This window comes from Phyllobates terribilis, unplaced genomic scaffold (genome assembly GCF_046119375.1).
Source record: "Phyllobates terribilis strain yellow unplaced genomic scaffold, ASM4611937v1 Scaffold_1__5_contigs__length_1240528914, whole genome shotgun sequence".
Taxonomy (NCBI): Eukaryota; Metazoa; Chordata; class Amphibia; order Anura; family Dendrobatidae; genus Phyllobates; species Phyllobates terribilis.
Genome location: NW_027362761.1, coordinates 674,367,223 through 674,655,580, shown reverse-complemented (window position 1 = coordinate 674,655,580; position 288,358 = coordinate 674,367,223).

The following is a 288,358-nucleotide window of genomic DNA, read 5'->3' as shown; positions in this document are numbered from 1 at the left end:
AGCAGAGTCCTTAAATAATGCAACAAAGTCCTTAAATAATGCAGCAGAGTCCTTAAATAACGCAACAAAGTCCTTAAATAATGCAGCAGAGTCCTTAAATAATGAAGCAAATTCCTTAAATAATGCAGCAGAGTCCTTAAATAATCCAGCCAAGTCTTTAAATAATGCAGCAGAGTCCTTAAATAATGCAGAAAGTCCTTAAATAATGCAGCAAAGTCCTTAAATAATGCAACAAGGTCCTTAAATAATGCAGAAGAGTCCTTAAATAATGCAACAAAGTCCTTAAATAATGCAGCAGAGTCCTTAAATAATGCAACAAAGTACTTAAATAATGCAGCAGAGTTCTTAAGTACCGTATCAGAGTCCTTAAATAATGCAGCAAAGTCCTTAAATAATGCAGCAAAGTCATTAAATAATGCTGCAGAGTCATTAAATACCGCAGCAAAGTCCTTAAATAATGCAGCAGAGTCCTTAAATAATGCAGCAAAGTCATTAAATAATGCAGCAGAGTCCTTAAATAATGCAGCAAATTCCTTAAATAATGCAGCAGAGTCCTTAAATAATGCAGCAAAGTCCTTAAATAATGCAGCAGAGTCCTTAAATAATGCAGCAAAGTCATTAAATAATGCAGCAGAGTCCTTAAATAATGCAGCAAATTCCTTAAATAATGCAGCAGAGTCCTTAAATAATGCAGCAAAGTCCTTAAATAATGCAGCAAAGTCCTTAAATAATGCAGAAGAGTCCTTAAATAATGCAACAAAGTCCTTAAATAATGCAGCAGAGTCCTTAAATAATGCAACAAAGTACTTAAATAATGCAGCAGAGTTCTTAAGTACCATATCAGAGTCCTTAAATAATGCAGCAAAGTCCTTAAATAATGCAGCAGAGTCCTTAAATAATGTAGCAAAGTCCTTAAAAAATGCAGCAGAGTCCTTAAATAATGCAGCAAAGTCCTTAAATAATGCAGCAGAGTCCTTAAATAATGCAACAAAGTCCTTAAATAATGCAGAACAGTCCTTAAATAATGCAATAAAGTCCTTAAATACCGCAGCAAAGTCCTTAAATAATGCAGCAAAGTCATTAAATAATGCTGCAGAGTCCTTAAATAATGCAACAAAGTCCTTAAATAATGCAGCAGAGTCCTTAAATAATGCAATAAAGTCCTTAAATAATGCAGCAAAGTCCTTAAATAATCCAGCAAAGTCCTTAAATAATGCAGCAAATTCCTTAAATAATGCAGCAAAGTCTTTAAATAATGCAATAAAGTCCATAAATAATGCAGCAAAGTCCTTAAATAATGCAGCAGAGTACTGAAATACCACAGCAGGGTCCTTAAATAATGCAGCAGAGTCCTTAAATAATGCAACAAAGTCCTTAAATAATGCAGCAGAGTCCTTAAATAATGCAGCAAAGTCCTTAAATAATGCAGCAGAGTCCTTAAATAATGCAGCAAAGTCCTTAAAAACTGCAGCAGAGTCATTAAATAATGCAGCAAAGTCCTTAAATAATGCAGCAGAGTGCTTAAATAATGCAACAAAGTACTTAAATAATGCAGCAGAGTCCTTAAGTACTGTAGCAGAGTCCTTAAATAATGCAACAAAGTCCTTAAATAATGCAGAACAGTCCTTAAATAATGCAATAAAGTCCTTAAATACCGCAGCAAAGTCCTTAAATAATGCAGCAAAGTCATTAAATAATGCTGCAGAGTCCTTAAATAATGCAACAAAGTCCTTAAATAATGCAGCAGAGTCCTTAAATAATGCAATAAAGTCCTTAAATAATGCAGCAAAGTCCTTAAATAATCCAGCCAAGTCCTTAAATAATGCAGCAGAGTCCTTAAATAATGCAGCAAAGTCCTTAAATAATGCAGCAGAGTCCTTAAATAATGCAGCAAAGTCCTTAAATAATGCAGAAGTGTCCTTAAATAATGCAACAAAGTCCTTAAATAATGCAGCAGAGTCCTTAAATAATGCAACAAAGTACTTAAATAATGCAGCAGAGTCCTTAAGTACCGTATCAGAGTCCTTAAATAATGCAGCAAAGTCATTAAATAATGCTGCAGAGTCATTAAATACCGCAGCAAAGTCCTTAAATAATGCAGCAGAGTCCTTAAATAATGCAGCAAAGTCATTAAATAATGCAGCAGAGTCCTTAAATAATGCAGCAAATTCCTTAAATAATGCAGCAGAGTCCTTAAATAATGCAGCAAAGTCCTTAAATAATGCAGCAGAGTCCTTAAATAATGCAGCAAAGTCATTAAATAATGCAGCAGAGTCCTTAAATAATGCAGCAAATTCCTTAAATAATGCAGCAGAGTCCTTAAATAATGCAGCAAAGTCCTTAAATAATGCAGCAAAGTCCTTAAATAATGCAGAAGAGTCCTTAAATAATGCAACAAAGTCCTTAAATAATGCAGCAGAGTCCTTAAATAATGCAACAAAGTACTTAAATAATGCAGCAGAGTTCTTAAGTACCATATCAGAGTCCTTAAATAATGCAGCAAAGTCCTTAAATAATGCAGCAGAGTCCTTAAATAATGTAGCAAAGTCCTTAAATAATGCAGCAGAGTCCTTAAATAATGCAGCAAAGTCCTTAAATAATGCAGCAGAGTCCTTAAATAATGCAACAAAGTCCTTAAATAATGCAGAACAGTCCTTAAATAATGCAATAAAGTCCTTAAATACCGCAGCAAAGTCCTTAAATAATGCAGCAAAGTCATTAAATAATGCTGCAGAGTCCTTAAATAATGCAACAAAGTCCTTAAATAATGCAGCAGAGTCCTTAAATAATGCAATAAAGTCCTTAAATAATGCAGCAAAGTCCTTAAATAATCCAGCAAAGTCCTTAAATAATGCAGCAAATTCCTTAAATAATGCAGCAAAGTCTTTAAATAATGCAATAAAGTCCATAAATAATGCAGCAAAGTCCTTAAATAATGCAGCAGAGTACTGAAATACCACAGCAGGGTCCTTAAATAATGCAGCAGAGTCCTTAAATAATGCAACAAAGTCCTTAAATAATGCAGCAGAGTCCTTAAATAATGCAGCAAAGTCCTTAAATAATGCAGCAGAGTCCTTAAATAATGCAGCAAAGTCCTTAAAAACTGCAGCAGAGTCCTTAAATAATGCAGCAAAGTCCTTAAATAATGCAGCAGAGTCCTTAAATAATGCAACAAAGTACTTAAATAATGCAGCAGAGTCCTTAAGTACTGTAGCAGAGTCCTTAAATAATGCAACAAAGTCCTTAAATAATGCAGAACAGTCCTTAAATAATGCAATAAAGTCCTTAAATACCGCAGCAAAGTCCTTAAATAATGCAGCAAAGTCATTAAATAATGCTGCAGAGTCCTTAAATAATGCAACAAAGTCCTTAAATAATGCAGCAGAGTCCTTAAATAATGCAATAAAGTCCTTAAATAATGCAGCAAAGTCCTTAAATAATCCAGCCAAGTCCTTAAATAATGCAGCAGAGTCCTTAAATAATGCAGCAAAGTCCTTAAATAATGCAGCAGAGTCCTTAAATAATGCAGCAAAGTCCTTAAATAATGCAGAAGTGTCCTTAAATAATGCAACAAAGTCCTTAAATAATGCAGCAGAGTCCTTAAATAATGCAACAAAGTACTTAAATAATGCAGCAGAGTCCTTAAGTACCGTATCAGAGTCCTTAAATAATGCAGCAAAGTCCTTAAATAATGCAGCAGAGTCCTTAAATAAAGCAGCAAAGTCATTAAATAATGCTGCAGAGTCCTTAAATACCGCAGCAAAGTCCTTAATTAATGCAGCAGAGTCCTTAAATAATGCAGCAAAGTCATTAAATAATGCAGCAGAGTCCTTAAATAATGCAGCAAATTCCTTAACTAATGCAGCAGAGTCCTTAAATAATGCAATAAAGTCCATAAATAATGCAGCAAAGTCCTTAAATAATTCAGCAGAGTACTGAAATACCGCAGCAGGGTCCTTAAATAATGCAGCAGAGTCCTTAAATAATGCAACAAAGTCCTTAAATAATGCAGCAGAGTCCTTAAATAATGCAACAAAGTCCTTAAATAATGCAGCAGAGTCCTTAAATAATGCAGCAAAGTCCTTAAATAATGCAGCACAGTCCTTAAATAATCCAGCCAAGTCCTTAAATAATGCAGCAAATTCCTTAAATAATGCAGCAAAGTCTTTAAATAATGCAATAAAGTCCAAAAATAATGCAGCAAAGTCCTTAAATAATGCAGCAGAGTACTGAAATACGGCAGAAGGGTCCTTAAATAATGCAGCAGAGTCCTTAAATAATGCAACAAAGTCCTTAAATAATGCAGCAGAGTCCTTAAATAATGCAGCAAAGTCCTTAAATAATGCAGCAGAGTCCTTAAATAATGCAGCAAAGTCCTTAAATAATGCAGCAGAGTCCTTAAATAATGCAACAAAGTACTTAAATAATGCAGAACAGTCCTTAAATAATGCAATAAAGTCCTTAAATACCGCAGCAAAGTCCTTAAATAATGCAGCAGAGTACCTAAATAATGCAGCAAATTCCTTAAATAATGCAGCAGAGTCCTTAAATAATGCAATAAAGTCCATAAATAATGCAGCAAAGTCCTTAAATAATTCAGCAGAGTATACTGAAATACCGCAGCAGGGTCCTTAAATAATGCAGCAGAGTCCTTAAATAATGCAACAAAGTAATTAAATAATGCAGCAGAGTCCTTAAATAATGCAACAAAGTCCTTAAATAATGCAGCAGAGTCCTTAAATAATGCAGCAAAGTCCTTAAATAATGCAGCAGAGTCCTTAAATAATCCAGCCAAGTCCTTAAATAATGCAGCAAATTCCTTAAATAATTCAGCAAAGTCTTTAAATAATACAATAAAGTCCATAAATAATGCAGCAGAGTCCTTAAATAATGCAGCAGAGTACTGAAATACCGCAGCAGGGTCCTTAAATAATGCAGCAGAGTCCTTAAATAATGCAACAAAGTCCTTAAATAATGCAGTAGATTACTGAAATAGCGTAGCAGGGTCCTTAAATAATGCAGCAGAGTCCTTAAATAATGCAACAAAGTCCTTAAATAATGCAGCAGAGTCCTTAAATAATGCAACAAAGTCCTAAAATAATGCAGCAGAGTCCTTAAATAATGCAGCAAATTCCTTAAATAATGCAGCAGAGTCCTTAAATAATGCAAGAAAGTGCTTAAATAATGCAGCAAAGTCCTTAAATAATGCAGCAGAGTCCTTAAATAATGCAGCAAAGTCCTTAAATAATGCAGCAGAGTCCTTAAATAATGCAGCAAAGTCCTTAAATAATGCAGCAGAGTCCTTAAATAATGCAACAAAGTACTTAAATAATGCAGCAGAGTCCTTAAGTACAGTAGCAGAGTCCTTAAATAATGCAGCAAGTCATTAAATAATGCAGCAGAGTCCTTAAATAATGCAGCAAATTCCTTAAATAATGCAGCAGAGTCCTTAAATAATGCAACAAAGTCCTTAAATAATGCAGAACAGTCCTTAAATAATGCAATAAAGTCCTTAAATAATGCAGCAAAGTCCTTATATAATGCAGCAGAGTCCTTAAATAATGCAACAAAGTCCTTAAATAATGCAGCAGAGTCCTTAAATAACGCAACAAAGTCCTTAAATAATGCAGCAGAGTCCTTAAATAATGAAGCAAATTCCTTAAATAATGCAGCAGAGTCCTTAAATAATCCAGCCAAGTCTTTAAATAATGCAGCAGAGTCCTTAAATAATGCAGAAAGTCCTTAAATAATGCAGCAAAGTCCTTAAATAATGCAACAAGGTCCTTAAATAATGCAGAAGAGTCCTTAAATAATGCAACAAAGTCCTTAAATAATGCAGCAGAGTCCTTAAATAATGCAACAAAGTACTTAAATAATGCAGCAGAGTTCTTAAGTACCGTATCAGAGTCCTTAAATAATGCAGCAAAGTCCTTAAATAATGCAGCAGAGTCCTTAAATAATGCAGCAAAGTCATTAAATAATGCTGCAGAGTCATTAAATACCGCAGCAAAGTCCTTAAATAATGCAGCAGAGTCCTTAAATAATGCAGCAAAGTCATTAAATAATGCAGCAGAGTCCTTAAATAATGCAGCAAATTCCTTAAATAATGCAGCAGAGTCCTTAAATAATGCAGCAAAGTCCTTAAATAATGCAGCAGAGTCCTTAAATAATGCAGCAAAGTCATTAAATAATGCAGCAGAGTCCTTAAATAATGCAGCAAATTCCTTAAATAATGCAGCAGAGTCCTTAAATAATGCAGCAAAGTCCTTAAATAATGCAGCAAAGTCCTTAAATAATGCAGAAGAGTCCTTAAATAATGCAACAAAGTCCTTAAATAATGCAGCAGAGTCCTTAAATAATGCAACAAAGTACTTAAATAATGCAGCAGAGTTCTTAAGTACCATATCAGAGTCCTTAAATAATGCAGCAAAGTCCTTAAATAATGCAGCAGAGTCCTTAAATAATGTAGCAAAGTCCTTAAATAATGCAGCAGAGTCCTTAAATAATGCAGCAAAGTCCTTAAATAATGCAGCAGAGTCCTTAAATAATGCAACAAAGTCCTTAAATAATGCAGAACAGTCCTTAAATAATGCAATAAAGTCCTTAAATACCGCAGCAAAGTCCTTAAATAATGCAGCAAAGTCATTAAATAATGCTGCAGAGTCCTTAAATAATGCAACAAAGTCCTTAAATAATGCAGCAGAGTCCTTAAATAATGCAATAAAGTCCTTAAATAATGCAGCAAAGTCCTTAAATAATCCAGCAAAGTCCTTAAATAATGCAGCAAATTCCTTAAATAATGCAGCAAAGTCTTTAAATAATGCAATAAAGTCCATAAATAATGCAGCAGAGTACTGAAATACCACAGCAGGGTCCTTAAATAATGCAGCAGAGTCCTTAAATAATGCAACAAAGTCCTTAAATAATGCAGCAGAGTCCTTAAATAATGCAGCAAAGTCCTTAAATAATGCAGCAGAGTCCTTAAATAATGCAGCAAAGTCCTTAAAAACTGCAGCAGAGTCATTAAATAATGCAGCAAAGTCCTTAAATAATGCAGCAGAGTGCTTAAATAATGCAACAAAGTACTTAAATAATGCAGCAGAGTCCTTAAGTACTGTAGCAGAGTCCTTAAATAATGCAACAAAGTCCTTAAATAATGCAGAACAGTCCTTAAATAATGCAATAAAGTCCTTAAATACCGCAGCAAAGTCCTTAAATAATGCAGCAAAGTCATTAAATAATGCTGCAGAGTCCTTAAATAATGCAACAAAGTCCTTAAATAATGCAGCAGAGTCCTTAAATAATGCAATAAAGTCCTTAAATAATGCAGCAAAGTCCTTAAATAATCCAGCCAAGTCCTTAAATAATGCAGCAGAGTCCTTAAATAATGCAGCAAAGTCCTTAAATAATGCAGCAGAGTCCTTAAATAATGCAGCAAAGTCCTTAAATAATGCAGAAGTGTCCTTAAATAATGCAACAAAGTCCTTAAATAATGCAGCAGAGTCCTTAAATAATGCAACAAAGTACTTAAATAATGCAGCAGAGTCCTTAAGTACCGTATCAGAGTCCTTAAATAATGCAGCAAAGTCCTTAAATAATGCAGCAGAGTCCTTAAATAAAGCAGCAAAGTCATTAAATAATGCTGCAGAGTCCTTAAATACTGCAGCAAAGTCCTTAAATAATGCAGCAGAGTCCTTAAATAAGGCAGCAAAGTCATTAAATAATGCAGCAGAGTCCTTAAATAATGCAGCAAATTCCTTAACTAATGCAGCAGAGTCCTTAAATAATGCAATAAAGTCCACAAATAATGCAGCAAAGTCCTTAAATAATTCAGCAGAGTACTGAAATACCGCAGCAGGGTCCTTAAATAATGCAGCAGAGTCCTTAAATAATGCAACAAAGTCCTTAAATAATGCAGCAGAGTCCTTAAATAATGCAACAAAGTCCTTAAATAATGCAGCAGAGTCCTTAAATAATGCAGCAAAGTCCTTAAATAATGCAGCACAGTCCTTAAATAATCCAGCCAAGTCCTTAAATAATGCAGCAAATTCCTTAAATAATGCAGCAAAGTCTTTAAATAATGCAATAAAGTCCATAAATAATGCAGCAAAGTCCTTAAATAATGCAGCAGAGTACTGAAATACCGCAGCAGGGTCCTTAAATAATGCAGCAGAGTCCTTAAATAATGCAACAAAGTCCTTAAATAATGCAGCAGAGTCCTTAAATAATGCAGCAAAGTCCTTAAATAATGCAGCAGAGTCCTTAAATAATGCAGCAAAGTCCTTAAATAATGCAGCAGAGTCCTTAAATAATGCAGCAAAGTCCTTAAATAATGCAGCAGAGTCCTTAAATAATGCAACAAAGTCCTTAAGTAACGTAGCAGAGTCCTTAAATAATGCAACAAAGTCCTTAAAAAATGCAGAACAGTCCTTAAATAATGCAATAAAGTCCTTAAATACCGCAGCAAAGTCCTTAAATAATGCAGCAAAGTCATTAAATAATGCTGCAGAGTCCTTAAATACCGCAGCAAAGTCCTTAAATAATGCAGCAGAGTCCTTAAATAATGCAGCAAAGTCATTAAATAATGCAGCAGAGTCCTTAAATAATGCAGCAAATTCCTTAAATAATGCAGCAGAGTCCTTAAATAATGCAATAAAGTCCATAAATAATGCAGAAAAGTCCTTAAATAATTCAGCAGAGTTCTGAAATACCGCAGCAGGGTCCTTAAATAATGCAGCAGAGTCCTTAAATAATGCAACAAAGTCCTTAAATAATGCAGGAGAGTCCTTAAATAATGCAACGAAGTCCTTAAATAATGCAGCAGAGTCCTTAAATAATGCAGCAAAGTCATTAAATAATGCAGCACAGTCCTTAAATAATCCAGCCAAGTCCTTAAATAATGCAGCAAATTCCTTAAATAATGCAGCAAAGTCCTTAAATAATGCAGCAGAATCCTTAAATAATGCAACAAAGTCCTTAAATAATGCAGCAGAGTCCATAAATAATGCAACAAAGTCCTTAAATAATGCAAAAGAGTCCTTAAATAAAGCAGCAAAGCCCTTACATAATGCAGCAGAGTCCTTAAATAATGCATCTGAGTGCCCAAATGCTTCAGCAAAGTCATTAAATACTGCAGCCGAGACCTTAAATAATGCAACAAAGTCCTTAAATAATGCAGCAGAGTCCTTAAATACCGCAGCAGAGTCCTTAAATAATGCAGCAAACTCCTTAAATAATGCAGCAGAGTCCTTAAATAATGCAGCTGAGTCCTCAAATGCTTCAGCAGAGTCGTTAAATAATGCAGCAAAGTCCTTAAATAATGCAGCAGACTCCTTACATAATGCAACAAAGTCCTTAAATAATGCAGCAGAGTACTTATATAATGCAACAAAGTTATTAAATAATGCAGCAAAGTCCTTAAATAATGCAGCAGAGTCCTTAAATAATGCAACAAATTCCTTAAATAATGCAGCAGAGTCCTTAAATAATGCAGCAAAGTCCTTAAATCATGCAGCTGAGTCCTCAAATGCTTCAGCAGAGTCCTTAAATAATGCAGCAGAGACCTTAAATAATACAGTTGAGTCCTCAAATGCTTCAGCAGATTCATTAAATAATGCAGCAAAGTCCTTAAATAATGCAGCAGACTCCTTACATAATGCAACAAAGTCCTTAAATAATGCAGCAGAGTCCTTAAATACCACAGCAGAGTCCTTAAATAATGCAGCAAATTCCTTAAATAATGCAGCAAAGTCCTTAAATAATGCAGCAGAGTCCTTAAATACCAAAGCATAGTCCTTAAATAATGCAGCAAAGTCCTTAAATAATGCAGCAGAATCCTTAAATAATGCAACAAAGTCCTTAAATAATGCAGCAGAGTCCTTAAATAATGCAACAAAGTCCTTAAATAATGCAAAAGAGTCCTTAAATAAAGCAGCAAAGCCCTTACATAATGCAGCAGAGTCCTTAAATAATGCATCTGAGTCCCCAAATGCTTCAGCAGAGTCATTAAATACTGCAGCAGAGTCCTTAAATAATGCTACAAAGACCTTAAATAATGCAGCAGCGTCCTTAAATAATGCAACAAATTCCTTAAATAATGCAGCAGAGTCCTTAAATACCACAGCAGAGTCCTTAAATAATGCAGCAGAGACCTTAAATAATGCAACAAAGTCCTTAAATAATGCAGCAGATTCCTTAAATTCTGCAGCAGCGTCCTTAAATAATGCATCAAAGTCCTTAAATAATGCAGCAGAGTCCTTAAATAACGCAGCAGAATCCTTAAATAATGCAGCAAATTCCTTAAATAATGCAGCAGAGTCCTTAAATAATGCAGCTGAGTCCTCAAATACTTCAGCAGAGTCATTAAATAATGCAGAAGAGTCCTTAAATAATGCAGCAAAGTTCTTAAATAATGCAGCAGAGTCCTTAAATAACGCAGCAGAGTCGTTAAATAATGCAGCAAAGTCCTTAAATAATGCAACTGAGTCCTCAAATGCTTCAGCAGGATCCTTAAATAATGCAGCAGAGACCTTTAATAATGCAGCTGAGTCCTCAAATGCTTCAGCAGAGTCATTAAATAATGCAGCAGGATCCTAAAATAATGCAATAAAGTCCTTAAATTATGCAGCAGAGTCCTTAAATAATGCAGCAAAGTCCTTAAATAATGCAGCAGAGTCCTTACATAATGCAACAAAGTCCTTAAATAATGCAGCAGAGTCCTTAAATATTGCAGCAAAGTCCTTAAATAATGCAGCAAAGTCCTTAAGTACCATAGCAGAGTCCTTAAATAATGCAGCAGAGACCTTAAATAATGCAACAAAGTCCTTAAATAATGAAGCAGATTCCTTAAATTCTGCAGCAGTGTCCTTAAATTATGCATCAAAGTCCTTAAATAATGCAGCAGAGTCCTTAAATACCGCAGCAGAGTCCTTAAATAATGCAGCAAAGTAATTAAATATTGCAGCAGAGTCCTTAAATAATGCAGCAAAGTCCTTAAATAATGCTGCAGAGTCCTTAAATACCAAAGCATAGTCCTTAAATAATGCGGCAAAGTCCTTAAATAATGCAGCAAAGTCCTTAAATAATGCAGCAGAATCCTTAAATAATGCAACAAAGTCCGTAAATAATGCAGCAGAGTCCATAAATAATGCAACAAAGTCCTTAAATAATGCAAAAGAGTCCTTAAATAAAGCAGCAAAGCCCTTACATAATGCAGCAGAGTCCTTAAATAATGCATCTGAGTGCCCAAATGCTTCAGCAAAGTCATTAAATACTGCAGCAGAGACCTTAAATAATGCAACAAAGTCCTTAAATAATGCAGCAGAGTCCTTAAATACCGCAGCAGAGTCCTTAAATAATGCAGCAAACTCCTTAAATAATGCAGCAGAGTCCTTAAATAATGCAGCTGAGTCCTCAAATGCTTCAGCAGAGTCGTTAAATAATGCAGCAAAGTCCTTAAATAATGCAGCAGACTCCTTACATAATGCAACAAAGTCCTTAAATAATGCAGCAGAGTACTTATATAATGCAACAAAGTTATTAAATAATGCAGCAAAGTCCTTAAATAATGCAGCAGAGTCCTTAAATAATGCAACAAATTCCTTAAATAATGCAGCAGAGTCCTTAAATAATGCAGCAATGTCCTTAAATCATGCAGCTGAGTCCTCAAATGCTTCAGCAGAGTCCTTAAATAATGCAGCAGAGACCTTAAATAATGCAGTTGAGTCCTCAAATGCTTCAGCAGATTCATTAAATAATGCAGCAAAGTCCTTAAATAATGCAGCAGACTCCTTACATAATGCAACAAAGTCCTTAAATAATGCAGCAGAGTCCTTAAATACCACAGCAGAGTCCTTAAATAATGCAGCAAATTCCTTACATAATGCAGCAGAGTCCTTAAATAATGCAGCTGAGTCCTCAAATGCTTCAGCAGAGTCGTTAAATAATGCAGCAAAGTCCTTAAATAATGCAGCAGACTCCTTACATAATGCAACAAAGTCCTTAAATAATGCAGCAGAGTCCTTAAATACCACAGCAGAGTCCTTAAATAATGCAGCAAATTCCTTACATAATGCAGCAGAGTCCTTAAATAATGCAGCTGAGTCCTCAAATGCTTCAGCAGAGTCGTTAAATAATGCAGCAAAGTCCTTAAATAATGCAGCAGACTCCTTACATAATGCAACAAAGTCCTTAAATAATGCAGCAGAGTCCTTAAATACCGCAGCAGAGTCCTTAAATAATGCAGCAAATTCCTTAAATAATGCAGCAGAGTCCTTAAATAATGCAGCTGAGTCCTCAAATGCTTCAGCAGAGTCATTAAATAATGCAGCAAAGTCCTTAAATAATGCAGCAGAGTCCTTAAATAATGCAGCTGAGTCCTCAAATGCTTCAGCAGAGTCATTAAATAATGCAGAAGACTCCTTAAATAATGCAGGAAAGTCCTTAAATAATGCAGCTGAGTCCTCAAATGCTTCAGCAGGATCCTTAAATAATGCAGCAGGATCCTTAAATAATGCAATAAAGTCCTTAAATTATGCAGCAGAGTCCTTAAATAATGCAGCAAAGTCCTTAAATAATGCAGCAGAGTCCTTACATAATGCAACAAACTCCTTAAATAATGCAGCAGAGTCCTTAAATAATGCAACAAAGTTCTTAAATAATGCATCAAAGTCCTTAAATAATGCAGCAAAGTCCTTAAATAATGCAGCAAAGTCGTTAAGTACCATAGCAGAGTCCTTAAATAATGCAGCAGAGACCTTAAATAATGCAACAAAGTCCTTAAATAATGCAGCAGATTCCTTAAATTCTGCAGCAGCGTCCTTAAATAATGCATCAAAGTCCTTAAATAATGCAGCAGAATCCTTAAATGCCGCAGCAGGGTCCTTTAATAATGCAGCAAAGTAATTAAATAATGCAGCAGAGTCCTTAAATAATGCAGCAAAGTCCTTAAATAATGCCAAAGCATAGTCCTTAAATACCACAGCATAGTTCTTAAATAATGCAGCAAAGTCCTTAAATAATGCAGCAGAGTCCTTAAATAATGCAACAAAGTCCTTAAATAATGCAGCAGAGTCCTTAAATAATGCAACAAAGTCCTTAAATAATGCAGCAAAGTCCTTAAATAAAGCAGCAAAGTCCTTACATAATGCAGCAGAGTCCTTAAATAATGCATCTGAGTCCCCAATTGCTTCAGCAGAGTCATTAAGCACTGCAGCAGAGTCCTTAAATAATGCAGCAAAGTCTTAAATAATGCAGCAGAGTCCTTAAATAACGCAGCAGTCCTTAAATAATGCAGCAAAGTCCTTAAATAATGCAGCAGAGTCCTTAAATACCGCAGCAGAGTCATTAGATAATGCAGCAGAGTCCTTAAATAATACAGCAGAGACCTTAAATAATGCAGCTGAGTCCTCAAATGCTTCAGCAGAGTCATTAAATAATGCAGCAGAGTCCTTAAATAATGCAATAAAGTCCTTAAATAATGCAGCAGAGTCCTTAAATAATGCAGCAAAGTCCTTAAATAATGCAGCAGACTTCTAACATAATGCAACATAGTCCTTAAATAATGCAGCAGAGTCCTTATATAATGCAACAAAGTCATTAAATAATGCAGCAGAGTCCTTATATAATGCAACAAAGTCATTAAATAATGCAGCAAAGTCCTTAAATAATGCAGCAGAGTCCTTAAATACCAAAGCATAGTCCTTAAATAATGTGGCAAAGTCCTTAAATAATGCAGCAAAGTCCTTAAATAATGCAGCAGAATCCTTAAATAATGCAACAAAGTCCTTAAATAATGCAGCAGAGTCCATAAATAATGCAACAAAGTCCTTAAATAATGCAAAAGAGTCCTTAAATAAAGCAGCAAAGCCCTTACATAATGCAGTAGAGTCCTTAAATAATGCATCTGAGTGCCCAAATGCTTCAGCAAAGTCATTAAATACTGCAGCCGAGACCTTAAATAATGCAACAAAGTCCTTAAATAATGCAGCAGAGTCCTTAAATACCGCAGCAGAGTCCTTAAATAATGCAGCAAACTCCTTAAATAATGCAGCAGAGTCCTTAAATAATGCAGCTGAGTCCTCAAATGCTTCAGCAGAGTCGTTAAATAATGCAGCAAAGTCCTTAAATAATGCAGCAGACTCCTTACATAATGCAACAAAGTCCTTAAATAATGCAGCAGAGTACTTATATAATGCAACAAAGTTATTAAATAATGCAGCAAAGTCCTTAAATAATGCAGCAGAGTCCTTAAATAATGCAACAAATTCCTTAAATAATGCAGCAGAGTCCTTAAATAATGCAGCAAAGTCCTTAAATCATGCAGCTGAGTCCTCAAATGCTTCAGCAGAGTCCTTAAATAATGCAGCAGAGACCTTAAATAATACAGTTGAGTCCTCAAATGCTTCAGCAGATTCATTAAATAATGCAGCAAAGTCCTTAAATAATGCAGCAGACTCCTTACATAATGCAACAAAGTCCTTAAATAATGCAGCAGAGTCCTTAAATACCACAGCAGAGTCCTTAAATAATGCAGCAAATTCCTTAAATAATGCAGCAAAGTCCTTAAATAATGCAGCAGAGTCCTTAAATACCAAAGCATAGTCCTTAAATAATGCAGCAAAGTCCTTAAATAATGCAGCAGAATCCTTAAATAATGCAACAAAGTCCTTAAATAATGCAGCAGAGTCCTTAAATAATGCAACAAAGTCCTTAAATAATGCAAAAGAGTCCTTAAATAAAGCAGCAAAGCCCTTACATAATGCAGCAGAGTCCTTAAATAATGCATCTGAGTCCCCAAATGCTTCAGCAGAGTCATTAAATACTGCAGCAGAGTCCTTAAATAATGCTACAAAGACCTTAAATAATGCAGCAGCGTCCTTAAATAATGCAACAAATTCCTTAAATAATGCAGCAGAGTCCTTAAATACCACAGCAGAGTCCTTAAATAATGCAGCAGAGACCTTAAATAATGCAACAAAGTCCTTAAATAATGCAGCAGATTCCTTAAATTCTGCAGCAGCGTCCTTAAATAATGCATCAAAGTCCTTAAATAATGCAGCAGAGTCCTTAAATAACGCAGCAGAATCCTTAAATAATGCAGCAAATTCCTTAAATAATGCAGCAGAGTCCTTAAATAATGCAGCTGAGTCCTCAAATACTTCAGCAGAGTCATTAAATAATGCAGAAGAGTCCTTAAATAATGCAGCAAAGTTCTTAAATAATGCAGCAGAGTCCTTAAATAACGCAGCAGAGTCGTTAAATAATGCAGCAAAGTCCTTAAATAATGCAACTGAGTCCTCAAATGCTTCAGCAGGATCCTTAAATAATGCAGCAGAGACCTTTAATAATGCAGCTGAGTCCTCAAATGCTTCAGCAGAGTCATTAAATAATGCAGCAGGATCCTAAAATAATGCAATAAAGTCCTTAAATTATGCAGCAGAGTCCTTAAATAATGCAGCAAAGTCCTTAAATAATGCAGCAGAGTCCTTACATAATGCAACAAAGTCCTTAAATAATGCAGCAGAGTCCTTAAATATTGCAGCAAAGTCCTTAAATAATGCAGCAAAGTCCTTAAGTACCATAGCAGAGTCCTTAAATAATGCAGCAGAGACCTTAAATAATGCAACAAAGTCCTTAAATAATGAAGCAGATTCCTTAAATTCTGCAGCAGTGTCCTTAAATTATGCATCAAAGTCCTTAAATAATGCAGCAGAGTCCTTAAATACCGCAGCAGAGTCCTTAAATAATGCAGCAAAGTAATTAAATATTGCAGCAGAGTCCTTAAATAATGCAGCAAAGTCCTTAAATAATGCTGCAGAGTCCTTAAATACCAAAGCATAGTCCTTAAATAATGCGGCAAAGTCCTTAAATAATGCAGCAAAGTCCTTAAATAATGCAGCAGAATCCTTAAATAATGCAACAAAGTCCTTAAATAATGCAGCAGAGTCCATAAATAATGCAACAAAGTCCTTAAATAATGCAAAAGAGTCCTTAAATAAAGCAGCAAAGCCCTTACATAATGCAGCAGAGTCCTTAAATAATGCATCTGAGTGCCCAAATGCTTCAGCAAAGTCATTAAATACTGCAGCAGAGACCTTAAATAATGCAACAAAGTCCTTAAATAATGCAGCAGAGTCCTTAAATACCGCAGCAGAGTCCTTAAATAATGCAGCAAACTCCTTAAATAATGCAGCAGAGTCCTTAAATAATGCAGCTGAGTCCTCAAATGCTTCAGCAGAGTCGTTAAATAATGCAGCAAAGTCCTTAAATAATGCAGCAGACTCCTTACATAATGCAACAAAGTCCTTAAATAATGCAGCAGAGTACTTATATAATGCAACAAAGTTATTAAATAATGCAGCAAAGTCCTTAAATAATGCAGCAGAGTCCTTAAATAATGCAACAAATTCCTTAAATAATGCAGCAGAGTCCTTAAATAATGCAGCAATGTCCTTAAATCATGCAGCTGAGTCCTCAAATGCTTCAGCAGAGTCCTTAAATAATGCAGCAGAGACCTTAAATAATGCAGTTGAGTCCTCAAATGCTTCAGCAGATTCATTAAATAATGCAGCAAAGTCCTTAAATAATGCAGCAGACTCCTTACATAATGCAACAAAGTCCTTAAATAATGCAGCAGAGTCCTTAAATACCACAGCAGAGTCCTTAAATAATGCAGCAAATTCCTTACATAATGCAGCAGAGTCCTTAAATAATGCAGCTGAGTCCTCAAATGCTTCAGCAGAGTCGTTAAATAATGCAGCAAAGTCCTTAAATAATGCAGCAGACTCCTTACATAATGCAACAAAGTCCTTAAATAATGCAGCAGAGTCCTTAAATACCACAGCAGAGTCCTTAAATAATGCAGCAGAGACCTTAAATAATGCAACAAAGTCCTTAAATAATGCAGCAGATTCCTTAAATTCTGCAGCAGCGTCCTTAAATAATGCATCAAAGTCCTTAAATAATGCAGCAGAGTCCTTAAATACCGCAGCAGAGTCCTTAAATAATGCAGCAAATTCCTTAAATAATGCAGCAGAGTCCTTAAATAATGCAGCTGAGTCCTCAAATGCTTCAGCAGAGTCATTAAATAATGCAGCAAAGTCCTTAAATAATGCAGCAGAGTCCTTAAATAATGCAGCTGAGTCCTCAAATGCTTCAGCAGAGTCATTAAATAATGCAGAAGACTCCTTAAATAATGCAGGAAAGTCCTTAAATAATGCAGCTGAGTCCTCAAATGCTTCAGCAGGATCCTTAAATAATGCAGCAGGATCCTTAAATAATGCAATAAAGTCCTTAAATTATGCAGCAGAGTCCTTAAATAATGCAGCAAAGTCCTTAAATAATGCAGCAGAGTCCTTACATAATGCAACAAACTCCTTAAATAATGCAGCAGAGTCCTTAAATAATGCAACAAAGTTCTTAAATAATGCATCAAAGTCCTTAAATAATGCAGCAAAGTCCTTAAATAATGCAGCAAAGTCGTTAAGTACCATAGCAGAGTCCTTAAATAATGCAGCAGAGACCTTAAATAATGCAACAAAGTCCTTAAATAATGCAGCAGATTCCTTAAATTCTGCAGCAGCGTCCTTAAATAATGCATCAAAGTCCTTAAATAATGCAGCAGAATCCTTAAATGCCGCAGCAGGGTCCTTTAATAATGCAGCAAAGTAATTAAATAATGCAGCAGAGTCCTTAAATAATGCAGCAAAGTCCTTAAATAATGCCAAAGCATAGTCCTTAAATACCACAGCATAGTTCTTAAATAATGCAGCAAAGTCCTTAAATAATGCAGCAGAGTCCTTAAATAATGCAACAAAGTCCTTAAATAATGCAGCAGAGTCCTTAAATAATGCAACAAAGTCCTTAAATAATGCAGCAAAGTCCTTAAATAAAGCAGCAAAGTCCTTACATAATGCAGCAGAGTCCTTAAATAATGCATCTGAGTCCCCAATTGCTTCAGCAGAGTCATTAAGCACTGCAGCAGAGTCCTTAAATAATGCAGCAAAGTCTTAAATAATGCAGCAGAGTCCTTAAATAACGCAGCAGTCCTTAAATAATGCAGCAAAGTCCTTAAATAATGCAGCAGAGTCCTTAAATACCGCAGCAGAGTCATTAGATAATGCAGCAGAGTCCTTAAATAATACAGCAGAGACCTTAAATAATGCAGCTGAGTCCTCAAATGCTTCAGCAGAGTCATTAAATAATGCAGCAGAGTCCTTAAATAATGCAATAAAGTCCTTAAATAATGCAGCAGAGTCCTTAAATAATGCAGCAAAGTCCTTAAATAATGCAGCAGACTTCTAACATAATGCAACATAGTCCTTAAATAATGCAGCAGAGTCCTTATATAATGCAACAAAGTCATTAAATAATGCAGCAGAGTCCTTATATAATGCAACAAAGTCATTAAATAATGCAGCAAAGTCCTTAAATAATGCAGCAGAGTCCTTAAATACCAAAGCATAGTCCTTAAATAATGTGGCAAAGTCCTTAAATAATGCAGCAAAGTCCTTAAATAATGCAGCAGAATCCTTAAATAATGCAACAAAGTCCTTAAATAATGCAGCAGAGTCCATAAATAATGCAACAAAGTCCTTAAATAATGCAAAAGAGTCCTTAAATAAAGCAGCAAAGCCCTTACATAATGCAGTAGAGTCCTTAAATAATGCATCTGAGTGCCCAAATGCTTCAGCAAAGTCATTAAATACTGCAGCCGAGACCTTAAATAATGCAACAAAGTCCTTAAATAATGCAGCAGAGTCCTTAAATACCGCAGCAGAGTCCTTAAATAATGCAGCAAACTCCTTAAATAATGCAGCAGAGTCCTTAAATAATGCAGCTGAGTCCTCAAATGCTTCAGCAGAGTCGTTAAATAATGCAGCAAAGTCCTTAAATAATGCAGCAGACTCCTTACATAATGCAACAAAGTCCTTAAATAATGCAGCAGAGTACTTATATAATGCAACAAAGTTATTAAATAATGCAGCAAAGTCCTTAAATAATGCAGCAGAGTCCTTAAATAATGCAACAAATTCCTTAAATAATGCAGCAGAGTCCTTAAATAATGCAGCAAAGTCCTTAAATCATGCAGCTGAGTCCTCAAATGCTTCAGCAGAGTCCTTAAATAATGCAGCAGAGACCTTAAATAATACAGTTGAGTCCTCAAATGCTTCAGCAGATTCATTAAATAATGCAGCAAAGTCCTTAAATAATGCAGCAGACTCCTTACATAATGCAACAAAGTCCTTAAATAATGCAGCAGAGTCCTTAAATACCACAGCAGAGTCCTTAAATAATGCAGCAAATTCCTTAAATAATGCAGCAAAGTCCTTAAATAATGCAGCAGAGTCCTTAAATACCAAAGCATAGTCCTTAAATAATGCAGCAAAGTCCTTAAATAATGCAGCAGAATCCTTAAATAATGCAACAAAGTCCTTAAATAATGCAGCAGAGTCCTTAAATAATGCAACAAAGTCCTTAAATAATGCAAAAGAGTCCTTAAATAAAGCAGCAAAGCCCTTACATAATGCAGCAGAGTCCTTAAATAATGCATCTGAGTCCCCAAATGCTTCAGCAGAGTCATTAAATACTGCAGCAGAGTCCTTAAATAATGCTACAAAGACCTTAAATAATGCAGCAGCGTCCTTAAATAATGCAACAAATTCCTTAAATAATGCAGCAGAGTCCTTAAATACCACAGCAGAGTCCTTAAATAATGCAGCAGAGACCTTAAATAATGCAACAAAGTCCTTAAATAATGCAGCAGATTCCTTAAATTCTGCAGCAGCGTCCTTAAATAATGCATCAAAGTCCTTAAATAATGCAGCAGAGTCCTTAAATAACGCAGCAGAGTCCTTAAATAATGCAGCAAATTCCTTAAATAATGCAGCAGAGTCCTTAAATAATGCAGCTGAGTTCTCAAATACTTCAGCAGAGTCATTAAATAATGCAGAAGAGTCCTTAAATAATGCAGCAAAGTTCTTAAATAATGCAGCAGAGTCCTTAAATAACGCAGCAGAGTCGTTAAATAATGCAGCAAAGTCCTTAAATAATGCAACTGAGTCCTCAAATGCTTCAGCAGGATCCTTAAATAATGCAGCAGAGACCTTTAATAATGCAGCTGAGTCCTCAAATGCTTCAGCAGAGTCATTAAATAATGCAGCAGGATCCTAAAATAATGCAATAAAGTCCTTAAATTATGCAGCAGAGTCCTTAAATAATGCAGCAAAGTCCTTAAATAATGCAGCAGAATCCTTACATAATGCAACAAAGTTCTTAAATAATGCAGCAGAGTCCTTAAATATTGCAGCAAAGTCCTTAAATAATGCAGCAAAGTCCTTAAGTACCATAGCAGAGTCCTTAAATAATGCAGCAGAGACCTTAAGTAATGCAACAAAGTCCTTAAGTAATGAAGCAGATTCCTTAAATTCTGCAGCAGTGTCCTTAAATTATGCATCAAAGTCCTTAAATAATGCAGCAGAGTCCTTAAATACCGCAGCAGAGTCCTTAAATAATGCAGCAAAGTAATTAAATATTGCAGCAGAGTCCTTAAATAATGCAGCAAAGTCCTTAAATAATGCTGCAGAGTCCTTAAATACCAAAGCATAGTCCTTAAATAATGCGGCAAAGTCCTTAAATAATGCAGCAAAGTCCTTAAATAATGCAGCAGAATCCTTAAATAATGCAACAAAGTCCTTAAATAATGCAGCAGAGTCCATAAATAATGCAACAAAGTCCTTAAATAATGCAAAAGAGTCCTTAAATAAAGCAGCAAAGCCCTTACATAATGCAGCAGAGTCCTTAAATAATGCATCTGAGTGCCCAAATGCTTCAGCAAAGTCATTAAATACTGCAGCAGAGACCTTAAATAATGCAACAAAGTCCTTAAATAATGCAGCAGAGTCCTTAAATACCGCAGCAGAGTCCTTAAATAATGCAGCAAACTCCTTAAATAATGCAGCAGAGTCCTTAAATAATGCAGCTGAGTCCTCAAATGCTTCAGCAGAGTCGTTAAATAATGCAGCAAAGTCCTTAAATAATGCAGCAGACTCCTTACATAATGCAACAAAGTCCTTAAATAATGCAGCAGAGTACTTATATAATGCAACAAAGTTATTAAATAATGCAGCAAAGTCCTTAAATAATGCAGCAGAGTCCTTAAATAATGCAACAAATTCCTTAAATAATGCAGCAGAGTCCTTAAATAATGCAGCAATGTCCTTAAATCATGCAGCTGAGTCCTCAAATGCTTCAGCAGAGTCCTTAAATAATGCAGCAGAGACCTTAAATAATGCAGTTGAGTCCTCAAATGCTTCAGCAGATTCATTAAATAATGCAGCAAAGTCCTTAAATAATGCAGCAGACTCCTTACATAATGCAACAAAGTCCTTAAATAATGCAGCAGAGTCCTTAAATACCACAGCAGAGTCCTTAAATAATGCAGCAAATTCCTTACATAATGCAGCAGAGTCCTTAAATAATGCAGCTGAGTCCTCAAATGCTTCAGCAGAGTCGTTAAATAATGCAGCAAAGTCCTTAAATAATGCAGCAGACTCCTTACATAATGCAACAAAGTCCTTAAATAATGCAGCAGAGTCCTTAAATACCACAGCAGAGTCCTTAAATAATGCAGCAGAGACCTTAAATAATGCAACAAAGTCCTTAAATAATGCAGCAGATTCCTTAAATTCTGCAGCAGCGTCCTTAAATAATGCATCAAAGTCCTTAAATAATGCAGCAGAGTCCTTAAATACCGCAGCAGAGTCCTTAAATAATGCAGCAAATTCCTTAAATAATGCAGCAGAGTCCTTAAATAATGCAGCTGAGTCCTCAAATGCTTCAGCAGAGTCATTAAATAATGCAGCAAAGTCCTTAAATAATGCAGCAGAGTCCTTAAATAATGCAGCTGAGTCCTCAAATGCTTCAGCAGAGTCATTAAATAATGCAGAAGACTCCTTAAATAATGCAGGAAAGTCCTTAAATAATGCAGCTGAGTCCTCAAATGCTTCAGCAGGATCCTTAAATAATGCAGCAGGATCCTTAAATAATGCAATAAAGTCCTTAAATTATGCAGCAGAGTCCTTAAATAATGCAGCAAAGTCCTTAAATAATGCAGCAGAGTCCTTACATAATGCAACAAACTCCTTAAATAATGCAGCAGAGTCCTTAAATAATGCAACAAAGTTCTTAAATAATGCATCAAAGTCCTTAAATAATGCAGCAAAGTCCTTAAATAATGCAGCAAAGTCGTTAAGTACCATAGCAGAGTCCTTAAATAATGCAGCAGAGACCTTAAATAATGCAACAAAGTCCTTAAATAATGCAGCAGATTCCTTAAATTCTGCAGCAGCGTCCTTAAATAATGCATCAAAGTCCTTAAATAATGCAGCAGAATCCTTAAATGCCGCAGCAGGGTCCTTTAATAATGCAGCAAAGTAATTAAATAATGCAGCAGAGTCCTTAAATAATGCAGCAAAGTCCTTAAATAATGCCAAAGCATAGTCCTTAAATACCACAGCATAGTTCTTAAATAATGCAGCAAAGTCCTTAAATAATGCAGCAGAGTCCTTAAATAATGCAACAAAGTCCTTAAATAATGCAGCAGAGTCCTTAAATAATGCAACAAAGTCCTTAAATAATGCAGCAAAGTCCTTAAATAAAGCAGCAAAGTCCTTACATAATGCAGCAGAGTCCTTAAATAATGCATCTGAGTCCCCAATTGCTTCAGCAGAGTCATTAAGCACTGCAGCAGAGTCCTTAAATAATGCAGCAAAGTCTTAAATAATGCAGCAGAGTCCTTAAATAACGCAGCAGTCCTTAAATAATGCAGCAAAGTCCTTAAATAATGCAGCAGAGTCCTTAAATACCGCAGCAGAGTCATTAGATAATGCAGCAGAGTCCTTAAATAATACAGCAGAGACCTTAAATAATGCAGCTGAGTCCTCAAATGCTTCAGCAGAGTCATTAAATAATGCAGCAGAGTCCTTAAATAATGCAATAAAGTCCTTAAATAATGCAGCAGAGTCCTTAAATAATGCAGCAAAGTCCTTAAATAATGCAGCAGACTTCTAACATAATGCAACATAGTCCTTAAATAATGCAGCAGAGTCCTTATATAATGCAACAAAGTCATTAAATAATGCAGCAGAGTCCTTATATAATGCAACAAAGTCATTAAATAATGCAGCAAAGTCCTTAAATAATGCAGCAGAGTCCTTAAATACCAAAGCATAGTCCTTAAATAATGTGGCAAAGTCCTTAAATAATGCAGCAAAGTCCTTAAATAATGCAGCAGAATCCTTAAATAATGCAACAAAGTCCTTAAATAATGCAGCAGAGTCCATAAATAATGCAACAAAGTCCTTAAATAATGCAAAAGAGTCCTTAAATAAAGCAGCAAAGCCCTTACATAATGCAGTAGAGTCCTTAAATAATGCATCTGAGTGCCCAAATGCTTCAGCAAAGTCATTAAATACTGCAGCCGAGACCTTAAATAATGCAACAAAGTCCTTAAATAATGCAGCAGAGTCCTTAAATACCGCAGCAGAGTCCTTAAATAATGCAGCAAACTCCTTAAATAATGCAGCAGAGTCCTTAAATAATGCAGCTGAGTCCTCAAATGCTTCAGCAGAGTCGTTAAATAATGCAGCAAAGTCCTTAAATAATGCAGCAGACTCCTTACATAATGCAACAAAGTCCTTAAATAATGCAGCAGAGTACTTATATAATGCAACAAAGTTATTAAATAATGCAGCAAAGTCCTTAAATAATGCAGCAGAGTCCTTAAATAATGCAACAAATTCCTTAAATAATGCAGCAGAGTCCTTAAATAATGCAGCAAAGTCCTTAAATCATGCAGCTGAGTCCTCAAATGCTTCAGCAGAGTCCTTAAATAATGCAGCAGAGACCTTAAATAATACAGTTGAGTCCTCAAATGCTTCAGCAGATTCATTAAATAATGCAGCAAAGTCCTTAAATAATGCAGCAGACTCCTTACATAATGCAACAAAGTCCTTAAATAATGCAGCAGAGTCCTTAAATACCACAGCAGAGTCCTTAAATAATGCAGCAAATTCCTTAAATAATGCAGCAAAGTCCTTAAATAATGCAGCAGAGTCCTTAAATACCAAAGCATAGTCCTTAAATAATGCAGCAAAGTCCTTAAATAATGCAGCAGAATCCTTAAATAATGCAACAAAGTCCTTAAATAATGCAGCAGAGTCCTTAAATAATGCAACAAAGTCCTTAAATAATGCAAAAGAGTCCTTAAATAAAGCAGCAAAGCCCTTACATAATGCAGCAGAGTCCTTAAATAATGCATCTGAGTCCCCAAATGCTTCAGCAGAGTCATTAAATACTGCAGCAGAGTCCTTAAATAATGCTACAAAGACCTTAAATAATGCAGCAGCGTCCTTAAATAATGCAACAAATTCCTTAAATAATGCAGCAGAGTCCTTAAATACCACAGCAGAGTCCTTAAATAATGCAGCAGAGACCTTAAATAATGCAACAAAGTCCTTAAATAATGCAGCAGATTCCTTAAATTCTGCAGCAGCGTCCTTAAATAATGCATCAAAGTCCTTAAATAATGCAGCAGAGTCCTTAAATAACGCAGCAGAGTCCTTAAATAATGCAGCAAATTCCTTAAATAATGCAGCAGAGTCCTTAAATAATGCAGCTGAGTTCTCAAATACTTCAGCAGAGTCATTAAATAATGCAGAAGAGTCCTTAAATAATGCAGCAAAGTTCTTAAATAATGCAGCAGAGTCCTTAAATAACGCAGCAGAGTCGTTAAATAATGCAGCAAAGTCCTTAAATAATGCAACTGAGTCCTCAAATGCTTCAGCAGGATCCTTAAATAATGCAGCAGAGACCTTTAATAATGCAGCTGAGTCCTCAAATGCTTCAGCAGAGTCATTAAATAATGCAGCAGGATCCTAAAATAATGCAATAAAGTCCTTAAATTATGCAGCAGAGTCCTTAAATAATGCAGCAAAGTCCTTAAATAATGCAGCAGAGTCCTTACATAATGCAACAAAGTTCTTAAATAATGCAGCAGAGTCCTTAAATATTGCAGCAAAGTCCTTAAATAATGCAGCAAAGTCCTTAAGTACCATAGCAGAGTCCTTAAATAATGCAGCAGAGACCTTAAGTAATGCAACAAAGTCCTTAAGTAATGAAGCAGATTCCTTAAATTCTGCAGCAGTGTCCTTAAATTATGCATCAAAGTCCTTAAATAATGCAGCAGAGTCCTTAAATACCGCAGCAGAGTCCTTAAATAATGCAGCAAAGTAATTAAATATTGCAGCAGAGTCCTTAAATAATGCAGCAAAGTCCTTAAATAATGCTGCAGAGTCCTTAAATACCAAAGCATAGTCCTTAAATAATGCGGCAAAGTCCTTAAATAATGCAGCAAAGTCCTTAAATAATGCAGCAGAATCCTTAAATAATGCAACAAAGTCCTTAAATAATGCAGCAGAGTCCATAAATAATGCAACAAAGTCCTTAAATAATGCAAAAGAGTCCTTAAATAAAGCAGCAAAGCCCTTACATAATGCAGCAGAGTCCTTAAATAATGCATCTGAGTGCCCAAATGCTTCAGCAAAGTCATTAAATACTGCAGCAGAGACCTTAAATAATGCAACAAAGTCCTTAAATAATGCAGCAGAGTCCTTAAATACCGCAGCAGAGTCCTTAAATAATGCAGCAAACTCCTTAAATAATGCAGCAGAGTCCTTAAATAATGCAGCTGAGTCCTCAAATGCTTCAGCAGAGTCGTTAAATAATGCAGCAAAGTCCTTAAATAATGCAGCAGACTCCTTACATAATGCAACAAAGTCCTTAAATAATGCAGCAGAGTACTTATATAATGCAACAAAGTTATTAAATAATGCAGCAAAGTCCTTAAATAATGCAGCAGAGTCCTTAAATAATGCAACAAATTCCTTAAATAATGCAGCAGAGTCCTTAAATAATGCAGCAATGTCCTTAAATCATGCAGCTGAGTCCTCAAATGCTTCAGCAGAGTCCTTAAATAATGCAGCAGAGACCTTAAATAATGCAGTTGAGTCCTCAAATGCTTCAGCAGATTCATTAAATAATGCAGCAAAGTCCTTAAATAATGCAGCAGACTCCTTACATAATGCAACAAAGTCCTTAAATAATGCAGCAGAGTCCTTAAATACCACAGCAGAGTCCTTAAATAATGCAGCAAATTCCTTACATAATGCAGCAGAGTCCTTAAATAATGCAGCTGAGTCCTCAAATGCTTCAGCAGAGTCGTTAAATAATGCAGCAAAGTCCTTAAATAATGCAGCAGACTCCTTACATAATGCAACAAAGTCCTTAAATAATGCAGCAGAGTCCTTAAATACCACAGCAGAGTCCTTAAATAATGCAGCAGAGACCTTAAATAATGCAACAAAGTCCTTAAATAATGCAGCAGATTCCTTAAATTCTGCAGCAGCGTCCTTAAATAATGCATCAAAGTCCTTAAATAATGCAGCAGAGTCCTTAAATACCGCAGCAGAGTCCTTAAATAATGCAGCAAATTCCTTAAATAATGCAGCAGAGTCCTTAAATAATGCAGCTGAGTCCTCAAATGCTTCAGCAGAGTCATTAAATAATGCAGCAAAGTCCTTAAATAATGCAGCAGAGTCCTTAAATAATGCAGCTGAGTCCTCAAATGCTTCAGCAGAGTCATTAAATAATGCAGAAGACTCCTTAAATAATGCAGGAAAGTCCTTAAATAATGCAGCTGAGTCCTCAAATGCTTCAGCAGGATCCTTAAATAATGCAGCAGGATCCTTAAATAATGCAATAAAGTCCTTAAATTATGCAGCAGAGTCCTTAAATAATGCAGCAAAGTCCTTAAATAATGCAGCAGAGTCCTTACATAATGCAACAAACTCCTTAAATAATGCAGCAGAGTCCTTAAATAATGCAACAAAGTTCTTAAATAATGCATCAAAGTCCTTAAATAATGCAGCAAAGTCCTTAAATAATGCAGCAAAGTCGTTAAGTACCATAGCAGAGTCCTTAAATAATGCAGCAGAGACCTTAAATAATGCAACAAAGTCCTTAAATAATGCAGCAGATTCCTTAAATTCTGCAGCAGCGTCCTTAAATAATGCATCAAAGTCCTTAAATAATGCAGCAGAATCCTTAAATGCCGCAGCAGGGTCCTTTAATAATGCAGCAAAGTAATTAAATAATGCAGCAGAGTCCTTAAATAATGCAGCAAAGTCCTTAAATAATGCCAAAGCATAGTCCTTAAATACCACAGCATAGTTCTTAAATAATGCAGCAAAGTCCTTAAATAATGCAGCAGAGTCCTTAAATAATGCAACAAAGTCCTTAAATAATGCAGCAGAGTCCTTAAATAATGCAACAAAGTCCTTAAATAATGCAGCAAAGTCCTTAAATAAAGCAGCAAAGTCCTTACATAATGCAGCAGAGTCCTTAAATAATGCATCTGAGTCCCCAATTGCTTCAGCAGAGTCATTAAGCACTGCAGCAGAGTCCTTAAATAATGCAGCAAAGTCTTAAATAATGCAGCAGAGTCCTTAAATAACGCAGCAGTCCTTAAATAATGCAGCAAAGTCCTTAAATAATGCAGCAGAGTCCTTAAATACCGCAGCAGAGTCATTAGATAATGCAGCAGAGTCCTTAAATAATACAGCAGAGACCTTAAATAATGCAGCTGAGTCCTCAAATGCTTCAGCAGAGTCATTAAATAATGCAGCAGAGTCCTTAAATAATGCAATAAAGTCCTTAAATAATGCAGCAGAGTCCTTAAATAATGCAGCAAAGTCCTTAAATAATGCAGCAGACTTCTAACATAATGCAACATAGTCCTTAAATAATGCAGCAGAGTCCTTATATAATGCAACAAAGTCATTAAATAATGCAGCAGAGTCCTTATATAATGCAACAAAGTCATTAAATAATGCAGCAAAGTCCTTAAATAATGCAGCAGAGTCCTTAAATACCAAAGCATAGTCCTTAAATAATGTGGCAAAGTCCTTAAATAATGCAGCAAAGTCCTTAAATAATGCAGCAGAATCCTTAAATAATGCAACAAAGTCCTTAAATAATGCAGCAGAGTCCATAAATAATGCAACAAAGTCCTTAAATAATGCAAAAGAGTCCTTAAATAAAGCAGCAAAGCCCTTACATAATGCAGTAGAGTCCTTAAATAATGCATCTGAGTGCCCAAATGCTTCAGCAAAGTCATTAAATACTGCAGCCGAGACCTTAAATAATGCAACAAAGTCCTTAAATAATGCAGCAGAGTCCTTAAATACCGCAGCAGAGTCCTTAAATAATGCAGCAAACTCCTTAAATAATGCAGCAGAGTCCTTAAATAATGCAGCTGAGTCCTCAAATGCTTCAGCAGAGTCGTTAAATAATGCAGCAAAGTCCTTAAATAATGCAGCAGACTCCTTACATAATGCAACAAAGTCCTTAAATAATGCAGCAGAGTACTTATATAATGCAACAAAGTTATTAAATAATGCAGCAAAGTCCTTAAATAATGCAGCAGAGTCCTTAAATAATGCAACAAATTCCTTAAATAATGCAGCAGAGTCCTTAAATAATGCAGCAAAGTCCTTAAATCATGCAGCTGAGTCCTCAAATGCTTCAGCAGAGTCCTTAAATAATGCAGCAGAGACCTTAAATAATACAGTTGAGTCCTCAAATGCTTCAGCAGATTCATTAAATAATGCAGCAAAGTCCTTAAATAATGCAGCAGACTCCTTACATAATGCAACAAAGTCCTTAAATAATGCAGCAGAGTCCTTAAATACCACAGCAGAGTCCTTAAATAATGCAGCAAATTCCTTAAATAATGCAGCAAAGTCCTTAAATAATGCAGCAGAGTCCTTAAATACCAAAGCATAGTCCTTAAATAATGCAGCAAAGTCCTTAAATAATGCAGCAGAATCCTTAAATAATGCAACAAAGTCCTTAAATAATGCAGCAGAGTCCTTAAATAATGCAACAAAGTCCTTAAATAATGCAAAAGAGTCCTTAAATAAAGCAGCAAAGCCCTTACATAATGCAGCAGAGTCCTTAAATAATGCATCTGAGTCCCCAAATGCTTCAGCAGAGTCATTAAATACTGCAGCAGAGTCCTTAAATAATGCTACAAAGACCTTAAATAATGCAGCAGCGTCCTTAAATAATGCAACAAATTCCTTAAATAATGCAGCAGAGTCCTTAAATACCACAGCAGAGTCCTTAAATAATGCAGCAGAGACCTTAAATAATGCAACAAAGTCCTTAAATAATGCAGCAGATTCCTTAAATTCTGCAGCAGCGTCCTTAAATAATGCATCAAAGTCCTTAAATAATGCAGCAGAGTCCTTAAATAACGCAGCAGAGTCCTTAAATAATGCAGCAAATTCCTTAAATAATGCAGCAGAGTCCTTAAATAATGCAGCTGAGTTCTCAAATACTTCAGCAGAGTCATTAAATAATGCAGAAGAGTCCTTAAATAATGCAGCAAAGTTCTTAAATAATGCAGCAGAGTCCTTAAATAACGCAGCAGAGTCGTTAAATAATGCAGCAAAGTCCTTAAATAATGCAACTGAGTCCTCAAATGCTTCAGCAGGATCCTTAAATAATGCAGCAGAGACCTTTAATAATGCAGCTGAGTCCTCAAATGCTTCAGCAGAGTCATTAAATAATGCAGCAGGATCCTAAAATAATGCAATAAAGTCCTTAAATTATGCAGCAGAGTCCTTAAATAATGCAGCAAAGTCCTTAAATAATGCAGCAGAGTCCTTACATAATGCAACAAAGTTCTTAAATAATGCAGCAGAGTCCTTAAATATTGCAGCAAAGTCCTTAAATAATGCAGCAAAGTCCTTAAGTACCATAGCAGAGTCCTTAAATAATGCAGCAGAGACCTTAAGTAATGCAACAAAGTCCTTAAGTAATGAAGCAGATTCCTTAAATTCTGCAGCAGTGTCCTTAAATTATGCATCAAAGTCCTTAAATAATGCAGCAGAGTCCTTAAATACCGCAGCAGAGTCCTTAAATAATGCAGCAAAGTAATTAAATATTGCAGCAGAGTCCTTAAATAATGCAGCAAAGTCCTTAAATAATGCTGCAGAGTCCTTAAATACCAAAGCATAGTCCTTAAATAATGCGGCAAAGTCCTTAAATAATGCAGCAAAGTCCTTAAATAATGCAGCAGAATCCTTAAATAATGCAACAAAGTCCTTAAATAATGCAGCAGAGTCCATAAATAATGCAACAAAGTCCTTAAATAATGCAAAAGAGTCCTTAAATAAAGCAGCAAAGCCCTTACATAATGCAGCAGAGTCCTTAAATAATGCATCTGAGTGCCCAAATGCTTCAGCAAAGTCATTAAATACTGCAGCAGAGACCTTAAATAATGCAACAAAGTCCTTAAATAATGCAGCAGAGTCCTTAAATACCGCAGCAGAGTCCTTAAATAATGCAGCAAACTCCTTAAATAATGCAGCAGAGTCCTTAAATAATGCAGCTGAGTCCTCAAATGCTTCAGCAGAGTCGTTAAATAATGCAGCAAAGTCCTTAAATAATGCAGCAGACTCCTTACATAATGCAACAAAGTCCTTAAATAATGCAGCAGAGTACTTATATAATGCAACAAAGTTATTAAATAATGCAGCAAAGTCCTTAAATAATGCAGCAGAGTCCTTAAATAATGCAACAAATTCCTTAAATAATGCAGCAGAGTCCTTAAATAATGCAGCAATGTCCTTAAATCATGCAGCTGAGTCCTCAAATGCTTCAGCAGAGTCCTTAAATAATGCAGCAGAGACCTTAAATAATGCAGTTGAGACCTTAAATAATGCAACAAAGTCCTTAAATAATGCAGCAGATTCCTTAAATTCTGCAGCAGCGTCCTTAAATAATGCATCAAAGTCCTTAAATAATGCAGCAGAGTCCTTAAATACCGCAGCAGAGTCCTTAAATAATGCAGCAAATTCCTTAAATAATGCAGCAGAGTCCTTAAATAATGCAGCTGAGTCCTCAAATGCTTCAGCAGAGTCATTAAATAATGCAGCAAAGTCCTTAAATAATGCAGCAGAGTCCTTAAATAATGCAGCTGAGTCCTCAAATGCTTCAGCAGAGTCATTAAATAATGCAGAAGACTCCTTAAATAATGCAGGAAAGTCCTTAAATAAAGCAGCAGAGTCCTTAGATAATGCAGCAGAGTCGTTAAATAATGCAGCAAAGTCCTTAAATAATGCAGCTGAGTCCTCAAATGCTTCAGCAGGATCCTTAAATAATGCAGCAGGATCCTTAAATAATGCAATAAAGTCCTTAAATTATGCAGCAGAGTCCTTAAATAATGCAGCAAAGTCCTTAAATAATGCAGCAGAGTCCTTACATAATGCAACAAACTCCTTAAATAATGCAGCAGAGTCCTTAAATAATGCAACAAAGTTCTTAAATAATGCATCAAAGTCCTTAAATAATGCAGCAAAGTCCTTAAATAATGCAGCAAAGTCGTTAAGTACCATAGCAGAGTCCTTAAATAATGCAGCAGAGACCTTAAATAATGCAACAAAGTCCTTAAATAATGCAGCAGATTCCTTAAATTCTGCAGCAGCGTCCTTAAATAATGCATCAAAGTCCTTAAATAATGCAGCAGAATCCTTAAATGCCGCAGCAGGGTCCTTTAATAATGCAGCAAAGTAATTAAATAATGCAGCAGAGTCCTTAAATAATGCAGCAAAGTCCTTAAATAATGCCAAAGCATAGTCCTTAAATACCACAGCATAGTTCTTAAATAATGCAGCAAAGTCCTTAAATAATGCAGCAGAGTCCTTAAATAATGCAACAAAGTCCTTAAATAATGCAGCAGAGTCCTTAAATAATGCAACAAAGTCCTTAAATAATGCAGCAAAGTCCTTAAATAAAGCAGCAAAGTCCTTACATAATGCAGCAGAGTCCTTAAATAATGCATCTGAGTCCCCAATTGCTTCAGCAGAGTCATTAAGCACTGCAGCAGAGTCCTTAAATAATGCAGCAAAGTCTTAAATAATGCAGCAGAGTCCTTAAATAACGCAGCAGTCCTTAAATAATGCAGCAAAGTCCTTAAATAATGCAGCAGAGTCCTTAAATACCGCAGCAGAGTCATTAGATAATGCAGCAGAGTCCTTAAATAATACAGCAGAGACCTTAAATAATGCAGCTGAGTCCTCAAATGCTTCAGCAGAGTCATTAAATAATGCAGCAGAGTCCTTAAATAATGCAATAAAGTCCTTAAATAATGCAGCAGAGTCCTTAAATAATGCAGCAAAGTCCTTAAATAATGCAGCAGACTTCTAACATAATGCAACATAGTCCTTAAATAATGCAGCAGAGTCCTTATATAATGCAACAAAGTCATTAAATAATGCAGCAGAGTCCTTATATAATGCAACAAAGTCATTAAATAATGCAGCAAAGTCCTTAAATAATGCAGCAGAGTCCTTAAATACCAAAGCATAGTCCTTAAATAATGTGGCAAAGTCCTTAAATAATGCAGCAAAGTCCTTAAATAATGCAGCAGAATCCTTAAATAATGCAACAAAGTCCTTAAATAATGCAGCAGAGTCCATAAATAATGCAACAAAGTCCTTAAATAATGCAAAAGAGTCCTTAAATAAAGCAGCAAAGCCCTTACATAATGCAGCAGAGTCCTTAAATAATGCATCTGAGTGCCCAAATGCTTCAGCAAAGTCATTAAATACTGCAGCCGAGACCTTAAATAATGCAACAAAGTCCTTAAATAATGCAGCAGAGTCCTTAAATACCGCAGCAGAGTCCTTAAATAATGCAGCAAACTCCTTAAATAATGCAGCAGAGTCCTTAAATAATGCAGCTGAGTCCTCAAATGCTTCAGCAGAGTCGTTAAATAATGCAGCAAAGTCCTTAAATAATGCAGCAGACTCCTTACATAATGCAACAAAGTCCTTAAATAATGCAGCAGAGTACTTATATAATGCAACAAAGTTATTAAATAATGCAGCAAAGTCCTTAAATAATGCAGCAGAGTCCTTAAATAATGCAACAAATTCCTTAAATAATGCAGCAGAGTCCTTAAATAATGCAGCAAAGTCCTTAAATCATGCAGCTGAGTCCTCAAATGCTTCAGCAGAGTCCTTAAATAATGCAGCAGAGACCTTAAATAATACAGTTGAGTCCTCAAATGCTTCAGCAGATTCATTAAATAATGCAGCAAAGTCCTTAAATAATGCAGCAGACTCCTTACATAATGCAACAAAGTCCTTAAATAATGCAGCAGAGTCCTTAAATACCACAGCAGAGTCCTTAAATAATGCAGCAAATTCCTTAAATAATGCAGCAGAGTCCTTAAATAATGCAGCTGAGACCTCAAATGCTTCAGCAGAGTCCTTAAATAATGCAGCAAAGTCCTTAAATAATGCAGCAGACTCCTTACATAATGCAACAAAGTCCTTAAATAATGCAGCAGAGTCCTTAAATACCACAGCAGAGTCCTTAAATAATGCAGCAGAGACCTTAAATAATGCAACAAAGTCCTTAAATAATGCAGCAGATTCCTTAAATTCTGCAGCAGCATCCTTAAATAATGCATCAAAGTCCTTAAATAATGCAGCAGAGTCCTTAAATACCGCAGCAGAGTCCTTAAATAATGCAGCAAATTCCTTAAATAATGCAGCAGAGTCCTTAAATAATGCAGCTGAGTCCTCAAATGCTTCAGCAGAGTCATTAAATAATGCAGCAAAGTCCTTAAATAATGCAGCAGAGTCCTTAAATAATGCAGCTGAGTCCTCAAATGCTTCAGCAGAGTCATTAAATAATGCAGAAGACTCCTTAAATAATGCAGGAAAGTCCTTAAATAAAGCAGCAGAGTCCTTAGATAATGCAGCAGAGTCGTTAAATAATGCAGCAAAGTCCTTAAATAATGCAGCTGAGTCCTCAAATGCTTCAGCAGGATCCTTAAATAATGCAGCAGGATCCTTAAATAATGCAATAAAGTCCTTAAATTATGCAGCAGAGTCCTTAAATAATGCAGCAAAGTCCTTAAATAATGCAGCAGAGTCCTTACATAATGCAACAAACTCCTTAAATAATGCAGCAGAGTCCTTAAATAATGCAACAAAGTTCTTAAATAATGCATCAAAGTCCTTAAATAATGCAGCAAAGTCCTTAAATAATGCAGCAAAGTCGTTAAGTACCATAGCAGAGTCCTTAAATAATGCAGCAGAGACCTTAAATAATGCAACAAAGTCCTTAATTAATGCAGCAGATTCCTTAAATTCTGCAGCAGCGTCCTTAAATAATGCATCAAAGTCCTTAAATAATGCAGCAGAATCCTTAAATGCCGCAGCAGGGTCCTTTAATAATGCAGCAAAGTAATTAAATAATGCAGCAGAGTCCTTAAATAATGCAGCAAAGTCCTTAAATAATGCCAAAGCATAGTCCTTAAATACCACAGCATAGTCCTTAAATAATGCAGCAAAGTCCTTAAATAATGCAGCAGAGTCCTTAAATAATGCAACAAAGTCCTTAAATAATGCAGCAGAGTCCTTAAATAATGCAACAAAGTCTTAAATAATGCAGCAGAGTCCTTAAATAACGCAGCAGTCCTTAAATAATGCAGCAAAGTCCTTAGATAATGCAGCAGAGTCGTTAAATAATGCAGCAAAGTCCTTAAATAATGCAGCTGAGTCCTCAAATGCTTCAGCAGGATCCTTAAATAATGCAGCAGGATCCTTAAATAATGCAATAAAGTCCTTAAATTATGCAGCAGAGTCCTTAAATAATGCAGCAAAGTCCTTAAATAATGCAGCAGAGTCCTTACATAATGCAACAAACTCCTTAAATAATGCAGCAGAGTCCTTAAATAATGCAACAAAGTTCTTAAATAATGCATCAATGTCCTTAAATAATGCAGCAAAGTCCTTAAATAATGCAGCAAAGTCGTTAAGTACCATAGCAGAGTCCTTAAATAATGCAGCAGAGACCTTAAATAATGCAGCAGATTCCTTAAATTCTGCAGCAGCGTCCTTAAATAATGCATCAAAGTCCTTAAATAATGCAGCAGAATCCTTAAATGCCGCAGCAGGGTCCTTTAATAATGCAGCAAAGTAATTAAATAATGCAGCAGAGTCCTTAAATAATGCAGCAAAGTCCTTAAATAATGCCAAAGCATAGTCCTTAAATACCACAGCATAGTCCTTAAATAATGCAGCAAAGTCCTTAAATAATGCAGCAGAGTCCTTAAATAATGCAACAAAGTCCTTAAATAATGCAGCAGAGTCCTTAAATAATGCAACAAAGTCCTTAAATAATGCAGCAAAGTCCTTAAATAAAGCAGCAAAGTCCTTACATAATGCAGCAGAGTCCTTAAATAATGCATCTGAGTCCCCAATTGCTTCAGCAGAGTCATTAAGCACTGCAGCAGAGTCCTTAAATAATGCAGCAAAGTCTTAAATAATGCAGCAGAGTCCTTAAATAACGCAGCAGTCCTTAAATAATGCAGCAAAGTCCTTAAATAATGCAGCAGAGTCCTTAAATAATGCAACAAATTCCTTAAATAATGCAGCAGAGTCCTTAAATAATGCAGCAATGTCCTTAAATCATGCAGCTGAGTCCTCAAATGCTTCAGCAGAGTCCTTAAATAATGCAGCAGAGACCTTAAATAATGCAGTTGAGTCCTCAAATGCTTCAGCAGATTCATTAAATAATGCAGCAAAGTCCTTAAATAATGCAGCAGACTCCTTACATAATGCAACAAAGTCCTTAAATAATGCAGCAGAGTCCTTAAATACCACAGCAGAGTCCTTAAATAATGCAGCAAATTCCTTAAATAATGCAGCAGAGTCCTTAAATAATGCAGCTGAGTCCTCAAATGCTTCAGCAGAGTCGTTAAATAATGCAGCAAAGTCCTTAAATAATGCAGCAGACTCCTTACATAATGCAACAAAGTCCTTAAATAATGCAGCAGAGTCCTTAAATACCACAGCAGAGTCCTTAAATAATGCAGCAGAGACCTTAAATAATGCAACAAAGTCCTTAAATAATGCAGCAGATTCCTTAAATTCTGCAGCAGCGTCCTTAAATAATGCATCAAAGTCCTTAAATAATGCAGCAGAGTCCTTAAATACCGCAGCAGAGTCCTTAAATAATGCAGCAAATTCCTTAAATAATGCAGCAGAGTCCTTAAATAATGCAGCTGAGTCCTCAAATGCTTCAGCAGAGTCATTAAATAATGCAGCAAAGTCCTTAAATAATGCAGCAGAGTCCTTAAATAATGCAGCTGAGTCCTCAAATGCTTCAGCAGAGTCATTAAATAATGCAGAAGACTCCTTAAATAATGCAGGAAAGTCCTTAAATAAAGCAGCAGAGTCCTTAGATAATGCAGCAGAGTCGTTAAATAATGCAGCAAAGTCCTTAAATAATGCAGCTGAGTCCTCAAATGCTTCAGCAGGATCCTTAAATAATGCAGCAGGATCCTTAAATAATGCAATAAAGTCCTTAAATTATGCAGCAGAGTCCTTAAATAATGCAGCAAAGTCCTTAAATAATGCAGCAGAGTCCTTACATAATGCAACAAACTCCTTAAATAATGCAGCAGAGTCCTTAAATAATGCAACAAAGTTCTTAAATAATGCATCAAAGTCCTTAAATAATGCAGCAAAGTCCTTAAATAATGCAGCAAAGTCGTTAAGTACCATAGCAGAGTCCTTAAATAATGCAGCAGAGACCTTAAATAATGCAACAAAGTCCTTAAATAATGCAGCAGATTCCTTAAATTCTGCAGCAGCGTCCTTAAATAATGCATCAAAGTCCTTAAATAATGCAGCAGAATCCTTAAATGCCGCAGCAGGGTCCTTTAATAATGCAGCAAAGTAATTAAATAATGCAGCAGAGTCCTTAAATAATGCAGCAAAGTCCTTAAATAATGCCAAAGCATAGTCCTTAAATACCACAGCATAGTTCTTAAATAATGCAGCAAAGTCCTTAAATAATGCAGCAGAGTCCTTAAATAATGCAACAAAGTCCTTAAATAATGCAGCAGAGTCCTTAAATAATGCAACAAAGTCCTTAAATAATGCAGCAAAGTCCTTAAATAAAGCAGCAAAGTCCTTACATAATGCAGCAGAGTCCTTAAATAATGCATCTGAGTCCCCAATTGCTTCAGCAGAGTCATTAAGCACTGCAGCAGAGTCCTTAAATAATGCAGCAAAGTCTTAAATAATGCAGCAGAGTCCTTAAATAACGCAGCAGTCCTTAAATAATGCAGCAAAGTCCTTAAATAATGCAGCAGAGTCCTTAAATACCGCAGCAGAGTCATTAGATAATGCAGCAGAGTCCTTAAATAATACAGCAGAGACCTTAAATAATGCAGCTGAGTCCTCAAATGCTTCAGCAGAGTCATTAAATAATGCAGCAGAGTCCTTAAATAATGCAATAAAGTCCTTAAATAATGCAGCAGAGTCCTTAAATAATGCAGCAAAGTCCTTAAATAATGCAGCAGACTTCTAACATAATGCAACATAGTCCTTAAATAATGCAGCAGAGTCCTTATATAATGCAACAAAGTCATTAAATAATGCAGCAGAGTCCTTATATAATGCAACAAAGTCATTAAATAATGCAGCAAAGTCCTTAAATAATGCAGCAGAGTCCTTAAATACCAAAGCATAGTCCTTAAATAATGTGGCAAAGTCCTTAAATAATGCAGCAAAGTCCTTAAATAATGCAGCAGAATCCTTAAATAATGCAACAAAGTCCTTAAATAATGCAGCAGAGTCCATAAATAATGCAACAAAGTCCTTAAATAATGCAAAAGAGTCCTTAAATAAAGCAGCAAAGCCCTTACATAATGCAGCAGAGTCCTTAAATAATGCATCTGAGTGCCCAAATGCTTCAGCAAAGTCATTAAATACTGCAGCCGAGACCTTAAATAATGCAACAAAGTCCTTAAATAATGCAGCAGAGTCCTTAAATACCGCAGCAGAGTCCTTAAATAATGCAGCAAACTCCTTAAATAATGCAGCAGAGTCCTTAAATAATGCAGCTGAGTCCTCAAATGCTTCAGCAGAGTCGTTAAATAATGCAGCAAAGTCCTTAAATAATGCAGCAGACTCCTTACATAATGCAACAAAGTCCTTAAATAATGCAGCAGAGTACTTATATAATGCAACAAAGTTATTAAATAATGCATCAAAGTCCTTAAATAATGCAGCAGAGTCCTTAAATAATGCAACAAATTCCTTAAATAATGCAGCAGAGTCCTTAAATAATGCAACAAAGTCTTAAATAATGCAGCAGAGTCCTTAAATAACGCAGCAGTCCTTAAATAATGCAGCAAAGTCCTTAGATAATGCAGCAGAGTCGTTAAATAATGCAGCAAAGTCCTTAAATAATGCAGCTGAGTCCTCAAATGCTTCAGCAGGATCCTTAAATAATGCAGCAGGATCCTTAAATAATGCAATAAAGTCCTTAAATTATGCAGCAGAGTCCTTAAATAATGCAGCAAAGTCCTTAAATAATGCAGCAGAGTCCTTACATAATGCAACAAACTCCTTAAATAATGCAGCAGAGTCCTTAAATAATGCAACAAAGTTCTTAAATAATGCATCAATGTCCTTAAATAATGCAGCAAAGTCCTTAAATAATGCAGCAAAGTCGTTAAGTACCATAGCAGAGTCCTTAAATAATGCAGCAGAGACCTTAAATAATGCAGCAGATTCCTTAAATTCTGCAGCAGCGTCCTTAAATAATGCATCAAAGTCCTTAAATAATGCAGCAGAATCCTTAAATGCCGCAGCAGGGTCCTTTAATAATGCAGCAAAGTAATTAAATAATGCAGCAGAGTCCTTAAATAATGCAGCAAAGTCCTTAAATAATGCCAAAGCATAGTCCTTAAATACCACAGCATAGTCCTTAAATAATGCAGCAAAGTCCTTAAATAATGCAGCAGAGTCCTTAAATAATGCAACAAAGTCCTTAAATAATGCAGCAGAGTCCTTAAATAATGCAACAAAGTCCTTAAATAATGCAGCAAAGTCCTTAAATAAAGCAGCAAAGTCCTTACATAATGCAGCAGAGTCCTTAAATAATGCATCTGAGTCCCCAATTGCTTCAGCAGAGTCATTAAGCACTGCAGCAGAGTCCTTAAATAATGCAGCAAAGTCTTAAATAATGCAGCAGAGTCCTTAAATAACGCAGCAGTCCTTAAATAATGCAGCAAAGTCCTTAAATAATGCAGCAGAGTCCTTAAATAATGCAACAAATTCCTTAAATAATGCAGCAGAGTCCTTAAATAATGCAGCAATGTCCTTAAATCATGCAGCTGAGTCCTCAAATGCTTCAGCAGAGTCCTTAAATAATGCAGCAGAGACCTTAAATAATGCAGTTGAGTCCTCAAATGCTTCAGCAGATTCATTAAATAATGCAGCAAAGTCCTTAAATAATGCAGCAGACTCCTTACATAATGCAACAAAGTCCTTAAATAATGCAGCAGAGTCCTTAAATACCACAGCAGAGTCCTTAAATAATGCAGCAAATTCCTTAAATAATGCAGCAGAGTCCTTAAATAATGCAGCTGAGTCCTCAAATGCTTCAGCAGAGTCGTTAAATAATGCAGCAAAGTCCTTAAATAATGCAGCAGACTCCTTACATAATGCAACAAAGTCCTTAAATAATGCAGCAGAGTCCTTAAATACCACAGCAGAGTCCTTAAATAATGCAGCAGAGACCTTAAATAATGCAACAAAGTCCTTAAATAATGCAGCAGATTCCTTAAATTCTGCAGCAGCGTCCTTAAATAATGCATCAAAGTCCTTAAATAATGCAGCAGAGTCCTTAAATACCGCAGCAGAGTCCTTAAATAATGCAGCAAATTCCTTAAATAATGCAGCAGAGTCCTTAAATAATGCAGCTGAGTCCTCAAATGCTTCAGCAGAGTCATTAAATAATGCAGCAAAGTCCTTAAATAATGCAGCAGAGTCCTTAAATAATGCAGCTGAGTCCTCAAATGCTTCAGCAGAGTCATTAAATAATGCAGAAGACTCCTTAAATAATGCAGGAAAGTCCTTAAATAAAGCAGCAGAGTCCTTAGATAATGCAGCAGAGTCGTTAAATAATGCAGCAAAGTCCTTAAATAATGCAGCTGAGTCCTCAAATGCTTCAGCAGGATCCTTAAATAATGCAGCAGGATCCTTAAATAATGCAATAAAGTCCTTAAATTATGCAGCAGAGTCCTTAAATAATGCAGCAAAGTCCTTAAATAATGCAGCAGAGTCCTTACATAATGCAACAAACTCCTTAAATAATGCAGCAGAGTCCTTAAATAATGCAACAAAGTTCTTAAATAATGCATCAAAGTCCTTAAATAATGCAGCAAAGTCCTTAAATAATGCAGCAAAGTCGTTAAGTACCATAGCAGAGTCCTTAAATAATGCAGCAGAGACCTTAAATAATGCAACAAAGTCCTTAAATAATGCAGCAGATTCCTTAAATTCTGCAGCAGCGTCCTTAAATAATGCATCAAAGTCCTTAAATAATGCAGCAGAATCCTTAAATGCCGCAGCAGGGTCCTTTAATAATGCAGCAAAGTAATTAAATAATGCAGCAGAGTCCTTAAATAATGCAGCAAAGTCCTTAAATAATGCCAAAGCATAGTCCTTAAATACCACAGCATAGTTCTTAAATAATGCAGCAAAGTCCTTAAATAATGCAGCAGAGTCCTTAAATAATGCAACAAAGTCCTTAAATAATGCAGCAGAGTCCTTAAATAATGCAACAAAGTCCTTAAATAATGCAGCAAAGTCCTTAAATAAAGCAGCAAAGTCCTTACATAATGCAGCAGAGTCCTTAAATAATGCATCTGAGTCCCCAATTGCTTCAGCAGAGTCATTAAGCACTGCAGCAGAGTCCTTAAATAATGCAGCAAAGTCTTAAATAATGCAGCAGAGTCCTTAAATAACGCAGCAGTCCTTAAATAATGCAGCAAAGTCCTTAAATAATGCAGCAGAGTCCTTAAATACCGCAGCAGAGTCATTAGATAATGCAGCAGAGTCCTTAAATAATACAGCAGAGACCTTAAATAATGCAGCTGAGTCCTCAAATGCTTCAGCAGAGTCATTAAATAATGCAGCAGAGTCCTTAAATAATGCAATAAAGTCCTTAAATAATGCAGCAGAGTCCTTAAATAATGCAGCAAAGTCCTTAAATAATGCAGCAGACTTCTAACATAATGCAACATAGTCCTTAAATAATGCAGCAGAGTCCTTATATAATGCAACAAAGTCATTAAATAATGCAGCAGAGTCCTTATATAATGCAACAAAGTCATTAAATAATGCAGCAAAGTCCTTAAATAATGCAGCAGAGTCCTTAAATACCAAAGCATAGTCCTTAAATAATGTGGCAAAGTCCTTAAATAATGCAGCAAAGTCCTTAAATAATGCAGCAGAATCCTTAAATAATGCAACAAAGTCCTTAAATAATGCAGCAGAGTCCATAAATAATGCAACAAAGTCCTTAAATAATGCAAAAGAGTCCTTAAATAAAGCAGCAAAGCCCTTACATAATGCAGCAGAGTCCTTAAATAATGCATCTGAGTGCCCAAATGCTTCAGCAAAGTCATTAAATACTGCAGCCGAGACCTTAAATAATGCAACAAAGTCCTTAAATAATGCAGCAGAGTCCTTAAATACCGCAGCAGAGTCCTTAAATAATGCAGCAAACTCCTTAAATAATGCAGCAGAGTCCTTAAATAATGCAGCTGAGTCCTCAAATGCTTCAGCAGAGTCGTTAAATAATGCAGCAAAGTCCTTAAATAATGCAGCAGACTCCTTACATAATGCAACAAAGTCCTTAAATAATGCAGCAGAGTACTTATATAATGCAACAAAGTTATTAAATAATGCATCAAAGTCCTTAAATAATGCAGCAGAGTCCTTAAATAATGCAACAAATTCCTTAAATAATGCAGCAGAGTCCTTAAATAATGCAGCAAAGTCCTTAAATCATGCAGCTGAGTCCTCAAATGCTTCAGCAGAGTCCTTAAATAATGCAGCAGAGACCTTAAATAATACAGTTGAGTCCTCAAATGCTTCAGCAGATTCATTAAATAATGCAGCAAAGTCCTTAAATAATGCAGCAGACTCCTTACATAATGCAACAAAGTCCTTAAATAATGCAGCAGAGTCCTTAAATACCACAGCAGAGTCCTTAAATAATGCAGCAAATTCCTTAAATAATGCAGCAGAGTCCTTAAATAATGCAGCTGAGTCCTCAAATGCTTCAGCAGAGTCCTTAAATAATGCAGCAAAGTCCTTAAATAATGCAGCAGACTCCTTACATAATGCAACAAAGTCCTTAAATAATGCAGCAGAGTCCTTAAATACCACAGCAGAGTCCTTAAATAATGCAGCAGAGACCTTAAATAATGCAACAAAGTCCTTAAATAATGCAGCAGATTCCTTAAATTCTGCAGCAGCATCCTTAAATAATGCATCAAAGTCCTTAAATAATGCAGCAGAGTCCTTAAATACCGCAGCAGAGTCCTTAAATAATGCAGCAAATTCCTTAAATAATGCAGCAGAGTCCTTAAATAATGCAGCTGAGTCCTCAAATGCTTCAGCAGAGTCATTAAATAATGCAGCAAAGTCCTTAAATAATGCAGCAGAGTCCTTAAATAATGCAGCTGAGTCCTCAAATGCTTCAGCAGAGTCATTAAATAATGCAGAAGACTCCTTAAATAATGCAGGAAAGTCCTTAAATAAAGCAGCAGAGTCCTTAGATAATGCAGCAGAGTCGTTAAATAATGCAGCAAAGTCCTTAAATAATGCAGCTGAGTCCTCAAATGCTTCAGCAGGATCCTTAAATAATGCAGCAGGATCCTTAAATAATGCAATAAAGTCCTTAAATTATGCAGCAGAGTCCTTAAATAATGCAGCAAAGTCCTTAAATAATGCAGCAGAGTCCTTACATAATGCAACAAACTCCTTAAATAATGCAGCAGAGTCCTTAAATAATGCAACAAAGTTCTTAAATAATGCATCAAAGTCCTTAAATAATGCAGCAAAGTCCTTAAATAATGCAGCAAAGTCGTTAAGTACCATAGCAGAGTCCTTAAATAATGCAGCAGAGACCTTAAATAATGCAACAAAGTCCTTAATTAATGCAGCAGATTCCTTAAATTCTGCAGCAGCGTCCTTAAATAATGCATCAAAGTCCTTAAATAATGCAGCAGAATCCTTAAATGCCGCAGCAGGGTCCTTTAATAATGCAGCAAAGTAATTAAATAATGCAGCAGAGTCCTTAAATAATGCAGCAAAGTCCTTAAATAATGCCAAAGCATAGTCCTTAAATACCACAGCATAGTCCTTAAATAATGCAGCAAAGTCCTTAAATAATGCAGCAGAGTCCTTAAATAATGCAACAAAGTCCTTAAATAATGCAGCAGAGTCCTTAAATAATGCAACAAAGTCTTAAATAATGCAGCAGAGTCCTTAAATAACGCAGCAGTCCTTAAATAATGCAGCAAAGTCCTTAGATAATGCAGCAGAGTCGTTAAATAATGCAGCAAAGTCCTTAAATAATGCAGCTGAGTCCTCAAATGCTTCAGCAGGATCCTTAAATAATGCAGCAGGATCCTTAAATAATGCAATAAAGTCCTTAAATTATGCAGCAGAGTCCTTAAATAATGCAGCAAAGTCCTTAAATAATGCAGCAGAGTCCTTACATAATGCAACAAACTCCTTAAATAATGCAGCAGAGTCCTTAAATAATGCAACAAAGTTCTTAAATAATGCATCAATGTCCTTAAATAATGCAGCAAAGTCCTTAAATAATGCAGCAAAGTCGTTAAGTACCATAGCAGAGTCCTTAAATAATGCAGCAGAGACCTTAAATAATGCAGCAGATTCCTTAAATTCTGCAGCAGCGTCCTTAAATAATGCATCAAAGTCCTTAAATAATGCAGCAGAATCCTTAAATGCCGCAGCAGGGTCCTTTAATAATGCAGCAAAGTAATTAAATAATGCAGCAGAGTCCTTAAATAATGCAGCAAAGTCCTTAAATAATGCCAAAGCATAGTCCTTAAATACCACAGCATAGTCCTTAAATAATGCAGCAAAGTCCTTAAATAATGCAGCAGAGTCCTTAAATAATGCAACAAAGTCCTTAAATAATGCAGCAGAGTCCTTAAATAATGCAACAAAGTCCTTAAATAATGCAGCAAAGTCCTTAAATAAAGCAGCAAAGTCCTTACATAATGCAGCAGAGTCCTTAAATAATGCATCTGAGTCCCCAATTGCTTCAGCAGAGTCATTAAGCACTGCAGCAGAGTCCTTAAATAATGCAGCAAAGTCTTAAATAATGCAGCAGAGTCCTTAAATAACGCAGCAGTCCTTAAATAATGCAGCAAAGTCCTTAAATAATGCAGCAGAGTCCTTAAATACCGCAGCAGAGTCATTAGATAATGCAGCAGAGTCCTTAAATAATACAGCAGAGACCTTAAATAATGCAGCTGAGTCCTCAAATGCTTCAGCAGAGTCATTAAATAATGCAGCAGAGTCCTTAAATAATGCAATAAAGTCCTTAAATAATGCAGCAGAGTCCTTAAATAATGCAGCAAAGTCCTTAAATAATGCAGCAGACTTCTAACATAATGCAACATAGTCCTTAAATAATGCAGCAGAGTCCTTATATAATGCAACAAAGTCATTAAATAATGCAGCAGAGTCCTTAAATAATGCAGCAAAGTCCTTAAATAATACAGCAGAGTCCTTAAATACCACAGCATAGTCCTTAAATAATGCAGCAAAGTCCTTAAATAATGCAGCAGAGTCCTTAAATAATGCAACAAAGTCCTTAAATAATGCAGCAGAGTCCTTAAATACCGCAGCAGAGTCCTTAAATAATGCAGCAAAGTCCTTAAATAATACAACAAAGTCCTTAAATAATGCAGCAGAGTCATTAAATAATGCAGCAAAGTCCTTAAATAATGCAGCAGAGTCCTTAAATAATGCAGCAAATTCCTTAAATAATGCAGCAGAGTCATTAAATAATGCAATAAAGTCCTTAAATAATGCAACAGAGTCCTTAAATAATGCAGCAAAGTCCTTAAATAATGCAGCAGAGTCCTTAAATAATGCAAAAAAGTCCTTAAATAATGCAGCAGAGTACTTAAATAATACAGCAAAGTCCTTAAATAATGCAGCAGAGTCCTTAAATAATGCAACAAAGTCCTTAAATAATGCAGTAGAGTCCTTAAATAATACAGCAAAGTCCTTAAATAATGCAGCAGAGTCCTAAAATAATGCAGCAAAGTCCTTAAATAATGCAGCAGAGTTCTTAAACACCGCAGCAGAGTCCTTAAATAATGCAGCAAGTAATTAAATAATGCAGCAGAGTCCTTAAGTAATGCAGCAAAGTCCTTAAATAATGCAGCAGAGTCCTTAAATACCGCAGCAGAGTCCTTAAATAATGCAGCAAAGTAATTAAATAATGCAGCAGAGTCCTTAAATAATGCAGCAAAGTCCTTAAATAATGCAGCAGAGTCCTTAAATACCAAAGCATAGTCCTTAAATAATGCAGCAAAGTCCTTAAATAATGCAGCAGAATCCTTAAATAATGCAACAAAGTCCTTAAATAATCAGCAGAGTCCTTAAATAATGCAACAAAGTCCTTAAATAATGCAAAAGAGTCCTTAAATAAAGCAGCAAAGCCCTTACATAATGCAGCAGAGTCCTTAAATAATGCATCTGAGTCCCCAAATGCTTCAGCAGAGTCATTAAATACTGCAGCAGAGTCCTTAAATAATGCTACAAAGACCTTAAATAATGCAGCAGCGTCCTTAAATAATGCAACAAATTCCTTAAATAATGCAGCAGAGTCCTTAAATACCACAGCAGAGTCCTTAAATAATGCAGCAGAGACCTTAAATAATGCAACAAAGTCCTTAAATAATGCAGCAGATTCCTTAAATTCTGCAGCAGCATCCTTAAATAATGCATCAAAGTCCTTAAATAATGCAGCAGAGTCCTTAAATAACGCAGCAGAGTCCTTAAATAATGCAGAAAATTCCTTAAATAATGCAGCAGAGTCCTTAAATAATGCAGCTGAGTCCTCAAATACTTCAGCAGAGTCATTAAATAATGCAGAAGAGTCCTTAAATAATGCAGCAAAGTTCTTAAATAATGCAGCAGAGTCCTTAAATAACGCAGCAGAGTCGTTAAATAATGCAGCAAAGTCCTTAAATAATGCAACTGAGTCCTCAAATGCTTCAGCAGGATCCTTAAATAATGCAGCAGAGACCTTAAATAATGCAGCTGAGTCCTCAAATGCTTCAGCAGAGTCATTAAATAATGCAGAAGACTCCTTAAATAATGCAGGAAAGTCCTTAAATAAAGCAGCAGAGTCCTTAGATAATGCAGCAGAGTCGTTAAATAATGCAGCAAAGTCCTTAAATAATGCAGCTGAGTCCTCAAATGCTTCAGCAGGATCCTTAAATAATGCAGCAGGATCCTTAAATAATGCAATAAAGTCCTTAAATTATGCAGCAGAGTCCTTAAATAATGCAGCAAAGTCCTTAAATAATGCAGCAGAGTCCTTACATAATGCAACAAACTCCTTAAATAATGCAGCAGAGTCCTTAAATAATGCAACAAAGTTCTTAAATAATGCATCAAAGTCCTTAAATAATGCAGCAAAGTCCTTAAATAATGCAGCAAAGTCGTTAAGTACCATAGCAGAGTCCTTAAATAATGCAGCAGAGACCTTAAATAATGCAACAAAGTCCTTAATTAATGCAGCAGATTCCTTAAATTCTGCAGCAGCGTCCTTAAATAATGCATCAAAGTCCTTAAATAATGCAGCAGAATCCTTAAATGCCGCAGCAGGGTCCTTTAATAATGCAGCAAAGTAATTAAATAATGCAGCAGAGTCCTTAAATAATGCAGCAAAGTCCTTAAATAATGCCAAAGCATAGTCCTTAAATACCACAGCATAGTCCTTAAATAATGCAGCAAAGTCCTTAAATAATGCAGCAGAGTCCTTAAATAATGCAACAAAGTCCTTAAATAATGCAGCAGAGTCCTTAAATAATGCAACAAAGTCTTAAATAATGCAGCAGAGTCCTTAAATAACGCAGCAGTCCTTAAATAATGCAGCAAAGTCCTTAGATAATGCAGCAGAGTCGTTAAATAATGCAGCAAAGTCCTTAAATAATGCAGCTGAGTCCTCAAATGCTTCAGCAGGATCCTTAAATAATGCAGCAGGATCCTTAAATAATGCAATAAAGTCCTTAAATTATGCAGCAGAGTCCTTAAATAATGCAGCAAAGTCCTTAAATAATGCAGCAGAGTCCTTACATAATGCAACAAACTCCTTAAATAATGCAGCAGAGTCCTTAAATAATGCAACAAAGTTCTTAAATAATGCATCAATGTCCTTAAATAATGCAGCAAAGTCCTTAAATAATGCAGCAAAGTCGTTAAGTACCATAGCAGAGTCCTTAAATAATGCAGCAGAGACCTTAAATAATGCAGCAGATTCCTTAAATTCTGCAGCAGCGTCCTTAAATAATGCATCAAAGTCCTTAAATAATGCAGCAGAATCCTTAAATGCCGCAGCAGGGTCCTTTAATAATGCAGCAAAGTAATTAAATAATGCAGCAGAGTCCTTAAATAATGCAGCAAAGTCCTTAAATAATGCCAAAGCATAGTCCTTAAATACCACAGCATAGTCCTTAAATAATGCAGCAAAGTCCTTAAATAATGCAGCAGAGTCCTTAAATAATGCAACAAAGTCCTTAAATAATGCAGCAGAGTCCTTAAATAATGCAACAAAGTCCTTAAATAATGCAGCAAAGTCCTTAAATAAAGCAGCAAAGTCCTTACATAATGCAGCAGAGTCCTTAAATAATGCATCTGAGTCCCCAATTGCTTCAGCAGAGTCATTAAGCACTGCAGCAGAGTCCTTAAATAATGCAGCAAATTCCTTAAATAATGCAGCAGAGTCCTTAAATAATGCAGCTGAGTCCTCAAATGCTTCAGCAGAGTCCTTAAATAATGCAGCAAAGTCCTTAAATAATGCAGCAGACTCCTTACATAATGCAACAAAGTCCTTAAATAATGCAGCAGAGTCCTTAAATACCACAGCAGAGTCCTTAAATAATGCAGCAGAGACCTTAAATAATGCAACAAAGTCCTTAAATAATGCAGCAGATTCCTTAAATTCTGCAGCAGCATCCTTAAATAATGCATCAAAGTCCTTAAATAATGCAGCAGAGTCCTTAAATACCGCAGCAGAGTCCTTAAATAATGCAGCAAATTCCTTAAATAATGCAGCAGAGTCCTTAAATAATGCAGCTGAGTCCTCAAATGCTTCAGCAGAGTCATTAAATAATGCAGCAAAGTCCTTAAATAATGCAGCAGAGTCCTTAAATAATGCAGCTGAGTCCTCAAATGCTTCAGCAGAGTCATTAAATAATGCAGAAGACTCCTTAAATAATGCAGGAAAGTCCTTAAATAAAGCAGCAGAGTCCTTAGATAATGCAGCAGAGTCGTTAAATAATGCAGCAAAGTCCTTAAATAATGCAGCTGAGTCCTCAAATGCTTCAGCAGGATCCTTAAATAATGCAGCAGGATCCTTAAATAATGCAATAAAGTCCTTAAATTATGCAGCAGAGTCCTTAAATAATGCAGCAAAGTCCTTAAATAATGCAGCAGAGTCCTTACATAATGCAACAAACTCCTTAAATAATGCAGCAGAGTCCTTAAATAATGCAACAAAGTTCTTAAATAATGCATCAAAGTCCTTAAATAATGCAGCAAAGTCCTTAAATAATGCAGCAAAGTCGTTAAGTACCATAGCAGAGTCCTTAAATAATGCAGCAGAGACCTTAAATAATGCAACAAAGTCCTTAATTAATGCAGCAGATTCCTTAAATTCTGCAGCAGCGTCCTTAAATAATGCATCAAAGTCCTTAAATAATGCAGCAGAATCCTTAAATGCCGCAGCAGGGTCCTTTAATAATGCAGCAAAGTAATTAAATAATGCAGCAGAGTCCTTAAATAATGCAGCAAAGTCCTTAAATAATGCCAAAGCATAGTCCTTAAATACCACAGCATAGTCCTTAAATAATGCAGCAAAGTCCTTAAATAATGCAGCAGAGTCCTTAAATAATGCAACAAAGTCCTTAAATAATGCAGCAGAGTCCTTAAATAATGCAACAAAGTCTTAAATAATGCAGCAGAGTCCTTAAATAACGCAGCAGTCCTTAAATAATGCAGCAAAGTCCTTAGATAATGCAGCAGAGTCGTTAAATAATGCAGCAAAGTCCTTAAATAATGCAGCTGAGTCCTCAAATGCTTCAGCAGGATCCTTAAATAATGCAGCAGGATCCTTAAATAATGCAATAAAGTCCTTAAATTATGCAGCAGAGTCCTTAAATAATGCAGCAAAGTCCTTAAATAATGCAGCAGAGTCCTTACATAATGCAACAAACTCCTTAAATAATGCAGCAGAGTCCTTAAATAATGCAACAAAGTTCTTAAATAATGCATCAATGTCCTTAAATAATGCAGCAAAGTCCTTAAATAATGCAGCAAAGTCGTTAAGTACCATAGCAGAGTCCTTAAATAATGCAGCAGAGACCTTAAATAATGCAGCAGATTCCTTAAATTCTGCAGCAGCGTCCTTAAATAATGCATCAAAGTCCTTAAATAATGCAGCAGAATCCTTAAATGCCGCAGCAGGGTCCTTTAATAATGCAGCAAAGTAATTAAATAATGCAGCAGAGTCCTTAAATAATGCAGCAAAGTCCTTAAATAATGCCAAAGCATAGTCCTTAAATACCACAGCATAGTCTTTAAATAATGCAGCAAAGTCCTTAAATAATGCAGCAGAGTCCTTAAATAATGCAACAAAGTCCTTAAATAATGCAGCAGAGTCCTTAAATAATGCAACAAAGTCCTTAAATAATGCAGCAAAGTCCTTAAATAAAGCAGCAAAGTCCTTACATAATGCAGCAGAGTCCTTAAATAATGCATCTGAGTCCCCAATTGCTTCAGCAGAGTCATTAAGCACTGCAGCAGAGTCCTTAAATAATGCAGCAAAGTCTTAAATAATGCAGCAGAGTCCTTAAATAACGCAGCAGTCCTTAAATAATGCAGCAAAGTCCTTAAATAATGCAGCAGAGTCCTTAAATACCGCAGCAGAGTCATTAGATAATGCAGCAGAGTCCTTAAATAATACAGCAGAGACCTTAAATAATGCAGCTGAGTCCTCAAATGCTTCAGCAGAGTCATTAAATAATGCAGCAGAGTCCTTAAATAATGCAATAAAGTCCTTAAATAATGCAGCAGAGTCCTTAAATAATGCAGCAAAGTCCTTAAATAATGCAGCAGACTTCTAACATAATGCAACATAGTCCTTAAATAATGCAGCAGAGTCCTTATATAATGCAACAAAGTCATTAAATAATGCAGCAGAGTCCTTAAATAATGCAGCAAAGTCCTTAAATAATACAGCAGAGTCCTTAAATACCACAGCATAGTCCTTAAATAATGCAGCAAAGTCCTTAAATAATGCAGCAGAGTCCTTAAATAATGCAACAAAGTCCTTAAATAATGCAGCAGAGTCCTTAAATACCGCAGCAGAGTCCTTAAATAATGCAGCAAAGTCCTTAAATAATACAACAAAGTCCTTAAATAATGCAGCAGAGTCATTAAATAATGCAGCAAAGTCCTTAAATAATGCAGCAGAGTCCTTAAATAATGCAGCAAATTCCTTAAATAATGCAGCAGAGTCATTAAATAATGCAATAAAGTCCTTAAATAATGCAACAGAGTCCTTAAATAATGCAGCAAAGTCCTTAAATAATGCAGCAGAGTCCTTAAATAATGCAAAAAAGTCCTTAAATAATGCAGCAGAGTACTTAAATAATACAGCAAAGTCCTTAAATAATGCAGCAGAGTCCTTAAATAATGCAACAAAGTCCTTAAATAATGCAGTAGAGTCCTTAAATAATACAGCAAAGTCCTTAAATAATGCAGCAGAGTCCTAAAATAATGCAGCAAAGTCCTTAAATAATGCAGCAGAGTTCTTAAACACCGCAGCAGAGTCCTTAAATAATGCAGCAAGTAATTAAATAATGCAGCAGAGTCCTTAAGTAATGCAGCAAAGTCCTTAAATAATGCAGCAGAGTCCTTAAATACCGCAGCAGAGTCCTTAAATAATGCAGCAAAGTAATTAAATAATGCAGCAGAGTCCTTAAATAATGCAGCAAAGTCCTTAAATAATGCAGCAGAGTCCTTAAATACCAAAGCATAGTCCTTAAATAATGCAGCAAAGTCCTTAAATAATGCAGCAGAATCCTTAAATAATGCAACAAAGTCCTTAAATAATCAGCAGAGTCCTTAAATAATGCAACAAAGTCCTTAAATAATGCAAAAGAGTCCTTAAATAAAGCAGCAAAGCCCTTACATAATGCAGCAGAGTCCTTAAATAATGCATCTGAGTCCCCAAATGCTTCAGCAGAGTCATTAAATACTGCAGCAGAGTCCTTAAATAATGCTACAAAGACCTTAAATAATGCAGCAGCGTCCTTAAATAATGCAACAAATTCCTTAAATAATGCAGCAGAGTCCTTAAATACCACAGCAGAGTCCTTAAATAATGCAGCAGAGACCTTAAATAATGCAACAAAGTCCTTAAATAATGCAGCAGATTCCTTAAATTCTGCAGCAGCATCCTTAAATAATGCATCAAAGTCCTTAAATAATGCAGCAGAGTCCTTAAATAACGCAGCAGAGTCCTTAAATAATGCAGCAAATTCCTTAAATAATGCAGCAGAGTCCTTAAATAATGCAGCTGAGTCCTCAAATACTTCAGCAGAGTCATTAAATAATGCAGAAGAGTCCTTAAATAATGCAGCAAAGTTCTTAAATAATGCAGCAGAGTCCTTAAATAACGCAGCAGAGTCGTTAAATAATGCAGCAAAGTCCTTAAATAATGCAACTGAGTCCTCAAATGCTTCAGCAGGATCCTTAAATAATGCAGCAGAGACCTTAAATAATGCAGCTGAGTCCTCAAATGCTTCAGCAGAGTCATTAAATAATGCAGAAGACTCCTTAAATAATGCAGGAAAGTCCTTAAATAAAGCAGCAGAGTCCTTAGATAATGCAGCAGAGTCGTTAAATAATGCAGCAAAGTCCTTAAATAATGCAGCTGAGTCCTCAAATGCTTCAGCAGGATCCTTAAATAATGCAGCAGGATCCTTAAATAATGCAATAAAGTCCTTAAATTATGCAGCAGAGTCCTTAAATAATGCAGCAAAGTCCTTAAATAATGCAGCAGAGTCCTTACATAATGCAACAAACTCCTTAAATAATGCAGCAGAGTCCTTAAATAATGCAACAAAGTTCTTAAATAATGCATCAAAGTCCTTAAATAATGCAGCAAAGTCCTTAAATAATGCAGCAAAGTCGTTAAGTACCATAGCAGAGTCCTTAAATAATGCAGCAGAGACCTTAAATAATGCAACAAAGTCCTTAATTAATGCAGCAGATTCCTTAAATTCTGCAGCAGCGTCCTTAAATAATGCATCAAAGTCCTTAAATAATGCAGCAGAATCCTTAAATGCCGCAGCAGGGTCCTTTAATAATGCAGCAAAGTAATTAAATAATGCAGCAGAGTCCTTAAATAATGCAGCAAAGTCCTTAAATAATGCCAAAGCATAGTCCTTAAATACCACAGCATAGTCCTTAAATAATGCAGCAAAGTCCTTAAATAATGCAGCAGAGTCCTTAAATAATGCAACAAAGTCCTTAAATAATGCAGCAGAGTCCTTAAATAATGCAACAAAGTCTTAAATAATGCAGCAGAGTCCTTAAATAACGCAGCAGTCCTTAAATAATGCAGCAAAGTCCTTAGATAATGCAGCAGAGTCGTTAAATAATGCAGCAAAGTCCTTAAATAATGCAGCTGAGTCCTCAAATGCTTCAGCAGGATCCTTAAATAATGCAGCAGGATCCTTAAATAATGCAATAAAGTCCTTAAATTATGCAGCAGAGTCCTTAAATAATGCAGCAAAGTCCTTAAATAATGCAGCAGAGTCCTTACATAATGCAACAAACTCCTTAAATAATGCAGCAGAGTCCTTAAATAATGCAACAAAGTTCTTAAATAATGCATCAATGTCCTTAAATAATGCAGCAAAGTCCTTAAATAATGCAGCAAAGTCGTTAAGTACCATAGCAGAGTCCTTAAATAATGCAGCAGAGACCTTAAATAATGCAGCAGATTCCTTAAATTCTGCAGCAGCGTCCTTAAATAATGCATCAAAGTCCTTAAATAATGCAGCAGAATCCTTAAATGCCGCAGCAGGGTCCTTTAATAATGCAGCAAAGTAATTAAATAATGCAGCAGAGTCCTTAAATAATGCAGCAAAGTCCTTAAATAATGCCAAAGCATAGTCCTTAAATACCACAGCATAGTCCTTAAATAATGCAGCAAAGTCCTTAAATAATGCAGCAGAGTCCTTAAATAATGCAACAAAGTCCTTAAATAATGCAGCAGAGTCCTTAAATAATGCAACAAAGTCCTTAAATAATGCAGCAAAGTCCTTAAATAAAGCAGCAAAGTCCTTACATAATGCAGCAGAGTCCTTAAATAATGCATCTGAGTCCCCAATTGCTTCAGCAGAGTCATTAAGCACTGCAGCAGAGTCCTTAAATAATGCAGCAAAGTCTTAAATAATGCAGCAGAGTCCTTAAATAACGCAGCAGTCCTTAAATAATGCAGCAAAGTCCTTAAATAATGCAGCAGAGTCCTTAAATAATGCAACAAATTCCTTAAATAATGCAGCAGAGTCCTTAAATAATGCAGCAATGTCCTTAAATCATGCAGCTGAGTCCTCAAATGCTTCAGCAGAGTCCTTAAATAATGCAGCAGAGACCTTAAATAATGCAGTTGAGTCCTCAAATGCTTCAGCAGATTCATTAAATAATGCAGCAAAGTCCTTAAATAATGCAGCAGACTCCTTACATAATGCAACAAAGTCCTTAAATAATGCAGCAGAGTCCTTAAATACCACAGCAGAGTCCTTAAATAATGCAGCAAATTCCTTAAATAATGCAGCAGAGTCCTTAAATAATGCAGCTGAGTCCTCAAATGCTTCAGCAGAGTCGTTAAATAATGCAGCAAAGTCCTTAAATAATGCAGCAGACTCCTTACATAATGCAACAAAGTCCTTAAATAATGCAGCAGAGTCCTTAAATACCACAGCAGAGTCCTTAAATAATGCAGCAGAGACCTTAAATAATGCAACAAAGTCCTTAAATAATGCAGCAGATTCCTTAAATTCTGCAGCAGCGTCCTTAAATAATGCATCAAAGTCCTTAAATAATGCAGCAGAGTCCTTAAATACCGCAGCAGAGTCCTTAAATAATGCAGCAAATTCCTTAAATAATGCAGCAGAGTCCTTAAATAATGCAGCTGAGTCCTCAAATGCTTCAGCAGAGTCATTAAATAATGCAGCAAAGTCCTTAAATAATGCAGCAGAGTCCTTAAATAATGCAGCTGAGTCCTCAAATGCTTCAGCAGAGTCATTAAATAATGCAGAAGACTCCTTAAATAATGCAGGAAAGTCCTTAAATAAAGCAGCAGAGTCCTTAGATAATGCAGCAGAGTCGTTAAATAATGCAGCAAAGTCCTTAAATAATGCAGCTGAGTCCTCAAATGCTTCAGCAGGATCCTTAAATAATGCAGCAGGATCCTTAAATAATGCAATAAAGTCCTTAAATTATGCAGCAGAGTCCTTAAATAATGCAGCAAAGTCCTTAAATAATGCAGCAGAGTCCTTACATAATGCAACAAACTCCTTAAATAATGCAGCAGAGTCCTTAAATAATGCAACAAAGTTCTTAAATAATGCATCAAAGTCCTTAAATAATGCAGCAAAGTCCTTAAATAATGCAGCAAAGTCGTTAAGTACCATAGCAGAGTCCTTAAATAATGCAGCAGAGACCTTAAATAATGCAACAAAGTCCTTAAATAATGCAGCAGATTCCTTAAATTCTGCAGCAGCGTCCTTAAATAATGCATCAAAGTCCTTAAATAATGCAGCAGAATCCTTAAATGCCGCAGCAGGGTCCTTTAATAATGCAGCAAAGTAATTAAATAATGCAGCAGAGTCCTTAAATAATGCAGCAAAGTCCTTAAATAATGCCAAAGCATAGTCCTTAAATACCACAGCATAGTTCTTAAATAATGCAGCAAAGTCCTTAAATAATGCAGCAGAGTCCTTAAATAATGCAACAAAGTCCTTAAATAATGCAGCAGAGTCCTTAAATAATGCAACAAAGTCCTTAAATAATGCAGCAAAGTCCTTAAATAAAGCAGCAAAGTCCTTACATAATGCAGCAGAGTCCTTAAATAATGCATCTGAGTCCCCAATTGCTTCAGCAGAGTCATTAAGCACTGCAGCAGAGTCCTTAAATAATGCAGCAAAGTCTTAAATAATGCAGCAGAGTCCTTAAATAACGCAGCAGTCCTTAAATAATGCAGCAAAGTCCTTAAATAATGCAGCAGAGTCCTTAAATACCGCAGCAGAGTCATTAGATAATGCAGCAGAGTCCTTAAATAATACAGCAGAGACCTTAAATAATGCAGCTGAGTCCTCAAATGCTTCAGCAGAGTCATTAAATAATGCAGCAGAGTCCTTAAATAATGCAATAAAGTCCTTAAATAATGCAGCAGAGTCCTTAAATAATGCAGCAAAGTCCTTAAATAATGCAGCAGACTTCTAACATAATGCAACATAGTCCTTAAATAATGCAGCAGAGTCCTTATATAATGCAACAAAGTCATTAAATAATGCAGCAGAGTCCTTATATAATGCAACAAAGTCATTAAATAATGCAGCAAAGTCCTTAAATAATGCAGCAGAGTCCTTAAATACCAAAGCATAGTCCTTAAATAATGTGGCAAAGTCCTTAAATAATGCAGCAAAGTCCTTAAATAATGCAGCAGAATCCTTAAATAATGCAACAAAGTCCTTAAATAATGCAGCAGAGTCCATAAATAATGCAACAAAGTCCTTAAATAATGCAAAAGAGTCCTTAAATAAAGCAGCAAAGCCCTTACATAATGCAGCAGAGTCCTTAAATAATGCATCTGAGTGCCCAAATGCTTCAGCAAAGTCATTAAATACTGCAGCCGAGACCTTAAATAATGCAACAAAGTCCTTAAATAATGCAGCAGAGTCCTTAAATACCGCAGCAGAGTCCTTAAATAATGCAGCAAACTCCTTAAATAATGCAGCAGAGTCCTTAAATAATGCAGCTGAGTCCTCAAATGCTTCAGCAGAGTCGTTAAATAATGCAGCAAAGTCCTTAAATAATGCAGCAGACTCCTTACATAATGCAACAAAGTCCTTAAATAATGCAGCAGAGTACTTATATAATGCAACAAAGTTATTAAATAATGCATCAAAGTCCTTAAATAATGCAGCAGAGTCCTTAAATAATGCAACAAATTCCTTAAATAATGCAGCAGAGTCCTTAAATAATGCAGCAAAGTCCTTAAATCATGCAGCTGAGTCCTCAAATGCTTCAGCAGAGTCCTTAAATAATGCAGCAGAGACCTTAAATAATACAGTTGAGTCCTCAAATGCTTCAGCAGATTCATTAAATAATGCAGCAAAGTCCTTAAATAATGCAGCAGACTCCTTACATAATGCAACAAAGTCCTTAAATAATGCAGCAGAGTCCTTAAATACCACAGCAGAGTCCTTAAATAATGCAGCAAATTCCTTAAATAATGCAGCAGAGTCCTTAAATAATGCAGCTGAGTCCTCAAATGCTTCAGCAGAGTCCTTAAATAATGCAGCAAAGTCCTTAAATAATGCAGCAGACTCCTTACATAATGCAACAAAGTCCTTAAATAATGCAGCAGAGTCCTTAAATACCACAGCAGAGTCCTTAAATAATGCAGCAGAGACCTTAAATAATGCAACAAAGTCCTTAAATAATGCAGCAGATTCCTTAAATTCTGCAGCAGCATCCTTAAATAATGCATCAAAGTCCTTAAATAATGCAGCAGAGTCCTTAAATACCGCAGCAGAGTCCTTAAATAATGCAGCAAATTCCTTAAATAATGCAGCAGAGTCCTTAAATAATGCAGCTGAGTCCTCAAATGCTTCAGCAGAGTCATTAAATAATGCAGCAAAGTCCTTAAATAATGCAGCAGAGTCCTTAAATAATGCAGCTGAGTCCTCAAATGCTTCAGCAGAGTCATTAAATAATGCAGAAGACTCCTTAAATAATGCAGGAAAGTCCTTAAATAAAGCAGCAGAGTCCTTAGATAATGCAGCAGAGTCGTTAAATAATGCAGCAAAGTCCTTAAATAATGCAGCTGAGTCCTCAAATGCTTCAGCAGGATCCTTAAATAATGCAGCAGGATCCTTAAATAATGCAATAAAGTCCTTAAATTATGCAGCAGAGTCCTTAAATAATGCAGCAAAGTCCTTAAATAATGCAGCAGAGTCCTTACATAATGCAACAAACTCCTTAAATAATGCAGCAGAGTCCTTAAATAATGCAACAAAGTTCTTAAATAATGCATCAAAGTCCTTAAATAATGCAGCAAAGTCCTTAAATAATGCAGCAAAGTCGTTAAGTACCATAGCAGAGTCCTTAAATAATGCAGCAGAGACCTTAAATAATGCAACAAAGTCCTTAATTAATGCAGCAGATTCCTTAAATTCTGCAGCAGCGTCCTTAAATAATGCATCAAAGTCCTTAAATAATGCAGCAGAATCCTTAAATGCCGCAGCAGGGTCCTTTAATAATGCAGCAAAGTAATTAAATAATGCAGCAGAGTCCTTAAATAATGCAGCAAAGTCCTTAAATAATGCCAAAGCATAGTCCTTAAATACCACAGCATAGTCCTTAAATAATGCAGCAAAGTCCTTAAATAATGCAGCAGAGTCCTTAAATAATGCAACAAAGTCCTTAAATAATGCAGCAGAGTCCTTAAATAATGCAACAAAGTCTTAAATAATGCAGCAGAGTCCTTAAATAACGCAGCAGTCCTTAAATAATGCAGCAAAGTCCTTAGATAATGCAGCAGAGTCGTTAAATAATGCAGCAAAGTCCTTAAATAATGCAGCTGAGTCCTCAAATGCTTCAGCAGGATCCTTAAATAATGCAGCAGGATCCTTAAATAATGCAATAAAGTCCTTAAATTATGCAGCAGAGTCCTTAAATAATGCAGCAAAGTCCTTAAATAATGCAGCAGAGTCCTTACATAATGCAACAAACTCCTTAAATAATGCAGCAGAGTCCTTAAATAATGCAACAAAGTTCTTAAATAATGCATCAATGTCCTTAAATAATGCAACAAAGTCCTTAAATAATGCAGCAAAGTCGTTAAGTACCATAGCAGAGTCCTTAAATAATGCAGCAGAGACCTTAAATAATGCAGCAGATTCCTTAAATTCTGCAGCAGCGTCCTTAAATAATGCATCAAAGTCCTTAAATAATGCAGCAGAATCCTTAAATGCCGCAGCAGGGTCCTTTAATAATGCAGCAAAGTAATTAAATAATGCAGCAGAGTCCTTAAATAATGCAGCAAAGTCCTTAAATAATGCCAAAGCATAGTCCTTAAATACCACAGCATAGTCCTTAAATAATGCAGCAAAGTCCTTAAATAATGCAGCAGAGTCCTTAAATAATGCAACAAAGTCCTTAAATAATGCAGCAGAGTCCTTAAATAATGCAACAAAGTCCTTAAATAATGCAGCAAAGTCCTTAAATAAAGCAGCAAAGTCCTTACATAATGCAGCAGAGTCCTTAAATAATGCATCTGAGTCCCCAATTGCTTCAGCAGAGTCATTAAGCACTGCAGCAGAGTCCTTAAATAATGCAGCAAAGTCTTAAATAATGCAGCAGAGTCCTTAAATAACGCAGCAGTCCTTAAATAATGCAGCAAAGTCCTTAAATAATGCAGCAGAGTCCTTAAATACCGCAGCAGAGTCATTAGATAATGCAGCAGAGTCCTTAAATAATACAGCAGAGACCTTAAATAATGCAGCTGAGTCCTCAAATGCTTCAGCAGAGTCATTAAATAATGCAGCAGAGTCCTTAAATAATGCAATAAAGTCCTTAAATAATGCAGCAGAGTCCTTAAATAATGCAGCAAAGTCCTTAAATAATGCAGCAGACTTCTAACATAATGCAACATAGTCCTTAAATAATGCAGCAGAGTCCTTATATAATGCAACAAAGTCATTAAATAATGCAGCAGAGTCCTTAAATAATGCAGCAAAGTCCTTAAATAATACAGCAGAGTCCTTAAATACCACAGCATAGTCCTTAAATAATGCAGCAAAGTCCTTAAATAATGCAGCAGAGTCCTTAAATAATGCAACAAAGTCCTTAAATAATGCAGCAGAGTCCTTAAATACCGCAGCAGAGTCCTTAAATAATGCAGCAAAGTCCTTAAATAATACAACAAAGTCCTTAAATAATGCAGCAGAGTCATTAAATAATGCAGCAAAGTCCTTAAATAATGCAGCAGAGTCCTTAAATAATGCAGCAAATTCCTTAAATAATGCAGCAGAGTCATTAAATAATGCAATAAAGTCCTTAAATAATGCAACAGAGTCCTTAAATAATGCAGCAAAGTCCTTAAATAATGCAGCAGAGTCCTTAAATAATGCAAAAAAGTCCTTAAATAATGCAGCAGAGTACTTAAATAATACAGCAAAGTCCTTAAATAATGCAGCAGAGTCCTTAAATAATGCAACAAAGTCCTTAAATAATGCAGTAGAGTCCTTAAATAATACAGCAAAGTCCTTAAATAATGCAGCAGAGTCCTAAAATAATGCAGCAAAGTCCTTAAATAATGCAGCAGAGTTCTTAAACACCGCAGCAGAGTCCTTAAATAATGCAGCAAGTAATTAAATAATGCAGCAGAGTCCTTAAGTAATGCAGCAAAGTCCTTAAATAATGCAGCAGAGTCCTTAAATACCGCAGCAGAGTCCTTAAATAATGCAGCAAAGTAATTAAATAATGCAGCAGAGTCCTTAAATAATGCAGCAAAGTCCTTAAATAATGCAGCAGAGTCCTTAAATACCAAAGCATAGTCCTTAAATAATGCAGCAAAGTCCTTAAATAATGCAGCAGAATCCTTAAATAATGCAACAAAGTCCTTAAATAATCAGCAGAGTCCTTAAATAATGCAACAAAGTCCTTAAATAATGCAAAAGAGTCCTTAAATAAAGCAGCAAAGCCCTTACATAATGCAGCAGAGTCCTTAAATAATGCATCTGAGTCCCCAAATGCTTCAGCAGAGTCATTAAATACTGCAGCAGAGTCCTTAAATAATGCTACAAAGACCTTAAATAATGCAGCAGCGTCCTTAAATAATGCAACAAATTCCTTAAATAATGCAGCAGAGTCCTTAAATACCACAGCAGAGTCCTTAAATAATGCAGCAGAGACCTTAAATAATGCAACAAAGTCCTTAAATAATGCAGCAGATTCCTTAAATTCTGCAGCAGCATCCTTAAATAATGCATCAAAGTCCTTAAATAATGCAGCAGAGTCCTTAAATAACGCAGCAGAGTCCTTAAATAATGCAGCAAATTCCTTAAATAATGCAGCAGAGTCCTTAAATAATGCAGCTGAGTCCTCAAATACTTCAGCAGAGTCATTAAATAATGCAGAAGAGTCCTTAAATAATGCAGCAAAGTTCTTAAATAATGCAGCAGAGTCCTTAAATAACGCAGCAGAGTCGTTAAATAATGCAGCAAAGTCCTTAAATAATGCAACTGAGTCCTCAAATGCTTCAGCAGGATCCTTAAATAATGCAGCAGAGACCTTAAATAATGCAGCTGAGTCCTCAAATGCTTCAGCAGAGTCATTAAATAATGCAGAAGACTCCTTAAATAATGCAGGAAAGTCCTTAAATAAAGCAGCAGAGTCCTTAGATAATGCAGCAGAGTCGTTAAATAATGCAGCAAAGTCCTTAAATAATGCAGCTGAGTCCTCAAATGCTTCAGCAGGATCCTTAAATAATGCAGCAGGATCCTTAAATAATGCAATAAAGTCCTTAAATTATGCAGCAGAGTCCTTAAATAATGCAGCAAAGTCCTTAAATAATGCAGCAGAGTCCTTACATAATGCAACAAACTCCTTAAATAATGCAGCAGAGTCCTTAAATAATGCAACAAAGTTCTTAAATAATGCATCAAAGTCCTTAAATAATGCAGCAAAGTCCTTAAATAATGCAGCAAAGTCGTTAAGTACCATAGCAGAGTCCTTAAATAATGCAGCAGAGACCTTAAATAATGCAACAAAGTCCTTAATTAATGCAGCAGATTCCTTAAATTCTGCAGCAGCGTCCTTAAATAATGCATCAAAGTCCTTAAATAATGCAGCAGAATCCTTAAATGCCGCAGCAGGGTCCTTTAATAATGCAGCAAAGTAATTAAATAATGCAGCAGAGTCCTTAAATAATGCAGCAAAGTCCTTAAATAATGCCAAAGCATAGTCCTTAAATACCACAGCATAGTCCTTAAATAATGCAGCAAAGTCCTTAAATAATGCAGCAGAGTCCTTAAATAATGCAACAAAGTCCTTAAATAATGCAGCAGAGTCCTTAAATAATGCAACAAAGTCTTAAATAATGCAGCAGAGTCCTTAAATAACGCAGCAGTCCTTAAATAATGCAGCAAAGTCCTTAGATAATGCAGCAGAGTCGTTAAATAATGCAGCAAAGTCCTTAAATAATGCAGCTGAGTCCTCAAATGCTTCAGCAGGATCCTTAAATAATGCAGCAGGATCCTTAAATAATGCAATAAAGTCCTTAAATTATGCAGCAGAGTCCTTAAATAATGCAGCAAAGTCCTTAAATAATGCAGCAGAGTCCTTACATAATGCAACAAACTCCTTAAATAATGCAGCAGAGTCCTTAAATAATGCAACAAAGTTCTTAAATAATGCATCAATGTCCTTAAATAATGCAGCAAAGTCCTTAAATAATGCAGCAAAGTCGTTAAGTACCATAGCAGAGTCCTTAAATAATGCAGCAGAGACCTTAAATAATGCAGCAGATTCCTTAAATTCTGCAGCAGCGTCCTTAAATAATGCATCAAAGTCCTTAAATAATGCAGCAGAATCCTTAAATGCCGCAGCAGGGTCCTTTAATAATGCAGCAAAGTAATTAAATAATGCAGCAGAGTCCTTAAATAATGCAGCAAAGTCCTTAAATAATGCCAAAGCATAGTCCTTAAATACCACAGCATAGTCCTTAAATAATGCAGCAAAGTCCTTAAATAATGCAGCAGAGTCCTTAAATAATGCAACAAAGTCCTTAAATAATGCAGCAGAGTCCTTAAATAATGCAACAAAGTCCTTAAATAATGCAGCAAAGTCCTTAAATAAAGCAGCAAAGTCCTTACATAATGCAGCAGAGTCCTTAAATAATGCATCTGAGTCCCCAATTGCTTCAGCAGAGTCATTAAGCACTGCAGCAGAGTCCTTAAATAATGCAGCAAAGTCTTAAATAATGCAGCAGAGTCCTTAAATAACGCAGCAGTCCTTAAATAATGCAGCAAAGTCCTTAAATAATGCAGCAGAGTCCTTAAATAATGCAACAAATTCCTTAAATAATGCAGCAGAGTCCTTAAATAATGCAGCAATGTCCTTAAATCATGCAGCTGAGTCCTCAAATGCTTCAGCAGAGTCCTTAAATAATGCAGCAGAGACCTTAAATAATGCAGTTGAGTCCTCAAATGCTTCAGCAGATTCATTAAATAATGCAGCAAAGTCCTTAAATAATGCAGCAGACTCCTTACATAATGCAACAAAGTCCTTAAATAATGCAGCAGAGTCCTTAAATACCACAGCAGAGTCCTTAAATAATGCAGCAAATTCCTTAAATAATGCAGCAGAGTCCTTAAATAATGCAGCTGAGTCCTCAAATGCTTCAGCAGAGTCGTTAAATAATGCAGCAAAGTCCTTAAATAATGCAGCAGACTCCTTACATAATGCAACAAAGTCCTTAAATAATGCAGCAGAGTCCTTAAATACCACAGCAGAGTCCTTAAATAATGCAGCAGAGACCTTAAATAATGCAACAAAGTCCTTAAATAATGCAGCAGATTCCTTAAATTCTGCAGCAGCGTCCTTAAATAATGCATCAAAGTCCTTAAATAATGCAGCAGAGTCCTTAAATACCGCAGCAGAGTCCTTAAATAATGCAGCAAATTCCTTAAATAATGCAGCAGAGTCCTTAAATAATGCAGCTGAGTCCTCAAATGCTTCAGCAGAGTCATTAAATAATGCAGCAAAGTCCTTAAATAATGCAGCAGAGTCCTTAAATAATGCAGCTGAGTCCTCAAATGCTTCAGCAGAGTCATTAAATAATGCAGAAGACTCCTTAAATAATGCAGGAAAGTCCTTAAATAAAGCAGCAGAGTCCTTAGATAATGCAGCAGAGTCGTTAAATAATGCAGCAAAGTCCTTAAATAATGCAGCTGAGTCCTCAAATGCTTCAGCAGGATCCTTAAATAATGCAGCAGGATCCTTAAATAATGCAATAAAGTCCTTAAATTATGCAGCAGAGTCCTTAAATAATGCAGCAAAGTCCTTAAATAATGCAGCAGAGTCCTTACATAATGCAACAAACTCCTTAAATAATGCAGCAGAGTCCTTAAATAATGCAACAAAGTTCTTAAATAATGCATCAATGTCCTTAAATAATGCAGCAAAGTCCTTAAATAATGCAGCAAAGTCGTTAAGTACCATAGCAGAGTCCTTAAATAATGCAGCAGAGACCTTAAATAATGCAGCAGATTCCTTAAATTCTGCAGCAGCGTCCTTAAATAATGCATCAAAGTCCTTAAATAATGCAGCAGAATCCTTAAATGCCGCAGCAGGGTCCTTTAATAATGCAGCAAAGTAATTAAATAATGCAGCAGAGTCCTTAAATAATGCAGCAAAGTCCTTAAATAATGCCAAAGCATAGTCCTTAAATACCACAGCATAGTCCTTAAATAATGCAGCAAAGTCCTTAAATAATGCAGCAGAGTCCTTAAATAATGCAACAAAGTCCTTAAATAATGCAGCAGAGTCCTTAAATAATGCAACAAAGTCCTTAAATAATGCAGCAAAGTCCTTAAATAAAGCAGCAAAGTCCTTACATAATGCAGCAGAGTCCTTAAATAATGCATCTGAGTCCCCAATTGCTTCAGCAGAGTCATTAAGCACTGCAGCAGAGTCCTTAAATAATGCAGCAAAGTCTTAAATAATGCAGCAGAGTCCTTAAATAACGCAGCAGTCCTTAAATAATGCAGCAAAGTCCTTAAATAATGCAGCAGAGTCCTTAAATAATGCAACAAATTCCTTAAATAATGCAGCAGAGTCCTTAAATAATGCAGCAATGTCCTTAAATCATGCAGCTGAGTCCTCAAATGCTTCAGCAGAGTCCTTAAATAATGCAGCAGAGACCTTAAATAATGCAGTTGAGTCCTCAAATGCTTCAGCAGATTCATTAAATAATGCAGCAAAGTCCTTAAATAATGCAGCAGACTCCTTACATAATGCAACAAAGTCCTTAAATAATGCAGCAGAGTCCTTAAATACCACAGCAGAGTCCTTAAATAATGCAGCAAATTCCTTAAATAATGCAGCAGAGTCCTTAAATAATGCAGCTGAGTCCTCAAATGCTTCAGCAGAGTCGTTAAATAATGCAGCAAAGTCCTTAAATAATGCAGCAGACTCCTTACATAATGCAACAAAGTCCTTAAATAATGCAGCAGAGTCCTTAAATACCACAGCAGAGTCCTTAAATAATGCAGCAGAGACCTTAAATAATGCAACAAAGTCCTTAAATAATGCAGCAGATTCCTTAAATTCTGCAGCAGCGTCCTTAAATAATGCATCAAAGTCCTTAAATAATGCAGCAGAGTCCTTAAATACCGCAGCAGAGTCCTTAAATAATGCAGAAAATTCCTTAAATAATGCAGCAGAGTCCTTAAATAATGCAGCTGAGTCCTCAAATGCTTCAGCAGAGTCATTAAATAATGCAGCAAAGTCCTTAAATAATGCAGCAGAGTCCTTAAATAATGCAGCTGAGTCCTCAAATGCTTCAGCAGAGTCATTAAATAATGCAGAAGACTCCTTAAATAATGCAGGAAAGTCCTTAAATAAAGCAGCAGAGTCCTTAGATAATGCAGCAGAGTCGTTAAATAATGCAGCAAAGTCCTTAAATAATGCAGCTGAGTCCTCAAATGCTTCAGCAGGATCCTTAAATAATGCAGCAGGATCCTTAAATAATGCAATAAAGTCCTTAAATTATGCAGCAGAGTCCTTAAATAATGCAGCAAAGTCCTTAAATAATGCAGCAGAGTCCTTACATAATGCAACAAACTCCTTAAATAATGCAGCAGAGTCCTTAAATAATGCAACAAAGTTCTTAAATAATGCATCAAAGTCCTTAAATAATGCAGCAAAGTCCTTAAATAATGCAGCAAAGTCGTTAAGTACCATAGCAGAGTCCTTAAATAATGCAGCAGAGACCTTAAATAATGCAACAAAGTCCTTAAATAATGCAGCAGATTCCTTAAATTCTGCAGCAGCGTCCTTAAATAATGCATCAAAGTCCTTAAATAATGCAGCAGAATCCTTAAATGCCGCAGCAGGGTCCTTTAATAATGCAGCAAAGTAATTAAATAATGCAGCAGAGTCCTTAAATAATGCAGCAAAGTCCTTAAATAATGCCAAAGCATAGTCCTTAAATACCACAGCATAGTTCTTAAATAATGCAGCAAAGTCCTTAAATAATGCAGCAGAGTCCTTAAATAATGCAACAAAGTCCTTAAATAATGCAGCAGAGTCCTTAAATAATGCAACAAAGTCCTTAAATAATGCAGCAAAGTCCTTAAATAAAGCAGCAAAGTCCTTACATAATGCAGCAGAGTCCTTAAATAATGCATCTGAGTCCCCAATTGCTTCAGCAGAGTCATTAAGCACTGCAGCAGAGTCCTTAAATAATGCAGCAAAGTCTTAAATAATGCAGCAGAGTCCTTAAATAACGCAGCAGTCCTTAAATAATGCAGCAAAGTCCTTAAATAATGCAGCAGAGTCCTTAAATACCGCAGCAGAGTCATTAGATAATGCAGCAGAGTCCTTAAATAATACAGCAGAGACCTTAAATAATGCAGCTGAGTCCTCAAATGCTTCAGCAGAGTCATTAAATAATGCAGCAGAGTCCTTAAATAATGCAATAAAGTCCTTAAATAATGCAGCAGAGTCCTTAAATAATGCAGCAAAGTCCTTAAATAATGCAGCAGACTTCTAACATAATGCAACATAGTCCTTAAATAATGCAGCAGAGTCCTTATATAATGCAACAAAGTCATTAAATAATGCAGCAGAGTCCTTATATAATGCAACAAAGTCATTAAATAATGCAGCAAAGTCCTTAAATAATGCAGCAGAGTCCTTAAATACCAAAGCATAGTCCTTAAATAATGTGGCAAAGTCCTTAAATAATGCAGCAAAGTCCTTAAATAATGCAGCAGAATCCTTAAATAATGCAACAAAGTCCTTAAATAATGCAGCAGAGTCCATAAATAATGCAACAAAGTCCTTAAATAATGCAAAAGAGTCCTTAAATAAAGCAGCAAAGCCCTTACATAATGCAGCAGAGTCCTTAAATAATGCATCTGAGTGCCCAAATGCTTCAGCAAAGTCATTAAATACTGCAGCCGAGACCTTAAATAATGCAACAAAGTCCTTAAATAATGCAGCAGAGTCCTTAAATACCGCAGCAGAGTCCTTAAATAATGCAGCAAACTCCTTAAATAATGCAGCAGAGTCCTTAAATAATGCAGCTGAGTCCTCAAATGCTTCAGCAGAGTCGTTAAATAATGCAGCAAAGTCCTTAAATAATGCAGCAGACTCCTTACATAATGCAACAAAGTCCTTAAATAATGCAGCAGAGTACTTATATAATGCAACAAAGTTATTAAATAATGCATCAAAGTCCTTAAATAATGCAGCAGAGTCCTTAAATAATGCAACAAATTCCTTAAATAATGCAGCAGAGTCCTTAAATAATGCAGCAAAGTCCTTAAATCATGCAGCTGAGTCCTCAAATGCTTCAGCAGAGTCCTTAAATAATGCAGCAGAGACCTTAAATAATACAGTTGAGTCCTCAAATGCTTCAGCAGATTCATTAAATAATGCAGCAAAGTCCTTAAATAATGCAGCAGACTCCTTACATAATGCAACAAAGTCCTTAAATAATGCAGCAGAGTCCTTAAATACCACAGCAGAGTCCTTAAATAATGCAGCAAATTCCTTAAATAATGCAGCAGAGTCCTTAAATAATGCAGCTGAGTCCTCAAATGCTTCAGCAGAGTCCTTAAATAATGCAGCAAAGTCCTTAAATAATGCAGCAGACTCCTTACATAATGCAACAAAGTCCTTAAATAATGCAGCAGAGTCCTTAAATACCACAGCAGAGTCCTTAAATAATGCAGCAGAGACCTTAAATAATGCAACAAAGTCCTTAAATAATGCAGCAGATTCCTTAAATTCTGCAGCAGCATCCTTAAATAATGCATCAAAGTCCTTAAATAATGCAGCAGAGTCCTTAAATACCGCAGCAGAGTCCTTAAATAATGCAGCAAATTCCTTAAATAATGCAGCAGAGTCCTTAAATAATGCAGCTGAGTCCTCAAATGCTTCAGCAGAGTCATTAAATAATGCAGCAAAGTCCTTAAATAATGCAGCAGAGTCCTTAAATAATGCAGCTGAGTCCTCAAATGCTTCAGCAGAGTCATTAAATAATGCAGAAGACTCCTTAAATAATGCAGGAAAGTCCTTAAATAAAGCAGCAGAGTCCTTAGATAATGCAGCAGAGTCGTTAAATAATGCAGCAAAGTCCTTAAATAATGCAGCTGAGTCCTCAAATGCTTCAGCAGGATCCTTAAATAATGCAGCAGGATCCTTAAATAATGCAATAAAGTCCTTAAATTATGCAGCAGAGTCCTTAAATAATGCAGCAAAGTCCTTAAATAATGCAGCAGAGTCCTTACATAATGCAACAAACTCCTTAAATAATGCAGCAGAGTCCTTAAATAATGCAACAAAGTTCTTAAATAATGCATCAAAGTCCTTAAATAATGCAGCAAAGTCCTTAAATAATGCAGCAAAGTCGTTAAGTACCATAGCAGAGTCCTTAAATAATGCAGCAGAGACCTTAAATAATGCAACAAAGTCCTTAATTAATGCAGCAGATTCCTTAAATTCTGCAGCAGCGTCCTTAAATAATGCATCAAAGTCCTTAAATAATGCAGCAGAATCCTTAAATGCCGCAGCAGGGTCCTTTAATAATGCAGCAAAGTAATTAAATAATGCAGCAGAGTCCTTAAATAATGCAGCAAAGTCCTTAAATAATGCCAAAGCATAGTCCTTAAATACCACAGCATAGTCCTTAAATAATGCAGCAAAGTCCTTAAATAATGCAGCAGAGTCCTTAAATAATGCAACAAAGTCCTTAAATAATGCAGCAGAGTCCTTAAATAATGCAACAAAGTCTTAAATAATGCAGCAGAGTCCTTAAATAACGCAGCAGTCCTTAAATAATGCAGCAAAGTCCTTAGATAATGCAGCAGAGTCGTTAAATAATGCAGCAAAGTCCTTAAATAATGCAGCTGAGTCCTCAAATGCTTCAGCAGGATCCTTAAATAATGCAGCAGGATCCTTAAATAATGCAATAAAGTCCTTAAATTATGCAGCAGAGTCCTTAAATAATGCAGCAAAGTCCTTAAATAATGCAGCAGAGTCCTTACATAATGCAACAAACTCCTTAAATAATGCAGCAGAGTCCTTAAATAATGCAACAAAGTTCTTAAATAATGCATCAATGTCCTTAAATAATGCAACAAAGTCCTTAAATAATGCAGCAAAGTCGTTAAGTACCATAGCAGAGTCCTTAAATAATGCAGCAGAGACCTTAAATAATGCAGCAGATTCCTTAAATTCTGCAGCAGCGTCCTTAAATAATGCATCAAAGTCCTTAAATAATGCAGCAGAATCCTTAAATGCCGCAGCAGGGTCCTTTAATAATGCAGCAAAGTAATTAAATAATGCAGCAGAGTCCTTAAATAATGCAGCAAAGTCCTTAAATAATGCCAAAGCATAGTCCTTAAATACCACAGCATAGTCCTTAAATAATGCAGCAAAGTCCTTAAATAATGCAGCAGAGTCCTTAAATAATGCAACAAAGTCCTTAAATAATGCAGCAGAGTCCTTAAATAATGCAACAAAGTCCTTAAATAATGCAGCAAAGTCCTTAAATAAAGCAGCAAAGTCCTTACATAATGCAGCAGAGTCCTTAAATAATGCATCTGAGTCCCCAATTGCTTCAGCAGAGTCATTAAGCACTGCAGCAGAGTCCTTAAATAATGCAGCAAAGTCTTAAATAATGCAGCAGAGTCCTTAAATAACGCAGCAGTCCTTAAATAATGCAGCAAAGTCCTTAAATAATGCAGCAGAGTCCTTAAATACCGCAGCAGAGTCATTAGATAATGCAGCAGAGTCCTTAAATAATACAGCAGAGACCTTAAATAATGCAGCTGAGTCCTCAAATGCTTCAGCAGAGTCATTAAATAATGCAGCAGAGTCCTTAAATAATGCAATAAAGTCCTTAAATAATGCAGCAGAGTCCTTAAATAATGCAGCAAAGTCCTTAAATAATGCAGCAGACTTCTAACATAATGCAACATAGTCCTTAAATAATGCAGCAGAGTCCTTATATAATGCAACAAAGTCATTAAATAATGCAGCAGAGTCCTTAAATAATGCAGCAAAGTCCTTAAATAATACAGCAGAGTCCTTAAATACCACAGCATAGTCCTTAAATAATGCAGCAAAGTCCTTAAATAATGCAGCAGAGTCCTTAAATAATGCAACAAAGTCCTTAAATAATGCAGCAGAGTCCTTAAATACCGCAGCAGAGTCCTAAAATAATGCAGCAAAGTCCTTAAATAATACAACAAAGTCCTTAAATAATGCAGCAGAGTCATTAAATAATGCAGCAAAGTCCTTAAATAATGCAGCAGAGTCCTTAAATAATGCAGCAAATTCCTTAAATAATGCAGCAGAGTCATTAAATAATGCAATAAAGTCCTTAAATAATGCAACAGAGTCCTTAAATAATGCAGCAAAGTCCTTAAATAATGCAGCAGAGTCCTTAAATAATGCAAAAAAGTCCTTAAATAATGCAGCAGAGTACTTAAATAATACAGCAAAGTCCTTAAATAATGCAGCAGAGTCCTTAAATAATGCAACAAAGTCCTTAAATAATGCAGTAGAGTCCTTAAATAATACAGCAAAGTCCTTAAATAATGCAGCAGAGTCCTAAAATAATGCAGCAAAGTCCTTAAATAATGCAGCAGAGTTCTTAAACACCGCAGCAGAGTCCTTAAATAATGCAGCAAGTAATTAAATAATGCAGCAGAGTCCTTAAGTAATGCAGCAAAGTCCTTAAATAATGCAGCAGAGTCCTTAAATACCGCAGCAGAGTCCTTAAATAATGCAGCAAAGTAATTAAATAATGCAGCAGAGTCCTTAAATAATGCAGCAAAGTCCTTAAATAATGCAGCAGAGTCCTTAAATACCAAAGCATAGTCCTTAAATAATGCAGCAAAGTCCTTAAATAATGCAGCAGAATCCTTAAATAATGCAACAAAGTCCTTAAATAATCAGCAGAGTCCTTAAATAATGCAACAAAGTCCTTAAATAATGCAAAAGAGTCCTTAAATAAAGCAGCAAAGCCCTTACATAATGCAGCAGAGTCCTTAAATAATGCATCTGAGTCCCCAAATGCTTCAGCAGAGTCATTAAATACTGCAGCAGAGTCCTTAAATAATGCTACAAAGACCTTAAATAATGCAGCAGCGTCCTTAAATAATGCAACAAATTCCTTAAATAATGCAGCAGAGTCCTTAAATACCACAGCAGAGTCCTTAAATAATGCAGCAGAGACCTTAAATAATGCAACAAAGTCCTTAAATAATGCAGCAGATTCCTTAAATTCTGCAGCAGCATCCTTAAATAATGCATCAAAGTCCTTAAATAATGCAGCAGAGTCCTTAAATAACGCAGCAGAGTCCTTAAATAATGCAGCAAATTCCTTAAATAATGCAGCAGAGTCCTTAAATAATGCAGCTGAGTCCTCAAATTCTTCAGCAGAGTCATTAAATAATGCAGAAGAGTCCTTAAATAATGCAGCAAAGTTCTTAAATAATGCAGCAGAGTCCTTAAATAACGCAGCAGAGTCGTTAAATAATGCAGCAAAGTCCTTAAATAATGCAACTGAGTCCTCAAATGCTTCAGCAGGATCCTTAAATAATGCAGCAGAGACCTTAAATAATGCAGCTGAGTCCTCAAATGCTTCAGCAGAGTCATTAAATAATGCAGAAGACTCCTTAAATAATGCAGGAAAGTCCTTAAATAAAGCAGCAGAGTCCTTAGATAATGCAGCAGAGTCGTTAAATAATGCAGCAAAGTCCTTAAATAATGCAGCTGAGTCCTCAAATGCTTCAGCAGGATCCTTAAATAATGCAGCAGGATCCTTAAATAATGCAATAAAGTCCTTAAATTATGCAGCAGAGTCCTTAAATAATGCAGCAAAGTCCTTAAATAATGCAGCAGAGTCCTTACATAATGCAACAAACTCCTTAAATAATGCAGCAGAGTCCTTAAATAATGCAACAAAGTTCTTAAATAATGCATCAAAGTCCTTAAATAATGCAGCAAAGTCCTTAAATAATGCAGCAAAGTCGTTAAGTACCATAGCAGAGTCCTTAAATAATGCAGCAGAGACCTTAAATAATGCAACAAAGTCCTTAATTAATGCAGCAGATTCCTTAAATTCTGCAGCAGCGTCCTTAAATAATGCATCAAAGTCCTTAAATAATGCAGCAGAATCCTTAAATGCCGCAGCAGGGTCCTTTAATAATGCAGCAAAGTAATTAAATAATGCAGCAGAGTCCTTAAATAATGCAGCAAAGTCCTTAAATAATGCCAAAGCATAGTCCTTAAATACCACAGCATAGTCCTTAAATAATGCAGCAAAGTCCTTAAATAATGCAGCAGAGTCCTTAAATAATGCAACAAAGTCCTTAAATAATGCAGCAGAGTCCTTAAATAATGCAACAAAGTCTTAAATAATGCAGCAGAGTCCTTAAATAACGCAGCAGTCCTTAAATAATGCAGCAAAGTCCTTAGATAATGCAGCAGAGTCGTTAAATAATGCAGCAAAGTCCTTAAATAATGCAGCTGAGTCCTCAAATGCTTCAGCAGGATCCTTAAATAATGCAGCAGGATCCTTAAATAATGCAATAAAGTCCTTAAATTATGCAGCAGAGTCCTTAAATAATGCAGCAAAGTCCTTAAATAATGCAGCAGAGTCCTTACATAATGCAACAAACTCCTTAAATAATGCAGCAGAGTCCTTAAATAATGCAACAAAGTTCTTAAATAATGCATCAATGTCCTTAAATAATGCAGCAAAGTCCTTAAATAATGCAGCAAAGTCGTTAAGTACCATAGCAGAGTCCTTAAATAATGCAGCAGAGACCTTAAATAATGCAGCAGATTCCTTAAATTCTGCAGCAGCGTCCTTAAATAATGCATCAAAGTCCTTAAATAATGCAGCAGAATCCTTAAATGCCGCAGCAGGGTCCTTTAATAATGCAGCAAAGTAATTAAATAATGCAGCAGAGTCCTTAAATAATGCAGCAAAGTCCTTAAATAATGCCAAAGCATAGTCCTTAAATACCACAGCATAGTCCTTAAATAATGCAGCAAAGTCCTTAAATAATGCAGCAGAGTCCTTAAATAATGCAACAAAGTCCTTAAATAATGCAGCAGAGTCCTTAAATAATGCAACAAAGTCCTTAAATAATGCAGCAAAGTCCTTAAATAAAGCAGCAAAGTCCTTACATAATGCAGCAGAGTCCTTAAATAATGCATCTGAGTCCCCAATTGCTTCAGCAGAGTCATTAAGCACTGCAGCAGAGTCCTTAAATAATGCAGCAAAGTCTTAAATAATGCAGCAGAGTCCTTAAATAACGCAGCAGTCCTTAAATAATGCAGCAAAGTCCTTAAATAATGCAGCAGAGTCCTTAAATAATGCAACAAATTCCTTAAATAATGCAGCAGAGTCCTTAAATAATGCAGCAATGTCCTTAAATCATGCAGCTGAGTCCTCAAATGCTTCAGCAGAGTCCTTAAATAATGCAGCAGAGACCTTAAATAATGCAGTTGAGTCCTCAAATGCTTCAGCAGATTCATTAAATAATGCAGCAAAGTCCTTAAATAATGCAGCAGACTCCTTACATAATGCAACAAAGTCCTTAAATAATGCAGCAGAGTCCTTAAATACCACAGCAGAGTCCTTAAATAATGCAGCAAATTCCTTAAATAATGCAGCAGAGTCCTTAAATAATGCAGCTGAGTCCTCAAATGCTTCAGCAGAGTCGTTAAATAATGCAGCAAAGTCCTTAAATAATGCAGCAGACTCCTTACATAATGCAACAAAGTCCTTAAATAATGCAGCAGAGTCCTTAAATACCACAGCAGAGTCCTTAAATAATGCAGCAGAGACCTTAAATAATGCAACAAAGTCCTTAAATAATGCAGCAGATTCCTTAAATTCTGCAGCAGCGTCCTTAAATAATGCATCAAAGTCCTTAAATAATGCAGCAGAGTCCTTAAATACCGCAGCAGAGTCCTTAAATAATGCAGCAAATTCCTTAAATAATGCAGCAGAGTCCTTAAATAATGCAGCTGAGTCCTCAAATGCTTCAGCAGAGTCATTAAATAATGCAGCAAAGTCCTTAAATAATGCAGCAGAGTCCTTAAATAATGCAGCTGAGTCCTCAAATGCTTCAGCAGAGTCATTAAATAATGCAGAAGACTCCTTAAATAATGCAGGAAAGTCCTTAAATAAAGCAGCAGAGTCCTTAGATAATGCAGCAGAGTCGTTAAATAATGCAGCAAAGTCCTTAAATAATGCAGCTGAGTCCTCAAATGCTTCAGCAGGATCCTTAAATAATGCAGCAGGATCCTTAAATAATGCAATAAAGTCCTTAAATTATGCAGCAGAGTCCTTAAATAATGCAGCAAAGTCCTTAAATAATGCAGCAGAGTCCTTACATAATGCAACAAACTCCTTAAATAATGCAGCAGAGTCCTTAAATAATGCAACAAAGTTCTTAAATAATGCATCAAAGTCCTTAAATAATGCAGCAAAGTCCTTAAATAATGCAGCAAAGTCGTTAAGTACCATAGCAGAGTCCTTAAATAATGCAGCAGAGACCTTAAATAATGCAACAAAGTCCTTAAATAATGCAGCAGATTCCTTAAATTCTGCAGCAGCGTCCTTAAATAATGCATCAAAGTCCTTAAATAATGCAGCAGAATCCTTAAATGCCGCAGCAGGGTCCTTTAATAATGCAGCAAAGTAATTAAATAATGCAGCAGAGTCCTTAAATAATGCAGCAAAGTCCTTAAATAATGCCAAAGCATAGTCCTTAAATACCACAGCATAGTTCTTAAATAATGCAGCAAAGTCCTTAAATAATGCAGCAGAGTCCTTAAATAATGCAACAAAGTCCTTAAATAATGCAGCAGAGTCCTTAAATAATGCAACAAAGTCCTTAAATAATGCAGCAAAGTCCTTAAATAAAGCAGCAAAGTCCTTACATAATGCAGCAGAGTCCTTAAATAATGCATCTGAGTCCCCAATTGCTTCAGCAGAGTCATTAAGCACTGCAGCAGAGTCCTTAAATAATGCAGCAAAGTCTTAAATAATGCAGCAGAGTCCTTAAATAACGCAGCAGTCCTTAAATAATGCAGCAAAGTCCTTAAATAATGCAGCAGAGTCCTTAAATACCGCAGCAGAGTCATTAGATAATGCAGCAGAGTCCTTAAATAATACAGCAGAGACCTTAAATAATGCAGCTGAGTCCTCAAATGCTTCAGCAGAGTCATTAAATAATGCAGCAGAGTCCTTAAATAATGCAATAAAGTCCTTAAATAATGCAGCAGAGTCCTTAAATAATGCAGCAAAGTCCTTAAATAATGCAGCAGACTTCTAACATAATGCAACATAGTCCTTAAATAATGCAGCAGAGTCCTTATATAATGCAACAAAGTCATTAAATAATGCAGCAGAGTCCTTATATAATGCAACAAAGTCATTAAATAATGCAGCAAAGTCCTTAAATAATGCAGCAGAGTCCTTAAATACCAAAGCATAGTCCTTAAATAATGTGGCAAAGTCCTTAAATAATGCAGCAAAGTCCTTAAATAATGCAGCAGAATCCTTAAATAATGCAACAAAGTCCTTAAATAATGCAGCAGAGTCCATAAATAATGCAACAAAGTCCTTAAATAATGCAAAAGAGTCCTTAAATAAAGCAGCAAAGCCCTTACATAATGCAGCAGAGTCCTTAAATAATGCATCTGAGTGCCCAAATGCTTCAGCAAAGTCATTAAATACTGCAGCCGAGACCTTAAATAATGCAACAAAGTCCTTAAATAATGCAGCAGAGTCCTTAAATACCGCAGCAGAGTCCTTAAATAATGCAGCAAACTCCTTAAATAATGCAGCAGAGTCCTTAAATAATGCAGCTGAGTCCTCAAATGCTTCAGCAGAGTCGTTAAATAATGCAGCAAAGTCCTTAAATAATGCAGCAGACTCCTTACATAATGCAACAAAGTCCTTAAATAATGCAGCAGAGTACTTATATAATGCAACAAAGTTATTAAATAATGCATCAAAGTCCTTAAATAATGCAGCAGAGTCCTTAAATAATGCAACAAATTCCTTAAATAATGCAGCAGAGTCCTTAAATAATGCAGCAAAGTCCTTAAATCATGCAGCTGAGTCCTCAAATGCTTCAGCAGAGTCCTTAAATAATGCAGCAGAGACCTTAAATAATACAGTTGAGTCCTCAAATGCTTCAGCAGATTCATTAAATAATGCAGCAAAGTCCTTAAATAATGCAGCAGACTCCTTACATAATGCAACAAAGTCCTTAAATAATGCAGCAGAGTCCTTAAATACCACAGCAGAGTCCTTAAATAATGCAGCAAATTCCTTAAATAATGCAGCAGAGTCCTTAAATAATGCAGCTGAGTCCTCAAATGCTTCAGCAGAGTCCTTAAATAATGCAGCAAAGTCCTTAAATAATGCAGCAGACTCCTTACATAATGCAACAAAGTCCTTAAATAATGCAGCAGAGTCCTTAAATACCACAGCAGAGTCCTTAAATAATGCAGCAGAGACCTTAAATAATGCAACAAAGTCCTTAAATAATGCAGCAGATTCCTTAAATTCTGCAGCAGCATCCTTAAATAATGCATCAAAGTCCTTAAATAATGCAGCAGAGTCCTTAAATACCGCAGCAGAGTCCTTAAATAATGCAGCAAATTCCTTAAATAATGCAGCAGAGTCCTTAAATAATGCAGCTGAGTCCTCAAATGCTTCAGCAGAGTCATTAAATAATGCAGCAAAGTCCTTAAATAATGCAGCAGAGTCCTTAAATAATGCAGCTGAGTCCTCAAATGCTTCAGCAGAGTCATTAAATAATGCAGAAGACTCCTTAAATAATGCAGGAAAGTCCTTAAATAAAGCAGCAGAGTCCTTAGATAATGCAGCAGAGTCGTTAAATAATGCAGCAAAGTCCTTAAATAATGCAGCTGAGTCCTCAAATGCTTCAGCAGGATCCTTAAATAATGCAGCAGGATCCTTAAATAATGCAATAAAGTCCTTAAATTATGCAGCAGAGTCCTTAAATAATGCAGCAAAGTCCTTAAATAATGCAGCAGAGTCCTTACATAATGCAACAAACTCCTTAAATAATGCAGCAGAGTCCTTAAATAATGCAACAAAGTTCTTAAATAATGCATCAAAGTCCTTAAATAATGCAGCAAAGTCCTTAAATAATGCAGCAAAGTCGTTAAGTACCATAGCAGAGTCCTTAAATAATGCAGCAGAGACCTTAAATAATGCAACAAAGTCCTTAATTAATGCAGCAGATTCCTTAAATTCTGCAGCAGCGTCCTTAAATAATGCATCAAAGTCCTTAAATAATGCAGCAGAATCCTTAAATGCCGCAGCAGGGTCCTTTAATAATGCAGCAAAGTAATTAAATAATGCAGCAGAGTCCTTAAATAATGCAGCAAAGTCCTTAAATAATGCCAAAGCATAGTCCTTAAATACCACAGCATAGTCCTTAAATAATGCAGCAAAGTCCTTAAATAATGCAGCAGAGTCCTTAAATAATGCAACAAAGTCCTTAAATAATGCAGCAGAGTCCTTAAATAATGCAACAAAGTCTTAAATAATGCAGCAGAGTCCTTAAATAACGCAGCAGTCCTTAAATAATGCAGCAAAGTCCTTAGATAATGCAGCAGAGTCGTTAAATAATGCAGCAAAGTCCTTAAATAATGCAGCTGAGTCCTCAAATGCTTCAGCAGGATCCTTAAATAATGCAGCAGGATCCTTAAATAATGCAATAAAGTCCTTAAATTATGCAGCAGAGTCCTTAAATAATGCAGCAAAGTCCTTAAATAATGCAGCAGAGTCCTTACATAATGCAACAAACTCCTTAAATAATGCAGCAGAGTCCTTAAATAATGCAACAAAGTTCTTAAATAATGCATCAATGTCCTTAAATAATGCAGCAAAGTCCTTAAATAATGCAGCAAAGTCGTTAAGTACCATAGCAGAGTCCTTAAATAATGCAGCAGAGACCTTAAATAATGCAGCAGATTCCTTAAATTCTGCAGCAGCGTCCTTAAATAATGCATCAAAGTCCTTAAATAATGCAGCAGAATCCTTAAATGCCGCAGCAGGGTCCTTTAATAATGCAGCAAAGTAATTAAATAATGCAGCAGAGTCCTTAAATAATGCAGCAAAGTCCTTAAATAATGCCAAAGCATAGTCCTTAAATACCACAGCATAGTCCTTAAATAATGCAGCAAAGTCCTTAAATAATGCAGCAGAGTCCTTAAATAATGCAACAAAGTCCTTAAATAATGCAGCAGAGTCCTTAAATAATGCAACAAAGTCCTTAAATAATGCAGCAAAGTCCTTAAATAAAGCAGCAAAGTCCTTACATAATGCAGCAGAGTCCTTAAATAATGCATCTGAGTCCCCAATTGCTTCAGCAGAGTCATTAAGCACTGCAGCAGAGTCCTTAAATAATGCAGCAAATTCCTTAAATAATGCAGCAGAGTCCTTAAATAATGCAGCTGAGTCCTCAAATGCTTCAGCAGAGTCCTTAAATAATGCAGCAAAGTCCTTAAATAATGCAGCAGACTCCTTACATAATGCAACAAAGTCCTTAAATAATGCAGCAGAGTCCTTAAATACCACAGCAGAGTCCTTAAATAATGCAGCAGAGACCTTAAATAATGCAACAAAGTCCTTAAATAATGCAGCAGATTCCTTAAATTCTGCAGCAGCATCCTTAAATAATGCATCAAAGTCCTTAAATAATGCAGCAGAGTCCTTAAATACCGCAGCAGAGTCCTTAAATAATGCAGCAAATTCCTTAAATAATGCAGCAGAGTCCTTAAATAATGCAGCTGAGTCCTCAAATGCTTCAGCAGAGTCATTAAATAATGCAGCAAAGTCCTTAAATAATGCAGCAGAGTCCTTAAATAATGCAGCTGAGTCCTCAAATGCTTCAGCAGAGTCATTAAATAATGCAGAAGACTCCTTAAATAATGCAGGAAAGTCCTTAAATAAAGCAGCAGAGTCCTTAGATAATGCAGCAGAGTCGTTAAATAATGCAGCAAAGTCCTTAAATAATGCAGCTGAGTCCTCAAATGCTTCAGCAGGATCCTTAAATAATGCAGCAGGATCCTTAAATAATGCAATAAAGTCCTTAAATTATGCAGCAGAGTCCTTAAATAATGCAGCAAAGTCCTTAAATAATGCAGCAGAGTCCTTACATAATGCAACAAACTCCTTAAATAATGCAGCAGAGTCCTTAAATAATGCAACAAAGTTCTTAAATAATGCATCAAAGTCCTTAAATAATGCAGCAAAGTCCTTAAATAATGCAGCAAAGTCGTTAAGTACCATAGCAGAGTCCTTAAATAATGCAGCAGAGACCTTAAATAATGCAACAAAGTCCTTAATTAATGCAGCAGATTCCTTAAATTCTGCAGCAGCGTCCTTAAATAATGCATCAAAGTCCTTAAATAATGCAGCAGAATCCTTAAATGCCGCAGCAGGGTCCTTTAATAATGCAGCAAAGTAATTAAATAATGCAGCAGAGTCCTTAAATAATGCAGCAAAGTCCTTAAATAATGCCAAAGCATAGTCCTTAAATACCACAGCATAGTCCTTAAATAATGCAGCAAAGTCCTTAAATAATGCAGCAGAGTCCTTAAATAATGCAACAAAGTCCTTAAATAATGCAGCAGAGTCCTTAAATAATGCAACAAAGTCTTAAATAATGCAGCAGAGTCCTTAAATAACGCAGCAGTCCTTAAATAATGCAGCAAAGTCCTTAGATAATGCAGCAGAGTCGTTAAATAATGCAGCAAAGTCCTTAAATAATGCAGCTGAGTCCTCAAATGCTTCAGCAGGATCCTTAAATAATGCAGCAGGATCCTTAAATAATGCAATAAAGTCCTTAAATTATGCAGCAGAGTCCTTAAATAATGCAGCAAAGTCCTTAAATAATGCAGCAGAGTCCTTACATAATGCAACAAACTCCTTAAATAATGCAGCAGAGTCCTTAAATAATGCAACAAAGTTCTTAAATAATGCATCAATGTCCTTAAATAATGCAGCAAAGTCCTTAAATAATGCAGCAAAGTCGTTAAGTACCATAGCAGAGTCCTTAAATAATGCAGCAGAGACCTTAAATAATGCAGCAGATTCCTTAAATTCTGCAGCAGCGTCCTTAAATAATGCATCAAAGTCCTTAAATAATGCAGCAGAATCCTTAAATGCCGCAGCAGGGTCCTTTAATAATGCAGCAAAGTAATTAAATAATGCAGCAGAGTCCTTAAATAATGCAGCAAAGTCCTTAAATAATGCCAAAGCATAGTCCTTAAATACCACAGCATAGTCCTTAAATAATGCAGCAAAGTCCTTAAATAATGCAGCAGAGTCCTTAAATAATGCAACAAAGTCCTTAAATAATGCAGCAGAGTCCTTAAATAATGCAACAAAGTCCTTAAATAATGCAGCAAAGTCCTTAAATAAAGCAGCAAAGTCCTTACATAATGCAGCAGAGTCCTTAAATAATGCATCTGAGTCCCCAATTGCTTCAGCAGAGTCATTAAGCACTGCAGCAGAGTCCTTAAATAATGCAGCAAAGTCTTAAATAATGCAGCAGAGTCCTTAAATAACGCAGCAGTCCTTAAATAATGCAGCAAAGTCCTTAAATAATGCAGCAGAGTCCTTAAATAATGCAACAAATTCCTTAAATAATGCAGCAGAGTCCTTAAATAATGCAGCAATGTCCTTAAATCATGCAGCTGAGTCCTCAAATGCTTCAGCAGAGTCCTTAAATAATGCAGCAGAGACCTTAAATAATGCAGTTGAGTCCTCAAATGCTTCAGCAGATTCATTAAATAATGCAGCAAAGTCCTTAAATAATGCAGCAGACTCCTTACATAATGCAACAAAGTCCTTAAATAATGCAGCAGAGTCCTTAAATACCACAGCAGAGTCCTTAAATAATGCAGCAAATTCCTTAAATAATGCAGCAGAGTCCTTAAATAATGCAGCTGAGTCCTCAAATGCTTCAGCAGAGTCGTTAAATAATGCAGCAAAGTCCTTAAATAATGCAGCAGACTCCTTACATAATGCAACAAAGTCCTTAAATAATGCAGCAGAGTCCTTAAATACCACAGCAGAGTCCTTAAATAATGCAGCAGAGACCTTAAATAATGCAACAAAGTCCTTAAATAATGCAGCAGATTCCTTAAATTCTGCAGCAGCGTCCTTAAATAATGCATCAAAGTCCTTAAATAATGCAGCAGAGTCCTTAAATACCGCAGCAGAGTCCTTAAATAATGCAGCAAATTCCTTAAATAATGCAGCAGAGTCCTTAAATAATGCAGCTGAGTCCTCAAATGCTTCAGCAGAGTCATTAAATAATGCAGCAAAGTCCTTAAATAATGCAGCAGAGTCCTTAAATAATGCAGCTGAGTCCTCAAATGCTTCAGCAGAGTCATTAAATAATGCAGAAGACTCCTTAAATAATGCAGGAAAGTCCTTAAATAAAGCAGCAGAGTCCTTAGATAATGCAGCAGAGTCGTTAAATAATGCAGCAAAGTCCTTAAATAATGCAGCTGAGTCCTCAAATGCTTCAGCAGGATCCTTAAATAATGCAGCAGGATCCTTAAATAATGCAATAAAGTCCTTAAATTATGCAGCAGAGTCCTTAAATAATGCAGCAAAGTCCTTAAATAATGCAGCAGAGTCCTTACATAATGCAACAAACTCCTTAAATAATGCAGCAGAGTCCTTAAATAATGCAACAAAGTTCTTAAATAATGCATCAAAGTCCTTAAATAATGCAGCAAAGTCCTTAAATAATGCAGCAAAGTCGTTAAGTACCATAGCAGAGTCCTTAAATAATGCAGCAGAGACCTTAAATAATGCAACAAAGTCCTTAAATAATGCAGCAGATTCCTTAAATTCTGCAGCAGCGTCCTTAAATAATGCATCAAAGTCCTTAAATAATGCAGCAGAATCCTTAAATGCCGCAGCAGGGTCCTTTAATAATGCAGCAAAGTAATTAAATAATGCAGCAGAGTCCTTAAATAATGCAGCAAAGTCCTTAAATAATGCCAAAGCATAGTCCTTAAATACCACAGCATAGTTCTTAAATAATGCAGCAAAGTCCTTAAATAATGCAGCAGAGTCCTTAAATAATGCAACAAAGTCCTTAAATAATGCAGCAGAGTCCTTAAATAATGCAACAAAGTCCTTAAATAATGCAGCAAAGTCCTTAAATAAAGCAGCAAAGTCCTTACATAATGCAGCAGAGTCCTTAAATAATGCATCTGAGTCCCCAATTGCTTCAGCAGAGTCATTAAGCACTGCAGCAGAGTCCTTAAATAATGCAGCAAAGTCTTAAATAATGCAGCAGAGTCCTTAAATAACGCAGCAGTCCTTAAATAATGCAGCAAAGTCCTTAAATAATGCAGCAGAGTCCTTAAATACCGCAGCAGAGTCATTAGATAATGCAGCAGAGTCCTTAAATAATACAGCAGAGACCTTAAATAATGCAGCTGAGTCCTCAAATGCTTCAGCAGAGTCATTAAATAATGCAGCAGAGTCCTTAAATAATGCAATAAAGTCCTTAAATAATGCAGCAGAGTCCTTAAATAATGCAGCAAAGTCCTTAAATAATGCAGCAGAGTCCTTAAATAATGCAGCAAATTCCTTAAATAATGCAGCAGAGTCATTAAATAATGCAATAAAGTCCTTAAATAATGCAACAGAGTCCTTAAATAATGCAGCAAAGTCCTTAAATAATGCAGCAGAGTCCTTAAATAATGCAAAAAAGTCCTTAAATAATGCAGCAGAGTACTTAAATAATACAGCAAAGTCCTTAAATAATGCAGCAGAGTCCTTAAATAATGCAACAAAGTCCTTAAATAATGCAGTAGAGTCCTTAAATAATACAGCAAAGTCCTTAAATAATGCAGCAGAGTCCTAAAATAATGCAGCAAAGTCCTTAAATAATGCAGCAGAGTTCTTAAACACCGCAGCAGAGTCCTTAAATAATGCAGCAAGTAATTAAATAATGCAGCAGAGTCCTTAAGTAATGCAGCAAAGTCCTTAAATAATGCAGCAGAGTCCTTAAATACCGCAGCAGAGTCCTTAAATAATGCAGCAAAGTAATTAAATAATGCAGCAGAGTCCTTAAATAATGCAGCAAAGTCCTTAAATAATGCAGCAGAGTCCTTAAATACCAAAGCATAGTCCTTAAATAATGCAGCAAAGTCCTTAAATAATGCAGCAGAATCCTTAAATAATGCAACAAAGTCCTTAAATAATCAGCAGAGTCCTTAAATAATGCAACAAAGTCCTTAAATAATGCAAAAGAGTCCTTAAATAAAGCAGCAAAGCCCTTACATAATGCAGCAGAGTCCTTAAATAATGCATCTGAGTCCCCAAATGCTTCAGCAGAGTCATTAAATACTGCAGCAGAGTCCTTAAATAATGCTACAAAGACCTTAAATAATGCAGCAGCGTCCTTAAATAATGCAACAAATTCCTTAAATAATGCAGCAGAGTCCTTAAATACCACAGCAGAGTCCTTAAATAATGCAGCAGAGACCTTAAATAATGCAACAAAGTCCTTAAATAATGCAGCAGATTCCTTAAATTCTGCAGCAGCATCCTTAAATAATGCATCAAAGTCCTTAAATAATGCAGCAGAGTCCTTAAATAACGCAGCAGAGTCCTTAAATAATGCAGCAAATTCCTTAAATAATGCAGCAGAGTCCTTAAATAATGCAGCTGAGTCCTCAAATACTTCAGCAGAGTCATTAAATAATGCAGAAGAGTCCTTAAATAATGCAGCAAAGTTCTTAAATAATGCAGCAGAGTCCTTAAATAACGCAGCAGAGTCGTTAAATAATGCAGCAAAGTCCTTAAATAATGCAACTGAGTCCTCAAATGCTTCAGCAGGATCCTTAAATAATGCAGCAGAGACCTTAAATAATGCAGCTGAGTCCTCAAATGCTTCAGCAGAGTCATTAAATAATGCAGAAGACTCCTTAAATAATGCAGGAAAGTCCTTAAATAAAGCAGCAGAGTCCTTAGATAATGCAGCAGAGTCGTTAAATAATGCAGCAAAGTCCTTAAATAATGCAGCTGAGTCCTCAAATGCTTCAGCAGGATCCTTAAATAATGCAGCAGGATCCTTAAATAATGCAATAAAGTCCTTAAATTATGCAGCAGAGTCCTTAAATAATGCAGCAAAGTCCTTAAATAATGCAGCAGAGTCCTTACATAATGCAACAAACTCCTTAAATAATGCAGCAGAGTCCTTAAATAATGCAACAAAGTTCTTAAATAATGCATCAAAGTCCTTAAATAATGCAGCAAAGTCCTTAAATAATGCAGCAAAGTCGTTAAGTACCATAGCAGAGTCCTTAAATAATGCAGCAGAGACCTTAAATAATGCAACAAAGTCCTTAATTAATGCAGCAGATTCCTTAAATTCTGCAGCAGCGTCCTTAAATAATGCATCAAAGTCCTTAAATAATGCAGCAGAATCCTTAAATGCCGCAGCAGGGTCCTTTAATAATGCAGCAAAGTAATTAAATAATGCAGCAGAGTCCTTAAATAATGCAGCAAAGTCCTTAAATAATGCCAAAGCATAGTCCTTAAATACCACAGCATAGTCCTTAAATAATGCAGCAAAGTCCTTAAATAATGCAGCAGAGTCCTTAAATAATGCAACAAAGTCCTTAAATAATGCAGCAGAGTCCTTAAATAATGCAACAAAGTCTTAAATAATGCAGCAGAGTCCTTAAATAACGCAGCAGTCCTTAAATAATGCAGCAAAGTCCTTAGATAATGCAGCAGAGTCGTTAAATAATGCAGCAAAGTCCTTAAATAATGCAGCTGAGTCCTCAAATGCTTCAGCAGGATCCTTAAATAATGCAGCAGGATCCTTAAATAATGCAATAAAGTCCTTAAATTATGCAGCAGAGTCCTTAAATAATGCAGCAAAGTCCTTAAATAATGCAGCAGAGTCCTTACATAATGCAACAAACTCCTTAAATAATGCAGCAGAGTCCTTAAATAATGCAACAAAGTTCTTAAATAATGCATCAATGTCCTTAAATAATGCAGCAAAGTCCTTAAATAATGCAGCAAAGTCGTTAAGTACCATAGCAGAGTCCTTAAATAATGCAGCAGAGACCTTAAATAATGCAGCAGATTCCTTAAATTCTGCAGCAGCGTCCTTAAATAATGCATCAAAGTCCTTAAATAATGCAGCAGAATCCTTAAATGCCGCAGCAGGGTCCTTTAATAATGCAGCAAAGTAATTAAATAATGCAGCAGAGTCCTTAAATAATGCAGCAAAGTCCTTAAATAATGCCAAAGCATAGTCCTTAAATACCACAGCATAGTCCTTAAATAATGCAGCAAAGTCCTTAAATAATGCAGCAGAGTCCTTAAATAATGCAACAAAGTCCTTAAATAATGCAGCAGAGTCCTTAAATAATGCAACAAAGTCCTTAAATAATGCAGCAAAGTCCTTAAATAAAGCAGCAAAGTCCTTACATAATGCAGCAGAGTCCTTAAATAATGCATCTGAGTCCCCAATTGCTTCAGCAGAGTCATTAAGCACTGCAGCAGAGTCCTTAAATAATGCAGCAAATTCCTTAAATAATGCAGCAGAGTCCTTAAATAATGCAGCTGAGTCCTCAAATGCTTCAGCAGAGTCCTTAAATAATGCAGCAAAGTCCTTAAATAATGCAGCAGACTCCTTACATAATGCAACAAAGTCCTTAAATAATGCAGCAGAGTCCTTAAATACCACAGCAGAGTCCTTAAATAATGCAGCAGAGACCTTAAATAATGCAACAAAGTCCTTAAATAATGCAGCAGATTCCTTAAATTCTGCAGCAGCATCCTTAAATAATGCATCAAAGTCCTTAAATAATGCAGCAGAGTCCTTAAATACCGCAGCAGAGTCCTTAAATAATGCAGCAAATTCCTTAAATAATGCAGCAGAGTCCTTAAATAATGCAGCTGAGTCCTCAAATGCTTCAGCAGAGTCATTAAATAATGCAGCAAAGTCCTTAAATAATGCAGCAGAGTCCTTAAATAATGCAGCTGAGTCCTCAAATGCTTCAGCAGAGTCATTAAATAATGCAGAAGACTCCTTAAATAATGCAGGAAAGTCCTTAAATAAAGCAGCAGAGTCCTTAGATAATGCAGCAGAGTCGTTAAATAATGCAGCAAAGTCCTTAAATAATGCAGCTGAGTCCTCAAATGCTTCAGCAGGATCCTTAAATAATGCAGCAGGATCCTTAAATAATGCAATAAAGTCCTTAAATTATGCAGCAGAGTCCTTAAATAATGCAGCAAAGTCCTTAAATAATGCAGCAGAGTCCTTACATAATGCAACAAACTCCTTAAATAATGCAGCAGAGTCCTTAAATAATGCAACAAAGTTCTTAAATAATGCATCAAAGTCCTTAAATAATGCAGCAAAGTCCTTAAATAATGCAGCAAAGTCGTTAAGTACCATAGCAGAGTCCTTAAATAATGCAGCAGAGACCTTAAATAATGCAACAAAGTCCTTAATTAATGCAGCAGATTCCTTAAATTCTGCAGCAGCGTCCTTAAATAATGCATCAAAGTCCTTAAATAATGCAGCAGAATCCTTAAATGCCGCAGCAGGGTCCTTTAATAATGCAGCAAAGTAATTAAATAATGCAGCAGAGTCCTTAAATAATGCAGCAAAGTCCTTAAATAATGCCAAAGCATAGTCCTTAAATACCACAGCATAGTCCTTAAATAATGCAGCAAAGTCCTTAAATAATGCAGCAGAGTCCTTAAATAATGCAACAAAGTCCTTAAATAATGCAGCAGAGTCCTTAAATAATGCAACAAAGTCTTAAATAATGCAGCAGAGTCCTTAAATAACGCAGCAGTCCTTAAATAATGCAGCAAAGTCCTTAGATAATGCAGCAGAGTCGTTAAATAATGCAGCAAAGTCCTTAAATAATGCAGCTGAGTCCTCAAATGCTTCAGCAGGATCCTTAAATAATGCAGCAGGATCCTTAAATAATGCAATAAAGTCCTTAAATTATGCAGCAGAGTCCTTAAATAATGCAGCAAAGTCCTTAAATAATGCAGCAGAGTCCTTACATAATGCAACAAACTCCTTAAATAATGCAGCAGAGTCCTTAAATAATGCAACAAAGTTCTTAAATAATGCATCAATGTCCTTAAATAATGCAGCAAAGTCCTTAAATAATGCAGCAAAGTCGTTAAGTACCATAGCAGAGTCCTTAAATAATGCAGCAGAGACCTTAAATAATGCAGCAGATTCCTTAAATTCTGCAGCAGCGTCCTTAAATAATGCATCAAAGTCCTTAAATAATGCAGCAGAATCCTTAAATGCCGCAGCAGGGTCCTTTAATAATGCAGCAAAGTAATTAAATAATGCAGCAGAGTCCTTAAATAATGCAGCAAAGTCCTTAAATAATGCCAAAGCATAGTCCTTAAATACCACAGCATAGTCCTTAAATAATGCAGCAAAGTCCTTAAATAATGCAGCAGAGTCCTTAAATAATGCAACAAAGTCCTTAAATAATGCAGCAGAGTCCTTAAATAATGCAACAAAGTCCTTAAATAATGCAGCAAAGTCCTTAAATAAAGCAGCAAAGTCCTTACATAATGCAGCAGAGTCCTTAAATAATGCATCTGAGTCCCCAATTGCTTCAGCAGAGTCATTAAGCACTGCAGCAGAGTCCTTAAATAATGCAGCAAATTCCTTAAATAATGCAGCAGAGTCCTTAAATAATGCAGCTGAGTCCTCAAATGCTTCAGCAGAGTCCTTAAATAATGCAGCAAAGTCCTTAAATAATGCAGCAGACTCCTTACATAATGCAACAAAGTCCTTAAATAATGCAGCAGAGTCCTTAAATACCACAGCAGAGTCCTTAAATAATGCAGCAGAGACCTTAAATAATGCAACAAAGTCCTTAAATAATGCAGCAGATTCCTTAAATTCTGCAGCAGCATCCTTAAATAATGCATCAAAGTCCTTAAATAATGCAGCAGAGTCCTTAAATACCGCAGCAGAGTCCTTAAATAATGCAGCAAATTCCTTAAATAATGCAGCAGAGTCCTTAAATAATGCAGCTGAGTCCTCAAATGCTTCAGCAGAGTCATTAAATAATGCAGCAAAGTCCTTAAATAATGCAGCAGAGTCCTTAAATAATGCAGCTGAGTCCTCAAATGCTTCAGCAGAGTCATTAAATAATGCAGAAGACTCCTTAAATAATGCAGGAAAGTCCTTAAATAAAGCAGCAGAGTCCTTAGATAATGCAGCAGAGTCGTTAAATAATGCAGCAAAGTCCTTAAATAATGCAGCTGAGTCCTCAAATGCTTCAGCAGGATCCTTAAATAATGCAGCAGGATCCTTAAATAATGCAATAAAGTCCTTAAATTATGCAGCAGAGTCCTTAAATAATGCAGCAAAGTCCTTAAATAATGCAGCAGAGTCCTTACATAATGCAACAAACTCCTTAAATAATGCAGCAGAGTCCTTAAATAATGCAACAAAGTTCTTAAATAATGCATCAAAGTCCTTAAATAATGCAGCAAAGTCCTTAAATAATGCAGCAAAGTCGTTAAGTACCATAGCAGAGTCCTTAAATAATGCAGCAGAGACCTTAAATAATGCAACAAAGTCCTTAATTAATGCAGCAGATTCCTTAAATTCTGCAGCAGCGTCCTTAAATAATGCATCAAAGTCCTTAAATAATGCAGCAGAATCCTTAAATGCCGCAGCAGGGTCCTTTAATAATGCAGCAAAGTAATTAAATAATGCAGCAGAGTCCTTAAATAATGCAGCAAAGTCCTTAAATAATGCCAAAGCATAGTCCTTAAATACCACAGCATAGTCCTTAAATAATGCAGCAAAGTCCTTAAATAATGCAGCAGAGTCCTTAAATAATGCAACAAAGTCCTTAAATAATGCAGCAGAGTCCTTAAATAATGCAACAAAGTCTTAAATAATGCAGCAGAGTCCTTAAATAACGCAGCAGTCCTTAAATAATGCAGCAAAGTCCTTAGATAATGCAGCAGAGTCGTTAAATAATGCAGCAAAGTCCTTAAATAATGCAGCTGAGTCCTCAAATGCTTCAGCAGGATCCTTAAATAATGCAGCAGGATCCTTAAATAATGCAATAAAGTCCTTAAATTATGCAGCAGAGTCCTTAAATAATGCAGCAAAGTCCTTAAATAATGCAGCAGAGTCCTTACATAATGCAACAAACTCCTTAAATAATGCAGCAGAGTCCTTAAATAATGCAACAAAGTTCTTAAATAATGCATCAATGTCCTTAAATAATGCAGCAAAGTCCTTAAATAATGCAGCAAAGTCGTTAAGTACCATAGCAGAGTCCTTAAATAATGCAGCAGAGACCTTAAATAATGCAGCAGATTCCTTAAATTCTGCAGCAGCGTCCTTAAATAATGCATCAAAGTCCTTAAATAATGCAGCAGAATCCTTAAATGCCGCAGCAGGGTCCTTTAATAATGCAGCAAAGTAATTAAATAATGCAGCAGAGTCCTTAAATAATGCAGCAAAGTCCTTAAATAATGCCAAAGCATAGTCCTTAAATACCACAGCATAGTCCTTAAATAATGCAGCAAAGTCCTTAAATAATGCAGCAGAGTCCTTAAATAATGCAACAAAGTCCTTAAATAATGCAGCAGAGTCCTTAAATAATGCAACAAAGTCCTTAAATAATGCAGCAAAGTCCTTAAATAAAGCAGCAAAGTCCTTACATAATGCAGCAGAGTCCTTAAATAATGCATCTGAGTCCCCAATTGCTTCAGCAGAGTCATTAAGCACTGCAGCAGAGTCCTTAAATAATGCAGCAAAGTCTTAAATAATGCAGCAGAGTCCTTAAATAACGCAGCAGTCCTTAAATAATGCAGCAAAGTCCTTAAATAATGCAGCAGAGTCCTTAAATAATGCAACAAATTCCTTAAATAATGCAGCAGAGTCCTTAAATAATGCAGCAATGTCCTTAAATCATGCAGCTGAGTCCTCAAATGCTTCAGCAGAGTCCTTAAATAATGCAGCAGAGACCTTAAATAATGCAGTTGAGTCCTCAAATGCTTCAGCAGATTCATTAAATAATGCAGCAAAGTCCTTAAATAATGCAGCAGACTCCTTACATAATGCAACAAAGTCCTTAAATAATGCAGCAGAGTCCTTAAATACCACAGCAGAGTCCTTAAATAATGCAGCAAATTCCTTAAATAATGCAGCAGAGTCCTTAAATAATGCAGCTGAGTCCTCAAATGCTTCAGCAGAGTCGTTAAATAATGCAGCAAAGTCCTTAAATAATGCAGCAGACTCCTTACATAATGCAACAAAGTCCTTAAATAATGCAGCAGAGTCCTTAAATACCACAGCAGAGTCCTTAAATAATGCAGCAGAGACCTTAAATAATGCAACAAAGTCCTTAAATAATGCAGCAGATTCCTTAAATTCTGCAGCAGCGTCCTTAAATAATGCATCAAAGTCCTTAAATAATGCAGCAGAGTCCTTAAATACCGCAGCAGAGTCCTTAAATAATGCAGCAAATTCCTTAAATAATGCAGCAGAGTCCTTAAATAATGCAGCTGAGTCCTCAAATGCTTCAGCAGAGTCATTAAATAATGCAGCAAAGTCCTTAAATAATGCAGCAGAGTCCTTAAATAATGCAGCTGAGTCCTCAAATGCTTCAGCAGAGTCATTAAATAATGCAGAAGACTCCTTAAATAATGCAGGAAAGTCCTTAAATAAAGCAGCAGAGTCCTTAGATAATGCAGCAGAGTCGTTAAATAATGCAGCAAAGTCCTTAAATAATGCAGCTGAGTCCTCAAATGCTTCAGCAGGATCCTTAAATAATGCAGCAGGATCCTTAAATAATGCAATAAAGTCCTTAAATTATGCAGCAGAGTCCTTAAATAATGCAGCAAAGTCCTTAAATAATGCAGCAGAGTCCTTACATAATGCAACAAACTCCTTAAATAATGCAGCAGAGTCCTTAAATAATGCAACAAAGTTCTTAAATAATGCATCAAAGTCCTTAAATAATGCAGCAAAGTCCTTAAATAATGCAGCAAAGTCGTTAAGTACCATAGCAGAGTCCTTAAATAATGCAGCAGAGACCTTAAATAATGCAACAAAGTCCTTAAATAATGCAGCAGATTCCTTAAATTCTGCAGCAGCGTCCTTAAATAATGCATCAAAGTCCTTAAATAATGCAGCAGAATCCTTAAATGCCGCAGCAGGGTCCTTTAATAATGCAGCAAAGTAATTAAATAATGCAGCAGAGTCCTTAAATAATGCAGCAAAGTCCTTAAATAATGCCAAAGCATAGTCCTTAAATACCACAGCATAGTTCTTAAATAATGCAGCAAAGTCCTTAAATAATGCAGCAGAGTCCTTAAATAATGCAACAAAGTCCTTAAATAATGCAGCAGAGTCCTTAAATAATGCAACAAAGTCCTTAAATAATGCAGCAAAGTCCTTAAATAAAGCAGCAAAGTCCTTACATAATGCAGCAGAGTCCTTAAATAATGCATCTGAGTCCCCAATTGCTTCAGCAGAGTCATTAAGCACTGCAGCAGAGTCCTTAAATAATGCAGCAAAGTCTTAAATAATGCAGCAGAGTCCTTAAATAACGCAGCAGTCCTTAAATAATGCAGCAAAGTCCTTAAATAATGCAGCAGAGTCCTTAAATACCGCAGCAGAGTCATTAGATAATGCAGCAGAGTCCTTAAATAATACAGCAGAGACCTTAAATAATGCAGCTGAGTCCTCAAATGCTTCAGCAGAGTCATTAAATAATGCAGCAGAGTCCTTAAATAATGCAATAAAGTCCTTAAATAATGCAGCAGAGTCCTTAAATAATGCAGCAAAGTCCTTAAATAATGCAGCAGACTTCTAACATAATGCAACATAGTCCTTAAATAATGCAGCAGAGTCCTTATATAATGCAACAAAGTCATTAAATAATGCAGCAGAGTCCTTATATAATGCAACAAAGTCATTAAATAATGCAACAAAGTCCTTAAATAATGCAGCAGAGTCCTTAAATACCAAAGCATAGTCCTTAAATAATGTGGCAAAGTCCTTAAATAATGCAGCAAAGTCCTTAAATAATGCAGCAGAATCCTTAAATAATGCAACAAAGTCCTTAAATAATGCAGCAGAGTCCATAAATAATGCAACAAAGTCCTTAAATAATGCAAAAGAGTCCTTAAATAAAGCAGCAAAGCCCTTACATAATGCAGCAGAGTCCTTAAATAATGCATCTGAGTGCCCAAATGCTTCAGCAAAGTCATTAAATACTGCAGCCGAGACCTTAAATAATGCAACAAAGTCCTTAAATAATGCAGCAGAGTCCTTAAATACCGCAGCAGAGTCCTTAAATAATGCAGCAAACTCCTTAAATAATGCAGCAGAGTCCTTAAATAATGCAGCTGAGTCCTCAAATGCTTCAGCAGAGTCGTTAAATAATGCAGCAAAGTCCTTAAATAATGCAGCAGACTCCTTACATAATGCAACAAAGTCCTTAAATAATGCAGCAGAGTACTTATATAATGCAACAAAGTTATTAAATAATGCATCAAAGTCCTTAAATAATGCAGCAGAGTCCTTAAATAATGCAACAAATTCCTTAAATAATGCAGCAGAGTCCTTAAATAATGCAGCAAAGTCCTTAAATCATGCAGCTGAGTCCTCAAATGCTTCAGCAGAGTCCTTAAATAATGCAGCAGAGACCTTAAATAATACAGTTGAGTCCTCAAATGCTTCAGCAGATTCATTAAATAATGCAGCAAAGTCCTTAAATAATGCAGCAGACTCCTTACATAATGCAACAAAGTCCTTAAATAATGCAGCAGAGTCCTTAAATACCACAGCAGAGTCCTTAAATAATGCAGCAAATTCCTTAAATAATGCAGCAGAGTCCTTAAATAATGCAGCTGAGTCCTCAAATGCTTCAGCAGAGTCCTTAAATAATGCAGCAAAGTCCTTAAATAATGCAGCAGACTCCTTACATAATGCAACAAAGTCCTTAAATAATGCAGCAGAGTCCTTAAATACCACAGCAGAGTCCTTAAATAATGCAGCAGAGACCTTAAATAATGCAACAAAGTCCTTAAATAATGCAGCAGATTCCTTAAATTCTGCAGCAGCATCCTTAAATAATGCATCAAAGTCCTTAAATAATGCAGCAGAGTCCTTAAATACCGCAGCAGAGTCCTTAAATAATGCAGCAAATTCCTTAAATAATGCAGCAGAGTCCTTAAATAATGCAGCTGAGTCCTCAAATGCTTCAGCAGAGTCATTAAATAATGCAGCAAAGTCCTTAAATAATGCAGCAGAGTCCTTAAATAATGCAGCTGAGTCCTCAAATGCTTCAGCAGAGTCATTAAATAATGCAGAAGACTCCTTAAATAATGCAGGAAAGTCCTTAAATAAAGCAGCAGAGTCCTTAGATAATGCAGCAGAGTCGTTAAATAATGCAGCAAAGTCCTTAAATAATGCAGCTGAGTCCTCAAATGCTTCAGCAGGATCCTTAAATAATGCAGCAGGATCCTTAAATAATGCAATAAAGTCCTTAAATTATGCAGCAGAGTCCTTAAATAATGCAGCAAAGTCCTTAAATAATGCAGCAGAGTCCTTACATAATGCAACAAACTCCTTAAATAATGCAGCAGAGTCCTTAAATAATGCAACAAAGTTCTTAAATAATGCATCAAAGTCCTTAAATAATGCAGCAAAGTCCTTAAATAATGCAGCAAAGTCGTTAAGTACCATAGCAGAGTCCTTAAATAATGCAGCAGAGACCTTAAATAATGCAACAAAGTCCTTAATTAATGCAGCAGATTCCTTAAATTCTGCAGCAGCGTCCTTAAATAATGCATCAAAGTCCTTAAATAATGCAGCAGAATCCTTAAATGCCGCAGCAGGGTCCTTTAATAATGCAGCAAAGTAATTAAATAATGCAGCAGAGTCCTTAAATAATGCAGCAAAGTCCTTAAATAATGCCAAAGCATAGTCCTTAAATACCACAGCATAGTCCTTAAATAATGCAGCAAAGTCCTTAAATAATGCAGCAGAGTCCTTAAATAATGCAACAAAGTCCTTAAATAATGCAGCAGAGTCCTTAAATAATGCAACAAAGTCTTAAATAATGCAGCAGAGTCCTTAAATAACGCAGCAGTCCTTAAATAATGCAGCAAAGTCCTTAGATAATGCAGCAGAGTCGTTAAATAATGCAGCAAAGTCCTTAAATAATGCAGCTGAGTCCTCAAATGCTTCAGCAGGATCCTTAAATAATGCAGCAGGATCCTTAAATAATGCAATAAAGTCCTTAAATTATGCAGCAGAGTCCTTAAATAATGCAGCAAAGTCCTTAAATAATGCAGCAGAGTCCTTACATAATGCAACAAACTCCTTAAATAATGCAGCAGAGTCCTTAAATAATGCAACAAAGTTCTTAAATAATGCATCAATGTCCTTAAATAATGCAGCAAAGTCCTTAAATAATGCAGCAAAGTCGTTAAGTACCATAGCAGAGTCCTTAAATAATGCAGCAGAGACCTTAAATAATGCAGCAGATTCCTTAAATTCTGCAGCAGCGTCCTTAAATAATGCATCAAAGTCCTTAAATAATGCAGCAGAATCCTTAAATGCCGCAGCAGGGTCCTTTAATAATGCAGCAAAGTAATTAAATAATGCAGCAGAGTCCTTAAATAATGCAGCAAAGTCCTTAAATAATGCCAAAGCATAGTCCTTAAATACCACAGCATAGTCCTTAAATAATGCAGCAAAGTCCTTAAATAATGCAGCAGAGTCCTTAAATAATGCAACAAAGTCCTTAAATAATGCAGCAGAGTCCTTAAATAATGCAACAAAGTCCTTAAATAATGCAGCAAAGTCCTTAAATAAAGCAGCAAAGTCCTTACATAATGCAGCAGAGTCCTTAAATAATGCATCTGAGTCCCCAATTGCTTCAGCAGAGTCATTAAGCACTGCAGCAGAGTCCTTAAATAATGCAGCAAAGTCTTAAATAATGCAGCAGAGTCCTTAAATAACGCAGCAGTCCTTAAATAATGCAGCAAAGTCCTTAAATAATGCAGCAGAGTCCTTAAATACCGCAGCAGAGTCATTAGATAATGCAGCAGAGTCCTTAAATAATACAGCAGAGACCTTAAATAATGCAGCTGAGTCCTCAAATGCTTCAGCAGAGTCATTAAATAATGCAGCAGAGTCCTTAAATAATGCAATAAAGTCCTTAAATAATGCAGCAGAGTCCTTAAATAATGCAGCAAAGTCCTTAAATAATGCAGCAGACTTCTAACATAATGCAACATAGTCCTTAAATAATGCAGCAGAGTCCTTATATAATGCAACAAAGTCATTAAATAATGCAGCAGAGTCCTTAAATAATGCAGCAAAGTCCTTAAATAATACAGCAGAGTCCTTAAATACCACAGCATAGTCCTTAAATAATGCAGCAAAGTCCTTAAATAATGCAGCAGAGTCCTTAAATAATGCAACAAAGTCCTTAAATAATGCAGCAGAGTCCTTAAATACCGCAGCAGAGTCCTTAAATAATGCAGCAAAGTCCTTAAATAATACAACAAAGTCCTTAAATAATGCAGCAGAGTCATTAAATAATGCAGCAAAGTCCTTAAATAATGCAGCAGAGTCCTTAAATAATGCAGCAAATTCCTTAAATAATGCAGCAGAGTCATTAAATAATGCAATAAAGTCCTTAAATAATGCAACAGAGTCCTTAAATAATGCAGCAAAGTCCTTAAATAATGCAGCAGAGTCCTTAAATAATGCAAAAAAGTCCTTAAATAATGCAGCAGAGTACTTAAATAATACAGCAAAGTCCTTAAATAATGCAGCAGAGTCCTTAAATAATGCAACAAAGTCCTTAAATAATGCAGTAGAGTCCTTAAATAATACAGCAAAGTCCTTAAATAATGCAGCAGAGTCCTAAAATAATGCAGCAAAGTCCTTAAATAATGCAGCAGAGTTCTTAAACACCGCAGCAGAGTCCTTAAATAATGCAGCAAGTAATTAAATAATGCAGCAGAGTCCTTAAGTAATGCAGCAAAGTCCTTAAATAATGCAGCAGAGTCCTTAAATACCGCAGCAGAGTCCTTAAATAATGCAGCAAAGTAATTAAATAATGCAGCAGAGTCCTTAAATAATGCAGCAAAGTCCTTAAATAATGCAGCAGAGTCCTTAAATACCAAAGCATAGTCCTTAAATAATGCAGCAAAGTCCTTAAATAATGCAGCAGAATCCTTAAATAATGCAACAAAGTCCTTAAATAATCAGCAGAGTCCTTAAATAATGCAACAAAGTCCTTAAATAATGCAAAAGAGTCCTTAAATAAAGCAGCAAAGCCCTTACATAATGCAGCAGAGTCCTTAAATAATGCATCTGAGTCCCCAAATGCTTCAGCAGAGTCATTAAATACTGCAGCAGAGTCCTTAAATAATGCTACAAAGACCTTAAATAATGCAGCAGCGTCCTTAAATAATGCAACAAATTCCTTAAATAATGCAGCAGAGTCCTTAAATACCACAGCAGAGTCCTTAAATAATGCAGCAGAGACCTTAAATAATGCAACAAAGTCCTTAAATAATGCAGCAGATTCCTTAAATTCTGCAGCAGCATCCTTAAATAATGCATCAAAGTCCTTAAATAATGCAGCAGAGTCCTTAAATAACGCAGCAGAGTCCTTAAATAATGCAGCAAATTCCTTAAATAATGCAGCAGAGTCCTTAAATAATGCAGCTGAGTCCTCAAATACTTCAGCAGAGTCATTAAATAATGCAGAAGAGTCCTTAAATAATGCAGCAAAGTTCTTAAATAATGCAGCAGAGTCCTTAAATAACGCAGCAGAGTCGTTAAATAATGCAGCAAAGTCCTTAAATAATGCAACTGAGTCCTCAAATGCTTCAGCAGGATCCTTAAATAATGCAGCAGAGACCTTAAATAATGCAGCTGAGTCCTCAAATGCTTCAGCAGAGTCATTAAATAATGCAGAAGACTCCTTAAATAATGCAGGAAAGTCCTTAAATAAAGCAGCAGAGTCCTTAGATAATGCAGCAGAGTCGTTAAATAATGCAGCAAAGTCCTTAAATAATGCAGCTGAGTCCTCAAATGCTTCAGCAGGATCCTTAAATAATGCAGCAGGATCCTTAAATAATGCAATAAAGTCCTTAAATTATGCAGCAGAGTCCTTAAATAATGCAGCAAAGTCCTTAAATAATGCAGCAGAGTCCTTACATAATGCAACAAACTCCTTAAATAATGCAGCAGAGTCCTTAAATAATGCAACAAAGTTCTTAAATAATGCATCAAAGTCCTTAAATAATGCAGCAAAGTCCTTAAATAATGCAGCAAAGTCGTTAAGTACCATAGCAGAGTCCTTAAATAATGCAGCAGAGACCTTAAATAATGCAACAAAGTCCTTAATTAATGCAGCAGATTCCTTAAATTCTGCAGCAGCGTCCTTAAATAATGCATCAAAGTCCTTAAATAATGCAGCAGAATCCTTAAATGCCGCAGCAGGGTCCTTTAATAATGCAGCAAAGTAATTAAATAATGCAGCAGAGTCCTTAAATAATGCAGCAAAGTCCTTAAATAATGCCAAAGCATAGTCCTTAAATACCACAGCATAGTCCTTAAATAATGCAGCAAAGTCCTTAAATAATGCAGCAGAGTCCTTAAATAATGCAACAAAGTCCTTAAATAATGCAGCAGAGTCCTTAAATAATGCAACAAAGTCTTAAATAATGCAGCAGAGTCCTTAAATAACGCAGCAGTCCTTAAATAATGCAGCAAAGTCCTTAGATAATGCAGCAGAGTCGTTAAATAATGCAGCAAAGTCCTTAAATAATGCAGCTGAGTCCTCAAATGCTTCAGCAGGATCCTTAAATAATGCAGCAGGATCCTTAAATAATGCAATAAAGTCCTTAAATTATGCAGCAGAGTCCTTAAATAATGCAGCAAAGTCCTTAAATAATGCAGCAGAGTCCTTACATAATGCAACAAACTCCTTAAATAATGCAGCAGAGTCCTTAAATAATGCAACAAAGTTCTTAAATAATGCATCAATGTCCTTAAATAATGCAGCAAAGTCCTTAAATAATGCAGCAAAGTCGTTAAGTACCATAGCAGAGTCCTTAAATAATGCAGCAGAGACCTTAAATAATGCAGCAGATTCCTTAAATTCTGCAGCAGCGTCCTTAAATAATGCATCAAAGTCCTTAAATAATGCAGCAGAATCCTTAAATGCCGCAGCAGGGTCCTTTAATAATGCAGCAAAGTAATTAAATAATGCAGCAGAGTCCTTAAATAATGCAGCAAAGTCCTTAAATAATGCCAAAGCATAGTCCTTAAATACCACAGCATAGTCCTTAAATAATGCAGCAAAGTCCTTAAATAATGCAGCAGAGTCCTTAAATAATGCAACAAAGTCCTTAAATAATGCAGCAGAGTCCTTAAATAATGCAACAAAGTCCTTAAATAATGCAGCAAAGTCCTTAAATAAAGCAGCAAAGTCCTTACATAATGCAGCAGAGTCCTTAAATAATGCATCTGAGTCCCCAATTGCTTCAGCAGAGTCATTAAGCACTGCAGCAGAGTCCTTAAATAATGCAGCAAATTCCTTAAATAATGCAGCAGAGTCCTTAAATAATGCAGCTGAGTCCTCAAATGCTTCAGCAGAGTCCTTAAATAATGCAGCAAAGTCCTTAAATAATGCAGCAGACTCCTTACATAATGCAACAAAGTCCTTAAATAATGCAGCAGAGTCCTTAAATACCACAGCAGAGTCCTTAAATAATGCAGCAGAGACCTTAAATAATGCAACAAAGTCCTTAAATAATGCAGCAGATTCCTTAAATTCTGCAGCAGCATCCTTAAATAATGCATCAAAGTCCTTAAATAATGCAGCAGAGTCCTTAAATACCGCAGCAGAGTCCTTAAATAATGCAGCAAATTCCTTAAATAATGCAGCAGAGTCCTTAAATAATGCAGCTGAGTCCTCAAATGCTTCAGCAGAGTCATTAAATAATGCAGCAAAGTCCTTAAATAATGCAGCAGAGTCCTTAAATAATGCAGCTGAGTCCTCAAATGCTTCAGCAGAGTCATTAAATAATGCAGAAGACTCCTTAAATAATGCAGGAAAGTCCTTAAATAAAGCAGCAGAGTCCTTAGATAATGCAGCAGAGTCGTTAAATAATGCAGCAAAGTCCTTAAATAATGCAGCTGAGTCCTCAAATGCTTCAGCAGGATCCTTAAATAATGCAGCAGGATCCTTAAATAATGCAATAAAGTCCTTAAATTATGCAGCAGAGTCCTTAAATAATGCAGCAAAGTCCTTAAATAATGCAGCAGAGTCCTTACATAATGCAACAAACTCCTTAAATAATGCAGCAGAGTCCTTAAATAATGCAACAAAGTTCTTAAATAATGCATCAAAGTCCTTAAATAATGCAGCAAAGTCCTTAAATAATGCAGCAAAGTCGTTAAGTACCATAGCAGAGTCCTTAAATAATGCAGCAGAGACCTTAAATAATGCAACAAAGTCCTTAATTAATGCAGCAGATTCCTTAAATTCTGCAGCAGCGTCCTTAAATAATGCATCAAAGTCCTTAAATAATGCAGCAGAATCCTTAAATGCCGCAGCAGGGTCCTTTAATAATGCAGCAAAGTAATTAAATAATGCAGCAGAGTCCTTAAATAATGCAGCAAAGTCCTTAAATAATGCCAAAGCATAGTCCTTAAATACCACAGCATAGTCCTTAAATAATGCAGCAAAGTCCTTAAATAATGCAGCAGAGTCCTTAAATAATGCAACAAAGTCCTTAAATAATGCAGCAGAGTCCTTAAATAATGCAACAAAGTCTTAAATAATGCAGCAGAGTCCTTAAATAACGCAGCAGTCCTTAAATAATGCAGCAAAGTCCTTAGATAATGCAGCAGAGTCGTTAAATAATGCAGCAAAGTCCTTAAATAATGCAGCTGAGTCCTCAAATGCTTCAGCAGGATCCTTAAATAATGCAGCAGGATCCTTAAATAATGCAATAAAGTCCTTAAATTATGCAGCAGAGTCCTTAAATAATGCAGCAAAGTCCTTAAATAATGCAGCAGAGTCCTTACATAATGCAACAAACTCCTTAAATAATGCAGCAGAGTCCTTAAATAATGCAACAAAGTTCTTAAATAATGCATCAATGTCCTTAAATAATGCAGCAAAGTCCTTAAATAATGCAGCAAAGTCGTTAAGTACCATAGCAGAGTCCTTAAATAATGCAGCAGAGACCTTAAATAATGCAGCAGATTCCTTAAATTCTGCAGCAGCGTCCTTAAATAATGCATCAAAGTCCTTAAATAATGCAGCAGAATCCTTAAATGCCGCAGCAGGGTCCTTTAATAATGCAGCAAAGTAATTAAATAATGCAGCAGAGTCCTTAAATAATGCAGCAAAGTCCTTAAATAATGCCAAAGCATAGTCCTTAAATACCACAGCATAGTCTTTAAATAATGCAGCAAAGTCCTTAAATAATGCAGCAGAGTCCTTAAATAATGCAACAAAGTCCTTAAATAATGCAGCAGAGTCCTTAAATAATGCAACAAAGTCCTTAAATAATGCAGCAAAGTCCTTAAATAAAGCAGCAAAGTCCTTACATAATGCAGCAGAGTCCTTAAATAATGCATCTGAGTCCCCAATTGCTTCAGCAGAGTCATTAAGCACTGCAGCAGAGTCCTTAAATAATGCAGCAAAGTCTTAAATAATGCAGCAGAGTCCTTAAATAACGCAGCAGTCCTTAAATAATGCAGCAAAGTCCTTAAATAATGCAGCAGAGTCCTTAAATACCGCAGCAGAGTCATTAGATAATGCAGCAGAGTCCTTAAATAATACAGCAGAGACCTTAAATAATGCAGCTGAGTCCTCAAATGCTTCAGCAGAGTCATTAAATAATGCAGCAGAGTCCTTAAATAATGCAATAAAGTCCTTAAATAATGCAGCAGAGTCCTTAAATAATGCAGCAAAGTCCTTAAATAATGCAGCAGACTTCTAACATAATGCAACATAGTCCTTAAATAATGCAGCAGAGTCCTTATATAATGCAACAAAGTCATTAAATAATGCAGCAGAGTCCTTAAATAATGCAGCAAAGTCCTTAAATAATACAGCAGAGTCCTTAAATACCACAGCATAGTCCTTAAATAATGCAGCAAAGTCCTTAAATAATGCAGCAGAGTCCTTAAATAATGCAACAAAGTCCTTAAATAATGCAGCAGAGTCCTTAAATACCGCAGCAGAGTCCTTAAATAATGCAGCAAAGTCCTTAAATAATACAACAAAGTCCTTAAATAATGCAGCAGAGTCATTAAATAATGCAGCAAAGTCCTTAAATAATGCAGCAGAGTCCTTAAATAATGCAGCAAATTCCTTAAATAATGCAGCAGAGTCATTAAATAATGCAATAAAGTCCTTAAATAATGCAACAGAGTCCTTAAATAATGCAGCAAAGTCCTTAAATAATGCAGCAGAGTCCTTAAATAATGCAAAAAAGTCCTTAAATAATGCAGCAGAGTACTTAAATAATACAGCAAAGTCCTTAAATAATGCAGCAGAGTCCTTAAATAATGCAACAAAGTCCTTAAATAATGCAGTAGAGTCCTTAAATAATACAGCAAAGTCCTTAAATAATGCAGCAGAGTCCTAAAATAATGCAGCAAAGTCCTTAAATAATGCAGCAGAGTTCTTAAACACCGCAGCAGAGTCCTTAAATAATGCAGCAAGTAATTAAATAATGCAGCAGAGTCCTTAAGTAATGCAGCAAAGTCCTTAAATAATGCAGCAGAGTCCTTAAATACCGCAGCAGAGTCCTTAAATAATGCAGCAAAGTAATTAAATAATGCAGCAGAGTCCTTAAATAATGCAGCAAAGTCCTTAAATAATGCAGCAGAGTCCTTAAATACCAAAGCATAGTCCTTAAATAATGCAGCAAAGTCCTTAAATAATGCAGCAGAATCCTTAAATAATGCAACAAAGTCCTTAAATAATCAGCAGAGTCCTTAAATAATGCAACAAAGTCCTTAAATAATGCAAAAGAGTCCTTAAATAAAGCAGCAAAGCCCTTACATAATGCAGCAGAGTCCTTAAATAATGCATCTGAGTCCCCAAATGCTTCAGCAGAGTCATTAAATACTGCAGCAGAGTCCTTAAATAATGCTACAAAGACCTTAAATAATGCAGCAGCGTCCTTAAATAATGCAACAAATTCCTTAAATAATGCAGCAGAGTCCTTAAATACCACAGCAGAGTCCTTAAATAATGCAGCAGAGACCTTAAATAATGCAACAAAGTCCTTAAATAATGCAGCAGATTCCTTAAATTCTGCAGCAGCATCCTTAAATAATGCATCAAAGTCCTTAAATAATGCAGCAGAGTCCTTAAATAACGCAGCAGAGTCCTTAAATAATGCAGCAAATTCCTTAAATAATGCAGCAGAGTCCTTAAATAATGCAGCTGAGTCCTCAAATACTTCAGCAGAGTCATTAAATAATGCAGAAGAGTCCTTAAATAATGCAGCAAAGTTCTTAAATAATGCAGCAGAGTCCTTAAATAACGCAGCAGAGTCGTTAAATAATGCAGCAAAGTCCTTAAATAATGCAACTGAGTCCTCAAATGCTTCAGCAGGATCCTTAAATAATGCAGCAGAGACCTTAAATAATGCAGCTGAGTCCTCAAATGCTTCAGCAGAGTCATTAAATAATGCAGAAGACTCCTTAAATAATGCAGGAAAGTCCTTAAATAAAGCAGCAGAGTCCTTAGATAATGCAGCAGAGTCGTTAAATAATGCAGCAAAGTCCTTAAATAATGCAGCTGAGTCCTCAAATGCTTCAGCAGGATCCTTAAATAATGCAGCAGGATCCTTAAATAATGCAATAAAGTCCTTAAATTATGCAGCAGAGTCCTTAAATAATGCAGCAAAGTCCTTAAATAATGCAGCAGAGTCCTTACATAATGCAACAAACTCCTTAAATAATGCAGCAGAGTCCTTAAATAATGCAACAAAGTTCTTAAATAATGCATCAAAGTCCTTAAATAATGCAGCAAAGTCCTTAAATAATGCAGCAAAGTCGTTAAGTACCATAGCAGAGTCCTTAAATAATGCAGCAGAGACCTTAAATAATGCAACAAAGTCCTTAATTAATGCAGCAGATTCCTTAAATTCTGCAGCAGCGTCCTTAAATAATGCATCAAAGTCCTTAAATAATGCAGCAGAATCCTTAAATGCCGCAGCAGGGTCCTTTAATAATGCAGCAAAGTAATTAAATAATGCAGCAGAGTCCTTAAATAATGCAGCAAAGTCCTTAAATAATGCCAAAGCATAGTCCTTAAATACCACAGCATAGTCCTTAAATAATGCAGCAAAGTCCTTAAATAATGCAGCAGAGTCCTTAAATAATGCAACAAAGTCCTTAAATAATGCAGCAGAGTCCTTAAATAATGCAACAAAGTCTTAAATAATGCAGCAGAGTCCTTAAATAACGCAGCAGTCCTTAAATAATGCAGCAAAGTCCTTAGATAATGCAGCAGAGTCGTTAAATAATGCAGCAAAGTCCTTAAATAATGCAGCTGAGTCCTCAAATGCTTCAGCAGGATCCTTAAATAATGCAGCAGGATCCTTAAATAATGCAATAAAGTCCTTAAATTATGCAGCAGAGTCCTTAAATAATGCAGCAAAGTCCTTAAATAATGCAGCAGAGTCCTTACATAATGCAACAAACTCCTTAAATAATGCAGCAGAGTCCTTAAATAATGCAACAAAGTTCTTAAATAATGCATCAATGTCCTTAAATAATGCAGCAAAGTCCTTAAATAATGCAGCAAAGTCGTTAAGTACCATAGCAGAGTCCTTAAATAATGCAGCAGAGACCTTAAATAATGCAGCAGATTCCTTAAATTCTGCAGCAGCGTCCTTAAATAATGCATCAAAGTCCTTAAATAATGCAGCAGAATCCTTAAATGCCGCAGCAGGGTCCTTTAATAATGCAGCAAAGTAATTAAATAATGCAGCAGAGTCCTTAAATAATGCAGCAAAGTCCTTAAATAATGCCAAAGCATAGTCCTTAAATACCACAGCATAGTCCTTAAATAATGCAGCAAAGTCCTTAAATAATGCAGCAGAGTCCTTAAATAATGCAACAAAGTCCTTAAATAATGCAGCAGAGTCCTTAAATAATGCAACAAAGTCCTTAAATAATGCAGCAAAGTCCTTAAATAAAGCAGCAAAGTCCTTACATAATGCAGCAGAGTCCTTAAATAATGCATCTGAGTCCCCAATTGCTTCAGCAGAGTCATTAAGCACTGCAGCAGAGTCCTTAAATAATGCAGCAAAGTCTTAAATAATGCAGCAGAGTCCTTAAATAACGCAGCAGTCCTTAAATAATGCAGCAAAGTCCTTAAATAATGCAGCAGAGTCCTTAAATAATGCAACAAATTCCTTAAATAATGCAGCAGAGTCCTTAAATAATGCAGCAATGTCCTTAAATCATGCAGCTGAGTCCTCAAATGCTTCAGCAGAGTCCTTAAATAATGCAGCAGAGACCTTAAATAATGCAGTTGAGTCCTCAAATGCTTCAGCAGATTCATTAAATAATGCAGCAAAGTCCTTAAATAATGCAGCAGACTCCTTACATAATGCAACAAAGTCCTTAAATAATGCAGCAGAGTCCTTAAATACCACAGCAGAGTCCTTAAATAATGCAGCAAATTCCTTAAATAATGCAGCAGAGTCCTTAAATAATGCAGCTGAGTCCTCAAATGCTTCAGCAGAGTCGTTAAATAATGCAGCAAAGTCCTTAAATAATGCAGCAGACTCCTTACATAATGCAACAAAGTCCTTAAATAATGCAGCAGAGTCCTTAAATACCACAGCAGAGTCCTTAAATAATGCAGCAGAGACCTTAAATAATGCAACAAAGTCCTTAAATAATGCAGCAGATTCCTTAAATTCTGCAGCAGCGTCCTTAAATAATGCATCAAAGTCCTTAAATAATGCAGCAGAGTCCTTAAATACCGCAGCAGAGTCCTTAAATAATGCAGCAAATTCCTTAAATAATGCAGCAGAGTCCTTAAATAATGCAGCTGAGTCCTCAAATGCTTCAGCAGAGTCATTAAATAATGCAGCAAAGTCCTTAAATAATGCAGCAGCGTCCTTAAATAATGCAGCTGAGTCCTCAAATGCTTCAGCAGAGTCATTAAATAATGCAGAAGACTCCTTAAATAATGCAGGAAAGTCCTTAAATAAAGCAGCAGAGTCCTTAGATAATGCAGCAGAGTCGTTAAATAATGCAGCAAAGTCCTTAAATAATGCAGCTGAGTCCTCAAATGCTTCAGCAGGATCCTTAAATAATGCAGCAGGATCCTTAAATAATGCAATAAAGTCCTTAAATTATGCAGCAGAGTCCTTAAATAATGCAGCAAAGTCCTTAAATAATGCAGCAGAGTCCTTACATAATGCAACAAACTCCTTAAATAATGCAGCAGAGTCCTTAAATAATGCAACAAAGTTCTTAAATAATGCATCAAAGTCCTTAAATAATGCAGCAAAGTCCTTAAATAATGCAGCAAAGTCGTTAAGTACCATAGCAGAGTCCTTAAATAATGCAGCAGAGACCTTAAATAATGCAACAAAGTCCTTAAATAATGCAGCAGATTCCTTAAATTCTGCAGCAGCGTCCTTAAATAATGCATCAAAGTCCTTAAATAATGCAGCAGAATCCTTAAATGCCGCAGCAGGGTCCTTTAATAATGCAGCAAAGTAATTAAATAATGCAGCAGAGTCCTTAAATAATGCAGCAAAGTCCTTAAATAATGCCAAAGCATAGTCCTTAAATACCACAGCATAGTTCTTAAATAATGCAGCAAAGTCCTTAAATAATGCAGCAGAGTCCTTAAATAATGCAGCAAAGTCCTTAAATAATGCAGCAGAGTCCTTAAATAATGCAACAAAGTCCTTAAATAATGCAGCAAAGTCCTTAAATAAAGCAGCAAAGTCCTTACATAATGCAGCAGAGTCCTTAAATAATGCATCTGAGTCCCCAATTGCTTCAGCAGAGTCATTAAGCACTGCAGCAGAGTCCTTAAATAATGCAGCAAAGTCTTAAATAATGCAGCAGAGTCCTTAAATAACGCAGCAGTCCTTAAATAATGCAGCAAAGTCCTTAAATAATGCAGCAGAGTCCTTAAATACCGCAGCAGAGTCATTAGATAATGCAGCAGAGTCCTTAAATAATACAGCAGAGACCTTAAATAATGCAGCTGAGTCCTCAAATGCTTCAGCAGAGTCATTAAATAATGCAGCAGAGTCCTTAAATAATGCAATAAAGTCCTTAAATAATGCAGCAGAGTCCTTAAATAATGCAGCAAAGTCCTTAAATAATGCAGCAGACTTCTAACATAATGCAACATAGTCCTTAAATAATGCAGCAGAGTCCTTATATAATGCAACAAAGTCATTAAATAATGCAGCAGAGTCCTTATATAATGCAACAAAGTCATGAAATAATGCAGCAAAGTCCTTAAATAATGCAGCAGAGTCCTTAAATACCAAAGCATAGTCCTTAAATAATGTGGCAAAGTCCTTAAATAATGCAGCAAAGTCCTTAAATAATGCAGCAGAATCCTTAAATAATGCAACAAAGTCCTTAAATAATGCAGCAGAGTCCATAAATAATGCAACAAAGTCCTTAAATAATGCAAAAGAGTCCTTAAATAAAGCAGCAAAGCCCTTACATAATGCAGCAGAGTCCTTAAATAATGCATCTGAGTGCCCAAATGCTTCAGCAAAGTCATTAAATACTGCAGCCGAGACCTTAAATAATGCAACAAAGTCCTTAAATAATGCAGCAGAGTCCTTAAATACCGCAGCAGAGTCCTTAAATAATGCAGCAAACTCCTTAAATAATGCAGCAGAGTCCTTAAATAATGCAGCTGAGTCCTCAAATGCTTCAGCAGAGTCGTTAAATAATGCAGCAAAGTCCTTAAATAATGCAGCAGACTCCTTACATAATGCAACAAAGTCCTTAAATAATGCAGCAGAGTACTTATATAATGCAACAAAGTTATTAAATAATGCATCAAAGTCCTTAAATAATGCAGCAGAGTCCTTAAATAATGCAACAAATTCCTTAAATAATGCAGCAGAGTCCTTAAATAATGCAGCAAAGTCCTTAAATCATGCAGCTGAGTCCTCAAATGCTTCAGCAGAGTCCTTAAATAATGCAGCAGAGACCTTAAATAATACAGTTGAGTCCTCAAATGCTTCAGCAGATTCATTAAATAATGCAGCAAAGTCCTTAAATAATGCAGCAGACTCCTTACATAATGCAACAAAGTCCTTAAATAATGCAGCAGAGTCCTTAAATACCACAGCAGAGTCCTTAAATAATGCAGCAAATTCCTTAAATAATGCAGCAGAGTCCTTAAATAATGCAGCTGAGTCCTCAAATGCTTCAGCAGAGTCCTTAAATAATGCAGCAAAGTCCTTAAATAATGCAGCAGACTCCTTACATAATGCAACAAAGTCCTTAAATAATGCAGCAGAGTCCTTAAATACCACAGCAGAGTCCTTAAATAATGCAGCAGAGACCTTAAATAATGCAACAAAGTCCTTAAATAATGCAGCAGATTCCTTAAATTCTGCAGCAGCATCCTTAAATAATGCATCAAAGTCCTTAAATAATGCAGCAGAGTCCTTAAATACCGCAGCAGAGTCCTTAAATAATGCAGCAAATTCCTTAAATAATGCAGCAGAGTCCTTAAATAATGCAGCTGAGTCCTCAAATGCTTCAGCAGAGTCATTAAATAATGCAGCAAAGTCCTTAAATAATGCAGCAGAGTCCTTAAATAATGCAGCTGAGTCCTCAAATGCTTCAGCAGAGTCATTAAATAATGCAGAAGACTCCTTAAATAATGCAGGAAAGTCCTTAAATAAAGCAGCAGAGTCCTTAGATAATGCAGCAGAGTCGTTAAATAATGCAGCAAAGTCCTTAAATAATGCAGCTGAGTCCTCAAATGCTTCAGCAGGATCCTTAAATAATGCAGCAGGATCCTTAAATAATGCAATAAAGTCCTTAAATTATGCAGCAGAGTCCTTAAATAATGCAGCAAAGTCCTTAAATAATGCAGCAGAGTCCTTACATAATGCAACAAACTCCTTAAATAATGCAGCAGAGTCCTTAAATAATGCAACAAAGTTCTTAAATAATGCATCAAAGTCCTTAAATAATGCAGCAAAGTCCTTAAATAATGCAGCAAAGTCGTTAAGTACCATAGCAGAGTCCTTAAATAATGCAGCAGAGACCTTAAATAATGCAACAAAGTCCTTAATTAATGCAGCAGATTCCTTAAATTCTGCAGCAGCGTCCTTAAATAATGCATCAAAGTCCTTAAATAATGCAGCAGAATCCTTAAATGCCGCAGCAGGGTCCTTTAATAATGCAGCAAAGTAATTAAATAATGCAGCAGAGTCCTTAAATAATGCAGCAAAGTCCTTAAATAATGCCAAAGCATAGTCCTTAAATACCACAGCATAGTCCTTAAATAATGCAGCAAAGTCCTTAAATAATGCAGCAGAGTCCTTAAATAATGCAACAAAGTCCTTAAATAATGCAGCAGAGTCCTTAAATAATGCAACAAAGTCTTAAATAATGCAGCAGAGTCCTTAAATAACGCAGCAGTTCTTAAATAATGCAGCAAAGTCCTTAGATAATGCAGCAGAGTCGTTAAATAATGCAGCAAAGTCCTTAAATAATGCAGCTGAGTCCTCAAATGCTTCAGCAGGATCCTTAAATAATGCAGCAGGATCCTTAAATAATGCAATAAAGTCCTTAAATTATGCAGCAGAGTCCTTAAATAATGCAGCAAAGTCCTTAAATAATGCAGCAGAGTCCTTACATAATGCAACAAACTCCTTAAATAATGCAGCAGAGTCCTTAAATAATGCAACAAAGTTCTTAAATAATGCATCAATGTCCTTAAATAATGCAACAAAGTCCTTAAATAATGCAGCAAAGTCGTTAAGTACCATAGCAGAGTCCTTAAATAATGCAGCAGAGACCTTAAATAATGCAGCAGATTCCTTAAATTCTGCAGCAGCGTCCTTAAATAATGCATCAAAGTCCTTAAATAATGCAGCAGAATCCTTAAATGCCGCAGCAGGGTCCTTTAATAATGCAGCAAAGTAATTAAATAATGCAGCAGAGTCCTTAAATAATGCAGCAAAGTCCTTAAATAATGCCAAAGCATAGTCCTTAAATACCACAGCATAGTCCTTAAATAATGCAGCAAAGTCCTTAAATAATGCAGCAGAGTCCTTAAATAATGCAACAAAGTCCTTAAATAATGCAGCAGAGTCCTTAAATAATGCAACAAAGTCCTTAAATAATGCAGCAAAGTCCTTAAATAAAGCAGCAAAGTCCTTACATAATGCAGCAGAGTCCTTAAATAATGCATCTGAGTCCCCAATTGCTTCAGCAGAGTCATTAAGCACTGCAGCAGAGTCCTTAAATAATGCAGCAAAGTCTTAAATAATGCAGCAGAGTCCTTAAATAACGCAGCAGTCCTTAAATAATGCAGCAAAGTCCTTAAATAATGCAGCAGAGTCCTTAAATACCGCAGCAGAGTCATTAGATAATGCAGCAGAGTCCTTAAATAATACAGCAGAGACCTTAAATAATGCAGCTGAGTCCTCAAATGCTTCAGCAGAGTCATTAAATAATGCAGCAGAGTCCTTAAATAATGCAATAAAGTCCTTAAATAATGCAGCAGAGTCCTTAAATAATGCAGCAAAGTCCTTAAATAATGCAGCAGACTTCTAACATAATGCAACATAGTCCTTAAATAATGCAGCAGAGTCCTTATATAATGCAACAAAGTCATTAAATAATGCAGCAGAGTCCTTAAATAATGCAGCAAAGTCCTTAAATAATACAGCAGAGTCCTTAAATACCACAGCATAGTCCTTAAATAATGCAGCAAAGTCCTTAAATAATGCAGCAGAGTCCTTAAATAATGCAACAAAGTCCTTAAATAATGCAGCAGAGTCCTTAAATACCGCAGCAGAGTCCTTAAATAATGCAGCAAAGTCCTTAAATAATACAACAAAGTCCTTAAATAATGCAGCAGAGTCATTAAATAATGCAGCAAAGTCCTTAAATAATGCAGCAGAGTCCTTAAATAATGCAGCAAATTCCTTAAATAATGCAGCAGAGTCATTAAATAATGCAATAAAGTCCTTAAATAATGCAACAGAGTCCTTAAATAATGCAGCAAAGTCCTTAAATAATGCAGCAGAGTCCTTAAATAATGCAAAAAAGTCCTTAAATAATGCAGCAGAGTACTTAAATAATACAGCAAAGTCCTTAAATAATGCAGCAGAGTCCTTAAATAATGCAACAAAGTCCTTAAATAATGCAGTAGAGTCCTTAAATAATACAGCAAAGTCCTTAAATAATGCAGCAGAGTCCTAAAATAATGCAGCAAAGTCCTTAAATAATGCAGCAGAGTTCTTAAACACCGCAGCAGAGTCCTTAAATAATGCAGCAAGTAATTAAATAATGCAGCAGAGTCCTTAAGTAATGCAGCAAAGTCCTTAAATAATGCAGCAGAGTCCTTAAATACCGCAGCAGAGTCCTTAAATAATGCAGCAAAGTAATTAAATAATGCAGCAGAGTCCTTAAATAATGCAGCAAAGTCCTTAAATAATGCAGCAGAGTCCTTAAATACCAAAGCATAGTCCTTAAATAATGCAGCAAAGTCCTTAAATAATGCAGCAGAATCCTTAAATAATGCAACAAAGTCCTTAAATAATCAGCAGAGTCCTTAAATAATGCAACAAAGTCCTTAAATAATGCAAAAGAGTCCTTAAATAAAGCAGCAAAGCCCTTACATAATGCAGCAGAGTCCTTAAATAATGCATCTGAGTCCCCAAATGCTTCAGCAGAGTCATTAAATACTGCAGCAGAGTCCTTAAATAATGCTACAAAGACCTTAAATAATGCAGCAGCGTCCTTAAATAATGCAACAAATTCCTTAAATAATGCAGCAGAGTCCTTAAATACCACAGCAGAGTCCTTAAATAATGCAGCAGAGACCTTAAATAATGCAACAAAGTCCTTAAATAATGCAGCAGATTCCTTAAATTCTGCAGCAGCATCCTTAAATAATGCATCAAAGTCCTTAAATAATGCAGCAGAGTCCTTAAATAACGCAGCAGAGTCCTTAAATAATGCAGCAAATTCCTTAAATAATGCAGCAGAGTCCTTAAATAATGCAGCTGAGTCCTCAAATACTTCAGCAGAGTCATTAAATAATGCAGAAGAGTCCTTAAATAATGCAGCAAAGTTCTTAAATAATGCAGCAGAGTCCTTAAATAACGCAGCAGAGTCGTTAAATAATGCAGCAAAGTCCTTAAATAATGCAACTGAGTCCTCAAATGCTTCAGCAGGATCCTTAAATAATGCAGCAGAGACCTTAAATAATGCAGCTGAGTCCTCAAATGCTTCAGCAGAGTCATTAAATAATGCAGAAGACTCCTTAAATAATGCAGGAAAGTCCTTAAATAAAGCAGCAGAGTCCTTAGATAATGCAGCAGAGTCGTTAAATAATGCAGCAAAGTCCTTAAATAATGCAGCTGAGTCCTCAAATGCTTCAGCAGGATCCTTAAATAATGCAGCAGGATCCTTAAATAATGCAATAAAGTCCTTAAATTATGCAGCAGAGTCCTTAAATAATGCAGCAAAGTCCTTAAATAATGCAGCAGAGTCCTTACATAATGCAACAAACTCCTTAAATAATGCAGCAGAGTCCTTAAATAATGCAACAAAGTTCTTAAATAATGCATCAAAGTCCTTAAATAATGCAGCAAAGTCCTTAAATAATGCAGCAAAGTCGTTAAGTACCATAGCAGAGTCCTTAAATAATGCAGCAGAGACCTTAAATAATGCAACAAAGTCCTTAATTAATGCAGCAGATTCCTTAAATTCTGCAGCAGCGTCCTTAAATAATGCATCAAAGTCCTTAAATAATGCAGCAGAATCCTTAAATGCCGCAGCAGGGTCCTTTAATAATGCAGCAAAGTAATTAAATAATGCAGCAGAGTCCTTAAATAATGCAGCAAAGTCCTTAAATAATGCCAAAGCATAGTCCTTAAATACCACAGCATAGTCCTTAAATAATGCAGCAAAGTCCTTAAATAATGCAGCAGAGTCCTTAAATAATGCAACAAAGTCCTTAAATAATGCAGCAGAGTCCTTAAATAATGCAACAAAGTCTTAAATAATGCAGCAGAGTCCTTAAATAACGCAGCAGTCCTTAAATAATGCAGCAAAGTCCTTAGATAATGCAGCAGAGTCGTTAAATAATGCAGCAAAGTCCTTAAATAATGCAGCTGAGTCCTCAAATGCTTCAGCAGGATCCTTAAATAATGCAGCAGGATCCTTAAATAATGCAATAAAGTCCTTAAATTATGCAGCAGAGTCCTTAAATAATGCAGCAAAGTCCTTAAATAATGCAGCAGAGTCCTTACATAATGCAACAAACTCCTTAAATAATGCAGCAGAGTCCTTAAATAATGCAACAAAGTTCTTAAATAATGCATCAATGTCCTTAAATAATGCAGCAAAGTCCTTAAATAATGCAGCAAAGTCGTTAAGTACCATAGCAGAGTCCTTAAATAATGCAGCAGAGACCTTAAATAATGCAGCAGATTCCTTAAATTCTGCAGCAGCGTCCTTAAATAATGCATCAAAGTCCTTAAATAATGCAGCAGAATCCTTAAATGCCGCAGCAGGGTCCTTTAATAATGCAGCAAAGTAATTAAATAATGCAGCAGAGTCCTTAAATAATGCAGCAAAGTCCTTAAATAATGCCAAAGCATAGTCCTTAAATACCACAGCATAGTCCTTAAATAATGCAGCAAAGTCCTTAAATAATGCAGCAGAGTCCTTAAATAATGCAACAAAGTCCTTAAATAATGCAGCAGAGTCCTTAAATAATGCAACAAAGTCCTTAAATAATGCAGCAAAGTCCTTAAATAAAGCAGCAAAGTCCTTACATAATGCAGCAGAGTCCTTAAATAATGCATCTGAGTCCCCAATTGCTTCAGCAGAGTCATTAAGCACTGCAGCAGAGTCCTTAAATAATGCAGCAAAGTCTTAAATAATGCAGCAGAGTCCTTAAATAACGCAGCAGTCCTTAAATAATGCAGCAAAGTCCTTAAATAATGCAGCAGAGTCCTTAAATAATGCAACAAATTCCTTAAATAATGCAGCAGAGTCCTTAAATAATGCAGCAATGTCCTTAAATCATGCAGCTGAGTCCTCAAATGCTTCAGCAGAGTCCTTAAATAATGCAGCAGAGACCTTAAATAATGCAGTTGAGTCCTCAAATGCTTCAGCAGATTCATTAAATAATGCAGCAAAGTCCTTAAATAATGCAGCAGACTCCTTACATAATGCAACAAAGTCCTTAAATAATGCAGCAGAGTCCTTAAATACCACAGCAGAGTCCTTAAATAATGCAGCAAATTCCTTAAATAATGCAGCAGAGTCCTTAAATAATGCAGCTGAGTCCTCAAATGCTTCAGCAGAGTCCTTAAATAATGCAGCAAAGTCCTTAAATAATGCAGCAGACTCCTTACATAATGCAACAAAGTCCTTAAATAATGCAGCAGAGTCCTTAAATACCACAGCAGAGTCCTTAAATAATGCAGCAGAGACCTTAAATAATGCAACAAAGTCCTTAAATAATGCAGCAGATTCCTTAAATTCTGCAGCAGCATCCTTAAATAATGCATCAAAGTCCTTAAATAATGCAGCAGAGTCCTTAAATACCGCAGCAGAGTCCTTAAATAATGCAGCAAATTCCTTAAATAATGCAGCAGAGTCCTTAAATAATGCAGCTGAGTCCTCAAATGCTTCAGCAGAGTCATTAAATAATGCAGCAAAGTCCTTAAATAATGCAGCAGAGTCCTTAAATAATGCAGCTGAGTCCTCAAATGCTTCAGCAGAGTCATTAAATAATGCAGAAGACTCCTTAAATAATGCAGGAAAGTCCTTAAATAAAGCAGCAGAGTCCTTAGATAATGCAGCAGAGTCGTTAAATAATGCAGCAAAGTCCTTAAATAATGCAGCTGAGTCCTCAAATGCTTCAGCAGGATCCTTAAATAATGCAGCAGGATCCTTAAATACCGCAGCAGAGTCCTTAAATAATGCAGCAAACTCCTTAAATAATGCAGCAGAGTCCTTAAATAATGCAGCTGAGTCCTCAAATGCTTCAGCAGAGTCGTTAAATAATGCAGCAAAGTCCTTAAATAATGCAGCAGACTCCTTACATAATGCAACAAAGTCCTTAAATAATGCAGCAGAGTACTTATATAATGCAACAAAGTTATTAAATAATGCATCAAAGTCCTTAAATAATGCAGCAGAGTCCTTACATAATGCAACAAACTCCTTAAATAATGCAGCAGAGTCCTTAAATAATGCAACAAAGTTCTTAAATAATGCATCAAAGTCCTTAAATAATGCAGCAAAGTCCTTAAATAATGCAGCAAAGTCGTTAAGTACCATAGCAGAGTCCTTAAATAATGCAGCAGAGACCTTAAATAATGCAACAAAGTCCTTAATTAATGCAGCAGATTCCTTAAATTCTGCAGCAGCGTCCTTAAATAATGCATCAAAGTCCTTAAATAATGCAGCAGAATCCTTAAATGCCGCAGCAGGGTCCTTTAATAATGCAGCAAAGTAATTAAATAATGCAGCAGAGTCCTTAAATAATGCAGCAAAGTCCTTAAATAATGCCAAAGCATAGTCCTTAAATACCACAGCATAGTCCTTAAATAATGCAGCAAAGTCCTTAAATAATGCAGCAGAGTCCTTAAATAATGCAACAAAGTCCTTAAATAATGCAGCAGAGTCCTTAAATAATGCAACAAAGTCTTAAATAATGCAGCAGAGTCCTTAAATAACGCAGCAGTCCTTAAATAATGCAGCAAAGTCCTTAGATAATGCAGCAGAGTCGTTAAATAATGCAGCAAAGTCCTTAAATAATGCAGCTGAGTCCTCAAATGCTTCAGCAGGATCCTTAAATAATGCAGCAGGATCCTTAAATAATGCAATAAAGTCCTTAAATTATGCAGCAGAGTCCTTAAATAATGCAGCAAAGTCCTTAAATAATGCAGCAGAGTCCTTACATAATGCAACAAACTCCTTAAATAATGCAGCAGAGTCCTTAAATAATGCAACAAAGTTCTTAAATAATGCATCAATGTCCTTAAATAATGCAACAAAGTCCTTAAATAATGCAGCAAAGTCGTTAAGTACCATAGCAGAGTCCTTAAATAATGCAGCAGAGACCTTAAATAATGCAGCAGATTCCTTAAATTCTGCAGCAGCGTCCTTAAATAATGCATCAAAGTCCTTAAATAATGCAGCAGAATCCTTAAATGCCGCAGCAGGGTCCTTTAATAATGCAGCAAAGTAATTAAATAATGCAGCAGAGTCCTTAAATAATGCAGCAAAGTCCTTAAATAATGCCAAAGCATAGTCCTTAAATACCACAGCATAGTCCTTAAATAATGCAGCAAAGTCCTTAAATAATGCAGCAGAGTCCTTAAATAATGCAACAAAGTCCTTAAATAATGCAGCAGAGTCCTTAAATAATGCAACAAAGTCCTTAAATAATGCAGCAAAGTCCTTAAATAAAGCAGAAAAGTCCTTACATAATGCAGCAGAGTCCTTAAATAATGCATCTGAGTCCCCAATTGCTTCAGCAGAGTCATTAAGCACTGCAGCAGAGTCCTTAAATAATGCAGCAAAGTCTTAAATAATGCAGCAGAGTCCTTAAATAACGCAGCAGTCCTTAAATAATGCAGCAAAGTCCTTAAATAATGCAGCAGAGTCCTTAAATACCGCAGCAGAGTCATTAGATAATGCAGCAGAGTCCTTAAATAATACAGCAGAGACCTTAAATAATGCAGCTGAGTCCTCAAATGCTTCAGCAGAGTCATTAAATAATGCAGCAGAGTCCTTAAATAATGCAATAAAGTCCTTAAATAATGCAGCAGAGTCCTTAAATAATGCAGCAAAGTCCTTAAATAATGCAGCAGACTTCTAACATAATGCAACATAGTCCTTAAATAATGCAGCAGAGTCCTTATATAATGCAACAAAGTCATTAAATAATGCAGCAGAGTCCTTAAATAATGCAGCAAAGTCCTTAAATAATACAGCAGAGTCCTTAAATACCACAGCATAGTCCTTAAATAATGCAGCAAAGTCCTTAAATAATGCAGCAGAGTCCTTAAATAATGCAACAAAGTCCTTAAATAATGCAGCAGAGTCCTTAAATACCGCAGCAGAGTCCTTAAATAATGCAGCAAAGTCCTTAAATAATACAACAAAGTCCTTAAATAATGCAGCAGAGTCATTAAATAATGCAGCAAAGTCCTTAAATAATGCAGCAGAGTCCTTAAATAATGCAGCAAATTCCTTAAATAATGCAGCAGAGTCATTAAATAATGCAATAAAGTCCTTAAATAATGCAACAGAGTCCTTAAATAATGCAGCAAAGTCCTTAAATAATGCAGCAGAGTCCTTAAATAATGCAAAAAAGTCCTTAAATAATGCAGCAGAGTACTTAAATAATACAGCAAAGTCCTTAAATAATGCAGCAGAGTCCTTAAATAATGCAACAAAGTCCTTAAATAATGCAGTAGAGTCCTTAAATAATACAGCAAAGTCCTTAAATAATGCAGCAGAGTCCTAAAATAATGCAGCAAAGTCCTTAAATAATGCAGCAGAGTTCTTAAACACCGCAGCAGAGTCCTTAAATAATGCAGCAAGTAATTAAATAATGCAGCAGAGTCCTTAAGTAATGCAGCAAAGTCCTTAAATAATGCAGCAGAGTCCTTAAATACCGCAGCAGAGTCCTTAAATAATGCAGCAAAGTAATTAAATAATGCAGCAGAGTCCTTAAATAATGCAGCAAAGTCCTTAAATAATGCAGCAGAGTCCTTAAATACCAAAGCATAGTCCTTAAATAATGCAGCAAAGTCCTTAAATAATGCAGCAGAATCCTTAAATAATGCAACAAAGTCCTTAAATAATCAGCAGAGTCCTTAAATAATGCAACAAAGTCCTTAAATAATGCAAAAGAGTCCTTAAATAAAGCAGCAAAGCCCTTACATAATGCAGCAGAGTCCTTAAATAATGCATCTGAGTCCCCAAATGCTTCAGCAGAGTCATTAAATACTGCAGCAGAGTCCTTAAATAATGCTACAAAGACCTTAAATAATGCAGCAGCGTCCTTAAATAATGCAACAAATTCCTTAAATAATGCAGCAGAGTCCTTAAATACCACAGCAGAGTCCTTAAATAATGCAGCAGAGACCTTAAATAATGCAACAAAGTCCTTAAATAATGCAGCAGATTCCTTAAATTCTGCAGCAGCATCCTTAAATAATGCATCAAAGTCCTTAAATAATGCAGCAGAGTCCTTAAATAACGCAGCAGAGTCCTTAAATAATGCAGCAAATTCCTTAAATAATGCAGCAGAGTCCTTAAATAATGCAGCTGAGTCCTCAAATACTTCAGCAGAGTCATTAAATAATGCAGAAGAGTCCTTAAATAATGCAGCAAAGTTCTTAAATAATGCAGCAGAGTCCTTAAATAACGCAGCAGAGTCGTTAAATAATGCAGCAAAGTCCTTAAATAATGCAACTGAGTCCTCAAATGCTTCAGCAGGATCCTTAAATAATGCAGCAGAGACCTTAAATAATGCAGCTGAGTCCTCAAATGCTTCAGCAGAGTCATTAAATAATGCAGAAGACTCCTTAAATAATGCAGGAAAGTCCTTAAATAAAGCAGCAGAGTCCTTAGATAATGCAGCAGAGTCGTTAAATAATGCAGCAAAGTCCTTAAATAATGCAGCTGAGTCCTCAAATGCTTCAGCAGGATCCTTAAATAATGCAGCAGGATCCTTAAATAATGCAATAAAGTCCTTAAATTATGCAGCAGAGTCCTTAAATAATGCAGCAAAGTCCTTAAATAATGCAGCAGAGTCCTTACATAATGCAACAAACTCCTTAAATAATGCAGCAGAGTCCTTAAATAATGCAACAAAGTTCTTAAATAATGCATCAAAGTCCTTAAATAATGCAGCAAAGTCCTTAAATAATGCAGCAAAGTCGTTAAGTACCATAGCAGAGTCCTTAAATAATGCAGCAGAGACCTTAAATAATGCAACAAAGTCCTTAATTAATGCAGCAGATTCCTTAAATTCTGCAGCAGCGTCCTTAAATAATGCATCAAAGTCCTTAAATAATGCAGCAGAATCCTTAAATGCCGCAGCAGGGTCCTTTAATAATGCAGCAAAGTAATTAAATAATGCAGCAGAGTCCTTAAATAATGCAGCAAAGTCCTTAAATAATGCCAAAGCATAGTCCTTAAATACCACAGCATAGTCCTTAAATAATGCAGCAAAGTCCTTAAATAATGCAGCAGAGTCCTTAAATAATGCAACAAAGTCCTTAAATAATGCAGCAGAGTCCTTAAATAATGCAACAAAGTCTTAAATAATGCAGCAGAGTCCTTAAATAACGCAGCAGTCCTTAAATAATGCAGCAAAGTCCTTAGATAATGCAGCAGAGTCGTTAAATAATGCAGCAAAGTCCTTAAATAATGCAGCTGAGTCCTCAAATGCTTCAGCAGGATCCTTAAATAATGCAGCAGGATCCTTAAATAATGCAATAAAGTCCTTAAATTATGCAGCAGAGTCCTTAAATAATGCAGCAAAGTCCTTAAATAATGCAGCAGAGTCCTTACATAATGCAACAAACTCCTTAAATAATGCAGCAGAGTCCTTAAATAATGCAACAAAGTTCTTAAATAATGCATCAATGTCCTTAAATAATGCAGCAAAGTCCTTAAATAATGCAGCAAAGTCGTTAAGTACCATAGCAGAGTCCTTAAATAATGCAGCAGAGACCTTAAATAATGCAGCAGATTCCTTAAATTCTGCAGCAGCGTCCTTAAATAATGCATCAAAGTCCTTAAATAATGCAGCAGAATCCTTAAATGCCGCAGCAGGGTCCTTTAATAATGCAGCAAAGTAATTAAATAATGCAGCAGAGTCCTTAAATAATGCAGCAAAGTCCTTAAATAATGCCAAAGCATAGTCCTTAAATACCACAGCATAGTCCTTAAATAATGCAGCAAAGTCCTTAAATAATGCAGCAGAGTCCTTAAATAATGCAACAAAGTCCTTAAATAATGCAGCAGAGTCCTTAAATAATGCAACAAAGTCCTTAAATAATGCAGCAAAGTCCTTAAATAAAGCAGCAAAGTCCTTACATAATGCAGCAGAGTCCTTAAATAATGCATCTGAGTCCCCAATTGCTTCAGCAGAGTCATTAAGCACTGCAGCAGAGTCCTTAAATAATGCAGCAAAGTCTTAAATAATGCAGCAGAGTCCTTAAATAACGCAGCAGTCCTTAAATAATGCAGCAAAGTCCTTAAATAATGCAGCAGAGTCCTTAAATACCGCAGCAGAGTCATTAGATAATGCAGCAGAGTCCTTAAATAATACAGCAGAGACCTTAAATAATGCAGCTGAGTCCTCAAATGCTTCAGCAGAGTCATTAAATAATGCAGCAGAGTCCTTAAATAATGCAATAAAGTCCTTAAATAATGCAGCAGAGTCCTTAAATAATGCAGCAAAGTCCTTAAATAATGCAGCAGACTTCTAACATAATGCAACATAGTCCTTAAATAATGCAGCAGAGTCCTTATATAATGCAACAAAGTCATTAAATAATGCAGCAGAGTCCTTAAATAATGCAGCAAAGTCCTTAAATAATACAGCAGAGTCCTTAAATACCACAGCATAGTCCTTAAATAATGCAGCAAAGTCCTTAAATAATGCAGCAGAGTCCTTAAATAATGCAACAAAGTCCTTAAATAATGCAGCAGAGTCCTTAAATACCGCAGCAGAGTCCTTAAATAATGCAGCAAAGTCCTTAAATAATACAACAAAGTCCTTAAATAATGCAGCAGAGTCATTAAATAATGCAGCAAAGTCCTTAAATAATGCAGCAGAGTCCTTAAATAATGCAGCAAATTCCTTAAATAATGCAGCAGAGTCATTAAATAATGCAATAAAGTCCTTAAATAATGCAACAGAGTCCTTAAATAATGCAGCAAAGTCCTTAAATAATGCAGCAGAGTCCTTAAATAATGCAAAAAAGTCCTTAAATAATGCAGCAGAGTACTTAAATAATACAGCAAAGTCCTTAAATAATGCAGCAGAGTCCTTAAATAATGCAACAAAGTCCTTAAATAATGCAGTAGAGTCCTTAAATAATACAGCAAAGTCCTTAAATAATGCAGCAGAGTCCTAAAATAATGCAGCAAAGTCCTTAAATAATGCAGCAGAGTTCTTAAACACCGCAGCAGAGTCCTTAAATAATGCAGCAAGTAATTAAATAATGCAGCAGAGTCCTTAAGTAATGCAGCAAAGTCCTTAAATAATGCAGCAGAGTCCTTAAATACCGCAGCAGAGTCCTTAAATAATGCAGCAAAGTAATTAAATAATGCAGCAGAGTCCTTAAATAATGCAGCAAAGTCCTTAAATAATGCAGCAGAGTCCTTAAATACCAAAGCATAGTCCTTAAATAATGCAGCAAAGTCCTTAAATAATGCAGCAGAATCCTTAAATAATGCAACAAAGTCCTTAAATAATCAGCAGAGTCCTTAAATAATGCAACAAAGTCCTTAAATAATGCAAAAGAGTCCTTAAATAAAGCAGCAAAGCCCTTACATAATGCAGCAGAGTCCTTAAATAATGCATCTGAGTCCCCAAATGCTTCAGCAGAGTCATTAAATACTGCAGCAGAGTCCTTAAATAATGCTACAAAGACCTTAAATAATGCAGCAGCGTCCTTAAATAATGCAACAAATTCCTTAAATAATGCAGCAGAGTCCTTAAATACCACAGCAGAGTCCTTAAATAATGCAGCAGAGACCTTAAATAATGCAACAAAGTCCTTAAATAATGCAGCAGATTCCTTAAATTCTGCAGCAGCATCCTTAAATAATGCATCAAAGTCCTTAAATAATGCAGCAGAGTCCTTAAATAACGCAGCAGAGTCCTTAAATAATGCAGCAAATTCCTTAAATAATGCAGCAGAGTCCTTAAATAATGCAGCTGAGTCCTCAAATACTTCAGCAGAGTCATTAAATAATGCAGAAGAGTCCTTAAATAATGCAGCAAAGTTCTTAAATAATGCAGCAGAGTCCTTAAATAACGCAGCAGAGTCGTTAAATAATGCAGCAAAGTCCTTAAATAATGCAACTGAGTCCTCAAATGCTTCAGCAGGATCCTTAAATAATGCAGCAGAGACCTTAAATAATGCAGCTGAGTCCTCAAATGCTTCAGCAGAGTCATTAAATAATGCAGAAGACTCCTTAAATAATGCAGGAAAGTCCTTAAATAAAGCAGCAGAGTCCTTAGATAATGCAGCAGAGTCGTTAAATAATGCAGCAAAGTCCTTAAATAATGCAGCTGAGTCCTCAAATGCTTCAGCAGGATCCTTAAATAATGCAGCAGGATCCTTAAATAATGCAATAAAGTCCTTAAATTATGCAGCAGAGTCCTTAAATAATGCAGCAAAGTCCTTAAATAATGCAGCAGAGTCCTTACATAATGCAACAAACTCCTTAAATAATGCAGCAGAGTCCTTAAATAATGCAACAAAGTTCTTAAATAATGCATCAAAGTCCTTAAATAATGCAGCAAAGTCCTTAAATAATGCAGCAAAGTCGTTAAGTACCATAGCAGAGTCCTTAAATAATGCAGCAGAGACCTTAAATAATGCAACAAAGTCCTTAATTAATGCAGCAGATTCCTTAAATTCTGCAGCAGCGTCCTTAAATAATGCATCAAAGTCCTTAAATAATGCAGCAGAATCCTTAAATGCCGCAGCAGGGTCCTTTAATAATGCAGCAAAGTAATTAAATAATGCAGCAGAGTCCTTAAATAATGCAGCAAAGTCCTTAAATAATGCCAAAGCATAGTCCTTAAATACCACAGCATAGTCCTTAAATAATGCAGCAAAGTCCTTAAATAATGCAGCAGAGTCCTTAAATAATGCAACAAAGTCCTTAAATAATGCAGCAGAGTCCTTAAATAATGCAACAAAGTCTTAAATAATGCAGCAGAGTCCTTAAATAACGCAGCAGTCCTTAAATAATGCAGCAAAGTCCTTAGATAATGCAGCAGAGTCGTTAAATAATGCAGCAAAGTCCTTAAATAATGCAGCTGAGTCCTCAAATGCTTCAGCAGGATCCTTAAATAATGCAGCAGGATCCTTAAATAATGCAATAAAGTCCTTAAATTATGCAGCAGAGTCCTTAAATAATGCAGCAAAGTCCTTAAATAATGCAGCAGAGTCCTTACATAATGCAACAAACTCCTTAAATAATGCAGCAGAGTCCTTAAATAATGCAACAAAGTTCTTAAATAATGCATCAATGTCCTTAAATAATGCAGCAAAGTCCTTAAATAATGCAGCAAAGTCGTTAAGTACCATAGCAGAGTCCTTAAATAATGCAGCAGAGACCTTAAATAATGCAGCAGATTCCTTAAATTCTGCAGCAGCGTCCTTAAATAATGCATCAAAGTCCTTAAATAATGCAGCAGAATCCTTAAATGCCGCAGCAGGGTCCTTTAATAATGCAGCAAAGTAATTAAATAATGCAGCAGAGTCCTTAAATAATGCAGCAAAGTCCTTAAATAATGCCAAAGCATAGTCCTTAAATACCACAGCATAGTCCTTAAATAATGCAGCAAAGTCCTTAAATAATGCAGCAGAGTCCTTAAATAATGCAACAAAGTCCTTAAATAATGCAGCAGAGTCCTTAAATAATGCAACAAAGTCCTTAAATAATGCAGCAAAGTCCTTAAATAAAGCAGCAAAGTCCTTACATAATGCAGCAGAGTCCTTAAATAATGCATCTGAGTCCCCAATTGCTTCAGCAGAGTCATTAAGCACTGCAGCAGAGTCCTTAAATAATGCAGCAAAGTCTTAAATAATGCAGCAGAGTCCTTAAATAACGCAGCAGTCCTTAAATAATGCAGCAAAGTCCTTAAATAATGCAGCAGAGTCCTTAAATAATGCAACAAATTCCTTAAATAATGCAGCAGAGTCCTTAAATAATGCAGCAATGTCCTTAAATCATGCAGCTGAGTCCTCAAATGCTTCAGCAGAGTCCTTAAATAATGCAGCAGAGACCTTAAATAATGCAGTTGAGTCCTCAAATGCTTCAGCAGATTCATTAAATAATGCAGCAAAGTCCTTAAATAATGCAGCAGACTCCTTACATAATGCAACAAAGTCCTTAAATAATGCAGCAGAGTCCTTAAATACCACAGCAGAGTCCTTAAATAATGCAGCAAATTCCTTAAATAATGCAGCAGAGTCCTTAAATAATGCAGCTGAGTCCTCAAATGCTTCAGCAGAGTCGTTAAATAATGCAGCAAAGTCCTTAAATAATGCAGCAGACTCCTTACATAATGCAACAAAGTCCTTAAATAATGCAGCAGAGTCCTTAAATACCACAGCAGAGTCCTTAAATAATGCAGCAGAGACCTTAAATAATGCAACAAAGTCCTTAAATAATGCAGCAGATTCCTTAAATTCTGCAGCAGCGTCCTTAAATAATGCATCAAAGTCCTTAAATAATGCAGCAGAGTCCTTAAATACCGCAGCAGAGTCCTTAAATAATGCAGCAAATTCCTTAAATAATGCAGCAGAGTCCTTAAATAATGCAGCTGAGTCCTCAAATGCTTCAGCAGAGTCATTAAATAATGCAGCAAAGTCCTTAAATAATGCAGCAGAGTCCTTAAATAATGCAGCTGAGTCCTCAAATGCTTCAGCAGAGTCATTAAATAATGCAGAAGACTCCTTAAATAATGCAGGAAAGTCCTTAAATAAAGCAGCAGAGTCCTTAGATAATGCAGCAGAGTCGTTAAATAATGCAGCAAAGTCCTTAAATAATGCAGCTGAGTCCTCAAATGCTTCAGCAGGATCCTTAAATAATGCAGCAGGATCCTTAAATAATGCAATAAAGTCCTTAAATTATGCAGCAGAGTCCTTAAATAATGCAGCAAAGTCCTTAAATAATGCAGCAGAGTCCTTACATAATGCAACAAACTCCTTAAATAATGCAGCAGAGTCCTTAAATAATGCAACAAAGTTCTTAAATAATGCATCAAAGTCCTTAAATAATGCAGCAAAGTCCTTAAATAATGCAGCAAAGTCGTTAAGTACCATAGCAGAGTCCTTAAATAATGCAGCAGAGACCTTAAATAATGCAACAAAGTCCTTAAATAATGCAGCAGATTCCTTAAATTCTGCAGCAGCGTCCTTAAATAATGCATCAAAGTCCTTAAATAATGCAGCAGAATCCTTAAATGCCGCAGCAGGGTCCTTTAATAATGCAGCAAAGTAATTAAATAATGCAGCAGAGTCCTTAAATAATGCAGCAAAGTCCTTAAATAATGCCAAAGCATAGTCCTTAAATACCACAGCATAGTTCTTAAATAATGCAGCAAAGTCCTTAAATAATGCAGCAGAGTCCTTAAATAATGCAACAAAGTCCTTAAATAATGCAGCAGAGTCCTTAAATAATGCAACAAAGTCCTTAAATAATGCAGCAAAGTCCTTAAATAAAGCAGCAAAGTCCTTACATAATGCAGCAGAGTCCTTAAATAATGCATCTGAGTCCCCAATTGCTTCAGCAGAGTCATTAAGCACTGCAGCAGAGTCCTTAAATAATGCAGCAAAGTCTTAAATAATGCAGCAGAGTCCTTAAATAACGCAGCAGTCCTTAAATAATGCAGCAAAGTCCTTAAATAATGCAGCAGAGTCCTTAAATACCGCAGCAGAGTCATTAGATAATGCAGCAGAGTCCTTAAATAATACAGCAGAGACCTTAAATAATGCAGCTGAGTCCTCAAATGCTTCAGCAGAGTCATTAAATAATGCAGCAGAGTCCTTAAATAATGCAATAAAGTCCTTAAATAATGCAGCAGAGTCCTTAAATAATGCAGCAAAGTCCTTAAATAATGCAGCAGACTTCTAACATAATGCAACATAGTCCTTAAATAATGCAGCAGAGTCCTTATATAATGCAACAAAGTCATTAAATAATGCAGCAGAGTCCTTATATAATGCAACAAAGTCATTAAATAATGCAGCAAAGTCCTTAAATAATGCAGCAGAGTCCTTAAATACCAAAGCATAGTCCTTAAATAATGTGGCAAAGTCCTTAAATAATGCAGCAAAGTCCTTAAATAATGCAGCAGAATCCTTAAATAATGCAACAAAGTCCTTAAATAATGCAGCAGAGTCCATAAATAATGCAACAAAGTCCTTAAATAATGCAAAAGAGTCCTTAAATAAAGCAGCAAAGCCCTTACATAATGCAGCAGAGTCCTTAAATAATGCATCTGAGTGCCCAAATGCTTCAGCAAAGTCATTAAATACTGCAGCCGAGACCTTAAATAATGCAACAAAGTCCTTAAATAATGCAGCAGAGTCCTTAAATACCGCAGCAGAGTCCTTAAATAATGCAGCAAACTCCTTAAATAATGCAGCAGAGTCCTTAAATAATGCAGCTGAGTCCTCAAATGCTTCAGCAGAGTCGTTAAATAATGCAGCAAAGTCCTTAAATAATGCAGCAGACTCCTTACATAATGCAACAAAGTCCTTAAATAATGCAGCAGAGTACTTATATAATGCAACAAAGTTATTAAATAATGCATCAAAGTCCTTAAATAATGCAGCAGAGTCCTTAAATAATGCAACAAATTCCTTAAATAATGCAGCAGAGTCCTTAAATAATGCAGCAAAGTCCTTAAATCATGCAGCTGAGTCCTCAAATGCTTCAGCAGAGTCCTTAAATAATGCAGCAGAGACCTTAAATAATACAGTTGAGTCCTCAAATGCTTCAGCAGATTCATTAAATAATGCAGCAAAGTCCTTAAATAATGCAGCAGACTCCTTACATAATGCAACAAAGTCCTTAAATAATGCAGCAGAGTCCTTAAATACCACAGCAGAGTCCTTAAATAATGCAGCAAATTCCTTAAATAATGCAGCAGAGTCCTTAAATAATGCAGCTGAGTCCTCAAATGCTTCAGCAGAGTCCTTAAATAATGCAGCAAAGTCCTTAAATAATGCAGCAGACTCCTTACATAATGCAACAAAGTCCTTAAATAATGCAGCAGAGTCCTTAAATACCACAGCAGAGTCCTTAAATAATGCAGCAGAGACCTTAAATAATGCAACAAAGTCCTTAAATAATGCAGCAGATTCCTTAAATTCTGCAGCAGCATCCTTAAATAATGCATCAAAGTCCTTAAATAATGCAGCAGAGTCCTTAAATACCGCAGCAGAGTCCTTAAATAATGCAGCAAATTCCTTAAATAATGCAGCAGAGTCCTTAAATAATGCAGCTGAGTCCTCAAATGCTTCAGCAGAGTCATTAAATAATGCAGCAAAGTCCTTAAATAATGCAGCAGAGTCCTTAAATAATGCAGCTGAGTCCTCAAATGCTTCAGCAGAGTCATTAAATAATGCAGAAGACTCCTTAAATAATGCAGGAAAGTCCTTAAATAAAGCAGCAGAGTCCTTAGATAATGCAGCAGAGTCGTTAAATAATGCAGCAAAGTCCTTAAATAATGCAGCTGAGTCCTCAAATGCTTCAGCAGGATCCTTAAATAATGCAGCAGGATCCTTAAATAATGCAATAAAGTCCTTAAATTATGCAGCAGAGTCCTTAAATAATGCAGCAAAGTCCTTAAATAATGCAGCAGAGTCCTTACATAATGCAACAAACTCCTTAAATAATGCAGCAGAGTCCTTAAATAATGCAACAAAGTTCTTAAATAATGCATCAAAGTCCTTAAATAATGCAGCAAAGTCCTTAAATAATGCAGCAAAGTCGTTAAGTACCATAGCAGAGTCCTTAAATAATGCAGCAGAGACCTTAAATAATGCAACAAAGTCCTTAATTAATGCAGCAGATTCCTTAAATTCTGCAGCAGCGTCCTTAAATAATGCATCAAAGTCCTTAAATAATGCAGCAGAATCCTTAAATGCCGCAGCAGGGTCCTTTAATAATGCAGCAAAGTAATTAAATAATGCAGCAGAGTCCTTAAATAATGCAGCAAAGTCCTTAAATAATGCCAAAGCATAGTCCTTAAATACCACAGCATAGTCCTTAAATAATGCAGCAAAGTCCTTAAATAATGCAGCAGAGTCCTTAAATAATGCAACAAAGTCCTTAAATAATGCAGCAGAGTCCTTAAATAATGCAACAAAGTCTTAAATAATGCAGCAGAGTCCTTAAATAACGCAGCAGTCCTTAAATAATGCAGCAAAGTCCTTAGATAATGCAGCAGAGTCGTTAAATAATGCAGCAAAGTCCTTAAATAATGCAGCTGAGTCCTCAAATGCTTCAGCAGGATCCTTAAATAATGCAGCAGGATCCTTAAATAATGCAATAAAGTCCTTAAATTATGCAGCAGAGTCCTTAAATAATGCAGCAAAGTCCTTAAATAATGCAGCAGAGTCCTTACATAATGCAACAAACTCCTTAAATAATGCAGCAGAGTCCTTAAATAATGCAACAAAGTTCTTAAATAATGCATCAATGTCCTTAAATAATGCAGCAAAGTCCTTAAATAATGCAGCAAAGTCGTTAAGTACCATAGCAGAGTCCTTAAATAATGCAGCAGAGACCTTAAATAATGCAGCAGATTCCTTAAATTCTGCAGCAGCGTCCTTAAATAATGCATCAAAGTCCTTAAATAATGCAGCAGAATCCTTAAATGCCGCAGCAGGGTCCTTTAATAATGCAGCAAAGTAATTAAATAATGCAGCAGAGTCCTTAAATAATGCAGCAAAGTCCTTAAATAATGCCAAAGCATAGTCCTTAAATACCACAGCATAGTCCTTAAATAATGCAGCAAAGTCCTTAAATAATGCAGCAGAGTCCTTAAATAATGCAACAAAGTCCTTAAATAATGCAGCAGAGTCCTTAAATAATGCAACAAAGTCCTTAAATAATGCAGCAAAGTCCTTAAATAAAGCAGCAAAGTCCTTACATAATGCAGCAGAGTCCTTAAATAATGCATCTGAGTCCCCAATTGCTTCAGCAGAGTCATTAAGCACTGCAGCAGAGTCCTTAAATAATGCAGCAAAGTCTTAAATAATGCAGCAGAGTCCTTAAATAACGCAGCAGTCCTTAAATAATGCAGCAAAGTCCTTAAATAATGCAGCAGAGTCCTTAAATAATGCAACAAATTCCTTAAATAATGCAGCAGAGTCCTTAAATAATGCAGCAATGTCCTTAAATCATGCAGCTGAGTCCTCAAATGCTTCAGCAGAGTCCTTAAATAATGCAGCAGAGACCTTAAATAATGCAGTTGAGTCCTCAAATGCTTCAGCAGATTCATTAAATAATGCAGCAAAGTCCTTAAATAATGCAGCAGACTCCTTACATAATGCAACAAAGTCCTTAAATAATGCAGCAGAGTCCTTAAATACCACAGCAGAGTCCTTAAATAATGCAGCAAATTCCTTAAATAATGCAGCAGAGTCCTTAAATAATGCAGCTGAGTCCTCAAATGCTTCAGCAGAGTCGTTAAATAATGCAGCAAAGTCCTTAAATAATGCAGCAGACTCCTTACATAATGCAACAAAGTCCTTAAATAATGCAGCAGAGTCCTTAAATACCACAGCAGAGTCCTTAAATAATGCAGCAGAGACCTTAAATAATGCAACAAAGTCCTTAAATAATGCAGCAGATTCCTTAAATTCTGCAGCAGCGTCCTTAAATAATGCATCAAAGTCCTTAAATAATGCAGCAGAGTCCTTAAATACCGCAGCAGAGTCCTTAAATAATGCAGCAAATTCCTTAAATAATGCAGCAGAGTCCTTAAATAATGCAGCTGAGTCCTCAAATGCTTCAGCAGAGTCATTAAATAATGCAGCAAAGTCCTTAAATAATGCAGCAGAGTCCTTAAATAATGCAGCTGAGTCCTCAAATGCTTCAGCAGAGTCATTAAATAATGCAGAAGACTCCTTAAATAATGCAGGAAAGTCCTTAAATAAAGCAGCAGAGTCCTTAGATAATGCAGCAGAGTCGTTAAATAATGCAGCAAAGTCCTTAAATAATGCAGCTGAGTCCTCAAATGCTTCAGCAGGATCCTTAAATAATGCAGCAGGATCCTTAAATAATGCAATAAAGTCCTTAAATTATGCAGCAGAGTCCTTAAATAATGCAGCAAAGTCCTTAAATAATGCAGCAGAGTCCTTACATAATGCAACAAACTCCTTAAATAATGCAGCAGAGTCCTTAAATAATGCAACAAAGTTCTTAAATAATGCATCAAAGTCCTTAAATAATGCAGCAAAGTCCTTAAATAATGCAGCAAAGTCGTTAAGTACCATAGCAGAGTCCTTAAATAATGCAGCAGAGACCTTAAATAATGCAACAAAGTCCTTAAATAATGCAGCAGATTCCTTAAATTCTGCAGCAGCGTCCTTAAATAATGCATCAAAGTCCTTAAATAATGCAGCAGAATCCTTAAATGCCGCAGCAGGGTCCTTTAATAATGCAGCAAAGTAATTAAATAATGCAGCAGAGTCCTTAAATAATGCAGCAAAGTCCTTAAATAATGCCAAAGCATAGTCCTTAAATACCACAGCATAGTTCTTAAATAATGCAGCAAAGTCCTTAAATAATGCAGCAGAGTCCTTAAATAATGCAACAAAGTCCTTAAATAATGCAGCAGAGTCCTTAAATAATGCAACAAAGTCCTTAAATAATGCAGCAAAGTCCTTAAATAAAGCAGCAAAGTCCTTACATAATGCAGCAGAGTCCTTAAATAATGCATCTGAGTCCCCAATTGCTTCAGCAGAGTCATTAAGCACTGCAGCAGAGTCCTTAAATAATGCAGCAAAGTCTTAAATAATGCAGCAGAGTCCTTAAATAACGCAGCAGTCCTTAAATAATGCAGCAAAGTCCTTAAATAATGCAGCAGAGTCCTTAAATACCGCAGCAGAGTCATTAGATAATGCAGCAGAGTCCTTAAATAATACAGCAGAGACCTTAAATAATGCAGCTGAGTCCTCAAATGCTTCAGCAGAGTCATTAAATAATGCAGCAGAGTCCTTAAATAATGCAATAAAGTCCTTAAATAATGCAGCAGAGTCCTTAAATAATGCAGCAAAGTCCTTAAATAATGCAGCAGACTTCTAACATAATGCAACATAGTCCTTAAATAATGCAGCAGAGTCCTTATATAATGCAACAAAGTCATTAAATAATGCAGCAGAGTCCTTATATAATGCAACAAAGTCATTAAATAATGCAGCAAAGTCCTTAAATAATGCAGCAGAGTCCTTAAATACCAAAGCATAGTCCTTAAATAATGTGGCAAAGTCCTTAAATAATGCAGCAAAGTCCTTAAATAATGCAGCAGAATCCTTAAATAATGCAACAAAGTCCTTAAATAATGCAGCAGAGTCCATAAATAATGCAACAAAGTCCTTAAATAATGCAAAAGAGTCCTTAAATAAAGCAGCAAAGCCCTTACATAATGCAGCAGAGTCCTTAAATAATGCATCTGAGTGCCCAAATGCTTCAGCAAAGTCATTAAATACTGCAGCCGAGACCTTAAATAATGCAACAAAGTCCTTAAATAATGCAGCAGAGTCCTTAAATACCGCAGCAGAGTCCTTAAATAATGCAGCAAACTCCTTAAATAATGCAGCAGAGTCCTTAAATAATGCAGCTGAGTCCTCAAATGCTTCAGCAGAGTCGTTAAATAATGCAGCAAAGTCCTTAAATAATGCAGCAGACTCCTTACATAATGCAACAAAGTCCTTAAATAATGCAGCAGAGTACTTATATAATGCAACAAAGTTATTAAATAATGCATCAAAGTCCTTAAATAATGCAGCAGAGTCCTTAAATAATGCAACGAATTCCTTAAATAATGCAGCAGAGTCCTTAAATAATGCAGCAAAGTCCTTAAATCATGCAGCTGAGTCCTCAAATGCTTCAGCAGAGTCCTTAAATAATGCAGCAGAGACCTTAAATAATACAGTTGAGTCCTCAAATGCTTCAGCAGATTCATTAAATAATGCAGCAAAGTCCTTAAATAATGCAGCAGACTCCTTACATAATGCAACAAAGTCCTTAAATAATGCAGCAGAGTCCTTAAATACCACAGCAGAGTCCTTAAATAATGCAGCAAATTCCTTAAATAATGCAGCAGAGTCCTTAAATAATGCAGCTGAGTCCTCAAATGCTTCAGCAGAGTCCTTAAATAATGCAGCAAAGTCCTTAAATAATGCAGCAGACTCCTTACATAATGCAACAAAGTCCTTAAATAATGCAGCAGAGTCCTTAAATACCACAGCAGAGTCCTTAAATAATGCAGCAGAGACCTTAAATAATGCAACAAAGTCCTTAAATAATGCAGCAGATTCCTTAAATTCTGCAGCAGCATCCTTAAATAATGCATCAAAGTCCTTAAATAATGCAGCAGAGTCCTTAAATACCGCAGCAGAGTCCTTAAATAATGCAGCAAATTCCTTAAATAATGCAGCAGAGTCCTTAAATAATGCAGCTGAGTCCTCAAATGCTTCAGCAGAGTCATTAAATAATGCAGCAAAGTCCTTAAATAATGCAGCAGAGTCCTTAAATAATGCAGCTGAGTCCTCAAATGCTTCAGCAGAGTCATTAAATAATGCAGAAGACTCCTTAAATAATGCAGGAAAGTCCTTAAATAAAGCAGCAGAGTCCTTAGATAATGCAGCAGAGTCGTTAAATAATGCAGCAAAGTCCTTAAATAATGCAGCTGAGTCCTCAAATGCTTCAGCAGGATCCTTAAATAATGCAGCAGGATCCTTAAATAATGCAATAAAGTCCTTAAATTATGCAGCAGAGTCCTTAAATAATGCAGCAAAGTCCTTAAATAATGCAGCAGAGTCCTTACATAATGCAACAAACTCCTTAAATAATGCAGCAGAGTCCTTAAATAATGCAACAAAGTTCTTAAATAATGCATCAAAGTCCTTAAATAATGCAGCAAAGTCCTTAAATAATGCAGCAAAGTCGTTAAGTACCATAGCAGAGTCCTTAAATAATGCAGCAGAGACCTTAAATAATGCAACAAAGTCCTTAATTAATGCAGCAGATTCCTTAAATTCTGCAGCAGCGTCCTTAAATAATGCATCAAAGTCCTTAAATAATGCAGCAGAATCCTTAAATGCCGCAGCAGGGTCCTTTAATAATGCAGCAAAGTAATTAAATAATGCAGCAGAGTCCTTAAATAATGCAGCAAAGTCCTTAAATAATGCCAAAGCATAGTCCTTAAATACCACAGCATAGTCCTTAAATAATGCAGCAAAGTCCTTAAATAATGCAGCAGAGTCCTTAAATAATGCAACAAAGTCCTTAAATAATGCAGCAGAGTCCTTAAATAATGCAACAAAGTCTTAAATAATGCAGCAGAGTCCTTAAATAACGCAGCAGTCCTTAAATAATGCAGCAAAGTCCTTAGATAATGCAGCAGAGTCGTTAAATAATGCAGCAAAGTCCTTAAATAATGCAGCTGAGTCCTCAAATGCTTCAGCAGGATCCTTAAATAATGCAGCAGGATCCTTAAATAATGCAATAAAGTCCTTAAATTATGCAGCAGAGTCCTTAAATAATGCAGCAAAGTCCTTAAATAATGCAGCAGAGTCCTTACATAATGCAACAAACTCCTTAAATAATGCAGCAGAGTCCTTAAATAATGCAACAAAGTTCTTAAATAATGCATCAATGTCCTTAAATAATGCAGCAAAGTCCTTAAATAATGCAGCAAAGTCGTTAAGTACCATAGCAGAGTCCTTAAATAATGCAGCAGAGACCTTAAATAATGCAGCAGATTCCTTAAATTCTGCAGCAGCGTCCTTAAATAATGCATCAAAGTCCTTAAATAATGCAGCAGAATCCTTAAATGCCGCAGCAGGGTCCTTTAATAATGCAGCAAAGTAATTAAATAATGCAGCAGAGTCCTTAAATAATGCAGCAAAGTCCTTAAATAATGCCAAAGCATAGTCCTTAAATACCACAGCATAGTCCTTAAATAATGCAGCAAAGTCCTTAAATAATGCAGCAGAGTCCTTAAATAATGCAACAAAGTCCTTAAATAATGCAGCAGAGTCCTTAAATAATGCAACAAAGTCCTTAAATAATGCAGCAAAGTCCTTAAATAAAGCAGCAAAGTCCTTACATAATGCAGCAGAGTCCTTAAATAATGCATCTGAGTCCCCAATTGCTTCAGCAGAGTCATTAAGCACTGCAGCAGAGTCCTTAAATAATGCAGCAAAGTCTTAAATAATGCAGCAGAGTCCTTAAATAACGCAGCAGTCCTTAAATAATGCAGCAAAGTCCTTAAATAATGCAGCAGAGTCCTTAAATAATGCAACAAATTCCTTAAATAATGCAGCAGAGTCCTTAAATAATGCAGCAATGTCCTTAAATCATGCAGCTGAGTCCTCAAATGCTTCAGCAGAGTCCTTAAATAATGCAGCAGAGACCTTAAATAATGCAGTTGAGTCCTCAAATGCTTCAGCAGATTCATTAAATAATGCAGCAAAGTCCTTAAATAATGCAGCAGACTCCTTACATAATGCAACAAAGTCCTTAAATAATGCAGCAGAGTCCTTAAATACCACAGCAGAGTCCTTAAATAATGCAGCAAATTCCTTAAATAATGCAGCAGAGTCCTTAAATAATGCAGCTGAGTCCTCAAATGCTTCAGCAGAGTCGTTAAATAATGCAGCAAAGTCCTTAAATAATGCAGCAGACTCCTTACATAATGCAACAAAGTCCTTAAATAATGCAGCAGAGTCCTTAAATACCACAGCAGAGTCCTTAAATAATGCAGCAGAGACCTTAAATAATGCAACAAAGTCCTTAAATAATGCAGCAGATTCCTTAAATTCTGCAGCAGCGTCCTTAAATAATGCATCAAAGTCCTTAAATAATGCAGCAGAGTCCTTAAATACCGCAGCAGAGTCCTTAAATAATGCAGCAAATTCCTTAAATAATGCAGCAGAGTCCTTAAATAATGCAGCTGAGTCCTCAAATGCTTCAGCAGAGTCATTAAATAATGCAGCAAAGTCCTTAAATAATGCAGCAGAGTCCTTAAATAATGCAGCTGAGTCCTCAAATGCTTCAGCAGAGTCATTAAATAATGCAGAAGACTCCTTAAATAATGCAGGAAAGTCCTTAAATAAAGCAGCAGAGTCCTTAGATAATGCAGCAGAGTCGTTAAATAATGCAGCAAAGTCCTTAAATAATGCAGCTGAGTCCTCAAATGCTTCAGCAGGATCCTTAAATAATGCAGCAGGATCCTTAAATAATGCAATAAAGTCCTTAAATTATGCAGCAGAGTCCTTAAATAATGCAGCAAAGTCCTTAAATAATGCAGCAGAGTCCTTACATAATGCAACAAACTCCTTAAATAATGCAGCAGAGTCCTTAAATAATGCAACAAAGTTCTTAAATAATGCATCAAAGTCCTTAAATAATGCAGCAAAGTCCTTAAATAATGCAGCAAAGTCGTTAAGTACCATAGCAGAGTCCTTAAATAATGCAGCAGAGACCTTAAATAATGCAACAAAGTCCTTAAATAATGCAGCAGATTCCTTAAATTCTGCAGCAGCGTCCTTAAATAATGCATCAAAGTCCTTAAATAATGCAGCAGAATCCTTAAATGCCGCAGCAGGGTCCTTTAATAATGCAGCAAAGTAATTAAATAATGCAGCAGAGTCCTTAAATAATGCAGCAAAGTCCTTAAATAATGCCAAAGCATAGTCCTTAAATACCACAGCATAGTTCTTAAATAATGCAGCAAAGTCCTTAAATAATGCAGCAGAGTCCTTAAATAATGCAACAAAGTCCTTAAATAATGCAGCAGAGTCCTTAAATAATGCAACAAAGTCCTTAAATAATGCAGCAAAGTCCTTAAATAAAGCAGCAAAGTCCTTACATAATGCAGCAGAGTCCTTAAATAATGCATCTGAGTCCCCAATTGCTTCAGCAGAGTCATTAAGCACTGCAGCAGAGTCCTTAAATAATGCAGCAAAGTCTTAAATAATGCAGCAGAGTCCTTAAATAACGCAGCAGTCCTTAAATAATGCAGCAAAGTCCTTAAATAATGCAGCAGAGTCCTTAAATACCGCAGCAGAGTCATTAGATAATGCAGCAGAGTCCTTAAATAATACAGCAGAGACCTTAAATAATGCAGCTGAGTCCTCAAATGCTTCAGCAGAGTCATTAAATAATGCAGCAGAGTCCTTAAATAATGCAATAAAGTCCTTAAATAATGCAGCAGAGTCCTTAAATAATGCAGCAAAGTCCTTAAATAATGCAGCAGACTTCTAACATAATGCAACATAGTCCTTAAATAATGCAGCAGAGTCCTTATATAATGCAACAAAGTCATTAAATAATGCAGCAGAGTCCTTATATAATGCAACAAAGTCATTAAATAATGCAGCAAAGTCCTTAAATAATGCAGCAGAGTCCTTAAATACCAAAGCATAGTCCTTAAATAATGTGGCAAAGTCCTTAAATAATGCAGCAAAGTCCTTAAATAATGCAGCAGAATCCTTAAATAATGCAACAAAGTCCTTAAATAATGCAGCAGAGTCCATAAATAATGCAACAAAGTCCTTAAATAATGCAAAAGAGTCCTTAAATAAAGCAGCAAAGCCCTTACATAATGCAGCAGAGTCCTTAAATAATGCATCTGAGTGCCCAAATGCTTCAGCAAAGTCATTAAATACTGCAGCCGAGACCTTAAATAATGCAACAAAGTCCTTAAATAATGCAGCAGAGTCCTTAAATACCGCAGCAGAGTCCTTAAATAATGCAGCAAACTCCTTAAATAATGCAGCAGAGTCCTTAAATAATGCAGCTGAGTCCTCAAATGCTTCAGCAGAGTCGTTAAATAATGCAGCAAAGTCCTTAAATAATGCAGCAGACTCCTTACATAATGCAACAAAGTCCTTAAATAATGCAGCAGAGTACTTATATAATGCAACAAAGTTATTAAATAATGCATCAAAGTCCTTAAATAATGCAGCAGAGTCCTTAAATAATGCAACGAATTCCTTAAATAATGCAGCAGAGTCCTTAAATAATGCAGCAAAGTCCTTAAATCATGCAGCTGAGTCCTCAAATGCTTCAGCAGAGTCCTTAAATAATGCAGCAGAGACCTTAAATAATACAGTTGAGTCCTCAAATGCTTCAGCAGATTCATTAAATAATGCAGCAAAGTCCTTAAATAATGCAGCAGACTCCTTACATAATGCAACAAAGTCCTTAAATAATGCAGCAGAGTCCTTAAATACCACAGCAGAGTCCTTAAATAATGCAGCAAATTCCTTAAATAATGCAGCAGAGTCCTTAAATAATGCAGCTGAGTCCTCAAATGCTTCAGCAGAGTCCTTAAATAATGCAGCAAAGTCCTTAAATAATGCAGCAGACTCCTTACATAATGCAACAAAGTCCTTAAATAATGCAGCAGAGTCCTTAAATACCACAGCAGAGTCCTTAAATAATGCAGCAGAGACCTTAAATAATGCAACAAAGTCCTTAAATAATGCAGCAGATTCCTTAAATTCTGCAGCAGCATCCTTAAATAATGCATCAAAGTCCTTAAATAATGCAGCAGAGTCCTTAAATACCGCAGCAGAGTCCTTAAATAATGCAGCAAATTCCTTAAATAATGCAGCAGAGTCCTTAAATAATGCAGCTGAGTCCTCAAATGCTTCAGCAGAGTCATTAAATAATGCAGCAAAGTCCTTAAATAATGCAGCAGAGTCCTTAAATAATGCAGCTGAGTCCTCAAATGCTTCAGCAGAGTCATTAAATAATGCAGAAGACTCCTTAAATAATGCAGGAAAGTCCTTAAATAAAGCAGCAGAGTCCTTAGATAATGCAGCAGAGTCGTTAAATAATGCAGCAAAGTCCTTAAATAATGCAGCTGAGTCCTCAAATGCTTCAGCAGGATCCTTAAATAATGCAGCAGGATCCTTAAATAATGCAATAAAGTCCTTAAATTATGCAGCAGAGTCCTTAAATAATGCAGCAAAGTCCTTAAATAATGCAGCAGAGTCCTTACATAATGCAACAAACTCCTTAAATAATGCAGCAGAGTCCTTAAATAATGCAACAAAGTTCTTAAATAATGCATCAAAGTCCTTAAATAATGCAGCAAAGTCCTTAAATAATGCAGCAAAGTCGTTAAGTACCATAGCAGAGTCCTTAAATAATGCAGCAGAGACCTTAAATAATGCAACAAAGTCCTTAATTAATGCAGCAGATTCCTTAAATTCTGCAGCAGCGTCCTTAAATAATGCATCAAAGTCCTTAAATAATGCAGCAGAATCCTTAAATGCCGCAGCAGGGTCCTTTAATAATGCAGCAAAGTAATTAAATAATGCAGCAGAGTCCTTAAATAATGCAGCAAAGTCCTTAAATAATGCCAAAGCATAGTCCTTAAATACCACAGCATAGTCCTTAAATAATGCAGCAAAGTCCTTAAATAATGCAGCAGAGTCCTTAAATAATGCAACAAAGTCCTTAAATAATGCAGCAGAGTCCTTAAATAATGCAACAAAGTCTTAAATAATGCAGCAGAGTCCTTAAATAACGCAGCAGTCCTTAAATAATGCAGCAAAGTCCTTAGATAATGCAGCAGAGTCGTTAAATAATGCAGCAAAGTCCTTAAATAATGCAGCTGAGTCCTCAAATGCTTCAGCAGGATCCTTAAATAATGCAGCAGGATCCTTAAATAATGCAATAAAGTCCTTAAATTATGCAGCAGAGTCCTTAAATAATGCAGCAAAGTCCTTAAATAATGCAGCAGAGTCCTTACATAATGCAACAAACTCCTTAAATAATGCAGCAGAGTCCTTAAATAATGCAACAAAGTTCTTAAATAATGCATCAATGTCCTTAAATAATGCAGCAAAGTCCTTAAATAATGCAGCAAAGTCGTTAAGTACCATAGCAGAGTCCTTAAATAATGCAGCAGAGACCTTAAATAATGCAGCAGATTCCTTAAATTCTGCAGCAGCGTCCTTAAATAATGCATCAAAGTCCTTAAATAATGCAGCAGAATCCTTAAATGCCGCAGCAGGGTCCTTTAATAATGCAGCAAAGTAATTAAATAATGCAGCAGAGTCCTTAAATAATGCAGCAAAGTCCTTAAATAATGCCAAAGCATAGTCCTTAAATACCACAGCATAGTCCTTAAATAATGCAGCAAAGTCCTTAAATAATGCAGCAGAGTCCTTAAATAATGCAACAAAGTCCTTAAATAATGCAGCAGAGTCCTTAAATAATGCAACAAAGTCCTTAAATAATGCAGCAAAGTCCTTAAATAAAGCAGCAAAGTCCTTACATAATGCAGCAGAGTCCTTAAATAATGCATCTGAGTCCCCAATTGCTTCAGCAGAGTCATTAAGCACTGCAGCAGAGTCCTTAAATAATGCAGCAAAGTCTTAAATAATGCAGCAGAGTCCTTAAATAACGCAGCAGTCCTTAAATAATGCAGCAAAGTCCTTAAATAATGCAGCAGAGTCCTTAAATACCGCAGCAGAGTCATTAGATAATGCAGCAGAGTCCTTAAATAATACAGCAGAGACCTTAAATAATGCAGCTGAGTCCTCAAATGCTTCAGCAGAGTCATTAAATAATGCAGCAGAGTCCTTAAATAATGCAATAAAGTCCTTAAATAATGCAGCAGAGTCCTTAAATAATGCAGCAAAGTCCTTAAATAATGCAGCAGACTTCTAACATAATGCAACATAGTCCTTAAATAATGCAGCAGAGTCCTTATATAATGCAACAAAGTCATTAAATAATGCAGCAGAGTCCTTAAATAATGCAGCAAAGTCCTTAAATAATACAGCAGAGTCCTTAAATACCACAGCATAGTCCTTAAATAATGCAGCAAAGTCCTTAAATAATGCAGCAGAGTCCTTAAATAATGCAACAAAGTCCTTAAATAATGCAGCAGAGTCCTTAAATACCGCAGCAGAGTCCTTAAATAATGCAGCAAAGTCCTTAAATAATACAACAAAGTCCTTAAATAATGCAGCAGAGTCATTAAATAATGCAGCAAAGTCCTTAAATAATGCAGCAGAGTCCTTAAATAATGCAGCAAATTCCTTAAATAATGCAGCAGAGTCATTAAATAATGCAATAAAGTCCTTAAATAATGCAACAGAGTCCTTAAATAATGCAGCAAAGTCCTTAAATAATGCAGCAGAGTCCTTAAATAATGCAAAAAAGTCCTTAAATAATGCAGCAGAGTACTTAAATAATACAGCAAAGTCCTTAAATAATGCAGCAGAGTCCTTAAATAATGCAACAAAGTCCTTAAATAATGCAGTAGAGTCCTTAAATAATACAGCAAAGTCCTTAAATAATGCAGCAGAGTCCTAAAATAATGCAGCAAAGTCCTTAAATAATGCAGCAGAGTTCTTAAACACCGCAGCAGAGTCCTTAAATAATGCAGCAAGTAATTAAATAATGCAGCAGAGTCCTTAAGTAATGCAGCAAAGTCCTTAAATAATGCAGCAGAGTCCTTAAATACCGCAGCAGAGTCCTTAAATAATGCAGCAAAGTAATTAAATAATGCAGCAGAGTCCTTAAATAATGCAGCAAAGTCCTTAAATAATGCAGCAGAGTCCTTAAATACCAAAGCATAGTCCTTAAATAATGCAGCAAAGTCCTTAAATAATGCAGCAGAATCCTTAAATAATGCAACAAAGTCCTTAAATAATCAGCAGAGTCCTTAAATAATGCAACAAAGTCCTTAAATAATGCAAAAGAGTCCTTAAATAAAGCAGCAAAGCCCTTACATAATGCAGCAGAGTCCTTAAATAATGCATCTGAGTCCCCAAATGCTTCAGCAGAGTCATTAAATACTGCAGCAGAGTCCTTAAATAATGCTACAAAGACCTTAAATAATGCAGCAGCGTCCTTAAATAATGCAACAAATTCCTTAAATAATGCAGCAGAGTCCTTAAATACCACAGCAGAGTCCTTAAATAATGCAGCAGAGACCTTAAATAATGCAACAAAGTCCTTAAATAATGCAGCAGATTCCTTAAATTCTGCAGCAGCATCCTTAAATAATGCATCAAAGTCCTTAAATAATGCAGCAGAGTCCTTAAATAACGCAGCAGAGTCCTTAAATAATGCAGCAAATTCCTTAAATAATGCAGCAGAGTCCTTAAATAATGCAGCTGAGTCCTCAAATACTTCAGCAGAGTCATTAAATAATGCAGAAGAGTCCTTAAATAATGCAGCAAAGTTCTTAAATAATGCAGCAGAGTCCTTAAATAACGCAGCAGAGTCGTTAAATAATGCAGCAAAGTCCTTAAATAATGCAACTGAGTCCTCAAATGCTTCAGCAGGATCCTTAAATAATGCAGCAGAGACCTTAAATAATGCAGCTGAGTCCTCAAATGCTTCAGCAGAGTCATTAAATAATGCAGAAGACTCCTTAAATAATGCAGGAAAGTCCTTAAATAAAGCAGCAGAGTCCTTAGATAATGCAGCAGAGTCGTTAAATAATGCAGCAAAGTCCTTAAATAATGCAGCTGAGTCCTCAAATGCTTCAGCAGGATCCTTAAATAATGCAGCAGGATCCTTAAATAATGCAATAAAGTCCTTAAATTATGCAGCAGAGTCCTTAAATAATGCAGCAAAGTCCTTAAATAATGCAGCAGAGTCCTTACATAATGCAACAAACTCCTTAAATAATGCAGCAGAGTCCTTAAATAATGCAACAAAGTTCTTAAATAATGCATCAAAGTCCTTAAATAATGCAGCAAAGTCCTTAAATAATGCAGCAAAGTCGTTAAGTACCATAGCAGAGTCCTTAAATAATGCAGCAGAGACCTTAAATAATGCAACAAAGTCCTTAATTAATGCAGCAGATTCCTTAAATTCTGCAGCAGCGTCCTTAAATAATGCATCAAAGTCCTTAAATAATGCAGCAGAATCCTTAAATGCCGCAGCAGGGTCCTTTAATAATGCAGCAAAGTAATTAAATAATGCAGCAGAGTCCTTAAATAATGCAGCAAAGTCCTTAAATAATGCCAAAGCATAGTCCTTAAATACCACAGCATAGTCCTTAAATAATGCAGCAAAGTCCTTAAATAATGCAGCAGAGTCCTTAAATAATGCAACAAAGTCCTTAAATAATGCAGCAGAGTCCTTAAATAATGCAACAAAGTCTTAAATAATGCAGCAGAGTCCTTAAATAACGCAGCAGTCCTTAAATAATGCAGCAAAGTCCTTAGATAATGCAGCAGAGTCGTTAAATAATGCAGCAAAGTCCTTAAATAATGCAGCTGAGTCCTCAAATGCTTCAGCAGGATCCTTAAATAATGCAGCAGGATCCTTAAATAATGCAATAAAGTCCTTAAATTATGCAGCAGAGTCCTTAAATAATGCAGCAAAGTCCTTAAATAATGCAGCAGAGTCCTTACATAATGCAACAAACTCCTTAAATAATGCAGCAGAGTCCTTAAATAATGCAACAAAGTTCTTAAATAATGCATCAATGTCCTTAAATAATGCAGCAAAGTCCTTAAATAATGCAGCAAAGTCGTTAAGTACCATAGCAGAGTCCTTAAATAATGCAGCAGAGACCTTAAATAATGCAGCAGATTCCTTAAATTCTGCAGCAGCGTCCTTAAATAATGCATCAAAGTCCTTAAATAATGCAGCAGAATCCTTAAATGCCGCAGCAGGGTCCTTTAATAATGCAGCAAAGTAATTAAATAATGCAGCAGAGTCCTTAAATAATGCAGCAAAGTCCTTAAATAATGCCAAAGCATAGTCCTTAAATACCACAGCATAGTCCTTAAATAATGCAGCAAAGTCCTTAAATAATGCAGCAGAGTCCTTAAATAATGCAACAAAGTCCTTAAATAATGCAGCAGAGTCCTTAAATAATGCAACAAAGTCCTTAAATAATGCAGCAAAGTCCTTAAATAAAGCAGCAAAGTCCTTACATAATGCAGCAGAGTCCTTAAATAATGCATCTGAGTCCCCAATTGCTTCAGCAGAGTCATTAAGCACTGCAGCAGAGTCCTTAAATAATGCAGCAAAGTCTTAAATAATGCAGCAGAGTCCTTAAATAACGCAGCAGTCCTTAAATAATGCAGCAAAGTCCTTAAATAATGCAGCAGAGTCCTTAAATAATGCAACAAATTCCTTAAATAATGCAGCAGAGTCCTTAAATAATGCAGCAATGTCCTTAAATCATGCAGCTGAGTCCTCAAATGCTTCAGCAGAGTCCTTAAATAATGCAGCAGAGACCTTAAATAATGCAGTTGAGTCCTCAAATGCTTCAGCAGATTCATTAAATAATGCAGCAAAGTCCTTAAATAATGCAGCAGACTCCTTACATAATGCAACAAAGTCCTTAAATAATGCAGCAGAGTCCTTAAATACCACAGCAGAGTCCTTAAATAATGCAGCAAATTCCTTAAATAATGCAGCAGAGTCCTTAAATAATGCAGCTGAGTCCTCAAATGCTTCAGCAGAGTCGTTAAATAATGCAGCAAAGTCCTTAAATAATGCAGCAGACTCCTTACATAATGCAACAAAGTCCTTAAATAATGCAGCAGAGTCCTTAAATACCACAGCAGAGTCCTTAAATAATGCAGCAGAGACCTTAAATAATGCAACAAAGTCCTTAAATAATGCAGCAGATTCCTTAAATTCTGCAGCAGCGTCCTTAAATAATGCATCAAAGTCCTTAAATAATGCAGCAGAGTCCTTAAATACCGCAGCAGAGTCCTTAAATAATGCAGCAAATTCCTTAAATAATGCAGCAGAGTCCTTAAATAATGCAGCTGAGTCCTCAAATGCTTCAGCAGAGTCATTAAATAATGCAGCAAAGTCCTTAAATAATGCAGCAGAGTCCTTAAATAATGCAGCTGAGTCCTCAAATGCTTCAGCAGAGTCATTAAATAATGCAGAAGACTCCTTAAATAATGCAGGAAAGTCCTTAAATAAAGCAGCAGAGTCCTTAGATAATGCAGCAGAGTCGTTAAATAATGCAGCAAAGTCCTTAAATAATGCAGCTGAGTCCTCAAATGCTTCAGCAGGATCCTTAAATAATGCAGCAGGATCCTTAAATAATGCAATAAAGTCCTTAAATTATGCAGCAGAGTCCTTAAATAATGCAGCAAAGTCCTTAAATAATGCAGCAGAGTCCTTACATAATGCAACAAACTCCTTAAATAATGCAGCAGAGTCCTTAAATAATGCAACAAAGTTCTTAAATAATGCATCAAAGTCCTTAAATAATGCAGCAAAGTCCTTAAATAATGCAGCAAAGTCGTTAAGTACCATAGCAGAGTCCTTAAATAATGCAGCAGAGACCTTAAATAATGCAACAAAGTCCTTAAATAATGCAGCAGATTCCTTAAATTCTGCAGCAGCGTCCTTAAATAATGCATCAAAGTCCTTAAATAATGCAGCAGAATCCTTAAATGCCGCAGCAGGGTCCTTTAATAATGCAGCAAAGTAATTAAATAATGCAGCAGAGTCCTTAAATAATGCAGCAAAGTCCTTAAATAATGCCAAAGCATAGTCCTTAAATACCACAGCATAGTTCTTAAATAATGCAGCAAAGTCCTTAAATAATGCAGCAGAGTCCTTAAATAATGCAACAAAGTCCTTAAAAAATGCAGCAGAGTCCTTAAATAATGCAACAAAGTCCTTAAATAATGCAGCAAAGTCCTTAAATAAAGCAGCAAAGTCCTTACATAATGCAGCAGAGTCCTTAAATAATGCATCTGAGTCCCCAATTGCTTCAGCAGAGTCATTAAGCACTGCAGCAGAGTCCTTAAATAATGCAGCAAAGTCTTAAATAATGCAGCAGAGTCCTTAAATAACGCAGCAGTCCTTAAATAATGCAGCAAAGTCCTTAAATAATGCAGCAGAGTCCTTAAATACCGCAGCAGAGTCATTAGATAATGCAGCAGAGTCCTTAAATAATACAGCAGAGACCTTAAATAATGCAGCTGAGTCCTCAAATGCTTCAGCAGAGTCATTAAATAATGCAGCAGAGTCCTTAAATAATGCAATAAAGTCCTTAAATAATGCAGCAGAGTCCTTAAATAATGCAGCAAAGTCCTTAAATAATGCAGCAGACTTCTAACATAATGCAACATAGTCCTTAAATAATGCAGCAGAGTCCTTATATAATGCAACAAAGTCATTAAATAATGCAGCAGAGTCCTTATATAATGCAACAAAGTCATTAAATAATGCAGCAAAGTCCTTAAATAATGCAGCAGAGTCCTTAAATACCAAAGCATAGTCCTTAAATAATGTGGCAAAGTCCTTAAATAATGCAGCAAAGTCCTTAAATAATGCAGCAGAATCCTTAAATAATGCAACAAAGTCCTTAAATAATGCAGCAGAGTCCATAAATAATGCAACAAAGTCCTTAAATAATGCAAAAGAGTCCTTAAATAAAGCAGCAAAGCCCTTACATAATGCAGCAGAGTCCTTAAATAATGCATCTGAGTGCCCAAATGCTTCAGCAAAGTCATTAAATACTGCAGCCGAGACCTTAAATAATGCAACAAAGTCCTTAAATAATGCAGCAGAGTCCTTAAATACCGCAGCAGAGTCCTTAAATAATGCAGCAAACTCCTTAAATAATGCAGCAGAGTCCTTAAATAATGCAGCTGAGTCCTCAAATGCTTCAGCAGAGTCGTTAAATAATGCAGCAAAGTCCTTAAATAATGCAGCAGACTCCTTACATAATGCAACAAAGTCCTTAAATAATGCAGCAGAGTACTTATATAATGCAACAAAGTTATTAAATAATGCATCAAAGTCCTTAAATAATGCAGCAGAGTCCTTAAATAATGCAACAAATTCCTTAAATAATGCAGCAGAGTCCTTAAATAATGCAGCAAAGTCCTTAAATCATGCAGCTGAGTCCTCAAATGCTTCAGCAGAGTCCTTAAATAATGCAGCAGAGACCTTAAATAATACAGTTGAGTCCTCAAATGCTTCAGCAGATTCATTAAATAATGCAGCAAAGTCCTTAAATAATGCAGCAGACTCCTTACATAATGCAACAAAGTCCTTAAATAATGCAGCAGAGTCCTTAAATACCACAGCAGAGTCCTTAAATAATGCAGCAAATTCCTTAAATAATGCAGCAGAGTCCTTAAATAATGCAGCTGAGTCCTCAAATGCTTCAGCAGAGTCCTTAAATAATGCAGCAAAGTCCTTAAATAATGCAGCAGACTCCTTACATAATGCAACAAAGTCCTTAAATAATGCAGCAGAGTCCTTAAATACCACAGCAGAGTCCTTAAATAATGCAGCAGAGACCTTAAATAATGCAACAAAGTCCTTAAATAATGCAGCAGATTCCTTAAATTCTGCAGCAGCATCCTTAAATAATGCATCAAAGTCCTTAAATAATGCAGCAGAGTCCTTAAATACCGCAGCAGAGTCCTTAAATAATGCAGCAAATTCCTTAAATAATGCAGCAGAGTCCTTAAATAATGCAGCTGAGTCCTCAAATGCTTCAGCAGAGTCATTAAATAATGCAGCAAAGTCCTTAAATAATGCAGCAGAGTCCTTAAATAATGCAGCTGAGTCCTCAAATGCTTCAGCAGAGTCATTAAATAATGCAGAAGACTCCTTAAATAATGCAGGAAAGTCCTTAAATAAAGCAGCAGAGTCCTTAGATAATGCAGCAGAGTCGTTAAATAATGCAGCAAAGTCCTTAAATAATGCAGCTGAGTCCTCAAATGCTTCAGCAGGATCCTTAAATAATGCAGCAGGATCCTTAAATAATGCAATAAAGTCCTTAAATTATGCAGCAGAGTCCTTAAATAATGCAGCAAAGTCCTTAAATAATGCAGCAGAGTCCTTACATAATGCAACAAACTCCTTAAATAATGCAGCAGAGTCCTTAAATAATGCAACAAAGTTCTTAAATAATGCATCAAAGTCCTTAAATAATGCAGCAAAGTCCTTAAATAATGCAGCAAAGTCGTTAAGTACCATAGCAGAGTCCTTAAATAATGCAGCAGAGACCTTAAATAATGCAACAAAGTCCTTAATTAATGCAGCAGATTCCTTAAATTCTGCAGCAGCGTCCTTAAATAATGCATCAAAGTCCTTAAATAATGCAGCAGAATCCTTAAATGCCGCAGCAGGGTCCTTTAATAATGCAGCAAAGTAATTAAATAATGCAGCAGAGTCCTTAAATAATGCAGCAAAGTCCTTAAATAATGCCAAAGCATAGTCCTTAAATACCACAGCATAGTCCTTAAATAATGCAGCAAAGTCCTTAAATAATGCAGCAGAGTCCTTAAATAATGCAACAAAGTCCTTAAATAATGCAGCAGAGTCCTTAAATAATGCAACAAAGTCTTAAATAATGCAGCAGAGTCCTTAAATAACGCAGCAGTCCTTAAATAATGCATCAAAGTCCTTAGATAATGCAGCAGAGTCGTTAAATAATGCAGCAAAGTCCTTAAATAATGCAGCTGAGTCCTCAAATGCTTCAGCAGGATCCTTAAATAATGCAGCAGGATCCTTAAATAATGCAATAAAGTCCTTAAATTATGCAGCAGAGTCCTTAAATAATGCAGCAAAGTCCTTAAATAATGCAGCAGAGTCCTTACATAATGCAACAAACTCCTTAAATAATGCAGCAGAGTCCTTAAATAATGCAACAAAGTTCTTAAATAATGCATCAATGTCCTTAAATAATGCAGCAAAGTCCTTAAATAATGCAGCAAAGTCGTTAAGTACCATAGCAGAGTCCTTAAATAATGCAGCAGAGACCTTAAATAATGCAGCAGATTCCTTAAATTCTGCAGCAGCGTCCTTAAATAATGCATCAAAGTCCTTAAATAATGCAGCAGAATCCTTAAATGCCGCAGCAGGGTCCTTTAATAATGCAGCAAAGTAATTAAATAATGCAGCAGAGTCCTTAAATAATGCAGCAAAGTCCTTAAATAATGCCAAAGCATAGTCCTTAAATACCACAGCATAGTCCTTAAATAATGCAGCAAAGTCCTTAAATAATGCAGCAGAGTCCTTAAATAATGCAACAAACTCCTTAAATAATGCAGCAGAGTCCTTAAATAATGCAACAAAGTCCTTAAATAATGCAGCAAAGTCCTTAAATAAAGCAGCAAAGTCCTTACATAATGCAGCAGAGTCCTTAAATAATGCATCTGAGTCCCCAATTGCTTCAGCAGAGTCATTAAGCACTGCAGCAGAGTCCTTAAATAATGCAGCAAAGTCTTAAATAATGCAGCAGAGTCCTTAAATAACGCAGCAGTCCTTAAATAATGCAGCAAAGTCCTTAAATAATGCAGCAGAGTCCTTAAATACCGCAGCAGAGTCATTAGATAATGCAGCAGAGTCCTTAAATAATACAGCAGAGACCTTAAATAATGCAGCTGAGTCCTCAAATGCTTCAGCAGAGTCATTAAATAATGCAGCAGAGTCCTTAAATAATGCAATAAAGTCCTTAAATAATGCAGCAGAGTCCTTAAATAATGCAGCAAAGTCCTTAAATAATGCAGCAGACTTCTAACATAATGCAACATAGTCCTTAAATAATGCAGCAGAGTCCTTATATAATGCAACAAAGTCATTAAATAATGCAGCAGAGTCCTTAAATAATGCAGCAAAGTCCTTAAATAATACAGCAGAGTCCTTAAATACCACAGCATAGTCCTTAAATAATGCAGCAAAGTCCTTAAATAATGCAGCAGAGTCCTTAAATAATGCAACAAAGTCCTTAAATAATGCAGCAGAGTCCTTAAATACCGCAGCAGAGTCCTTAAATAATGCAGCAAAGTCCTTAAATAATACAACAAAGTCCTTAAATAATGCAGCAGAGTCATTAAATAATGCAGCAAAGTCCTTAAATAATGCAGCAGAGTCCTTAAATAATGCAGCAAATTCCTTAAATAATGCAGCAGAGTCATTAAATAATGCAATAAAGTCCTTAAATAATGCAACAGAGTCCTTAAATAATGCAGCAAAGTCCTTAAATAATGCAGCAGAGTCCTTAAATAATGCAAAAAAGTCCTTAAATAATGCAGCAGAGTCCTTAAATAATACAGCAAAGTCCTTAAATAATGCAGCAGAGTCCTTAAATAATGCAACAAAGTCCTTAAATAATGCAGTAGAGTCCTTAAATAATACAGCAAAGTCCTTAAATAATGCAGCAGAGTCCTAAAATAATGCAGCAAAGTCCTTAAATAATGCAGCAGAGTTCTTAAACACCGCAGCAGAGTCCTTAAATAATGCAGCAAGTAATTAAATAATGCAGCAGAGTCCTTAAGTAATGCAGCAAAGTCCTTAAATAATGCAGCAGAGTCCTTAAATACCGCAGCAGAGTCCTTAAATAATGCAGCAAAGTAATTAAATAATGCAGCAGAGTCCTTAAATAATGCAGCAAAGTCCTTAAATAATGCAGCAGAGTCCTTAAATACCAAAGCATAGTCCTTAAATAATGCAGCAAAGTCCTTAAATAATGCAGCAGAATCCTTAAATAATGCAACAAAGTCCTTAAATAATGCAGCAGAGTCCTTAAATAATGCAACAAAGTCCTTAAATAATGCAAAAGAGTCCTTAAATAATGCTACAAAGACCTTAAATAATGCAGCAGCGTCCTTAAATAATGCAACAAATTCCTTAAATAATGCAGCAGAGTCCTTAAATACCACAGCAGAGTCCTTAAATAATGCAGCAGAGACCTTAAATAATGCAACAAAGTCCTTAAATAATGCAGCAGATTCCTTAAATTCTGCAGCAGCATCCTTAAATAATGCATCAAAGTCCTTAAATAATGCAGCAGAGTCCTTAAATAACGCAGCAGAGTCCTTAAATAATGCAGCAAATTCCTTAAATAATGCAGCAGAGTCCTTAAATAATGCAGCTGAGTCCTCAAATACTTCAGCAGAGTCATTAAATAATGCAGAAGAGTCCTTAAATAATGCAGCAAAGTTCTTAAATAATGCAGCAGAGTCCTTAAATAACGCAGCAGAGTCGTTAAATAATGCAGCAAAGTCCTTAAATAATGCAACTGAGTCCTCAAATGCTTCAGCAGGATCCTTAAATAATGCAGCAGAGACCTTTAATAATGCAGCTGAGTCCTCAAATGCTTCAGCAGAGTCATTAAATAATGCAGCAGGATCCTAAAATAATGCAATAAAGTCCTTAAATTATGCAGCAGAGTCCTTAAATAATGCAGCAAAGTCCTTAAATAATGCAGCAGAGTCCTTACATAATGCAACAAAGTTCTTAAATAATGCAGCAGAGTCCTTAAATAATGCAGCAAAGTCCTTAAATAATGCAGCAAAGTCCTTAAGTACCATAGCAGAGTCCTTAAATAATGCAGCAGAGACCTTAAATAATGCAACAAAGTCCTTAAATAATGAAGCAGATTCCTTAAATTCTGCAGCAGTGTCCTTAAATAATGCATCAAAGTCCTTAAATAATGCAGCAGAGTCCTTAAATACCGCAGCAGAGTCCTTAAATAATGCAGCAAAGTAATTAAATAATGCAGCAGAGTCCTTAAATAATGCAGCAAAGTCCTTAAATAATGCAGCAGAGTCCTTAAATACCAAAGCATAGTCCTTAAATAATGCGGCAAAGTCCTTAAATAATGCAACAAAGTCGTTAAATAATGCAGCAGAATCCTTAAATAATGCAACAAAGTCCTTAAATAATGCAGCAGAGTCCATAAATAATGCAACAAAGTCCTTAAATAATGCAAAAGAGTCCTTAAATAAAGCAGCAAAGCCCTTACATAATGCAGCAGAGTCCTTAAATAATGCATCTGAGTGCCCAAATGCTTCAGCAAAGTCATTAAATACTGCAGCAGAGACCTTAAATAATGCAACAAAGTCCTTAAATAATGCAGCAGAGTCCTTAAATACCACAGCAGAGTCCTTAAATAATGCAGCAAACTCCTTAAATAATGCAGCAGAGTCCTTAAATAATGCAGCTGAGTCCTCAAATGCTTCAGCAGAGTCGTTAAATAATGCAGCAAAGTCCTTAAATAATGCAGCAGACTCCTTACATAATGCAACAAAGTCCTTAAATAATGCAGCAGAGTACTTATATAATGCAACAAAGTTATTAAATAATGCAGCAAAGTCCTTAAATAATGCAGCAGAGTCCTTAAATAATGCAACAAATTCCTTAAATAATGCAGCAGAGTCCTTAAATAATGCAGCAAAGTCCTTAAATCATGCAGCTGAGTCCTCAAATGCTTCAGCAGAGTCCTTAAATAATGCAGCAGAGACCTTAAATAATGCAGTTGAGTCCTCAAATGCTTCAGCAGATTCATTAAATAATGCAGCAAAGTCCTTAAATAATGCAGCAGACTCCTTACATAATGCAACAAAGTCCTTAAATAATGCAGCAGAGTCCTTAAATACCGCAGCAGAGTCCTTAAATAATGCAGCAAATTCCTTAAATAATGCAGCAGAGTCCTTAAATAATGCAGCTGAGTCCTCAAATGCTTCAGCAGAGTCGTTAAATAATGCAGCAAAGTCCTTAAATAATGCAGCAGACTCCTTACATAATGCAACAAAGTCCTTAAATAATGCAGCAGAGTACTTATATAATGCAACAAAGTTATTAAATAATGCAGCAAAGTCCTTAAATAATGCAGCAGAGTCCTTAAATAATGCAACAAATTCCTTAAATAATGCAGCAGAGTCCTTAAATAATGCATCAAAGTCCTTAAATAATGCAGCAGAGTCCTTAAATACCGCAGCAGAGTCCTTAAATAATGCAGCAAAGTAATTAAATAATGCAGCAGAGTTCTTAAATAATGCAGCAAAGTCCTTAAATAATGCAGCAGAGTCCTTAAATACCAAAGCATAGTCCTTAAATAATGCAGCAAAGTCCTTAAATAATGCAGCAGAATCCTTAAATAATGCAACAAAGTCCTTAAATAATGCAGCAGAGTCCTTAAATAATGCAACAAAGTCCTTAAATAATGCAAAAGAGTCCTTAAATAAAGCAGCAAAGCCCTTACATAATGCAGCAAAGTCCTTAAATAATGCATCTGAGTCCCCAAATGCTTCAGCAGAGTCATTAAATACTGCAGCAGAGTCCTTAAATAATGCAACAAAGTCCTTAAATAATGCAGCAGCGTCCTTAAATAATGCAACAAATTCCTTAAATAATGCAGCAGAGTCCTTAAATACCACAGCAGAGTCCTTAAATAATGCAGCAGAGACCTTAAATAATGCAACAAAGTCCTTAAATAGTGCAGCACATTCCTTAAATTCTGCAGCAGCGTCCTTAAATAATGCATCAAAGTCCTTAAATAATGCAGCAGAGTCCTTAAATAACGCAGCAGAGTCCTTAAATAATGCAGCAAATTCCTTAAATAATGCAGCAGAGTCCTTAAATAATGCAGCTGAGTCCTCAAATACTTCAGCAGAGTCATTAAATAATGCAGAAGAGTCCTTAAATAATGCAGCAAAGTTCTTAAATAATGCAGCAGAGTCCTTAAATAATGCAGCAGAGTCGTTAAATAATGCAGCAAAGTCCTTAAATAATGCAGCTGAGTCCTCAAATGCTTCAGCAGGATCCTTAAATAATGCAGCAGAGACCTTTAATAATGCAGCTGAGTCCTCAAATGCTTCAGCAGAGTCATTAAATAATGCAGCAGGATCCTAAAATAATGCAATAAAGTCCTTAAATTATGCAGCAGAGTCCTTAAATAATGCAGCAAAGTCCTTAAATAATGCAGCAGAGTCCTTACATAATGCAACAAAGTCCTTAAATAATGCAGCAGAGTCCTTAAATAATGCAACAAAGTTCTTAAATAATGCAGCAGAGTCCTTAAATAATGCAGCAAAGTCCTTAAGTACCATAGCAGAGTCCTTAAATAATGCAGCAGAGACCTTAAATAATGCAACAAAGTCCTTAAATAATGAAGCAGATTCCTTAAATTCTGCAGCAGTGTCCTTAAATAATGCATCAAAGTCCTTAAATAATGCAGCAGAGTCCTTAAATACCGCAGCAGAGTCCTTAAATAATGTAGCAAAGTAATTAAATAATGCAGCAGAGTCCTTAAATAATGCAGCAAAGTCCTTAAATAATGCAGCAGAGTCCTTAAATACCAAAGCATAGTCCTTAGATAATGCGGCAGAGTCCTTAAATAATGCAACAAAGTCCTTAAATAATGCAGCAGAGTCCTTAAATAATGCAACAAAGTCCTTAAATAATGCAGCAAAGTCCTTAAATAAAGCAGCAAAGTCCTTACATAATGCAGCAGAGTCCTTAAACAATGCATCTGAGTCCCCAATTGCTTCAGCAGAGTCATTAAACACTGCAGCAGAGTCCTTAAATAATGCAGCAAAGTCTTAAATAATGCAGCAGAGTCCTTAAATAACGCAGCAGTCCTTAAATAATGCAGCAAAGTCCTTAAATAATGCAGCAGAGTCCTTAAATACCGCAGCAGAGTCATTAAATAATGCAGCAGAGTCCTTAAATAATACAGCAGAGACCTTAAATAATGCAGCTGAGTCCTCAAATGCTTCAGCAGAGTCATTAAATAATGCAATAAAGTCCTTAAATAATGCAGCAGAGTCCTTAAATAATGCAGCAAAGTCCTTAAATAATGCAGCAGACTTCTAACATAATGCAACATAGTCCTTAAATAATGCAGCAGAGTCCTTATATAATGCAACAAAGTCATTAAATAATGCAGCAGAGTCCTTAAATAATGCAGCAAAGTCCTTAAATAATACAGCAGAGTCCTTAAGTACCACAGCATAGTCCTTAAATAATGCAGCAAAGTCCTTAAATAATGCAGCAGAGTCCTTAAATAATGCAACAAAGTCCTTAAATAATGCAGCAGAGTCCTTAAATACCGCAGCAGAGTCCTTAAATAATGCAGCAAAGTCCTTAAATAATACAACAAAGTCCTTAAATAATGCAGCAGAGTCATTAAATAATGCAGCAAAGTCCTTAAATAATGCAGCAGAATCCTTAAATAATGCAGCAAATTCCTTAAATAATGCAGCAGAGTCATTAAATAATGCAATAAAGTCCTTAAATAATGCAACAGAGTCCTTAAATAATGCAGCAAAGTCCTTAAATAATGCAGCAGAGTCCTTAAATAATGCAAAAAAGTCCTTAAATAATGCAGCAAAGTCCTTAAATAATGCAGCAGAGTCCTTAAATAATGCAACAAAGTCCTTAAATAATGCAGTAGAGTCCTTAAATAATACAGCAAAGTCCTTAAATAATGCAGCAGAGTCCTAAAATAATGCAGCAAAGTCCTTAAATAATGCAGCAGAGTTCTTAAACACAGCAGCAGAGTCCTTATATAATGCAGCAAGTAATTAAATAATGCAGCAGAGTCCTTAAGTAATGCAGCAAAGTCCTTAATTAATGCAGCAAAGTCCTTAAATAATGCAACAAATTCCTTAAATTCTGCAGCAGCGTCCTTAAATAATGCATCAAAGTCCTTAAATAATGCAGCAGAATCCTTAAATGCCGCAGCAGGGTCCTTTAATAATGCAGCAAAGTAATTAAATAATGCAGCAGAGTCCTTAAATAATGCAGCAAAGTCCTTAAATAATGCCAAAGCATAGTCCTTAAATACCACAGCATAGTTCTTAAATAATGCAGCAAAGTCCTTAAATAATGCAGCAGAGTCCTTAAATAATGCAACAAAGTCCTTAAATAATGCAGCAGAGTCCTTAAATAATGCAACAAAGTCCTTAAATAATGCAGCAAAGTCCTTAAATAAAGCAGCAAAGTCCTTACATAATGCAGCAGAGTCCTTAAATAATGCATCTGAGTCCCCAATTGCTTCAGCAGAGTCATTAAGCACTGCAGCAGAGTCCTTAAATAATGCAGCAAAGTCTTAAATAATGCAGCAGAGTCCTTAAATAACGCAGCAGTCCTTAAATAATGCAGCAAAGTCCTTAAATAATGCAGCAGAGTCCTTAAATACCGCAGCAGAGTCATTAGATAATGCAGCAGAGTCCTTAAATAATACAGCAGAGACCTTAAATAATGCAGCTGAGTCCTCAAATGCTTCAGCAGAGTCATTAAATAATGCAGCAGAGTCCTTAAATAATGCAATAAAGTCCTTAAATAATGCAGCAGAGTCCTTAAATAATGCAGCAAAGTCCTTAAATAATGCAGCAGACTTCTAACATAATGCAACATAGTCCTTAAATAATGCAGCAGAGTCCTTATATAATGCAACAAAGTCATTAAATAATGCAGCAGAGTCCTTATATAATGCAACAAAGTCATTAAATAATGCAGCAAAGTCCTTAAATAATGCAGCAGAGTCCTTAAATACCAAAGCATAGTCCTTAAATAATGTGGCAAAGTCCTTAAATAATGCAGCAAAGTCCTTAAATAATGCAGCAGAATCCTTAAATAATGCAACAAAGTCCTTAAATAATGCAGCAGAGTCCATAAATAATGCAACAAAGTCCTTAAATAATGCAAAAGAGTCCTTAAATAAAGCAGCAAAGCCCTTACATAATGCAGCAGAGTCCTTAAATAATGCATCTGAGTGCCCAAATGCTTCAGCAAAGTCATTAAATACTGCAGCCGAGACCTTAAATAATGCAACAAAGTCCTTAAATAATGCAGCAGAGTCCTTAAATACCGCAGCAGAGTCCTTAAATAATGCAGCAAACTCCTTAAATAATGCAGCAGAGTCCTTAAATAATGCAGCTGAGTCCTCAAATGCTTCAGCAGAGTCGTTAAATAATGCAGCAAAGTCCTTAAATAATGCAGCAGACTCCTTACATAATGCAACAAAGTCCTTAAATAATGCAGCAGAGTACTTATATAATGCAACAAAGTTATTAAATAATGCATCAAAGTCCTTAAATAATGCAGCAGAGTCCTTAAATAATGCAACAAATTCCTTAAATAATGCAGCAGAGTCCTTAAATAATGCAGCAAAGTCCTTAAATCATGCAGCTGAGTCCTCAAATGCTTCAGCAGAGTCCTTAAATAATGCAGCAGAGACCTTAAATAATACAGTTGAGTCCTCAAATGCTTCAGCAGATTCATTAAATAATGCAGCAAAGTCCTTAAATAATGCAGCAGACTCCTTACATAATGCAACAAAGTCCTTAAATAATGCAGCAGAGTCCTTAAATACCACAGCAGAGTCCTTAAATAATGCAGCAAATTCCTTAAATAATGCAGCAGAGTCCTTAAATAATGCAGCTGAGTCCTCAAATGCTTCAGCAGAGTCCTTAAATAATGCAGCAAAGTCCTTAAATAATGCAGCAGACTCCTTACATAATGCAACAAAGTCCTTAAATAATGCAGCAGAGTCCTTAAATACCACAGCAGAGTCCTTAAATAATGCAGCAGAGACCTTAAATAATGCAACAAAGTCCTTAAATAATGCAGCAGATTCCTTAAATTCTGCAGCAGCATCCTTAAATAATGCATCAAAGTCCTTAAATAATGCAGCAGAGTCCTTAAATACCGCAGCAGAGTCCTTAAATAATGCAGCAAATTCCTTAAATAATGCAGCAGAGTCCTTAAATAATGCAGCTGAGTCCTCAAATGCTTCAGCAGAGTCATTAAATAATGCAGCAAAGTCCTTAAATAATGCAGCAGAGTCCTTAAATAATGCAGCTGAGTCCTCAAATGCTTCAGCAGAGTCATTAAATAATGCAGAAGACTCCTTAAATAATGCAGGAAAGTCCTTAAATAAAGCAGCAGAGTCCTTAGATAATGCAGCAGAGTCGTTAAATAATGCAGCAAAGTCCTTAAATAATGCAGCTGAGTCCTCAAATGCTTCAGCAGGATCCTTAAATAATGCAGCAGGATCCTTAAATAATGCAATAAAGTCCTTAAATTATGCAGCAGAGTCCTTAAATAATGCAGCAAAGTCCTTAAATAATGCAGCAGAGTCCTTACATAATGCAACAAACTCCTTAAATAATGCAGCAGAGTCCTTAAATAATGCAACAAAGTTCTTAAATAATGCATCAAAGTCCTTAAATAATGCAGCAAAGTCCTTAAATAATGCAGCAAAGTCGTTAAGTACCATAGCAGAGTCCTTAAATAATGCAGCAGAGACCTTAAATAATGCAACAAAGTCCTTAATTAATGCAGCAGATTCCTTAAATTCTGCAGCAGCGTCCTTAAATAATGCATCAAAGTCCTTAAATAATGCAGCAGAATCCTTAAATGCCGCAGCAGGGTCCTTTAATAATGCAGCAAAGTAATTAAATAATGCAGCAGAGTCCTTAAATAATGCAGCAAAGTCCTTAAATAATGCCAAAGCATAGTCCTTAAATACCACAGCATAGTCCTTAAATAATGCAGCAAAGTCCTTAAATAATGCAGCAGAGTCCTTAAATAATGCAACAAAGTCCTTAAATAATGCAGCAGAGTCCTTAAATAATGCAACAAAGTCTTAAATAATGCAGCAGAGTCCTTAAATAACGCAGCAGTCCTTAAATAATGCAGCAAAGTCCTTAGATAATGCAGCAGAGTCGTTAAATAATGCAGCAAAGTCCTTAAATAATGCAGCTGAGTCCTCAAATGCTTCAGCAGGATCCTTAAATAATGCAGCAGGATCCTTAAATAATGCAATAAAGTCCTTAAATTATGCAGCAGAGTCCTTAAATAATGCAGCAAAGTCCTTAAATAATGCAGCAGAGTCCTTACATAATGCAACAAACTCCTTAAATAATGCAGCAGAGTCCTTAAATAATGCAACAAAGTTCTTAAATAATGCATCAATGTCCTTAAATAATGCAGCAAAGTCCTTAAATAATGCAGCAAAGTCGTTAAGTACCATAGCAGAGTCCTTAAATAATGCAGCAGAGACCTTAAATAATGCAGCAGATTCCTTAAATTCTGCAGCAGCGTCCTTAAACAATGCATCAAAGTCCTTAAATAATGCAGCAGAATCCTTAAATGCCGCAGCAGGGTCCTTTAATAATGCAGCAAAGTAATTAAATAATGCAGCAGAGTCCTTAAATAATGCAGCAAAGTCCTTAAATAATGCCAAAGCATAGTCCTTAAATACCACAGCATAGTCCTTAAATAATGCAGCAAAGTCCTTAAATAATGCAGCAGAGTCCTTAAATAATGCAACAAAGTCCTTAAATAATGCAGCAGAGTCCTTAAATAATGCAACAAAGTCCTTAAATAATGCAGCAAAGTCCTTAAATAAAGCAGCAAAGTCCTTACATAATGCAGCAGAGTCCTTAAATAATGCATCTGAGTCCCCAATTGCTTCAGCAGAGTCATTAAGCACTGCAGCAGAGTCCTTAAATAATGCAGCAAAGTCTTAAATAATGCAGCAGAGTCCTTAAATAACGCAGCAGTCCTTAAATAATGCAGCAAAGTCCTTAAATAATGCAGCAGAGTCCTTAAATACCGCAGCAGAGTCATTAGATAATGCAGCAGAGTCCTTAAATAATACAGCAGAGACCTTAAATAATGCAGCTGAGTCCTCAAATGCTTCAGCAGAGTCATTAAATAATGCAGCAGAGTCCTTAAATAATGCAATAAAGTCCTTAAATAATGCAGCAGAGTCCTTAAATAATGCAGCAAAGTCCTTAAATAATGCAGCAGACTTCTAACATAATGCAACATAGTCCTTAAATAATGCAGCAGAGTCCTTATATAATGCAACAAAGTCATTAAATAATGCAGCAGAGTCCTTAAATAATGCAGCAAAGTCCTTAAATAATACAGCAGAGTCCTTAAATACCACAGCATAGTCCTTAAATAATGCAGCAAAGTCCTTAAATAATGCAGCAGAGTCCTTAAATAATGCAACAAAGTCCTTAAATAATGCAGCAGAGTCCTTAAATACCGCAGCAGAGTCCTTAAATAATGCAGCAAAGTCCTTAAATAATACAACAAAGTCCTTAAATAATGCAGCAGAGTCATTAAATAATGCAGCAAAGTCCTTAAATAATGCAGCAGAGTCCTTAAATAATGCAGCAAATTCCTTAAATAATGCAGCAGAGTCATTAAATAATGCAATAAAGTCCTTAAATAATGCAACAGAGTCCTTAAATAATGCAGCAAAGTCCTTAAATAATGCAGCAGAGTCCTTAAATAATGCAAAAAAGTCCTTAAATAATGCAGCAGAGTCCTTAAATAATACAGCAAAGTCCTTAAATAATGCAGCAGAGTCCTTAAATAATGCAACAAAGTCCTTAAATAATGCAGTAGAGTCCTTAAATAATACAGCAAAGTCCTTAAATAATGCAGCAGAGTCCTAAAATAATGCAGCAAAGTCCTTAAATAATGCAGCAGAGTTCTTAAACACCGCAGCAGAGTCCTTAAATAATGCAGCAAGTAATTAAATAATGCAGCAGAGTCCTTAAGTAATGCAGCAAAGTCCTTAAATAATGCAGCAGAGTCCTTAAATACCGCAGCAGAGTCCTTAAATAATGCAGCAAAGTAATTAAATAATGCAGCAGAGTCCTTAAATAATGCAGCAAAGTCCTTAAATAATGCAGCAGAGTCCTTAAATACCAAAGCATAGTCCTTAAATAATGCAGCAAAGTCCTTAAATAATGCAGCAGAATCCTTAAATAATGCAACAAAGTCCTTAAATAATGCAGCAGAGTCCTTAAATAATGCAACAAAGTCCTTAAATAATGCAAAAGAGTCCTTAAATAATGCTACAAAGACCTTAAATAATGCAGCAGCGTCCTTAAATAATGCAACAAATTCCTTAAATAATGCAGCAGAGTCCTTAAATACCACAGCAGAGTCCTTAAATAATGCAGCAGAGACCTTAAATAATGCAACAAAGTCCTTAAATAATGCAGCAGATTCCTTAAATTCTGCAGCAGCATCCTTAAATAATGCATCAAAGTCCTTAAATAATGCAGCAGAGTCCTTAAATAACGCAGCAGAGTCCTTAAATAATGCAGCAAATTCCTTAAATAATGCAGCAGAGTCCTTAAATAATGCAGCTGAGTCCTCAAATACTTCAGCAGAGTCATTAAATAATGCAGAAGAGTCCTTAAATAATGCAGCAAAGTTCTTAAATAATGCAGCAGAGTCCTTAAATAACGCAGCAGAGTCGTTAAATAATGCAGCAAAGTCCTTAAATAATGCAACTGAGTCCTCAAATGCTTCAGCAGGATCCTTAAATAATGCAGCAGAGACCTTTAATAATGCAGCTGAGTCCTCAAATGCTTCAGCAGAGTCATTAAATAATGCAGCAGGATCCTAAAATAATGCAATAAAGTCCTTAAATTATGCAGCAGAGTCCTTAAATAATGCAGCAAAGTCCTTAAATAATGCAGCAGAGTCCTTACATAATGCAACAAAGTTCTTAAATAATGCAGCAGAGTCCTTAAATAATGCAGCAAAGTCCTTAAATAATGCAGCAAAGTCCTTAAGTACCATAGCAGAGTCCTTAAATAATGCAGCAGAGACCTTAAATAATGCAACAAAGTCCTTAAATAATGAAGCAGATTCCTTAAATTCTGCAGCAGTGTCCTTAAATAATGCATCAAAGTCCTTAAATAATGCAGCAGAGTCCTTAAATACCGCAGCAGAGTCCTTAAATAATGCAGCAAAGTAATTAAATAATGCAGCAGAGTCCTTAAATAATGCAGCAAAGTCCTTAAATAATGCAGCAGAGTCCTTAAATACCAAAGCATAGTCCTTAAATAATGCGGCAAAGTCCTTAAATAATGCAACAAAGTCCTTAAATAATGCAGCAGAATCCTTAAATAATGCAACAAAGTCCTTAAATAATGCAGCAGAGTCCATAAATAATGCAACAAAGTCCTTAAATAATGCAAAAGAGTCCTTAAATAAAGCAGCAAAGCCCTTACATAATGCAGCAGAGTCCTTAAATAATGCATCTGAGTGCCCAAATGCTTCAGCAAAGTCATTAAATACTGCAGCAGAGACCTTAAATAATGCAACAAAGTCCTTAAATAATGCAGCAGAGTCCTTAAATACCACAGCAGAGTCCTTAAATAATGCAGCAAACTCCTTAAATAATGCAGCAGAGTCCTTAAATAATGCAGCTGAGTCCTCAAATGCTTCAGCAGAGTCGTTAAATAATGCAGCAAAGTCCTTAAATAATGCAGCAGACTCCTTACATAATGCAACAAAGTCCTTAAATAATGCAGCAGAGTACTTATATAATGCAACAAAGTTATTAAATAATGCAGCAAAGTCCTTAAATAATGCAGCAGAGTCCTTAAATAATGCAACAAATTCCTTAAATAATGCAGCAGAGTCCTTAAATAATGCAGCAAAGTCCTTAAATCATGCAGCTGAGTCCTCAAATGCTTCAGCAGAGTCCTTAAATAATGCAGCAGAGACCTTAAATAATGCAGTTGAGTCCTCAAATGCTTCAGCAGATTCATTAAATAATGCAGCAAAGTCCTTAAATAATGCAGCAGACTCCTTACATAATGCAACAAAGTCCTTAAATAATGCAGCAGAGTCCTTAAATACCGCAGCAGAGTCCTTAAATAATGCAGCAAATTCCTTAAATAATGCAGCAGAGTCCTTAAATAATGCAGCTGAGTCCTCAAATGCTTCAGCAGAGTCGTTAAATAATGCAGCAAAGTCCTTAAATAATGCAGCAGACTCCTTACATAATGCAACAAAGTCCTTAAATAATGCAGCAGAGTACTTATATAATGCAACAAAGTTATTAAATAATGCAGCAAAGTCCTTAAATAATGCAGCAGAGTCCTTAAATAATGCAACAAATTCCTTAAATAATGCAGCAGAGTCCTTAAATAATGCATCAAAGTCCTTAAATAATGCAGCAGAGTCCTTAAATACCGCAGCAGAGTCCTTAAATAATGCAGCAAAGTAATTAAATAATGCAGCAGAGTTCTTAAATAATGCAGCAAAGTCCTTAAATAATGCAGCAGAGTCCTTAAATACCAAAGCATAGTCCTTAAATAATGCAGCAAAGTCCTTAAATAATGCAGCAGAATCCTTAAATAATGCAACAAAGTCCTTAAATAATGCAGCAGAGTCCTTAAATAATGCAACAAAGTCCTTAAATAATGCAAAAGAGTCCTTAAATAAAGCAGCAAAGCCCTTACATAATGCAGCAAAGTCCTTAAATAATGCATCTGAGTCCCCAAATGCTTCAGCAGAGTCATTAAATACTGCAGCAGAGTCCTTAAATAATGCAACAAAGTCCTTAAATAATGCAGCAGCGTCCTTAAATAATGCAACAAATTCCTTAAATAATGCAGCAGAGTCCTTAAATACCACAGCAGAGTCCTTAAATAATGCAGCAGAGACCTTAAATAATGCAACAAAGTCCTTAAATAGTGCAGCACATTCCTTAAATTCTGCAGCAGCGTCCTTAAATAATGCATCAAAGTCCTTAAATAATGCAGCAGAGTCCTTAAATAACGCAGCAGAGTCCTTAAATAATGCAGCAAATTCCTTAAATAATGCAGCAGAGTCCTTAAATAATGCAGCTGAGTCCTCAAATACTTCAGCAGAGTCATTAAATAATGCAGAAGAGTCCTTAAATAATGCAGCAAAGTTCTTAAATAATGCAGCAGAGTCCTTAAATAATGCAGCAGAGTCGTTAAATAATGCAGCAAAGTCCTTAAATAATGCAGCTGAGTCCTCAAATGCTTCAGCAGGATCCTTAAATAATGCAGCAGAGACCTTTAATAATGCAGCTGAGTCCTCAAATGCTTCAGCAGAGTCATTAAATAATGCAGCAGGATCCTAAAATAATGCAATAAAGTCCTTAAATTATGCAGCAGAGTCCTTAAATAATGCAGCAAAGTCCTTAAATAATGCAGCAGAGTCCTTACATAATGCAACAAAGTCCTTAAATAATGCAGCAGAGTCCTTAAATAATGCAACAAAGTTCTTAAATAATGCAGCAGAGTCCTTAAATAATGCAGCAAAGTCCTTAAGTACCATAGCAGAGTCCTTAAATAATGCAGCAGAGACCTTAAATAATGCAACAAAGTCCTTAAATAATGAAGCAGATTCCTTAAATTCTGCAGCAGTGTCCTTAAATAATGCATCAAAGTCCTTAAATAATGCAGCAGAGTCCTTAAATACCGCAGCAGAGTCCTTAAATAATGTAGCAAAGTAATTAAATAATGCAGCAGAGTCCTTAAATAATGCAGCAAAGTCCTTAAATAATGCAGCAGAGTCCTTAAATACCAAAGCATAGTCCTTAGATAATGCGGCAGAGTCCTTAAATAATGCAACAAAGTCCTTAAATAATGCAGCAGAGTCCTTAAATAATGCAACAAAGTCCTTAAATAATGCAGCAAAGTCCTTAAATAAAGCAGCAAAGTCCTTACATAATGCAGCAGAGTCCTTAAACAATGCATCTGAGTCCCCAATTGCTTCAGCAGAGTCATTAAACACTGCAGCAGAGTCCTTAAATAATGCAGCAAAGTCTTAAATAATGCAGCAGAGTCCTTAAATAACGCAGCAGTCCTTAAATAATGCAGCAAAGTCCTTAAATAATGCAGCAGAGTCCTTAAATACCGCAGCAGAGTCATTAAATAATGCAGCAGAGTCCTTAAATAATACAGCAGAGACCTTAAATAATGCAGCTGAGTCCTCAAATGCTTCAGCAGAGTCATTAAATAATGCAATAAAGTCCTTAAATAATGCAGCAGAGTCCTTAAATAATGCAGCAAAGTCCTTAAATAATGCAGCAGACTTCTAACATAATGCAACATAGTCCTTAAATAATGCAGCAGAGTCCTTATATAATGCAACAAAGTCATTAAATAATGCAGCAGAGTCCTTAAATAATGCAGCAAAGTCCTTAAATAATACAGCAGAGTCCTTAAGTACCACAGCATAGTCCTTAAATAATGCAGCAAAGTCCTTAAATAATGCAGCAGAGTCCTTAAATAATGCAACAAAGTCCTTAAATAATGCAGCAGAGTCCTTAAATACCGCAGCAGAGTCCTTAAATAATGCAGCAAAGTCCTTAAATAATACAACAAAGTCCTTAAATAATGCAGCAGAGTCATTAAATAATGCAGCAAAGTCCTTAAATAATGCAGCAGAATCCTTAAATAATGCAGCAAATTCCTTAAATAATGCAGCAGAGTCATTAAATAATGCAATAAAGTCCTTAAATAATGCAACAGAGTCCTTAAATAATGCAGCAAAGTCCTTAAATAATGCAGCAGAGTCCTTAAATAATGCAAAAAAGTCCTTAAATAATGCAGCAAAGTCCTTAAATAATGCAGCAGAGTCCTTAAATAATGCAACAAAGTCCTTAAATAATGCAGTAGAGTCCTTAAATAATACAGCAAAGTCCTTAAATAATGCAGCAGAGTCCTAAAATAATGCAGCAAAGTCCTTAAATAATGCAGCAGAGTTCTTAAACACAGCAGCAGAGTCCTTAAATAATGCAGCAAGTAATTAAATAATGCAGCAGAGTCCTTAAGTAATGCAGCAAAGTCCTTAATTAATGCAGCAAAGTCCTTAAATAATGCAACAAATTCCTTAAATTCTGCAGCAGCGTCCTTAAATAATGCATCAAAGTCCTTAAATAATGCAGCAGAATCCTTAAATGCCGCAGCAGGGTCCTTTAATAATGCAGCAAAGTAATTAAATAATGCAGCAGAGTCCTTAAATAATGCAGCAAAGTCCTTAAATAATGCCAAAGCATAGTCCTTAAATACCACAGCATAGTTCTTAAATAATGCAGCAAAGTCCTTAAATAATGCAGCAGAGTCCTTAAATAATGCAACAAAGTCCTTAAATAATGCAGCAGAGTCCTTAAATAATGCAACAAAGTCCTTAAATAATGCAGCAAAGTCCTTAAATAAAGCAGCAAAGTCCTTACATAATGCAGCAGAGTCCTTAAATAATGCATCTGAGTCCCCAATTGCTTCAGCAGAGTCATTAAGCACTGCAGCAGAGTCCTTAAATAATGCAGCAAAGTCTTAAATAATGCAGCAGAGTCCTTAAATAACGCAGCAGTCCTTAAATAATGCAGCAAAGTCCTTAAATAATGCAGCAGAGTCCTTAAATACCGCAGCAGAGTCATTAGATAATGCAGCAGAGTCCTTAAATAATACAGCAGAGACCTTAAATAATGCAGCTGAGTCCTCAAATGCTTCAGCAGAGTCATTAAATAATGCAGCAGAGTCCTTAAATAATGCAATAAAGTCCTTAAATAATGCAGCAGAGTCCTTAAATAATGCAGCAAAGTCCTTAAATAATGCAGCAGACTTCTAACATAATGCAACATAGTCCTTAAATAATGCAGCAGAGTCCTTATATAATGCAACAAAGTCATTAAATAATGCAGCAGAGTCCTTATATAATGCAACAAAGTCATTAAATAATGCAGCAAAGTCCTTAAATAATGCAGCAGAGTCCTTAAATACCAAAGCATAGTCCTTAAATAATGTGGCAAAGTCCTTAAATAATGCAGCAAAGTCCTTAAATAATGCAGCAGAATCCTTAAATAATGCAACAAAGTCCTTAAATAATGCAGCAGAGTCCATAAATAATGCAACAAAGTCCTTAAATAATGCAAAAGAGTCCTTAAATAAAGCAGCAAAGCCCTTACATAATGCAGCAGAGTCCTTAAATAATGCATCTGAGTGCCCAAATGCTTCAGCAAAGTCATTAAATACTGCAGCCGAGACCTTAAATAATGCAACAAAGTCCTTAAATAATGCAGCAGAGTCCTTAAATACCGCAGCAGAGTCCTTAAATAATGCAGCAAACTCCTTAAATAATGCAGCAGAGTCCTTAAATAATGCAGCTGAGTCCTCAAATGCTTCAGCAGAGTCGTTAAATAATGCAGCAAAGTCCTTAAATAATGCAGCAGACTCCTTACATAATGCAACAAAGTCCTTAAATAATGCAGCAGAGTACTTATATAATGCAACAAAGTTATTAAATAATGCATCAAAGTCCTTAAATAATGCAGCAGAGTCCTTAAATAATGCAACAAATTCCTTAAATAATGCAGCAGAGTCCTTAAATAATGCAGCAAAGTCCTTAAATCATGCAGCTGAGTCCTCAAATGCTTCAGCAGAGTCCTTAAATAATGCAGCAGAGACCTTAAATAATACAGTTGAGTCCTCAAATGCTTCAGCAGATTCATTAAATAATGCAGCAAAGTCCTTAAATAATGCAGCAGACTCCTTACATAATGCAACAAAGTCCTTAAATAATGCAGCAGAGTCCTTAAATACCACAGCAGAGTCCTTAAATAATGCAGCAAATTCCTTAAATAATGCAGCAGAGTCCTTAAATAATGCAGCTGAGTCCTCAAATGCTTCAGCAGAGTCCTTAAATAATGCAGCAAAGTCCTTAAATAATGCAGCAGACTCCTTACATAATGCAACAAAGTCCTTAAATAATGCAGCAGAGTCCTTAAATACCACAGCAGAGTCCTTAAATAATGCAGCAGAGACCTTAAATAATGCAACAAAGTCCTTAAATAATGCAGCAGATTCCTTAAATTCTGCAGCAGCATCCTTAAATAATGCATCAAAGTCCTTAAATAATGCAGCAGAGTCCTTAAATACCGCAGCAGAGTCCTTAAATAATGCAGCAAATTCCTTAAATAATGCAGCAGAGTCCTTAAATAATGCAGCTGAGTCCTCAAATGCTTCAGCAGAGTCATTAAATAATGCAGCAAAGTCCTTAAATAATGCAGCAGAGTCCTTAAATAATGCAGCTGAGTCCTCAAATGCTTCAGCAGAGTCATTAAATAATGCAGAAGACTCCTTAAATAATGCAGGAAAGTCCTTAAATAAAGCAGCAGAGTCCTTAGATAATGCAGCAGAGTCGTTAAATAATGCAGCAAAGTCCTTAAATAATGCAGCTGAGTCCTCAAATGCTTCAGCAGGATCCTTAAATAATGCAGCAGGATCCTTAAATAATGCAATAAAGTCCTTAAATTATGCAGCAGAGTCCTTAAATAATGCAGCAAAGTCCTTAAATAATGCAGCAGAGTCCTTACATAATGCAACAAACTCCTTAAATAATGCAGCAGAGTCCTTAAATAATGCAACAAAGTTCTTAAATAATGCATCAAAGTCCTTAAATAATGCAGCAAAGTCCTTAAATAATGCAGCAAAGTCGTTAAGTACCATAGCAGAGTCCTTAAATAATGCAGCAGAGACCTTAAATAATGCAACAAAGTCCTTAATTAATGCAGCAGATTCCTTAAATTCTGCAGCAGCGTCCTTAAATAATGCATCAAAGTCCTTAAATAATGCAGCAGAATCCTTAAATGCCGCAGCAGGGTCCTTTAATAATGCAGCAAAGTAATTAAATAATGCAGCAGAGTCCTTAAATAATGCAGCAAAGTCCTTAAATAATGCCAAAGCATAGTCCTTAAATACCACAGCATAGTCCTTAAATAATGCAGCAAAGTCCTTAAATAATGCAGCAGAGTCCTTAAATAATGCAACAAAGTCCTTAAATAATGCAGCAGAGTCCTTAAATAATGCAACAAAGTCTTAAATAATGCAGCAGAGTCCTTAAATAACGCAGCAGTCCTTAAATAATGCAGCAAAGTCCTTAGATAATGCAGCAGAGTCGTTAAATAATGCAGCAAAGTCCTTAAATAATGCAGCTGAGTCCTCAAATGCTTCAGCAGGATCCTTAAATAATGCAGCAGGATCCTTAAATAATGCAATAAAGTCCTTAAATTATGCAGCAGAGTCCTTAAATAATGCAGCAAAGTCCTTAAATAATGCAGCAGAGTCCTTACATAATGCAACAAACTCCTTAAATAATGCAGCAGAGTCCTTAAATAATGCAACAAAGTTCTTAAATAATGCATCAATGTCCTTAAATAATGCAGCAAAGTCCTTAAATAATGCAGCAAAGTCGTTAAGTACCATAGCAGAGTCCTTAAATAATGCAGCAGAGACCTTAAATAATGCAGCAGATTCCTTAAATTCTGCAGCAGCGTCCTTAAACAATGCATCAAAGTCCTTAAATAATGCAGCAGAATCCTTAAATGCCGCAGCAGGGTCCTTTAATAATGCAGCAAAGTAATTAAATAATGCAGCAGAGTCCTTAAATAATGCAGCAAAGTCCTTAAATAATGCCAAAGCATAGTCCTTAAATACCACAGCATAGTCCTTAAATAATGCAGCAAAGTCCTTAAATAATGCAGCAGAGTCCTTAAATAATGCAACAAAGTCCTTAAATAATGCAGCAGAGTCCTTAAATAATGCAACAAAGTCCTTAAATAATGCAGCAAAGTCCTTAAATAAAGCAGCAAAGTCCTTACATAATGCAGCAGAGTCCTTAAATAATGCATCTGAGTCCCCAATTGCTTCAGCAGAGTCATTAAGCACTGCAGCAGAGTCCTTAAATAATGCAGCAAAGTCTTAAATAATGCAGCAGAGTCCTTAAATAACGCAGCAGTCCTTAAATAATGCAGCAAAGTCCTTAAATAATGCAGCAGAGTCCTTAAATACCGCAGCAGAGTCATTAGATAATGCAGCAGAGTCCTTAAATAATACAGCAGAGACCTTAAATAATGCAGCTGAGTCCTCAAATGCTTCAGCAGAGTCATTAAATAATGCAGCAGAGTCCTTAAATAATGCAATAAAGTCCTTAAATAATGCAGCAGAGTCCTTAAATAATGCAGCAAAGTCCTTAAATAATGCAGCAGACTTCTAACATAATGCAACATAGTCCTTAAATAATGCAGCAGAGTCCTTATATAATGCAACAAAGTCATTAAATAATGCAGCAGAGTCCTTAAATAATGCAGCAAAGTCCTTAAATAATACAGCAGAGTCCTTAAATACCACAGCATAGTCCTTAAATAATGCAGCAAAGTCCTTAAATAATGCAGCAGAGTCCTTAAATAATGCAACAAAGTCCTTAAATAATGCAGCAGAGTCCTTAAATACCGCAGCAGAGTCCTTAAATAATGCAGCAAAGTCCTTAAATAATGCAGCAGAGTCCTTAAATAATGCAGCAAATTCCTTAAATAATGCAGCAGAGTCATTAAATAATGCAATAAAGTCCTTAAATAATGCAACAGAGTCCTTAAATAATGCAGCAAAGTCCTTAAATAATGCAGCAGAGTCCTTAAATAATGCAAAAAAGTCCTTAAATAATGCAGCAGAGTCCTTAAATAATACAGCAAAGTCCTTAAATAATGCAGCAGAGTCCTTAAATAATGCAACAAAGTCCTTAAATAATGCAGTAGAGTCCTTAAATAATACAGCAAAGTCCTTAAATAATGCAGCAGAGTCCTAAAATAATGCAGCAAAGTCCTTAAATAATGCAGCAGAGTTCTTAAACACCGCAGCAGAGTCCTTAAATAATGCAGCAAGTAATTAAATAATGCAGCAGAGTCCTTAAGTAATGCAGCAAAGTCCTTAAATAATGCAGCAGAGTCCTTAAATACCGCAGCAGAGTCCTTAAATAATGCAGCAAAGTAATTAAATAATGCAGCAGAGTCCTTAAATAATGCAGCAAAGTCCTTAAATAATGCAGCAGAGTCCTTAAATACCAAAGCATAGTCCTTAAATAATGCAGCAAAGTCCTTAAATAATGCAGCAGAATCCTTAAATAATGCAACAAAGTCCTTAAATAATGCAGCAGAGTCCTTAAATAATGCAACAAAGTCCTTAAATAATGCAAAAGAGTCCTTAAATAAAGCAGCAAAGCCCTTACATAATGCAGCAGAGTCCTTAAATAATGCATCTGAGTCCCCAAATGCTTCAGCAGAGTCATTAAATACTGCAGCAGAGTCCTTAAATAATGCTACAAAGACCTTAAATAATGCAGCAGCGTCCTTAAATAATGCAACAAATTCCTTAAATAATGCAGCAGAGTCCTTAAATACCACAGCAGAGTCCTTAAATAATGCAGCAGAGACCTTAAATAATGCAACAAAGTCCTTAAATAATGCAGCAGATTCCTTAAATTCTGCAGCAGCATCCTTAAATAATGCATCAAAGTCCTTAAATAATGCAGCAGAGTCCTTAAATAACGCAGCAGAGTCCTTAAATAATGCAGCAAATTCCTTAAATAATGCAGCAGAGTCCTTAAATAATGCAGCTGAGTCCTCAAATACTTCAGCAGAGTCATTAAATAATGCAGAAGAGTCCTTAAATAATGCAGCAAAGTTCTTAAATAATGCAGCAGAGTCCTTAAATAACGCAGCAGAGTCGTTAAATAATGCAGCAAAGTCCTTAAATAATGCAACTGAGTCCTCAAATGCTTCAGCAGGATCCTTAAATAATGCAGCAGAGACCTTAAATAATGCAGCTGAGTCCTCAAATGCTTCAGCAGAGTCATTAAATAATGCAGAAGACTCCTTAAATAATGCAGGAAAGTCCTTAAATAAAGCAGCAGAGTCCTTAGATAATGCAGCAGAGTCGTTAAATAATGCAGCAAAGTCCTTAAATAATGCAGCTGAGTCCTCAAATGCTTCAGCAGGATCCTTAAATAATGCAGCAGGATCCTTAAATAATGCAATAAAGTCCTTAAATTATGCAGCAGAGTCCTTAAATAATGCAGCAAAGTCCTTAAATAATGCAGCAGAGTCCTTACATAATGCAACAAACTCCTTAAATAATGCAGCAGAGTCCTTAAATAATGCAACAAAGTTCTTAAATAATGCATCAAAGTCCTTAAATAATGCAGCAAAGTCCTTAAATAATGCAGCAAAGTCGTTAAGTACCATAGCAGAGTCCTTAAATAATGCAGCAGAGACCTTAAATAATGCAACAAAGTCCTTAATTAATGCAGCAGATTCCTTAAATTCTGCAGCAGCGTCCTTAAATAATGCATCAAAGTCCTTAAATAATGCAGCAGAATCCTTAAATGCCGCAGCAGGGTCCTTTAATAATGCAGCAAAGTAATTAAATAATGCAGCAGAGTCCTTAAATAATGCAGCAAAGTCCTTAAATAATGCCAAAGCATAGTCCTTAAATACCACAGCATAGTCCTTAAATAATGCAGCAAAGTCCTTAAATAATGCAGCAGAGTCCTTAAATAATGCAACAAAGTCCTTAAATAATGCAGCAGAGTCCTTAAATAATGCAACAAAGTCTTAAATAATGCAGCAGAGTCCTTAAATAACGCAGCAGTCCTTAAATAATGCAGCAAAGTCCTTAGATAATGCAGCAGAGTCGTTAAATAATGCAGCAAAGTCCTTAAATAATGCAGCTGAGTCCTCAAATGCTTCAGCAGGATCCTTAAATAATGCAGCAGGATCCTTAAATAATGCAATAAAGTCCTTAAATTATGCAGCAGAGTCCTTAAATAATGCAGCAAAGTCCTTAAATAATGCAGCAGAGTCCTTACATAATGCAACAAACTCCTTAAATAATGCAGGAGAGTCCTTAAATAATGCAACAAAGTTCTTAAATAATGCATCAATGTCCTTAAATAATGCAGCAAAGTCCTTAAATAATGCAGCAAAGTCGTTAAGTACCATAGCAGAGTCCTTAAATAATGCAGCAGAGACCTTAAATAATGCAGCAGATTCCTTAAATTCTGCAGCAGCGTCCTTAAATAATGCATCAAAGTCCTTAAATAATGCAGCAGAATCCTTAAATGCCGCACCTGGGTCCTTTAATAATGCAGCAAAGTAATTAAATAATGCAGCAGAGTCCTTAAATAATGCAGCAAAGTCCTTAAATAATGCCAAAGCATAGTCCTTAAATACCACAGCATAGTCCTTAAATAATGCAGCAAAGTCCTTAAATAATGCAGCAGAGTCCTTAAATAATGCAACAAAGTCCTTAAATAATGCAGCAGAGTCCTTAAATAATGCAACAAAGTCCTTAAATAATGCAGCAAAGTCCTTAAATAAAGCAGCAAAGTCCTTACATAATGCAGCAGAGTCCTTAAATAATGCATCTGAGTCCCCAATTGCTTCAGCAGAGTCATTAAGCACTGCAGCAGAGTCCTTAAATAATGCAGCAAAGTCTTAAATAATGCAGCAGAGTCCTTAAATAACGCAGCAGTCCTTAAATAATGCAGCAAAGTCCTTAAATAATGCAGCAGAGTCCTTAAATAATGCAACAAATTCCTTAAATAATGCAGCAGAGTCCTTAAATAATGCAGCAATGTCCTTAAATCATGCAGCTGAGTCCTCAAATGCTTCAGCAGAGTCCTTAAATAATGCAGCAGAGACCTTAAATAATGCAGTTGAGTCCTCAAATGCTTCAGCAGATTCATTAAATAATGCAGCAAAGTCCTTAAATAATGCAGCAGACTCCTTACATAATGCAACAAAGTCCTTAAATAATGCAGCAGAGTCCTTAAATAATGCAGCTGAGTCCTCAAATGCTTCAGCAGAGTCGTTAAATAATGCAGCAAAGTCCTTAAATAATGCAGCAGACTCCTTACATAATGCAACAAAGTCCTTAAATAATGCAGCAGAGTCCTTAAATACCACAGCAGAGTCCTTAAATAATGCAGCAGAGACCTTAAATAATGCAACAAAGTCCTTAAATAATGCAGCAGATTCCTTAAATTCTGCAGCAGCGTCCTTAAATAATGCATCAAAGTCCTTAAATAATGCAGCAGAGTCCTTAAATACCGCAGCAGAGTCCTTAAATAATGCAGCAAATTCCTTAAATAATGCAGCAGAGTCCTTAAATAATGCAGCTGAGTCCTCAAATGCTTCAGCAGAGTCATTAAATAATGCAGCAAAGTCCTTAAATAATGCAGCAGAGTCCTTAAATAATGCAGCTGAGTCCTCAAATGCTTCAGCAGAGTCATTAAATAATGCAGAAGACTCCTTAAATAATGCAGGAAAGTCCTTAAATAAAGCAGCAGAGTCCTTAGATAATGCAGCAGAGTCGTTAAATAATGCAGCAAAGTCCTTAAATAATGCAGCTGAGTCCTCAAATGCTTCAGCAGGATCCTTAAATAATGCAGCAGGATCCTTAAATAATGCAATAAAGTCCTTAAATTATGCAGCAGAGTCCTTAAATAATGCAGCAAAGTCCTTAAATAATGCAGCAGAGTCCTTACATAATGCAACAAACTCCTTAAATAATGCAGCAGAGTCCTTAAATAATGCAACAAAGTTCTTAAATAATGCATCAAAGTCCTTAAATAATGCAGCAAAGTCCTTAAATAATGCAGCAAAGTCGTTAAGTACCATAGCAGAGTCCTTAAATAATGCAGCAGAGACCTTAAATAATGCAACAAAGTCCTTAAATAATGCAGCAGATTCCTTAAATTCTGCAGCAGCGTCCTTAAATAATGCATCAAAGTCCTTAAATAATGCAGCAGAATCCTTAAATGCCGCAGCAGGGTCCTTTAATAATGCAGCAAAGTAATTAAATAATGCAGCAGAGTCCTTAAATAATGCAGCAAAGTCCTTAAATAATGCCAAAGCATAGTCCTTAAATACCACAGCATAGTTCTTAAATAATGCAGCAAAGTCCTTAAATAATGCAGCAGAGTCCTTAAATAATGCAACAAAGTCCTTAAATAATGCAGCAGAGTCCTTAAATAATGCAACAAAGTCCTTAAATAATGCAGCAAAGTCCTTAAATAAAGCAGCAAAGTCCTTACATAATGCAGCAGAGTCCTTAAATAATGCATCTGAGTCCCCAATTGCTTCAGCAGAGTCATTAAGCACTGCAGCAGAGTCCTTAAATAATGCAGCAAAGTCTTAAATAATGCAGCAGAGTCCTTAAATAACGCAGCAGTCCTTAAATAATGCAGCAAAGTCCTTAAATAATGCAGCAGAGTCCTTAAATACCGCAGCAGAGTCATTAGATAATGCAGCAGAGTCCTTAAATAATACAGCAGAGACCTTAAATAATGCAGCTGAGTCCTCAAATGCTTCAGCAGAGTCATTAAATAATGCAGCAGAGTCCTTAAATAATGCAATAAAGTCCTTAAATAATGCAGCAGAGTCCTTAAATAATGCAGCAAAGTCCTTAAATAATGCAGCAGACTTCTAACATAATGCAACATAGTCCTTAAATAATGCAGCAGAGTCCTTATATAATGCAACAAAGTCATTAAATAATGCAGCAGAGTCCTTATATAATGCAACAAAGTCATTAAATAATGCAGCAAAGTCCTTAAATAATGCAGCAGAGTCCTTAAATACCAAAGCATAGTCCTTAAATAATGTGGCAAAGTCCTTAAATAATGCAGCAAAGTCCTTAAATAATGCAGCAGAATCCTTAAATAATGCAACAAAGTCCTTAAATAATGCAGCAGAGTCCATAAATAATGCAACAAAGTCCTTAAATAATGCAAAAGAGTCCTTAAATAAAGCAGCAAAGCCCTTACATAATGCAGCAGAGTCCTTAAATAATGCATCTGAGTGCCCAAATGCTTCAGCAAAGTCATTAAATACTGCAGCCGAGACCTTAAATAATGCAACAAAGTCCTTAAATAATGCAGCAGAGTCCTTAAATACCGCAGCAGAGTCCTTAAATAATGCAGCAAACTCCTTAAATAATGCAGCAGAGTCCTTAAATAATGCAGCTGAGTCCTCAAATGCTTCAGCAGAGTCGTTAAATAATGCAGCAAAGTCCTTAAATAATGCAGCAGACTCCTTACATAATGCAACAAAGTCCTTAAATAATGCAGCAGAGTACTTATATAATGCAACAAAGTTATTAAATAATGCATCAAAGTCCTTAAATAATGCAGCAGAGTCCTTAAATAATGCAACAAATTCCTTAAATAATGCAGCAGAGTCCTTAAATAATGCAGCAAAGTCCTTAAATCATGCAGCTGAGTCCTCAAATGCTTCAGCAGAGTCCTTAAATAATGCAGCAGAGACCTTAAATAATACAGTTGAGTCCTCAAATGCTTCAGCAGATTCATTAAATAATGCAGCAAAGTCCTTAAATAATGCAGCAGACTCCTTACATAATGCAACAAAGTCCTTAAATAATGCAGCAGAGTCCTTAAATACCACAGCAGAGTCCTTAAATAATGCAGCAAATTCCTTAAATAATGCAGCAGAGTCCTTAAATAATGCAGCTGAGTCCTCAAATGCTTCAGCAGAGTCCTTAAATAATGCAGCAAAGTCCTTAAATAATGCAGCAGACTCCTTACATAATGCAACAAAGTCCTTAAATAATGCAGCAGAGTCCTTAAATACCACAGCAGAGTCCTTAAATAATGCAGCAGAGACCTTAAATAATGCAACAAAGTCCTTAAATAATGCAGCAGATTCCTTAAATTCTGCAGCAGCATCCTTAAATAATGCATCAAAGTCCTTAAATAATGCAGCAGAGTCCTTAAATACCGCAGCAGAGTCCTTAAATAATGCAGCAAATTCCTTAAATAATGCAGCAGAGTCCTTAAATAATGCAGCTGAGTCCTCAAATGCTTCAGCAGAGTCATTAAATAATGCAGCAAAGTCCTTAAATAATGCAGCAGAGTCCTTAAATAATGCAGCTGAGTCCTCAAATGCTTCAGCAGAGTCATTAAATAATGCAGAAGACTCCTTAAATAATGCAGGAAAGTCCTTAAATAAAGCAGCAGAGTCCTTAGATAATGCAGCAGAGTCGTTAAATAATGCAGCAAAGTCCTTAAATAATGCAGCTGAGTCCTCAAATGCTTCAGCAGGATCCTTAAATAATGCAGCAGGATCCTTAAATAATGCAATAAAGTCCTTAAATTATGCAGCAGAGTCCTTAAATAATGCAGCAAAGTCCTTAAATAATGCAGCAGAGTCCTTACATAATGCAACAAACTCCTTAAATAATGCAGCAGAGTCCTTAAATAATGCAACAAAGTTCTTAAATAATGCATCAAAGTCCTTAAATAATGCAGCAAAGTCCTTAAATAATGCAGCAAAGTCGTTAAGTACCATAGCAGAGTCCTTAAATAATGCAGCAGAGACCTTAAATAATGCAACAAAGTCCTTAATTAATGCAGCAGATTCCTTAAATTCTGCAGCAGCGTCCTTAAATAATGCATCAAAGTCCTTAAATAATGCAGCAGAATCCTTAAATGCCGCAGCAGGGTCCTTTAATAATGCAGCAAAGTAATTAAATAATGCAGCAGAGTCCTTAAATAATGCAGCAAAGTCCTTAAATAATGCCAAAGCATAGTCCTTAAATACCACAGCATAGTCCTTAAATAATGCAGCAAAGTCCTTAAATAATGCAGCAGAGTCCTTAAATAATGCAACAAAGTCCTTAAATAATGCAGCAGAGTCCTTAAATAATGCAACAAAGTCTTAAATAATGCAGCAGAGTCCTTAAATAACGCAGCAGTCCTTAAATAATGCATCAAAGTCCTTAGATAATGCAGCAGAGTCGTTAAATAATGCAGCAAAGTCCTTAAATAATGCAGCTGAGTCCTCAAATGCTTCAGCAGGATCCTTAAATAATGCAGCAGGATCCTTAAATAATGCAATAAAGTCCTTAAATTATGCAGCAGAGTCCTTAAATAATGCAGCAAAGTCCTTAAATAATGCAGCAGAGTCCTTACATAATGCAACAAACTCCTTAAATAATGCAGCAGAGTCCTTAAATAATGCAACAAAGTTCTTAAATAATGCATCAATGTCCTTAAATAATGCAGCAAAATCCTTAAATAATGCAGCAAAGTCGTTAAGTACCATAGCAGAGTCCTTAAATAATGCAGCAGAGACCTTAAATAATGCAGCAGATTCCTTAAATTCTGCAGCAGCGTCCTTAAATAATGCATCAAAGTCCTTAAATAATGCAGCAGAATCCTTAAATGCCGCAGCAGGGTCCTTTAATAATGCAGCAAAGTAATTAAATAATGCAGCAGAGTCCTTAAATAATGCAGCAAAGTCCTTAAATAATGCCAAAGCATAGTCCTTAAATACCACAGCATAGTCCTTAAATAATGCAGCAAAGTCCTTAAATAATGCAGCAGAGTCCTTAAATAATGCAACAAAGTCCTTAAATAATGCAGCAGAGTCCTTAAATAATGCAACAAAGTCCTTAAATAATGCAGCAAAGTCCTTAAATAAAGCAGCAAAGTTCTTACATAATGCAGCAGAGTCCTTAAATAATGCATCTGAGTCCCCAATTGCTTCAGCAGAGTCATTAAGCACTGCAGCAGAGTCCTTAAATAATGCAGCAAAGTCTTAAATAATGCAGCAGAGTCCTTAAATAACGCAGCAGTCCTTAAATAATGCAGCAAAGTCCTTAAATAATGCAGCAGAGTCCTTAAATACCGCAGCAGAGTCATTAGATAATGCAGCAGAGTCCTTAAATAATACAGCAGAGACCTTAAATAATGCAGCTGAGTCCTCAAATGCTTCAGCAGAGTCATTAAATAATGCAGCAGAGTCCTTAAATAATGCAATAAAGTCCTTAAATAATGCAGCAGAGTCCTTAAATAATGCAGCAAAGTCCTTAAATAATGCAGCAGACTTCTAACATAATGCAACATAGTCCTTAAATAATGCAGCAGAGTCCTTATATAATGCAACAAAGTCATTAAATAATGCAGCAGAGTCCTTAAATAATGCAGCAAAGTCCTTAAATAATACAGCAGAGTCCTTAAATACCACAGCATAGTCCTTAAATAATGCAGCAAAGTCCTTAAATAATGCAGCAGAGTCCTTAAATAATGCAACAAAGTCCTTAAATAATGCAGCAGAGTCCTTAAATACCGCAGCAGAGTCCTTAAATAATGCAGCAAAGTCCTTAAATAATACAACAAAGTCCTTAAATAATGCAGCAGAGTCATTAAATAATGCAGCAAAGTCCTTAAATAATGCAGCAGAGTCCTTAAATAATGCAGCAAATTCCTTAAATAATGCAGCAGAGTCATTAAATAATGCAATAAAGTCCTTAAATAATGCAACAGAGTCCTTAAATAATGCAGCAAAGTCCTTAAATAATGCAGCAGAGTCCTTAAATAATGCAAAAAAGTCCTTAAATAATGCAGCAGAGTCCTTAAATAATACAGCAAAGTCCTTAAATAATGCAGCAGAGTCGTTAAATAATGCAACAAAGTCCTTAAATAATGCAGTAGAGTCCTTAAATAATACAGCAAAGTCCTTAAATAATGCAGCAGAGTCCTAAAATAATGCAGCAAAGTCCTTAAATAATGCAGCAGAGTTCTTAAACACCGCAGCAGAGTCCTTAAATAATGCAGCAAGTAATTAAATAATGCAGCAGAGTCCTTAAGTAATGCAGCAAAGTCCTTAAATAATGCAGCAGAGTCCTTAAATACCGCAGCAGAGTCCTTAAATAATGCAGCAAAGTAATTAAATAATGCAGCAGAGTCCTTAAATAATGCAGCAAAGTCCTTAAATAATGCAGCAGAGTCCTTAAATACCAAAGCATAGTCCTTAAATAATGCAGCAAAGTCCTTAAATAATGCAGCAGAATCCTTAAATAATGCAACAAAGTCCTTAAATAATGCAGCAGAGTCCTTAAATAATGCAACAAAGTCCTTAAATAATGCAAAAGAGTCCTTAAATAAAGCAGCAAAGCCCTTACATAATGCAGCAGAGTCCTTAAATAATGCATCTGAGTCCCCAAATGCTTCAGCAGAGTCATTAAATACTGCAGCAGAGTCCTTAAATAATGCTACAAAGACCTTAAATAATGCAGCAGCGTCCTTAAATAATGCAACAAATTCCTTAAATAATGCAGCAGAGTCCTTAAATACCACAGCAGAGTCCTTAAATAATGCAGCAGAGACCTTAAATAATGCAACAAAGTCCTTAAATAATGCAGCAGATTCCTTAAATTCTGCAGCAGCATCCTTAAATAATGCATCAAAGTCCTTAAATAATGCAGCAGAGTCCTTAAATAACGCAGCAGAGTCCTTAAATAATGCAGCAAATTCCTTAAATAATGCAGCAGAGTCCTTAAATAATGCAGCTGAGTCCTCAAATACTTCAGCAGAGTCATTAAATAATTCAGAAGAGTCCTTAAATAATGCAGCAAAGTTCTTAAATAATGCAGCAGAGTCCTTAAATAACGCAGCAGAGTCGTTAAATAATGCAGCAAAGTCCTTAAATAATGCAACTGAGTCCTCAAATGCTTCAGCAGGATCCTTAAATAATGCAGCAGAGACCTTTAATAATGCAGCTGAGTCCTCAAATGCTTCAGCAGAGTCATTAAATAATGCAGCAGGATCCTAAAATAATGCAATAAAGTCCTTAAATTATGCAGCAGAGTCCTTAAATAATGCAGCAAAGTCCTTAAATAATGCAGCAGAGTCCTTACATAATGCAACAAAGTTCTTAAATAATGCAGCAGAGTCCTTAAATAATGCAGCAAAGTCCTTAAATAATGCAGCAAAGTCCTTAAGTACCATAGCAGAGTCCTTAAATAATGCAGCAGAGACCTTAAATAATGCAACAAAGTCCTTAAATAATGAAGCAGATTCCTTAAATTCTGCAGCAGTGTCCTTAAATAATGCATCAAAGTCCTTAAATAATGCAGCAGAGTCCTTAAATACCGCAGCAGAGTCCTTAAATAATGCAGCAAAGTAATTAAATAATGCAGCAGAGTCCTTAAATAATGCAGCAAAGTCCTTAAATAATGCAGCAGAGTCCTTAAATACCAAAGCATAGTCCTTAAATAATGCGGCAAAGTCCTTAAATAATGCAACAAAGTCCTTAAATAATGCAGCAGAATCCTTAAATAATGCAACAAAGTCCTTAAATAATGCAGCAGAGTCCATAAATAATGCAACAAAGTCCTTAAATAATGCAAAAGAGTCCTTAAATAAAGCAGCAAAGCCCTTACATAATGCAGCAGAGTCCTTAAATAATGCATCTGAGTGCCCAAATGCTTCAGCAAAGTCATTAAATACTGCAGCAGAGACCTTAAATAATGCAACAAAGTCCTTAAATAATGCAGCAGAGTCCTTAAATACCACAGCAGAGTCCTTAAATAATGCAGCAAACTCCTTAAATAATGCAGCAGAGTCCTTAAATAATGCAGCTGAGTCCTCAAATGCTTCAGCAGAGTCGTTAAATAATGCAGCAAAGTCCTTAAATAATGCAGCAGACTCCTTACATAATGCAACAAAGTCCTTAAATAATGCAGCAGAGTACTTATATAATGCAACAAAGTTATTAAATAATGCAGCAAAGTCCTTAAATAATGCAGCAGAGTCCTTAAATAATGCAACAAATTCCTTAAATAATGCAGCAGAGTCCTTAAATAATGCAGCAAAGTCCTTAAATCATGCAGCTGAGTCCTCAAATGCTTCAGCAGAGTCCTTAAATAATGCAGCAGAGACCTTAAATAATGCAGTTGAGTCCTCAAATGCTTCAGCAGATTCATTAAATAATGCAGCAAAGTCCTTAAATAATGCAGCAGACTCCTTACATAATGCAACAAAGTCCTTAAATAATGCAGCAGAGTCCTTAAATACCGCAGCAGAGTCCTTAAATAATGCAGCAAATTCCTTAAATAATGCAGCAGAGTCCTTAAATAATGCAGCTGAGTCCTCAAATGCTTCAGCAGAGTCGTTAAATAATGCAGCAAAGTCCTTAAATAATGCAGCAGACTCCTTACATAATGCAACAAAGTCCTTAAATAATGCAGCAGAGTACTTATATAATGCAACAAAGTTATTAAATAATGCAGCAAAGTCCTTAAATAATGCAGCAGAGTCCTTAAATAATGCAACAAATTCCTTAAATAATGCAGCAGAGTCCTTAAATAATGCATCAAAGTCCTTAAATAATGCAGCAGAGTCCTTAAATACCGCAGCAGAGTCCTTAAATAATGCAGCAAAGTAATTAAATAATGCAGCAGAGTTCTTAAATAATGCAGCAAAGTCCTTAAATAATGCAGCAGAGTCCTTAAATACCAAAGCATAGTCCTTAAATAATGCAGCAAAGTCCTTAAATAATGCAGCAGAATCCTTAAATAATGCAACAAAGTCCTTAAATAATGCAGCAGAGTCCTTAAATAATGCAACAAAGTCCTTAAATAATGCAAAAGAGTCCTTAAATAAAGCAGCAAAGCCCTTACATAATGCAGCAAAGTCCTTAAATAATGCATCTGAGTCCCCAAATGCTTCAGCAGAGTCATTAAATACTGCAGCAGAGTCCTTAAATAATGCAACAAAGTCCTTAAATAATGCAGCAGCGTCCTTAAATAATGCAACAAATTCCTTAAATAATGCAGCAGAGTCCTTAAATACCACAGCAGAGTCCTTAAATAATGCAGCAGAGACCTTAAATAATGCAACAAAGTCCTTAAATAGTGCAGCACATTCCTTAAATTCTGCAGCAGCGTCCTTAAATAATGCATCAAAGTCCTTAAATAATGCAGCAGAGTCCTTAAATAACGCAGCAGAGTCCTTAAATAATGCAGCAAATTCCTTAAATAATGCAGCAGAGTCCTTAAATAATGCAGCTGAGTCCTCAAATACTTCAGCAGAGTCATTAAATAATGCAGAAGAGTCCTTAAATAATGCAGCAAAGTTCTTAAATAATGCAGCAGAGTCCTTAAATAATGCAGCAGAGTCGTTAAATAATGCAGCAAAGTCCTTAAATAATGCAGCTGAGTCCTCAAATGCTTCAGCAGGATCCTTAAATAATGCAGCAGAGACCTTTAATAATGCAGCTGAGTCCTCAAATGCTTCAGCAGAGTCATTAAATAATGCAGCAGGATCCTAAAATAATGCAATAAAGTCCTTAAATTATGCAGCAGAGTCCTTAAATAATGCAGCAAAGTCCTTAAATAATGCAGCAGAGTCCTTACATAATGCAACAAAGTCCTTAAATAATGCAGCAGAGTCCTTAAATAATGCAACAAAGTTCTTAAATAATGCAGCAGAGTCCTTAAATAATGCAGCAAAGTCCTTAAGTACCATAGCAGAGTCCTTAAATAATGCAGCAGAGACCTTAAATAATGCAACAAAGTCCTTAAATAATGAAGCAGATTCCTTAAATTCTGCAGCAGTGTCCTTAAATAATGCATCAAAGTCCTTAAATAATGCAGCAGAGTCCTTAAATACCGCAGCAGAGTCCTTAAATAATGTAGCAAAGTAATTAAATAATGCAGCAGAGTCCTTAAATAATGCAGCAAAGTCCTTAAATAATGCAGCAGAGTCCTTAAATACCAAAGCATAGTCCTTAGATAATGCGGCAGAGTCCTTAAATAATGCAACAAAGTCCTTAAATAATGCAGCAGAGTCCTTAAATAATGCAACAAAGTCCTTAAATAATGCAGCAAAGTCCTTAAATAAAGCAGCAAAGTCCTTACATAATGCAGCAGAGTCCTTAAACAATGCATCTGAGTCCCCAATTGCTTCAGCAGAGTCATTAAACACTGCAGCAGAGTCCTTAAATAATGCAGCAAAGTCTTAAATAATGCAGCAGAGTCCTTAAATAACGCAGCAGTCCTTAAATAATGCAGCAAAGTCCTTAAATAATGCAGCAGAGTCCTTAAATACCGCAGCAGAGTCATTAAATAATGCAGCAGAGTCCTTAAATAATACAGCAGAGACCTTAAATAATGCAGCTGAGTCCTCAAATGCTTCAGCAGAGTCATTAAATAATGCAATAAAGTCCTTAAATAATGCAGCAGAGTCCTTAAATAATGCAGCAAAGTCCTTAAATAATGCAGCAGACTTCTAACATAATGCAACATAGTCCTTAAATAATGCAGCAGAGTCCTTATATAATGCAACAAAGTCATTAAATAATGCAGCAGAGTCCTTAAATAATGCAGCAAAGTCCTTAAATAATACAGCAGAGTCCTTAAGTACCACAGCATAGTCCTTAAATAATGCAGCAAAGTCCTTAAATAATGCAGCAGAGTCCTTAAATAATGCAACAAAGTCCTTAAATAATGCAGCAGAGTCCTTAAATACCGCAGCAGAGTCCTTAAATAATGCAGCAAAGTCCTTAAATAATACAACAAAGTCCTTAAATAATGCAGCAGAGTCATTAAATAATGCAGCAAAGTCCTTAAATAATGCAGCAGAATCCTTAAATAATGCAGCAAATTCCTTAAATAATGCAGCAGAGTCATTAAATAATGCAATAAAGTCCTTAAATAATGCAACAGAGTCCTTAAATAATGCAGCAAAGTCCTTAAATAATGCAGCAGAGTCCTTAAATAATGCAAAAAAGTCCTTAAATAATGCAGCAAAGTCCTTAAATAATGCAGCAGAGTCCTTAAATAATGCAACAAAGTCCTTAAATAATGCAGTAGAGTCCTTAAATAATACAGCAAAGTCCTTAAATAATGCAGCAGAGTCCTAAAATAATGCAGCAAAGTCCTTAAATAATGCAGCAGAGTTCTTAAACACAGCAGCAGAGTCCTTAAATAATGCAGCAAGTAATTAAATAATGCAGCAGAGTCCTTAAGTAATGCAGCAAAGTCCTTAATTAATGCAGCAAAGTCCTTAAATAATGCAACAAATTCCTTAAATAATGCAGCAGCGTCCTTAAATAATGCAACAAATTCCTTAAATAATGCAGCAGAGTCCTTAAATACCACAGCAGAGTCCTTAAATAATGCAGCAGAGACCTTAAATAATGCAACAAAGTCCTTAAATAATGCAGCAGATTCCTTAAATTCTGCAGCAGCGTCCTTAAATAATGCATCAAAGTCCTTAAATAATGCAGCAGAGTCCATAAATACCGCAGCAGAGTCCTTAAATAATGCAGCAAACTCCTTAAATTATGCAGCAGAGTCCTTAAATAATGCAGCTGAGTCCTCAAATGCTTCAGCAGAGTCATTAAATAATGCAGCAAAGTCCTTAAATAATGCAGCAGAGTCCTTAAATAATGCAGCTGAGTCCTCAAATGCTTCAGCAGAGTCATTAAATAATGCAGAAGACTCCTTAAATAATGCAGGAAAGTCCTTAAATAAAGCAGCAGAGTCCTTAGATAACGCAGCAGAGTCGTTAAATAATGCAGCAAAGTCCTTAAATAATGCAGCTGAGTCCTCAAATGCTTCAGCAGGATCCTTAAATAATGCAGCAGGATCCTTAAATAATGCAATAAAGTCCTTAAATTATGCAACAGAGTCCTTAAATAATGCAGCAAAGTCCTTAAATAATGCAGCAGAGTCCTTACATAATGCAACAAAGTCCTTAAATAATGCAGCAGAGTCCTTAAATAATGCAACAAAGTTCTTAAATAATGCATCAAAGTCCTTAAATAATGCAGCAAAGTCCTTAAATAATGCAGCAAAGTCGTTAAGTACCATAGCAGAGTCCTTAAATAATGCAGCAGAGACCTTAAATAATGCAACAAAGTCCTTAAATAATGCAGCAGATTCCTTAAATTCTGCAGCAGCGTCCTTAAATAATGCATCAAAGTCCTTAAATAATGCAGCAGAATCCTTAAATGCCGCAGCAGGGTCCTTTAATAATGCAGCAAAGTAATTAAATAATGCAGCAGAGTCCTTAAATAATGCAGCAAAGTCCTTAAATAATGCCAAAGCATAGTCCTTAAATACCACAGCATAGTCCTTAAATAATGCAGCAAAGTCCTTAAATAATGCAGCAGAGTCCTTAAATAATGCAACAAAGTCCTTAAATAATGCAGCAGAGTCCTTAAATAATGCAACAAAGTCCTTAGATAATGCAGCAAAGTCCTTAAATAAAGCAGCAAAGTCCTTACATAATGCAGCAGAGTCCTTAAATAATGCATCTGAGTCCCCAATTGCTTCAGCAGAGTCATTAAGCACTGCAGCAGAGTCCTTAAATAATGCAGCAAAGTCTTAAATAATGCAGCAGAGTCCTTAAATAACGCAGCAGTCCTTAAGTAATGCAGCAAAGTCCTTAAATAATGCAGCAGAGTCCTTAAATACCGCAGCAGAGTCATTAAATAATGCAGCAGAGTCCTTAAATAATACAGCAGAGACCTTAAATAATGCAGCTGAGTCCTCAAATGCTTCAGCAGAGTCATTAAATAATGCAGCAGAGTCCTTAAATAATGCAATAAAGTCCTTAAATAATGCAGCAGAGTCCTTAAATACCGCAGCAGAGTCATTAGATAATGCAGCAGAGTCCTTAAATAATACAGCAGAGACCTTAAATAATGCAGCTGAGTCCTCAAATGCTTCAGCAGAGTCATTAAATAATGCAGCAGAGTCCTTAAATAATGCAATAAAGTCCTTAAATAATGCAGCAGAGTCCTTAAATAATGCAGCAAAGTCCTTAAATAATGCAGCAGACTTCTAACATAATGCAACATAGTCCTTAAATAATGCAGCAGAGTCCTTATATAATGCAACAAAGTCATTAAATAATGCAGCAGAGTCCTTAAATAATGCAGCAAAGTCCTTAAATAATACAGCAGAGTCCTTAAATACCACAGCATAGTCCTTAAATAATGCAGCAAAGTCCTTAAATAATGCAGCAGAGTCCTTAAATAATGCAACAAAGTCCTTAAATAATGCAGCAGAGTCCTTAAATACCGCAGCAGAGTCCTTAAATAATGCAGCAAAGTCCTTAAATAATACAACAAAGTCCTTAAATAATGCAGCAGAGTCATTAAATAATGCAGCAAAGTCCTTAAATAATGCAGCAGAGTCCTTAAATAATGCAGCAAATTCCTTAAATAATGCAGCAGAGTCATTAAATAATGCAATAAAGTCCTTAAATAATGCAACAGAGTCCTTAAATAATGCAGCAAAGTCCTTAAATAATGCAGCAGAGTCCTTAAATAATGCAAAAAAGTCCTTAAATAATGCAGCAGAGTCCTTAAATAATACAGCAAAGTCCTTAAATAATGCAGCAGAGTCCTTAAATAATGCAACAAAGTCCTTAAATAATGCAGTAGAGTCCTTAAATAATACAGCAAAGTCCTTAAATAATGCAGCAGAGTCCTAAAATAATGCAGCAAAGTCCTTAAATAATGCAGCAGAGTTCTTAAACACCGCAGCAGAGTCCTTAAATAATGCAGCAAGTAATTAAATAATGCAGCAGAGTCCTTAAGTAATGCAGCAAAGTCCTTAAATAATGCAGCAGAGTCCTTAAATACCGCAGCAGAGTCCTTAAATAATGCAGCAAAGTAATTAAATAATGCAGCAGAGTCCTTAAATAATGCAGCAAAGTCCTTAAATAATGCAGCAGAGTCCTTAAATACCAAAGCATAGTCCTTAAATAATGCAGCAAAGTCCTTAAATAATGCAGCAGAATCCTTAAATAATGCAACAAAGTCCTTAAATAATGCAGCAGAGTCCTTAAATAATGCAACAAAGTCCTTAAATAATGCAAAAGAGTCCTTAAATAAAGCAGCAAAGCCCTTACATAATGCAGCAGAGTCCTTAAATAATGCATCTGAGTCCCCAAATGCTTCAGCAGAGTCATTAAATACTGCAGCAGAGTCCTTAAATAATGCTACAAAGACCTTAAATAATGCAGCAGCGTCCTTAAATAATGCAACAAATTCCTTAAATAATGCAGCAGAGTCCTTAAATACCACAGCAGAGTCCTTAAATAATGCAGCAGAGACCTTAAATAATGCAACAAAGTCCTTAAATAATGCAGCAGATTCCTTAAATTCTGCAGCAGCATCCTTAAATAATGCATCAAAGTCCTTAAATAATGCAGCAGAGTCCTTAAATAACGCAGCAGAGTCCTTAAATAATGCAGCAAATTCCTTAAATAATGCAGCAGAGTCCTTAAATAATGCAGCTGAGTCCTCAAATACTTCAGCAGAGTCATTAAATAATGCAGAAGAGTCCTTAAATAATGCAGCAAAGTTCTTAAATAATGCAGCAGAGTCCTTAAATAACGCAGCAGAGTCGTTAAATAATGCAGCAAAGTCCTTAAATAATGCAACTGAGTCCTCAAATGCTTCAGCAGGATCCTTAAATAATGCAGCAGAGACCTTTAATAATGCAGCTGAGTCCTCAAATGCTTCAGCAGAGTCATTAAATAATGCAGCAGGATCCTAAAATAATGCAATAAAGTCCTTAAATTATGCAGCAGAGTCCTTAAATAATGCAGCAAAGTCCTTAAATAATGCAGCAGAGTCCTTACATAATGCAACAAAGTTCTTAAATAATGCAGCAGAGTCCTTAAATAATGCAGCAAAGTCCTTAAATAATGCAGCAAAGTCCTTAAGTACCATAGCAGAGTCCTTAAATAATGCAGCAGAGACCTTAAATAATGCAACAAAGTCCTTAAATAATGAAGCAGATTCCTTAAATTCTGCAGCAGTGTCCTTAAATAATGCATCAAAGTCCTTAAATAATGCAGCAGAGTCCTTAAATACCGCAGCAGAGTCCTTAAATAATGCAGCAAAGTAATTAAATAATGCAGCAGAGTCCTTAAATAATGCAGCAAAGTCCTTAAATAATGCAAAAGAGTCCTTAAATACCAAAGCATAGTCCTTAAATAATGCGGCAAAGTCCTTAAATAATGCAGCAAAGTCCTTAAATAATGCAGCAGAATCCTTAAATAATGCAACAAAGTCCTTAAATAATGCAGCAGAGTCCATAAATAATGCAACAAAGTCCTTAAATAATGCAAAAGAGTCCTTAAATAAAGCAGCAAAGCCCTTACATAATGCAGCAGAGTCCTTAAATAATGCATCTGAGTGCCCAAATGCTTCAGCAAAGTCATTAAATACTGCAGCAGAGACCTTAAATAATGCAACAAAGTCCTTAAATAATGCAGCAGAGACCTTAAATAATGCAGTTGAGTCCTCAAATGCTTCAGCAGATTCATTAAATAATGCAGCAAAGTCCTTAAATAATGCAGCAGACTCCTTACATAATGCAACAAAGTCCTTAAATAATGCAGCAGAGTCCTTAAATACCGCAGCAGAGTCCTTAAATAATGCAGCAAATTCCTTAAATAATGCAGCAGAGTCCTTAAATAATGCAGCTGAGTCCTCAAATGCTTCAGCAGAGTCGTTAAATAATGCAGCAAAGTCCTTAAATAATGCAGCAGACTCCTTACATAATGCAACAAAGTCCTTAAATAATGCAGCAGAGTACTTATATAATGCAACAAAGTTATTAAATAATGCAGCAAAGTCCTTAAATAATGCAGCAGAGTCCTTAAATAATGCAACAAATTCCTTAAATAATGCAGCAGAGTCCTTAAATAATGCATCAAAGTCCTTAAATAATGCAGCAGAGTCCTTAAATACCGCAGCAGAGTCCTTAAATAATGCAGCAAAGTAATTAAATAATGCAGCAGAGTTCTTAAATAATGCAGCAAAGTCCTTAAATAATGCAGCAGAGTCCTTAAATACCAAAGCATAGTCCTTAAATAATGCAGCAAAGTCCTTAAATAATGCAGCAGAATCCTTAAATAATGCAACAAAGTCCTTAAATAATGCAGCAGAGTCCTTAAATAATGCAACAAAGTCCTTAAATAATGCAAAAGAGTCCTTAAATAAAGCAGCAAAGCCCTTACATAATGCAGCAAAGTCCTTAAATAATGCATCTGAGTCCCCAAATGCTTCAGCAGAGTCATTAAATACTGCAGCAGAGTCCTTAAATAATGCAACAAAGTCCTTAAATAATGCAGCAGCGTCCTTAAATAATGCAACAAATTCCTTAAATAATGCAGCAGAGTCCTTAAATACCACAGCAGAGTCCTTAAATAATGCAGCAGAGACCTTAAATAATGCAACAAAGTCCTTAAATAGTGCAGCACATTCCTTAAATTCTGCAGCAGCGTCCTTAAATAATGCATCAAAGTCCTTAAATAATGCAGCAGAGTCCTTAAATAACGCAGCAGAGTCCTTAAATAATGCAGCAAATTCCTTAAATAATGCAGCAGAGTCCTTAAATAATGCAGCTGAGTCCTCAAATACTTCAGCAGAGTCATTAAATAATGCAGAAGAGTCCTTAAATAATGCAGCAAAGTTCTTAAATAATGCAGCAGAGTCCTTAAATAATGCAACAAAGTCCTTAAATAATGCAGCAGAGTCCTTAAATACCGCAGCAGAGTCCTTAAATAATGCAGCAAAGTCCTTAAATAATACAACAAAGTCCTTAAATAATGCAGCAGAGTCATTAAATAATGCAGCAAAGTCCTTAAATAATGCAGCAGAATCCTTAAATAATGCAGCAAATTCCTTAAATAATGCAGCAGAGTCATTAAATAATGCAATAAAGTCCTTAAATAATGCAACAGAGTCCTTAAATAATGCAGCAAAGTCCTTAAATAATGCAGCAGAGTCCTTAAATAATGCAAAAAAGTCCTTAAATAATGCAGCAAAGTCCTTAAATAATGCAGCAGAGTCCTTAAATAATGCAACAAAGTCCTTAAATAATGCAGTAGAGTCCTTAAATAATACAGCAAAGTCCTTAAATAATGCAGCAGAGTCCTAAAATAATGCAGCAAAGTCCTTAAATAATGCAGCAGAGTTCTTAAACACAGCAGCAGAGTCCTTAAATAATGCAGCAAGTAATTAAATAATGCAGCAGAGTCCTTAAGTAATGCAGCAAAGTCCTTAATTAATGCAGCAAAGTCCTTAAATAATGCAACAAATTCCTTAAATAATGCAGCAGCGTCCTTAAATAATGCAACAAATTCCTTAAATAATGCAGCAGAGTCCTTAAATACCACAGCAGAGTCCTTAAATAATGCAGCAGAGACCTTAAATAATGCAACAAAGTCCTTAAATAATGCAGCAGATTCCTTAAATTCTGCAGCAGCGTCCTTAAATAATGCATCAAAGTCCTTAAATAATGCAGCAGAGTCCATAAATACCGCAGCAGAGTCCTTAAATAATGCAGCAAACTCCTTAAATTATGCAGCAGAGTCCTTAAATAATGCAGCTGAGTCCTCAAATGCTTCAGCAGAGTCATTAAATAATGCAGCAAAGTCCTTAAATAATGCAGCAGAGTCCTTAAATAATGCAGCTGAGTCCTCAAATGCTTCAGCAGAGTCATTAAATAATGCAGAAGACTCCTTAAATAATGCAGGAAAGTCCTTAAATAAAGCAGCAGAGTCCTTAGATAATGCAGCAGAGTCGTTAAATAATGCAGCAAAGTCCTTAAATAATGCAGCTGAGTCCTCAAATGCTTCAGCAGGATCCTTAAATAATGCAGCAGGATCCTTAAATAATGCAATAAAGTCCTTAAATTATGCAACAGAGTCCTTAAATAATGCAGCAAAGTCCTTAAATAATGCAGCAGAGTCCTTACATAATGCAACAAAGTCCTTAAATAATGCAGCAGAGTCCTTAAATAATGCAACAAAGTTCTTAAATAATGCATCAAAGTCCTTAAATAATGCAGCAAAGTCCTTAAATAATGCAGCAAAGTCGTTAAGTACCATAGCAGAGTCCTTAAATAATGCAGCAGAGACCTTAAATAATGCAACAAAGTCCTTAAATAATGCAGCAGATTCCTTAAATTCTGCAGCAGCGTCCTTAAATAATGCATCAAAGTCCTTAAATAATGCAGCAGAATCCTTAAATGCCGCAGCAGGGTCCTTTAATAATGCAGCAAAGTAATTAAATAATGCAGCAGAGTCCTTAAATAATGCAGCAAAGTCCTTAAATAATGCCAAAGCATAGTCCTTAAATACCACAGCATAGTCCTTAAATAATGCAGCAAAGTCCTTAAATAATGCAGCAGAGTCCTTAAATAATGCAACAAAGTCCTTAAATAATGCAGCAGAGTCCTTAAATAATGCAACAAAGTCCTTAGATAATGCAGCAAAGTCCTTAAATAAAGCAGCAAAGTCCTTACATAATGCAGCAGAGTCCTTAAATAATGCATCTGAGTCCCCAATTGCTTCAGCAGAGTCATTAAGCACTGCAGCAGAGTCCTTAAATAATGCAGCAAAGTCTTAAATAATGCAGCAGAGTCCTTAAATAACGCAGCAGTCCTTAAGTAATGCAGCAAAGTCCTTAAATAATGCAGCAGAGTCCTTAAATACCGCAGCAGAGTCATTAAATAATGCAGCAGAGTCCTTAAATAATACAGCAGAGACCTTAAATAATGCAGCTGAGTCCTCAAATGCTTCAGCAGAGTCATTAAATAATGCAGCAGAGTCCTTAAATAATGCAATAAAGTCCTTAAATAATGCAGCAGAGTCCTTAAATACCGCAGCAGAGTCATTAGATAATGCAGCAGAGTCCTTAAATAATACAGCAGAGACCTTAAATAATGCAGCTGAGTCCTCAAATGCTTCAGCAGAGTCATTAAATAATGCAGCAGAGTCCTTAAATAATGCAATAAAGTCCTTAAATAATGCAGCAGAGTCCTTAAATAATGCAGCAAAGTCCTTAAATAATGCAGCAGACTTCTAACATAATGCAACATAGTCCTTAAATAATGCAGCAGAGTCCTTATATAATGCAACAAAGTCATTAAATAATGCAGCAGAGTCCTTAAATAATGCAGCAAAGTCCTTAAATAATACAGCAGAGTCCTTAAATACCACAGCATAGTCCTTAAATAATGCAAAAGAGTCCTTAAATAAAGCAGCAAAGCCCTTACATAATGCAGCAGAGTCCTTAAATAATGCATCTGAGTGCCCAAATGCTTCAGCAAAGTCATTAAATACTGCAGCAGAGACCTTAAATAATGCAACAAAGTCCTTAAATAATGCAGCAGAGACCTTAAATAATGCAGTTGAGTCCTCAAATGCTTCAGCAGATTCATTAAATAATGCAGCAAAGTCCTTAAATAATGCAGCAGACTCCTTACATAATGCAACAAAGTCCTTAAATAATGCAGCAGAGTCCTTAAATACCGCAGCAGAGTCCTTAAATAATGCAGCAAATTCCTTAAATAATGCAGCAGAGTCCTTAAATAATGCAGCTGAGTCCTCAAATGCTTCAGCAGAGTCGTTAAATAATGCAGCAAAGTCCTTAAATAATGCAGCAGACTCCTTACATAATGCAACAAAGTCCTTAAATAATGCAGCAGAGTACTTATATAATGCAACAAAGTTATTAAATAATGCAGCAAAGTCCTTAAATAATGCAGCAGAGTCCTTAAATAATGCAACAAATTCCTTAAATAATGCAGCAGAGTCCTTAAATAATGCATCAAAGTCCTTAAATAATGCAGCAGAGTCCTTAAATACCGCAGCAGAGTCCTTAAATAATGCAGCAAAGTAATTAAATAATGCAGCAGAGTTCTTAAATAATGCAGCAAAGTCCTTAAATAATGCAGCAGAGTCCTTAAATACCAAAGCATAGTCCTTAAATAATGCAGCAAAGTCCTTAAATAATGCAGCAGAATCCTTAAATAATGCAACAAAGTCCTTAAATAATGCAGCAGAGTCCTTAAATAATGCAACAAAGTCCTTAAATAATGCAAAAGAGTCCTTAAATAAAGCAGCAAAGCCCTTACATAATGCAGCAAAGTCCTTAAATAATGCATCTGAGTCCCCAAATGCTTCAGCAGAGTCATTAAATACTGCAGCAGAGTCCTTAAATAATGCAACAAAGTCCTTAAATAATGCAGCAGCGTCCTTAAATAATGCAACAAATTCCTTAAATAATGCAGCAGAGTCCTTAAATACCACAGCAGAGTCCTTAAATAATGCAGCAGAGACCTTAAATAATGCAACAAAGTCCTTAAATAGTGCAGCACATTCCTTAAATTCTGCAGCAGCGTCCTTAAATAATGCATCAAAGTCCTTAAATAATGCAGCAGAGTCCTTAAATAACGCAGCAGAGTCCTTAAATAATGCAGCAAATTCCTTAAATAATGCAGCAGAGTCCTTAAATAATGCAGCTGAGTCCTCAAATACTTCAGCAGAGTCATTAAATAATGCAGAAGAGTCCTTAAATAATGCAGCAAAGTTCTTAAATAATGCAGCAGAGTCCTTAAATAATGCAGCAGAGTCGTTAAATAATGCAGCAAAGTCCTTAAATAATGCAGCTGAGTCCTCAAATGCTTCAGCAGGATCCTTAAATAATGCAGCAGAGACCTTTAATAATGCAGCTGAGTCCTCAAATGCTTCAGCAGAGTCATTAAATAATGCAGCAGGATCCTAAAATAATGCAATAAAGTCCTTAAATTATGCAGCAGAGTCCTTAAATAATGCAGCAAAGTCCTTAAATAATGCAGCAGAGTCCTTACATAATGCAACAAAGTCCTTAAATAATGCAGCAGAGTCCTTAAATAATGCAACAAAGTTCTTAAATAATGCAGCAGAGTCCTTAAATAATGCAGCAAAGTCCTTAAGTACCATAGCAGAGTCCTTAAATAATGCAGCAGAGACCTTAAATAATGCAACAAAGTCCTTAAATAATGAAGCAGATTCCTTAAATTCTGCAGCAGTGTCCTTAAATAATGCATCAAAGTCCTTAAATAATGCAGCAGAGTCCTTAAATACCGCAGCAGAGTCCTTAAATAATGTAGCAAAGTAATTAAATAATGCAGCAGAGTCCTTAAATAATGCAGCAAAGTCCTTAAATAATGCAGCAGAGTCCTTAAATACCAAAGCATAGTCCTTAAATAATGCGGCAGAGTCCTTAAATAATGCAACAAAGTCCTTAAATAATGCAGCAGAGTCCTTAAATAATGCAACAAAGTCCTTAAATAATGCAGCAAAGTCCTTAAATAAAGCAGCAAAGTCCTTACATAATGCAGCAGAGTCCTTAAACAATGCATCTGAGTCCCCAATTGCTTCAGCAGAGTCATTAAACACTGCAGCAGAGTCCTTAAATAATGCAGCAAAGTCTTAAATAATGCAGCAGAGTCCTTAAATAACGCAGCAGTCCTTAAATAATGCAGCAAAGTCCTTAAATAATGCAGCAGAGTCCTTAAATACCGCAGCAGAGTCATTAAATAATGCAGCAGAGTCCTTAAATAATACAGCAGAGACCTTAAATAATGCAGCTGAGTCCTCAAATGCTTCAGCAGAGTCATTAAATAATGCAATAAAGTCCTTAAATAATGCAGCAGAGTCCTTAAATAATGCAGCAAAGTCCTTAAATAATGCAGCAGACTTCTAACATAATGCAACATAGTCCTTAAATAATGCAGCAGAGTCCTTATATAATGCAACAAAGTCATTAAATAATGCAGCAGAGTCCTTAAATAATGCAGCAAAGTCCTTAAATAATACAGCAGAGTCCTTAAGTACCACAGCATAGTCCTTAAATAATGCAGCAAAGTCCTTAAATAATGCAGCAGAGTCCTTAAATAATGCAACAAAGTCCTTAAATAATGCAGCAGAGTCCTTAAATACCGCAGCAGAGTCCTTAAATAATGCAGCAAAGTCCTTAAATAATACAACAAAGTCCTTAAATAATGCAGCAGAGTCATTAAATAATGCAGCAAAGTCCTTAAATAATGCAGCAGAATCCTTAAATAATGCAGCAAATTCCTTAAATAATGCAGCAGAGTCATTAAATAATGCAATAAAGTCCTTAAATAATGCAACAGAGTCCTTAAATAATGCAGCAAAGTCCTTAAATAATGCAGCAGAGTCCTTAAATAATGCAAAAAAGTCCTTAAATAATGCAGCAAAGTCCTTAAATAATGCAGCAGAGTCCTTAAATAATGCAGTAGAGTCCTTAAATAATACAGCAAAGTCCTTAAATAATGCAGCAGAGTCCTAAAATAATGCAGCAAAGTCCTTAAATAATGCAGCAGAGTTCTTAAACACAGCAGCAGAGTCCTTAAATAATGCAGCAAGTAATTAAATAATGCAGCAGAGTCCTTAAGTAATGCAGCAAAGTCCTTAATTAATGCAGCAAAGTCCTTAAATAATGCAACAAATTCCTTAAATAATGCAGCAGCGTCCTTAAATAATGCAACAAATTCCTTAAATAATGCAGCAGAGTCCTTAAATACCACAGCAGAGTCCTTAAATAATGCAGCAGAGACCTTAAATAATGCAACAAAGTCCTTAAATAATGCAGCAGATTCCTTAAATTCTGCAGCAGCGTCCTTAAATAATGCATCAAAGTCCTTAAATAATGCAGCAGAGTCCATAAATACCGCAGCAGAGTCCTTAAATAATGCAGCAAACTCCTTAAATAATGCAGCAGAGTCCTTAAATAATGCAGCTGAGTCCTCAAATGCTTCAGCAGAGTCATTAAATAATGCAGCAAAGTCCTTAAATAATGCAGCAGAGTCCTTAAATAATGCAGCTGAGTCCTCAAATGCTTCAGCAGAGTCATTAAATAATGCAGAAGACTCCTTAAATAATGCAGGAAAGTCCTTAAATAAAGCAGCAGAGTCCTTAGATAATGCAGCAGAGTCGTTAAATAATGCAGCAAAGTCCTTAAATAATGCAGCTGAGTCCTCAAATGCTTCAGCAGGATCCTTAAATAATGCAGCAGGATCCTTAAATAATGCAATAAAGTCCTTAAATTATGCAACAGAGTCCTTAAATAATGCAGCAAAGTCCTTAAATAATGCAGCAGAGTCCTTACATAATGCAACAAAGTCCTTAAATAATGCAGCAGAGTCCTTAAATAATGCAACAAAGTTCTTAAATAATGCATCAAAGTCCTTAAATAATGCAGCAAAGTCCTTAAATAATGCAGCAAAGTCGTTAAGTACCATAGCAGAGTCCTTAAATAATGCAGCAGAGACCTTAAATAATGCAACAAAGTCCTTAAATAATGCAGCAGATTCCTTAAATTCTGCAGCAGCGTCCTTAAATAATGCATCAAAGTCCTTAAATAATGCAGCAGAATCCTTAAATGCCGCAGCAGGGTCCTTTAATAATGCAGCAAAGTAATTAAATAATGCAGCAGAGTCCTTAAATAATGCAGCAAAGTCCTTAAATAATGCCAAAGCATAGTCCTTAAATACCACAGCATAGTCCTTAAATAATGCAGCAAAGTCCTTAAATAATGCAGCAGAGTCCTTAAATAATGCAACAAAGTCCTTAAATAATGCAGCAGAGTCCTTAAATAATGCAACAAAGTCCTTAAATAATGCAGCAAAGTCCTTAAATAAAGCAGCAAAGTCCTTACATAATGCAGCAGAGTCCTTAAATAATGCATCTGAGTCCCCAATTGCTTCAGCAGAGTCATTAAGCACTGCAGCAGAGTCCTTAAATAATGCAGCAAAGTCTTAAATAATGCAGCAGAGTCCTTAAATAACGCAGCAGTCCTTAAGTAATGCAGCAAAGTCCTTAAATAATGCAGCAGAGTCCTTAAATACCGCAGCAGAGTCATTAAATAATGCAGCAGAGTCCTTAAATAATACAGCAGAGACCTTAAATAATGCAGCTGAGTCCTCAAATGCTTCAGCAGAGTCATTAAATAATGCAGCAGAGTCCTTAAATAATGCAATAAAGTCCTTAAATAATGCAGCAGAGTCCTTAAATAATGCAGCAAAGTCCTTAAATAATGCAGCAGACTTCTAACATAATGCAACATAGTCCTTAAATAATGCAGCAGAGTCTTTATATAATGCAACAAAGTCATTAAATAATGCAGCAGAGTCCTTAAATAATGCAGCAAAGTCCTTAAATAATACAGCAGAGTCCTTAAATACCACAGCATAGTCCTTAAATAATGCAGCAAAGTCCTTAAATAATGCAGCAGAGTCCTTAAATAATGCAACAAAGTCCTTAAATAATGCAGCAGAGTCCTTAAATACCGCAGCAGAGTCCTTAAATAATGCAGCAAAGTCCTTAAATAATACAACAAAGTCCTTAAATAATGCAGCAGAGTCATTAAATAATGCAGCAAAGTCCTTAAATAATGCAGCAGAGTCCTTAAATAATGCAGCAAATTCCTTAAATAATGCAGCAGAGTCATTAAATAATGCAATAAAGTCCTTAAATAATGCAACAGAGTCCTTAAATAATGCAGCAAAGTCCTTAAATAATGCAGCAGAGTCATTAAATAATGCAAAAAAGTCCTTAAATAATGCAGCAGAGTCCTTAAATAATACAGCAAAGTCCTTAAATAATGCAGCAGAGTCCTTAAATAATGCAACAAAGTCCTTAAATAATTCAGTAGAGTCCTTAAATAATACAGCAAAGTCCTTAAATAATGCAGCAGAGTCCTAAAATAATGCAGCAAAGTCCTTAAATAATGCAGCAGAGTTCTTAAACACCGCAGCAGAGTCCTTAAATAATGCAGCAAGTAATTAAATAATGCAGCAGAGTTCTTAAGTAATGCAGCAAAGTCCTTAATTAATGCAGCAAAGTCCTTAAATAATGCAACAAAGTCCTTAAATAATGCAGCAGCGTCCTTAAATAATGCAACAAATTCCTTAAATAATGCAGCAGAGTAATTAAATACCACAGCAGAGTCCTTAAATAATGCAGCAGAGACCTTAAATAATGCAACAAAGTCCTTTAATAATGCAGCAGATTCCTTAAATTCTGCAGCAGCGTCCTTAAATAATGCATCAAAGTCCTTAAATAATGCAGAAGAGTCCTTAAATATCGCAGCAGAGTCCTTAAATAATGCAGCAAATTCCTTAAATAATGCAGCAGAGTCCTTAAATTATGCAGCTGAGTCCTCAAATGCTTCAGCAGAGTCATTAAATAATGCAGCAAAGTCCTTAAATAATGCAGCAGGCTCCTTACATAATGCAACAAAGTCCTTAAATAATGCAGCAGAGTCCTTAAATACCGCAGCAGAGTCCTTAAATAATGCAGCAAATTCCTTAAATAATGCAGCAGAGTCCTTAAATAATGCAGCTGAGTCCTCAAATGCTTCAGCAGAGTCGTTAAATAATGCAGCAAAGTCCTTAAATAATGCAGCAGACTCCTTACATAATGCAACAAAGTCCTTAAATAATGCAGCAGAGTACTTATATAATGCAACAAAGTTATTAAATAATGCAGCAAAGTCCTTAAATAATGCAGCAGAGTCCTTAAATAATGCAACAAATTCCTTAAATAATGCAGCAGAGTCCTTAAATAATGCAGCAAAGTCCTTAAATCATGCAGCTGAGTCCTCAAATGCTTCAGCAGAGTCCTTAAATAATGCAGCAGAGACCTTAAATAATGCAGTTGAGTCCTCAAATGCTTCAGCAGATTCATTAAATAATGCAGCAAAGTCCTTAAATAATGCAGCAGACTCCTTACATAATGCAACAAAGTCCTTAAATAATGCAGCAGAGTCCTTAAATACCGCAGCAGAGTCCTTAAATAATGCAGCAAATTCCTTAAATAATGCAGCAGAGTCCTTAAATAATGCAGCTGAGTCCTCAAATGCTTCAGCAGAGTCGTTAAATAATGCAGCAAAGTCCTTAAATAATGCAGCAGACTCCTTACATAATGCAACAAAGTCCTTAAATAATGCAGCAGAGTACTTATATAATGCAACAAAGTTATTAAATAATGCAGCAAAGTCCTTAAATAATGCAGCAGAGTCCTTAAATAATGCAACAAATTCCTTAAATAATGCAGCAGAGTCCTTAAATAATGCATCAAAGTCCTTAAATAATGCAGCAGAGTCCTTAAATACCGCAGCAGAGTCCTTAAATAATGCAGCAAAGTAATTAAATAATGCAGCAGAGTCCTTAAATAATGCAGCAAAGTCCTTAAATAATGCAGCAGAGTCCTTAAATACCAAAGCATAGTCCTTAAATAATGCAGCAAAGTCCTTAAATAATGCAGCAGAATCCTTAAATAATGCAACAAAGTCCTTAAATAATGCAGCAGAGTCCTTAAATAATGCAACAAAGTCCTTAAATAATGCAAAAGAGTCCTTAAATAAAGCAGCAAATCCCTTACATAATGCAGCAGAGTCCTTAAATAATGCATCTGAGTCCCCAAATGCTTCAGCAGAGTCATTAAATACTGCAGCAGAGTCCTTAAATAATGCAACAAAGACCTTAAATAATGCAGCAGCGTCCTTAAATAATGCAACAAATTCCTTAAATAATGCAGCAGAGTCCTTAAATACCACAGCAGAGTCCTTAAATAATGCAGCAGAGACCTTAAATATTGCAACAAAGTCCTTAAATAATGCAGCAGATTCCTTACATTCTGCAGCAGCGTCCTTAAATAATGCATCAAAGTCCTTAAATAATGCAGCAGAGTCCTTAAATAACGCAGCAGAGTCCTTAAATAATGCAGCAAATTCCTTAAATAATGCAGCAGAGTCCTTAAATAATGCAGCTGAGTCCTCAAATACTTCAGCAGAGTCATTAAATAATGCAGAAGAGTCCTTAAATAATACAGCAAAGTTCTTAAATAATGCAGCAGAGTCCTTAAATAACGCAGCAGAGTCGTTAAATAATGCAGCAAAGTCCTTAAATAATGCAACTGAGTCCTCAAATGCTTCAGCAGGATCCTTAAATAATGCAGCAGAGACCTTTAATAATGCAGCTGAGTCCTCAAATGCTTCAGCAGAGTCATTAAATAATGCAGCAGGATCCTAAAATAATGCAATAAAGTCCTTAAATTATGCAGCAGAGTCCTTAAATAATGCAGCAAAGTCCTTAAATAATGCAGCAGAGTCCTTACATAATGCAACAAAGTCCTTAAATAATGCAGCAGAGTCCTTAAATAATGCAACAAAGTTCTTAAATAATGCAGCAGAGTCCTTAAATAATGCAGCAAAGTCCTTAAATAATACAACAAAGTCCTTAAATAATGCAGCAGAGTCATTAAATAATGCAGCAAAGTCCTTAAATAATGCAGCAGAGTCCTTAAATAATGCAGCAAATTCCTTAAATAATGCAGCAGAGTCATTAAATAATGCAATAAAGTCCTTAAATAATGCAACAGAGTCCTTAAATAATGCAGCAAAGTCCTTAAATAATGCAGCAGAGTCATTAAATAATGCAAAAAAGTCCTTAAATAATGCAGCAGAGTCCTTAAATAATACAGCAAAGTCCTTAAATAATGCAGCAGAGTCCTTAAATAATGCAACAAAGTCCTTAAATAATTCAGTAGAGTCCTTAAATAATACAGCAAAGTCCTTAAATAATGCAGCAGAGTCCTAAAATAATGCAGCAAAGTCCTTAAATAATGCAGCAGAGTTCTTAAACACCGCAGCAGAGTCCTTAAATAATGCAGCAAGTAATTAAATAATGCAGCAGAGTTCTTAAGTAATGCAGCAAAGTCCTTAATTAATGCAGCAAAGTCCTTAAATAATGCAACAAAGTCCTTAAATAATGCAGCAGCGTCCTTAAATAATGCAACAAATTCCTTAAATAATGCAGCAGAGTAATTAAATACCACAGCAGAGTCCTTAAATAATGCAGCAGAGACCTTAAATAATGCAACAAAGTCCTTAAATAATGCAGCAGATTCCTTAAATTCTGCAGCAGCGTCCTTAAATAATGCATCAAAGTCCTTAAATAATGCAGAAGAGTCCTTAAATATCGCAGCAGAGTCCTTAAATAATGCAGCAAATTCCTTAAATAATGCAGCAGAGTCCTTAAATTATGCAGCTGAGTCCTCAAATGCTTCAGCAGAGTCATTAAATAATGCAGCAAAGTCCTTAAATAATGCAGCAGGCTCCTTACATAATGCAACAAAGTCCTTAAATAATGCAGCAGAGTCCTTAAATACCGCAGCAGAGTCCTTAAATAATGCAGCAAATTCCTTAAATAATGCAGCAGAGTCCTTAAATAATGCAGCTGAGTCCTCAAATGCTTCAGCAGAGTCATTAAATAATGCAGCAAAGTCCTTAAATAATGCAGCAGACTCCTTACATAATGCAACAAAGTCCTTAAATAATGCAGCAGAGTACTTATATAATGCAACAAAGTTATTAAATAATGCAGCAAAGTCCTTAAATAATGCAGCAGAGTCCTTAAATAATGCAACAAATTCCTTAAATAATGCAGCAGAGTCCTTAAATAATGCAGCAAAGTCCTTAAATCATGCAGCTGAGTCCTCAAATGCTTCAGCAGAGTCCTTAAATAATGCAGCAGAGACCTTAAATAATGCAGTTGAGTCCTCAAATGCTTCAGCAGATTCATTAAATAATGCAGCAAAGTCCTTAAATAATGCAGCAGACTCCTTACATAATGCAACAAAGTCCTTAAATAATGCAGCAGAGTCCTTAAATACCGCAGCAGAGTCCTTAAATAATGCAGCAAATTCCTTAAATAATGCAGCAGAGTCCTTAAATAATGCAGCTGAGTCCTCAAATGCTTCAGCAGAGTCGTTAAATAATGCAGCAAAGTCGTTAAATAATGCAGCAGACTCCTTACATAATGCAACAAAGTCCTTAAATAATGCAGCAGAGTACTTATATAATGCAACAAAGTTATTAAATAATGCAGCAAAGTCCTTAAATAATGCAGCAGAGTCCTTAAATAATGCAACAAATTCCTTAAATAATGCAGCAGAGTCCTTAAATAATGCATCAAAGTCCTTAAATAATGCAGCAGAGTCCTTAAATACCGCAGCAGAGTCCTTAAATAATGCAGCAGAGACCTTAAATAATGCAACAAAGTCCTTAAATAATGCAGCAGATTCCTTAAATTCTGCAGCAGCGTCCTTAAATAATGCATCAAAGTCCTTAAATAATGCAGCAGAGTCCATAAATACCGCAGCAGAGTCCTTAAATAATGCAGCAAACTCCTTAAATAATGCAGCAGAGTCCTTAAATAATGCAGCTGAGTCCTCAAATGCTTCAGCAGAGTCATTAAATAATGCAGAAGACTCCTTAAATAATGCAGGAAAGTCCTTAAATAAAGCAGCAGAGTCCTTAGATAATGCAGCAGAGTCGTTAAATAATGCAGCAAAGTCCTTAAATAATGCAGGTGAGTCCTCAAATGCTTCAGCAGGATCCTTAAATAATGCAGCAGGATCCTTAAATAATGCAATAAAGTCCTTAAATTATGCAACAGAGTCCTTAAATAATGCAGAAAAGTCCTTAAATAATGCAGCAGAGTCCTTACATAATGCAACAAAGTCCTTAAATAATGCAGCAGAGTCCTTAAATAATGCAACAAAGTTCTTAAATAATGCATCAAAGTCCTTAAATAATGCAGCAAAGTCCTTAAATAATGCAGCAAAGTCGTTAAGTACCATAGCAGAGTCCTTAAATAATGCAGCAGAGACCTTAAATAATGCAACAAAGTCCTTAAATAATGCAGCAGATTCCTTAAATTCTGCAGCAGCGTCCTTAAATAATGCATCAAAGTCCTTAAATAATGCAGCAGAATCCTTAAATGCCGCAGCAGGGTCCTTTAATAATGCAGCAAAGTAATTAAATAATGCAGCAGAGTCCTTAAATAATGCAGCAAAGTCCTTAAATAATGCCAAAGCATAGTCCTTAAATACCACAGCATAGTCCTTAAATAATGCAGCAAAGTCCTTAAATAATGCAGCAGAGTCCTTAAATAATGCAACAAAGTCCTTAAATAATGCAGCAGAGTCCTTAAATAATGCAACAAAGTCCTTAAATAATGCAGCAAAGTCCTTAAATAAAGCAGCAAAGTCCTTACATAATGCAGCAGAGTCCTTAAATAATGCATCTGAGTCCCCAATTGCTTCAGCAGAGTCATTAAGCACTGCAGCAGAGTCCTTAAATAATGCAGCAAAGTCTTAAATAATGCAGCAGAGTCCTTAAATAACGCAGCAGTCCTTAAGTAATGCAGCAAAGTCCTTAAATAATGCAGCAGAGTCCTTAAATACCGCAGCAGAGTCATTAAATAATGCAGCAGAGTCCTTAAATAATACAGCAGAGACCTTAAATAATGCAGCTGAGTCCTCAAATGCTTCAGCAGAGTCATTAAATAATGCAGCAGAGTCCTTAAATAATGCAATAAAGTCCTTAAATAATGCAGCAGAGTCCTTAAATAATGCAGCAAAGTCCTTAAATAATGCAGCAGACTTCTAACATAATGCAACATAGTCCTTAAATAATGCAGCAGAGTCTTTATATAATGCAACAAAGTCATTAAATAATGCAGCAGAGTCCTTAAATAATGCAGCAAAGTCCTTAAATAATACAGCAGAGTCCTTAAATACCACAGCATAGTCCTTAAATAATGCAGCAAAGTCCTTAAATAATGCAGCAGAGTCCTTAAATAATGCAACAAAGTCCTTAAATAATGCAGCAGAGTCCTTAAATACCGCAGCAGAGTCCTTAAATAATGCAGCAAAGTCCTTAAATAATACAACAAAGTCCTTAAATAATGCAGCAGAGTCATTAAATAATGCAGCAAAGTCCTTAAATAATGCAGCAGAGTCCTTAAATAATGCAGCAAATTCCTTAAATAATGCAGCAGAGTCATTAAATAATGCAATAAAGTCCTTAAATAATGCAACAGAGTCCTTAAATAATGCAGCAAAGTCCTTAATTAATGCAGCAGAGTCATTAAATAATGCAAAAAAGTCCTTAAATAATGCAGCAGAGTCCTTAAATAATACAGCAAAGTCCTTAAATAATGCAGCAGAGTCCTTAAATAATGCAACAAAGTCCTTAAATAATTCAGTAGAGTCCTTAAATAATACAGCAAAGTCCTTAAATAATGCAGCAGAGTCCTAAAATAATGCAGCAAAGTCCTTAAATAATGCAGCAGAGTTCTTAAACACCGCAGCAGAGTCCTTAAATAATGCAGCAAGTAATTAAATAATGCAGCAGAGTTCTTAAGTAATGCAGCAAAGTCCTTAATTAATGCAGCAAAGTCCTTAAATAATGCAACAAAGTCCTTAAATAATGCAGCAGCGTCCTTAAATAATGCAACAAATTCCTTAAATAATGCAGCAGAGTAATTAAATACCACAGCAGAGTCCTTAAATAATGCAGCAGAGACCTTAAATAATGCAACAAAGTCCTTTAATAATGCAGCAGATTCCTTAAATTCTGCAGCAGCGTCCTTAAATAATGCATCAAAGTCCTTAAATAATGCAGAAGAGTCCTTAAATATCGCAGCAGAGTCCTTAAATAATGCAGCAAATTCCTTAAATAATGCAGCAGAGTCCTTAAATTATGCAGCTGAGTCCTCAAATGCTTCAGCAGAGTCATTAAATAATGCAGCAAAGTCCTTAAATAATGCAGCAGGCTCCTTACATAATGCAACAAAGTCCTTAAATAATGCAGCAGAGTCCTTAAATACCGCAGCAGAGTCCTTAAATAATGCAGCAAATTCCTTAAATAATGCAGCAGAGTCCTTAAATAATGCAGCTGAGTCCTCAAATGCTTCAGCAGAGTCGTTAAATAATGCAGCAAAGTCCTTAAATAATGCAGCAGACTCCTTACATAATGCAACAAAGTCCTTAAATAATGCAGCAGAGTACTTATATAATGCAACAAAGTTATTAAATAATGCAGCAAAGTCCTTAAATAATGCAGCAGAGTCCTTAAATAATGCAACAAATTCCTTAAATAATGCAGCAGAGTCCTTAAATAATGCAGCAAAGTCCTTAAATCATGCAGCTGAGTCCTCAAATGCTTCAGCAGAGTCCTTAAATAATGCAGCAGAGACCTTAAATAATGCAGTTGAGTCCTCAAATGCTTCAGCAGATTCATTAAATAATGCAGCAAAGTCCTTAAATAATGCAGCAGACTCCTTACATAATGCAACAAAGTCCTTAAATAATGCAGCAGAGTCCTTAAATACCGCAGCAGAGTCCTTAAATAATGCAGCAAATTCCTTAAATAATGCAGCAGAGTCCTTAAATAATGCAGCTGAGTCCTCAAATGCTTCAGCAGAGTCGTTAAATAATGCAGCAAAGTCCTTAAATAATGCAGCAGACTCCTTACATAATGCAACAAAGTCCTTAAATAATGCAGCAGAGTACTTATATAATGCAACAAAGTTATTAAATAATGCAGCAAAGTCCTTAAATAATGCAGCAGAGTCCTTAAATAATGCAACAAATTCCTTAAATAATGCAGCAGAGTCCTTAAATAATGCATCAAAGTCCTTAAATAATGCAGCAGAGTCCTTAAATACCGCATCAGAGTCCTTAAATAATGCAGCAAAGTAATTAAATAATGCAGCAGAGTCCTTAAATAATGCAGCAAAGTCCTTAAATAATGCAGCAGAGTCCTTAAATACCAAAGCATAGTCCTTAAATAATGCAGCAAAGTCCTTAAATAATGCAGCAGAATCCTTAAATAATGCAACAAAGTCCTTAAATAATGCAGCAGAGTCCTTAAATAATGCAACAAAGTCCTTAAATAATGCAAAAGAGTCCTTAAATAAAGCAGCAAAGCCCTTACATAATGCAGCAGAGTCCTTAAATAATGCATCTGAGTCCCCAAATGCTTCAGCAGAGTCATTAAATACTGCAGCAGAGTCCTTAAATAATGCAACAAAGACCTTAAATAATGCAGCAGCGTCCTTAAATAATGCAACAAATTCCTTAAATAATGCAGCAGAGTCCTTAAATACCACAGCAGAGTCCTTAAATAATGCAGCAGAGACCTTAAATATTGCAACAAAGTCCTTAAATAATGCAGCAGATTCCTTAAATTCTGCAGCAGCGTCCTTAAATAATGCATCAAAGTCCTTAAATAATGCAGCAGAGTCCTTAAATAACGCAGCAGAGTCCTTAAATAATGCAGCAAATTCCTTAAATAATGCAGCAGAGTCCTTAAATAATGCAGCTGAGTCCTCAAATATTTCAGCAGAGTCATTAAATAATGCAGAAGAGTCCTTAAATAATACAGCAAAGTTCTTAAATAATGCAGCAGAGTCCTTAAATAACGCAGCAGAGTCGTTAAATAATGCAGCAAAGTCCTTAAATAATGCAACTGAGTCCTCAAATGCTTCAGCAGGATCCTTAAATAATGCAGCAGAGACCTTTAATAATGCAGCTGAGTCCTCAAATGCTTCAGCAGAGTCATTAAATAATGCAGCAGGATCCTAAAATAATGCAATAAAGTCCTTAAATTATGCAGCAGAGTCCTTAAATAATGCAGCAAAGTCCTTAAATAATGCAGCAGAGTCCTTACATAATGCAACAAAGTCCTTAAATAATGCAGCAGAGTCCTTAAATAATGCAACAAAGTTCTTAAATAATGCAGCAGAGTCCTTAAATAATGCAGCAAAGTCCTTAAATAATGCAGCAAAGTCCTTAAGTACCATAGCAGAGTCCTTAAATAATGCAGCAGAGACCTTAAATAAAGCAACAAAGTCCTTAAATAATGAAGCAGATTCCTTAAATTCTGCAGCAGTGTCCTTAAATAATGCAGCAGAGTCCTTAAATACCACAGCAGAGTCCTTAAATACCGCAGCAGAGTCCTTAAATAATGCAGCAAAGTAATTAAATAATGCAGCAGAGTCCTTAAATAATGCAGCAGAGTCCTTAAATAATGCAGCAGAGTCCTTAAATACCAAAGCATAGTCCTTAAATAATGCGGCAAAGTCCTTAAATAATGCAGCAAAGTCCTTAAATAATGCAGCAGAATCCTTAAATAATGCAACAAAGTCCTTAAATAATGCAGCAGAGTCCTTAAATAATGCAACAAAGTCCTTAAATAATGCAAAAGAGTCCTTAAATAAAGCAGCAAAGCCCTTACATAATGCAGCAGAGTCCTTAAATAATGCATCTGAGTGCCCAAATGCTTCAGCAGAGTCATTAAATACTGCAGCAGAGACCTTAAATAATGCAACAAAGTCCTTAAATAATGCAGCAGAGTCCTTAAATACCGCAGCAGAGTCCTTAAATAATGCAGCAAATTCCTTAAATAATGCAGCAGTGTCCTTAAATAATGCAGCTGAGTCCTCAAATGCTTCAGCAGAGTCCTTAAATAATGCAGCAAAGTCCTTAAATAATGCAGCAGAGTCCTTAAATACCGCAGCAGAGTCCTTAAATAATGCAGCAAAGTCCTTAAATAATACAACAAAGTCCTTAAATAATGCAGCAGAGTCATTAAATAATGCAGCAAAGTCCTTAAATAATGCAGCAGAGTCCTTAAATAATGCAGCAAATTCCTTAAATAATGCAGCAGAGTCATTAAATAATGCAATAAAGTCCTTAAATAATGCAACAGAGTCCTTAAATAATGCAGCAAAGTCCTTAAATAATGCAGCAGAGTCCTTAAATAATGCAAAAAAGTCCTTAAATAATGCAGCAGAGTCCTTAAATAATACAGCAAAGTCCTTAAATAATGCAGCAGAGTCCTTAAATAATGCAACAAAGTCCTTAAATAATGCAGTAGAGTCCTTAAATAATACAGCAAAGTCCTTAAATAATGCAGCAGAGTCCTAAAATAATGCAGCAAAGTCCTTAAATAATGCAGCAGAGTTCTTAAACACCGCAGCAGAGTCCTTAAATAATGCAGCAAGTAATTAAATAATGCAGCAGAGTCCTTAAGTAATGCAGCAAAGTCCTTAAATAATGCAGCAGAGTCCTTAAATACCGCAGCAGAGTCCTTAAATAATGCAGCAAAGTAATTAAATAATGCAGCAGAGTCCTTAAATAATGCAGCAAAGTCCTTAAATAATGCAGCAGAGTCCTTAAATACCAAAGCATAGTCCTTAAATAATGCAGCAAAGTCCTTAAATAATGCAGCAGAATCCTTAAATAATGCAACAAAGTCCTTAAATAATGCAGCAGAGTCCTTAAATAATGCAACAAAGTCCTTAAATAATGCAAAAGAGTCCTTAAATAATGCTACAAAGACCTTAAATAATGCAGCAGCGTCCTTAAATAATGCAACAAATTCCTTAAATAATGCAGTAGAGTCCTTAAATACCACAGCAGAGTCCTTAAATAATGCAGCAGAGACCTTAAATAATGCAACAAAGTCCTTAAATAATGCAGCAGATTCCTTAAATTCTGCAGCAGCATCCTTAAATAATGCATCAAAGTCCTTAAATAATGCAGCAGAGTCCTTAAATAACGCAGCAGAGTCCTTAAATAATGCAGCAAATTCCTTAAATAATGCAGCAGAGTCCTTAAATAATGCAGCTGAGTCCTCAAATACTTCAGCAGAGTCATTAAATAATGCAGAAGAGTCCTTAAATAATGCAGCAAAGTTCTTAAATAATGCAGCAGAGTCCTTAAATAACGCAGCAGAGTCGTTAAATAATGCAGCAAAGTCCTTAAATAATGCAACTGAGTCCTCAAATGCTTCAGCAGGATCCTTAAATAATGCAGCAGAGACCTTTAATAATGCAGCTGAGTCCTCAAATGCTTCAGCAGAGTCATTAAATAATGCAGCAGGATCCTAAAATAATGCAATAAAGTCCTTAAATTATGCAGCAGAGTCCTTAAATAATGCAGCAAAGTCCTTAAATAATGCAGCAGAGTCCTTACATAATGCAACAAAGTTCTTAAATAATGCAGCAGAGTCCTTAAATAATGCAGCAAAGTCCTTAAATAATGCAGCAAAGTCCTTAAGTACCATAGCAGAGTCCTTAAATAATGCAGCAGAGACCTTAAATAATGCAACAAAGTCCTTAAATAATGAAGCAGATTCCTTAAATTCTGCAGCAGTGTCCTTAAATAATGCATCAAAGTCCTTAAATAATGCAGCAGAGTCCTTAAATACCGCAGCAGAGTCCTTAAATAATGCAGCAAAGTAATTAAATAATGCAGCAGAGTCCTTAAATAATGCAGCAAAGTCCTTAAATAATGCAGCAGAGTCCTTAAATACCAAAGCATAGTCCTTAAATAATGCGGCAAAGTCCTTAAATAATGCAACAAAGTCCTTAAATAATGCAGCAGAATCCTTAAATAATGCAACAAAGTCCTTAAATAATGCAGCAGAGTCCATAAATAATGCAACAAAGTCCTTAAATAATGCAAAAGAGTCCTTAAATAAAGCAGCAAAGCCCTTACATAATGCAGCAGAGTCCTTAAATAATGCATCTGAGTGCCCAAATGCTTCAGCAAAGTCATTAAATACTGCAGCAGAGACCTTAAATAATGCAACAAAGTCCTTAAATAATGCAGCAGAGTCCTTAAATACCACAGCAGAGTCCTTAAATAATGCAGCAAACTCCTTAAATAATGCAGCAGAGTCCTTAAATAATGCAGCTGAGTCCTCAAATGCTTCAGCAGAGTCGTTAAATAATGCAGCAAAGTCCTTAAATAATGCAGCAGACTCCTTACATAATGCAACAAAGTCCTTAAATAATGCAGCAGAGTACTTATATAATGCAACAAAGTTATTAAATAATGCAGCAAAGTCCTTAAATAATGCAGCAGAGTCCTTAAATAATGCAACAAATTCCTTAAATAATGCAGCAGAGTCCTTAAATAATGCAGCAAAGTCCTTAAATCATGCAGCTGAGTCCTCAAATGCTTCAGCAGAGTCCTTAAATAATGCAGCAGAGACCTTAAATAATGCAGTTGAGTCCTCAAATGCTTCAGCAGATTCATTAAATAATGCAGCAAAGTCCTTAAATAATGCAGCAGACTCCTTACATAATGCAACAAAGTCCTTAAATAATGCAGCAGAGTCCTTAAATACCGCAGCAGAGTCCTTAAATAATGCAGCAAATTCCTTAAATAATGCAGCAGAGTCCTTAAATAATGCAGCTGAGTCCTCAAATGCTTCAGCAGAGTCGTTAAATAATGCAGCAAAGTCCTTAAATAATGCAGCAGACTCCTTACATAATGCAACAAAGTCCTTAAATAATGCAGCAGAGTACTTATATAATGCAACAAAGTTATTAAATAATGCAGCAAAGTCCTTAAATAATGCAGCAGAGTCCTTAAATAATGCAACAAATTCCTTAAATAATGCAGCAGAGTCCTTAAATAATGCATCAAAGTCCTTAAATAATGCAGCAGAGTCCTTAAATACCGCAGCAGAGTCCTTAAATAATGCAGCAAAGTAATTAAATAATGCAGCAGAGTTCTTAAATAATGCAGCAAAGTCCTTAAATAATGCAGCAGAGTCCTTAAATACCAAAGCATAGTCCTTAAATAATGCAGCAAAGTCCTTAAATAATGCAGCAGAATCCTTAAATAATGCAACAAAGTCCTTAAATAATGCAGCAGAGTCCTTAAATAATGCAACAAAGTCCTTAAATAATGCAAAAGAGTCCTTAAATAAAGCAGCAAAGCCCTTACATAATGCAGCAAAGTCCTTAAATAATGCATCTGAGTCCCCAAATGCTTCAGCAGAGTCATTAAATACTGCAGCAGAGTCCTTAAATAATGCAACAAAGTCCTTAAATAATGCAGCAGCGTCCTTAAATAATGCAACAAATTCCTTAAATAATGCAGCAGAGTCCTTAAATACCACAGCAGAGTCCTTAAATAATGCAGCAGAGACCTTAAATAATGCAACAAAGTCCTTAAATAGTGCAGCACATTCCTTAAATTCTGCAGCAGCGTCCTTAAATAATGCATCAAAGTCCTTAAATAATGCAGCAGAGTCCTTAAATAACGCAGCAGAGTCCTTAAATAATGCAGCAAATTCCTTAAATAATGCAGCAGAGTCCTTAAATAATGCAGCTGAGTCCTCAAATACTTCAGCAGAGTCATTAAATAATGCAGAAGAGTCCTTAAATAATGCAGCAAAGTTCTTAAATAATGCAGCAGAGTCCTTAAATAATGCAGCAGAGTCGTTAAATAATGCAGCAAAGTCCTTAAATAATGCAGCTGAGTCCTCAAATGCTTCAGCAGGATCCTTAAATAATGCAGCAGAGACCTTTAATAATGCAGCTGAGTCCTCAAATGCTTCAGCAGAGTCATTAAATAATGCAGCAGGATCCTAAAATAATGCAATAAAGTCCTTAAATTATGCAGCAGAGTCCTTAAATAATGCAGCAAAGTCCTTAAATAATGCAGCAGAGTCCTTACATAATGCAACAAAGTCCTTAAATAATGCAGCAGAGTCCTTAAATAATGCAACAAAGTTCTTAAATAATGCAGCAGAGTCCTTAAATAATGCAGCAAAGTCCTTAAGTACCATAGCAGAGTCCTTAAATAATGCAGCAGAGACCTTAAATAATGCAACAAAGTCCTTAAATAATGAAGCAGATTCCTTAAATTCTGCAGCAGTGTCCTTAAATAATGCATCAAAGTCCTTAAATAATGCAGCAGAGTCCTTAAATACCGCAGCAGAGTCCTTAAATAATGTAGCAAAGTAATTAAATAATGCAGCAGAGTCCTTAAATAATGCAGCAAAGTCCTTAAATAATGCAGCAGAGTCCTTAAATACCAAAGCATAGTCCTTAGATAATGCGGCAGAGTCCTTAAATAATGCAACAAAGTCCTTAAATAATGCAGCAGAGTCCTTAAATAATGCAACAAAGTCCTTAAATAATGCAGCAAAGTCCTTAAATAAAGCAGCAAAGTCCTTACATAATGCAGCAGAGTCCTTAAACAATGCATCTGAGTCCCCAATTGCTTCAGCAGAGTCATTAAACACTGCAGCAGAGTCCTTAAATAATGCAGCAAAGTCTTAAATAATGCAGCAGAGTCCTTAAATAACGCAGCAGTCCTTAAATAATGCAGCAAAGTCCTTAAATAATGCAGCAGAGTCCTTAAATACCGCAGCAGAGTCATTAAATAATGCAGCAGAGTCCTTAAATAATACAGCAGAGACCTTAAATAATGCAGCTGAGTCCTCAAATGCTTCAGCAGAGTCATTAAATAATGCAATAAAGTCCTTAAATAATGCAGCAGAGTCCTTAAATAATGCAGCAAAGTCCTTAAATAATGCAGCAGACTTCTAACATAATGCAACATAGTCCTTAAATAATGCAGCAGAGTCCTTATATAATGCAACAAAGTCATTAAATAATGCAGCAGAGTCCTTAAATAATGCAGCAAAGTCCTTAAATAATACAGCAGAGTCCTTAAGTACCACAGCATAGTCCTTAAATAATGCAGCAAAGTCCTTAAATAATGCAGCAGAGTCCTTAAATAATGCAACAAAGTCCTTAAATAATGCAGCAGAGTCCTTAAATACCGCAGCAGAGTCCTTAAATAATGCAGCAAAGTCCTTAAATAATACAACAAAGTCCTTAAATAATGCAGCAGAGTCATTAAATAATGCAGCAAAGTCCTTAAATAATGCAGCAGAATCCTTAAATAATGCAGCAAATTCCTTAAATAATGCAGCAGAGTCATTAAATAATGCAATAAAGTCCTTAAATAATGCAACAGAGTCCTTAAATAATGCAGCAAAGTCCTTAAATAATGCAGCAGAGTCCTTAAATAATGCAAAAAAGTCCTTAAATAATGCAGCAAAGTCCTTAAATAATGCAGCAGAGTCCTTAAATAATGCAACAAAGTCCTTAAATAATGCAGTAGAGTCCTTAAATAATACAGCAAAGTCCTTAAATAATGCAGCAGAGTCCTAAAATAATGCAGCAAAGTCCTTAAATAATGCAGCAGAGTTCTTAAACACAGCAGCAGAGTCCTTAAATAATGCAGCAAGTAATTAAATAATGCAGCAGAGTCCTTAAGTAATGCAGCAAAGTCCTTAATTAATGCAGCAAAGTCCTTAAATAATGCAACAAATTCCTTAAATTCTGCAGCAGCGTCCTTAAATAATGCATCAAAGTCCTTAAATAATGCAGCAGAATCCTTAAATGCCGCAGCAGGGTCCTTTAATAATGCAGCAAAGTAATTAAATAATGCAGCAGAGTCCTTAAATAATGCAGCAAAGTCCTTAAATAATGCCAAAGCATAGTCCTTAAATACCACAGCATAGTTCTTAAATAATGCAGCAAAGTCCTTAAATAATGCAGCAGAGTCCTTAAATAATGCAACAAAGTCCTTAAATAATGCAGCAGAGTCCTTAAATAATGCAACAAAGTCCTTAAATAATGCAGCAAAGTCCTTAAATAAAGCAGCAAAGTCCTTACATAATGCAGCAGAGTCCTTAAATAATGCATCTGAGTCCCCAATTGCTTCAGCAGAGTCATTAAGCACTGCAGCAGAGTCCTTAAATAATGCAGCAAAGTCTTAAATAATGCAGCAGAGTCCTTAAATAACGCAGCAGTCCTTAAATAATGCAGCAAAGTCCTTAAATAATGCAGCAGAGTCCTTAAATACCGCAGCAGAGTCATTAGATAATGCAGCAGAGTCCTTAAATAATACAGCAGAGACCTTAAATAATGCAGCTGAGTCCTCAAATGCTTCAGCAGAGTCATTAAATAATGCAGCAGAGTCCTTAAATAATGCAATAAAGTCCTTAAATAATGCAGCAGAGTCCTTAAATAATGCAGCAAAGTCCTTAAATAATGCAGCAGACTTCTAACATAATGCAACATAGTCCTTAAATAATGCAGCAGAGTCCTTATATAATGCAACAAAGTCATTAAATAATGCAGCAGAGTCCTTATATAATGCAACAAAGTCATTAAATAATGCAGCAAAGTCCTTAAATAATGCAGCAGAGTCCTTAAATACCAAAGCATAGTCCTTAAATAATGTGGCAAAGTCCTTAAATAATGCAGCAAAGTCCTTAAATAATGCAGCAGAATCCTTAAATAATGCAACAAAGTCCTTAAATAATGCAGCAGAGTCCATAAATAATGCAACAAAGTCCTTAAATAATGCAAAAGAGTCCTTAAATAAAGCAGCAAAGCCCTTACATAATGCAGCAGAGTCCTTAAATAATGCATCTGAGTGCCCAAATGCTTCAGCAAAGTCATTAAATACTGCAGCCGAGACCTTAAATAATGCAACAAAGTCCTTAAATAATGCAGCAGAGTCCTTAAATACCGCAGCAGAGTCCTTAAATAATGCAGCAAACTCCTTAAATAATGCAGCAGAGTCCTTAAATAATGCAGCTGAGTCCTCAAATGCTTCAGCAGAGTCGTTAAATAATGCAGCAAAGTCCTTAAATAATGCAGCAGACTCCTTACATAATGCAACAAAGTCCTTAAATAATGCAGCAGAGTACTTATATAATGCAACAAAGTTATTAAATAATGCATCAAAGTCCTTAAATAATGCAGCAGAGTCCTTAAATAATGCAACAAATTCCTTAAATAATGCAGCAGAGTCCTTAAATAATGCAGCAAAGTCCTTAAATCATGCAGCTGAGTCCTCAAATGCTTCAGCAGAGTCCTTAAATAATGCAGCAGAGACCTTAAATAATACAGTTGAGTCCTCAAATGCTTCAGCAGATTCATTAAATAATGCAGCAAAGTCCTTAAATAATGCAGCAGACTCCTTACATAATGCAACAAAGTCCTTAAATAATGCAGCAGAGTCCTTAAATACCACAGCAGAGTCCTTAAATAATGCAGCAAATTCCTTAAATAATGCAGCAGAGTCCTTAAATAATGCAGCTGAGTCCTCAAATGCTTCAGCAGAGTCCTTAAATAATGCAGCAAAGTCCTTAAATAATGCAGCAGACTCCTTACATAATGCAACAAAGTCCTTAAATAATGCAGCAGAGTCCTTAAATACCACAGCAGAGTCCTTAAATAATGCAGCAGAGACCTTAAATAATGCAACAAAGTCCTTAAATAATGCAGCAGATTCCTTAAATTCTGCAGCAGCATCCTTAAATAATGCATCAAAGTCCTTAAATAATGCAGCAGAGTCCTTAAATACCGCAGCAGAGTCCTTAAATAATGCAGCAAATTCCTTAAATAATGCAGCAGAGTCCTTAAATAATGCAGCTGAGTCCTCAAATGCTTCAGCAGAGTCATTAAATAATGCAGCAAAGTCCTTAAATAATGCAGCAGAGTCCTTAAATAATGCAGCTGAGTCCTCAAATGCTTCAGCAGAGTCATTAAATAATGCAGAAGACTCCTTAAATAATGCAGGAAAGTCCTTAAATAAAGCAGCAGAGTCCTTAGATAATGCAGCAGAGTCGTTAAATAATGCAGCAAAGTCCTTAAATAATGCAGCTGAGTCCTCAAATGCTTCAGCAGGATCCTTAAATAATGCAGCAGGATCCTTAAATAATGCAATAAAGTCCTTAAATTATGCAGCAGAGTCCTTAAATAATGCAGCAAAGTCCTTAAATAATGCAGCAGAGTCCTTACATAATGCAACAAACTCCTTAAATAATGCAGCAGAGTCCTTAAATAATGCAACAAAGTTCTTAAATAATGCATCAAAGTCCTTAAATAATGCAGCAAAGTCCTTAAATAATGCAGCAAAGTCGTTAAGTACCATAGCAGAGTCCTTAAATAATGCAGCAGAGACCTTAAATAATGCAACAAAGTCCTTAATTAATGCAGCAGATTCCTTAAATTCTGCAGCAGCGTCCTTAAATAATGCATCAAAGTCCTTAAATAATGCAGCAGAATCCTTAAATGCCGCAGCAGGGTCCTTTAATAATGCAGCAAAGTAATTAAATAATGCAGCAGAGTCCTTAAATAATGCAGCAAAGTCCTTAAATAATGCCAAAGCATAGTCCTTAAATACCACAGCATAGTCCTTAAATAATGCAGCAAAGTCCTTAAATAATGCAGCAGAGTCCTTAAATAATGCAACAAAGTCCTTAAATAATGCAGCAGAGTCCTTAAATAATGCAACAAAGTCTTAAATAATGCAGCAGAGTCCTTAAATAACGCAGCAGTCCTTAAATAATGCAGCAAAGTCCTTAGATAATGCAGCAGAGTCGTTAAATAATGCAGCAAAGTCCTTAAATAATGCAGCTGAGTCCTCAAATGCTTCAGCAGGATCCTTAAATAATGCAGCAGGATCCTTAAATAATGCAATAAAGTCCTTAAATTATGCAGCAGAGTCCTTAAATAATGCAGCAAAGTCCTTAAATAATGCAGCAGAGTCCTTACATAATGCAACAAACTCCTTAAATAATGCAGCAGAGTCCTTAAATAATGCAACAAAGTTCTTAAATAATGCATCAATGTCCTTAAATAATGCAGCAAAGTCCTTAAATAATGCAGCAAAGTCGTTAAGTACCATAGCAGAGTCCTTAAATAATGCAGCAGAGACCTTAAATAATGCAGCAGATTCCTTAAATTCTGCAGCAGCGTCCTTAAACAATGCATCAAAGTCCTTAAATAATGCAGCAGAATCCTTAAATGCCGCAGCAGGGTCCTTTAATAATGCAGCAAAGTAATTAAATAATGCAGCAGAGTCCTTAAATAATGCAGCAAAGTCCTTAAATAATGCCAAAGCATAGTCCTTAAATACCACAGCATAGTCCTTAAATAATGCAGCAAAGTCCTTAAATAATGCAGCAGAGTCCTTAAATAATGCAACAAAGTCCTTAAATAATGCAGCAGAGTCCTTAAATAATGCAACAAAGTCCTTAAATAATGCAGCAAAGTCCTTAAATAAAGCAGCAAAGTCCTTACATAATGCAGCAGAGTCCTTAAATAATGCATCTGAGTCCCCAATTGCTTCAGCAGAGTCATTAAGCACTGCAGCAGAGTCCTTAAATAATGCAGCAAAGTCTTAAATAATGCAGCAGAGTCCTTAAATAACGCAGCAGTCCTTAAATAATGCAGCAAAGTCCTTAAATAATGCAGCAGAGTCCTTAAATACCGCAGCAGAGTCATTAGATAATGCAGCAGAGTCCTTAAATAATACAGCAGAGACCTTAAATAATGCAGCTGAGTCCTCAAATGCTTCAGCAGAGTCATTAAATAATGCAGCAGAGTCCTTAAATAATGCAATAAAGTCCTTAAATAATGCAGCAGAGTCCTTAAATAATGCAGCAAAGTCCTTAAATAATGCAGCAGACTTCTAACATAATGCAACATAGTCCTTAAATAATGCAGCAGAGTCCTTATATAATGCAACAAAGTCATTAAATAATGCAGCAGAGTCCTTAAATAATGCAGCAAAGTCCTTAAATAATACAGCAGAGTCCTTAAATACCACAGCATAGTCCTTAAATAATGCAGCAAAGTCCTTAAATAATGCAGCAGAGTCCTTAAATAATGCAACAAAGTCCTTAAATAATGCAGCAGAGTCCTTAAATACCGCAGCAGAGTCCTTAAATAATGCAGCAAAGTCCTTAAATAATGCAGCAGAGTCCTTAAATAATGCAGCAAATTCCTTAAATAATGCAGCAGAGTCATTAAATAATGCAATAAAGTCCTTAAATAATGCAACAGAGTCCTTAAATAATGCAGCAAAGTCCTTAAATAATGCAGCAGAGTCCTTAAATAATGCAAAAAAGTCCTTAAATAATGCAGCAGAGTCCTTAAATAATACAGCAAAGTCCTTAAATAATGCAGCAGAGTCCTTAAATAATGCAACAAAGTCCTTAAATAATGCAGTAGAGTCCTTAAATAATACAGCAAAGTCCTTAAATAATGCAGCAGAGTCCTAAAATAATGCAGCAAAGTCCTTAAATAATGCAGCAGAGTTCTTAAACACCGCAGCAGAGTCCTTAAATAATGCAGCAAGTAATTAAATAATGCAGCAGAGTCCTTAAGTAATGCAGCAAAGTCCTTAAATAATGCAGCAGAGTCCTTAAATACCGCAGCAGAGTCCTTAAATAATGCAGCAAAGTAATTAAATAATGCAGCAGAGTCCTTAAATAATGCAGCAAAGTCCTTAAATAATGCAGCAGAGTCCTTAAATAATGCAGCAGAGACCTTAAATAATGCAGTTGAGTCCTCAAATGCTTCAGCAGATTCATTAAATAATGCAGCAAAGTCCTTAAATAATGCAGCAGACTCCTTACATAATGCAACAAAGTCCTTAAATAATGCAGCAGAGTCCTTAAATACCGCAGCAGAGTCCTTAAATAATGCAGCAAATTCCTTAAATAATGCAGCAGAGTCCTTAAATAATGCAGCTGAGTCCTCAAATGCTTCAGCAGAGTCGTTAAATAATGCAGCAAAGTCGTTAAATAATGCAGCAGACTCCTTACATAATGCAACAAAGTCCTTAAATAATGCAGCAGAGTACTTATATAATGCAACAAAGTTATTAAATAATGCAGCAAAGTCCTTAAATAATGCAGCAGAGTCCTTAAATAATGCAACAAATTCCTTAAATAATGCAGCAGAGTCCTTAAATAATGCATCAAAGTCCTTAAATAATGCAGCAGAGTCCTTAAATACCGCAGCAGAGTCCTTAAATAATGCAGCAGAGACCTTAAATAATGCAACAAAGTCCTTAAATAATGCAGCAGATTCCTTAAATTCTGCAGCAGCGTCCTTAAATAATGCATCAAAGTCCTTAAATAATGCAGCAGAGTCCATAAATACCGCAGCAGAGTCCTTAAATAATGCAGCAAACTCCTTAAATAATGCAGCAGAGTCCTTAAATAATGCAGCTGAGTCCTCAAATGCTTCAGCAGAGTCATTAAATAATGCAGAAGACTCCTTAAATAATGCAGGAAAGTCCTTAAATAAAGCAGCAGAGTCCTTAGATAATGCAGCAGAGTCGTTAAATAATGCAGCAAAGTCCTTAAATAATGCAGGTGAGTCCTCAAATGCTTCAGCAGGATCCTTAAATAATGCAGCAGGATCCTTAAATAATGCAATAAAGTCCTTAAATTATGCAACAGAGTCCTTAAATAATGCAGAAAAGTCCTTAAATAATGCAGCAGAGTCCTTACATAATGCAACAAAGTCCTTAAATAATGCAGCAGAGTCCTTAAATAATGCAACAAAGTTCTTAAATAATGCATCAAAGTCCTTAAATAATGCAGCAAAGTCCTTAAATAATGCAGCAAAGTCGTTAAGTACCATAGCAGAGTCCTTAAATAATGCAGCAGAGACCTTAAATAATGCAACAAAGTCCTTAAATAATGCAGCAGATTCCTTAAATTCTGCAGCAGCGTCCTTAAATAATGCATCAAAGTCCTTAAATAATGCAGCAGAATCCTTAAATGCCGCAGCAGGGTCCTTTAATAATGCAGCAAAGTAATTAAATAATGCAGCAGAGTCCTTAAATAATGCAGCAAAGTCCTTAAATAATGCCAAAGCATAGTCCTTAAATACCACAGCATAGTCCTTAAATAATGCAGCAAAGTCCTTAAATAATGCAGCAGAGTCCTTAAATAATGCAACAAAGTCCTTAAATAATGCAGCAGAGTCCTTAAATAATGCAACAAAGTCCTTAAATAATGCAGCAAAGTCCTTAAATAAAGCAGCAAAGTCCTTACATAATGCAGCAGAGTCCTTAAATAATGCATCTGAGTCCCCAATTGCTTCAGCAGAGTCATTAAGCACTGCAGCAGAGTCCTTAAATAATGCAGCAAAGTCTTAAATAATGCAGCAGAGTCCTTAAATAACGCAGCAGTCCTTAAGTAATGCAGCAAAGTCCTTAAATAATGCAGCAGAGTCCTTAAATACCGCAGCAGAGTCATTAAATAATGCAGCAGAGTCCTTAAATAATACAGCAGAGACCTTAAATAATGCAGCTGAGTCCTCAAATGCTTCAGCAGAGTCATTAAATAATGCAGCAGAGTCCTTAAATAATGCAATAAAGTCCTTAAATAATGCAGCAGAGTCCTTAAATAATGCAGCAAAGTCCTTAAATAATGCAGCAGACTTCTAACATAATGCAACATAGTCCTTAAATAATGCAGCAGAGTCTTTATATAATGCAACAAAGTCATTAAATAATGCAGCAGAGTCCTTAAATAATGCAGCAAAGTCCTTAAATAATACAGCAGAGTCCTTAAATACCACAGCATAGTCCTTAAATAATGCAGCAAAGTCCTTAAATAATGCAGCAGAGTCCTTAAATAATGCAACAAAGTCCTTAAATAATGCAGCAGAGTCCTTAAATACCGCAGCAGAGTCCTTAAATAATGCAGCAAAGTCCTTAAATAATACAACAAAGTCCTTAAATAATGCAGCAGAGTCATTAAATAATGCAGCAAAGTCCTTAAATAATGCAGCAGAGTCCTTAAATAATGCAGCAAATTCCTTAAATAATGCAGCAGAGTCATTAAATAATGCAATAAAGTCCTTAAATAATGCAACAGAGTCCTTAAATAATGCAGCAAAGTCCTTAAATAATGCAGCAGAGTCATTAAATAATGCAAAAAAGTCCTTAAATAATGCAGCAGAGTCCTTAAATAATACAGCAAAGTCCTTAAATAATGCAGCAGAGTCCTTAAATAATGCAACAAAGTCCTTAAATAATTCAGTAGAGTCCTTAAATAATACAGCAAAGTCCTTAAATAATGCAGCAGAGTCCTAAAATAATGCAGCAAAGTCCTTAAATAATGCAGCAGAGTTCTTAAACACCGCAGCAGAGTCCTTAAATAATGCAGCAAGTAATTAAATAATGCAGCAGAGTTCTTAAGTAATGCAGCAAAGTCCTTAATTAATGCAGCAAAGTCCTTAAATAATGCAACAAAGTCCTTAAATAATGCAGCAGCGTCCTTAAATAATGCAACAAATTCCTTAAATAATGCAGCAGAGTAATTAAATACCACAGCAGAGTCCTTAAATAATGCAGCAGAGACCTTAAATAATGCAACAAAGTCCTTTAATAATGCAGCAGATTCCTTAAATTCTGCAGCAGCGTCCTTAAATAATGCATCAAAGTCCTTAAATAATGCAGAAGAGTCCTTAAATATCGCAGCAGAGTCCTTAAATAATGCAGCAAATTCCTTAAATAATGCAGCAGAGTCCTTAAATTATGCAGCTGAGTCCTCAAATGCTTCAGCAGAGTCATTAAATAATGCAGCAAAGTCCTTAAATAATGCAGCAGGCTCCTTACATAATGCAACAAAGTCCTTAAATAATGCAGCAGAGTCCTTAAATACCGCAGCAGAGTCCTTAAATAATGCAGCAAATTCCTTAAATAATGCAGCAGAGTCCTTAAATAATGCAGCTGAGTCCTCAAATGCTTCAGCAGAGTCGTTAAATAATGCAGCAAAGTCCTTAAATAATGCAGCAGACTCCTTACATAATGCAACAAAGTCCTTAAATAATGCAGCAGAGTACTTATATAATGCAACAAAGTTATTAAATAATGCAGCAAAGTCCTTAAATAATGCAGCAGAGTCCTTAAATAATGCAACAAATTCCTTAAATAATGCAGCAGAGTCCTTAAATAATGCAGCAAAGTCCTTAAATCATGCAGCTGAGTCCTCAAATGCTTCAGCAGAGTCCTTAAATAATGCAGCAGAGACCTTAAATAATGCAGTTGAGTCCTCAAATGCTTCAGCAGATTCATTAAATAATGCAGCAAAGTCCTTAAATAATGCAGCAGACTCCTTACATAATGCAACAAAGTCCTTAAATAATGCAGCAGAGTCCTTAAATACCGCAGCAGAGTCCTTAAATAATGCAGCAAATTCCTTAAATAATGCAGCAGAGTCCTTAAATAATGCAGCTGAGTCCTCAAATGCTTCAGCAGAGTCGTTAAATAATGCAGCAAAGTCCTTAAATAATGCAGCAGACTCCTTACATAATGCAACAAAGTCCTTAAATAATGCAGCAGAGTACTTATATAATGCAACAAAGTTATTAAATAATGCAGCAAAGTCCTTAAATAATGCAGCAGAGTCCTTAAATAATGCAACAAATTCCTTAAATAATGCAGCAGAGTCCTTAAATAATGCATCAAAGTCCTTAAATAATGCAGCAGAGTCCTTAAATACCGCATCAGAGTCCTTAAATAATGCAGCAAAGTAATTAAATAATGCAGCAGAGTCCTTAAATAATGCAGCAAAGTCCTTAAATAATGCAGCAGAGTCCTTAAATACCAAAGCATAGTCCTTAAATAATGCAGCAAAGTCCTTAAATAATGCAGCAGAATCCTTAAATAATGCAACAAAGTCCTTAAATAATGCAGCAGAGTCCTTAAATAATGCAACAAAGTCCTTAAATAATGCAAAAGAGTCCTTAAATAAAGCAGCAAAGCCCTTACATAATGCAGCAGAGTCCTTAAATAATGCATCTGAGTCCCCAAATGCTTCAGCAGAGTCATTAAATACTGCAGCAGAGTCCTTAAATAATGCAACAAAGACCTTAAATAATGCAGCAGCGTCCTTAAATAATGCAACAAATTCCTTAAATAATGCAGCAGAGTCCTTAAATACCACAGCAGAGTCCTTAAATAATGCAGCAGAGACCTTAAATATTGCAACAAAGTCCTTAAATAATGCAGCAGATTCCTTAAATTCTGCAGCAGCGTCCTTAAATAATGCATCAAAGTCCTTAAATAATGCAGCAGAGTCCTTAAATAACGCAGCAGAGTCCTTAAATAATGCAGCAAATTCCTTAAATAATGCAGCAGAGTCCTTAAATAATGCAGCTGAGTCCTCAAATATTTCAGCAGAGTCATTAAATAATGCAGAAGAGTCCTTAAATAATACAGCAAAGTTCTTAAATAATGCAGCAGAGTCCTTAAATAACGCAGCAGAGTCGTTAAATAATGCAGCAAAGTCCTTAAATAATGCAACTGAGTCCTCAAATGCTTCAGCAGGATCCTTAAATAATGCAGCAGAGACCTTTAATAATGCAGCTGAGTCCTCAAATGCTTCAGCAGAGTCATTAAATAATGCAGCAGGATCCTAAAATAATGCAATAAAGTCCTTAAATTATGCAGCAGAGTCCTTAAATAATGCAGCAAAGTCCTTAAATAATGCAGCAGAGTCCTTACATAATGCAACAAAGTCCTTAAATAATGCAGCAGAGTCCTTAAATAATGCAACAAAGTTCTTAAATAATGCAGCAGAGTCCTTAAATAATGCAGCAAAGTCCTTAAATAATGCAGCAAAGTCCTTAAGTACCATAGCAGAGTCCTTAAATAATGCAGCAGAGACCTTAAATAAAGCAACAAAGTCCTTAAATAATGAAGCAGATTCCTTAAATTCTGCAGCAGTGTCCTTAAATAATGCAGCAGAGTCCTTAAATACCACAGCAGAGTCCTTAAATACCGCAGCAGAGTCCTTAAATAATGCAGCAAAGTAATTAAATAATGCAGCAGAGTCCTTAAATAATGCAGCAGAGTCCTTAAATAATGCAGCAGAGTCCTTAAATACCAAAGCATAGTCCTTAAATAATGCGGCAAAGTCCTTAAATAATGCAGCAAAGTCCTTAAATAATGCAGCAGAATCCTTAAATAATGCAACAAAGTCCTTAAATAATGCAGCAGAGTCCTTAAATAATGCAACAAAGTCCTTAAATAATGCAAAAGAGTCCTTAAATAAAGCAGCAAAGCCCTTACATAATGCAGCAGAGTCCTTAAATAATGCATCTGAGTGCCCAAATGCTTCAGCAGAGTCATTAAATACTGCAGCAGAGACCTTAAATAATGCAACAAAGTCCTTAAATAATGCAGCAGAGTCCTTAAATACCGCAGCAGAGTCCTTAAATAATGCAGCAAATTCCTTAAATAATGCAGCAGTGTCCTTAAATAATGCAGCTGAGTCCTCAAATGCTTCAGCAGAGTCGTTAAATAATGCAGCAAAGTCCTTAAATAATGCAGCAGACTCCTTACATAATGCAACAAAGTCCTTAAATAATGCAGCAGAGTACTTATATAATGCAACAAAGTTATTAAATAATGCAGCAAAGTCCTTAAATAATGCAGCAGAGTCCTTAAATAATGCAACAAATTCCTTAAATAATGCAGCAGAGTCCTTAACTAATGCAGCAAAGTCCTTAAATCATGCAGCTGAGTCCTCAAATGCTTCAGCAGAGTCCTTAAATAATGCAGCAGAGACCTTAAATAATGCAGTTGAGTCCTCAAATGCTTCAGCAGATTCATTAAATAATGCAGCAAAGTCCTTAAATAATGCAGCAGACTCCTTACATAATGCAACAAAGTCCTTAAATAATGCAGCAGAGTCCTTAAATACCGCAGCAGAGTCCTTAAATAATGCAGCAAATTCCTTAAATAATGCAGCAGAGTCCTTAAATAATGCAGCTGAGTCCTCAAATGCTTCAGCAGAGTCGTTAAATAATGCAGCAAAGTCCTTAAATAATGCAGCAGACTCCTTACATAATGCAACAAAGTCCTTAAATAATGCAGCAGAGTACTTATATAATGCAACAAAGTTATTAAATAATGCAGCAAAGTCCTTAAATAATGCAGCAGAGTCCTTAAATAATGCAACAAATTCCTTAAATAATGCAGCAGAGTCCTTAAATAATGCATCAAAGTCCTTAAATAATGCAGCAGAGTCCTTAAATACCGCAGCAGAGTCCTTAAATAATGCAGCAAAGTAATTAAATAATGCAGCAGAGTCCTTATATAATGCAGCAAAGTCCTTAAATAATGCAGCAGAGTCCTTAAATACCACAGCAGAGTCCTTAAATAATGCAGCAGAGACCTTAAATATTGCAACAAAGTCCTTAAATAATGCAGCAGATTCCTTAAATTCTGCAGCAGCGTCCTTAAATAATGCATCAAAGTCCTTAAATAATGCAGCAGAGTCCTTAAATAACGCAGCAGAGTCCTTAAATAATGCAGCAAATTCCTTAAATAATGCAGCAGAGTCCTTAAATAATGCAGCTGAGTCCTCAAATACTTCAGCAGAGTCATTAAATAATGCAGAAGAGTCCTTAAATAATACAGCAAAGTTCTTAAATAATGCAGCAGAGTCCTTAAATAACGCAGCAGAGTCGTTAAATAATGCAGCAAAGTCCTTAAATAATGCAACTGAGTCCTCAAATGCTTCAGCAGGATCCTTAAATAATGCAGCAGAGACCTTTAATAATGCAGCTGAGTCCTCAAATGCTTCAGCAGAGTCATTAAATAATGCAGCAGGATCCTAAAATAATGCAATAAAGTCCTTAAATTATGCAGCAGAGTCCTTAAATAATGCAGCAAAGTCCTTAAATAATGCAGCAGAGTCCTTACATAATGCAACAAAGTCCTTAAATAATGCAGCAGAGTCCTTAAATAATGCAACAAAGTTCTTAAATAATGCAGCAGAGTCCTTAAATAATGCAGCAAAGTCCTTAAATAATGCAGCAAAGTCCTTAAGTACCATAGCAGAGTCCTTAAATAATGCAGCAGAGACCTTAAATAAAGCAACAAAGTCCTTAAATAATGAAGCAGATTCCTTAAATTCTGCAGCAGTGTCCTTAAATAATGCAGCAGAGTCCTTAAATACCGCAGCAGAGTCCTTAAATACCGCAGCAGAGTCCTTAAATAATGCAGCAAAGTAATTAAATAATGCAGCAGAGTCCTTAAATAATGCAGCAGAGTCCTTAAATAATGCAGCAGAGTCCTTAAATACCAAAGCATAGTCCTTAAATAATGCGGCAAAGTCCTTAAATAATGCAGCAAAGTCCTTAAATAATGCAGCAGAATCCTTAAATAATGCAACAAAGTCCTTAAATAATGCAGCAGAGTCCTTAAATAATGCAACAAAGCCCTTAAATAATGCAAAAGAGTCCTTAAATAAAGCAGCAAAGCCCTTACATAATGCAGCAGAGTCCTTAAATAATGCATCTGAGTGCCCAAATGCTTCAGCAGAGTCATTAAATACTGCAGCAGAGACCTTAAATAATGCAACAAAGTCCTTAAATAATGCAGCAGAGTCCTTAAATACCGCAGCAGAGTCCTTAAATAATGCAGCAAATTCCTTAAATAATGCAGCAGTGTCCTTAAATAATGCAGCTGAGTCCTCAAATGCTTCAGCAGAGTCGTTAAATAATGCAGCAAAGTCCTTAAATAATGCAGCAGACTCCTTACATAATGCAACAAAGTCCTTAAATAATGCAGCAGAGTACTTATATAATGCAACAAAGTTATTAAATAATGCAGCAAAGTCCTTAAATAATGCAGCAGAGTCCTTAAATAATGCAACAAATTCCTTAAATAATGCAGCAGAGTCCTTAACTAATGCAGCAAAGTCCTTAAATCATGCAGCTGAGTCCTCAAATGCTTCAGCAGAGTCCTTAAATAATGCAGCAAAGTCCTTAAATAATGCAGCAGACTCCTTACATAATGCAACAAAGTCCTTAAATAATGCAGCAGAGTCCTTAAATACCGCAGCAGAGTCCTTAAATAATGCAGCAAATTCCTTAAATAATGCAGCAGAGTCCTTAAATAATGCAGCTGAGTCCTCAAATGCTTCAGCAGAGTCGTTAAATAATGCAGCAAAGTCCTTAAATAATGCAGCAGACTCCTTACATAATGCAACAAAGTCCTTAAATAATGCAGCAGAGTACTTATATAATGCAACAAAGTTATTAAATAATGCAGCAAAGTCCTTAAATAATGCAGCAGAGTCCTTAAATAATGCAACAAATTCCTTAAATAATGCAGCAGAGTCCTTAAATAATGCATCAAAGTCCTTAAATAATGCAGCAGAGTCCTTAAATACCGCAGCAGAGTCCTTAAATAATGCAGAAAAGTAATTAAATAATGCAGCAGAGTCCTTAAATAATGCAGCAAAGTCCTTAAATAATGCAGCAGAGTCCTTAAATACCAAAGCATAGTCCTTAAATAATGCAGCAAAGTCCTTAAATAATGCAGCAGAGTCCTTAAATAATGCAACAAAGTCCTTAAATAATGCAAAAGAGTCCTTAAATAAAGCAGCAAAGCCCTTACATAATGCAGCAGAGTCCTTAAATAATGCATCTGAGTCCCCAAATGCTTCAGCAGAGTCATTAAATACTGCAGCAGAGTCCTTAAATAAAGCAACAAAGTCCTTAAATAATGCAGCAGCGTCCTTAAATAATGCAACAAATTCCTTAAATAATGCAGCAGAGTCCTTAAATACCACAGCAGAGTCCTTAAATAATGCAGCAGAGACCTTAAATAATGCAACAAAGTCCTTAAATAATGCAGCAGATTCCTTAAATTCTGCAGCAGCGTCCTTAAATAATGCATCAAAGTCCTTAAATAATGCAGCAGAGTCCTTAAATAACGCAGCAGAGTCCTTAAATAATGCAGCAAATTCCTTAAATAATGCAGCAGAGTCCTTAAATAATGCAGCTGAGTCCTCAAATACTTCAGCAGAGTCATTAAATAATGCAGAAGAGTCCTTAAATAATGCAGCAAAGTTATTAAATAATGCAGCAGAGTCCTTAAATAACGCAGCAGAGTCGTTAAATAATGCAGCAAAGTCCTTAAATAATGCAGCTGAGTCCTCAAATGCTTCAGCATGATCCTTAAATAATGCAGCAGAGACCTTTAATAATGCAGCTGAGTCCTCAAATGCTTCAGCAGAGTCATTAAATAATGCAGCAGGATCCTAAAGTAATGCAATAAAGTCCTTAAATTATGCAGCAGAGTCCTTAAATAATGCAGCAAAGTCGTTAAATAATGCAGCAGAGTCCTAACATAATGCAACAAAGTCCTTAAATAATGCAGCAGAGTCCTTAAACAATGCAACAAAGTTCTTAAATAATGCAGCAGAGTCCTTAAATAATGCAGCAAAGTCCTTAAGTACCATAGCAGAGTCCTTAAATAATGCAGCAGAGACCTTAAATAATGCAACAAAGTCCTTAAATAATGAAGCAGATTCCTTAAATTCTGCAGCAGTGTCCTTAAATAATGCATCAAAGTCCTTAAATAATGCAGCAGAGTCCTTAAATACCGCAGCAGAGTCCTTAAATAATGCAGCAAAGTAATTAAATAATGCAGCAGAGTCCTTAAATAATGCAGCAAAGTCCTTAAATAATGCAGCAGAGTCCTTAAATACCAAAGCATAGTCCTTAAATAATGCGGCAGAGTCCTTAAATAATGCAACAAAGTCCTTAAATAATGCAGCAGAGTCCTTAAATAATGCAACAAAGTCCTTAAATAATGCAGCAAAGTCCTTAAATAAAGCAGCAAAGTCCTTACATAATGCAGCAGAGTCCTTAAACAATGCATCTGAGTCCCCAATTGCTTCAGCAGAGTCATTAAACACTGCAGCAGAGTCCTTAAATAATGCAGCAATGTCTTAAATAATGCAGCAGAGTCCTTAAATAACGCAGCAGTCCTTAAATAATGCAGCAAAGTCCTTAAATAATGCAGCAGAGTCCTTAAATACCGCAGCAAATTCCTTAAATAATGCAGCAGAGTCCTTAAATTATGCAGCTGAGTCCTCAAATGCTTCAGCAGAGTCATTAAATAATGCAGCAAAGTCCTTAAATAATGCAGCAGGCTCCTTACATAATGCAACAAAGTCCTTAAATAATGCAGCAGAGTCCTTAAATACCGCAGCAGAGTCCTTAAATAATGCAGCAAATTCCTTAAATAATGCAGCAGAGTCCTTAAATAATGCAGCTGAGTCCTCAAATGCTTCAGCAGAGTCGTTAAATAATGCAGCAAAGTCCTTAAATAATGCAGCAGACTCCTTACATAATGCAACAAAGTCCTTAAATAATGCAGCAGAGTACTTATATAATGCAACAAAGTTATTAAATAATGCAGCAAAGTCCTTAAATAATGCAGCAGAGTCCTTAAATAATGCAACAAATTCCTTAAATAATGCAGCAGAGTCCTTAAATAATGCAGCAAAGTCCTTAAATCATGCAGCTGAGTCCTCAAATGCTTCAGCAGAGTCCTTAAATAATGCAGCAGAGACCTTAAATAATGCAGTTGAGTCCTCAAATGCTTCAGCAGATTCATTAAATAATGCAGCAAAGTCCTTAAATAATGCAGCAGACTCCTTACATAATGCAACAAAGTCCTTAAATAATGCAGCAGAGTCCTTAAATACCGCAGCAGAGTCCTTAATAATGCAGCAAATTCCTTAAATAATGCAGCAGAGTCCTTAAATAATGCAGCTGAGTCCTCAAATGCTTCAGCAGAGTCGTTAAATAATGCAGCAAAGTCCTTAAATAATGCAGCAGACTCCTTACATAATGCAACAAAGTCCTTAAATAATGCAGCAGAGTACTTATATAATGCAACAAAGTTATTAAATAATGCAGCAAAGTCCTTAAATAATGCAGCAGAGTCCTTAAATAATGCAACAAATTCCTTAAATAATGCAGCAGAGTCCTTAAATAATGCATCAAAGTCCTTAAATAATGCAGCAGAGTCCTTAAATACCGCATCAGAGTCCTTAAATAATGCAGCAAAGTAATTAAATAATGCAGCAGAGTCCTTAAATAATGCAGCAAAGTCCTTAAATAATGCAGCAGAGTCCTTAAATACCAAAGCATAGTCCTTAAATAATGCAGCAAAGTCCTTAAATAATGCAGCAGAATCCTTAAATAATGCAACAAAGTCCTTAAATAATGCAGCAGAGTCCTTAAATAATGCAACAAAGTCCTTAAATAATGCAAAAGAGTCCTTAAATAAAGCAGCAAAGCCCTTACATAATGCAGCAGAGTCCTTAAATAATGCATCTGAGTCCCCAAATGCTTCAGCAGAGTCATTAAATACTGCAGCAGAGTCCTTAAATAATGCAACAAAGACCTTAAATAATGCAGCAGCGTCCTTAAATAATGCAACAAATTCCTTAAATAATGCAGCAGAGTCCTTAAATACCACAGCAGAGTCCTTAAATAATGCAGCAGAGACCTTAAATATTGCAACAAAGTCCTTAAATAATGCAGCAGATTCCTTAAATTCTGCAGCAGCGTCCTTAAATAATGCATCAAAGTCCTTAAATAATGCAGCAGAGTCCTTAAATAACGCAGCAGAGTCCTTAAATAATGCAGCAAATTCCTTAAATAATGCAGCAGAGTCCTTAAATAATGCAGCTGAGTCCTCAAATACTTCAGCAGAGTCATTAAATAATGCAGAAGAGTCCTTAAATAATACAGCAAAGTTCTTAAATAATGCAGCAGAGTCCTTAAATAACGCAGCAGAGTCGTTAAATAATGCAGCAAAGTCCTTAAATAATGCAACTGAGTCCTCAAATGCTTCAGCAGGATCCTTAAATAATGCAGCAGAGACCTTTAATAATGCAGCTGAGTCCTCAAATGCTTCAGCAGAGTCATTAAATAATGCAGCAGGATCCTAAAATAATGCAATAAAGTCCTTAAATTATGCAGCAGAGTCCTTAAATAATGCAGCAAAGTCCTTAAATAATGCAGCAGAGTCCTTACATAATGCAACAAAGTCCTTAAATAATGCAGCAGAGTCATTAAATAATGCAGCAAAGTCCTTAAATAATGCAGCAGAGTCCTTAAATAATGCAGCAAAGTCCTTAAATAATGCAGCAGAGTCCTTAAATAATGCAAAAAAGTCCTTAAATAATGCAGCAGAGTCCTTAAATAATACAGCAAAGTCCTTAAATAATGCAGCAGAGTCCTTAAATAATGCAACAAAGTCCTTAAATAATGCAGTAGAGTCCTTAAATAATACAGCAAAGTCCTTAAATAATGCAGCAGAGTCCTAAAATAATTCAGCAAAGTCCTTAAATAATGCAGCAGAGTTCTTAAACACAGCAGCAGAGTCCTTAAATAATGCAGCAAGTCCTTAAATAATGCAGCAGAGACCTTAAATAATGCAACAAAGTCCTTAAATAATGCAGCAGATTCCTTAAATTCTGCAGCAGCGTCCTTAAATAATGCATCAAAGTCCTTAAATAATGCAGCAGAGTCCTTAAATACCGCAGCAGAGTCCTTAAATAATGCAGCAAAGTCCTTAAATAATACAACAAAGTCCTTAAATAATGCAGCAGAGTCATTAAATAATGCAGCAAAGTCCTTAAATAATGCAGCAGAGTCCTTAAATAATGCAGCAAATTCCTTAAATAATGCAGCAGAGTCATTAAATAATGCAATAAAGTCCTTAAATAATGCAACAGAGTCCTTAAATAATGCAGCAAAGTCCTTAAATAATGCAGCAGAGTCATTAAATAATGCAAAAAAGTCCTTAAATAATGCAGCAGAGTCCTTAAATAATACAGCAAAGTCCTTAAATAATGCAGCAGAGTCCTTAAATAATGCAACAAAGTCCTTAAATAATTCAGTAGAGTCCTTAAATAATACAGCAAAGTCCTTAAATAATGCAGCAGAGTCCTAAAATAATGCAGCAAAGTCCTTAAATAATGCAGCAGAGTTCTTAAACACCGCAGCAGAGTCCTTAAATAATGCAGCAAGTAATTAAATAATGCAGCAGAGTTCTTAAGTAATGCAGCAAAGTCCTTAATTAATGCAGCAAAGTCCTTAAATAATGCAACAAAGTCCTTAAATAATGCAGCAGCGTCCTTAAATAATGCAACAAATTCCTTAAATAATGCAGCAGAGTAATTAAATACCACAGCAGAGTCCTTAAATAATGCAGCAGAGACCTTAAATAATGCAACAAAGTCCTTTAATAATGCAGCAGATTCCTTAAATTCTGCAGCAGCGTCCTTAAATAATGCATCAAAGTCCTTAAATAATGCAGAAGAGTCCTTAAATATCGCAGCAGAGTCCTTAAATAATGCAGCAAATTCCTTAAATAATGCAGCAGAGTCCTTAAATTATGCAGCTGAGTCCTCAAATGCTTCAGCAGAGTCATTAAATAATGCAGCAAAGTCCTTAAATAATGCAGCAGGCTCCTTACATAATGCAACAAAGTCCTTAAATAATGCAGCAGAGTCCTTAAATACCGCAGCAGAGTCCTTAAATAATGCAGCAAATTCCTTAAATAATGCAGCAGAGTCCTTAAATAATGCAGCTGAGTCCTCAAATGCTTCAGCAGAGTCGTTAAATAATGCAGCAAAGTCCTTAAATAATGCAGCAGACTCCTTACATAATGCAACAAAGTCCTTAAATAATGCAGCAGAGTACTTATATAATGCAACAAAGTTATTAAATAATGCAGCAAAGTCCTTAAATAATGCAGCAGAGTCCTTAAATAATGCAACAAATTCCTTAAATAATGCAGCAGAGTCCTTAAATAATGCAGCAAAGTCCTTAAATCATGCAGCTGAGTCCTCAAATGCTTCAGCAGAGTCCTTAAATAATGCAGCAGAGACCTTAAATAATGCAGTTGAGTCCTCAAATGCTTCAGCAGATTCATTAAATAATGCAGCAAAGTCCTTAAATAATGCAGCAGACTCCTTACATAATGCAACAAAGTCCTTAAATAATGCAGCAGAGTCCTTAAATACCGCAGCAGAGTCCTTAAATAATGCAGCAAATTCCTTAAATAATGCAGCAGAGTCCTTAAATAATGCAGCTGAGTCCTCAAATGCTTCAGCAGAGTCGTTAAATAATGCAGCAAAGTCCTTAAATAATGCAGCAGACTCCTTACATAATGCAACAAAGTCCTTAAATAATGCAGCAGAGTACTTATATAATGCAACAAAGTTATTAAATAATGCAGCAAAGTCCTTAAATAATGCAGCAGAGTCCTTAAATAATGCAACAAATTCCTTAAATAATGCAGCAGAGTCCTTAAATAATGCATCAAAGTCCTTAAATAATGCAGCAGAGTCCTTAAATACCGCATCAGAGTCCTTAAATAATGCAGCAAAGTAATTAAATAATGCAGCAGAGTCCTTAAATAATGCAGCAAAGTCCTTAAATAATGCAGCAGAGTCCTTAAATACCAAAGCATAGTCCTTAAATAATGCAGCAAAGTCCTTAAATAATGCAGCAGAATCCTTAAATAATGCAACAAAGTCCTTAAATAATGCAGCAGAGTCCTTAAATAATGCAACAAAGTCCTTAAATAATGCAAAAGAGTCCTTAAATAAAGCAGCAAAGCCCTTACATAATGCAGCAGAGTCCTTAAATAATGCATCTGAGTCCCCAAATGCTTCAGCAGAGTCATTAAATACTGCAGCAGAGTCCTTAAATAATGCAACAAAGACCTTAAATAATGCAGCAGCGTCCTTAAATAATGCAACAAATTCCTTAAATAATGCAGCAGAGTCCTTAAATACCACAGCAGAGTCCTTAAATAATGCAGCAGAGACCTTAAATATTGCAACAAAGTCCTTAAATAATGCAGCAGATTCCTTAAATTCTGCAGCAGCGTCCTTAAATAATGCATCAAAGTCCTTAAATAATGCAGCAGAGTCCTTAAATAACGCAGCAGAGTCCTTAAATAATGCAGCAAATTCCTTAAATAATGCAGCAGAGTCCTTAAATAATGCAGCTGAGTCCTCAAATACTTCAGCAGAGTCATTAAATAATGCAGAAGAGTCCTTAAATAATACAGCAAAGTTCTTAAATAATGCAGCAGAGTCCTTAAATAACGCAGCAGAGTCGTTAAATAATGCAGCAAAGTCCTTAAATAATGCAACTGAGTCCTCAAATGCTTCAGCAGGATCCTTAAATAATGCAGCAGAGACCTTTAATAATGCAGCTGAGTCCTCAAATGCTTCAGCAGAGTCATTAAATAATGCAGCAGGATCCTAAAATAATGCAATAAAGTCCTTAAATTATGCAGCAGAGTCCTTAAATAATGCAGCAAAGTCCTTAAATAATGCAGCAGAGTCCTTACATAATGCAACAAAGTCCTTAAATAATGCAGCAGAGTCCTTAAATAATGCAACAAAGTTCTTAAATAATGCAGCAGAGTCCTTAAATAATGCAGCAAAGTCCTTAAATAATGCAGCAAAGTCCTTAAGTACCATAGCAGAGTCCTTAAATAATGCAGCAGAGACCTTAAATAAAGCAACAAAGTCCTTAAATAATGAAGCAGATTCCTTAAATTCTGCAGCAGTGTCCTTAAATAATGCAGCAGAGTCCTTAAATACCGCAGCAGAGTCCTTAAATACCGCAGCAGAGTCCTTAAATAATGCAGCAAAGTAATTAAATAATGCAGCAGAGTCCTTAAATAATGCAGCAGAGTCCTTAAATAATGCAGCAGAGTCCTTAAATACCAAAGCATAGTCCTTAAATAATGCGGCAAAGTCCTTAAATAATGCAGCAAAGTCCTTAAATAATGCAGCAGAATCCTTAAATAATGCAACAAAGTCCTTAAATAATGCAGCAGAGTCCTTAAATAATGCAACAAAGTCCTTAAATAATGCAAAAGAGTCCTTAAATAAAGCAGCAAAGCCCTTACATAATGCAGCAGAGTCCTTAAATAATGCATCTGAGTGCCCAAATGCTTCAGCAGAGTCATTAAATACTGCAGCAGAGACCTTAAATAATGCAACAAAGTCCTTAAATAATGCAGCAGAGTCCTTAAATACCGCAGCAGAGTCCTTAAATAATGCAGCAAATTCCTTAAATAATGCAGCAGTGTCCTTAAATAATGCAGCTGAGTCCTCAAATGCTTCAGCAGAGTCGTTAAATAATGCAGCAAAGTCCTTAAATAATGCAGCAGACTCCTTACATAATGCAACAAAGTCCTTAAATAATGCAGCAGAGTACTTATATAATGCAACAAAGTTATTAAATAATGCAGCAAAGTCCTTAAATAATGCAGCAGAGTCCTTAAATAATGCAACAAATTCCTTAAATAATGCAGCAGAGTCCTTAACTAATGCAGCAAAGTCCTTAAATCATGCAGCTGAGTCCTCAAATGCTTCAGCAGAGTCCTTAAATAATGCAGCAGAGACCTTAAATAATGCAGTTGAGTCCTCAAATGCTTCAGCAGATTCATTAAATAATGCAGCAAAGTCCTTAAATAATGCAGCAGACTCCTTACATAATGCAACAAAGTCCTTAAATAATGCAGCAGAGTCCTTAAATACCGCAGCAGAGTCCTTAAATAATGCAGCAAATTCCTTAAATAATGCAGCAGAGTCATTAAATAATGCAATAAAGTCCTTAAATAATGCAACAGAGTCCTTAAATAATGCAGCAAAGTCCTTAAATAATGCAGCAGAGTCATTAAATAATGCAAAAAAGTCCTTAAATAATGCAGCAGAGTCCTTAAATAATACAGCAAAGTCCTTAAATAATGCAGCAGAGTCCTTAAATAATGCAACAAAGTCCTTAAATAATTCAGTAGAGTCCTTAAATAATACAGCAAAGTCCTTAAATAATGCAGCAGAGTCCTAAAATAATGCAGCAAAGTCCTTAAATAATGCAGCAGAGTTCTTAAACACCGCAGCAGAGTCCTTAAATAATGCAGCAAGTAATTAAATAATGCAGCAGAGTTCTTAAGTAATGCAGCAAAGTCCTTAATTAATGCAGCAAAGTCCTTAAATAATGCAACAAATTCCTTAAATAATGCAGCAGAGTAATTAAATACCACAGCAGAGTCCTTAAATAATGCAGCAGAGACCTTAAATAATGCAACAAAGTCCTTTAATAATGCAGCAGATTCCTTAAATTCTGCAGCAGCGTCCTTAAATAATGCATCAAAGTCCTTAAATAATGCAGAAGAGTCCTTAAATATCGCAGCAGAGTCCTTAAATAATGCAGCAAATTCCTTAAATAATGCAGCAGAGTCCTTAAATTATGCAGCTGAGTCCTCAAATGCTTCAGCAGAGTCATTAAATAATGCAGCAAAGTCCTTAAATAATGCAGCAGGCTCCTTACATAATGCAACAAAGTCCTTAAATAATGCAGCAGAGTCCTTAAATACCGCAGCAGAGTCCTTAAATAATGCAGCAAATTCCTTAAATAATGCAGCAGAGTCCTTAAATAATGCAGCTGAGTCCTCAAATGCTTCAGCAGAGTCGTTAAATAATGCAGCAAAGTCCTTAAATAATGCAGCAGACTCCTTACATAATGCAACAAAGTCCTTAAATAATGCAGCAGAGTACTTATATAATGCAACAAAGTTATTAAATAATGCAGCAAAGTCCTTAAATAATGCAGCAGAGTCCTTAAATAATGCAACAAATTCCTTAAATAATGCAGCAGAGTCCTTAAATAATGCAGCAAAGTCCTTAAATCATGCAGCTGAGTCCTCAAATGCTTCAGCAGAGTCCTTAAATAATGCAGCAGAGACCTTAAATAATGCAGTTGAGTCCTCAAATGCTTCAGCAGATTCATTAAATAATGCAGCAAAGTCCTTAAATAATGCAGCAGACTCCTTACATAATGCAACAAAGTCCTTAAATAATGCAGCAGAGTCCTTAAATACCGCAGCAGAGTCCTTAAATAATGCAGCAAATTCCTTAAATAATGCAGCAGAGTCCTTAAATAATGCAGCTGAGTCCTCAAATGCTTCAGCAGAGTCGTTAAATAATGCAGCAAAGTCCTTAAATAATGCAGCAGACTCCTTACATAATGCAACAAAGTCCTTAAATAATGCAGCAGAGTACTTATATAATGCAACAAAGTTATTAAATAATGCAGCAAAGTCCTTAAATAATGCAGCAGAGTCCTTAAATAATGCAACAAATTCCTTAAATAATGCAGCAGAGTCCTTAAATAATGCATCAAAGTCCTTAAATAATGCAGCAGAGTCCTTAAATACCGCATCAGAGTCCTTAAATAATGCAGCAAAGTAATTAAATAATGCAGCAGAGTCCTTAAATAATGCAGCAAAGTCCTTAAATAATGCAGCAGAGTCCTTAAATACCAAAGCATAGTCCTTAAATAATGCAGCAAAGTCCTTAAATAATGCAGCAGAATCCTTAAATAATGCAACAAAGTCCTTAAATAATGCAGCAGAGTCCTTAAATAATGCAACAAAGTCCTTAAATAATGCAAAAGAGTCCTTAAATAAAGCAGCAAAGCCCTTACATAATGCAGCAGAGTCCTTAAATAATGCATCTGAGTCCCCAAATGCTTCAGCAGAGTCATTAAATACTGCAGCAGAGTCCTTAAATAATGCAACAAAGACCTTAAATAATGCAGCAGCGTCCTTAAATAATGCAACAAATTCCTTAAATAATGCAGCAGAGTCCTTAAATACCACAGCAGAGTCCTTAAATAATGCAGCAGAGACCTTAAATATTGCAACAAAGTCCTTAAATAATGCAGCAGATTCCTTAAATTCTGCAGCAGCGTCCTTAAATAATGCATCAAAGTCCTTAAATAATGCAGCAGAGTCCTTAAATAACGCAGCAGAGTCCTTAAATAATGCAGCAAATTCCTTAAATAATGCAGCAGAGTCCTTAAATAATGCAGCTGAGTCCTCAAATACTTCAGCAGAGTCATTAAATAATGCAGAAGAGTCCTTAAATAATACAGCAAAGTTCTTAAATAATGCAGCAGAGTCCTTAAATAACGCAGCAGAGTCGTTAAATAATGCAGCAAAGTCCTTAAATAATGCAACTGAGTCCTCAAATGCTTCAGCAGGATCCTTAAATAATGCAGCAGAGACCTTTAATAATGCAGCTGAGTCCTCAAATGCTTCAGCAGAGTCATTAAATAATGCAGCAGGATCCTAAAATAATGCAATAAAGTCCTTAAATTATGCAGCAGAGTCCTTAAATAATGCAGCAAAGTCCTTAAATAATGCAGCAGAGTCCTTACATAATGCAACAAAGTCCTTAAATAATGCAGCAGAGTCCTTAAATAATGCAACAAAGTTCTTAAATAATGCAGCAGAGTCCTTAAATAATGCAGCAAAGTCCTTAAATAATGCAGCAAAGTCCTTAAGTACCATAGCAGAGTCCTTAAATAATGCAGCAGAGACCTTAAATAAAGCAACAAAGTCCTTAAATAATGAAGCAGATTCCTTAAATTCTGCAGCAGTGTCCTTAAATAATGCAGCAGAGTCCTTAAATACCGCAGCAGAGTCCTTAAATACCGCAGCAGAGTCCTTAAATAATGCAGCAAAGTAATTAAATAATGCAGCAGAGTCCTTAAATAATGCAGCAGAGTCCTTAAATAATGCAGCAGAGTCCTTAAATACCAAAGCATAGTCCTTAAATAATGCGGCAAAGTCCTTAAATAATGCAGCAAAGTCCTTAAATAATGCAGCAGAATCCTTAAATAATGCAACAAAGTCCTTAAATAATGCAGCAGAGTCCTTAAATAATGCAACAAAGTCCTTAAATAATGCAAAAGAGTCCTTAAATAAAGCAGCAAAGCCCTTACATAATGCAGCAGAGTCCTTAAATAATGCATCTGAGTGCCCAAATGCTTCAGCAGAGTCATTAAATACTGCAGCAGAGACCTTAAATAATGCAACAAAGTCCTTAAATAATGCAGCAGAGTCCTTAAATACCGCAGCAGAGTCCTTAAATAATGCAGCAAATTCCTTAAATAATGCAGCAGTGTCCTTAAATAATGCAGCTGAGTCCTCAAATGCTTCAGCAGAGTCGTTAAATAATGCAGCAAAGTCCTTAAATAATGCAGCAGACTCCTTACATAATGCAACAAAGTCCTTAAATAATGCAGCAGAGTACTTATATAATGCAACAAAGTTATTAAATAATGCAGCAAAGTCCTTAAATAATGCAGCAGAGTCCTTAAATAATGCAACAAATTCCTTAAATAATGCAGCAGAGTCCTTAACTAATGCAGCAAAGTCCTTAAATCATGCAGCTGAGTCCTCAAATGCTTCAGCAGAGTCCTTAAATAATGCAGCAGAGACCTTAAATAATGCAGTTGAGTCCTCAAATGCTTCAGCAGATTCATTAAATAATGCAGCAAAGTCCTTAAATAATGCAGCAGACTCCTTACATAATGCAACAAAGTCCTTAAATAATGCAGCAGAGTCCTTAAATACCGCAGCAGAGTCCTTAAATAATGCAGCAAATTCCTTAAATAATGCAGCAGAGTCCTTAAATAATGCAGCTGAGTCCTCAAATGCTTCAGCAGAGTCGTTAAATAATGCAGCAAAGTCCTTAAATAATGCAGCAGACTCCTTACATAATGCAACAAAGTCCTTAAATAATGCAGCAGAGTACTTATATAATGCAACAAAGTTATTAAATAATGCAGCAAAGTCCTTAAATAATGCAGCAGAGTCCTTAAATAATGCAACAAATTCCTTAAATAATGCAGCAGAGTCCTTAAATAATGCATCAAAGTCCTTAAATAATGCAGCAGAGTCCTTAAATACCGCAGCAGAGTCCTTAAATAATGCAGCAAAGTAATTAAATAATGCAGCAGAGTCCTTAAATAATGCAGCAAAGTCCTTAAATAATGCAGCAGAGTCCTTAAATACCACAGCAGAGTCCTTAAATAATGCAGCAGAGACCTTAAATATTGCAACAAAGTCCTTAAATAATGCAGCAGATTCCTTAAATTCTGCAGCAGCGTCCTTAAATAATGCATCAAAGTCCTTAAATAATGCAGCAGAGTCCTTAAATAACGCAGCAGAGTCCTTAAATAATGCAGCAAATTCCTTAAATAATGCAGCAGAGTCCTTAAATAATGCAGCTGAGTCCTCAAATACTTCAGCAGAGTCATTAAATAATGCAGAAGAGTCCTTAAATAATACAGCAAAGTTCTTAAATAATGCAGCAGAGTCCTTAAATAACGCAGCAGAGTCGTTAAATAATGCAGCAAAGTCCTTAAATAATGCAACTGAGTCCTCAAATGCTTCAGCAGGATCCTTAAATAATGCAGCAGAGACCTTTAATAATGCAGCTGAGTCCTCAAATGCTTCAGCAGAGTCATTAAATAATGCAGCAGGATCCTAAAATAATGCAATAAAGTCCTTAAATTATGCAGCAGAGTCCTTAAATAATGCAGCAAAGTCCTTAAATAATGCAGCAGAGTCCTTACATAATGCAACAAAGTCCTTAAATAATGCAGCAGAGTCCTTAAATAATGCAGCAAAGTCCTTAAATAATGCAGCAAAGTCCTTAAGTACCATAGCAGAGTCCTTAAATAATGCAGCAGAGACCTTAAATAAAGCAACAAAGTCCTTAAATAATGAAGCAGATTCCTTAAATTCTGCAGCAGTGTCCTTAAATAATGCAGCAGAGTCCTTAAATACCGCAGCAGAGTCCTTAAATACCGCAGCAGAGTCCTTAAATAATGCAGCAAAGTAATTAAATAATGCAGCAGAGTCCTTAAATAATGCAGCAGAGTCCTTAAATACCGCAGCAGAGTCCTTAAATACCGCAGCAGAGTCCTTAAATAATGCAGCAAAGTAATTAAATAATGCAGCAGAGTCCTTAAATAATGCAGCAGAGTCCTTAAATAATGCAGCAGAGTCCTTAAATACCAAAGCATAGTCCTTAAATAATGCGGCAAAGTCCTTAAATAATGCAGCAAAGTCCTTAAATAATGCAGCAGAATCCTTAAATAATGCAACAAAGTCCTTAAATAATGCAGCAGAGTCCTTAAATAATGCAACAAAGCCCTTAAATAATGCAAAAGAGTCCTTAAATAAAGCAGCAAAGCCCTTACATAATGCAGCAGAGTCCTTAAATAATGCATCTGAGTGCCCAAATGCTTCAGCAGAGTCATTAAATACTGCAGCAGAGACCTTAAATAATGCAACAAAGTCCTTAAATAATGCAGCAGAGTCCTTAAATACCGCAGCAGAGTCCTTAAATAATGCAGCAAATTCCTTAAATAATGCAGCAGTGTCCTTAAATAATGCAGCTGAGTCCTCAAATGCTTCAGCAGAGTCGTTAAATAATGCAGCAAAGTCCTTAAATAATGCAGCAGACTCCTTACATAATGCAACAAAGTCCTTAAATAATGCAGCAGAGTACTTATATAATGCAACAAAGTTATTAAATAATGCAGCAAAGTCCTTAAATAATGCAGCAGAGTCCTTAAATAATGCAACAAAGTCCTTAAATAATGCAGCAGAGTCCTTAAATAATACAGCAAAGTCCTTAAATAATGCAGCAGAGTCCTTAAATAATGCAACAAAGTCCTTAAATAATTCAGTAGAGTCCTTAAATAATACAGCAAAGTCCTTAAATAATGCAGCAGAGTCCTAAAATAATGCAGCAAAGTCCTTAAATAATGCAGCAGAGTTCTTAAACACCGCAGCAGAGTCCTTAAATAATGCAGCAAGTAATTAAATAATGCAGCAGAGTTCTTAAGTAATGCAGCAAAGTCCTTAATTAATGCAGCAAAGTCCTTAAATAATGCAACAAAGTCCTTAAATAATGCAGCAGCGTCCTTAAATAATGCAACAAATTCCTTAAATAATGCAGCAGAGTAATTAAATACCACAGCAGAGTCCTTAAATAATGCAGCAGAGACCTTAAATAATGCAACAAAGTCCTTTAATAATGCAGCAGATTCCTTAAATTCTGCAGCAGCGTCCTTAAATAATGCATCAAAGTCCTTAAATAATGCAGAAGAGTCCTTAAATATCGCAGCAGAGTCCTTAAATAATGCAGCAAATTCCTTAAATAATGCAGCAGAGTCCTTAAATTATGCAGCTGAGTCCTCAAATGCTTCAGCAGAGTCATTAAATAATGCAGCAAAGTCCTTAAATAATGCAGCAGGCTCCTTACATAATGCAACAAAGTCCTTAAATAATGCAGCAGAGTCCTTAAATACCGCAGCAGAGTCCTTAAATAATGCAGCAAATTCCTTAAATAATGCAGCAGAGTCCTTAAATAATGCAGCTGAGTCCTCAAATGCTTCAGCAGAGTCGTTAAATAATGCAGCAAAGTCCTTAAATAATGCAGCAGACTCCTTACATAATGCAACAAAGTCCTTAAATAATGCAGCAGAGTACTTATATAATGCAACAAAGTTATTAAATAATGCAGCAAAGTCCTTAAATAATGCAGCAGAGTCCTTAAATAATGCAACAAATTCCTTAAATAATGCAGCAGAGTCCTTAAATAATGCAGCAAAGTCCTTAAATCATGCAGCTGAGTCCTCAAATGCTTCAGCAGAGTCCTTAAATAATGCAGCAGAGACCTTAAATAATGCAGTTGAGTCCTCAAATGCTTCAGCAGATTCATTAAATAATGCAGCAAAGTCCTTAAATAATGCAGCAGACTCCTTACATAATGCAACAAAGTCCTTAAATAATGCAGCAGAGTCCTTAAATACCGCAGCAGAGTCCTTAAATAATGCAGCAAATTCCTTAAATAATGCAGCAGAGTCCTTAAATAATGCAGCTGAGTCCTCAAATGCTTCAGCAGAGTCGTTAAATAATGCAGCAAAGTCCTTAAATAATGCAGCAGACTCCTTACATAATGCAACAAAGTCCTTAAATAATGCAGCAGAGTACTTATATAATGCAACAAAGTTATTAAATAATGCAGCAAAGTCCTTAAATAATGCAGCAGAGTCCTTAAATAATGCAACAAATTCCTTAAATAATGCAGCAGAGTCCTTAAATAATGCATCAAAGTCCTTAAATAATGCAGCAGAGTCCTTAAATACCGCATCAGAGTCCTTAAATAATGCAGCAAAGTAATTAAATAATGCAGCAGAGTCCTTAAATAATGCAGCAAAGTCCTTAAATAATGCAGCAGAGTCCTTAAATACCAAAGCATAGTCCTTAAATAATGCAGCAAAGTCCTTAAATAATGCAGCAGAATCCTTAAATAATGCAACAAAGTCCTTAAATAATGCAGCAGAGTCCTTAAATAATGCAACAAAGTCCTTAAATAATGCAAAAGAGTCCTTAAATAAAGCAGCAAAGCCCTTACATAATGCAGCAGAGTCCTTAAATAATGCATCTGAGTCCCCAAATGCTTCAGCAGAGTCATTAAATACTGCAGCAGAGTCCTTAAATAATGCAACAAAGACCTTAAATAATGCAGCAGCGTCCTTAAATAATGCAACAAATTCCTTAAATAATGCAGCAGAGTCCTTAAATACCACAGCAGAGTCCTTAAATAATGCAGCAGAGACCTTAAATATTGCAACAAAGTCCTTAAATAATGCAGCAGATTCCTTAAATTCTGCAGCAGCGTCCTTAAATAATGCATCAAAGTCCTTAAATAATGCAGCAGAGTCCTTAAATAACGCAGCAGAGTCCTTAAATAATGCAGCAAATTCCTTAAATAATGCAGCAGAGTCCTTAAATAATGCAGCTGAGTCCTCAAATACTTCAGCAGAGTCATTAAATAATGCAGAAGAGTCCTTAAATAATACAGCAAAGTTCTTAAATAATGCAGCAGAGTCCTTAAATAACGCAGCAGAGTCGTTAAATAATGCAGCAAAGTCCTTAAATAATGCAACTGAGTCCTCAAATGCTTCAGCAGGATCCTTAAATAATGCAGCAGAGACCTTTAATAATGCAGCTGAGTCCTCAAATGCTTCAGCAGAGTCATTAAATAATGCAGCAGGATCCTAAAATAATGCAATAAAGTCCTTAAATTATGCAGCAGAGTCCTTAAATAATGCAGCAAAGTCCTTAAATAATGCAGCAGAGTCCTTACATAATGCAACAAAGTCCTTAAATAATGCAGCAGAGTCCTTAAATAATGCAACAAAGTTCTTAAATAATGCAGCAGAGTCCTTAAATAATGCAGCAAAGTCCTTAAATAATGCAGCAAAGTCCTTAAGTACCATAGCAGAGTCCTTAAATAATGCAGCAGAGACCTTAAATAAAGCAACAAAGTCCTTAAATAATGAAGCAGATTCCTTAAATTCTGCAGCAGTGTCCTTAAATAATGCAGCAGAGTCCTTAAATACCGCAGCAGAGTCCTTAAATACCGCAGCAGAGTCCTTAAATAATGCAGCAAAGTAATTAAATAATGCAGCAGAGTCCTTAAATAATGCAGCAGAGTCCTTAAATAATGCAGCAGAGTCCTTAAATACCAAAGCATAGTCCTTAAATAATGCGGCAAAGTCCTTAAATAATGCAGCAAAGTCCTTAAATAATGCAGCAGAATCCTTAAATAATGCAACAAAGTCCTTAAATAATGCAGCAGAGTCCTTAAATAATGCAACAAAGTCCTTAAATAATGCAAAAGAGTCCTTAAATAAAGCAGCAAAGCCCTTACATAATGCAGCAGAGTCCTTAAATAATGCATCTGAGTGCCCAAATGCTTCAGCAGAGTCATTAAATACTGCAGCAGAGACCTTAAATAATGCAACAAAGTCCTTAAATAATGCAGCAGAGTCCTTAAATACCGCAGCAGAGTCCTTAAATAATGCAGCAAATTCCTTAAATAATGCAGCAGTGTCCTTAAATAATGCAGCTGAGTCCTCAAATGCTTCAGCAGAGTCGTTAAATAATGCAGCAAAGTCCTTAAATAATGCAGCAGACTCCTTACATAATGCAACAAAGTCCTTAAATAATGCAGCAGAGTACTTATATAATGCAACAAAGTTATTAAATAATGCAGCAAAGTCCTTAAATAATGCAGCAGAGTCCTTAAATAATGCAACAAATTCCTTAAATAATGCAGCAGAGTCCTTAACTAATGCAGCAAAGTCCTTAAATCATGCAGCTGAGTCCTCAAATGCTTCAGCAGAGTCCTTAAATAATGCAGCAGAGACCTTAAATAATGCAGTTGAGTCCTCAAATGCTTCAGCAGATTCATTAAATAATGCAGCAAAGTCCTTAAATAATGCAGCAGACTCCTTACATAATGCAACAAAGTCCTTAAATAATGCAGCAGAGTCCTTAAATACCGCAGCAGAGTCCTTAAATAATGCAGCAAATTCCTTAAATAATGCAGCAGAGTCCTTAAATAATGCAGCTGAGTCCTCAAATGCTTCAGCAGAGTCGTTAAATAATGCAGCAAAGTCCTTAAATAATGCAGCAGACTCCTTACATAATGCAACAAAGTCCTTAAATAATGCAGCAGAGTACTTATATAATGCAACAAAGTTATTAAATAATGCAGCAAAGTCCTTAAATAATGCAGCAGAGTCCTTAAATAATGCAACAAATTCCTTAAATAATGCAGCAGAGTCCTTAAATAATGCATCAAAGTCCTTAAATAATGCAGCAGAGTCCTTAAATACCGCAGCAGAGTCCTTAAATAATGCAGCAAAGTAATTAAATAATGCAGCAGAGTCCTTAAATAATGCAGCAAAGTCCTTAAATAATGCAGCAGAGTCCTTAAATACCACAGCAGAGTCCTTAAATAATGCAGCAGAGACCTTAAATATTGCAACAAAGTCCTTAAATAATGCAGCAGATTCCTTAAATTCTGCAGCAGCGTCCTTAAATAATGCATCAAAGTCCTTAAATAATGCAGCAGAGTCCTTAAATAACGCAGCAGAGTCCTTAAATAATGCAGCAAATTCCTTAAATAATGCAGCAGAGTCCTTAAATAATGCAGCTGAGTCCTCAAATACTTCAGCAGAGTCATTAAATAATGCAGAAGAGTCCTTAAATAATACAGCAAAGTTCTTAAATAATGCAGCAGAGTCCTTAAATAACGCAGCAGAGTCGTTAAATAATGCAGCAAAGTCCTTAAATAATGCAACTGAGTCCTCAAATGCTTCAGCAGGATCCTTAAATAATGCAGCAGAGACCTTTAATAATGCAGCTGAGTCCTCAAATGCTTCAGCAGAGTCATTAAATAATGCAGCAGGATCCTAAAATAATGCAATAAAGTCCTTAAATTATGCAGCAGAGTCCTTAAATAATGCAGCAAAGTCCTTAAATAATGCAGCAGAGTCCTTACATAATGCAACAAAGTCCTTAAATAATGCAGCAGAGTCCTTAAATAATGCAGCAAAGTCCTTAAATAATGCAGCAAAGTCCTTAAGTACCATAGCAGAGTCCTTAAATAATGCAGCAGAGACCTTAAATAAAGCAACAAAGTCCTTAAATAATGAAGCAGATTCCTTAAATTCTGCAGCAGTGTCCTTAAATAATGCAGCAGAGTCCTTAAATACCGCAGCAGAGTCCTTAAATACCGCAGCAGAGTCCTTAAATAATGCAGCAAAGTAATTAAATAATGCAGCAGAGTCCTTAAATAATGCAGCAGAGTCCTTAAATAATGCAGCAGAGTCCTTAAATACCAAAGCATAGTCCTTAAATAATGCGGCAAAGTCCTTAAATAATGCAGCAAAGTCCTTAAATAATGCAGCAGAATCCTTAAATAATGCAACAAAGTCCTTAAATAATGCAGCAGAGTCCTTAAATAATGCAACAAAGCCCTTAAATAATGCAAAAGAGTCCTTAAATAAAGCAGCAAAGCCCTTACATAATGCAGCAGAGTCCTTAAATAATGCATCTGAGTGCCCAAATGCTTCAGCAGAGTCATTAAATACTGCAGCAGAGACCTTAAATAATGCAACAAAGTCCTTAAATAATGCAGCAGAGTCCTTAAATACCGCAGCAGAGTCCTTAAATAATGCAGCAAATTCCTTAAATAATGCAGCAGTGTCCTTAAATAATGCAGCTGAGTCCTCAAATGCTTCAGCAGAGTCGTTAAATAATGCAGCAAAGTCCTTAAATAATGCAGCAGACTCCTTACATAATGCAACAAAGTCCTTAAATAATGCAGCAGAGTACTTATATAATGCAACAAAGTTATTAAATAATGCAGCAAAGTCCTTAAATAATGCAGCAGAGTCCTTAAATAATGCAACAAATTCCTTAAATAATGCAGCAGAGTCCTTAACTAATGCAGCAAAGTCCTTAAATCATGCAGCTGAGTCCTCAAATGCTTCAGCAGAGTCCTTAAATAATGCAGCAGAGACCTTAAATAATGCAGTTGAGTCCTCAAATGCTTCAGCAGATTCATTAAATAATGCAGCAAAGTCCTTAAATAATGCAGCAGACTCCTTACATAATGCAACAAAGTCCTTAAATAATGCAGCAGAGTCCTTAAATACCGCAGCAGAGTCCTTAAATAATGCAGCAAATTCCTTAAATAATGCAGCAGAGTCCTTAAATAATGCAGCTGAGTCCTCAAATGCTTCAGCAGAGTCGTTAAATAATGCAGCAAAGTCCTTAAATAATGCAGCAGACTCCTTACATAATGCAACAAAGTCCTTAAATAATGCAGCAGAGTACTTATATAATGCAACAAAGTTATTAAATAATGCAGCAAAGTCCTTAAATAATGCAGCAGAGTCCTTAAATAATGCAACAAATTCCTTAAATAATGCAGCAGAGTCCTTAAATAATGCATCAAAGTCCTTAAATAATGCAGCAGAGTCCTTAAATACCGCAGCAGAGTCCTTAAATAATGCAGCAAAGTAATTAAATAATGCAGCAGAGTCCTTAAATAATGCAGCAAAGTCCTTAAATAATGCAGCAGAGTCCTTAAATACCAAAGCATAGTCCTTAAATAATGCAGCAAAGTCCTTAAATAATGCAGCAGAGTCCTTAAATAATGCAACAAAGTCCTTAAATAATGCAAAAGAGTCCTTAAATAAAGCAGCAAAGCCCTTACATAATGCAGCAGAGTCCTTAAATAATGCATCTGAGTCCCCAAATGCTTCAGCAGAGTCATTAAATACTGCAGCAGAGTCCTTAAATAAAGCAACAAAGTCCTTAAATAATGCAGCAGCGTCCTTAAATAATGCAACAAATTCCTTAAATAATGCAGCAGAGTCCTTAAATACCACAGCAGAGTCCTTAAATAATGCAGCAGAGACCTTAAATAATGCAACAAAGTCCTTAAATAATGCAGCAGATTCCTTAAATTCTGCAGCAGCGTCCTTAAATAATGCATCAAAGTCCTTAAATAATGCAGCAGAGTCCTTAAATAACGCAGCAGAGTCCTTAAATAATGCAGCAAATTCCTTAAATAATGCAGCAGAGTCCTTAAATAATGCAGCTGAGTCCTCAAATACTTCAGCAGAGTCATTAAATAATGCAGAAGAGTCCTTAAATAATGCAGCAAAGTTATTAAATAATGCAGCAGAGTCCTTAAATAACGCAGCAGAGTCGTTAAATAATGCAGCAAAGTCCTTAAATAATGCAGCTGAGTCCTCAAATGCTTCAGCAGGATCCTTAAATAATGCAGCAGAGACCTTTAATAATGCAGCTGAGTCCTCAAATGCTTCAGCAGAGTCATTAAATAATGCAGCAGGATCCTAAAGTAATGCAATAAAGTCCTTAAATTATGCAGCAGAGTCCTTAAATAATGCAGCAAAGTCGTTAAATAATGCAGCAGAGTCCTAACATAATGCAACAAAGTCCTTAAATAATGCAGCAGAGTCCTTAAACAATGCAACAAAGTTCTTAAATAATGCAGCAGAGTCCTTAAATAATGCAGCAAAGTCCTTAAGTACCATAGCAGAGTCCTTAAATAATGCAGCAGAGACCTTAAATAATGCAACAAAGTCCTTAAATAATGAAGCAGATTCCTTAAATTCTGCAGCAGTGTCCTTAAATAATGCATCAAAGTCCTTAAATAATGCAGCAGAGTCCTTAAATACCGCAGCAGAGTCCTTAAATAATGCAGCAAAGTAATTAAATAATGCAGCAGAGTCCTTAAATAATGCAGCAAAGTCCTTAAATAATGCAGCAGAGTCCTTAAATACCAAAGCATAGTCCTTAAATAATGCGGCAGAGTCCTTAAATAATGCAACAAAGTCCTTAAATAATGCAGCAGAGTCCTTAAATAATGCAACAAAGTCCTTAAATAATGCAGCAAAGTCCTTAAATAAAGCAGCAAAGTCCTTACATAATGCAGCAGAGTCCTTAAACAATGCATCTGAGTCCCCAATTGCTTCAGCAGAGTCATTAAACACTGCAGCAGAGTCCTTAAATAATGCAGCAAAGTCTTAAATAATGCAGCAGAGTCCTTAAATAACGCAGCAGTCCTTAAATAATGCAGCAAAGTCCTTAAATAATGCAGCAGAGTCCTTAAATACCGCAGCAGAGTCATTAAATAATGCAGCAGAGTCCTTAAATAATACAGCAGAGACCTTAAATAATGCAGCTGAGTCCTCAAATGCTTCAGCAGAGTCATTAAATAATGCAGCAGAGTCCTTAAATAATGCAATAAAGTCCTCAAATAATGCAGCAGAGTCCTTAAATAATGCAGCAAAGTCCTCAAATAATGCAGCAGACTTCTAACATAATGCAACATAGTCCTTAAATAATGCAGCAGAGTCCTTATATAATGCAACAAAGTCATTAAATAATGCAGCAGAGTCCTTAAATAATGCAGCAAAGTCCTTAAATAATACAGCAGAGTCCTTAAGTACCACAGCATAGTCCTTAAATAATGCAGCAAAGTCCCTAAATAATGCAGCAGAGTCCTTAAATAATGCAACAAAGTCCTTAAATAATGCAGCAGAGTCCTTAAATACCGCAGCAGAGTCCTTAAATAATGCAGCAAAGTCCTTAAATAATACAACAAAGTCCTTAAATAATGCAGCAGAGTCATTAAATAATGCAGCAAAGTCCTTAAATAATGCAGCAGAGTCCTTAAATAATGCAGCAAAGTCCTTAAATAATGCAGCAGAGTCCTTAAATAATGCAAAAAAGTCCTTAAATAATGCAGCAGAGTCCTTAAATAATACAGCAAAGTCCTTAAATAATGCAGCAGAGTCCTTAAATAATGCAACAAAGTCCTTAAATAATGCAGTAGAGTCCTTAAATAATACAGCAAAGTCCTTAAATAATGCAGCAGAGTCCTAAAATAATTCAGCAAAGTCCTTAAATAATGCAGCAGAGTTCTTAAACACAGCAGCAGAGTCCTTAAATAATGCAGCAAGTCCTTAAATAATGCAGCAGAGACCTTAAATAATGCAACAAAGTCCTTAAATAGGGCAGCAGATTCCTTAAATTCTGCAGCAGCGTCCTTAAATAATGCATCAAAGTCCTTAAATAATGCAGCAGAGTCCTTAAATACCGCAGCAGAGTCCTTAAATAATGCAGCAAATTCCTTAAATAATGCAGCAGAGTCCTTAAATAATGCAGCTGAGTCCTCAAATGCTTCAGCAGAGTCATTAAATAATGCAGCAAAGTCCTTAAATAATGCAGGAGAGTCCTTAAATAATGCAGCTGAGTCCTCAAATGCTTCAGCAGAGTCATTAAATAATGCAGAAGACTCCTTAAATAATGCAGGAAAGTCCTTAAATAAAGCAGCAGAGTCCTTAGATAATGCAGCAGAGTCGCTAAATAATGCAGCAAAGTCCTTAAATAATGCAGCTGAGTCCTCAAATGCTTCAGCAGGATCCTTAAATAATGCAGCAGGATCCTTAAATAATGCAATAAAGTCCTTAAATTATGCAGCAGAGTCCTTAAATAATGCAGCAAAGTCCTTAAATAATGCAGCAGAGTCCTTACATAATGCAACAAAGTCCTTAAATAATGCAGCAGAGTCCTTAAATAATGCAACAAAGTTATTAAATAATGCAGCAAAGTCCTTAAATAATGCAGCAGAGTCCTTAAATAATGCAACAAATTCCTTAAATAATGCAGCAGAGTCCTTAAATAATGCATCAAAGTCCTTAAATAATGCAGCAGAGTCCTTAAATACCGCAGCAGAGTCCTTAAATAATGCAGCAAAGTAATTAAATAATGCAGCAGAGTCCATAAATAATGCAGCAAAGTCCTTAAATAATGCAGCAGAGTCCTTAAATACCAAAGCATAGTCCTTAAATAATGCAGCAAAGTCCTTAAATAATGCAGCAGAATCCTTAAATAATGCAACAAAGTCCTTAAATAATGCAGCAGAGTCCTTAAATAATGCAACAAAGTCCTTAAATAATGCAAAAGAGTCCTTAAATAAAGCAGCAAAGCCCTTACATAATGCAGCAGAGTCCTTAAATAATGCATCTGAGTCCCCAAATGCTTCAGCAGAGTCATTAAATACTGCAGCAGAGTCCTTAAATAATGCAACAAAGTAATTAAATAATGCAGCAGCGTCCTTAAATAATGCAACAAATTCCTTAAATAATGCAGCAGAGTCCTTAAATACCACAGCAGAGTCCTTAAATAATGCAGCAGAGACCTTAAATAATGCAACAAAGTCCTTAAATAATGCAGCAGATTCCTTAAATTCTGCAGCAGCGTCCTTAAATAATGCATCAAAGTCCTTAAATAATGCAGCAGAGTCCTTAAATAACGCAGCAGAGTCCTTAAATAATGCAGCAAATTCCTTAAATAATGCAGCAGAGTCCTTAAATAATGCAGCTGAGTCCTCAAATACTTCAGCAGAGTCATTAAATAATGCAGAAGAGTCCTTAAATAATGCAGCAAAGTTCTTAAATAATGCAGCAGAGTCCTTAAATAACGCAGCAGAGTCGTTAAATAATGCAGCAAAGTCCTTAAATAATGCAACTGAGTCCTCAAATGCTTCAGCAGGATCCTTAAATAATGCAGCAGAGACCTTTAATAATGCAGCTGAGTCCTCAAATGCTTCAGCAGAGTCATTAAATAATGCAGCAGGATCCTAAAATAATGCAATAAAGTCCTTAAATTATGCAGCAGAGTCCTTAAATAATGCAGCAAAGTCCTTAAATAATGCAGCAGAGTCCTTACATAATGCAACAAAGTTCTTAAATAATGCAGCAGAGTCCTTAAATAATGCAGCAAAGTCCTTAAATAATGCAGCAAAGTCCTTAAGTACCATAGCAGAGTCCTTAAATAATGCAGCAGAGACCTTAAATAATGCAACAAAGTCCTTAAATAATGAAGCAGATTCCTTAAATTCTGCAGCAGTGTCCTTAAATAATGCATCAAAGTCCTTAAATAATGCAGCAGAGTCCTTAAATACCGCAGCAGAGTCCTTAAATAATGCAGCAAAGTAATTAAATAATGCAGCAGAGTCCTTAAATAATGCAGCAAAGTCCTTAAATAATGCAGCAGAGTCCTTAAATACCAAAGCATAGTCCTTAAATAATGCGGCAAAGTCCTTAAATAATGCAGCAAAGTCCTTAAATAATGCAGCAGAATCCTTAAATAATGCAACAAAGTCCTTAAATAATGCAGCAGAGTCCATAAATAATGCAACAAAGTCCTTAAATAATGCAAAAGAGTCCTTAAATAAAGCAGCAAAGCCCTTACATAATGCAGCAGAGTCCTTAAATAATGCATCTGAGTGCCGAAAATGCTTCAGCAAAGTCATTAAATACTGCAGCAGAGACCTTAAATAATGCAACAAAGTCCTTAAATAATGCAGCAGAGTCCTTAAATACCGCAGCAGAGTCCTTAAATAGTGCAGCAAAATCCTTAAATAATGCAGCAGAGTCCTTAAATAATGCAGCTGAGTCCTCAAATGCTTCAGCAGAGTCGTTAAATAATGCAGCAAAGTCCTTAAATAATGCAGCAGACTCCTTACATAATGCAACAAAGTCCTTAAATAATGCAGCAGAGTACTTATATAATGCAACAAAGTTATTAAATAATGCAGCAAAGTCCTTAAATAATGCAGCAGAGTCCTTAAATAATGCAGCAAATTCCTTAAATAATGCAGCAGAGTCCTTAAATAATGCAGCAAAGTCCTTAAATCATGCAGCTGAGTCCTCAAATGCTTCAGCAGAGTCCTTAAATAATGCAGCAGATACCTTAAATAATACAGTTGAGTCCTCAAATGCTTCAGCAGATTCATTAAATAATGCAGCAAAGTCCTTAAATAATGCAGCAGACTCCTTACATAATGCAACAAAGTCCTTAAATAATGCAGCAGAGTCCTTAAATACCACAGCAGAGTCCTTAAATAATGCAGCAAATTCCTTAAATAATGCAGCAGAGTCCTTAAATAATGCAGCTGAGTCCTCAAATGCTTCAGCAGAGTCCTTAAATAATGCAGCAAAGTCCTTAAATAATGCAGCAGACTCCTTACATAATGCAACAAAGTCCTTAAATAATGCAGCAGAGTCCTTAAATACCACAGCAGAGTCCTTAAATAATGCAGCAGAGACCTTAAATAATGCAACAAAGTCCTTAAACAATGCAGCAGATTCCTTAAATTCTGCAGCAGCGTCCTTAAATAATGCATCAAAGTCCTTAAATAATGCAGCAGAGTCCTTAAATACCGCAGCAGAGTCCTTAAATAATGCAGCAAATTCCTTAAATAATGCAGCAGAGTCCTTAAATAATGCAGCTGAGTCCTCAAATGCTTCAGCAGAGTCATTAAATAATGCAGCAAAGTCCTTAAATAATGCAGCAGAGTCCTTAAATAATGCAGCTGAGTCCTCAAATGCTTCAGCAGAGTCATTAAATAATGCAGAAGACTCCTTAAATAATGCAGGAAAGTCCTTAAATAAAGCAGCAGAGTCCTTAGATAATGCAGCAGAGTCGTTAAATAATGCAGCAAAGTCCTTAAATAATGCAGCTGAGTCCTCAAATGCTTCAGCAGGATCCTTAAATAATGCAGCAGGATCCTTAAATAATGCAATAAAGTCCTTAAATTATGCAGCAGAGTCCTTAAATAATGCAGCAAAGTCCTTAAATAATGCAGCAGAGTCCTTACATAATGCAACAAACTCCTTAAATAATGCAGCAGAGTCCTTAAATAATGCAACAAAGTTCTTAAATAATGCATCAAAGTCCTTAAATAATGCAGCAAAGTCCTTAAATAATGCAGCAAAGTCGTTAAGTACCATAGCAGAGTCCTTAAATAATGCAGCAGAGACCTTAAATAATGCAACAAAGTCCTTAAATAATGCAGCAGAGTCCTTAAATACCACAGCAGAGTCCTTAAATAATGCATCAAAGTCCTTAAATAATGCAGCAGAATCCTTAAATGCCGCAGCAGGGTCCTTTAATAATGCAGCAAAGTAATTAAATAATGCAGCAGAGTCCTTAAATAATGCAGCAAAGTCCTTAAATAATGCCAAAGCATAGTCCTTAAATACCACAGCATAGTCCTTAAATAATGCAGCAAAGTCCTTAAATAATGCAGCAGAGTCCTTAAATAATGCAACAAAGTCCTTAAATAATGCAGCAGAGTCCTTAAATAATGCAACAAAGTCCTTAAATAATGCAGCAAAGTCCTTAAATAAAGCAGCAAAGTCCTTACATAATGCAGCAGAGTCCTTAAATAATGCATCTGAGTCCCCAATTGCTTCAGCAGAGTCATTAAGCACTGCAGCAGAGTCCTTAAATAATGCAGCAAAGTCTTAAATAATGCAGCAGAGTCCTTAAATAACGCAGCAGTCCTTAAATAATGCAGCAAAGTCCTTAAATAATGCAGCAGAGTCCTTAAATACCGCAGCAGAGTCATTAAATAATGCAGCAGAGTCCTTAAATAATACAGCAGAGACCTTAAATAATGCAGCTGAGTCCTCAAATGCTTCAGCAGAGTCATTAAATAATGCAGCAGAGTCCTTAAATAATGCAATAAAGTCCTTAAATAATGCAGCAGAGTCCTTAAATAATGCAGCAAAGTCCTTAAATAATGCAGCAGACTTCTAACATAATGCAACATAGTCCTTAAATAATGCAGCAGAGTCCTTATATAATGCAACAAAGTCATTAAATAATGCAGCAGAGTCCTTAAATAATGCAGCAAAGTCCTTAAATAATACAGCAGAGTCCTTAAATACCACAGCATAGTCCTTAAATAATGCAGCAAAGTCCTTAAATAATGCAGCAGAGTCCTTAAATAAAGCAACAAAGTCCTTAAATAATGCAGCAGAGTCCTTAAATACCGCAGCAGAGTCCTTAAATAATGCAGCAAAGTCCTTAAATAATACAACAAAGTCCTTAAATAATGCAGCAGAGTCATTAAATAATGCAGCAAAGTCCTTAAATAATGCAGCAGAGTCCTTAAATAATGCAGCAAATTCCTTAAATAATGCAGCAGAGTCATTAAATAATGCAATAAAGTCCTTAAATAATGCAACAGAGTCCTTAAATAATGCAGCAAAGTCCTTAAATAATGCAGCAGAGTCCTTAAATAATGCAAAAAAGTCCTTAAATAATGCAGCAGAGTCCTTAAATAATACAGCAAATTCCTTAAATAATGCAGCAGAGTCCTTAAATAATGCAACAAAGTCCTTAAATAATGCAGTAGAGTCCTTAAATAATACAGCAAAGTCCTTAAATAATGCAGCAGAGTCCTAAAATAATGCAGCAAAGTCCTTAAATAATGCAGCAGAGTTCTTAAACACCGCAGCAGAGTCCTTAAATAATGCAGCAAGTAATTAAATAATGCAGCAGAGTCCTTAAGTAATGCAGCAAAGTCCTTAAATAATGCAGCAGAGTCCTTAAATACCGCAGCAGAGTCCTTAAATAATGCAGCAAAGTAATTAAATAATGCAGCAGAGTCCTTAAATAATGCAGCAAAGTCCTTAAATAATGCAGCAGAGTCCTTAAATACCAAAGCATAGTCCTTAAATAATGCAGCAAAGTCCTTAAATAATGCAGCAGAATCCTTAAATAATGCAACAAAGTCCTTAAATAATGCAGCAGAGTCCTTAAATAATGCAACAAAGTCCTTAAATAATGCAAAAGAGTCCTTAAATAAAGCAGCAAAGCCCTTACATAATGCAGCAGAGTCCTTAAATAATGCATCTGAGTCCCCAAATGCTTCAGCAGAGTCATTAAATACTGCAGCAGAGTCCTTAAATAATGCAACAAAGTCCTTAAATAATGCAGCAGAGTCCTTAAATACCACAGCAGAGTCCTTAAATAATGCAGCAGAGACCTTAAATAATGCAACAAAGTCCTTAAATAATGCAGCAGATTCCTTAAATTCTGCAGCAGCGTCCTTAAATAATGCATCAAAGTCCTTAAATAATGCAGCAGAGTCCTTAAATACCGCAGCAGAGTCCTTAAATAATGCAGCAAATTCCTTAAATAATGCAGCAGAGTCCTTAAATAATGCAGCTGAGTCCTCAAATGCTTCAGCAGAGTCATTAAATAATGCAGCAAAGTCCTTAAATAATGCAGCAGAGTCCTTAAATAATGCAGCTGAGTCCTCAAATGCTTCAGCAGAGTCATTAAATAATGCAGAAGACTCCTTAAACAATGCAGGAAAGTCCTTAAATAAAGCAGCAGAGTCCTTAGATAATGCAGCAGAGTTGTTAAATAATGCAGCAAAGTCCTTAAATAATGCAGCTGAGTCCTCAAATGCTTCAGCAGGATCCTTAAATAATGCAGCAGGATCCTTAAATAATGCAATAAAGTCCTTAAATTATGCAGCAGAGTCCTTAAATAATGCAGCAAAGTCCTTAAATAATGCAGCAGAGTCCTTACATAATGCAACAAACTCCTTAAATAATGCAGCAGAGTCCTTAAATAATGCAACAAAGTCCTTAAATAATGCAAAAGAGTCCTTAAATAAAGCAGCAAAGCCCTTACATAATGCAGCAGAGTCCTTAAATAATGCATCTGAGTGCCCAAATGCTTCAGCAGAGTCATTAAATACTGCAGCAGAGACCTTAAATAATGCAACAAAGTCCTTAAATAATGCAGCAGAGTCCTTAAATACCGCAGCAGAGTCCTTAAATAATGCAGCAAATTCCTTAAATAATGCAGCAGAGTCCTTAAATAATGCAGCTGAGTCCTCAAATGCTTCAGCAGAGTCGTTAAATAATGCAGCAAAGTCCTTAAATAATGCAGCAGACTCCTTACATAATGCAACAAAGTCCTTAAATAATGCAGCAGAGTACTTATATAATGCAACAAAGTTATTAAATAATGCAGCAAAGTCCTTAAATAATGCAGCAGAGTCCTTAAATAATGCAACAAATTCCTTAAATAATGCAGCAGAGTCCTTAAATAATGCAGCAAAGTCCTTAAATCATGCAGCTGAGTCCTCAAATGCTTCAGCAGAGTCCTTAAATAATGCAGCAGAGACCTTAAATAATGCAGTTGAGTCCTCAAATGCTTCAGCAGATTCATTAAATAATGCAGCAAAGTCCTTAAATAATGCAGCAGACTCCTTACATAATGCAACAAAGTCCTTAAATAATGCAGCAGAGTCCTTAAATACCGCAGCAGAGTCCTTAAATAATGCAGCAAATTCCTTAAATAATGCAGCAGAGTCCTTAAATAATGCAGCTGAGTCCTCAAATGCTTCAGCAGAGTCGTTAAATAATGCAGCAAAGTACTTAAATAATGCAGCAGACTCCTTACATAATGCAACAAAGTCCTTAAATAATGCAGCAGAGTACTTATATAATGCAACAAAGTTATTAAATAATGCAGCAAAGTCCTTAAATAATGCAGCAGAGTCCTTAAATAATGCAACAAATTCCTTAAATAATGCAGCAGAGTCCTTAAATAATGCATCAAAGTCCTTAAATAATGCAGCAGAGTCCTTAAATACCGCAGCAGAGTCCTTAAATAATGCAGCAAAGTAATTAAATAATGCAGCAGAGTCCATAAATAATGCAGCAAAGTCCTTAAATAATGCAGCAGAGTCCTTAAATACCAAAGCATAGTCCTTAAATAATGCAGCAAAGTCCTTAAATAATGCAGCAGAATCCTTAAATAATGCAACAAAGTCCTTAAATAATGCAGCAGAGTCCTTAAATAATGCAGCTGAGTCCTCAAATGCTTCAGCAGAGTCCTTAAATAATGCAGCAAAGTCCTTAAATAATGCAGCAGACTCCTTACATAATGCAACAAAGTCCTTAAATAATGCAGCAGAGTCCTTAAATACCACAGCAGAGTCCTTAAATAATGCAGCAGAGACCTTAAATAATGCAACAAAGTCCTTAAATAATGCAGCAGATTCCTTAAATTCTGCAGCAGCATCCTTAAATAATGCATCAAAGTCCTTAAATAATGCAGCAGAGTCCTTAAATAACGCAGCAGAGTCCTTAAATAATGCAGCAAATTCCTTAAATAATGCAGCAGAGTCCTTAAATAATGCAGCTGAGTCCTCAAATACTTCAGCAGAGTCATTAAATAATGCAGAAGAGTCCTTAAATAATGCAGCAAAGTTCTTACATAATGCAGCAGAGTCCTTAAATAACGCAGCAGAGTCGTTAAATAATGCAGCAAAGTCCTTAAATAATGCAGCTGAGTCCTCAAATGCTTCAGCAGGATCCTTAAATAATGCAGCAGAGACCTTTAATAATGCAGCTGAGTCCTCAAATGCTTCAGCAGAGTCATTAAATAATGCAGCAGGATCCTAAAATAATGCAATAAAGTCCTTAAATTATGCAGCAGAGTCCTTAAATAATGCAGCAAAGTCTTTAAATAATGCAGCAGAGTCCTTACATAATGCAACAAAGTCCTTAAATAATGCAGCAGAGTCCTTAAATAATGCAACAAAGTTCTTAAATAATGCAGCAGAGTCCTTAAATAATGCAGCAAAGTCCTTAAGTACCATAGCAGAGTCCTTAAATAATGCAGCAGAGACCTTAAATAATGCAACAAAGTCCTTAAATAATGAAGCAGATTCCTTAAATTCTGCAGCAGTGTCCTTAAATAATGCATCAAAGTCCTTAAATAATGCAGCAGAGTCCTTAAATACCGCAGCAGAGTCCTTAAATAATGCAGCAAAGTAATTAAATAATGCAGCAGAGTCCTTAAATAATGCAGCAAAGTCCTTAAATAATGCAGCAGAGTCCTTAAATACCAAAGCATAGTCCTTAAATAATGCGGCAGAGTCCTTAAATAATGCAACAAAGTCCTTAAATAATGCAGCAGAGTCCTTAAATAATGCAACAAAGTCCTTAAATAATGCAGCAAAGTCCTTAAATAAAGCAGCAAAGTCCTTACATAATGCAGCAGAGTCCTTAAACAATGCATCTGAGTCCCCAATTGCTTCAGCAGAGTCATTAAACACTGCAGCAGAGTCCTTAAATAATGCAGCAAAGTCTTAAATAATGCAGCAGAGTCCTTAAATAACGCAGCAGTCCTTAAATAATGCAGCAAAGTCCTTAAATAATGCAGCAGAGTCCTTAAATACCGCAGCAGAGTCATTAAATAATGCAGCAGAGTCCTTAAATAATACAGCAGAGACCTTAAATAATGCAGCTGAGTCCTCAAATGCTTCAGCAGAGTCATTAAATAATGCAGCAGAGTCCTTAAATAATGCAATAAAGTCCTTAAAAAATGCAGCAGAGTCCTTAAATAATGCAGCAAAGTCCTTAAATAATGCAGCAGACTTCTAACATAATGCAACATAGTCCTTAAATAATGCAGCAGAGTCCTTATATTATGCAACAAAGTCATTAAATAATGCAGCAGAGTCCTTAAATAATGCAGCAAAGTCCTTAAATAATACAGCAGAGTCCTTAAGTACCACAGCATAGTCCTTAAATAATGCAGCAAAGTCCTTAAATAATGCAGCAGAGTCCTTAAATAATGCAACAAAGTCCTTAAATAATGCAGCAGAGTCCTTAAATACCGCAGCAGAGTCCTTAAATAATGCAGCAGAGTCCTTAAATAATGCAGCAAATTCCTTAAATAATGCAGCAGAGTCATTAAATAATGCAATAAAGTCCTTAAATAATGCAACAGAGTCCTTAAATAATGCAGCAAAGTCCTTAAATAATGCAGCAGAGTCCTTAAATAATGCAAAAAAGTCCTTAAATAATGCAGCAGAGTCCTTAAATAATACAGCAAAGTCCTTAAATAATACAGCAGAGTCCTTAAATAATGCAACAAAGTCCTTAAATAATGCAGTAGAGTCCTTAAATAATACAGCAAAGTCCTTAAATAATGCAGCAGAGTCCAAAAATAATGCAGCATAGTCCTTAAATAATGCAGCAGAGTTCTTAAACACAGCAGCAGAGTCCTTAAATAATGCAGCAAAGTAATTAAATAATGCAGCAGAGTCCTTAAATAATGCAGCAAAGTCCTTAAATAATGCAGCAGAGTCCTTAAATACCGCAGCAGAGTCCTTAAATAATGCAGCAAAGTAATTAAATAATGCAGCAGAGTCCTTAAATAATGCAGCAAAGTCCTTAAATAATGCAGCAGAGTCCTTAAATACCAAAGCATAGTCCTTAAATAATGCAGCAAAGTCCTTAAATAATGCAGCAGAATCCTTAAATAATGCAACAAAGTCCTTAAATAATGCAGCAGAGTCCTTAAATAATGCAACAAAGTCCTTAAATAATGCAAAAGAGTCCTTAAATAAAGCAGCAAAGCCCTTACATAATGCAGCAGAGTCCTTAAATAATGCATCTGAGTCCCCAAATGCTTCAGCAGAGTCATTAAATACTGCAGCAGAGTCCTTAAATAATGCTACAAAGACCTTAAATAATGCAGCAGCGTCCTTAAATAATGCAACAAATTCCTTAAATAATGCAGCAGAGTCCTTAAATAATGCATCTGAGTCCCCAATTGCTTCAGCAGAGTCATTAAGCACTGCAGCAGAGTCCTTAAATAATGCAGCAAAGTCTTAAATAATGCAGCAGAGTCCTTAAATAACGCAGCAGTCCTTAAATAATGCAGCAAAGTCCTTAAATAATGCAGCAGAGTCGTTAAATAATGCAACAAATTCCTTAAATAATGCAGCAGAGTCCTTAAATAATGCAGCAATGTCCTTAAATCATGCAGCTGAGTCCTCAAATGCTTCAGCAGAGTCCTTAAATAATGCAGCAGAGACCTTAAATAATGCAGTTGAGTCCTCAAATGCTTCAGCAGATTCATTAAATAATGCAGCAAAGTCCTTAAATAATGCAGCAGACTCCTTACATAATGCAACAAAGTCCTTAAATAATGCAGCAGAGTCCTTAAATACCACAGCAGAGTCCTTAAATAATGCAGCAAATTCCTTAAATAATGCAGCAGAGTCCTTAAATAATGCAGCTGAGTCCTCAAATGCTTCAGCAGAGTCGTTAAATAATGCAGCAAAGTCCTTAAATAATGCAGCAGACTCCTTACATAATGCAACAAAGTCCTTAAATAATGCAGCAGAGTCCTTAAATACCACAGCAGAGTCCTTAAATAATGCAGCAGAGACCTTAAATAATGCAACAAAGTCCTTAAATAATGCAGCAGATTCCTTAAATTCTGCAGCAGCGTCCTTAAATAATGCATCAAAGTCCTTAAATAATGCAGCAGAGTCCTTAAATACCGCAGCAGAGTCCTTAAATAATGCAGCAAATTCCTTAAATAATGCAGCAGAGTCCTTAAATAATGCAGCTGAGTCCTCAAATGCTTCAGCAGAGTCATTAAATAATGCAGCAAAGTCCTTAAATAATGCAGCAGAGTCCTTAAATAATGCAGCTGAGTCCTCAAATGCTTCAGCAGAGTCATTAAATAATGCAGAAGACTCCTTAAATAATGCAGGAAAGTCCTTAAATAAAGCAGCAGAGTCCTTAGATAATGCAGCAGAGTCGTTAAATAATGCAGCAAAGTCCTTAAATAATGCAGCTGAGTCATCAAATGCTTCAGCAGGATCCTTAAATAATGCAGCAGGATCCTTAAATAATGCAATAAAGTCCTTAAATTATGCAGCAGAGTCCTTAAATAATGCAGCAAAGTCCTTAAATAATGCAGCAGAGTCCTTACATAATGCAACAAACTCCTTAAATAATGCAGCAGAGTCCTTAAATAATGCAACAAAGTTCTTAAATAATGCATCAAAGTCCTTAAATAATGCAGCAAAGTCCTTAAATAATGCAGCAAAGTCGTTAAGTACCATAGCAGAGTCCTTAAATAATGCAGCAGAGACCTTAAATAATGCAACAAAGTCCTTAAATAATGCAGCAGATTCCTTAAATTCTGCAGCAGCGTCCTTAAATAATGCATCAAAGTCCTTAAATAATGCAGCAGAATCCTTAAATGCCGCAGCAGGGTCCTTTAATAATGCAGCAAAGTAATTAAATAATGCAGCAGAGTCCTTAAATAATGCAGCAAAGTCCTTAAATAATGCCAAAGCATAGTCCTTAAATACCACAGCATAGTTCTTAAATAATGCAGCAAAGTCCTTAAATAATGCAGCAGAGTCCTTAAATAATGCAACAAAGTCCTTAAATAATGCAGCAGAGTCCTTAAATAATGCAACAAAGTCCTTAAATAATGCAGCAAAGTCCTTAAATAAAGCAGCAAAGTCCTTACATAATGCAGCAGAGTCCTTAAATAATGCATCTGAGTCCCCAATTGCTTCAGCAGAGTCATTAAGCACTGCAGCAGAGTCCTTAAATAATGCAGCAAAGTCTTAAATAATGCAGCAGAGTCCTTAAATAACGCAGCAGTCCTTAAATAATGCAGCAAAGTCCTTAAATAATGCAGCAGAGTCCTTAAATACCGCAGCAGAGTCATTAGATAATGCAGCAGAGTCCTAAAATAATACAGCAGAGACCTTAAATAATGCAGCTGAGTCCTCAAATGCTTCAGCAGAGTCATTAAATAATGCAGCAGAGTCCTTAAATAATGCAATAAAGTCCTTAAATAATGCAGCAGAGTCCTTAAATAATGCAGCAAAGTCCTTAAATAATGCAGCAGACTTCTAACATAATGCAACATAGTCCTTAAATAATGCAGCAGAGTCCTTATATAATGCAACAAAGTCATTAAATAATGCAGCAGAGTCCTTATATAATGCAACAAAGTCATTAAATAATGCAGCAAAGTCCTTAAATAATGCAGCAGAGTCCTTAAATACCAAAGCATAGTCCTTAAATAATGTGGCAAAGTCCTTAAATAATGCAGCAAAGTCCTTAAATAATGCAGCAGAATCCTTAAATAATGCAACAAAGTCCTTAAATAATGCAGCAGAGTCCATAAATAATGCAACAAAGTCCTTAAATAATGCAAAAGAGTCCTTAAATAAAGCAGCAAAGCCCTTACATAATGCAGCAGAGTCCTTAAATAATGCATCTGAGTGCCCAAATGCTTCAGCAAAGTCATTAAATACTGCAGCCGAGACCTTAAATAATGCAACAAAGTCCTTAAATAATGCAGCAGAGTCCTTAAATACCGCAGCAGAGTCCTTAAATAATGCAGCAAACTCCTTAAATAATGCAGCAGAGTCCTTAAATAATGCAGCTGAGTCCTCAAATGCTTCAGCAGAGTCGTTAAATAATGCAGCAAAGTCCTTAAATAATGCAGCAGACTCCTTACATAATGCAACAAAGTCCTTAAATAATGCAGCAGAGTACTTATATAATGCAACAAAGTTATTAAATAATGCATCAAAGTCCTTAAATAATGCAGCAGAGTCCTTAAATAATGCAACAAATTCCTTAAATAATGCAGCAGAGTCCTTAAATAATGCAGCAAAGTCCTTAAATCATGCAGCTGAGTCCTCAAATGCTTCAGCAGAGTCCTTAAATAATGCAGCAGAGACCTTAAATAATACAGTTGAGTCCTCAAATGCTTCAGCAGATTCATTAAATAATGCAGCAAAGTCCTTAAATAATGCAGCAGACTCCTTACATAATGCAACAAAGTCCTTAAATAATGCAGCAGAGTCCTTAAATACCACAGCAGAGTCCTTAAATAATGCAGCAAATTCCTTAAATAATGCAGCAGAGTCCTTAAATAATGCAGCTGAGTCCTCAAATGCTTCAGCAGAGTCCTTAAATAATGCAGCAAAGTCCTTAAATAATGCAGCAGACTCCTTACATAATGCAACAAAGTCCTTAAATAATGCAGCAGAGTCCTTAAATACCACAGCAGAGTCCTTAAATAATGCAGCAGAGACCTTAAATAATGCAACAAAGTCCTTAAATAATGCAGCAGATTCCTTAAATTCTGCAGCAGCATCCTTAAATAATGCATCAAAGTCCTTAAATAATGCAGCAGAGTCCTTAAATACCGCAGCAGAGTCCTTAAATAATGCAGCAAATTCCTTAAATAATGCAGCAGAGTCCTTAAATAATGCAGCTGAGTCCTCAAATGCTTCAGCAGAGTCATTAAATAATGCAGCAAAGTCCTTAAATAATGCAGCAGAGTCCTTAAATAATGCAGCTGAGTCCTCAAATGCTTCAGCAGAGTCATTAAATAATGCAGAAGACTCCTTAAATAATGCAGGAAAGTCCTTAAATAAAGCAGCAGAGTCCTTAGATAATGCAGCAGAGTCGTTAAATAATGCAGCAAAGTCCTTAAATAATGCAGCTGAGTCCTCAAATGCTTCAGCAGGATCCTTAAATAATGCAGCAGGATCCTTAAATAATGCAATAAAGTCCTTAAATTATGCAGCAGAGTCCTTAAATAATGCAGCAAAGTCCTTAAATAATGCAGCAGAGTCCTTACATAATGCAACAAACTCCTTAAATAATGCAGCAGAGTCCTTAAATAATGCAACAAAGTTCTTAAATAATGCATCAAAGTCCTTAAATAATGCAGCAAAGTCCTTAAATAATGCAGCAAAGTCGTTAAGTACCATAGCAGAGTCCTTAAATAATGCAGCAGAGACCTTAAATAATGCAACAAAGTCCTTAATTAATGCAGCAGATTCCTTAAATTCTGCAGCAGCGTCCTTAAATAATGCATCAAAGTCCTTAAATAATGCAGCAGAATCCTTAAATGCCGCAGCAGGGTCCTTTAATAATGCAGCAAAGTAATTAAATAATGCAGCAGAGTCCTTAAATAATGCAGCAAAGTCCTTAAATAATGCCAAAGCATAGTCCTTAAATACCACAGCATAGTCCTTAAATAATGCAGCAAAGTCCTTAAATAATGCAGCAGAGTCCTTAAATAATGCAACAAAGTCCTTAAATAATGCAGCAGAGTCCTTAAATAATGCAACAAAGTCTTAAATAATGCAGCAGAGTCCTTAAATAACGCAGCAGTCCTTAAATAATGCATCAAAGTCCTTAGATAATGCAGCAGAGTCGTTAAATAATGCAGCAAAGTCCTTAAATAATGCAGCTGAGTCCTCAAATGCTTCAGCAGGATCCTTAAATAATGCAGCAGGATCCTTAAATAATGCAATAAAGTCCTTAAATTATGCAGCAGAGTCCTTAAATAATGCAGCAAAGTCCTTAAATAATGCAGCAGAGTCCTTACATAATGCAACAAACTCCTTAAATAATGCAGCAGAGTCCTTAAATAATGCAACAAAGTTCTTAAATAATGCATCAATGTCCTTAAATAATGCAGCAAAGTCCTTAAATAATGCAGCAAAGTCGTTAAGTACCATAGCAGAGTCCTTAAATAATGCAGCAGAGACCTTAAATAATGCAGCAGATTCCTTAAATTCTGCAGCAGCGTCCTTAAATAATGCATCAAAGTCCTTAAATAATGCAGCAGAATCCTTAAATGCCGCAGCAGGGTCCTTTAATAATGCAGCAAAGTAATTAAATAATGCAGCAGAGTCCTTACATAATGCAACAAAGTTCTTAAATAATGCAGCAGAGTCCTTAAATAATGCAGCAAAGTCCTTAAATAATGCAGCAAAGTCCTTAAGTACCATAGCAGAGTCCTTAAATAATGCAGCAGAGACCTTAAATAATGCAACAAAGTCCTTAAATAATGAAGCAGATTCCTTAAATTCTGCAGCAGTGTCCTTAAATAATGCATCAAAGTCCTTAAATAATGCAGCAGAGTCCTTAAATACCGCAGCAGAGTCCTTAAATAATGCAGCAAAGTAATTAAATAATGCAGCAGGATCCTAAAATAATGCAATAAAGTCCTTAAATTATGCAGCAGAGTCCTTAAATAATGCAGCAAAGTCCTTAAATAATGCAGCAGAGTCCTTACATAATGCAACAAAGTTCTTAAATAATGCAGCAGAGTCCTTAAATAATGCAGCAAAGTCCTTAAATAATGCAGCAAAGTCCTTAAGTACCATAGCAGAGTCCTTAAATAATGCAGCAGAGACCTTAAATAATGCAACAAAGTCCTTAAATAATGAAGCAGATTCCTTAAATTCTGCAGCAGTGTCCTTAAATAATGCATCAAAGTCCTTAAATAATGCAGCAGAGTCCTTAAATACCGCAGCAGAGTCCTTAAATAATGCAGCAAAGTAATTAAATAATGCAGCAGAGTCCTTAAATAATGCAGCAAAGTCCTTAAATAATGCAGCAGAGTCCTTAAATACCAAAGCATAGTCCTTAAATAATGCGGCAAAGTCCTTAAATAATGCAGCAAAGTCCTTAAATAATGCAGCAGAATCCTTAAATAATGCAACAAAGTCCTTAAATAATGCAGCAGAGTCCATAAATAATGCAACAAAGTCCTTAAATAATGCAAAAGAGTCCTTAAATAAAGCAGCAAAGCCCTTACATAATGCAGCAGAGTCCTTAAATAATGCATCTGAGTGCCGAAAATGCTTCAGCAAAGTCATTAAATACTGCAGCAGAGACCTTAAATAATGCAACAAAGTCCTTAAATAATGCAGCAGAGTCCTTAAATACCGCAGCAGAGTCCTTAAATAGTGCAGCAAAATCCTTAAATAATGCAGCAGAGTCCTTAAATAATGCAGCTGAGTCCTCAAATGCTTCAGCAGAGTCGTTAAATAATGCAGCAAAGTCCTTAAATAATGCAGCAGACTCCTTACATAATGCAACAAAGTCCTTAAATAATGCAGCAGAGTACTTATATAATGCAACAAAGTTATTAAATAATGCAGCAAAGTCCTTAAATAATGCAGCAGAGTCCTTAAATAATGCAGCAAATTCCTTAAATAATGCAGCAGAGTCCTTAAATAATGCAGCAAAGTCCTTAAATCATGCAGCTGAGTCCTCAAATGCTTCAGCAGAGTCCTTAAATAATGCAGCAGATACCTTAAATAATACAGTTGAGTCCTCAAATGCTTCAGCAGATTCATTAAATAATGCAGCAAAGTCCTTAAATAATGCAGCAGACTCCTTACATAATGCAACAAAGTCCTTAAATAATGCAGCAGAGTCCTTAAATACCACAGCAGAGTCCTTAAATAATGCAGCAAATTCCTTAAATAATGCAGCAGAGTCCTTAAATAATGCAGCTGAGTCCTCAAATGCTTCAGCAGAGTCCTTAAATAATGCAGCAAAGTCCTTAAATAATGCAGCAGACTCCTTACATAATGCAACAAAGTCCTTAAATAATGCAGCAGAGTCCTTAAATACCACAGCAGAGTCCTTAAATAATGCAGCAGAGACCTTAAATAATGCAACAAAGTCCTTAAACAATGCAGCAGATTCCTTAAATTCTGCAGCAGCGTCCTTAAATAATGCATCAAAGTCCTTAAATAATGCAGCAGAGTCCTTAAATACCGCAGCAGAGTCCTTAAATAATGCAGCAAATTCCTTAAATAATGCAGCAGAGTCCTTAAATAATGCAGCTGAGTCCTCAAATGCTTCAGCAGAGTCATTAAATAATGCAGCAAAGTCCTTAAATAATGCAGCAGAGTCCTTAAATAATGCAGCTGAGTCCTCAAATGCTTCAGCAGAGTCATTAAATAATGCAGAAGACTCCTTAAATAATGCAGGAAAGTCCTTAAATAAAGCAGCAGAGTCCTTAGATAATGCAGCAGAGTCGTTAAATAATGCAGCAAAGTCCTTAAATAATGCAGCTGAGTCCTCAAATGCTTCAGCAGGATCCTTAAATAATGCAGCAGGATCCTTAAATAATGCAATAAAGTCCTTAAATTATGCAGCAGAGTCCTTAAATAATGCAGCAAAGTCCTTAAATAATGCAGCAGAGTCCTTACATAATGCAACAAACTCCTTAAATAATGCAGCAGAGTCCTTAAATAATGCAACAAAGTTCTTAAATAATGCATCAAAGTCCTTAAATAATGCAGCAAAGTCCTTAAATAATGCAGCAAAGTCGTTAAGTACCATAGCAGAGTCCTTAAATAATGCAGCAGAGACCTTAAATAATGCAACAAAGTCCTTAAATAATGCAGCAGAGTCCTTAAATACCACAGCAGAGTCCTTAAATAATGCATCAAAGTCCTTAAATAATGCAGCAGAATCCTTAAATGCCGCAGCAGGGTCCTTTAATAATGCAGCAAAGTAATTAAATAATGCAGCAGAGTCCTTAAATAATGCAGCAAAGTCCTTAAATAATGCCAAAGCATAGTCCTTAAATACCACAGCATAGTCCTTAAATAATGCAGCAAAGTCCTTAAATAATGCAGCAGAGTCCTTAAATAATGCAACAAAGTCCTTAAATAATGCAGCAGAGTCCTTAAATAATGCAACAAAGTCCTTAAATAATGCAGCAAAGTCCTTAAATAAAGCAGCAAAGTCCTTACATAATGCAGCAGAGTCCTTAAATAATGCATCTGAGTCCCCAATTGCTTCAGCAGAGTCATTAAGCACTGCAGCAGAGTCCTTAAATAATGCAGCAAAGTCTTAAATAATGCAGCAGAGTCCTTAAATAACGCAGCAGTCCTTAAATAATGCAGCAAAGTCCTTAAATAATGCAGCAGAGTCCTTAAATACCGCAGCAGAGTCATTAAATAATGCAGCAGAGTCCTTAAATAATACAGCAGAGACCTTAAATAATGCAGCTGAGTCCTCAAATGCTTCAGCAGAGTCATTAAATAATGCAGCAGAGTCCTTAAATAATGCAATAAAGTCCTTAAATAATGCAGCAGAGTCCTTAAATAATGCAGCAAAGTCCTTAAATAATGCAGCAGACTTCTAACATAATGCAACATAGTCCTTAAATAATGCAGCAGAGTCCTTATATAATGCAACAAAGTCATTAAATAATGCAGCAGAGTCCTTAAATAATGCAGCAAAGTCCTTAAATAATACAGCAGAGTCCTTAAATACCACAGCATAGTCCTTAAATAATGCAGCAAAGTCCTTAAATAATGCAGCAGAGTCCTTAAATAAAGCAACAAAGTCCTTAAATAATGCAGCAGAGTCCTTAAATACCGCAGCAGAGTCCTTAAATAATGCAGCAAAGTCCTTAAATAATACAACAAAGTCCTTAAATAATGCAGCAGAGTCATTAAATAATGCAGCAAAGTCCTTAAATAATGCAGCAGAGTCCTTAAATAATGCAGCAAATTCCTTAAATAATGCAGCAGAGTCATTAAATAATGCAATAAAGTCCTTAAATAATGCAACAGAGTCCTTAAATAATGCAGCAAAGTCCTTAAATAATGCAGCAGAGTCCTTAAATAATGCAAAAAAGTCCTTAAATAATGCAGCAGAGTCCTTAAATAATACAGCAAATTCCTTAAATAATGCAGCAGAGTCCTTAAATAATGCAACAAAGTCCTTAAATAATGCAGTAGAGTCCTTAAATAATACAGCAAAGTCCTTAAATAATGCAGCAGAGTCCTAAAATAATGCAGCAAAGTCCTTAAATAATGCAGCAGAGTTCTTAAACACCGCAGCAGAGTCCTTAAATAATGCAGCAAGTAATTAAATAATGCAGCAGAGTCCTTAAGTAATGCAGCAAAGTCCTTAAATAATGCAGCAGAGTCCTTAAATACCGCAGCAGAGTCCTTAAATAATGCAGCAAAGTAATTAAATAATGCAGCAGAGTCCTTAAATAATGCAGCAAAGTCCTTAAATAATGCAGCAGAGTCCTTAAATACCAAAGCATAGTCCTTAAATAATGCAGCAAAGTCCTTAAATAATGCAGCAGAATCCTTAAATAATGCAACAAAGTCCTTAAATAATGCAGCAGAGTCCTTAAATAATGCAACAAAGTCCTTAAATAATGCAAAAGAGTCCTTAAATAAAGCAGCAAAGCCCTTACATAATGCAGCAGAGTCCTTAAATAATGCATCTGAGTCCCCAAATGCTTCAGCAGAGTCATTAAATACTGCAGCAGAGTCCTTAAATAATGCAACAAAGTCCTTAAATAATGCAGCAGAGTCCTTAAATACCACAGCAGAGTCCTTAAATAATGCAGCAGAGACCTTAAATAATGCAACAAAGTCCTTAAATAATGCAGCAGATTCCTTAAATTCTGCAGCAGCGTCCTTAAATAATGCATCAAAGTCCTTAAATAATGCAGCAGAGTCCTTAAATACCGCAGCAGAGTCCTTAAATAATGCAGCAAATTCCTTAAATAATGCAGCAGAGTCCTTAAATAATGCAGCTGAGTCCTCAAATGCTTCAGCAGAGTCATTAAATAATGCAGCAAAGTCCTTAAATAATGCAGCAGAGTCCTTAAATAATGCAGCTGAGTCCTCAAATGCTTCAGCAGAGTCATTAAATAATGCAGAAGACTCCTTAAACAATGCAGGAAAGTCCTTAAATAAAGCAGCAGAGTCCTTAGATAATGCAGCAGAGTTGTTAAATAATGCAGCAAAGTCCTTAAATAATGCAGCTGAGTCCTCAAATGCTTCAGCAGGATCCTTAAATAATGCAGCAGGATCCTTAAATAATGCAATAAAGTCCTTAAATTATGCAGCTGAGTCCTTAAATAATGCAGCAAAGTCCTTAAATAATGCAGCAGAGTCCTTACATAATGCAACAAACTCCTTAAATAATGCAGCAGAGTCCTTAAATAATGCAACAAAGTCCTTAAATAATGCAAAAGAGTCCTTAAATAAAGCAGCAAAGCCCTTACATAATGCAGCAGAGTCCTTAAATAATGCATCTGAGTGCCCAAATGCTTCAGCAGAGTCATTAAATACTGCAGCAGAGACCTTAAATAATGCAACAAAGTCCTTAAATAATGCAGCAGAGTCCTTAAATACCGCAGCAGAGTCCTTAAATAATGCAGCAAATTCCTTAAATAATGCAGCAGAGTCCTTAAATAATGCAGCTGAGTCCTCAAATGCTTCAGCAGAGTCGTTAAATAATGCAGCAAAGTCCTTAAATAATGCAGCAGACTCCTTACATAATGCAACAAAGTCCTTAAATAATGCAGCAGAGTACTTATATAATGCAACAAAGTTATTAAATAATGCAGCAAAGTCCTTAAATAATGCAGCAGAGTCCTTAAATAATGCAACAAATTCCTTAAATAATGCAGCAGAGTCCTTAAATAATGCAGCAAAGTCCTTAAATCATGCAGCTGAGTCCTCAAATGCTTCAGCAGAGTCCTTAAATAATGCAGCAGAGACCTTAAATAATGCAGTTGAGTCCTCAAATGCTTCAGCAGATTCATTAAATAATGCAGCAAAGTCCTTAAATAATGCAGCAGACTCCTTACATAATGCAACAAAGTCCTTAAATAATGCAGCAGAGTCCTTAAATACCGCAGCAGAGTCCTTAAATAATGCAGCAAATTCCTTAAATAATGCAGCAGAGTCCTTAAATAATGCAGCTGAGTCCTCAAATGCTTCAGCAGAGTCGTTAAATAATGCAGCAAAGTACTTAAATAATGCAGCAGACTCCTTACATAATGCAACAAAGTCCTTAAATAATGCAGCAGAGTACTTATATAATGCAACAAAGTTATTAAATAATGCAGCAAAGTCCTTAAATAATGCAGCAGAGTCCTTAAATAATGCAACAAATTCCTTAAATAATGCAGCAGAGTCCTTAAATAATGCATCAAAGTCCTTAAATAATGCAGCAGAGTCCTTAAATACCGCAGCAGAGTCCTTAAATAATGCAGCAAAGTAATTAAATAATGCAGCAGAGTCCATAAATAATGCAGCAAAGTCCTTAAATAATGCAGCAGAGTCCTTAAATACCAAAGCATAGTCCTTAAATAATGCAGCAAAGTCCTTAAATAATGCAGCAGAATCCTTAAATAATGCAACAAAGTCCTTAAATAATGCAGCAGAGTCCTTAAATAATGCAACAAAGTCCTTAAATAATGCAAAAGAGTCCTTAAATAAAGCAGCAAAGCCCTTACATAATGCAGCAGAGTCCTTAAATAATGCATCTGAGTCCCCAAATGCTTCAGCAGAGTCATTAAATACTGCAGCAGAGTCCTTAAATAATGCAACAAAGTCCTTAAATAATGCAGCAGCGTCCTTAAATAATGCAACAAATTACTTAAATAATGCAGCAGAGTCCTTAAATACCACAGCAGAGTCCTTAAATAATGCAGCAGAGACCTTAAATAATGCAACAAAGTCCTTAAATAATGCAGCAGATTCCTTAAATTCTGCAGCAGCATCCTTAAATAATGCATCAAAGTCCTTAAATAATGCAGCAGAGTCCTTAAATAACGCAGCAGAGTCCTTAAATAATGCAGCAAATTCCTTAAATAATGCAGCAGAGTCCTTAAATAATGCAGCTGAGTCCTCAAATACTTCAGCAGAGTCATTAAATAATGCAGAAGAGTCCTTAAATAATGCAGCAAAGTTCTTACATAATGCAGCAGAGTCCTTAAATAACGCAGCAGAGTCGTTAAATAATGCAGCAAAGTCCTTAAATAATGCAGCTGAGTCCTCAAATGCTTCAGCAGGATCCTTAAATAATGCAGCAGAGACCTTTAATAATGCAGCTGAGTCCTCAAATGCTTCAGCAGAGTCATTAAATAATGCAGCAGGATCCTAAAATAATGCAATAAAGTCCTTAAATTATGCAGCAGAGTCCTTAAATAATGCAGCAAAGTCTTTAAATAATGCAGCAGAGTCCTTACATAATGCAACAAAGTCCTTAAATAATGCAGCAGAGTCCTTAAATAATGCAACAAAGTTCTTAAATAATGCAGCAGAGTCCTTAAATAATGCAGCAAAGTCCTTAAGTACCATAGCAGAGTCCTTAAATAATGCAGCAGAGACCTTAAATAATGCAACAAAGTCCTTAAATAATGAAGCAGATTCCTTAAATTCTGCAGCAGTGTCCTTAAATAATGCATCAAAGTCCTTAAATAATGCAGCAGAGTCCTTAAATACCGCAGCAGAGTCCTTAAATAATGCAGCAAAGTAATTAAATAATGCAGCAGAGTCCTTAAATAATGCAGCAAAGTCCTTAAATAATGCAGCAGAGTCCTTAAATACCAAAGCATAGTCCTTAAATAATGCGGCAGAGTCCTTAAATAATGCAACAAAGTCCTTAAATAATGCAGCAGAGTCCTTAAATAATGCAACAAAGTCCTTAAATAATGCAGCAAAGTCCTTAAATAAAGCAGCAAAGTCCTTACATAATGCAGCAGAGTCCTTAAACAATGCATCTGAGTCCCCAATTGCTTCAGCAGAGTCATTAAACACTGCAGCAGAGTCCTTAAATAATGCAGCAAAGTCTTAAATAATGCAGCAGAGTCCTTAAATAACGCAGCAGTCCTTAAATAATGCAGCAAAGTCCTTAAATAATGCAGCAGAGTCCTTAAATACCGCAGCAGAGTCATTAAATAATGCAGCAGAGTCCTTAAATAATACAGCAGAGACCTTAAATAATGCAGCTGAGTCCTCAAATGCTTCAGCAGAGTCATTAAATAATGCAGCAGAGTCCTTAAATAATGCAATAAAGTCCTTAAAAAATGCAGCAGAGTCCTTAAATAATGCAGCAAAGTCCTTAAATAATGCAGCAGACTTCTAACATAATGCAACATAGTCCTTAAATAATGCAGCAGAGTCCTTATATTATGCAACAAAGTCATTAAATAATGCAGCAGAGTCCTTAAATAATGCAGCAAAGTCCTTAAATAATACAGCAGAGTCCTTAAGTACCACAGCATAGTCCTTAAATAATGCAGCAAAGTCCTTAAATAATGCAGCAGAGTCCTTAAATAATGCAACAAAGTCCTTAAATAATGCAGCAGAGTCCTTAAATACCGCAGCAGAGTCCTTAAATAATGCAGCAGAGTCCTTAAATAATGCAGCAAATTCCTTAAATAATGCAGCAGAGTCATTAAATAATGCAATAAAGTCCTTAAATAATGCAACAGAGTCCTTAAATAATGCAGCAAAGTCCTTAAATAATGCAGCAGAGTCCTTAAATAATGCAAAAAAGTCCTTAAATAATGCAGCAGAGTCCTTAAATAATACAGCAAAGTCCTTAAATAATACAGCAGAGTCCTTAAATAATGCAACAAAGTCCTTAAATAATGCAGTAGAGTCCTTAAATAATACAGCAAAGTCCTTAAATAATGCAGCAGAGTCCAAAAATAATGCAGCATAGTCCTTAAATAATGCAGCAGAGTTCTTAAACACAGCAGCAGAGTCCTTAAATAATGCAGCAAAGTAATTAAATAATGCAGCAGAGTCCTTAAATAATGCAGCAAAGTCCTTAAATAATGCAGCAGAGTCCTTAAATACCGCAGCAGAGTCCTTAAATAATGCAGCAAAGTAATTAAATAATGCAGCAGAGTCCTTAAATAATGCAGCAAAGTCCTTAAATAATGCAGCAGAGTCCTTAAATACCAAAGCATAGTCCTTAAATAATGCAGCAAAGTCCTTAAATAATGCAGCAGAATCCTTAAATAATGCAACAAAGTCCTTAAATAATGCAGCAGAGTCCTTAAATAATGCAACAAAGTCCTTAAATAATGCAAAAGAGTCCTTAAATAAAGCAGCAAAGCCCTTACATAATGCAGCAGAGTCCTTAAATAATGCATCTGAGTCCCCAAATGCTTCAGCAGAGTCATTAAATACTGCAGCAGAGTCCTTAAATAATGCTACAAAGACCTTAAATAATGCAGCAGCGTCCTTAAATAATGCAACAAATTCCTTAAATAATGCAGCAGAGTCCTTAAATAATGCATCTGAGTCCCCAATTGCTTCAGCAGAGTCATTAAGCACTGCAGCAGAGTCCTTAAATAATGCAGCAAAGTCTTAAATAATGCAGCAGAGTCCTTAAATAACGCAGCAGTCCTTAAATAATGCAGCAAAGTCCTTAAATAATGCAGCAGAGTCCTTAAATAATGCAACAAATTCCTTAAATAATGCAGCAGAGTCCTTAAATAATGCAGCAATGTCCTTAAATCATGCAGCTGAGTCCTCAAATGCTTCAGCAGAGTCCTTAAATAATGCAGCAGAGACCTTAAATAATGCAGTTGAGTCCTCAAATGCTTCAGCAGATTCATTAAATAATGCAGCAAAGTCCTTAAATAATGCAGCAGACTCCTTACATAATGCAACAAAGTCCTTAAATAATGCAGCAGAGTCCTTAAATACCACAGCAGAGTCCTTAAATAATGCAGCAAATTCCTTAAATAATGCAGCAGAGTCCTTAAATAATGCAGCTGAGTCCTCAAATGCTTCAGCAGAGTCGTTAAATAATGCAGCAAAGTCCTTAAATAATGCAGCAGACTCCTTACATAATGCAACAAAGTCCTTAAATAATGCAGCAGAGTCCTTAAATACCACAGCAGAGTCCTTAAATAATGCAGCAGAGACCTTAAATAATGCAACAAAGTCCTTAAATAATGCAGCAGATTCCTTAAATTCTGCAGCAGCGTCCTTAAATAATGCATCAAAGTCCTTAAATAATGCAGCAGAGTCCTTAAATACCGCAGCAGAGTCCTTAAATAATGCAGCAAATTCCTTAAATAATGCAGCAGAGTCCTTAAATAATGCAGCTGAGTCCTCAAATGCTTCAGCAGAGTCATTAAATAATGCAGCAAAGTCCTTAAATAATGCAGCAGAGTCCTTAAATAATGCAGCTGAGTCCTCAAATGCTTCAGCAGAGTCATTAAATAATGCAGAAGACTCCTTAAATAATGCAGGAAAGTCCTTAAATAAAGCAGCAGAGTCCTTAGATAATGCAGCAGAGTCGTTAAATAATGCAGCAAAGTCCTTAAATAATGCAGCTGAGTCATCAAATGCTTCAGCAGGATCCTTAAATAATGCAGCAGGATCCTTAAATAATGCAATAAAGTCCTTAAATTATGCAGCAGAGTCCTTAAATAATGCAGCAAAGTCCTTAAATAATGCAGCAGAGTCCTTACATAATGCAACAAACTCCTTAAATAATGCAGCAGAGTCCTTAAATAATGCAACAAAGTTCTTAAATAATGCATCAAAGTCCTTAAATAATGCAGCAAAGTCCTTAAATAATGCAGCAAAGTCGTTAAGTACCATAGCAGAGTCCTTAAATAATGCAGCAGAGACCTTAAATAATGCAACAAAGTCCTTAAATAATGCAGCAGATTCCTTAAATTCTGCAGCAGCGTCCTTAAATAATGCATCAAAGTCCTTAAATAATGCAGCAGAATCCTTAAATGCCGCAGCAGGGTCCTTTAATAATGCAGCAAAGTAATTAAATAATGCAGCAGAGTCCTTAAATAATGCAGCAAAGTCCTTAAATAATGCCAAAGCATAGTCCTTAAATACCACAGCATAGTTCTTAAATAATGCAGCAAAGTCCTTAAATAATGCAGCAGAGTCCTTAAATAATGCAACAAAGTCCTTAAATAATGCAGCAGAGTCCTTAAATAATGCAACAAAGTCCTTAAATAATGCAGCAAAGTCCTTAAATAAAGCAGCAAAGTCCTTACATAATGCAGCAGAGTCCTTAAATAATGCATCTGAGTCCCCAATTGCTTCAGCAGAGTCATTAAGCACTGCAGCAGAGTCCTTAAATAATGCAGCAAAGTCTTAAATAATGCAGCAGAGTCCTTAAATAACGCAGCAGTCCTTAAATAATGCAGCAAAGTCCTTAAATAATGCAGCAGAGTCCTTAAATACCGCAGCAGAGTCATTAGATAATGCAGCAGAGTCCTTAAATAATACAGCAGAGACCTTAAATAATGCAGCTGAGTCCTCAAATGCTTCAGCAGAGTCATTAAATAATGCAGCAGAGTCCTTAAATAATGCAATAAAGTCCTTAAATAATGCAGCAGAGTCCTTAAATAATGCAGCAAAGTCCTTAAATAATGCAGCAGACTTCTAACATAATGCAACATAGTCCTTAAATAATGCAGCAGAGTCCTTATATAATGCAACAAAGTCATTAAATAATGCAGCAGAGTCCTTATATAATGCAACAAAGTCATTAAATAATGCAGCAAAGTCCTTAAATAATGCAGCAGAGTCCTTAAATACCAAAGCATAGTCCTTAAATAATGTGGCAAAGTCCTTAAATAATGCAGCAAAGTCCTTAAATAATGCAGCAGAATCCTTAAATAATGCAACAAAGTCCTTAAATAATGCAGCAGAGTCCATAAATAATGCAACAAAGTCCTTAAATAATGCAAAAGAGTCCTTAAATAAAGCAGCAAAGCCCTTACATAATGCAGCAGAGTCCTTAAATAATGCATCTGAGTGCCCAAATGCTTCAGCAAAGTCATTAAATACTGCAGCCGAGACCTTAAATAATGCAACAAAGTCCTTAAATAATGCAGCAGAGTCCTTAAATACCGCAGCAGAGTCCTTAAATAATGCAGCAAACTCCTTAAATAATGCAGCAGAGTCCTTAAATAATGCAGCTGAGTCCTCAAATGCTTCAGCAGAGTCGTTAAATAATGCAGCAAAGTCCTTAAATAATGCAGCAGACTCCTTACATAATGCAACAAAGTCCTTAAATAATGCAGCAGAGTACTTATATAATGCAACAAAGTTATTAAATAATGCATCAAAGTCCTTAAATAATGCAGCAGAGTCCTTAAATAATGCAACAAATTCCTTAAATAATGCAGCAGAGTCCTTAAATAATGCAGCAAAGTCCTTAAATCATGCAGCTGAGTCCTCAAATGCTTCAGCAGAGTCCTTAAATAATGCAGCAGAGACCTTAAATAATACAGTTGAGTCCTCAAATGCTTCAGCAGATTCATTAAATAATGCAGCAAAGTCCTTAAATAATGCAGCAGACTCCTTACATAATGCAACAAAGTCCTTAAATAATGCAGCAGAGTCCTTAAATACCACAGCAGAGTCCTTAAATAATGCAGCAAATTCCTTAAATAATGCAGCAGAGTCCTTAAATAATGCAGCTGAGTCCTCAAATGCTTCAGCAGAGTCCTTAAATAATGCAGCAAAGTCCTTAAATAATGCAGCAGACTCCTTACATAATGCAACAAAGTCCTTAAATAATGCAGCAGAGTCCTTAAATACCACAGCAGAGTCCTTAAATAATGCAGCAGAGACCTTAAATAATGCAACAAAGTCCTTAAATAATGCAGCAGATTCCTTAAATTCTGCAGCAGCATCCTTAAATAATGCATCAAAGTCCTTAAATAATGCAGCAGAGTCCTTAAATACCGCAGCAGAGTCCTTAAATAATGCAGCAAATTCCTTAAATAATGCAGCAGAGTCCTTAAATAATGCAGCTGAGTCCTCAAATGCTTCAGCAGAGTCATTAAATAATGCAGCAAAGTCCTTAAATAATGCAGCAGAGTCCTTAAATAATGCAGCTGAGTCCTCAAATGCTTCAGCAGAGTCATTAAATAATGCAGAAGACTCCTTAAATAATGCAGGAAAGTCCTTAAATAAAGCAGCAGAGTCCTTAGATAATGCAGCAGAGTCGTTAAATAATGCAGCAAAGTCCTTAAATAATGCAGCTGAGTCCTCAAATGCTTCAGCAGGATCCTTAAATAATGCAGCAGGATCCTTAAATAATGCAATAAAGTCCTTAAATTATGCAGCAGAGTCCTTAAATAATGCAGCAAAGTCCTTAAATAATGCAGCAGAGTCCTTACATAATGCAACAAACTCCTTAAATAATGCAGCAGAGTCCTTAAATAATGCAACAAAGTTCTTAAATAATGCATCAAAGTCCTTAAATAATGCAGCAAAGTCCTTAAATAATGCAGCAAAGTCGTTAAGTACCATAGCAGAGTCCTTAAATAATGCAGCAGAGACCTTAAATAATGCAACAAAGTCCTTAATTAATGCAGCAGATTCCTTAAATTCTGCAGCAGCGTCCTTAAATAATGCATCAAAGTCCTTAAATAATGCAGCAGAATCCTTAAATGCCGCAGCAGGGTCCTTTAATAATGCAGCAAAGTAATTAAATAATGCAGCAGAGTCCTTAAATAATGCAGCAAAGTCCTTAAATAATGCCAAAGCATAGTCCTTAAATACCACAGCATAGTCCTTAAATAATGCAGCAAAGTCCTTAAATAATGCAGCAGAGTCCTTAAATAATGCAACAAAGTCCTTAAATAATGCAGCAGAGTCCTTAAATAATGCAACAAAGTCTTAAATAATGCAGCAGAGTCCTTAAATAACGCAGCAGTCCTTAAATAATGCATCAAAGTCCTTAGATAATGCAGCAGAGTCGTTAAATAATGCAGCAAAGTCCTTAAATAATGCAGCTGAGTCCTCAAATGCTTCAGCAGGATCCTTAAATAATGCAGCAGGATCCTTAAATAATGCAATAAAGTCCTTAAATTATGCAGCAGAGTCCTTAAATAATGCAGCAAAGTCCTTAAATAATGCAGCAGAGTCCTTACATAATGCAACAAACTCCTTAAATAATGCAGCAGAGTCCTTAAATAATGCAACAAAGTTCTTAAATAATGCATCAATGTCCTTAAATAATGCAGCAAAGTCCTTAAATAATGCAGCAAAGTCGTTAAGTACCATAGCAGAGTCCTTAAATAATGCAGCAGAGACCTTAAATAATGCAGCAGATTCCTTAAATTCTGCAGCAGCGTCCTTAAATAATGCATCAAAGTCCTTAAATAATGCAGCAGAATCCTTAAATGCCGCAGCAGGGTCCTTTAATAATGCAGCAAAGTAATTAAATAATGCAGCAGAGTCCTTAAATAATGCAGCAAAGTCCTTAAATAATGCCAAAGCATAGTCCTTAAATACCACAGCATAGTCCTTAAATAATGCAGCAAAGTCCTTAAATAATGCAGCAGAGTCCTTAAATAATGCAACAAAGTCCTTAAATAATGCAGCAGAGTCCTTAAATAATGCAACAAAGTCCTTAAATAATGCAGCAAAGTCCTTAAATAAAGCAGCAAAGTCCTTACATAATGCAGCAGAGTCCTTAAATAATGCATCTGAGTCCCCAATTGCTTCAGCAGAGTCATTAAGCACTGCAGCAGAGTCCTTAAATAATGCAGCAAAGTCTTAAATAATGCAGCAGAGTCCTTAAATAACGCAGCAGTCCTTAAATAATGCAGCAAAGTCCTTAAATAATGCAGCAGAGTCCTTAAATACCGCAGCAGAGTCATTAGATAATGCAGCAGAGTCCTTAAATAATACAGCAGAGACCTTAAATAATGCAGCTGAGTCCTCAAATGCTTCAGCAGAGTCATTAAATAATGCAGCAGAGTCCTTAAATAATGCAATAAAGTCCTTAAATAATGCAGCAGAGTCCTTAAATAATGCAGCAAAGTCCTTAAATAATGCAGCAGACTTCTAACATAATGCAACATAGTCCTTAAATAATGCAGCAGAGTCCTTATATAATGCAACAAAGTCATTAAATAATGCAGCAGAGTCCTTAAATAATGCAGCAAAGTCCTTAAATAATACAGCAGAGTCCTTAAATACCACAGCATAGTCCTTAAATAATGCAGCAAAGTCCTTAAATAATGCAGCAGAGTCCTTAAATAATGCAACAAAGTCCTTAAATAATGCAGCAGAGTCCTTAAATACCGCAGCAGAGTCCTTAAATAATGCAGCAAAGTCCTTAAATAATACAACAAAGTCCTTAAATAATGCAGCAGAGTCATTAAATAATGCAGCAAAGTCCTTAAATAATGCAGCAGAGTCCTTAAATAATGCAGCAAATTCCTTAAATAATGCAGCAGAGTCATTAAATAATGCAATAAAGTCCTTAAATAATGCAACAGAGTCCTTAAATAATGCAGCAAAGTCCTTAAATAATGCAGCAGAGTCCTTAAATAATGCAAAAAAGTCCTTAAATAATGCAGCAGAGTCCTTAAATAATACAGCAAAGTCCTTAAATAATGCAGCAGAGTCCTTAAATAATGCAACAAAGTCCTTAAATAATGCAGTAGAGTCCTTAAATAATACAGCAAAGTCCTTAAATAATGCAGCAGAGTCCTAAAATAATGCAGCAAAGTCCTTAAATAATGCAGCAGAGTTCTTAAACACCGCAGCAGAGTCCTTAAATAATGCAGCAAGTAATTAAATAATGCAGCAGAGTCCTTAAGTAATGCAGCAAAGTCCTTAAATAATGCAGCAGAGTCCTTAAATACCGCAGCAGAGTCCTTAAATAATGCAGCAAAGTAATTAAATAATGCAGCAGAGTCCTTAAATAATGCAGCAAAGTCCTTAAATAATGCAGCAGAGTCCTTAAATACCAAAGCATAGTCCTTAAATAATGCAGCAAAGTCCTTAAATAATGCAGCAGAATCCTTAAATAATGCAACAAAGTCCTTAAATAATGCAGCAGAGTCCTTAAATAATGCAACAAAGTCCTTAAATAATGCAAAAGAGTCCTTAAATAAAGCAGCAAAGCCCTTACATAATGCAGCAGAGTCCTTAAATAATGCATCTGAGTCCCCAAATGCTTCAGCAGAGTCATTAAATACTGCAGCAGAGTCCTTAAATAATGCTACAAAGACCTTAAATAATGCAGCAGCGTCCTTAAATAATGCAACAAATTCCTTAAATAATGCAGCAGAGTCCTTAAATACCACAGCAGAGTCCTTAAATAATGCAGCAGAGACCTTAAATAATGCAACAAAGTCCTTAAATAATGCAGCAGATTCCTTAAATTCTGCAGCAGCATCCTTAAATAATGCATCAAAGTCCTTAAATAATGCAGCAGAGTCCTTAAATAACGCAGCAGAGTCCTTAAATAATGCAGCAAATTCCTTAAATAATGCAGCAGAGTCCTTAAATAATGCAGCTGAGTCCTCAAATACTTCAGCAGAGTCATTAAATAATGCAGAAGAGTCCTTAAATAATGCAGCAAAGTTCTTAAATAATGCAGCAGAGTCCTTAAATAACGCAGCAGAGTCGTTAAATAATGCAGCAAAGTCCTTAAATAATGCAACTGAGTCCTCAAATGCTTCAGCAGGATCCTTAAATAATGCAGCAGAGACCTTTAATAATGCAGCTGAGTCCTCAAATGCTTCAGCAGAGTCATTAAATAATGCAGCAGGATCCTAAAATAATGCAATAAAGTCCTTAAATTATGCAGCAGAGTCCTTAAATAATGCAGCAAAGTCCTTAAATAATGCAGCAGAGTCCTTACATAATGCAACAAAGTTCTTAAATAATGCAGCAGAGTCCTTAAATAATGCAGCAAAGTCCTTAAATAATGCAGCAAAGTCCTTAAGTACCATAGCAGAGTCCTTAAATAATGCAGCAGAGACCTTAAATAATGCAACAAAGTCCTTAAATAATGAAGCAGATTCCTTAAATTCTGCAGCAGTGTCCTTAAATAATGCATCAAAGTCCTTAAATAATGCAGCAGAGTCCTTAAATACCGCAGCAGAGTCCTTAAATAATGCAGCAAAGTAATTAAATAATGCAGCAGAGTCCTTAAATAATGCAGCAAAGTCCTTAAATAATGCAGCAGAGTCCTTAAATACCAAAGCATAGTCCTTAAATAATGCGGCAAAGTCCTTAAATAATGCAACAAAGTCCTTAAATAATGCAGCAGAATCCTTAAATAATGCAACAAAGTCCTTAAATAATGCAGCAGAGTCCATAAATAATGCAACAAAGTCCTTAAATAATGCAAAAGAGTCCTTAAATAAAGCAGCAAAGCCCTTACATAATGCAGCAGAGTCCTTAAATAATGCATCTGAGTGCCCAAATGCTTCAGCAAAGTCATTAAATACTGCAGCAGAGACCTTAAATAATGCAACAAAGTCCTTAAATAATGCAGCAGAGTCCTTAAATAATGCAACAAAGTTCTTAAATAATGCAGCAGAGTCCTTAAATAATGCAGCAAAGTCCTTAAGTACCATAGCAGAGTCCTTAAATAATGCAGCAGAGACCTTAAATAATGCAACAAAGTCCTTAAATAATGAAGCAGATTCCTTAAATTCTGCAGCAGTGTCCTTAAATAATGCATCAAAGTCCTTAAATAATGCAGCAGAGTCCTTAAATACCGCAGCAGAGTCCTTAAATAATGCAGCAAAGTAATTAAATAATGCAGCAGAGTCCTTAAATAATGCAGCAAAGTCCTTAAATAATGCAGCAGAGTCCTTAAATACCAAAGCATAGTCCTTAAATAATGCAGCAGAGTCCTTAAATAATGCAACAAAGTCCTTAAATAATGCAGCAAAGTCCTTAAATAAAGCAGCAAAGTCCTTACATAATGCAGCAGAGTCCTTAAACAATGCATCTGAGTCCCCAATTGCTTCAGCAGAGTCATTAAACACTGCAGCAGAGTCCTTAAATAATGCAGCAAAGTCTTAAATAATGCAGCAGAGTCCTTAAATAACGCAGCAGTCCTTAAATAATGCAGCAAAGTCCTTAAATAATGCAGCAGAGTCCTTAAATACCGCAGCAGAGTCATTAAATAATGCAGCAGAGTCCTTAAATAATACAGCAGAGACCTTAAATAATGCAGCTGAGTCCTCAAATGCTTCAGCAGAGTCATTAAATAATGCAGCAGAGTCCTTAAATAATGCAATAAAGTCCTTAAAAAATGCAGCAGAGTCCTTAAATAATGCAGCAAAGTCCTTAAATAATGCAGCAGACTTCTAACATAATGCAACATAGTCCTTAAATAATGCAGCAGAGTCCTTATATTATGCAACAAAGTCATTAAATAATGCAGCAGAGTCCTTAAATAATGCAGCAAAGTCCTTAAATAATACAGCAGAGTCCTTAAGTACCACAGCATAGTCCTTAAATAATGCAGCAAAGTCCTTAAATAATGCAGCAGAGTCCTTAAATAATGCAACAAAGTCCTTAAATAATGCAGCAGAGTCCTTAAATACCGCAGCAGAGTCCTTAAATAATGCAGCAGAGTCCTTAAATAATGCAGCAAATTCCTTAAATAATGCAGCAGAGTCATTAAATAATGCAATAAAGTCCTTAAATAATGCAACAGAGTCCTTAAATAATGCAGCAAAGTCCTTAAATAATGCAGCAGAGTCCTTAAATAATGCAAAAAAGTCCTTAAATAATGCAGCAGAGTCCTTAAATAATACAGCAAAGTCCTTAAATAATACAGCAGAGTCCTTAAATAATGCAACAAAGTCCTTAAATAATGCAGTAGAGTCCTTAAATAATACAGCAAAGTCCTTAAATAATGCAGCAGAGTCCAAAAATAATGCAGCATAGTCCTTAAATAATGCAGCAGAGTTCTTAAACACAGCAGCAGAGTCCTTAAATAATGCAGCAAGTAATTAAATAATGCAGCAGAGTCCTTAAGTAATGCAGCAAAGTCCTTAATTAATGCAGCAAAGTCCTTAAATAATGCAACAAATTCCTTAAATAATGCAGCAGCGTCCTTAAATAATGCAACAAATTCCTTAAATAATGCAGTAGAGTCCTTAAATAATGCAGCAATGTCCTTAAATCATGCAGCTGAGTCCTCAAATGCTTCAGCAGAGTCCTTAAATAATGCAGCAGAGACCTTAAATAATGCAGTTGAGTCCTCAAATGCTTCAGCAGATTCATTAAATAATGCAGCAAAGTCCTTAAATAATGCAGCAGACTCCTTACATAATGCAACAAAGTCCTTAAATAATGCAGCAGAGTCCTTAAATACCACAGCAGAGTCCTTAAATAATGCAGCAAATTCCTTAAATAATGCAGCAGAGTCCTTAAATAATGCAGCTGAGTCCTCAAATGCTTCAGCAGAGTCGTTAAATAATGCAGCAAAGTCCTTAAATAATGCAGCAGACTCCTTACATAATGCAACAAAGTCCTTAAATAATGCAGCAGAGTCCTTAAATACCACAGCAGAGTCCTTAAATAATGCAGCAGAGACCTTAAATAATGCAACAAAGTCCTTAAATAATGCAGCAGATTCCTTAAATTCTGCAGCAGCGTCCTTAAATAATGCATCAAAGTCCTTAAATAATGCAGCAGAGTCCTTAAATACCGCAGCAGAGTCCTTAAATAATGCAGCAAATTCCTTAAATAATGCAGCAGAGTCCTTAAATAATGCAGCAAAGTCCTTAAATAATGCAGCAGACTTCTAACATAATGCAACATAGTCCTTAAATAATGCAGCAGAGTCCTTATATAATGCAACAAAGTCATTAAATAATGCAGCAGAGTCCTTAAATAATGCAGCAAAGTCCTTAAATAATACAGCAGAGTCCTTAAATACCACAGCATAGTCCTTAAATAATGCAGCAAAGTCCTTAAATAATGCAGCAGAGTCCTTAAATAATGCAACAAAGTCCTTAAATAATGCAGCAGAGTCCTTAAATACCGCAGCAGAGTCCTTAAATAATGCAGCAAAGTCCTTAAATAATACAACAAAGTCCTTAAATAATGCAGCAGAGTCATTAAATAATGCAGCAAAGTCCTTAAATAATGCAGCAGAGTCCTTAAATAATGCAGCAAATTCCTTAAATAATGCAGCAGAGTCATTAAATAATGCAATAAAGTCCTTAAATAATGCAACAGAGTCCTTAAATAATGCAGCAAAGTCCTTAAATAATGCAGCAGAGTCCTTAAATAATGCAAAAAAGTCCTTAAATAATGCAGCAGAGTCCTTAAATAATACAGCAAAGTCCTTAAATAATGCAGCAGAGTCCTTAAATAATGCAACAAAGTCCTTAAATAATGCAGTAGAGTCCTTAAATAATACAGCAAAGTCCTTAAATAATGCAGCAGAGTCCTAAAATAATGCAGCAAAGTCCTTAAATAATGCAGCAGAGTTCTTAAACACCGCAGCAGAGTCCTTAAATAATGCAGCAAGTAATTAAATAATGCAGCAGAGTCCTTAAGTAATGCAGCAAAGTCCTTAAATAATGCAGCAGAGTCCTTAAATACCGCAGCAGAGTCCTTAAATAATGCAGCAAAGTAATTAAATAATGCAGCAGAGTCCTTAAATAATGCAGCAAAGTCCTTAAATAATGCAGCAGAGTCCTTAAATACCAAAGCATAGTCCTTAAATAATGCAGCAAAGTCCTTAAATAATGCAGCAGAATCCTTAAATAATGCAACAAAGTCCTTAAATAATGCAGCAGAGTCCTTAAATAATGCAACAAAGTCCTTAAATAATGCAAAAGAGTCCTTAAATAAAGCAGCAAAGCCCTTACATAATGCAGCAGAGTCCTTAAATAATGCATCTGAGTCCCCAAATGCTTCAGCAGAGTCATTAAATACTGCAGCAGAGTCCTTAAATAATGCTACAAAGACCTTAAATAATGCAGCAGCGTCCTTAAATAATGCAACAAATTCCTTAAATAATGCAGCAGAGTCCTTAAATACCACAGCAGAGTCCTTAAATAATGCAGCAGAGACCTTAAATAATGCAACAAAGTCCTTAAATAATGCAGCAGATTCCTTAAATTCTGCAGCAGCATCCTTAAATAATGCATCAAAGTCCTTAAATAATGCAGCAGAGTCCTTAAATAACGCAGCAGAGTCCTTAAATAATGCAGCAAATTCCTTAAATAATGCAGCAGAGTCCTTAAATAATGCAGCTGAGTCCTCAAATACTTCAGCAGAGTCATTAAATAATGCAGAAGAGTCCTTAAATAATGCAGCAAAGTTCTTAAATAATGCAGCAGAGTCCTTAAATAACGCAGCAGAGTCGTTAAATAATGCAGCAAAGTCCTTAAATAATGCAACTGAGTCCTCAAATGCTTCAGCAGGATCCTTAAATAATGCAGCAGAGACCTTTAATAATGCAGCTGAGTCCTCAAATGCTTCAGCAGAGTCATTAAATAATGCAGCAGGATCCTAAAATAATGCAATAAAGTCCTTAAATTATGCAGCAGAGTCCTTAAATAATGCAGCAAAGTCCTTAAATAATGCAGCAGAGTCCTTACATAATGCAACAAAGTTCTTAAATAATGCAGCAGAGTCCTTAAATAATGCAGCAAAGTCCTTAAATAATGCAGCAAAGTCCTTAAGTACCATAGCAGAGTCCTTAAATAATGCAGCAGAGACCTTAAATAATGCAACAAAGTCCTTAAATAATGAAGCAGATTCCTTAAATTCTGCAGCAGTGTCCTTAAATAATGCATCAAAGTCCTTAAATAATGCAGCAGAGTCCTTAAATACCGCAGCAGAGTCCTTAAATAATGCAGCAAAGTAATTAAATAATGCAGCAGAGTCCTTAAATAATGCAGCAAAGTCCTTAAATAATGCAGCAGAGTCCTTAAATACCAAAGCATAGTCCTTAAATAATGCGGCAAAGTCCTTAAATAATGCAACAAAGTCCTTAAATAATGCAGCAGAATCCTTAAATAATGCAACAAAGTCCTTAAATAATGCAGCAGAGTCCATAAATAATGCAACAAAGTCCTTAAATAATGCAAAAGAGTCCTTAAATAAAGCAGCAAAGCCCTTACATAATGCAGCAGAGTCCTTAAATAATGCATCTGAGTGCCCAAATGCTTCAGCAAAGTCATTAAATACTGCAGCAGAGACCTTAAATAATGCAACAAAGTCCTTAAATAATGCAGCAGAGTCCTTAAATAATGCAACAAAGTTCTTAAATAATGCAGCAGAGTCCTTAAATAATGCAGCAAAGTCCTTAAGTACCATAGCAGAGTCCTTAAATAATGCAGCAGAGACCTTAAATAATGCAACAAAGTCCTTAAATAATGAAGCAGATTCCTTAAATTCTGCAGCAGTGTCCTTAAATAATGCATCAAAGTCCTTAAATAATGCAGCAGAGTCCTTAAATACCGCAGCAGAGTCCTTAAATAATGCAGCAAAGTAATTAAATAATGCAGCAGAGTCCTTAAATAATGCAGCAAAGTCCTTAAATAATGCAGCAGAGTCCTTAAATACCAAAGCATAGTCCTTAAATAATGCGGCAGAGTCCTTAAATAATGCAACAAAGTCCTTAAATAATGCAGCAGAGTCCTTAAATAATGCAACAAAGTCCTTAAATAATGCAGCAAAGTCCTTAAATAAAGCAGCAAAGTCCTTACATAATGCAGCAGAGTCCTTAAACAATGCATCTGAGTCCCCAATTGCTTCAGCAGAGTCATTAAACACTGCAGCAGAGTCCTTAAATAATGCAGCAAAGTCTTAAATAATGCAGCAGAGTCCTTAAATAACGCAGCAGTCCTTAAATAATGCAGCAAAGTCCTTAAATAATGCAGCAGAGTCCTTAAATACCGCAGCAGAGTCATTAAATAATGCAGCAGAGTCCTTAAATAATACAGCAGAGACCTTAAATAATGCAGCTGAGTCCTCAAATGCTTCAGCAGAGTCATTAAATAATGCAGCAGAGTCCTTAAATAATGCAATAAAGTCCTTAAAAAATGCAGCAGAGTCCTTAAATAATGCAGCAAAGTCCTTAAATAATGCAGCAGACTTCTAACATAATGCAACATAGTCCTTAAATAATGCAGCAGAGTCCTTATATTATGCAACAAAGTCATTAAATAATGCAGCAGAGTCCTTAAATAATGCAGCAAAGTCCTTAAATAATACAGCAGAGTCCTTAAGTACCACAGCATAGTCCTTAAATAATGCAGCAAAGTCCTTAAATAATGCAGCAGAGTCCTTAAATAATGCAACAAAGTCCTTAAATAATGCAGCAGAGTCCTTAAATACCGCAGCAGAGTCCTTAAATAATGCAGCAGAGTCCTTAAATAATGCAGCAAATTCCTTAAATAATGCAGCAGAGTCATTAAATAATGCAATAAAGTCCTTAAATAATGCAACAGAGTCCTTAAATAATGCAGCAAAGTCCTTAAATAATGCAGCAGAGTCCTTAAATAATGCAAAAAAGTCCTTAAATAATGCAGCAGAGTCCTTAAATAATACAGCAAAGTCCTTAAATAATACAGCAGAGTCCTTACATAATGCAACAAAGTCCTTAAATAATGCAGTAGAGTCCTTAAATAATACAGCAAAGTCCTTAAATAATGCAGCAGAGTCCAAAAATAATGCAGCATAGTCCTTAAATAATGCAGCAGAGTTCTTAAACACAGCAGCAGAGTCCTTAAATAATGCAGCAAGTAATTAAATAATGCAGCAGAGTCCTTAAGTAATGCAGCAAAGTCCTTAATTAATGCAGCAAAGTCCTTAAATAATGCAACAAATTCCTTAAATAATGCAGCAGCGTCCTTAAATAATGCAACAAATTCCTTAAATAATGCAGTAGAGTCCTTAAATAATGCAGCAATGTCCTTAAATCATGCAGCTGAGTCCTCAAATGCTTCAGCAGAGTCCTTAAATAATGCAGCAGAGACCTTAAATAATGCAGTTGAGTCCTCAAATGCTTCAGCAGATTCATTAAATAATGCAGCAAAGTCCTTAAATAATGCAGCAGACTCCTTACATAATGCAACAAAGTCCTTAAATAATGCAGCAGAGTCCTTAAATACCACAGCAGAGTCCTTAAATAATGCAGCAAATTCCTTAAATAATGCAGCAGAGTCCTTAAATAATGCAGCTGAGTCCTCAAATGCTTCAGCAGAGTCGTTAAATAATGCAGCAAAGTCCTTAAATAATGCAGCAGACTCCTTACATAATGCAACAAAGTCCTTAAATAATGCAGCAGAGTCCTTAAATACCACAGCAGAGTCCTTAAATAATGCAGCAGAGACCTTAAATAATGCAACAAAGTCCTTAAATAATGCAGCAGATTCCTTAAATTCTGCAGCAGCGTCCTTAAATAATGCATCAAAGTCCTTAAATAATGCAGCAGAGTCCTTAAATACCGCAGCAGAGTCCTTAAATAATGCAGCAAATTCCTTAAATAATGCAGCAGAGTCCTTAAATAATGCAGCTGAGTCCTCAAATGCTTCAGCAGAGTCATTAAATAATGCAGCAAAGTCCTTAAATAATGCAGCAGAGTCCTTAAATAATGCAGCTGAGTCCTCAAATGCTTCAGCAGAGTCATTAAATAATGCAGAAGACTCCTTAAATAATGCAGGAAAGTCCTTAAATAAAGCAGCAGAGTCCTTAGATAATGCAGCAGAGTCGTTAAATAATGCAGCAAAGTCCTTAAATAATGCAGCTGAGTCCTCAAATGCTTCAGCAGGATCCTTAAATAATGCAGCAGGATCCTTAAATAATGCAATAAAGTCCTTAAATTATGCAGCAGAGTCCTTAAATAATGCAGCAAAGTCCTTAAATAATGCAGCAGAGTCCTTACATAATGCAACAAACTCCTTAAATAATGCAGCAGAGTCCTTAAATAATGCAACAAAGTTCTTAAATAATGCATCAAAGTCCTTAAATAATGCAGCAAAGTCCTTAAATAATGCAGCAAAGTCGTTAAGTACCATAGCAGAGTCCTTAAATAATGCAGCAGAGACCTTAAATAATGCAACAAAGTCCTTAAATAATGCAGCAGATTCCTTAAATTCTGCAGCAGCGTCCTTAAATAATGCATCAAAGTCCTTAAATAATGCAGCAGAATCCTTAAATGCCGCAGCAGGGTCCTTTAATAATGCAGCAAAGTAATTAAATAATGCAGCAGAGTCCTTAAATAATGCAGCAAAGTCCTTAAATAATGCCAAAGCATAGTCCTTAAATACCACAGCATAGTTCTTAAATAATGCAGCAAAGTCCTTAAATAATGCAGCAGAGTCCTTAAATAATGCAACAAAGTCCTTAAATAATGCAGCAGAGTCCTTAAATAATGCAACAAAGTCCTTAAATAATGCAGCAAAGTCCTTAAATAAAGCAGCAAAGTCCTTACATAATGCAGCAGAGTCCTTAAATAA